At 45.3% G+C, this 288358-nt stretch overlaps 1 protein-coding gene and 1 long non-coding RNA gene across 14 annotated transcripts; both read left to right on the plus strand.

The window, feature by feature from the left end:
• The first annotated feature begins 11701 nt into the window (after window positions 1–11701).
• Window positions 11702–131658, plus strand: AGTPBP1 (ATP/GTP binding carboxypeptidase 1). Of its 9 annotated transcripts, none has more exons than XM_084797155.1 (26): window positions 11702–11840; window positions 23029–23093; window positions 34557–34681; window positions 37830–37897; window positions 38902–38965; window positions 40185–40331; window positions 43721–43852; window positions 46819–46912; window positions 55392–55429; window positions 59038–59246; window positions 60499–60676; window positions 67974–68071; window positions 74342–74458; window positions 77736–78424; window positions 83381–83464; window positions 84974–85060; window positions 85144–85292; window positions 98049–98136; window positions 102697–102841; window positions 106975–107128; window positions 108483–108663; window positions 109412–109541; window positions 118214–118345; window positions 120357–120533; window positions 123385–123545; window positions 130944–131658. In XM_084797155.1, the coding sequence occupies exons 2-26, from the start codon at window positions 23062–23064 to the stop codon at window positions 131119–131121; spliced, it is 3657 nt and encodes a 1218-aa protein (XP_084653281.1). In that variant the 5' UTR covers window positions 11702–11840; window positions 23029–23061; the 3' UTR covers window positions 131122–131658. The 9 variants fall into 9 exon arrangements, with proteins under 9 accessions (XP_084653281.1, XP_084653282.1, XP_084653285.1 ...); XM_084797156.1 differs by lacking the exon at window positions 130944–131658 and adding an exon at window positions 126839–130933 and having other exon boundaries at window positions 11751–11948; XM_084797153.1 differs by having other exon boundaries at window positions 11752–11948.
• A 19102-nt stretch (window positions 131659–150760) lies between these two features.
• LOC311605132 lies at window positions 150761–171448 on the plus strand. Of its 5 annotated transcripts, none has more exons than XR_014781802.1 (7): window positions 150761–150888; window positions 150982–151024; window positions 152386–152682; window positions 155730–155908; window positions 156170–156485; window positions 157370–157505; window positions 167713–171448. It is a non-coding gene; the product is annotated as an uncharacterized lncRNA (long non-coding RNA). The 5 variants fall into 5 exon arrangements; XR_014781805.1 differs by lacking the exon at window positions 152386–152682 and having other exon boundaries at window positions 155734–155908; window positions 167713–167816; window positions 170168–171448; XR_014781803.1 differs by lacking the exon at window positions 152386–152682.
• The last annotated feature ends 116910 nt before the right edge of the window (window positions 171449–288358 follow it).

Genomic DNA, 288358 nt, shown 5'->3' on the forward strand with positions numbered 1-288358 from the left:
GTGAGTTCAAAGCCAGCCTGGTCTACAGAGAGAGTTCCAGGACAGCTAGAGCTGTTACACAAAGAAAGCCTGTCTCGAAAACAAAACAAAACAAAACAAAACCAGGTTCAGGGCCGCTTTACAGTTTACCTTGGAAGATCGCTGGCCTCCTTATTAGTCATTCCTTTCCCACCTCCGTGTCCACTTGATCTAACAGCCCTGTGACTATCAGGTAAATCCCTTCTCAGTCAGTCAGTCTGTCTGCTGTCTGTTTCTCCCTCTTCCCCTTTCTCCCCCTGTCCCCCTTTTAAGGTCTGACTGCCCTGGAACTCCATATGTAGACCAAGCTGGCCTGGAACTGTGCATGTCTAGGCACAGTTCAGTGAAGCTTTTAAAAATGTATTAGCTCAGGAGACCCTGCCCCCCACTTACCTCCCACCACCTCCCAAGCTAAGAGTGCCAGCAGACAGCATGTGAGACCTGTATCGAGGATTTTCCCACTTCACGCTAACCATTTGCCAAAAGTTTCCATCAGGACACATGGAAAGTGTCTTTCCTTGTGGGCTTTGTTCTGTTTCCATAAACACTTTGTGTAATGACTTCCTTATTGGAACATGGAATTAAGGCTACTCTAATTCCCAAGCATGGTCACTCATATTCGGCACCAGGATAAACTGTCTCTTATCCATTTTGAGGTAAAAGCTGGTTTCGGGTTTTTATTTTGTCTGTCTGTGATGGAGTCCTTTTAGACACTATTTTCATTTTGGGTTCCTTAAGTCTCTTTCTCTCCCCAATCCCTTTCAACACCCCAAAACAGGAGTGAAAGAAGGTCAGTGGGGAGAGGGGGCGTAGTTCTCTTTAGCTGCTTCCTGCTGTTTAGGGCCGTTGGGTTTTGGGGGGCAAGTCCAGTCTTCGCTTCAGGACATCTCTGACTTCTTCTCATCATTCTGCACCAACAGCGACCGGGAGCAGCAGAGGGAAAACACCAGCAGCCACCTTCTTCCTCAGAGCCCCAGTCTCTCTTTGGGGTTGGCTTTTGTTCCCACTGACAAGGACCACACCCCTTCATGAGGTAGTTCCCAGCTGACAAACATCATGTGCCCTCTCAGGAGGCAGTTATCAGCTGTGGACAAACTGGAGCAGCCCCCATAACCCCCACCTGGGAGTAAAACAAAAACATGTTTACATACAAATCAAGACTCTCACAACACATCTGTTTGTCTATCTGTCGTCTTTTTATTGCATAGACAGTGACAGCTTATCCTCTCACAGGCTGGTGGCCTTCCAGGACTGCTCTATGAGCTAATATCCTAGATCACTGCTAATGCATAGGGAAAAGGCCTTAGGGCTGGGCTGTTCTCAGAAACACCAGTTCACGCTTCAAACCCAACAGAATCTAAGGCACATCCACTAGAGAGAACACTTTCATTTTCAGGAGTCATGCGTGTGCTGGAGTGTAGGAGACACACTAGGGATGGAGAACCAAGTCCAAGTACGAACGGCTATTTACAAAGCCATATAATTAATAGTGTAAGCATATGAGAAAGCAAAGCTGGGCGAGAGAAAGGCTAAAGCCCCTACCACGGCCCCTGAATCCCGCCATGGCACAGGTGCAGAGGCACTCCAGGGACCTAACACAACGCCGGGTGGTGCTGATTCACAAGGCTCATGAGGTGTACCACACACACAAAATGTATCTCAAACAATGACAGGTGAGAGCACGTAAGGAAAATCCTGCTGTGAGAAAATGAGACCAAACCCCATGCCTCAGGCAGGAAAGGCCCTAGTCTCTGTTCAGCAGGCCTGAAGAACTGCAGAGCTCTGTTGGTTCTGGTCCTCACTTCCTCTGCCTTGGAAGTGTACCCACCCACAATTCCCCCTGAAACCATGTGTCTCTGCTCGGTTCCTTCTTTGGGGACACAGTACCTGGAACCCTTCCAGATGTCACAGAATTAAAATCTGTTTTCTGCTGTCTCACCTCTGTTACTGTAGCCTTGCATTTATTCAAGCCCAGAGCATTCTTGGGGCACTTATCCAAGCTCTGAGCTATTCCATCAGAGTCAACTCTTTTGTGACCTAGTTCCTTTTCATTAACATTATTACAAAATTGTGTTTCGTGCCAAGGCATATCTCCTTCGGGTTAAAGGCCCAACACCTATAAATTCATTTGGCAAATTGTAATCTAGCTCAAATGAGGGGCTCCTAGCCTGAGAATTCTGCGTGTCTGGTTGTGCCTGCTGCAGTGCAGATGTTGTGGTGGGTAGGCAGTTATGTAAGTTATTTTATATTGAGGGTCATTGGGCATTTAGGGACATGCCTGTACCTCTGCTCCATTGTAACTTTAACCCTTTTTTAATTTGTTATTTTGTTTTTTTGTATGTTTGTTTGTTTTAGGACTTTCGAGACAGGGTTTCTCTGTGTAGCCTTGGCTGTCCTAGACTCTCTTTGTAGACCAGGTTGGCCTCGAACTTGCATAGATCCACCTGCCTCTGCCTCCCAAGTGCTGGGATTAAAAGCGTGCGTCACCACACCCAGCACTCAAGTTGTTATTTTGTTTCTACCTTGAACTACCCAGAGCCACCAAGTTGCTGTTAAAAATATATTTTTAAAATTATATTTATGTATATTGATGTTTGTGTGTATGTGAATCACATGTGTGCAGTACCTATGATGGCCAGGATGGGCATCAGATTTCTCCTAAAATGGAGCAATAGATGGTTGAGTTGCCTTGTGGGTTCTAGGAATAGGACCCATACACAGTTACCTCTCAGACCCCAACCAATTGATTAAAACAACAACAGCAGCAGCAACAACAACAACAACAAAAACAACAGCAACAAAAACCTTCAATTTATGATTTTTTTTTTTGTCCTGCTCCTATAAAAACATGATGAAATTGTTAACACATTGCAGTGTAGTATTTGGGGTTACCTGAGTCTATGTTGCTGGGAGGTGAAGTGTGTGTGCGTGTGTTGTTGTTGTTGTTGTTGTTGTTGTTGTTGTTGGAGATTGGTCTGATATATTCTGATGGTAATTGCTGGCTCACAAGATCTTGTTACTGCCCTGAACCTTGCCTCACTGGTTAGCTGAATAAATATACCTGGGCAAGGCAGAAGGAAGGGGAGGGGCCAAGGTCCCAGGGGCTTTTGGGAAAGAGAATCGTGGAAGAAAAGAGACAGGAGGGAGGAAGAGGAAGAAGGAGAATTGCCATGGGATAGAAATAGTCACGTGGCCCCAGAGGAGGAACTCTGAAGTTCCTCATAGAAAGAGATGGAGAGCATTAGCAAGTATTTTGGGATTATGGACGGGAAATAGCACAAATAAAAATTATTAGAAGCAGATGGCGTGAGATGGAGACTGGGAGTTACCGGACGACAGCTTAGGAGGTAATGCCTGCCTTGCCCCAGGTAAAGGCTTGTTTTAAAATACATCAGGTGTCTGTATTTTCATTGATTGCCAGCGGGTTAGAAAATGCCGCTGGATTAATAATCATAGGGCTAATAATAAACATTGATTAGACCCTACCTTTAAATTAATAGCAACACAGAGAGAGAGAGACAGATAAAGTGTGTGTGTGTGTGTGTGTGTGTGTGTGTGTGTGTGTGTGTGTGTGTATTTGGATACCATTCACTGTTTTTGCACATACAAAGTATGAAAGATGTTCTTCAACCTTATATATATGTCCAGGAATATGCCTGTCTACACAGGCTGGCAAGTCTTTCTCTATAAATGTGTGTCTAATGTGTATAATTTCTCCAGTAAAAGCAGTTGCTTTCTTTGAGGAGAGACACTGTTCTGAAATGATTTCCACTGCTCTTCTTACTGCCTTGAGTACTCCAGCTCTCTTAGCTTTGCTTATCTCCTGGTAGTGCTAATTGGCTTTGCACTCATCAGGGCTGACCTACTGCCTTCAGTGTTAATCCAACAGCTTATGTGAGCACTGCCTAGGAAACGGACATCTTCGGTAGTACCTATTCCTCTGTGCTAGATGGCAATTGGTCTGGTGAGGTCTTTGGTAAAAGTGGGTACTTGGCCAGGGGACGTAGAACTGGTCATCTGGATCCAATCGCTTGTTCAGGTCCAATTTCACCACAGCCACACGAGTCCAGCATTATCTGAAAAGTGTCCTTCTGGCTTCCAAGCATGATGACTCACAGGGAGGAAAGGCTGGTACTGGAGAGCGCTCAGAGGGTGCCTGTGGCTCGTCGCTGCTGTCAGTAAATAGCTGCGCTTCCCGGATTTGGCTGCTCTCAACAGAGCCAGGGACAGCCAACCTGTCTCACAGGGCCAGTCCAGAGGTGGTGAAGATGCGTGGACTATTGTGGGTTCAGGAGGACTCTACAAAGGCGACGTAGATATACCATCAAGATGGGAGCAGAGACGCTTCCAGGGACCTACTTCCTGCAGGGAGGCCCCCCTCCTCAAGTTTCCCCACAGCCCAGCGGTGCCACCACCTGGGGACAGTCCAGACCCAAACTATAATACTTATGATTACTTGTGTATGAGACCCCAGCAACAGCCGCGTGGAAGAGATGGCAACGGCAGAGTATGCAGCATTCTGAACCCCACCTTTGGGGTTTGGTGCTTAGACTGGCCCTTAGCTGTTCCCACGCAGCTCCAAAGCTGTGTGTGGTGGTGGCGGTATGTGTGTGGGGAGTTCCAACCTTTTAATTGTCTGGTTGGTCCCCCCCAACAACCAGGCTTCCTTTGGAGGCTATCTAGGTGCCCCTAGCCACCCACCACCATCTCATTAGAATCCCCCCAAAAAAAAACAAAAACAAAAACAAAAAAAAACCCACAGCATCTAAGAGACTGGAAGGGTTTTAGGAACTCCAGTAAGACCCTAGAGGAATGATGACTTTATGGCGACATCATGTGCCCTTGAGTGAGTTTCTTGTAAAGAGCCTGTGAGTCATTCTGAGTTCCTAACAACGTGGAAGGGAGTTGTGGAAGCATTTTACCCGTGTTCCAGAATTTGAGGTGGTTAGTCGACCTTGCTGTAGGCCTGAAGGAAGCCCGGGAATCCCACGTCGAGAGTTGTCTGGCAAAGAGAAGATCCTTACAAAAGAAGGGCTGGGAGCATTTTAGCCAGTGCCCAGGTGTTTTAGAGACGGTATGTTTCAAGACACAGAGAAAGAGAAACATTTAGCTGGCCTACAAGCAGGTGTGTGGGAGTTGATGGCAGCCCTGCTGGATGGCAGCCCTGCTGGACGGCAGCCCTGTGGCCCCTGAAGGACAGCAGTGAAGGGAAACCCTCCCAGTGGGAGGGTCAGGGACGACTGTATCAGGATGGCCTGCTGCCACTTCACTCACAGTTGCAAATCCTTTGGTCTGAGGGGTCTGAAGGGCCAGAGGCTTGGAAGGATTAAGACAAAGCCTGGTGACAAGGAAGTTAGGGAAGGGGATGTGTGGATGGATGGGTCTCTCTTGAGCGGGCACGGACAGTTGTGTTTCACAACGGGAGCTCAGAAAGGGCATGCGCTGCAGTGGAGGCTCGGAAAAGCCGGCTTAATCGCTATAGAGATCATCGGCCTTTCTGCCCAGCCATCACCACGAGAGCTCCAGTGGATCTAGCCACACAAAACGTGGCTACCATGGCCAAGGTGGAAAGCACTCAGCTCCGCTGTTAGTAAGGCTCACTTTGGTTAGTGCTGCAGCCGAGACCCTAACCCACACGCAAGGGCAGCTTCTGCAATACTTGTCCATAGAGCACACTGGCATAACCGTGGCCATAGCTAGCATCCCTTCAGGCAGCTTCACAGTGAGGTGCTTCCAGCGAAATGCTCCCCGTTCCCACCATCAACAGCTTTCCTTAGCACCCTGCCAAGTAGATTTCCAGCAAGTTTCCGTCAGATTTTACCTGTTAAGTGCTATAGCAATCTTCTTAGCCATCCAGGGAGGTGCAGCTGTGCCCTGTTCACAGTGTGGCTTCCAGACCTGGTGACTGATAGAACTTTGGAGTAAGTAGACTGTCTCAGTGACCTGAGTAACACTGGCCTGAAGTATCTTTTCATTGTGATGAGGAAAATCAACGTATGGAGGTGGATGTGTCCCTGAAAGATTTTTGTCTAAACTTGTAAATAACGTGGCAAAGTGTTAACCTAGCACGCATGAAAATCTGGGTTTGCTGACGGGCACTGCCTAAGCTTGGCAGCCTACGCCTGTGTTCACAGCCAACAATCAGAGAGCAGAGGGCAGGAGGATTGGAAATTCAAGGTCAACCCTGGCTACAAAGTCTTCACTCTGGCTACAGAAGACCCTGTTCCATGAACAAGCTAAAGCAAATCTATGACAATTTGCTTCTTTTATTAACGTTCTGAAGCTGAATGTGCCATTTAAAATGCCTTTTCTTCAGAATTTGAAAAATCTAGTTCTCTGCAGAGGTGGAAGACTGACTGACGGAAGGTGTCACCGAGGAGACAGGACTTCCTGGTGTTTGCCCGTGGTTCAGTTGGTTCTGTGGCTGCTTTAAAGCCTCAAGAAGAATTCACATTTGCAAGTGCTTCATGACTTAGCCTTTGCCTTTACGTACAAGATACTTTTTAATCTACTCAGTAGCTCTCAAACTTATCAGTGATAAATGAAAATTTTTGTTTAAATACTGTATGCATTTTGTAGAAAATATAACAAACTTTGAAGAATAAAAAGTGTTTAAAATCACCTATAATGATACCATTAAGGTTTACCTATTCTTAAAACCTCTAATGTATATTCTTCCAAGCCTTTAACAGATAAAAACAGTTTTTATAAATATAGCATCATTATAATTTCCTCATTTATATAGCAAAATATCATGAATATATTTTTATAACATTTGTACATTCCTCTTAATTTATGGTTTTTTTTCTTTTTCTTTCTTTCTTTCTTCTTCTTCTTTTTTTTTTTTTTTTTTTTTTTTGGCTGGCCTGGCGCTCTCTAAATAGACCATGAAAGGAAGCATATTGGCTCAGGAACCCCAAGACCAAGTTCTCAGCATAAAGGAGATTTATATGCCCCAGAGGAACAAAAGCAGGGGAAGGGTGGAACACAGGGGGTAGAGAAGGGGAAGGGAACAAAGGCAAGGGGGATGGGAATTTGTCCTGGAGTGGGAGGAAGGAGTGCCTCTGGGTAGAGGAGTCAGACAAGGCTCAGAGGAAAATGGCAGTTATGAAAGTGCAAGGGGAAGCCCTGGGTTAGGATGAGGTGTTTAATTTTAATTGGGCATGTTAATTAGGTCAGCCTCAGGAGGAGGAAGTGGCCAAATAAGGGAATAGACCTTGGGGGCTAACTTTAGGAATGTAATTTAAAGGTGGTTTTTAGCAAGGCATTCTGGCCCCTAGAAAATTGTAGAAAGTATGTTGGTATTTTTCTTAGTAAATAAAATAATATACTTCACAGAATTGTCCTAATACATGTATATTTTGAGAGTATTGAGGTCTTTTTCTAAAAAATATTTATTTATATATAGTGTTCTGCCTGCATGTATGCCTGCACACCAGAAGAGGGCATCAGATCTCATTATAGATGGTTGTGAGCCACCATGTGGTTGCAGGGAATTGAACTCAGGACCTCTCAGCCATCTGTCTAGCTCTAGCATTGAGTTCTTTAAATACTCCATGAAGGATTACATGCTTTTCCCAAAGGGCACATAAGGAAGTCAGAGGACTGCTTGAAGCTGCTTTTCTCCTTCCATTATATGGATTCAAAGGATTGGATTCAGATGCTCCAGCCTGGTGGCATGTGCCCTAACCACTGAGCAAGCTGGCTCTTTAAGAAATAAGGAAAAAACCAGGGGTCCCACTCAAACTAAGGCACCAGCCAAGGACAATACAGGCGGTAAACTTTAAATCCCTACCCAGATCTAGCCAATGGTCAGATCAGTCTCCACACTTGAGTGGAGAGTGGGATATGACTTCTCATGTACTCTGGTGCCTCACATTTGACCATGTCCCCTGGAGGGGGAGACCTGGTGGCACTCAGAGGAAGGACAGCAGGTTACCGAGAAGAGACTTGATACCCTATGAGCATATACAGGGGGAGGTAATCCCCCTCAGGAACAGTCATAGGGGAGGGGAATAAAGGGAAAATGGGAGGGAGGGAAGAATGGCAGGATACAAGGGATGGGATAACCATTGAGATGTAACAAGAATAAATTAATAATAAAAAATTTAAAAAAAAGAAAAAAAATCATGGAATTAAAAACATTTTCTAGAAAAAAAAAAAAGGAAAGAAGAAGAAGAAAAAAAAAAAGAATTCTCATTCCCAGTTATTTCCTTGGACCAAAGGCATGCTGGCTTAAGATTTTAGTTGTACCTGGGTGGTGGTAGCCCATACCTTTAATCCCAGTCATCAGTGGGCAGAGGCATCTGCCTGGATCTCTGCCAGCCTGGTCTAGAGAGCGAGTTCCAGGACAGCCAGGGCTATGCAAAGAAACCCTGTCTCCAAAAACAAAACCAAAAACAAACACACAAACAAAAAGATTAACAGGTGTGGCCCCGGGCTTCTGGTCTTGATCCTTCATTGGCAGCTGCCAGGTGGGAAGCGCAGCACGAGCCATTGCAGGAGGATCCATCCCGTTGCATTGAAGAATTCAGGTCAGCCAGAGTTAGCCAGAATGCAGCCATGATAAACCTTTATTAAATATCTATGCCAAGCTGAGACAATGAAGAAAAATTTCCACTGCTGCACCCCATTCTACCGCACTTTACTTGGAACCCACTAACTCAAGATAGCTCCTAGAGTAACCACACCTTCATGCCCACCCCTATCTCACCCTAACATATGCTAAGGCCAATGGCCTCCAGGCTGCCACTCTCCCCTCTGGTCTGCTCCCTCACACCTTCCCCTGTTCTGTTCAATCTACCCAATCCCCTTAGAGGTTAATTTTTTTTTTTTAGCCAGTTAGGTTTGTACTAATTGCTGTCGCTGAATTATGCTTCTGTAAAGGGTATTTAAACCCACTGCTTTGGCTACCTGGGGTCCCTCAACTCTTCTGAGCTTGATGGACCCTGGCAGGTCGGCTCAATTAAAATTCATTTGCTTATTCATCAACTGTGGACTCTGACTCTCAGTGGGCTTCCAGGAATAGACTCTGATGCCCTGAGTCTAGCAGCATGCCTCAGAAGGGCTGTTCATGGCCACATTGATTTAGGTTCAAGCCCAAGTTACTCACTCTGCATTTCTGTCCCACGTCTATTTGTGGTTAACCCTTTAGACTGACACAGGCAGTTATTAAATATTTTATCTGGTGTAATTATTTTTCCCCACAGATCTCTAGATGGTTGCCTCTGACCCATATAGGTGCTCAGTAAACTGTTGACTGTGACAAAGAGCTCTGACAACCCTGCACCTGCAGAGGATGCCCCTCGGTTCAGAAACCTCAGGTCTGGTCTTGCTCTCTAGACATTTAGCATTCACGTAGAAACTGTAGACTTTTGGTGGAGATCCCCATAGTTGTTCTAAATCTTTGAACTACATTTTCACAGTTAAGTTTGTTGCATTTTGTAAGCCACTTTATTAAAGGTTTTGAGGTAAAGAAATCAGCAAGAGAGATCAAAGCTGTGTTTGCAAGCACTAACAGCTGACATAAGCACAGTTGTATGTGATAGCTCTGAGTAAGCAGGCTGATCTGAGCTGCGCACGTGATGTGATTATTGTCTTATATTTAGACTGAGCTACATTTGATGCTTCTTTTTTTAAAAAAAGATTTATTATGTATACAGTATTCTGCCTGCAAGCCAGAACACTGTTAGCACCAGATCTCATTATAGATGGTTGTGAGCCACCATGCGGTTGCTGGGAATTGAATTCATGACCTTTGGAAGAGCAGTCAGTGCTCTTAACCTCTGAGCCATCTCTACAGCCCGATGATTCTTTTTTTTTTACACGTTACTTTTTGTGGTGCTTGGTATTGAACAAGGGGGGGGCGGGGGTCTCAGACATGCAAAGCATGTACTCTACCATTGAGCCATCCTCCCTCTGATAATTTATATATTGCTTTAGAGCTTTTGCCACACAAAGGATTCCCCCACCTTATGTGTTCTTTGAAAGCATTAGAACAATTCACAGACACCAAAGTTGATAGATGAAGCATATTAGCCACACAATGAGTGAAATTTCAAAGTTTTTCAATTCCGCTAATGTTCAATTAGGATGAAAGCAGACCTCTGGGAGACGGGAAGTGGAGGAACCAAAGATTGAGATGAGCCTTAAAGGGCTGTTTTGGGAAGAGAAGGTGTCTAACAGCGAGGCGGAGGAAGAACCCGGAGGATCCTGGGTCCTGCATGGTGTTCTGCGCGACAGGCTGGAGCCAGCTGAAGGAAATGAAGCCAGCTGGAGTTTGGGCTGCCTTCCTGCGTGCTGCACTCAGACTCTCTGTCAAACTCTTGTGTTTAAGTTGTAGTAGATGCCGCTGGGAACTCATGTGTGGGACTGATTAGGGGTGACGGACTCCAGGTGTGTATGTGCAAGTTTTCTAATAGCCAAACATAAGTCACTCACTTGCACATTACATGTTTGCAAAAGGTTCAAAGCCAACGGCACTGCTGTTTACCTAGACGGCTGGGAATGCGAATTCTGACGCCTGCACATGCTCACAGTTATTTCTATGTCGTTCTGTGTTACAAGTTGATTTATCTAGAAACGTGTTCTTTGACTACTGTCTCAAGAATACTAATATTACATAATTTGAAATGTTAAATACTCGGGTAATCATGTTTTCAGATCGGGAAGTTGGGGCTGGGGGTGGTTTAAAGATATTTTAAATACTATAATCTATCATTTTGTGCTCACATGGGGAAAATGATAACATTCATAAAATGGCAGACTCCTTTTTCCTTTCAGTAAAGACATCTGCCAAGAGCAAATTGCACAAAGCACCGTTCCACGCCTTGCGATACGGTTTGAATTGCCTTCACAAACCTGGTAAATTTGGCTTAAACAATACATTAAGAGCAAAATAAAAATCCTCACAGGCCTCAGTTTAGTCCCCTACCCTGGTGTGATAATTTTACATCCCTTACTCCTTAAACAGACAATTGATGTCTTTATTAACATTGTATCTAGGGGTGTTTAAACACAGCCAACACACAATCGAATTCTTACAGTTTCACTCACACATCTTTGTCATGAGCGAACAACTAATGCTCGTAGCAGCGTTTTCGAGCTTACCCATTGGAACACTGTTTAGAAATGAATTGGCACGGGATTTTGTTAGCCATAACATCAGATTATCTCATTTATCTGGGTCTGCCCATGGGTGCAGTTCTTGTTTGAGGAAGCTAGGCGGCACAGTCTTCCCAGGCTGTTCTAGGTCAACTTGGGGTCAGGAAAGGACTAGCCTTACCATATCCTCCTCTCCCCGCCCCACAAGGTTTGGTGGAGTGTAAGGATCTAAGACAGCCATGCCCCAGCCTCAAAGAAACCTCCTCACAGCGTGGGTGGCTGACAGTGCTGGGCTGTGGTTCCCGGTCAGGAAGGGAAAAGAGGGCGATTTGAGGAACGTGTCGATCCTGTAACAGCCTAGCTCTTTTACACTAGCCGGTGACCCAGAGACAGCCAGCGGCAGGGGCGCGCACAGCCGGGAGCTCTGCTGCTCGCCTTCCCGCCACAGGTCCCGCCCCTCCCGTGCCCCGTCCCCCTCCCCCCACCCCCCACCCCGTAAGTTCGCCTTCTGTACACGCCCTCTCACGGCCCCGCCCCCACCCGCGGGCACGCGCCCGCCCCGCCCTGGGAGCGCCCCTCCCCCGCGCGCACGCGCCCTGCGGGCGCACCGGAGCCGGCTGCCGGAGGCGTGAGTTGGGCTGGGCGCCGGGCTGACGTTGCCCGGGATGCGGGCAGGTTCCGCAGCCGTCTTCGCCGCCTCCGCCTCTCCTGCCACCGGGGTTTGTATGAAAACACCGGGCGGCGGGCGGCGAGGGACCCGCCGTGCGCCTCGGGAGCCGCGGGCGCGGAGGCCGAGCGCAGCCCCCACCAGCACCCACGCCGAGCCGGTGAGCGTCCCTGGCGTCCGCGCGTCGCTCCTGGCGGCGCCTCGGCTCACCTGGCGGGGGCGAGGCGCGCTCCCAGGCGGGGAGGCTGGCTGCTGGGCTAGCAGAGGCCGTCGCCGCCCCCGTGCGCTCCTGGCCGCGCTCCGCTGCCCGCCACTCTCTGGCCTCCGCCCTGCCGCGCCCCGGGACGCTTTGATTGGCTGCTCGCTGACAGTTTAGCGCTGCGGAAGGCAGTTTCAGCACCTCTCCGGGTGGTCTGGGTGGACGTTGACCGTGTTACAGCTCGTCCGCGGACCTCGCAGGCTCGCACGTTGTGTGAGGTAACGACGGCGATCCCGCTGGCATTGCAGGTTCTCTGTGGCGAGCCCTCTCTCCAGGTGTTCGGAATGGTAACGGTACCCATCCGGTGCCAGGCAGTTTGTAGTCCGCAGAGAGGAGTGGCCATCCGGAGCTCTCGCTCTCACTTGGCCGGCTTATGAGTTATTCTCACAGTTCTCCCTCGCTTTCCTGAGATAGGAAGTTATTTTTATAATTGTGTTTTGGAATGTTTTTGGTTTAGTCGGCCAAAAAAAAAATTTATTTTAAGGCACTTTGAATGGTACGGATTTTAAAACACGGGCCAAATGTCAAAACCCAAGTCCTGCAGATCTGTAATCAGATCCCCCTAATAGGAGGCACTTGGTGGTGCCTTAGTCCACCCGGGTTTCTGCCTTTCTGCTTCTCCTGAGTCCCATTCTTCGGTGAAGTTCCATTTTTATTTTGAATGACTGCAGAGTTTTGCCTTGAATTGGTGGATCAGTGTTTGAAATTGTAATCCCCGTTTAAAATTCTAATCTGAAACAGACTCGGATGCGTTTTTTGTTTGACCAAGATTACATGTCAAGTATATTAATATAATTTAAGCTTCTGCAGTAGCAGTTTTAATTTTTTTATATTTATATGTGTCTGAATGTTTGCCTGCATGTATATGTGTGCACCACGTGTGTATAATGAAGCCCGAGGAGGTCAGAAGAGGGCGTCAGATTCCCTAGAATTGGAATTACATATGGTTGTGAGCCACCATGTGGATGCTGGGAATCAGACCCAGACAGGGCCTCTGGAAGAACAGCCATCTTTCCAGCCGTGTGGTAGCAATTTTTATAAAGCTTTTCCAATTGATTTAGATTGAGGTGCCCACCCCCTTTTCCTTTTACGTGTGTGTGTGTGTGTGTGTGTGTGTGTAAGAGGACTTGAGAGCTTTGATTTTTACCTTAGACCTTATCAGTGCGCAGGGTGGAGGAGCTCAGGTAATGGTGGGCAAGTGCTATCCTGGAATTGAAGCATTCTCTTTAGCAAACTGCTGAATGATGCATTGGTGCATCTGGCTGCATTGCTGTGTGATGATTCACCTGCATTAGTAGAGGTGAAAGGAAGTGCAAGACCTGAAATATTTGAACTTGCATGTATCCTACATTTTGTACTTTGCCTTTAAGCGTCTTCCACAGTAGTCATCTTCAGAATCTGCCCTTCTTGCCACCCTGACACTGAAAGTTCAAACAGTTGTAGATGCTAGTCAGGGGTCCCCTACCCATTGCTTAGGATCCTTCATTCAGCCGTGGGTATCAGCGTCGAGGCTGGCAATGGCAGAGGGTGGGTGCTACTGTAAACTCCATGTTCCTGTAGGTACTGTGGACTATACTGCGGAGCAGAGGCTAAGGAGTTGGGGCTCAGCCAGAGTGGCTGATTTGTGTCCTGGCTTGCGGTAGGCGCAAGTTGTTTATCCTCTGGGTTCGGTTCTCTCCATGCCAAACATGGGGATGATGGTGTTTGTGCCCTCAGGATGATCTCAGGCACAAGGAAGCTGATACAAGTGTGGTGTTTCTCCACAGGACGTGCTCAGGAGCCACTGCTGCTGTTGCTACTGTTTTCTCTCAGCGTGACTGACAGGGCAGCATTAGCCCAGGTTAATTACCTACGGCCCACTTTCTTCTCTGAAGCTGTGAGTGTGTAGTCTCACTGTCGTTTTATGGACACGTGTAGGTTTTAAATAGAACAGGTGCACCCTGAGCTGGGGGCCCTGGGATGTTGCTGGAGAACGGAGTATCCTCGCCTGTCCTCCTTGAAGAACCTTGGATTGTCTCCCTTGTGTTGGTGGTGGCTGCTATTTTAATCACGTATTTTCCAGTTTGTTATTGACTGTTTCTCTGACTGTCATACGTTACTGTTGGAGTTACTATTAAAATACCAGTGGGCACGTAGATGTTTCTAGGAATTACAAAGTAATCTTTATCTGCACACTCTGTTTTGTCTTTATTGATGTTACGTAAAATGTTTTGATTTGACATGGTGTTCGTTTTCAGCTTTTAAGTGATTTACCTAGGAGAATGGGTTCCTCTCCCATTAATAATTTTCATGTTCTTGTTCTTGGTTTCTGGGGATTTGAAACATCTCTTACCTAATATTCTTGGGCCCAGAGGTGTTTTAGATTATGAATTTTGGAATATTTTCATACATCTAAGGAGATAGGTTGAGAATCTGAACAGGATCGACATTTCTATTTCATATATACTTAGGTAGATGGTGATTTCATATAAAAGGTTTTAGTGTACCTACATTTTGGCCACAGTATTTCAAGTGAGGTCATGTCAGTGTTCAGAAGGTTTGAGATTTTGCAGTTTTAAAAATATATTTTATTAATTTATTCATATTACATCTCAATTGTTATCCCATCCCTTGTTATCCTCCCATTCCTCCCTCCCTCCCATTTCCCCCTTACTCCCCTCCCCTATGACTGTGACTGAGGGGGACCTCCTCCCCCTGTATATGCTCATAGGGTATCAAGTCTCTTCTTGGTAGCCTGCTATCCTTCCTCTGAGTGCCACCAGGCCTCCCCATCCAGGGGACGTGGTCAAATATGGGGCACTAGATTACGTGTGAAAGTCAGACCCCACTCTCCACTCAATTGTGGGGAGTGTCCTGTCCATTGGCTGGATCTGTGTAGGGGAGATTTTGCAGTTTTATATTAGAGTTGTGCAGTCCATATTCACAGTCGGTTCTTAAATCATATATTTAAGAATTTGATCTAAGGGGGCTGGAGAGAAGGCTCAGTGGTTAAGTGCACTGTCTGCTCTTCCCTAGGTCCTGAGTTCAATTCCCTCCAACCACATGTTGGCTCACAACCATCTATAATGTGATCTAATGCCTTCTTCTGGCTTGCAGGCATACATGCAAGCAGCGCATGGTATACGTAATAAATAAATCTAAGGACTCTTTTTAAATTCTCAGAAATCACTGTAGTACTTTGTGTGGATTATATTCATATTTACTTTGTTACACTTAAATTTTTTTAACTAACACATATTGCATATCAATATAAACAATGAAAAAACAAAAAACAAACAATAACAATAAAGTGAAAATAGTTAAAAAATATAAACAATGTATTTTACAAGAACAAAATCAAGAACCTAGTGAGGAGAGTGGTAGTGTTTTACATTTTGTAAATTTGTCATGTGTTCTCTCCTTTCCTTCCCTTCCTTCAACCCCCCTACAGCCCCCACCACGTTGTTTTTGGAGTGTGCTGGGCATGGAAGCCCTCTACTACCTAGACTTAATTTTTATAAGTTTTTAATGTCAAATAGCTAGTTATTTCTGGTTCTGCACTCAGTCTATTACGTATGTTGTTAAGGTAGCAGTATGTGTATGGAGGAAATCAGCCACACGCAGTTCATGGTTATGAAAGGGAGGGAGTAATTGTGCATTTTATGTTTGGTATGTCATCAAAACTCAAAAAGTGACATTTTTTTTTTCTTGAGACATTTTTTCTGTGTAGCCTTGGCGGCCCTGGAACTCACTCTGTAGACCAGGCTGTCTTGGACCTCACAGAGATCTGCCTGCCTCTGCCTCCTGAGTGCTGGGATTAAATGCAGGTGACACCACACCTGGCCTGGCAGTTTCTTAAAGGTTAATTGCAACATGGGGTCTGAAATCCTATCTGATGCTTTTCTTTCATGCTCAGTGTTGTTGTGAGCTCGGAATAGATCTTCTGTTCATGTCTGAGTTCTAACAGAATTTATTGGTCAGGTATTAAGTTCTGTGAGTTGGGCACATCTTCCAAATAGTGTACATTTCATTGTACAGCACCAAAGAAAGTCACGCTTTTGGGTCCTAGTACTAGGGACTGAATACAGGGTAAGCCAGATGTCTTGTATTTTTAGTTTGGGACAGTTTCACCAAGCTGCTTGCTGGGATTACAGGCCTGACTTGTAATCTGGCAAGCCCACCAAAAAGACACATTTGTTAATGTGGTCACTCTGTGAGAAACAGTGGAAGTTGTTTGGGTACGGACATGAAGGTAGATAAGAGTTTTACAAAGTTCTGACTTAAAGACATTTATTATTGTGTGTGTGTATGCTGTGGTAGGTCAGAGGACAGTGATGGACACGTCTCACCTCCCACCACCAGGCTCCTGGCACCTGAACTCAGGGTGCCAGGCTTGGCTGCAAGTAAGTGCCTTTACCTGCCGAGCACTGGCCAGGTGGCTTACTCTGTAGGACAGATGGGAAGTATTCACGAACCATTCACCATGTTCTGAATGGTTGATGGCTGTCTCAAGGCAAAGTAGTTCCATAATGGAATTGAGAGCTTAAACTAGCCTCTCCTTCCATGAAACACAGTCTGAGTGGAAGTGTGCCTGTTCACACTTGGGTGTGTCGGCAGAGGCTTTCACAGAAAGAACAGAGTAAGTCTGCCCTCACTTCAGGTAAACAGATGGTAGTCTTATTTGTGACTGTGCTAAGACTTAAGCTTTCGAGCAAAACTCAGAACTCTGGAAAGATGGCTCGGAAGGTAAAGGCTTTTGCTGCACAAACCCAGAGACCAGAGTTCAATTCCCAGGACCGTGTAAATGTGGAAGAGAGAAGCAACTGCACAGGGTTGTCCTCTGGCCTTCTTCACACACACACTGTGGCGCACGTGCACTCTGTGGCGCATGTGCACACTGTGGCATACATGCACACTGTGGCGCATGTGCACTCACCCTAGGCCTGTCTCCCTCTCGTTGGTCCCCTTTTATCTGCCTTCATGCCACATATACGTCATTACTCCCCCAGGCGGTTTAAAGTGCTCCCTCTTTAGGGACCTATTTATATTTTTGTGACCTTCACCATGCTGTCTTTTAGTAATATCTGCTAATAGAGGTGTGAAGTGATAATGTGGTTTATAGCATCAGAATACCTGATGAGAGTACCTTTTAATAAATCTATCAAAGAAATAAAATTTTAATTCGGCTTAGTGGGTTTTGTTTTTGTTTTTGTTTTTGTTTTTCAAGACAGGGTTTCTCTGTGTAGCCCTGGCTGTCCTGGACTCACTTTGTAGATCAGACTGGCCTCAGACTCACAGTGATCCTCCTGCCTCTGCCTCCCAAGTGCTGGGATTAAAGCCATGTGCTACCACTGCCTGGCTATAGGTTAAATTTTAAATTAGGCTAGTTTTGGCTACTGAGGGCTGTTTACTTTATCACATGAATATCTGGCAAATATTTTTCTTCCAATTCTTAAGGTGACTTTTTTTTTTGATTACTGACTTTGCTACATATATATTTTCTTAAAAAATAAAAGATTTAATTTTACCTTATGTGCATGGGTGTTTTTCCTGTGTATAGAGACCAGAAGAGGGTGTTCGATTTTTGAGTTCCAGAACTGGAGTTATAGAAGATTGTGAGCCATATAGGTTCTGGAAGCTGAACCTGTCTTCTGCAAGAGCAGCAATGCTCTAAATCACTGGACCATCTCTTTAGTCCAGGCTTTTTTTTTTCTTCTTAATTTTATGTGGTCAAATTGTTTATTTACTTGTTTTGTTGCTTGTAATTTTCTTTTTTCTTTCCTTTTCTTTCTGTCCTGGACTCGCTTTGTAAACCAGGCTGGCCTTGAACTCACAGAGATCCACCTGTCTCTGCTTCCCAAGTGCTGGGATTAAAGGTGTGTGCCACCACGCTCTACTTGCTTGTAATTTTCTTCACTATCTAATCATTACCAAGACCAGTATTGAGCGAGTTTTCTCTTAGTTCTATGGTTTATGTCTTACTGATGTTTTTAATTCAATAGCATAATGTATCCAAGGTTCATTCATGTTGTTCCTGTAGCAGAAGCTTATTTTTATGGCTAAACAGTACTTCATTGTAAATACAGCACAGTTTGCTCCTATGTTTATCCGTTAGTGAACACTTGGGCGGTTTCTACCGTTGGCTATTGGGGATAATACTTCTATGAACATTGTTATAAATGGTATAACCTCTTGGGTTATTTTGCACATGATTCAAGGAGTAGAACTGTAGGTATAAATGCACTCAATTTAAGTCAGGTAAAAGACCTGCATGGATATTTCTCCAAAGATTCATAAGTGGTCAATAAGGACTTGAGAAGACACTGAGAGTTAATCACCATGGGAATACAGTCAGAATTACAGACTACGCCACACCCAGGATGCCTGTCACCATGCAGCTAAAAAATAGGCATGGGTGAGGCTGTGTAGAAATTGGAAGCCTCGTACATCACAGGTGTGAAATGGGGCCATCACCATGGGTGTAAAACCGATGGGGACTGGTTCCTGGTGAAGGTGGGCTTGTGTGCAGTGTTTTCTGTTTTACTAGTCAGTGATTTCCAGGACCCCGATCTTCATTGCTCATGCCCCAGAATGGCTTTCTGAGTCCTCCTCACACTTCATCCTCCAAGCTGCCGTGTTATTTAGCATTTTTATAAATTGCTAAGGCCACAACAAACAATTAAACAAGAGGCATGAAACACTGAAGAGCTGAAGGTTGGTCCCTAGAACCCATGAGAAGGCGAGAGCTGATGTCTGAAAGCCGCCTTCTGCTACCCACAAGCATGCTATGGCATACTACCCCCAATGAATAAATAAACGTTTATTTTAAAAAGATAATGCTTTTATCTTTATGTGTACGAGTGTTTTGCCTGTGTGTATATCTGTGTACCATGTACACAAAGGAGCATGCAAGAGCCTCTGGAGGCCAAGGAGCACCAGAGCCCCAGGAGCTGGAGTTACAGAGGGTTGTTAGGCTGCGTCCTGGTCCTCTGGAAGAGCAGTCAGTTCCAGATGAATAATGTTTAGAAAAGAAAATAGGCAAGAAGCGCTGATGAGGATGTGTGGAGAGAGGAATCCTTACTCATGGGCGTGAGCTCGGACCCCCACTATGGAAGTAAAGTGAGGTTTTCCCATCATTAAAAGCAGCTTGTTCTATGACTAAGATGTGTCTCTCCTGGGGACGAACATGGAGATACCTGCACATCCTTGTTCACTGACCCATTATTCACAATAGCAGGGAAATGGAACCAGCCTAGATGCCCACCGGCAAATGAACGGATAATGCGTGTGTGTAAATCGGAAGGAAATGGATGGGCCTAGAGAGTACTAAACATTTCTCTCCCAGCGGTTACTTATGTGTATGTGTATTTTCCCCGCATATATGTATGTTTACCATGTGTGTACCTGGCACTTGTGGGGAGGTCAAAGGAGGGTGTTGGGTCCTTTGGAACTGGAGTAATGGATAACTATTTGCCATCATGTGGGTGCTGAGAACTGAACTCAGGTCTTCTGCAGGAGAAAATTCTTTTAATTACTAAGACATCTCTCTAGCCCCAGATCTGGATTGTATCAAGATAATTCAGACTCAGAAAGGCAAAAATATGTTGTTTTCATATGGGAATCCTAGCTTATTCTCCGTGTGTGTGTTTGTGTGTGTGTGTGTGTGTGTGTGTGTGTGTGTGTGTGTGTGTGTGTGTAAATGTGGGCATAGGCTATGAAACTAGAAAGGAGATGACAATGAGGTAGGTGTCAAGGAGGCGAGGAAGAAAGGAAGACGTGAAGGAGAAGAGGAAGCTGTGGAAGGGTACAGGGATGGCACAGGGAGCTGGGAGAGGGGCAGGGAGAAGGTACAGGGATGTGCACAGGGAGCTGGGAGAGGGGCAGGGAGAAGGTACAGGGATGGCACAGGGAGCTGGGAGAGGGGCAGGGAGAAGGTACAGGGATGTGCACAGGGAGCTGGGAGAGGGGCAGGGAGAAGGTACAGGGATGGCACAGGGAGCTGGGAGAGGGGCAGGGAGAAGGTACAGGGATGGCACAGGGAGCTGGGAGAGGGGCAGGGAGAAGGTACAGGGATGTGCACAGGGAGCTGGGAGAGGGGCAGGGAGAAGGTACAGGGATGGCACAGGGAGCTGGGAGAGGGGCAGGGAGAAGGTACAGGGATGGCACAGGGAGCTGGGGAGAGGGGCAGGGAGAAGGTACAGGGATGGCACAGGGAGCTGGGGAGAGGGGCAGGGAGAAGGTACAGGGATGGCACAGGGAGCTGGGAGAGGGGCAGGGAGAAGGTACAGGGATGGCACAGGGAGCTGGGAGAGGGGCAGGGAGAAGGTACAGGGATGGCACAGGGAGCTGGGGAGAGGGGCAGGGAGAAGGTACAGGGATGGCACAGGGAGCTGGGAGAGGGGCAGGAAGAAGGTACAGGGATGGCACAGGGAGCTGGGAGAGGGGCAGGGAGAAGGTACAGGGATGGCACAGGGAGCTGGGGAGAGGGGCAGGAAGAAGGTACAGGGATGGCACAGGGAGCTGGGGAGAGGGGCAGGGAGAAGGGTCAACAACACAGATTTTGTTTACACATGCCAGAATGAAATCTAACCTGTGTAAACTAATTACAAAGTTTTAAAATAAAAACAGTTATTCCATTTGGGTTTCTGTAACAAACTCCCATAAACTAGGTAGCTTTTGTTTTGTTTTTTTTTTTTTGTTTGTTTTTTTGAGACAGGGTTTCTCTGTGTAACCTTGGCTGTCCTGGACTCACTCTGTAGACCAGGCGGGCCTCGAACTCACAGAGATCTGCTTGCTTCTGCCTCCCAGGGTGCTGGGATTACAGGTGTGCACCACCACACCTGGCATAAACTGGGTAGCTTTTAACTAGAATACATTTTTGCTCATAATTTGAAGACTGGGAAGTTCACAAGGCATTGGCAGTTTCTATAGCTGGTGAATGGACAAACTAGCCAGCTTATATTCTTAATTATATATTTTAAAATACATAATATAATATCTTAATTATCTATAATATATATACACACACATACATAGGCTGTACCCTCATGACTTAGTTTTGTTTCAGAAGGCTGTTTCCCTGTAGCTATCACCGTGGTGGGTAAGGTGTCAGTTGGAGTCCTGGAGGATACACCACCATTCCGACCATAGCAACATGTGGTTGGTTTGCTCTGTGTGTGTTGGAGGTGGAGTGGGTGGGCTGGACCTCACTTATGTAACACAGTTAGGTCTTGATTTCCTAGTGTCCCTCCTCCAACCTCCCCAGTGCTGAGGTGACAAGTGGAAGGCAACATACGTGCTTAGTCTTCATTTACTTTTGAATCACTCTGTATTAGAGGGCAGGAAGAGTTCTAAAAACAGGGTAGGCAAGGACCTTGGTGTGCTAGGCTCTCCAGGTGCCTGGAGTATTCAATAGGATGCTTGAGACGAGCTCTACTGAAAAAAATAAATAAAAAGATTTGAACAAACAGTCACGAGCTGTGTGGTGGAAGGAGTGGTTTGAGCCAGGGTGCTGAGGTGAGGCCGACCTTGATGTGTGGAGGAAAGCCAGGGAGCTGTCACCCACACAGGGCAGGTTAGGCGGCAGCTCAGTGGCTAAAGGCATCTGCAGCCACACCTGAGTCTATCCAGGCCTCCAGATGGTAGGAAAGCTCTGACTTCAGCTGTCTTCTGACCTGTGTGTGCCGTAGCAAACACTTTAGGTGATGATGATGATGATGATGATGATGATAATAATAATAATAATAATGTTTGAAACACGCACACATCCAAAGTCCACCCTCCCTGCCCTGCTGTCACTGGTCTCCTTTCTCCGTTCCAGCCGTACAGTTATTCTCAGCACAGCACGCTGAGTGACATGATCAAAACCTGGAGGGGAACAGGTGACCATGGGTCAGCTAAAGCCCTACAGTATTTCCCTAAAGGACTCTGCCCAGCCATTTCCTCTCTGGCTTTTCCCCTCCTACAATTTCACTCACATAGCAATTACTAAATCTGTATATAAATATGATTGATTTCTTAGGTTCAGTATAATTGTTTTCTAGCGATGTGACAAAGTTGTGTTTCACTAAGCATTGGTATACAAAATTAAAAGATATCCGGGATACCTTTTGGTAACTAGTTTTAAAGTACATCTGAAAATTATAAAAATTGCAACTGAAAAATGAAGGTGGTTTAAATCATGTGGAAGGGACTTTCTAAACATGAAAACATTAAGTAAGACTATGCTAGGGAAGCTCTTTAGTATGTTTCAATAACTTGTTATTGATTGAAAATGTTTTCATATAAAATCAGTTTGGTGCTACTGTGTGAATAGTGCTCAGCAGTCATGGAGCGCTCTGGGAGGTTTGGGTATTAATGAGGCATAACACCACCATCTCAGAAGAAATCGAAACAGGATCGTAGTAAGCAATACAACCACCCCATCAGAAACTTAAGGAAGAAGTTTATTTTCGCTTAACAGTTCTGGAGGCTTCCAGAGGGCCAGAGGCTTTAATCTGTGGAGAGCATGGCATGGCATATTGGCCAAAGCAGGAAGCTGCCTGATTAAAATTTCACCCACACAGGAAGTGGGGGGGAGGGCTGGAGGAGGGGGAGCAGTAGAGGGAACAAGGAACAGGAAGTAGGGCAAGGGTGTCACCACCTGCTTCTACGTATTTCCTCCCAGAGCTGCACCACCTAAAGGGTCGATGATCCCCACAAACAGTGCCACACCCGGGACCAGGTGTTTAAACACATGAGCCTGTGGGGCGCTTTCAGTGTTAATCAATGTTAATGTTTGATTGCTGCATTTTTGCGGTTCTAGGCTTTTGATAGCATTTTCCATGCTGCTCTTAGATATTTTAATAGTTATAATGGCAAACTGCAGTGGTGAATTCAACTACATAGACCTACTTTCTTGTTTTCCAATGTTATAATCTTGATTGTATGGCTTTTATAGCATGTAATGCATAAAAAACAGAGTTGTGTTAGGCACCTGATAGTGTTACTATTTTTCTTTCAGATTATCTGCAATGCTGGAATGAAGTAACTCAAGATGAGCAAGCTAAAAGTGGTAGGAGAGAAAAGGTATCGCAGCCTTGCCATGTGTGAATATGGATGTGTGTGGTGTGCAGTGATGATGTACAGTGCAGTTATTGGACCGATTACATATGTGTGTTGTGCATATGTTATCAGTACTTAACTTTTCAGTTAAAGACTCAACTAGTATAATGCACTTACTAACCCTGACTCACTTCCAGTATGTCTAGTGAACTAAGAATTGTTTTACATTTTTAAATAAAGTATAGTACATTTGACATGAGAAATGATAGGAAACTTGAGGCCCAGTGCACATCGCTGAGATATTTTTGGACATAGCCCTGCCTGTTAATCTTCCTATAGTTGATAGCTGCACGGTCCATAACCCTAAAATAGATGCTTCCTGGCCCTTCACAGAAACGAGTACATATCCCAAGTTTTAGGAAGCACATTATATCATTTTTGTTCATTTTGTTTCTTCCATTTAAAAATCAGGGGCTTGAGAGATGGCTCAGAGGTTAAGAGCACTGACTGCTCTTTGCAAGGTTCTGAATTCAATTCTCAGCAACCACATGGTGGCTCACAACCATCTATTATGTGATCCAGTGCCCTCTTCTGTCATGCAGGCAGAGCACTGTATACATAATAAATAAGTACATCTTTAAAAAAGGTAAAAATCAGATAAACCTTCCTGATTCTAGCCTTGAAACATTAACTCTGCTGTGCCCATTTTCTCCTGTAAAATGATTTTGATGTTAATGTTGTACGGTGTCAGTGGCTAGGTAATACCTACTGAGAAAGCAGATGGCATCTTGCCAACAGTGGTGATCATCAAGGCTTCTACTCTGCTAGCAGTATTGAAGTTTATGTTTTCATGTATATGATTTTGCTTTCAAAGATAGTGTGTTGTGAAGAAAATGTACAAGTACTATTTACTAGATGATATTTATTTTTTAAATTATTAGGTTTTCTAGTTATTTAGCAGAATTGTACCTTCCTAAATTACATTATCTCCCTAACTGTACAGTTCCTACAGGATTTTTTTTTCAATCAAAAGAATCTCCCTCCATCTCCCTCCCCTTCCTTCGTGTGCATATGCATGCTATGTGTGTGGGGGCACGCATGCCGTCCTCTGTATGTGGAGGTCCGAGGACAACTTTTGGGAGTTGGTTATTTCCTTTAGGTGGGTTTTGGAAATTAAACTTGGGTCACTAGGCTTGTGTGACAAGTGCCTTTGCCCCTGAGCCATCCCACTGGCCCAAAGCTTTACTTTTCTGAATAGATTAAATAACTAATCTGTTTGCACACTTAGTTAACTTGTCTAATTTTTAGAACACTGCTCATTCAGTTTGTAAACCTCAGGCTCCTCATGCCAGTTTGTTTTCACTTCCTGAAATTAGTTGTACTAGGTATTTGTTTGTTGTTTTAGGCTAGTTGGTCACTATAAGTTTCCACCATATTATATCAATGCATAATTTCTATTACTATATACTGTGTTACTTCTTGAACTGCTGTGGTCGAAACACCTGACAGATAATGTAAGGAGAAAGCATTATTTTGGCTCGGGGTCATTGGCAGCATGAGCGTGGGTAGAGTCCTACGGGCTGGCCTATGTGGCAGAGGAGCGCTGGCTATTTCCACACACCTGTGAGAACTTACCTGGTCACTTCTAACTGTGCCCAGTCACTAGTCAGGCCTGGGGTTGTATGGTCAGACCGCGGCACTTTTCCTGTTGTTCTGTGAGTGAGAGCTGAGTGCGTAAGGTGAAGGGTAGAAAACAGTCAGGACCTTCAGCTGCTGCTCAGTGCACCAACTTTACACTCGTGGATTCAATGACCTGTGCATTAAAAAAGACCTGAAAACACAGTTGGAGTCTGCACTGAGCATGTGCAGACCTCTTTCCTGTCACTGTTTTCTAACTATAGACTGTAATAAAGATTCAAACATGACTTGTACTGTATTAGGCATTGCAAGTAATCTCGAGATGATCCGGAGTGTCCCTGAGGGCTGTGTGGGCTTAACTAAGGAGGTTGAGTGTGGACAGATTTGGGTATCTGCGAGGTCCTAGAACAGATGTGGAACATAGTGATTTTGAGAACTAAAAAATGGACCCTCTAAAAGTCTGAATGGGGGAAGTAACAGTCTCAGGGGTTGTTTTGACTTTTTTTCTTTGAATTATATAAAAACCATATCAGTTTCCATAGAAAATCCATTTTGTACTTTATGTATCTCCAAGGACTTTTGTGGACAGTTTTTTTCTTTATGATTTATTTCATGACCATGAAGTCAATTTAGCACTTGGGACTGTAAATACACAACTACTGTTACTGCATGTGCACTTGTTTGTGTGTTGAGTGTAGGCATGCATGGGCCACAGTGCCCAGGCTAGGGATAGACTTTAGTGTTGGTGCCTTCCATCTTGTTTGAGGCAGGTTCGTTTCTTCTGTATTGTCTAATTTAGGGCAATATCCTTGTTCAAATTCAATCTTTGTATTTTTACATCTATAAAAGCTATTGTGATGTTTCCCATTCTTTCTGATAATTTGTTATTCCCTCCCTCCCTCCTCCTCCTTCCTCTCCCTCTTCCCCTTTCTCTCTCTCTCTCCCTTTCTCCCTCCCTCCCTGTCTCTGTCTCTCTGTCTCTCTGTCTCTCTCTGTCTCTCTCTGTCTCTCTCTCTCTCTCTGTCTCTCTCTCTCTCTCTCTCTCTCTCTCTCTCTCTCACACACACACACATACACACACACACATACACAGAGCTTGGCTGATCTTGGGGGCTTTTGAAGTCCTCTGTTGTATTTCTTGACCTTAGCTTATGCGCGGTAGTCTCCTCCCGTCCCTACGTTAAGAACATGTACACTGCACGCTAAGTGACTTGCGATGCTTCTCTAATTGGGCATCTGTTGCATTAGTCCTTCTTAATCATTGCATCATATTCTGATGTTTTGTTTTCATTTCAGCTCAAGATTACACTTAAAAGATTTACTATTTATGTATGTATTTTATGTATATTGGTGTTCTGTCTGCCTGTGGTCTGCACACCAGACAGAAGAGAGCATCTGACCCCATGGGACTACAGTTAGATATAGAGGGTTGTGAGCTACCATGTGGGTGCTGGGAACTGAACTGAGGACCTCTGGAAGAGCAGCCAGTGCTCTTAACCACTACGCTATTTCTCTAACTCCCTCAAGATTGCTTTTAATTTTTTTCTTGGTCTATTTTTGGAACTTTCAGTAGTTTTAAACTAATGTTATTTTATTTTTTGTGCATGAGAAGCTACGTTGTCTGATTGACTTCTTTTGCCATTGTTTAGCTGTGTTTCCTCCTGAAGCCTGCTCAGTTTGTGTTGCTGGAGCACTTGGCTGCATATCCTGCTGCTAGGTGCTTCAGACAGCCATTCACATCGATACGTAATCCTCCCCTCTTGTCTGTCTGTTGATTATTGGGATCTCTGTGAATGTGCCTACACTTTTTCTTATGTTCTGTAAATTTTGTAGGTGTTATGACATTTAAGATGCATCAAGGAATTGGTCATTACAAAATGTTCTTTGTTCCTGGTTGTAGTTTTTCTTTTAATTCTATTTGTCATAGCCACTCAATTAGAATTCTCCCTCTCTCTCTCTCTCTCTCTCTCTCTCTCTCTCTCTCTCTCTCTCTCTCTCTCTCTCCCTACACACACACACACACACACACACACACACACACACACACTCATTACCTTACTCTGTTTAATAAGTTTTATGTGTATGCGTATGTGCCTGCATGTCTGTGTCTGTACATGTGAGTGCCTGGTGTCTTCCTAAGTGAGAAGAGGGCATCGAATCACCTGAGCTGGAGTTGTAGATACTTGTAAGGTCTTCTCTGGACCTGGGGAATTGAACCGTGGTTCTCTGGAAAGGCAGCCAATATCCTTTAACCTCAGCCATCTCTCATCTCCTAATTGTTTTACTTTTAATCTAATTATTTTTCTTCAAGCAAATGTTGTTTTTATTTTGTTATTTTAAAATATTTTAGTTTTGAAGTTAAAATATAATAAAAGTATGTAATTTTTCTTATTTCCATTCTTCCCTCCAACTCCTTCCGTGTAACTAACCCCATGTTCTCTCTCAAATCCATGGCTTCCTTTTCTTTGTTGAAGTATATTCAGATATATAAATATAGCCTGCTCAGCCCATGTAATGCTCCTTGTCTGTGCTTGTCTTCGGGGATGACCACTTGGGGTTGGATGACCATTGAGGGCTCTTCCTGGGAAGCTGGCGTCTCCCACTCTCAGCAACCCTTAGTTGCCTGTGGTTCTTTGTCTAGGGCTGGAGCCCATGAGATGCCTGCCGTCCACGTTGCGTGTCTGTGGGTGGGGTCCTTGCTCAGGTCTTCTTTAGGCAGCCTTATTGATGAGCCCTCATGGATGTTAGGTAGCTTCTGTCATTTCTAGAACGCACAGCCTCGCAGTCGATGTTCTGTCTAGTGCTGAAGCCCTTCTACTTCCCTTCCCACATCCCCGAGCCTTGGGTGCAGGAGCTGGGTAGTAGATGCATGGGTGGGGCTGGGCACCATGATCACTTCTTCTCTGCATTCTGATCAGATGTGGCTTTCTTGAATGGCCTTCTCTGTTTGCAAAGTGAAGTCTCTTTGGTGAGAGATGAGGGTGACACATCTGTGACTATAAGGATAAGTTTTTAGAATGCAAGGAATTAGGCTAGTTAGTAAAATGAGGGTCCGCGACCTCACTATCCTTGAGTAGTTAGCTAGGTTTCCAATACAGGCACACTTTTCCTCTTGTTGAAAATGCCTTACCAGCAGAGAGCTTGTGGTTATCGACAGAGTGCCACATGTCACATGTAGCATTATCATGACATGATGACAGGTTGATGTTGTGACTCACAGGTGTCATACCTGGATAGGATTGTTGGCTGCTCTTCTCCCTAGGAAGCTTGTTTGGCTCCTTCTGGTACTGTGAGAGCTGGTCCTCAGGGAGGGGCTTTCAGGTCAGCTCGGCTCAGATCCCCTGCGCCCTGTGTCTAACATGCAGTGTGTCTTCGGCAACAGGGACTCATCTTCCGCCTCTGGGAGGCAACGAAGGACAACAGCACGAGGAGGCTGTGTTCTGGGAGTTTCTTGGACTCCCTTGACTAACAACTCAAAAGAGGATTTCTCATACCTGGTATTAGATAGTCTTTGTCTCTTGGGTAGGAGCATTGTCATCCTTGGTGGAAAAATTTTATTTAAGCTATATGTATTTGTGTATACATAGACTTAAATAGAGATAAATATACAATAATAGGTAAATATATAAAAGTGCAATTATTTATGGGTTTTTCAGATATCACTATGTTAGTTTTCCCTCATCTTGCCCTCCCTCTTTCTGGCCTGACCACCCTTATCTTCTGTCATTAAAGCTGTACACACATACATATATATATATTTTTCATTTCTTCCTTCAAATCACTTATATTCTGCACCTCTCTAAATGCTCCCCTGATGGCTTCTTTATACTTCCTGGTTTCTGTGGTTGCTAAAAGGCAATAGTCTTTATTAAAAACTATGAGGCTATTTTGCTTAAAACTTTGAGGATATTTAATAGACAATAGATATATTTATCAAGATTATACAGTGAGGGATTATGGTACTAATTATGGATATTTATAGACAAAAAAGCTCTTCTATTTGTTGTTGTTTTTGAACAAAGTCTCAAATACTCAAAGCCAATCTTAGGTTCATTGTGTGGCCAACGGTGACCTTGAACTTGGGATGCTCCTGTTTCCACTTCCCAGGTGCTGTGCCTGGATTACAGGTGTCCACTATCAAACTTGGTCTTAGGGCTGGGAGTGGAATCTAGGGTCCTGTTAGGCAAGCAGCCTCCCAACTGAGGCATATGCCCAGTTTTGAAATGGCTCTTTAAAGAAGTGAGGCACGGATGTTCCAGTCTTAGTACTGGGGGACCATGTTGTGTTCCTTTAAGATTAAAAAACAAAAACAAAAACAAAAACCAAACAAACAGCACAAGCCTTTGTGCTTAAACTGCCCGTCATACAGTGGGCACTTTCATCTTGGCATTTTGACCACAATTCTGATCACCTTCTTGCTCGGAAGGCAGCGTGTAGCCGTATGACAGTCTCTACACAGTACCAGCATTAAATAAAAGTAGATCACAGTGCTGCCAGCTCCGTTCACACTGGAGGTCAGTGCTACACTCTGCATCATTAGGGCCAGGAGTAGCAACTAATGCAGAAACCCCAAACCAGCCAGAGCAGAGAGCATAAGTGATGGTGACAAACTTAGCATCACCTTCCCAGGACTCAAGGGGCATCAGAAATGAGCAGGTAAAAAGAATGTAAGTGCCAGAGGACGGGTCAATGAGCTCTTAGTACATGACATGGTGCACTTATGAGCTCACTACAGCCCTCGTTCTCGTCACAAGACTTACATAGGATTGGGCTCTCAGCACTCTGTCACAGCCGGGGGAGGAACAGCAGACGCCCTCTCCCTGAGGAGCAATCATTGGCAGTCAGAAGGAAAGGTATCACTTTGTTCAGTGGCATGGCCACTCTTAGGTTGCCCATGTCCTAGAAAATATCGTCCCACCTGTGCTCCTGCAAGGAAGCGGCTCTAATTAGACTTAGTGGCCACACACAGATGACGTGAAGGCTGGAGGGTGGACCTGTGGAGAGGAGGAAGAGCTTCAGCAGGAAAGGGAGATGGAAATGGGAGGGTTGTGGAAATGACTACAATTTATTACATATGTACATGAAACTATGGAGGGATAATAAATGGGGGAAAAGAACACAATGCGAAGGGCAGCTTGGGCTATGGAAATGTGTGCATCCCATGTAGCCATTTGTGATGGACGTCTTCCTTTAGCTAAGTCCTTCTCCCTGTGCGTTCCCTGTCCTCGTTTGTGGCTGGCGGGGCTCTTCTCTGGGAGCGCAGGCAGCATCCAGAGGCTGTGAGGCAGTAGGCTGGCTGGATCACCACCATAGTGGTTATCAGTGGACAGTGGGGCTGAGGGCAGGGCACAGCAGCACGGTAGGAAAGCTTGTTGAAAGCTGTGTTATCGAGGGCTCTGCTGCTTGGTGGTGACACTGAGCCTGAGGTGATTGAGGAAGAGCCCCTGGGCACTGTGGGGTCTGACCTTCCCTGTTGGTGGTGGAGGGCTTTGGAGAACTGAGAGGATGTCAAGAAGCACATAGCAGGGGATCAGCAGGTCCCCTCACAGTTCAGCTGCAGGTGATGGGGAGCAGTGTGATTGGCTACATCAGTCCCTGCAGATTCCGGCTCTGCCTGGCTGTTTGCTGACAGAAGGCGGGGTGTGTAGAGTCCATGGTGTGGGGAGGAAATGCACATTGGAATTGCAGAATATCTTGATTGTGGTAGGAAGAGCATTAGATACCTGCCTTTGCTAACCTTGGTTGACCTATAGATAAATGCTAGGGTACCATTTGGAATATGTAGATCATTCTTCCAGATTCACATGTGTTTAAGAGTATTACAACAGAGAGATTATCTTTGCTTTTAATCTGACCTGATATTTGGCTTCTGTTAAGGTTTTTTATTACTGTGTGCCATTTTACTGCCCTGGTGATTGATGTAATTATATAGAAGTATTAGGCTGGTGACATGAATCAGTAAGTAAAGGCAGTTGGCACCAAGGTAGACAGCTCAAGTTTGAACCTTGGGACCCACATAGTGAAAGAATACAACCAATTCCTTCAAGTTGGTTTCTGACTCCCACACAGACCCCCCCAAACAAATAAATGTAAAAAAGTTACAAATAAACATCAAACATTTAATTCATAGAAAGAGTAAGTAGCCAATAGAGCATTATGTGAGGTCAGGCTCAGGTTTAGGCTGAGCTGATGAAGGAGAGACCAGAATTCCAGTGGAAGCACAGGTTCACCTGTGCTGTGCCGTGCTTACGGGTGGCAGAGTGGCTCTGCGTCTCCCGTTGGGTTGTTCCTGTCTCTGTCGGAGCATTTTCTCCAGTTCCTAACATCACGTGCCCAGTGGGAGTGGGAAGGGTCTGGATAAGGATAAGTTTCCTGTCTCATGTGTGCTCACATCTCCCTTGGCTAGAACTTAGACACCGTTCTTCTCTAGTGTGGTGGTCACAGGACTGCTCACGGGATTTTACACCTTTTCTTTTGGGCATTGCCCAGTTTCATTTCTGTGGCTGTGACTAAGTATCCTGATAGAAAGCAACATAGAGGAAAGAGTTTATCTTAGCTCAAGTTCCAGGTTACATCCCAGAAGGGGAATCATAGCACTAGGAGCTCGAAAGAAACAGATGTGCTGCCTGCTCCCCACTGCCTTCTATTCAGCCAACTTTCCTTGTTGGATCCAGCCTATGAGATGCTGCCGCCCATGGTCGGTTAGGTTCTTGTACATCAGTTGACTGTCAAGATGGTCCCCACATGCATGACCACAGGACATTGGTTGTGCTGAGCTGACGTTTAAAACTCCCCATCACAGGCACACTCAGAGTTATAGTTCCTTTAAGATTCACTTGTGGGTGTGTGACTTCCTTGAGGAGCTAGTGAGATGAAGTGAAGGAACTTTTGATTTCCGGAAGATTTAAGACCAGTCCTTAAGAAAGGCACCATGTAAAAAGTCAGCGAGAGAACAGATGCTGAAACTCTTTTAGTTTACAGCAGAGAAATGGGGCCAGCTGGCAGAGGATCCTAGCTGATGTGTGTTGGTGAATGTGATCTAGTTGAAAGAGAGCATCATCACCACCATCATCACCACCACCACCATCAGCATCATCATCACCACTACCACCACCACCACCACCACCACCACCACCACCATCACCACCACCACCATCACCACCACCACCACCATCACCACCACCACCATCACCACCACCACCACCACCATCATCACCACCACCACCATCATCATCATCACCACTACCATCACCACCACCACCACCATCACCACCACCACCACCACCATCATCATCATCACCACTACCATCACCACCACCACCACCACCATCATCACCACCACCACCATCACCACCACCACCATCATCACCACCACCATCAGCATCATCCCCACCACCATCATCATCCCCACCACCATCATCATCATCATCACCACCACCATCAGCATCACCACCACCACCACCACCATCATCATCACCACTACCATCATCATCACCACCACTATCATCATCATGATCATTGTCATCGTCGTCGTCATCTCTTCTTTTTTCTCCTCATTCTCCTTGCTTTCCTCTTTCTTTTTTCTTTGGTTTTGATGCAGAGTCATTTGTGTAGCCCTGGCAGATGGTGTCTTAGGGTCTCAGTTGCAGTGATAAAACACATAAGACCAACACAACTTATAGAAGAGAGTGTTTTTTTCTTTTTTAGCTTATGGTTCCAGAGGGTTCATGATAACAGGTGGTAAACAGCCAGAACAGTACCTGAGAACTCACTGTTTTTTTTCGTTTTTCGAGACAGAATTTCTCAGTGTAGCCTTGGCTGTCTTAGACTCATTTGTAGACCAGGCTGGCCTTGAGCTCACATTGATCTGCCTGCTTCTGCCTCCGGAGTGCTGAGATTAAAGGCGTGCACCACCACACCTGGAGAACTCACATTTTGAACCCCCAAAAAGGAGACTGAAAGCACACTGGGAATGGGAGAAATTTTTGAAGCCTCAAAGCCTCCTCCCCAGTGACACACTTCTCCCAAAGGGCCATGCTTCTTAATCCTTCCCAAACAGTTCCACCAATGGGGAATCAAGTATTCAAACTTATGAGCCCATGGGGGCCATTTTTATTCAGAGATGGAAAACCAAATCAAATACAATTCCAGTATACCAGCCAGAGAGAACTTGACAGTTCTGGGATAGGAGTGAGGGGGAGGGGAAGGGGGAAAGGTGGTGCCCACGAGCTGTGGTGTGTGAGAAGGTCATTGGACCCCTCTGTAGAGTTGGATCTCAAAAGAGAGCTTTTAAGGAAAGAGAATACATTGCCTTTCTGCCAAACCCCAACCCAAACCAAAGAAATGGCAAACCTCAAGTTCTTAGAGGGGCTTCCTGGCCTCTGAATGGTGGGCCTCCCTGTGCTGCTTCCATGTCCCAGTTCCCTGCTCAGCACTAGTGTCCTTGCAGGCTGCTGCAGTTATTCCAGCCACTTTGTCACCTCTGAGTCCACAAGGAGCCCTGGCTGTCTTGGACTCACTTTGTAGACCAGGCTGGCCTTGGACTCACAGAGATCTGCCTGCCTCTGTCTCCTGAGTGCTGGGATTAAAGGTGTGCGCCACCATGCCTGGCTCACAGGGCACATTCTTGTCTTGGTGGTTAGGAGGTTGTGCCCCCTGCTGCTGCCGTCTGTGTTGCCTGCTACCTTACTTCTGTCAGGCTTGTTAAGTGGTAGCTTCTCAGTGAGCTGTTGATGGAGATGCTTGCAGCTGCACTCCTCCTCTGATACTTTTAACTTCTCTACCCTGCTTCTCCCTCCAGACCATTTCCCACTGCCTGAAAAACTGCATAATTCATGAATAGACTCACTTTACTTGTACATGAGAGGCAGATTATTTTACTTTTTTGATATTGTGTCTTACTACAGAGTAACCCAGTGTAGCCTGGAATACTCTATATTGTCCAGGTTTGCTTTGAACTTGGACCAGTCCTTCTGCCTCAGCCTTCCAAGGCTTGAATTTATAGGCATATGCCACTGTACTTGGCTTGGGGGGGGGTGTTGGTAAGGGGAGAACCAGCCACTGTGAACACATTCAAATAACAAAGGAAAACACAGAGAGGGGGTCTATAGGACAGGTATGTGGGTACTTCCATAGTGGCTGAGAGCACAGAGAGGGGGTCTATAGGACAGGTGTGTGGGTACTTCCATAGTGGCTGAGAGCATAGAGAGGGGGTCTATAGGACAGGTGTGTGGGTATTTCCATAGTGGCTGAGAGCACAGAGAGGGGGTCTATAGGACAGGTGTGTGGGTATTTCCATAGTGGCCGAGAGCATAGAGAGGGGGTCTATAGGACAGGTGTGTGGGTATTTCCATAGTGGCTGAGAGCATAGAGAGGGGGTCTATAGGACAGGTGTCTGGGTATTTCCATAGTGGCTGAGAGCACAGAGAGGGGGTCTATAGGACAGGTGTGTGGGTATTTCCATAGTGGCCGAGAGCACAGAGAGGGGGTCCCAGAGCTGTAGGGGGCTGCCTGAGGGGTACATTCTTACTTGATTTTGCAAATGTAAAATGGATGAGAATGGAGTGGGGCAGGAGAGAGGGCTCCTTAGTTTTGAGAGGAGCAGAGGAAGTGCGAAGCCTTGGATAGTAGAACCCTTTCCAGGTGTCACAGAAGGTTCGTGCATAGGCGAATGCGTATTTGTTTTGTGGTTTTTCTGCATGCGTTTCCCAATCAGAATTTCACAGTGTTATAGAGGCAGTGAGGAGCTGTGACATAAAGTATTGATGCATGAGCAGTGATCTTTGTGAGCAGCATTCTGTTTGTAGTTGACACAGAGTCTGCGCTAATAGAGAGCCATGTTCTCTTTAGCCTTGCCAATAGTTCCCGGGTTGTAGGACTCCTGGCTCAGCTGGAGAAGGTCAATGCGGACTCCTCAGAGTGGGACACTGCCAGGCATGTTACATCCAAGATTCTTCATCTGGCTCAAAGTCAAGGTAAGCTGCTCTCCTCCCTTCCTTGTGTCTGGAACATTTGTCAGTTCTTCAAAGGTAGATACTAAGGATGTTTTGATTCTTTTTCAAGACAGGGTTTCTCTGTGTAGTCCTGGCTGTCCTAGACCAGGCTGGCCTCGAACTCACAGAGATCCGTTTGCCCCTGCCTCCTTGAGTGCTGGGATCATAGACGTGCGCCAGTGGCAGATGTTCTGATTTTGATATGAAGAATATTCCAATTTTTGTTAACTGGATGGTTTTCTGTAAAATGGGTCTTTCTCAGATTGACATGTAGAAGCAGGAACCGAATGTTTTTGGATGAAAGTGATGTTGCTTAGATTTGATCCCTGCTTAGATAGATGCCTGAGTGAAGTCTGCATTTTGGCTCCACTTCAGAGAGCACAGCTCATGGCCAGCTGGCTCTGTTGTCTCTGGCCCTTCAGGAGGGAGCATGCTGTGGTGGGAGAGTGTGGAGGAGCCAAGCTGCTCACGTCACGGCATCCAGGAAGCAGAAAGAGCCTGTCTGAAACTGCAGTGTAGCACGAGTGCTGTCCACATTCTCCACTTACATCAGTGTGTGTGCAGTGCCTCACAGATGTGGCCCTGGTGGGCTCTGCACATCTCCTCGGCATCTCAGGCCGGATAGACATCACTAAGCGTGGAGATACACCTTGTATTCTAATTTCTAGAAGAGACAATTTCATAATTCTGTCTTACACAATAGTGCTGGCCCCTGTGAAACCACACCCCGAACAGTCTCAGCAGTTCCAGTGTTGCACACAAGTCCAAGCCCTTCTGAAGCTTAGCATCTCAGCCGTGAGCCACAGTGAGACCTAAGAAGCCTACTTGTAATCCACAGAGCTGGGCAAGGAGGGCTTGCAGCTTACCTTCCCACCCTGCTGAACTGCTAAAGTCCTGTCCCTTGAGTGTTCTCAGCTGTCGTCCACCTGGCTTCTTCACCGTGGGGCTCTGCATGCTGCCTGCAGACTTGCTCAGCAGATGCCCATGTTTTGGGGTCTCCATCATTCTGGCCCTTAGAATGGCCATTGAGAGGGCTGACAAATTGGAGCACAGGAATGGACTTTGTTGTAAAGAGGCCAAAAACTAAGTTGTTTAAAAGAATTTTCCATATGAACATCATTTTCTCCCAAGATCATGGGAAAACCTGGAGTAGAGTAGAAAACTGTTAGTAACACTTTGTTCTGACTTAGTGCTTGGAATCACAAGGTGATGGTAGAGATTAATGAGGGAGTTAGAGGCTGCATTGGACTGTGTTCACAGGCTCAGGGGTTCCACTGTTTGAAGCTGAGATGCCGAGCTTTGTAGTCAGAGTCTGTCTAACATTAATATCTAAAGTGATTTGGCTATCTAAGGTGCCAGCCTTACTTTATCTTCCAAGGATGTACTGGCTTTTTGAAACAGTATTTTGTCTTCTTGTAAAACTTAATTTAAAAAAAATTTTTGGTGGGGGCAGCCAGGCTGAGTAAAAGATAAAAGATAGTTTGGATGGCAAAGGAATGTATGCTTAAGAAAAGTAGGGCTGGGGCATGGTGGCGCACGCCTTTAATCCCAGCACTCAGGAGGCAGAAGCAGGCAGATCGATGTGAGTTCAAGGCCAGCCTAGTCTACAAAATGAGTCCAGGACAGCCAAGACTGCACAGAGAAACCCTGTCTCAAAAAACCAAAAACCAAAAACAACAACAACAACAACAACAACAAAAAAACAAAAAACAAAAACAAAAAACAAAACCCAAAAACAAAACCCAAAAAAACCCACCTAAACCCTGCCCCCCCAAAAGAAAAGAAAAGTAATTTTAGTTTATAAATATAGTATGCCTGTAGTTGAGTTTGCCACGCTGCTTAGCATGAGCAGGCCTGTGGTGCATTGTGTCTTCCTGCCATATGTAGAGATGTCTGATTTGAAAGGCACATGGCTTCTTTAGTGGACCATGAGATAATGTGTGATAGCAAGAGGTCACTGTTAGAGACAGGTGTGCAACTCAAGTCCTGGACCCTGTTTAGTATGCATGAGGACACCGAAGCCTTGGTGTGCATTTGTTCCTCCAAGGACCCCTGCATTAGAGCTGACATGGAGCATGGGAGGAAGCTGACTTAATTCCAATAGGAAACACAAAAAAGAGAACTGACATGGTACCCAGAAGGCAGGTGACTGTAAGGGACGTGAAATGTTTATGGATGGGCTTAGTCTTTTTGTTGCTACTTTTCTCTCTGTTCCTAAACTCCCTTGCTTATCTCCATGTGAAACATTGAATTTACCACATTGAGAGTGGATCCTTTGTCTTCTGTTTTTTAGATCTCATAATGCTGAGATTTATGTCATGGTCCCCTGCACTAACAGAGTTGTGGCATTAATAGTCAAGTCTGAAAAAGCAGGAAAGGGCCTCCAAATCTCTGTATGCAACGATCTTTCAGAGAACGATTCCGTCCTCCTTTGAGGAGCCTGCAGAGGTAGTAAAGGCTGTGAGCTCTGCTTCTGCAGCGCCAGCCTCACTTTGCCTTATTCACTCACTTGATGAGTTGATGTAGACACTTCTCAACTTAAATTGCCTGCTCCACAGAGCACACTTTTATATTCACCCAGAAAGCACTCAGATAATGTCAGTTCTTTCCTTGCTCTATATTTTATCTCTCTTGTGAATCAAACGATTCTGAAGAAGATGTAGGAATTTCCAAGTAAAATACAAGTATTTGTGTGGTCCCTATCCCAGCGATGAGGGTTTCATTTGAGAGGGCATCTTCAGCTTGTTCATGAGCTCCACAACTTTGATCCAGCACTGAATACACTGGGCATATTTGAAAATGGCCCTACGCTTCTGCTGCCCTCATTTTGATGAGCTGTTTTCCAGTTCTTCTCATAATGATATCATGATTTCTACCTCCGTTGCAGCTCACTGCCAGCTCTAATCTTAAGATTTTTGGAAGGGCTGACAGGGACTTTCACAGTCCATGATAGTTAAGAAGAGAAGGTCTTGTTAACTGAAAATGGCATCACGACTACAGAATAGAGTTCATAGCATTAGAGGGATGAACATTCAGGAGCCAGCTTACATGTTTTAGTATTAGCTGTTTGTAGCAAATGTTAGGTATTCTTTCTGGTTCAAGTTTAAATGAATTATTTTTTACCTTTCAGAAAAAACAAGGAGGGAAATAACAACCAAAGGTTCTACAGGCATGGAAGTTTTGCTGTCCACATTGGAGGTATGCCACTACCAGCCTTTACTGGTGTAACAGGAGGGATGTGAAAGTGAGCAAACATACACACACACACACACACACACACACACACACACACACACACACACACACGAGGAGGGATAGTGATAGGGAATTATGTAAACATCTACTCCTCAATGATTTTACTAAAATTTAATCTTAGGTATTTTATTTTATTTTTTAAAAATATTTATTTATTTATTATGTATACAGTGCTCTGGCTGCATGAACACCTGCAAGGCAGAAGAAAGCATCAGATCACATTATAGATGGTTGTGAGCCACCATGTGGATGCTGGGAATTGAACTCAGGACCTCTGGAGGAGCAGTCAGTGCTCTTAACCTCTGAGCCATCTCTCCAGCCCCTATCTTAGGTATTTTAAAAACTTGTTTTTAAAGCTTAGATATTTTTGGAAACTTACTATTGTGTATGTATAGGATGGACACGCCTGCCATGGCGGGTGTGGATGCCAGAAGACAATTTCATGGCGTTGGTTCTCTCCTCCCACCTCATGTGGGCTCTGAGGATTAAAGTCAGGTCCTCAGGCTTGTGCAGCAAGCACCTTCAACCTGCAGAGCCATCGGGCTGGGCCCAAATCTTAATCTTTTTTTTCTTTATCTTAAAGAACTTAATTATTTTAGTTACTTGTATGTGTCTATGGGTGAGTGCATGTGAGAGCAGGTGCCTGTGAAGGTCGGAGGTGTTGGTGCCCTCAGCTGGAGTGCTCTCAGTACTTGTGAGCACTTGCTGCTGAGGCTGATGAGCTCAGTTCAGTCCCCAGGACCTGCTATGCCTGCAAGTTGTTTCACGGGCTCCATGTGTGATGATGGGAAAGTCTAGTGAGTATCGTAGAGGTCAGTGAAGTTGTGCTTAGAGAGACTAGAAAAGTCCTTTGTTACACATAGGTTGTTACCAGCAGGTAACAGTAAAAATAAATAAATAAATAAATAATTAGTATTTTAATAAAACAAATCAACTATTTGTTTCAGAATACGAAAGATCTTCAAACTATACTTAACATCCTAAGCATTCTTGTCGAGCTGGTGTCATCTGGTGAGTTTTGATCCACTTAATTTGATTTGTATTTGTAAATCGTGACCAGAAGTGTGTCCTGTGTACTTCAGTTAATGTTTCTTGTTATTAAATTTTGGGAAATGAAATGTCATGTTCTTGTTGTTGCTTTCTGTGTGAGGGAGGGGGAAAGGAGGGAGAAAGGGAGGGAGAGGTGGTGTGTGTGTGTGTGTGTGTGTGTGTGTGTGTGTGTGTGTGTGTGTGTATGTGTGTGTGTGGTGTGTTCTAGAAGGCATTAAGTGACCTCTTACTCTTCACCTTATTCCTTTGAGTTAGGATGTGAACCTGAAGCTGAGGTTTTCAGCTAGGCTAGTAGCCAGTAAGCCCCAATGATCTTCTTGTCTCAGTTCCCCATGGTGCCGTGAGTCGGTGCCCATCTTGTTGCGTGGTTGTAGGACTGCCTCCTGGTTGCGCAGCAAGCTTTTAGCCACTGAGCCTTCTCCAGGGTGGTGCTTTATTTTTGATGTCTCCAAGTATGCCTCAAATTCTCCTTGCCTACTTACATGGCAGCTTATGCCTAGAATTTTGGTGTTCTTTGTGTTTATTTTTTTGTATACTGCACTTTAGATAAACAAGTGAAGCAAGAGGGCTGGAGAGCTGGCTCAGTGGTTAAGAGCACTGGCTGTTCCTCCAGAGGACCCGGTTCAATGCCCACCACCCACGTGGCAGCTCCCAACTGTCTGTAACTCTAGATCCAATGGCTCTAACACCCTCATGCCAGTGTACATAAAATGAAATAAATAACTTTAAAAAAATTAAGTGAAACAAGACAAAATAGGAGCTGAGTGTGGTAGCGCATGCCTGTCATTTCTGCATTTGCAAGGCTCGGGCAGCAGAGTCCGAAAAAATTTTTTAAAAGGATTTATTTATTATGTATACAGTGTTTTGCTTGCATGTGCACCTGCGTGCCAGAAGAGGACACCAGATCTTATTACAGATGGTTGTCAACGACCATGTGATTGCTGGGAATTAAACTCAGGAGCCAGTGCTCTTAACCTCTGAGCCATCTCTCCAGTCCCCGGGTCCCAAATTTTAAGGCTAGTCTTGGCTGTTTGAGGAGACCCTGTACCAAAACACAAAATGTAATTTTGATAATATTTGGTCTTAGAAATAAATGTTTGAAACATCCTTGAATGCTAACTAATTGTGATGCCCACTGTGGGAAGATATGCTGTTTGCAATATTAAAAAAATTTTTTTAGGTGGTGGTCGAAGAGCAAGTTTCTTAGTTTCCAAAGGTGGCTCTCAAATACTGTTGCAGCTACTTATGAATGCTAGCAAAGAGTCTTCCCCACATGAAGAACTGATGGTGCAGATTCACTCCATTCTTGCAAAGATTGGACCAAAAGGTAAGAGTTCTATTTTTATGATTATTGAATCTAGAACCATCTTTGTAACTTTGGATTTTTATGTCTTAGACTGGTTAACTTTTGAAATGTAAAGTGTCATTGTGTCCAGAGGTAGCCTGTCCTGTCCTGGAGCATAGCTGTTGTACTGTGTTTCCCAAAGCCGGCCTGGAAACGGGTCCAGGCACTGCTTGCTTCTGGGCAGGAATGGAGGAGCCCCTGGGATCAAAGATTCTGTTTCTCTCAGGACTGATTAGAGCTCTCAGGGGAAGACCTGTGCACTAAGGGAGGCCCTCAGTCTCGTTGGGGAAGGTGGAAATGAGTTTTTCATTGGGTGCTACAGTTAGCTCCTTTAAAATGATATTGCTGGTACCAAAGGCAGTTCCAAAAGTCTGTGATGGTATCTCAGTGTTAAAGCATTTCCGTTAAGTCTGTATTAATGGCAGGGGTGGGACGAAAGCCTGAAATCAGCAGGAAAGTAGGTCCAGTGAGACCCAGTTCCAGTGGGATGCAGGTCAGTGGCTATGGGCAGTTCTGCAAGCCAGTGACCAGCAGACGCTGCAGTAGACAGCAAGCTTGTGGCTGACTGACCCTGATTAGTAGTCAAAACCGTAGAGGGTCCAGAAGGCCAGAAGATCACAGTAGCCAAGCTTGGAGCATTCAGTGGCTTCCACAGAATAAAGGAGTGTCAGGCAGTCATAGTGGAAGAATGGAGTGAGAGAGCAGGTAAGCGTTTATTTTGTGAATCAGGAGCATTAAAAACCTTGGGCAGTAGGAGGGGTTCGAAGGTAAATGAGTTTGATTCGCTGGATGCCAGTGATGCTTAATCTACTTGTAACAAAACAGCCCTATCGGAAGCAGTGCTTAATTATCCTATGGCCGAAGACTCTCCAGGTACAGTTAAAGGTTATTGGTTGAAAGCCAAGATGCCAAGACATCTCATTAGCATAGGGTGGGCGTTTTCAGGAATCTCCAGGTCCTTGCTGAACAGGTTTCTTATCAGAAAAGGGTGTGACACTCCTTAAGAGATCTGGGGTTCTCCCAGTTAGACAGAGAGAGAACCCCTGCTAAGAAAGGGTCATCTTATAAGTGAGCTCAGACGTCAACCTTGATAGCAGAGTCCCACAGGAAAGAACTACTTTTTCTTGAGTTTAACAGTGGAATTTTTTTTCATAGCTAATGAGCAAGAACTGAGGATCCAAGATTCATGAGTTGTTTTGAATGTGGTATAAAAGTAAAGGAACCCCCGCATCACAGCGCCTATGTGCATATGCATATATTTGTGTATACACGCACATCTATGTAGAGAGTGCACATGCTGTGTGTTCAGAAATTACAAGGGGGGTGTGGGTGCGCTGTGTCGAAGCGTGTGGAAGTGTTTTCACTGATAGTCACATTTGTGTTGTGTGCAGTGCTCTGGAAACTTTCTGTTTACAAAGACCAAGACAGGTGTGAGACACTGTGAGAGTCAGAGCTGCAGAGGGACGTGTGAAGTGCATAGAGCGCAGTGAATAAGGGTGGGGCCAAGGACCAGGAGCGGCTGCCTATTTAGGGGACAGAAAATGATGTACTCTTTGAGTGGGACCTAAACTCAGTGTAGAGGTGTAGATCTGCGCAAGCAGAGAGCAACTCCTCAGACTTAAGGGTATGCTTTAAAGAGTTTTCCTTTGCACTGCATCATATATGCTGCCTTAACTTTGAAGTATCTGACTGTGAACATGCTATGCATGTGTATGTAGGCATGTACATCTTCATGAAATGTGCAGGTATTTAACTCATACCTTTAACAGGTTGTATTTTAAAGAATGCAGCTATGTGGTGACCTTTAGACTAAGTGTAGTACATAGGTTATCTTGACTCTTATTTTTCTTTACTTCTGTGACTCACGAATTTCTTTTTTGATATTTTTGTAGAGAATGAAAATGAAATAAGAAAGTTTTAGTTATTGGTAAATACACTAGTGCATTCTTCCTCGGCTAATTACAACCAAGTTATTGTTTACTTTTCATAAAATTAAATGATATCAATGTGTCTGCTTCTCCCTTTCTAGTTCACATAGGTCATTGTTATTTTATTCTGCGTTTTAAATTTATGCTTTTCCCATTAGTATCTGTATAACTTTTCTGTTCGTAGTTATTCATTGAAGCTGTACAGTAATTTCTTGAGTGATTTTCTGTTTTTTTCTTGTGAAATGAAAGTAACTTTCAGTTAGGAATATTTAATTCTTTCTGTCTTAAAGTTTGTTGTTTATGACTTAACTATGCTGTTATTTATTTTTTAAAATATTAATATTCTTCAGATCTTGTTACTTAGTTTTTTTTAAATTAATCATTGTGATCTCTTTTTGAGGATAAAAATCAAGAACTTCTGTTCTTTATAGACAGAGTAATGCTAAGAGGAGAAAATGTCCATTACCCTCAATTGCACATAGTAAATTTAGGGGCAGTAAGATACCATCCTGTATTCTATAAATAGGTATAATAATTACGTTAATCAGAAATTAAAAATAAAATATTTACGGTATGGACTTGGTTATTACCTGCCATATCACGTGTCACATTGTCATTGCATTGATTCTTCTGTTTCCTTGTAAAGTATTAAAGGATTTATATTTATCATTCTAAAGTATGTGTGTGTGTGTATGTGTGTGTGTGTGTGTATGTATGTGTATGCGTGCACGCACTCGCACACGTGTACCTGAATGCAGATGCTTGAGAAGGTCAGACTTGTCTGATCTCCCTGGAACTGGACTTACATGTAGTTGCAAGGTGCTTGCTGTGGGTCCTGGGAGCTGAACTTGGTTCCCCGGAAGAGCAGTAAGCACAGCTAGCTGTTAAGACAGCTCTCCACCTCCCCATGAGACATTTGCTTGACATATTTGCCACATTTTCTATTTAAGATATTCATATTTTATTACTTTGTATGTTATTTTATAGGTATGAAAATATGTTCATATTAAATAATACTAGTAATGGGTATTTCGATTCTTTACCTCTTTGTACCTGTCTTTGTGGGAGGTATATTGAGTTAGAGTTACTGGATAGGGGGTCATTTATGCTCCCTGGCACGGGACAGTGAGTGCTGGGCTACTCTAGCCCTCCCCGTCTTATTCTCCTCCTGTCCCTCACACATTGTTACAGGATGTGCTTCATCAGGATAAGGGCTGTTATAAATTATGCAAATATGGTTATAGTTTTGACTGATGTCAGCTTTACATTTGATGAATGTATAGTACAGAGTTAATGTGTCACTGCTTTTTGGCAGTGCTAGTGCTTGCACCCAGGGCCTGGCACATGCTGGCCAAGCCCTCTGCCAGTGAGTTAGATCCTTAGTCTTCATTGCTTTTCAAATTATTTTTGTTCAAAAGTTTTATGTGAATTTTTTTTAAACAGATAAAAAATTTGGAGTGAAAGCTCGAGTTAATGGGGCACTGAACGTAACTCTCAATTTGGTCAAACAGCACTTCCAGAACTACCGCTTGGTTCTACCTTGTCTTCAGCTCTTACGAGTGTATTCTACCAACTGTGAGTACTTAAAGGCAGTGCTGATTTACTCAGGGTGCTCAAGTTACAGAACCATCTACCATCTGTAAGCCTCTAAAATTTGTGAAAAAGTAAACGTTGATATGACTCATAAGTAAGAAGGTGAGGTGAGAAAATATTGGGACTCCTCACCAGTTCCCATAATTTGTGAAGGACTGGGGTGAGAGGGAAGCCCCTGGAAAAGCTCCCAGTGAAAGAGTCTGGAGGATTGGCAACTGGGAGGTTGCGTCCACCTGTGCAGTACTTGTAACTGTTAGCGTGTCACATTCTAGAATCTCCTGGGAATGAGGGTCTCACAAAGGACAGTCTAGATCAGGTGGGCGTGTCTGTGGGTGACTACTATGGTTGTGGTAATTGAGGTGGGTCCTGTGAGTGGCCCTGTTCCCCAGGATATCGGCTGCATCCGAGTGGAGAGAGGCAGCTGAGTGCACCATGCATCCATGCATCCATTGCTCTCTGTCCCTGATCATGGTTTATGTGACGCGCTACTTCAGGCTGCTGCTGCCTTGACTCCTGCACTTATGAGCAAAACAAAACCTTTCCCCATAAGTTTCTTTTGTCAGAGTATTTTGATCACAGCAATAAGAAACAAAGGTCAGATACTGTCTTAGTTAGGGTTTCTATTGCTGTGAAGAGACACCATGACCACAGCAACCCCTTATAGAGGAAGACATGTAATTGGGCCTGGCTTATGGTTCAGAGCTTTAGTCCATTATCGTCACGGTGGGAAACGTGGTGGTGTGCAGGCAGACACGATGCTGGAGAAGGGGCTGAGAGTTCTACATCTTGATCCACGGACAACAAGAGGAACAAGTGAGCCACATAGGCCTAGCTTGAGTGTCTGAGACCTGAAAGCTTGCCCCTATTGGCGCGCGCGCGCACACACACACACACCATATACACAAAGTTAGAATACATTCTAGACTGTTTGTATATCATGAACAAATATTGATACACAGTTCAAGGTGCGTGTGTACATAATGTGCACATGTACACACTGACAACTTAGTTGAAGCAACAAATATCTCTAAGACTAAGAAGAACATATGGAAGTGAAAGAATTTGACGTTTAATCAGCAAAGTTAAGAACATACATAACTGGAAAATTGAAGGATGAATTAGGAAATGAAAAGGGGGAAAACATGAATTAGATCCCAGCACTTGGGAGGCAGAAGCAGGTGGATCTCTGTGAGCTCACGGCCAGCCTGGTCTACAAAGCGAGTCCAGTACAGTCAGGGCTACACAGAGAAGCCGTCTCAAAAACAAACAAACAAAAAACCCTCAAAAAACTGGGAGAGAGGGAAGAGGAAAGAAAGAAAAGAGAAAAGAAAAACATGAATTAAGAAAGAGAGAAATTGATTGAAAAAGCTTGATTTGAATTAAAAATGAAATAATTTTAAATACAGTAGCTAGACAAGAAAAGATGGTGGAAGTGTGATTGTGAAAGGGCCGGTGCAGTGGCAGTAGAGCAGAGACAGAAGTTTCCCTGTGAGACAGGAGCTGCATTTATTGAATTGACCATTAGAAGGATAACAGATGGTTTCTGTGTAATTTTTTAATGTTTGTTTTGAGATAGGTTCTCGCTATGTATCTCTGGCTTTCCTGTAACTCACTGTGTAGACCAGGCTAGCCTCAAACTCAGAAATCAACCTACCTCTACCTCCTGAGTACTGGGATTAAAGGCAGCCAACCACCACACACAGTTTTATGTGTAGCTTCTTTAAAGTAACATGTATTCAGAATTTAAAATACTGGGCACAGCATTGTTGTTTTGCATGCTCACGGTGTTTTTAGTGAAGGTCCTGGTCCATCTCATCAAGGTGGATTATCCAGAGTGCTGTGAGCTCTGCCATGGCTGTTTGAACACACACACACACACCTAATTGCTGCTGCTCAGGCATTCCTGTAGCTGAGGGCTTAACTCAGAAGGCGTTTGCAGGCCTCACGTCACATGTAACAGCATACCCATGGTTCTCATTTTAACATCATCCATACTATACCTCTGTCTCCCGAGCTGTTGCAGAACCAGCCTTTCTAATTCCTCCCAGCTCCTTTCAAAGCTAACTTATGTGGCATGAGCTCAGGCATCATTTTCTACAGAAATCCCTCTGTCTCTCTCTGAAGTGGGAAGACCTAGTAGAAAAAAAAAGCCTATGACTCTTTCTGCATGATAATGATAATTCTCTATTGTTCTTGCTGGATGCAGGTTGCTTAGAGCAGAGCCTATACTTCTTGTCTTTTATTCCCAACATTCACTTTTCTGGTATAATGTCATAATAACTTTTTGGAATGCTAGTTGCTTCCAACTTTCCATAAAAACACAGCATACCAACCCAACCATCCAAACAACCCAATAACCAACTAACTAACCAACCAATCCAACCAACCATCTAACCAATCAACCAACTAACCAACCCAACCAACCAACCCAAGCAACTCACCCACCCAATCAACAAACTAAACAACTCAGTCAACTTACCCACCCTTCCAACAAACCAACCAGCTAACCAAATAACCAAACAACTCATGCACACTCCCACCCACCCAACCAACTTAGCCAACCAGCTAGCTAACTAACCAAACCCAACCAACCAACCTGACGACCAACCAATCAACTAACCAACCAACCAGTGAACCAACTTACACACCCAACCAACCCAACCCAACTCAACCAACCAACCCAACCAACCCACCCACCCACCCAACCAGCCAGACCTACCCACCCCACCAACCAACCCAACCAACCAGCCAAATCCAAAGAACAAATCCAACCAACCCAACTAGTCAACCTAACCACCCACTCACCTACCCAACCAAAACCCCAAAACTTGCAGCAGACATTCAGAGTGTATAGGGTAGCTTTCATCCATATTGACTAAGCACTTTGGAATGTTTTTGGATTCATCACTAATGTTCAAATCACTTTGTATCTTCTTCTTGTTTCTCAGCTGTGAACTCAGTGTCTTTAGGTAAAAATGGAGTTGTGGAGCTGATGTTTAAAATCATTGGACCATTTAGTAAGAAGAATTCGGGTCTTATGAAGTGAGTAAATGTTTTGATGTGAGTAGAAGTTCATCCTTAGTTGTTCTGAGCTATCAAGTCTGCCTTGAAATGTAACTAAGCAGTTGAAGTCTGTTATATCTAGAGCCTCTAGTTCTTAAATAGTGATTTTTAATAAGGATAAAGATATTCTTAATTAAAAGCTTACTCTTTAAATTAGAGATTTTCACTTTACTAAATATAGTGTATTTAGAGATGACAACTTTGAATGCTTCTAGAGTCTGTGAGAGAAACTAGGCTACTTACCGCGTATCATTCACTGAGGCCTTTGTTGAGTGCCTACTCTAGTCCTCACCCAGTTGCTAGTGACTGTTAACGTCTCATGATTACCTGATGTGTCTTAAAATTAAACATTTCTATTTTGCCCAAATCATGTTACTCTTTTTATCTATTCTTGTCGTGGGATATGTATGGATGTATGACTGTCTATACCTTAGGTTATATTGGTTGTGTGTGTATGTTTGTGCATGTGTGCATGCTTGTGTGTTTCCATTAGTTTGTAGGTCCTGTAACTTCAGAAACACAGTGCTCGGTGTTAGAGGTTATCTCAGTGTGGGTCTATTGAGGGTTTTTAAAAACTCATACAGCAAAGCTCATCCTCTGTCCCGCCCTGTGGCTGCCACAGAGTCATCATTGCCCTGTTGTTTATGCCAGTGCTGTTTGCATGTTTTATTGGAGACCGATGAGTAAATCATAGGTATTTTCTGTGGTATGGTTACTCTCTCCTAGTTAATTAACAGGCTGCTTCAGCATACACTTCTGCTAACTAAGGATGGAAAATTAGCTCCAATGCTATAAAGGTATCAACAGGATGATGTCTTCATAGACAATAATCTCCATGTTCTTGGGTTGTCTTGAGTCACGCTTTTATATGGATTTGTTTAGATGAAAAGTAAGCAAGTTGCATACATTGTTCCCCAGAATCTTAAGGGAGTTTGCAACTTCCCAGAGAAGTAGAGCAGCTCTGTGACCCCCAGTGTAACCGCGGCCAGCATTGTGCCATGGGTTCCATCCTTCTCTCTGCTCATGTGATAGCTGCCATTGCATTTGGTCTGCACAGTTTTCAGTTTGATCTCTATCAGGTACAAACTTCTTATGTTGCCACAAGCTCATTTGTGTGCCCAGCAATGTTAATAGTGATTCTTAATGTTATTTCCTGTTTCTGACTGCTAATGAAATACCTTCTCAATGTTTGGCTTATTGGGATCAGGGTTCAAATAACTTTTGTTAGTTCCATCTGACAATTCTTTAAAAACAACAAGCAGCCCATTGTTATGTTGTTATTGAAGGGTCTGTGTGATGTGTGAAATATATCACATTCTGGATTGGGTGACTCTATGCACAGGTCTTGGCATATAGGAGAGTCCTTTATGTGTGCTTGCAGCTCACCTACATTTCTAAGGAAGTGTTTGAGAGGTGGTGATGGGCGCTTGTGCATCGTTTATGGCCACTGTGCTGAGGTGGCTGTTCATCAGAGTTCCTTCCATCTGCTGTTTCATGGCTCAGTGTTTATTCTCCACACCACCTGAGTCTGTTATTTGATTAGGGGCTGCAAAATGATGATTGCTGTCCCAAGAGAGAGCTCAGTGCTTCCTGTTTTCCAGAGGACTCAAGTTTGCTTCCCAGCACCCAAGTCAGGCGGTTCACAACCACCCATCTGCAAAGGATCCAACCCCTCTTCTGGCTTCTGTGCACATCTGCACACATATAGCTTACTCCCCTCCTCTCATATTCTCTCTTATACACATACACACACACAAATAATTAAAAATATAGTGACTGTTGGGGTTGGAGAGGTGGCTCAGCTGAGGTTAGCCCTGTGTATTGCTCTTGCAGAGGTCCTGGGTTCTGTTCCCAGCACCCATGTAGGCCAGCTCCTGTAAATCCAGCTCCAGGAAATCCAACGTCTTCCTTTAGCCTCTGTAGGCACTGTACTTGACTGCCTATACCACCCCATACACATAATTAAAAATAATAAAAGCAAATACTTAAAAACATGTCTTTAAAATTTTTTATCTAAAAAAATTAAAAAAATTTATCTATGAATATTTATAGAGAAACATGTGTACATGGACTATTTGACTGACTTTTACTATTTTGTTATTTTTAATTATGCATATACGTGCATGCATGATGGTGCCTTTGGAGGTGAGGTTACAGGTAGTTGGGAGTTGCCTGATATGGGCTGGGAACTCAGGTCCTCGCAATATCCAGTACGTGTTCTTAACTGCTGACCCATCTCTCCAGCCTCCACATTTTACTTTTTAACAAAGAGGATGCAGACTGTTTGAACCTTTTCTTTCTGTTTTTTTTTCCATAATAAAGGTCAAAATAACTGAACGTGGATGGGTGCCTGTTCTAGCAGCTCTGAGACTTAAGACGTGAACATTGCTAGTTGGAGGTTAGCTTGGGACACTGGGAGAGCCTCTGTCTAAGGAAATTAGTAAACAGGTCAAGAGATTTCGTGAGATTAATTGTACATATAATTATTAGTTCAGTATTTGGTAGGATGGCCTCACATGTTTACTTATATAGACATCATGTACAGTCCTATCTGGTAAAATGCCACAAAATAAAAATGTTTATATCAAAACTAGTGAAACCCACGTGCCAGCAGTGCAGCAGGCTGTGGGGCAGGTGGGGCTGCAGCTGAATGCTGCCTCACCACTCACCGCTCACAACCCTGTGTAAGTCATTCTTCCTGTCTTCCTCCTCTTTGCAGGATATAAAGGTAGATAGCATTGGTGCCTTCATTATAAATTGCAGGGTTTTAGTGAGATGAGTCGCAGAAGCACAAATTTGTCTATTAATACAACATTTTGTGTAGTTAAGCAGTATGGGCGCCTGTGTGTGAATGAGCCCCAGCTGTGCACGCGGAACACTGCTGTAATGGTTCTGGGCACTGGGCCTGCGGCTTTGTCCTTAGGAGATGGTGCTGTGCTGTGAGCTGTAGTCCAAGGCCTGTTTTCATTTATATTTTACTCCCCGTAATATGTAAAGAAGTTCATCCTTCACCTTTGCCATGGCCGCCTTACATAATCTCTACATGATTCTGTTGTAGCCATGTTTCCACAGCTAAAAGAAAATGCTCATAGGAGAAACAGAACAAATATTTCAAAATTATATTTGAACTGAAGGGTAGGCCAGGGGAGCTTGAGGGCCACTCGTCTATCCAGTCCTGGGTTCAGAATACAGCACCACAAACAACCCAATGAACAGTGCTGTTGTAACGGACCACATGGATATTTCCATGGACTATGTAGAACAATAGGCCTAAAAGTTCTGAGGAAAGAATGTAGTTATGGAAATCACTCTTTTATTTCTGTTGGTATTTAAATGAGTTGCGAGTTGCCATTGCATGCAGTCACTGTCTCACTGTCACTGCACTGTCCTCTCGGCTAGCTGGCCAGCAAGCTTCTGCCCTGTTCTAGTCTTCACCTCCCTTTCTGCTATAGGAGAGCAAGGTAACAGATGCATACCACGGATACAGTGTTTTTTGTGTGTCCAGGACTCTGCTTGTATTCTTACTTAAAACATTTTCATTCATTTATTTATTTGCTTGTTTATCTGTTTCCTTGTGTGTATGTGTGTGTGTGTGTGTGAATGCATATGAGTTTGTGTGTGTGTGTGTGTGTGTGTGTGAGTGTGTGCGCACACGTAGGCTCAGTGGTGTGTTTCATGGTGTTCATGTGGAGGCCAGAGAACAACTTGCAGGACTGACTTCCCTCTCCTTCTACCATGTGGTCCTGGGACTTGAACTCAGGTCATCCAGCTTCTCAGTAAGTGACTTTCCCTGCTAAGCTGTCTGGCTGTGCCTCTACTTGTGTTTTTAAAAGAACTTTTAAAAAGTTTATATTTGTTTTATTTTATTTATTATATATATTTATTTATTTTATTAATTTATTCATATTACATCTCAGTTGTTATCCCATCCCTTGTATCCTCCCATTCCTCCCTCCCTCCTGTTTTCCCCCTACTCCCCTCCCCTATTATATTTATTTTAAATCAACCAGTAGCCAAACATTGATGTCCTTATTGTCATTTTTTCTACCCCAGTTAATGATGGCATCTGGAACTTTGTGTTGCCCTTCCTTCTTCAATAATGCCTTATTTAAAAGGCAAAGGGTCTGAGGAGGCTTATGTCTACAGCCTGAGGCCTCCTCTCCTTTGATTTAAACTCTTAGTGCAGAAGGAGGCAGCCCAGGAGGCTTTCGTTGCTGCGTTCCCAGTGTCTGTGCACTTGTCTTCCCCGCTGTAACAGGAGGGTCGTCAGGTTGTCATAGGGCCCAGCTTGACCTCCAGCTTAAGGCAGGCGTGCTAACTTCATCAAGACTAAACATAAGCTTTCCCTCCTTATTGCTGTAGGCCATCCTTTGAGTTCTTGTTAGTCTTCTTCTGTGTGGGAAGTAGGAAAACTGGAAAACTCTAGGAGAAAGTATATTTTAATCAGTTAACACAATATGAACTATTGATTTAATGTTTTTTGGAACTTTAATAAATTCACATTATCTTCTGAGTTTAGTATTCTTTTTAGAGATTGCCATTGGTTTATCAGTGTCATAGAGTTTTAGTGTCTTTTATGCTGAAGTTTATTGCTTTTTCAATACTGTTCTGATAAAAGTTTTAAAGAGGATTGCAAGTTGATATTTTCTTTTAATTTAATGCAGCTGTGGAGTGATGTTTTAATTGAAAATACCAAATGTTCTATTTTACCAATAAGGACTCAGGAGCCGGATGCTGGGATGAAAACCTGCTAGGTCAGAGATGCAGAGAAAGCACCCAGCTGACCTCCATACTTAGCTCATGTCCTGATGGAAAAGGCCCAAACACTCACTAGCTCAGGTGACAGCCCAGGAGGAGGAAAAGGCCAAAAACCCCACCGCCAAAGGTTTGCTAGCTCAAAGCTCAAAAAGCCCAAAAAGCCAAAAGCCAAGGAGCTGAGCAGCTCAAAAGCTAAAGATCTAAAAGCTAAAAGCCCACGAGCTCTTTCTACTTCTACGTGCTGTCTCAAATACTCCTCAACTCAAAGTCCCTCCTGCTTTTTTCTTGCTCCATCCTTTGACCTAGTCTTAATTTTATTAAATCATGTGTGTGGAAAGTTCGTGGGTTAAAGATGTATGTTAGGGCTCACCTGCACAAAACATAGGACAGGTTTTTATAGTTGACAGTCTCAGGGATCACAATGGGGTCGAATATCCTGCAACAGTGGAGCATGCTCAGGCCACTGGTGTGAGACAGAACTGCTTACCTTCAGCTTCCAACCTGGAGAATAAACACCAACAAAAGTTGTTTAGGCTGGAAACTGTGGAACACGTTTACTCAGGTCAGATGTGTTGTTAAACAGCTGCCAGCTTGAAGGAAGACAATCTCAAGGATTTTACAGTTAGAAGAAGACTTAGCTGGAGTGCTTGCAGAGATGGCAGTTCAGGTCCCAGCACCCACGTCCAGTGGTTCCCAGCTGTGTGCGCACGTGTGCACATGCACACACACACACACACACACACACACACACACACACACACTCACTCACTCTTAAAAAAAAAAGTAAAGATAAGGATGTAAAAGTTAAGAAGTACTTGTGTTCAGTGCACTGTGTTAGTTTCCCAGGCTGGAAATGACAGTTGTAGAACCTGGAAGCCCCATCTCAGTTTCTCAGAAGCTGTTCTCATCTGAAAGCTTGGGGAGAGCCTTCCTCCTGCCTTCTAACTGGTTTTTCATGGTTTGCTGGCAAGTCTTCAGCAACACTTGGCAGTTTTTGCTTCTTACTTTGTGCTTTCAGCCTCCATAGACAGTGTTCTTCATGTGTGTCTGTCTCACATCATCTCTTAAGGATGCCAGTCATGCTGTATTAGAGGGCACTTAATGTACTGTGCATGATGTTGTCTTACCTGGTTGTAGCTTCAGTGACCCCACTTCCTGGTAATGTTAGGTCTTGAGGTTAGATACATGGGATGCACTTCATCTTGTAACAGTGAATAAGGCAATTGCACGTGTTAATATTTGGTGCATGTTCTGATCTTTTGTCAGCTGTCTGCATTTTGCCTGTTCCTTGAAATGCCTTTTATATATCAACTTGTCTGCGCACAGAGGTTATGACAGTAGCTGCAGTAAAACAAAAAATTGAAAAGAGAGAATGCTACACCAAAATGGCAAGGCATACTCAGTGGCACCCATTCCTTCATGTAAAGCATGGGGCCGCACGCTGGGCCTCGCAGCTTTTGTTGTTAAATGCTCCGAAGAGTGTCTACTCAGTCTAATTTAGTACTGCTTTCCACCCCTGCTTCCAGGGACTGATGCCAGAGCCTCGTGCAGGACGGCCCGGTGCTCTGTCACAGGTCTGTGCCCGCCCTCCATGGTTTTTGCAACCATGAGAAGTGGCTTATAACACAGTAAAAGTTAAACAAGGTGCTACAGAGAGACAGAGTTACTGGTCCCTTTGACTTCACCCCGCAGCGTGGCACCCTGTGTGACACAGCACACTCCCCGTAGTCCCAGTGTAAGCATGAGAACAGTTGGTGCGTGTGGGTGTTCTTACCTCTTAGGCTTGGTAGACACAGTTTCGAGTGTCTACCATAAGTACACAGGTCCACAGAGTGTTTTAAGAGACTATGAACTGTGAGGCAAAACATTTTGAGTTTACATTACTGTTGTTATATTCAGTCTTTATGATGTGACAACTCCACAGATTAGGAATTTTCAGCATTCCAGAAGACTGCCAAGCTTGCAGACCGTGGTGTTTTTAAGCTACTGGAGTCTTATTGTAGTATCTTTTTGTGTTTCTCCATTCTAGAAAGAGGACTGCAGTGTGTCCTGTTTCTGAGGGTAAGGTGGTGTTGGTTGATGGGCCTGTGCATAATCCTTTTAAAGACTCACTGGTGTCTGGTCCCCTACACACCGGACAGGAAAGCGTTATAGCAGGCAGGTCTCCTTGGGCTTCAGCGACACCGTGGCCTTCAGTGCCTGCACAGCAGCAGACAGTCCTCTTTAGTTCCATTGATGTATCTCTGTGTGTCTTCCAGGTAGATCTGTTGTAGGCGGTCCACTCCAGCATGACAGCAGCTGTGCACCAGGCAGCTTCTACTCAGGGCTCTGGTAGCTTTGGTTTCCCAAAGCAGAACTTGTGACTTGCCTGAGGCTGTGAGCAGTAGCAGCCGCAGCTGTCCATGCTAGGTGCTCTGTACTTCTGTACCTGACGACTGTTGCTGCTGCCTACATCCCTCTATGTCCTAAGCCTACCCTGGGCAGCATTGCAGTGGCCACTTGGCTTACCTAGAGGCCCATGTTGTTTTCTTTAAAGAGAGATCTTTCTGAGTTTGTAATTCCCTGTATCAACAAGTGGCTTAAATGATTATGCATACAGATGTATTACGCAGTTTTTGACACATCGCAGTTTAAATTCTATAGTTCCTGTATGCATAAAGCGTCTGCCTCTGGTGCCGTTGTGAATGACTGTTTCTAGGGTTGGTTGTGAGTCAGTCTTCATCCCATGGCAGACCTTCTGGCCACTCACACTCTGTGTGTCTGTGTCTGCTCACTGCTTCTCCTTGACCACCAGCACGTGGACCTGCTGTATTGCCGGAGTGTTAGTTTCTTACGTAGTTTTTTCCATAAGTGTGTACATTCTGTTATATAATGTGGATTGTAAACTTACCTGTTGAAGTGATGTTTGTTTTCATTTATACCATTAAGAAGGAGTATGTAGTAGGCATTCAACAAATGCTTAATGGTGAGTGAAATGCTTGATAATACACATATTTTTAGTGAAAATTATGGTTGTTAGCATCTTAAAGGAGATAGTATAGTATGTAGGCTTACAGTTTTGTAGTTGAAACTGAGGCCCACCACCAGCAACTCATTTTTATAAACCATTTGAGTTGCAGGCTTTGTACAGTGAGAGATAGTATGTCTTTACAGCTCATATCACTGTGTATAACTTGAGTATGCTCAAGAAAATGTGTGTATCTTCAATTTTTGGGGCTCTTTCGTGTCCTGTGAAGGGATAATAATTAGGTTTGCTTCTAAGTTGCACAGTTTACAGTTGTTACCCCTTATGGCCAAGGACTCTAGCACATGGCACTGAAAAACAGGAATGCAGACATTGAGACACCTGGGGAAGTCTGTGGTCCGAGTTAGGTCTTTACAGCGTGGTTTTATCTTACCTAGGCCAAGTGCAGACACTGTAGTTGATTTTATTTGTCTAATCTGGACAAAAAGACTTAGATAATGTTAAAGGTATTAAAATTTTTATAAGTATTTTGAGTACTTTAATTTTATCTAATTTTGAACATAAGGGAGAGATGCATATAGAGGAATGCCAAATAATGAGTGCTGTTGCCAGAGTAAATGCATTTTGGAATGGTTAATAGACAAGATAATTAATATTTGACAAGATTGCATGCATTTATTGTAGATTCATTTCACTAGTTTTGTTGTTGTTTGTGTTTTCTTGTTGTGTTGACAGGGTTGCTTTAGACACTCTTGCTGCATTGCTAAAATCAAGTAAGTTTTTAAATACTAGACATAATAGTAACTACAGTACTCTATATATTTATGTTCAAAAGGCTTAAAATTAGACTTAGTGTATGTAGTTAAAGCTAGTTTCTGATAGTCAAGGTTCCTGATAACATATTAGATTCATTTCTCAGAAAAATTATGCTTATATAAGATTTATTTATTTTCTTTTAATGACAAGGCTTTATGCTTATGTCAGTAAGTTAGAAATGTGAAAATGATGTGCTTGAATAAATTGCCCAAATGCATGGAACAAACTATCTTAATAAGCATGTCATTATAATGCATCACAGCTTCACATAACATAAATTAACATAGTGACTTTTATTAGAAAATTTGTTTTTACCATAATTTCACCTTTAAAAAGTGACATGATGTAAGTTTAGAGCAGTGATAAATTCACCTGCACAGAACTAACTGTCTTCAGAGCTGAAGCACGGTTGTATGGTGCCGCTGGAGAATAAGTGTTAAATGTATTGAGGTTTTTTTCATCATGCTCAATATGTTTTTGAAATATTTTCATAGTATTCTCCCATATAATCAATTGCTTGGGTAATACTTTTTATTTTTTAATTTTTAATTTTTTGGTTTTTCAAGACAGGGTTTCTCTGTGTCACCCTGGCTGTCCTGGATTGGCTTTGTAGACCAGGCTGGCCTCAAACTCAAAAGAGATCCGCCAGCCTCTGCCTCCCAAGTGCTGGGATTAAAGGCGTGAGCCACCACCACCCGGCTGCTTTGGTAACACTTAATCTTGACGTTTAGTCTTAAAATATTTCTCTTGGTGGAGTTTATATGTTTCCTTCCCCCCAGGATACAACAGACAGATGTCAGGGCTGGGGTTACCTTGTTTATTAAGTTTTCATGGATATATATATTTTTAAGAGTAATATGATTAATTAAAAGTGTGATCTTGCTGGCACAGTGGTAAGCACCTGTTTTTCCAGTAGGTGGAAAGCAGAGGCAGAGGGATTGCTGGCAAGCTCAAGGCTAACCTGGTCTACATAGTGAATTTCATGTCATTCATGGCTACATAGTAAGATCCTGTCTTTAAAAAAACAGTAAAATTGAGTTAAAAATGTTTTGTTTTGTTTTGTTTTTTTACCAGAATTCCCGTTTACACTTTTATCCTTGAGATGGAATGGGTGGGTCTCAGTGGAGTACCTGCTATCTGTGATGTGATAAACTAGACCAGGGTCACACGATGAAGCAAAGCAGCTGTTGAATAGGTTATATTTAATATCTCCTCAAATTATACACTACCCAACAGAGGGCACTTACTAGTGCACAGTGGTGCGCAGTGTTGTGCTGCGGAGGCTGAGATGGCCAGGGCACATTGGAGCACCCTCCCTTACATTTTCAACTCTTGCCTATTGTGGGGCAGCACTTAGTGGGTAGGTAAGTGTGGTATGGGGAGTGCACAACATGAGCGTGCAGCCAGGTCCTGCACTGGGATGCGAAGCAGATGAAAACTTGATGTTCTGTGCTTTGAGAGGGAAGGACAGGTGGGCTCTCAGGGAGTTCTGGCCCCTGAGTGTGTGAATAACACCCTTTTACTAATTTGTTTTAATTGTGCTCAGTGTAGATTGTAGATAGCTCTTATTAACACCTATGTTTGAATTATGATGATTCTTTATTTGGCATGCTAATTTTACTATTTAGACTGTTGTAGATTCCAGCAGAAGCAGAGATGCAAATGTTACAGTGACCATGAAGCTTTTAACTAAGTCTTATTCACAGCTAGTATAGGCATTTGCCTTTCATGTGGTGTGAACAAAAGTGTGTATTCACTTAAAAGACTTTTGCTGTTGTTGTTGTTGTTTTTGAGACACCATCTAACCTATCTAGGGTGCCCTGAACTTGCTATGTAGACAAGGATGACTTTGGACTCCTAATCCTCTGTCTCTGCTTCTTGAGGGCTGAGGTTACAGATGTGCACCTTCCTGCCCAGCCTGTGTGGTGCTGGGGGCTGAACCACAGGACCCTGTGCCTGATGGGCAAGCACTCTAGCAACTGAGTTAGGGTTCTAGCCTGAAGTACAAGAAAATTTTGTTGGCTGAAGCACTTGGACTGATGATGCAAATAACAACAGCCTTAAAGAAAACTAGCTATTGTAGGTACAAGAGGGGATCTTTTTGTTTGGTTTTTGTTTCCTCTCTTGTTTGAGACAGGTCTTGCTGTAATAGCCCAGGCTGGCAATCCTCCTGTTTCCACCACCCAGGTGCTGATAAGGCGTGACTACACATCCAGCTTAAAATAGAGGTTTAAAAACGTCATAAGAAAAACTCATCCTCTTAGTGTTCATGGTTAAAGTAGCACCATCTTTGGGTCCATCACATAAACCAAGGCCCCTTGGGGGTGAATGTGAGATGAAGAAGGGATTAGTGCTTGTTTGTACCTAAGTCATGGCAACTCTGGGCAGTGCTCTGTACTGCCATGGTGGTGGTGAGTCTCAGCTGCTCAGTTAGTACACATGCTCTTTTGGGTCACCATCTTAAGTGTAAGGAAGTCAGTTCAAATTTAGGGATTTCTTTGAGTTGTATTCCATTAAAATTGACCAATTTAAGAAAACCTATAGTTTTTTTTTTAACGTTAAGATTTTAGTACCTAGAAAGAACTATTTTCTAGTCATATACTACATTTTTTTTTTTTTACCTTTTATGTACAGCAGGTTATATTTTAAATTTTGTGTTATTAAGGACTGGGTATCTATACAACTGTGGAATAACTATAACAGTTAATCCCACTGGGAAGATGTATTTTGTAAGTAACAGGAGCTGTAATCCAGTGGGGTTAATTTTAATGGGAACACAGAGTTTGTAATGGAAATAAGCAAGAGTGACAGTGGCTTTTAACAAAGTCATGTTTACAATTCGTCATTAAAGAAGGCTTCTGTCTTATGAGAAAGACACATTTCAAAATATGTGGAATTTTAAAATTAGTATAACACTAAAAACAATTACAGACCTTGTCTTAGTAAATATATTTATTTTTCAATGTTTTTTGTTTGTTTGTTTGAGGCAGTGCTTCTGTTAAGACACCATTGGTCTCACACTGTGATCTTCTTGTTTTCACTTTGTGTATGCTGGGACTGCAGGTGTGCACCTGTGTGCTGGGACTGTAGGTGTGCACCTGTGTGCTTGGTCTGTAGGTGTGCTGGGCCTGTAGGTATGCACCTGTGTGCTGGGACTGCAGGTGTGCACCTGTGTGCTGGGACTACAGGTGTGCACCTGTGTGCTGGGACTGCAGGTGTGCACCTGTGTGCTGGGACTACAGGTGTGCACCTGTGTGCTGGGACTACAGGTGTGCACCTGTGTGCTGGGACTGCAGGTGTGCACCTGTGTGCTGGGACTGCAAGTTTGTACCACCAAGCCCAGCTAGTAAGGAGATTTCAGTATTTGCAAATCTGTAAATAAAATAATTAGTCAAGAATGTTTTTGAAAACTGTAATAATTTCTGGAACTTGCCATAATATTTTGTTATAAAGTTATTAAAGACTGGACTATCACAACATTGATATTCTGCTTTTTGTTTGATTTATTTTAAAACTTTCTCTTGTCATTTATAAAATAACCTTTTCCAATTTTCTCTTGTTAAAGAAACAAATGCCAGGAGAGCTGTAGACAGAGGATATGTTCAAGTGCTTTTAACAATTTATGTAGATTGGCACCGCCATGATAACCGGCATAGAAACATGCTCATTCGGAAAGGAATTTTACAGAGCTTAAAAAGCGTCACAAACATCAAGTTGGGAAGAAAAGCATTCATTGATGCGAATGGGATGAAAATTCTGTATAACACTTCACAAGTAAGCTATTTTCTTTTTATTACCCTGCTTATTTACTAGTGATACTGCTTTGGTTATTAAGAAAATGAATGTATGTGCAAGTGCTCAGGAAAGTGTACGTATCATGAATATATTTCAGAATTTCTTAAAACCAAGAATCCCAATTGACTTTTCACATGTGACCTCAGAGGCAATTGGTGAGAACAGCAGGTGCGTGCCTAGAGCCTGAGATGCACACTGTGGTCACGTAAACCACACGCACAGTGGGAGGGTGTCCCTGAGGCTTTGTGGGGTGACTGGATTGGCTCAGCTTTGTGTGGTTTCACAAGGCATCTGAAGGTGCTCCAGCTGGCAGGGCAGTTCTGCTGTGAGCATTGGGAATGCCTTTCTGCTGGACAGGGCTGTGGCCGCTTATCAATACAGAGGGTAGAGAGAGATGAAAGCTAGATGTGGCCTCCTAGCTCTGCTGGGCGTCCACATTCCTGACAGTATGCCACTGAGGTCTGCCCCCTCCTCCCCGTGGAAGACTGTCGTTAGAGGGCGCAGACGGAAGGTGCAGTGCCGCCTTTTGTTGTTTCAAATGACCAGCCAGTTGTTCAGGCTGTGCTGTCTTGGTTTTCCACACAGTAAACACCTTTCTGAAGACAGCAGCAGCTAAGGGAGCTAAGCACGTGGCATGTTTATTCTGTCCTATGTGCCTGTTTTTACTACCCAGATGCACACAGTCATAGGTATTTGATGTATGGTGATGAATGAGGTGGGCTGTAGATTCTGTAGTATGTCAGAGTGCCACAGAAAGGCCAGTTGTCACAGATAATATTGTTAAGTCACTTGTAATTGACACGGGCCAACTAGCCAAAACAAACTCTTAGGAGTCTAAGTGGGATCTGCACCTGCTGCAGTCTCACAGCTGCGTAGCCATTGAGGCAGAGATAAAGGACCTGGGTCTGAGAGTGGTTCAGTCAGTGCACACCACTCGCCTCACTCTTCATGCCCTAGGCCTGCTGAGTGTACACGTGACTTGTACTTAGTGATTTTGAGTGTCAAAGATGAGTACTGATGTTTGTCTAGTCAGCATTTAGGAAAAGTCCTACTGGATAAGTCAGATGTGACCCTAAGCACAGACACTTCTACAGAGTGAAGCCATTTTATAGCTATCTTGCATTGTAGTATTGCTGTGTGTGATATTTGTGGTAGGAGATCATAACTATGTAACTCTGTGAGTACAGCAGTATTGAGCTGTTCACTAACTCATACATCCTTGTTTAAACAGGAATGCCTGGCGGTCAGGACTCTTGACCCTCTTGTCAACACCTCTAGTCTGATAATGAGGAAGTGTTTCCCCAAAAACCGCCTGCCCCTCCCAACCATTAAAAGTTCTTTCCACTTCCAGTTGCCAGTTATCCCTGTGACTGGGCCTGTGGCCCAGCTCTACAGCTTACCCCCTGAAGGTAGGCGGCCGGGGCTGCTGCGGGACTCTGTGACATTGTTGTTTTAAACTTGTGTCTGATTCCTGAACAAAAGATCTTAATGTGAACGTGATAAGCCTCACGTTTATTTTAGTTAATAAGCATTTCTTTGAGTGTAAGAAATGGAAGTCTAAGAAGGGAAATACGATGTTGCATGTATGTCAAAGTGAGTTGTGAAAACATACAAGAAATTAGTCAACAGGCAACGTGAACATTCAAAGTATGAGATGGCACATCAAATGCTTAGGTAATATCATTCATTCTGTTTAGGATTACCTGTGTAACTTTCTAAGGGAACTTTTAATTGCATATTATTATTGTTGTTGTTGTTTTTATATGGGCATGTATATGTGTTTTCTGTGCTGTATTCATCTGTGCTTATGCCACAGTGAGCATGTACAGGTCAGGGGACAACCTTCAGAAGTTGATTCTTTGACCATATGGGTCCCAGGGACCATACTTACAATTTCACACTTGCTGGGTCCCACTGAGCCAGGACCTTGACCTGCTTTTCCCTCTATAAGTTAAAAATCTAACCACCAAAATTGGGGGGAAAAATGAACAAATAAGTTGGTTGGAAGAAAAGTGAAATTATTGAGGTATGCTGTTTTTCATTTTCAGTGTAACACTTATAGGAGTGGTAAGGAAAAATATAAACTTTCCAGTGTGGTTTTTGTTTGTTTGTTTGTTTTTGGTAGTATCTACTGAAATGGAAGAGAGAAGTAGTTATGGATATCATTGAATTATTTTCTTCTTATGTTTTTGAAAAAAGTTATTTTTAATTTTTTATTTATAAAACATTTACCTGAAACAATGTTTTAAAAGAGCTTTCAAGCAATCACTAGTTTTTGAATCCTTCATGTAGATTTATTAATGACATCTGTCATAAGGTATATTAGTATTAACTAAAGAATATTTAATTACCTAAACATAGATTTTAACTGGCACAAAATACCAAAATGGATCATTTAGAAACCCCTTTTAAAAGTCAAGCTGGTGAGATGGCAAGATGGCTTGTAGGTAACGATATTATATGCTAAGCTCATGAATTGAGCTCAGTCCTCAGGACCCACATGGTGGGAGGCGAGAGCAGACTCTGTCAAGTTATCCTCTGAGAGAGAGAAGGAAGGGAGGGAGGGAGGAAGAGAGAGAAAAATTAAAACAACAACAACAACAACAGTTTTGTAGCAACAAGATTGAGTTAGAAGCTTCTGAGTAAGATAGTTGAGTGAAGAGTTTTCTAATTTCTTCTTTTTATTCATTTGACATTTTCAACAGACTGAAAGTGAGGACATTTGTAGCACATTTGAGAGGCAGGCAGGCCGAATCTTTATGAAACATTGTGCTGCTGTGGTAGAGACGGCCTTCCACCTCTGGAGAGCAGCCTTCCTGGCTCCATTCATGCTACTAGCATTTAATTTGGAGGGAAAGTCAAGGAGTTTTTGAAATCTTGCTTTCCTATATTTCAATACAGGACTATGGTGGTGTAAGTTGAAGGTGTTAACTTGTGGTTCTGACTGGTAGAAGGCTGGAGAAGTTCTTCTATGATGCAATGGGAAGTAACAGCAGGAAGGAAGTCAAATATATTCTCCTAGAGATGCTAAGTCAGTGTCCAGATTATGGGATAACAAAAATTCACCTGCAATGTAGTGAATTCACCAGGCATGGGAAAAAATAAGAAAGGTGATATTTTCCTGTGGGCTCCTTTTCTGTGTTTCTCAGACTTGATGATTCACTAAACTACAAATATGTTTATTTGTTAACTCACAAGCCCTCATGGGATAGGAAGTGTCTGATAGTGACTCTTGGTCCAAGGAGGATGTCCTTATTCTCTGTGCTGTTACTTCCTTGTGTGTCAGGAGTACTTTTCAGCCTTCCTCAGCTGACATGAGCTCCTCTAGGATAGGTCTGGACTGTTGCTTGCCCTTCATGGCCACACATTCTCTACTTCAGATGCTTAGATGGATGTTCTCTGTTTTAGTCCACACACCAACTACCTGACTGAGTATAGAGCCAGAGAGTTAAGGCTCAGTCTTATGAGGCATTCTCCACTTGAGACACCTGTTAGACATCCCGTCTTCTCTGTTCCTGAGCGAGCTGACTATAAAGTTGTTAGAGGCTTTCCACACAGCAGTGTGCTCACAGCAGTCGGGCACACTCTGTTATAAAATAGGATACAATCAAGAGTCAAAGGGAAGTGTAGCCTCGGACCTTTCTCTCTGCAGGCGTGTCCTCATCCTAGCACCTTGATGTGTTTGTTCACTGGCCCATAGGAAGCTTACAGAGGTTTTATAAAATAGGCATGCCAATTAAATAATTGATTGGTGATGACTAATAAGCTTGCAGATTTCCCTTCCCTCCTCAGAGGCTGAGAAACGGGGTTGAAGTTCTAGTCCTTCCTTCCATCAGCCTCCATGCTGGAGCTATTTGGGGTCCTCCCAGGGGTCTCCTCATCAGAGCAGACGACATTCCTGCCACCTAAGAAATTCCAAGGGGTTTGGAAACTGCCATGATCCAGGGACAAAGATGGAATATATCTCTGTCACAACAGGACTGTTTTAGCCTGTTTTCTTTTTAGCATTCTTTCAATTGCACAGGCAATAATAAGGGTGCGTTTAGTATTTGTTGAGATGATGGAGCTGGACTCAGGCCTTGCCTTCTTGATTATTAAGTGCCAAAAGGTAGCAAAGCAGCATCTGTGAATATCTGAACCTTCATTAGCTTCCATCACACGTGGAATGGATCTGTGGTTGTGTGTATAGCTCAGGTGCCCTTCCTGAAGTCATGAGTGGAGTATTGCCCAGCCAGTCAAGTGACGGATTCAGATGCTGAACATGCCAAGGGCTCTGCAGAAGAGCAATTGTACTACATGCTAGAGCCCGCCTCCTCTGTAACATCTAATGGCCGATGCATTGTTCCTGTGGCATAACAACCAGCTTTGGGACAAGGCCCATGATATCCTTACCATAGCAGAGCCTTGTACATGAGCAAGTGAGCAACATGTTGATAGAGTTCCTAATAATAACTTGCATTTCTAAAGTGACAGTTAGTAGACAAGTACACTCTCATATGTAGCACACAGAGATGCTCAGATTGGGCCCCATTGTCCCCAGGACCTCACAGGCTAGTGTCAAGAGGCTTCACCTGTGTCCTTCTGTGCAAGGCTGTGGGGGCCTTTGTTCTCTGTGAGTGAGCCCACCACCACTATATAAAAGCAAGGGAGTTTCAGAGATGAATAGCAAACCCCTGAAAGACCTGACTGTGAAACATGAGCAAGCGTGTCAGTTTCAACAGTAAATCTAAAAAGATAAAATATCCTTATGAAAGGCTGCTGCGGTGGGGCTTTTAATCCCATTACTTGGGAGATAGAAGACAGGCAGATCTCTGAATTTGATGCCAGGCTAGTTAGACGTTCACAGTGAGGCACTGCCTCAAACAAAAAGTCAACAACAATAACAGCAACAGTTACAACAACAACAACACTATTGTAAGATGAAGACTCTTACCCTGGGTGACAAACCCCAACAAGAAGATACTCACTGAGTGAGAGCAGTATGGTAGAAAGCTTCACAGGAAGCCAGAAAGTACGTATGTCCCCAAGGAGGTGAAGAAGCATTGTTCTACACAGAATATAGACGCAGCCGGACTACCACACATGTGCTGCGTAGCACAGCAGAGTCAAACCTGTGATTGGTGTAATAGCCGGGGGGAGAGGGGCAGGTAAATGTGCCCCCAAGTCCCTGGCAAGCTAAGTGGAGAAGGCTGTGCCGATCAAAACCCATGCTAGAGAGTAACTCTTAATAAAACATTTGAGTATATGAGTGAGACAGTATTTTAGGGACATACAATTGATTAAAACTGACTTGAACAGTAAAAAGTTTGTTTGCTGATACCAACTGCTGCTGATGTCATAGATTAGTTCTCTCAACTTTCAAGGAATTTTCCTATCCTTTATTTTCCAGAGCATAGAAAAAAAGAAAAGTTTAGAAGCTAGCATGATGCTGAAAGCAAAACTGGGTAAGAATTGCCAGAAAGAACCCACAGCTAAGCCTCACTAATCAAGACAAATGTATACTCTAAGACAGAGCAATTGAATTGGACAGTGTTCATGTGTAAGACATCTAGGTTATTATTATTTTGTTTTTGTTTTTGTTTTTTCTAGACAGGGTTTCTCTGTGTAGCCTTGGCTGTCCTGGACTTGCTTTATAGACCAGGCTGGCCTCGAACTCACAGCCATCTGCCCTTGTCTGCCTCCCGAGTGCTGGGATTGAAGGTGTGCACCACCACATGAAGTTCACTGTCATAGTAAAATGGGTGAATTTTATTATCCACAGGTGAAAAGAAGGAAACCAAAAAAATATTTCAGTAAATACTATGAAAAGATTCCAGATAAAATTTATTAAGGAAATTTGCAGTTGCTTTGAATAATCTTTCACTAACTCTTACCTATACCATACCTCAGAAATAGAAACAAAATATTAAAAGATGCATCTCAAATCATTTAGGAAGACATACTAAGTCAGCAAGATAAGGAAAGCACTCACTATTAGAGGCAAGCTGTGAGAAGTGTTGTTACAATGTTACCTAGGAAACCATTAGAAAAAAAAACATTCAACAGCACCAGATATAAGGAAAATGAATAAGATATAGCTGTTCTCCTGTGTCTGTGTCTGTATATGTATAGCCATAAACTTTCATACCATAGCATATCACATACTGCTGAAAAAAAAAAAAACCCAAATGTTTGTGTACATAGACATATCGTACCTCTGTAGAGGGAAAGTGACCACGTTTATAGGCACAGTGAAAACAGTTTGTTCATAGTTTCTAAGTCCTTTTAGGAGCTGCTGGATCATTCCTTTAATGGCACATCCCAGGCCAGCCTGGATTTGCTCACTAGCCATCAGAGAGATATGTAGTTGTTCCTTCCATTGCTGTAGTAAATATATACAGGAAAGCAGGTGACAGATTGTGACTTGTAGTCAGATTGTGTGTTGGAGGTATAATTAATTCTTAGCAATGCAGCACTGTAAGAAAGTCTCAGGTGTCCTGAAGCTGTGTGTTGTTTCACATTTGGAACATGCACCTAAAGGAAAATTCTTGGAACATTTGCCTCAAATTAAAAACATTTTTTTCTACAATTCTGAACTCTATTTTCCTGCACTATTGAAGATTTTTTTTTTTCTGTTTGTCATAGGCTTTTGTTTGAATTTAGTGCATTCTTTCCTGAAGAGTGTTTTGTTTTGTTCTTTTTCCAAATGTCAGGTCTTTCCATGTCATCCATGCATGACTGCTGGTAGGGCTTAGGGTAAATAGAGCCAGCTTTTTGCAACTACTGTGATAGCCTTTTTTTTTCTTTTTAATTTTTTTTTTACAGAGATTTATTTATTATATATACAGTGTTCTGTCTGCATGTGTGCCTGCACACCAGAAGAGGGCCTGAGATCACATTATATAGATGGTTGTGAGCCACCGTGTGGTTGCTGGGAATTGAACTCAGGTCCTCTGAAAGAGCAGTCAGTGCTCTTAACCACTGAGCCATCTCTCCAGCCCCTCGTTTTAATTTTATAAATTTTTATTTAATTTTTATAAAGCCTCTCATATCCCCAAAATTGGAAGCAATTTGGTAGCGTTGTCAGTGAAGATAAGCTGAGCCGCTGATCTAGACGGCTCCATGGCATACTGTGTGACAAGTGCTGCAGACTCACAGCACAGAGCAGCCACCTCCACTTTACAGAGGCAGACACGGAGATGGGTAACCTGACGGACCTTCTCTAGGTCACGCAGTTAGCAGTCAGGGAGCAGGGCCTCTACTCAGGACGTCTGTCTCCAGAGCCCTTTGCGACACTGTTCCAAGACAAGATCCCCACCACTTCCTCTCCCGCATGATGGCCAGTGATTTGTGCTAGCGGGTCTCAGTGGACTGGACCACCAAAGAGCATTGGCAGTGTCTTGTGAGAAGGTACATAGTAGGGGGTGGCCTTCCCTTCTCCCAGAGAATATGACTGCTGTGGGGTGCATGTTTATCATTTTGCATCACACACAACTAGTCAGAAATTATCTACCGTTGCAGCAAAGGCTGGAGTCCCTCAGCTAAAGTGCAGGGATTTCGTTACCAGTATGAGGTAAAGCAGGGCTATCCTGGGTGGTAGGCAGTCAGTAATCTCTGTCTATGTCACATGGGATGTAGAGAGCAAAGTGCTCAGGAAGCAGCTCCCGGCATTTCCCGTGTGGTTCAAGGTGCCATTTCTCTGATGAGCAGCCTGGTGCTCTCCTCCTCCTCTCCTCCTAGCCATGGTCATGTGCTTTTACATCATACTCCTTGACTTTTTTTTTTCTTCATTCTCTCAGTCTTGCATTGGCTTAGGCACTTAACTGCCCCTCTTGATTGGTCACACCTGCCAGAAAATGCAAGTTGAATCAAGCCTTTCCTTCCTTGGACACCCTGTGTGTATGTTCTGTAGGTTAAACTGTGACTGAGTTGGCTGGTGTGCAGTGCCCGTCCCGTCTCATTCTTATTGGGATTTCCCAAGTACACTCTTCATGGCAACCAGATTTATTCCCCAAGATCCTATCATCTCACTGTCTTGCTTCCTCTTAGAGCATCACCGCCTGCCCTTCTGTCTCCTTAAGGTGCTGCTGAGCCCCCTGCCCTGTGAAGCGGTCGGTCAGTGGTCATCCCTGGCCCTTCATGCTTGGTAGCCACTCTCTGTCTGTCCTGTGGCATTGCCAAGTTTCTGCCCTCATTACCATTTGGATTGTCTGGTGTGATTTTTGGCTCCTTTGTGCATTTGGGTCCTGGGCTCCCTTTAGGGCAGGAAGTATGTCTTTAAAAATCCCTGGTCTGCAATATGGTCACTGAAGTAAGTAATTGCAGAAATGAAGTGGGTCATCGAAGTCTGTCCTAGTGCTTCGTTAGGCTAGATCTGTGGCTGAGAACAGCAGAAATAAAGCATTTCATTTTGTAGGGGTTTTCCAGTTTCAGGGCCCTTCCACATACTTTCTCAGGTTGCCAGTTGCTGAAACATCTTTATAGATGCCTTTAGCAAGGAACCTAAAAGGGAAACCAAAAAATCCCCAATATATGAAATTGTCAAAGAACAAATGTAATCGATAAAAAATTCTGCTGAATAGATGAACATAATAATTCAATTATAAGAAGTTTCTTGCCTTTCCTTGGTGATTGGAATGCTTTATACACATGCATGCATATGCACCGTGCATGCCTGCCTTGTGCATACTGACCTCTGACTAATGTACAGTGTGTTTTGTATCACAGTGGATGATGTAGTAGATGAAAGTGATGACAACGATGATGTTGATTTAGAAGCTGAAAATGAAGTTGAAAATGAAGATGACCTAGATCAAAATTTTAAGGTTGGTACATTTATTCATAAACTTTACGAATTGTATATCTCAGCTTTAAAACAGATTTACTTGCATGCACAGAAATACAGATAAAATTGTTTCAATCACATCTACTGGTGAATCTACGGGCCTGGAAACTGCCCTAATACAACTTGTTCATTGTCCCTGAAGAAAAAGACTTTAAGCTTTCTGACTTAGCTTTTGAAGACTACTCTAAGGAATGTGAGTTGAGACTGACGTGGTGGTGCTTCCTGTGTCAGCAGTCACTGGGCCTGTAAAGCACTAGGAAAAGAGTCCAACTATGTGCTCAGTGCTGCTGTTGCAGTTCTTAGGGGGGAGATGCTGGGCTGAGGAAATGGAAAGCTGTGTGGTATTGCATGAGCTGAGGCCTAAGAGTCTGGTGGGTTTGCAGGGGTATCTGGAAGCTCAGAAATCCTTCTTGCTTCATCTGGTGCAGAAGGGTGATGGTGGCATCTTTAGGAAAATGAGCCTTTTGATTTGTCAACTGCTTGGCATGTTTGCTACCTGCTTTGAGGGAGAGCTAGTTTGACTTTTTTTTTTTTTTTTAAGTCTTGGACCGCTGGGGCTGGAGAGATGGTGCTCAGCAGTTAGGAACTCTTCCTGCCTGAGCAGAGGCCTAGGTTTAGCTCCCAGCATCCTTGGCAGCAGATAAACATTTGTAACTCCAGCTCTGTGGCACTTGCCACTGCCTGTGGCCTCTGCAAACACCAGGCACATGTGCATAACACACATATGCAGGCAGGTAAAATTCTCACATAAGTGAATTAAAAGTAAGTAAATCTTGTAAAAAAATGTTGGAATACTCCCTTAAAATTGGTCACACTATGCTTTTCAGAGTCTAGAATACTGGAAGACGCATCTTAATAATAATTCATTACCACCAATGGGATCACAAGTAAAAACAGGGCAGGTTTGATGTTAAGACACAGTCTGGGCTAACTAGGTGTTTGGGCCCGACATGAGCCATGGAACTGGTAGGTTCCCAGCTGTGAGTTATCTTGTCAGGCAAGAGGAGCGCGTTGAAATGTGGTTTTTTGTTTTTGTTTTTTTCCCTTCAGGGTACTCAGGGCAGTGAGATTCCTGAGATTAGCAACATACTTTTACATTAATCTTCTTCCATTTCTATCTTTAAAATACACACTAAAGCAAGTTTGGTGTAGTTAATTCTTGACAGCTCACAGCTTGAACTAAAAATGCTGTGATGGTCAGGGGTATAAAGATTAGGGAGCGAGGGAAAGTGGAGAACTCTGTGTGCACATGTTCAAAACAGGCCTCTGTGGGTTGGACATGTCAACTCCATGGCCCTTTACCATAACCGTAGCACAGCCATCAGCTTTCTCCCGGTTTGCCATCTGTGTCCCGCTGATGATGTACTCCTGTGATGCCCTCTGAGGCTGCTGCAGGATGTAGCCTCAGAGTCGGCAGTGCATGATCTCTCACTCGGTCCATTCGCTTGAAACATTTCCGTAGATTTCTTGGCTCTTGACATTGGTACCTTTGAAAAACAGTTGTTGGTGTCCATTTTTCATTGAGATAACAGTGACAGTGATTAATAGTGATTGTTCATGTATTGTCTACTTTGCCTTAACAAAACTGTTATAATTACGAGAAAAATAGTGTTTATTGAACACCTAAACATGTGTTAAGCCAAGCTATTCATGTCCAGTAGTCATCAAATCCTCACAGCACTGGAGTCAAGGCACAGAGGGCCATGTCTGCTAGGGGCCAGGCAGTGTGGTGGAGGGAGGGCCCACCTCCTCACCACTGCCCTGTGCTCTCACCGACATGTCCTGTGCACTGGCTGAGACTGCGTGCTGCGTGAGCCTCCCTCGCCTGCCCTGCTCTGACTTGGGTTGGATGTCCTCAGTTTTTCTCACCTTTTAAGAGCTGGGTCCACAGCACCTTGCAGGAATGGCTGTGCTGTAGTGGGACAGATTCTATAGGTTCTAACCACACTCACTTCCAGGCAGCCATAAACATCTACACATTCTTTTTCCTTCCTTAATGCTAGTGCCATTTCTAACAGTGAGCCGGATGCTTAGAGAACAAAACTGCCCCTCCTCACAAGACAGGGTTCTCTATACATTCCTGGCTGTGCTGGAACTCTCTGTAGACTAGGCTGTCCTTAAACTCAGAAATCCACCTGCCTCTGCTTCCTGAGTGCTGGGATTCAAGAGTTGCACCAGCACTGTCCACCATTTAAAAATATCTTTGTTTTTTTTTTTTTTTACTTTGGATGATTAGATGTTAATCGAGAAAATTAATACATTATTTGTTCATAGATTAAAAACTTAAGTGAAGGGGCTGGAGAGATGGCTCAGTGGTTAAGAGCGCCACCTGCTCTTCCAGAGGTCATGAGTTTCATTCCCGGCAACCACATGGTGGCTCACAACCATCTATAATGTAATCTGATACCCTCTTCTACAAATAAAGCACTCATATGCAATAAATAAAATAAATAAATCTTTAAAAAAACTTAAGTGAAATTATATACTCACAAAGTAGTAATTAAATGTTAGCAAGGCATATGTATATAAAACCAATCTTTTATTCATAGAAATAACAAAAATCTTACTTATTGATTATATAAATAAAAACAAATTTCTGAATTACAAATGTTGAAAAATATAATTTATTTTTCCTTTAAGAACACAAGTTAATGATCATATATAGACAGATACTATATATAGAAAATTTAAGCATAGTAAAGTAAATTTGCTTTAGGGTTGAAAAATAAGTAGTTCATTCAGATAATATGATAAATAGAAAATTAAAAATGAGTTCCTACTTGAAAATTAGAAACTGGTCTCATTCTGTCTCATTACCCACATGTAAAGGTTATGAGTTTGTGTGAGGTAAGTGGTTAAGGATCTTAGCACTGTCAGTCCTAGATGAAGTAACATCTGCCCTCCTGTTGGTCCTAGGTAAAGTGACACCTGCCCTCCTATCAGGAGGCACATCAGCTCTTTCAAGATCTACATAGTGAGACTTAAAAAAAAGAAAAGAAAAGAAGGAATTTAGGAACAAAATTGACTGAGGACATAGCTTTTCTGTATGAGGATACAACTCTCTTTTTTCTTATATTTTTGGCTGTGAGCCTAACTTCTAATGGCTGAGCCATCTCTCCATCCCCTCTCTTTTTTCTTAAAGGTACATTTTGGGTACGTGTACCACTTCTTATTCTTTTGGCCTTGCAAAATAATATGGAGAGTGATGGTAGGCTTTGCAAAGGGGTCCCTGTTCATCATGAGTACCACAGTGTGTGATGGTCTTGTCTGTACTGATAACTGAGTGATTGTTTACATTTAATATTGAATTGTTATTTTAGTGGTATCAGTGGCTACTCCTTAACCAGCTTTATGCCCAAATAACCACCGGGATCTATTTAATTAGCCAATAGCACTGTGCTGTGCAGTAATTACCTGACCCTAAACCTCCATGCTAGTACAGCTTCCTCCCATTCAGATTTCCCACATTATTCTTGCTTTTAAATCATCTCCTAGGCCCAGTTCATTTCTCCTCGTGTTTCCTGCTCTTCCCCTTGGGGCTCCATGCTGTACTTCCTTCTCTTTCTCCTCCCTTCGCTCACCAGGTTGTTCCACCTATTGGCAATATAAAGTACAAATGGTGACATGTTTACTCGAACTTGAAACTGGAGATACTTAGAATAAACATCACAATGCAATGTCTGATTGATCCAGAGAGTGAGGTGGAGAAATCAGCATTTGAATGAACCAAGGGTAAACTGAACACAGTCCACAAGGACATTATGCCAACATTCCCCCTTTAAGTCCCGTAAAAGGTTCCTTTTTTTCAATAATAAACTAATATATAATGTAATTGGGGAACTTTTACAAAAACTATTAGGTAATATTTACATTTGCAATGTCCATTCCATATGCATTTGGCAACTTAGGAGAAAATATTATCTATCCTATCTATGAGAGTCCAAAGTTTTGTACCTAAATCAATCTTTATCATATCTCATTTCTGTCAACCTAAAAACTTCTATCTAGACCTAAAAGCATCTTAACTCCTAAACAACTAAGCTTAATTGTAAAACTAAACTAATCTGGTTTTCAACCCCAGAGACTTGAGAAGGAATAAAATTAATTACCTGAGTGAACAGAAAGTGCAGGTTACCAGCTTCCAAAATAAAAAATGACAGAGACAGTTTACTGCCTGAACAGTCACCCAAAACTCTCTATAACGTTGGAGCATCATCTTCAGCCTTCTGGCCCAGATTATCTGACAGACATATTTGTGAGGCAGGAACTATTGAGGACTTGCTTACCCTGTCTTGGCAGAGTTTGGTCATCGACTCTGCATTCATCCAAGCTTGCCTATTTCAGGCAGAATTCTGTCTGTGGCAGAAATGAGGCCACATTTGCCCAGTGGCTGGTTTGCCACATTTGAAGCCATCTCCATAAGGAGGTTCTTTGATGCTCATCATCTTCTTTGAGGTAGGCTGTGTGCTGTCAGTTGACATATCTTGTCAAAGAATCTGTAAAAATAAAAAAATTTAATGCTGTATTCTATAGGTCTCTGAGGTTTTCTCACTTTAGTTTTCTTGAACTTTACTTCACAGCAGAATGAGAGGGACACTGATGAGAGCATGTGTTTCGTCTTGATGAGCCTGAATACTGTTGTGTTGCATGTGCTGTGTGTGGTGTGGCCTGTCTTCCGCTAATTAACTGGGTGGAAGAATATCCACAACTCTGAGAGCTGGGAAGGTACCCCAGCCCTGAGGTGGGACAGGCTCCCAAGGGTACCCTGAGACGTGGGAGCCCAGGAACCTCACAGCTCTGCGAGGAGGCCTCCTCAACAGGGATGATACAGCTCCCAGGGAAGGGTTGCCTCTAAGCCCTGAGGAACCGAGGAGGCTTGGTGCCTGAGCTCCACTTTTTCTTCTTTTCTTCTCCTCCTCTTTTTCTTTTTCTTCCTCTTCTTCATCCTCCTCCTCCTTTTTGAGTCACAGCAGGCTGTACATCTCTTAAAAGAGATATATTGGAGGGACAAATCCAGGAGTGGCTGCCTCTGCTCCCGGGAGGAGACAGGAGAGAACTGGGCAGACGCAGCTTTTATATAGGGCATCTTAGGGGGCGGAGCCTTCTGGGGGTAGGAATTTCCAGAGTGTGGATTGGTGAGATTTCAAGCCTGACCCGGGAGGGGGGGTGGGGGTAGGAGGCGGCAACACACAACGACTCAGAGATTAGTGGGTTTTTGTCCCGAGTTCTCATCCCAAATTAGCATAATCTGGGATGAGTCCTACTGAGGGGCTGGAGATCTGCACTTACAGAGGTCTGGGAGGTGGGAGGCTTCTGGTACTTTCTCAGGCAGAGGTCGGGCCAGTTTTCTGCTATAGTTTACAGTGTGTCCAAAATTTACCAAGAGTCCACTGTGAAGGCAGTGGGCTGAAGTGGGGAAGGTCGTTGTCACCATGGACAGCTCCCTTGGCACAGTAGCAGAGTCCATGAGGCAGGCATAGTCACCATAGACAGCTCCCGCTGAGGCGCCACACCATTTACTCTCCTCATCTTCACAGTCCCAGGGTGGGAAGGAGGGTCTGACTGCTCTGAGGCTGAAAGGAGGACTGGCAGTGAACCACTTTAAATTTTAGTAGCCCGCTGCTTAAGAGCTACATAGCTCTTGGGAGTGGGGATTGTGTTTGACACTCTGGGAAAAAGGGCTTGGGGGGGGTGCTCCTCAAAGCTTGGGGAAGATATCCCGTCACAGGGTTGGGTCAGAAGTGGGGGGTGGTAGGGGAGTGGGGGTATGGAGGGGCCGGGGGTGGGGCAATGCACAACAGCAGGCCACTGAGGCAGCAAAGGCTGTGAAGAAATCCCTATATGAGTGTTTGTGAGAGTGTATGAGTGTGTGAGTGTGTCCAAAGGCAGTGGGTGCTGTTACCACAGCAGCAGTGGTGGCCTTGATCTGGCTGCTGGCTGTACTACAGAGGCATGGCGGTGGGGGCAGCCTCAATGTGGGCAGCAGTGAGGGAGGCAGCCTTTGGTCTGGCTGCAGCCTTGGTGCCACTTTTGATGTGGTTACTGTAGCTCCAGCAGTTACAGTAAGATTAACTGTAAGCAAACAACAAAATGAACACCAATGATAACTATAGCTAATTAAAAGAACTGATTTCAGATTAAAGTGAATACAAACTTCAGTGATGATTATTCAGTAATTATAGTAATAATATTCTGCTACATTTCAGATATAAAGTATATTCTGAAGTAATGACATATTTTGTTTTTCCAGAATGATGATATTGAAACAGACATTAACAAGCTAAAGCCCCAGCAAGTACCAGGACGGACAATAGAAGACCTCCGGATGTACGAACACCTCTTTCCTGAGCTTGCTGATGATTTTCAGGTATAAATGCACCACATTTAGCCATACTTGGTTTTATAAAAAATTCATTTTTTTCTCCTTTATGCACATAATTGCCATTTTTCATTTCTGAAAAAGTGGCTGGCACTTGTCTTTGTTTACAGAGAGGATGTCGGGCTAGTTTTTACATTTTATAATTACTTTGGTTCATCACTTTCACTTGCTTTTAAAATTTTGTCTTATATTGTTAAAATTGTATTACAAAATTGTGTTGTGATCTTTCTTGTGTTACTTTTGTGTATTTAAGTAGTGAGGAGAAGGAATTGTGCCTCTTTACTCTTGTCCCCTTGCAGGTTACTATGTAACATAACACTGGTCAGGACAGATGAAAGGGGGCAACCTGAGGCCCTACAAACGCAGGTTGAGCCATTGTCAGCATCTCTTATTCTCACTCCCTAAGCTAATTATTTAGCTTGGCTTATACAGCAAGCCATAGTGACTAAATTGTTGGTGGTTAGTAGGTGTAGTTTTTTGTTGTCAGTTGTTTTTACTGTGCTGGGTGCTTGTGACTGTGAAGCTACCTCTGGCCATGGTGGCACATGCCTTTAATCTCAGCACCAGAAAAACAGGCAGGTGGATCTCAGTGAGTTCAGAGGCCAGCTTGGCTTATGTAATGGGCCCCAGGCCAGCCAGCCTGTCTCAAAACAAAAACGAACAAAAACCCAGAAAGTGTTTGTGGACTAGCTAATCTCTAAGACTTCATAGTTTTTGCTATAAATTTCGTGGCTTTCCAAATCCCATATCCTTAATTATAGTTGACGAGAGAAAAAGACTACAATGAGTTTGCATATGAGACTAAGTGAGGGATATTTGCCAGTTTCTCATGTCTGTTTTTGGGAGTAAACTTAGGAGCCTTGGGTTCAGTGAGAGATCCCCTCCTGCCTGCTATTCACTGCACTTCCTCTAAGCTTGAAGTCCATTGGAGAACTGAGTGATGGAAGGAGGCCAGGGGTCAGGGGGGGAAGTAGCTGGGGTTGGGGAGGTCAGGTGGGAAGCAGTGGGGAGGAGAGCGGCCAGGCAGAGGCATTGGGGGAGCTGTGTGGACTGGGTCACCGAGAACAACTGCTGAGTGACTCTTTTTAATGTGTTTGGTCTCACTTGGACCATTTGAAGATAAATGCTTTCTAAATCAAGGCAGACAAGTAATATGGTGGTTTGGGGTGGAAATTGATGAGCGTATAATGACTTAACCTAGTTTTCTATAATCATATGCATATAGGAATATGTAATGTTATACAAGTTATAGCTTGGATGTGGGAATACAATAGAGTAATTTTATAATGGGTGTCAAGGTCAAGGTTTAGATGAGTGGTTCTCAGCTTGTGGGTCGTAACCCCTTTGGGATGAATGACTCTTTCACAGGGGTCTCATGTCAGATATCCTGCGTATCAAATACTTACATTACAATCATAGAAGTAGCAAAAGAAAAGTTATGAAGTAGCAACAAAAATAATTTTTATGGTTGGAGGTCACCACCGCACGAGGGTCGCAGCATTTAAGAAGGTTGGGAGCTGCTGATTAAGACTCTCCTTGTTTTCCCAGCCACTTCTTCCTTCGTGATACATGTCTGTCTTTACATTTCCGTGTCCTGATCGTAGTTTACCACCCAGCTAAGCTAACCCTGATGGGCCCTGTACAGCCCCTTGTGATGTAAACAGGTGGCTAACTTGTTGTTGGTTTGGTTTCTTTTGGAGCAGGATTGGTTCCTCTGTGGGTCTGACTAATGTAGCTAGGTGAAATAGTAAAGACAGATGCTCCTGAGAGTCAGGGCTCTAGAGCTCTACTCCAAGTAATATGGCAGCACACACAGTGCGCTACACTGTGCATTTTGCCATTAAGTTACAGGCTGTTAATTATTTTAGTGCTCTATGTTAGAGAAATAGCATGTTGTTTTTATTTGCATAACTAGATTCAGCGCTAAAGGAGTTGTCCTCACACTTGATTGTCTTCTCATTGCCTGTTTCAGAGGAATGCATTCTTTAAATACTTTGTCCATTAAATCATTAAATATTTAATGATATATTATTGAGGATATTAAAAGTTTATTTATTCTATATTATATAGTGTTTGAAGGAATTTTATTTTTTATTGTATTGTATTTTTTTAGTAATTCTTTGTGAATTTCACATCATGCACCCTAATTCCCCTCATCTCCCCGGCCCTCCATATTCACACTTCATCCTTGCAACATCTCCCTAAAAGAAAAAAACATCCAGACAAGGAAGCTGCAGTGTGTCACAGTGATTCCCACAGTGTATCCTTTTGTCCACATAATTTTATTTTCAAATGTTCATTGCAATGAGACATTGGTCTGCTTTGAGGCCTCTGGCTTCTGCTACACCATCAATACTGAGTCCTCACCAGGACTCCTCTCAGGTAGCCTGTTGTTGCCCTGTGTCATGGAGATCCTGCCGCTTTGGATCTGCAGGACCAGCCCCTTCATGGATCTAGCAGTTCATAGATGAGGTAGATGTTGGTGTGGGCCAATTCAAAGCCCTGGATCTAGGTCTGGGTGGTAGCTGAGTTGGTCCGCCCACAAGCTCTCCTGCACCTGTGCCACCAGGGCCAGCTCTCCCACAGCCCACAGGCAGAGGGAAAGACAAGCTCTCCTTCCTGCTGCTGGCAGCAAGGGGCAGGGCCAGCTCTACTGTGCTGTCCAGGCAAGGTATGGGCAGGCAAGGTATGGGCTAGTCTCCCAAGTGCCGCAGCTGGTGAGGGGCAGGGCCATCACACCCTGCCCAGGGAAGGGGAGGGTTTGAAAGAATTTTATTCAAACATCATTGAATCAATTCTTGATATATCGTTTGACAAGTATATGTGAAAATTAATTGCTTTTCGGTATTACTCATTGAAATCTATGACACCTGGATGCATTTGCATCCTGAACACCATCTGCTTATTCAGTTGCTAGTGGAGGTCAATGGAATGTTATTTTTTAGGCAGCATATGGGAGTCTCTGCAGGGCAGAAGAAGATTGAACTCAGGTTTTTGTGCCTGCAAAGTAGGCATTCTGTTGTTAAGCTGTCTCTTGCCTTGCTTTATTAACTTATTTATTTATCTGTTCATTCATTCTTTATTTACTATGTATGAGTATTTTGCCTGAGTGTGTGTATATGCACCATATGCATGCCTGGAGCCCATGGAAATCAGAGAAAGGCCTTAGGTTTCCGAAGCAGCTTATAAAACAAATGCGATCTTAGTTTTATTAGTATATTTTAATACTGACAGATAGCAGATTAAATTTATTTTTTTTAAACAGGACTATGATTTAATCTCTAAAGAACCCAAACCTTTTGTGTTTGAGGGGAAAGTTCGAGGACCAATTGTTGTTCCCACAGCTGGAGAGGAAGCGCCTGGGAATTCAGGTAGTGCAAATAAAGGAGCTGTAATGAAGGAGAAAGGGTCTGTCAAAGGAGAGGAAGTCAAGGAAGATGCCAAGGGCAGTGACAGGACCGTGGCACAGCAGCTAGCTGCTCAGAACAGAACTGCTTCTTCAGCCCAGGGATTCAACAACGATCTTGTGAAGGCCTTAGACCGAATAACACTGCAGAATATTCCTCCACAAATCGCCTCGGGCTTGGCTGCGGGAGGGAGGAAGGACTGCGGGCTTCCTCTCACTGTCCTCTCATGCACAAAAGCATGTCCACATGTGGCTACGTGTGGAAACACTCTTTTTGAAGGGCGGACAGTACAGCTTGGGAAGCTGTGTTGTACTGGAGTTGAGGTTGAAGATGAAGAAGATACCGAGTCCAACTCATCAGTAGAGCAGACGTCCTCTGCTGACGTCTCCGATGGACCAGCACTCCATGACCCAGACCTCTATATTGAGATTGTGAAAAATACGAAGTCTGTTCCAGAGTATTCAGAGGTGGCTTATCCTGATTATTTTGGTCACATTCCACCTCCTTTCAAAGAGCCTATTTTAGAAAGGCCTTACGGTGTACAAAGGTAAGTTGGAGATTTCTTCCTCCTCCTAGGTAAGACCACTGCCAAATGTAAGGCACATTTACAGATTCTCTTTGGTGTCTCTAGGAAAAAAATGACTATGCGTTAAAGGTACCCTTGCTAGGATGTCTTGTGTTTCTTTGAAATTGCCCCTGCTGTACCTAGAGAATGATCTATGATTGTGGGAGTTGAGTTTATTTGGTGAATAGCAGGAAAAGGAAAAGAACACATAGCAGGTAGTGAGTAACTGAGCGTCAGGTCAGGCACTTAGAGCATCCAGTAGAGATGGCCAAAGAAGCCCTGCTGAAACAGTGAGCTGTAGGACCAGCTTAGAGTCCCAGGCAGTTCCTTCTCCTGGTCACCTTGAGCGTCTATAGTCTGGGGTAAGCAATTGTGGCCTAATGGAAATATTCCCACAGCTGTTATCAGGGTGCAGCTGTTGGCTGACTCCTTTCTTCTTGTCACAGGGCCAGGGCATTGGCCTGCCGCAGGACAAGGGATCTCTGAGGACACTTGAGATAAACAAGCTTGAGTCTGAGGCAAGGGGGACTGCTTACCCTTTTCCCCTGTCTGTTCTCAAGAAGTGCAAAAAGCACATGATACTTTATGTAGTTATCTAGGCTTACTTTTATTAGGTTAGCAGATTACTTATATAAACAGAAGAAGAATATGACTTTGGTACAGTGTAGAAACTTGTTTTATATTGCACCTAAAACTATGAAGAATTGTTTAGTGATGTTTGAATAAATATGATCTTAGTGATATTCAGTAATTTTTATTCATACTTCGTTTAGATGTGATTTTTAAAATAGGCTATAAATGAAGTAATAAGGATGTATTACTTTATTTGAAAATTTAGCTGGAAATACAGAGTGAGAATTTGGTATTCATAAAGGCATTAAGTGAGGTGATATTTAGTGTGCCAAAAAAAAAAAATAAACATACTCAGCACGTTAAAAGAAAAAGAAAAACCTGTGCAAAATCTGCTTAGTGTGTCTGAACTATTTTTGGTGACTTTAAAAAAATGATGTCTCATCAGTTTTGTTACACGTGCAGCATCTGCTGAAGAGGAGGCCTTGTGGTTGGCCTCTGAACATCCTAGAGTTCAAACATCTTTAAGCCACAACTGTGCATTTTACCTACAGTTTAGTTGTTTTTCCCCTACAATGACAAAACTGTGACAGAAATCCTGTGTCTTTCAAAGCCTAAAATATGAACTGTCCTTATCTTTATAGAAAATGTTTTCTGACTTTGATAGCTAAGTAGTTTTAAGGGTTCAGAGTTTCACATTTGTGTCAAAAAAAATCAAATTAGTTAGCTAACAGCTGTTTCTAAAGTTCTCAGAAATGCTTATTTCTTGAAATGCTTCGAGGACATTGACTTTAGCTTTATCGTGTCTGTTGTCTTATCTCGATATGCCAATGCCATTCCCTGTCTGAACATTACAAATGAAAGGTGTCAAATCACTGAGGATACTGTCTTGTCACTTTCAAAGAAAGGAAGCAGCCCTTTCCTTTGAAATTTCCCAGTCAGCTGGATATGATGATACACACCTGTGGACCTGGCCACTTGGGAGCCTGAGCCAGGCTCAGCATCATGAGAGCCCATGCCTAAAAATTAAACAAAAACAAAACCTCAAAACACAAAAACAAAACAACAAAAAGAAAAACAAAAAAACCATAGACCTAGGGGAGAGGAATACAGTGAAAGTGGTAGAGAGGGAGGAATGGGAGGATACAAGTGAGGATACAGTTGAGTTGTAATCTGAATAAATTAATTAAATAAAAATTAAAAAAGAAAAAACAAACAAATAAAAAATAAGAGCAAAGTATTCATCTGCATATCTGCTCAATGTAGATGATAAAGCAACAGTAAAATTATATGTGGAGTGCAACTTAGTTAGGGCTTCTATTGCTGTGACAAAACACTGCCACCAAAAAGCAAGTTGGGGAAGAAAGGGTTTATTCGGCTTATACTTCTATATTACTGTTCATCACGGAAGGAAGTTGGGACAGGAATTCAAATGGGGCAGGGACCTGGAGGCAAGATGTGATGCAGAGGCCATGGAGGGGTGCTGCTTACTGGCTTGCTCCTCATGGCCTACCTCTGCCACCTTCTTACAGAACCCAGCACACCAGCCTCGGAATGGCACCACCCACAATGGGCTGGGCCCACCCCACTGATCACTAGTTGAGAAAACTCCTTCCAGCTGGATCTCAAGGAGGCATTTTCGTCGATCAAGGCGCCTTCCTCTCTGATGACTCTAGTTCATGTCAGGTTAACACACAACCAGCCAGTACAGGGGATTTATTCCATTTTATCAGGCAAGGGAACAGTTATTAGTTCTCTTGCAGACTTTTTCTTGTCCTGTGAGGTCTTGTTGTCCTCCCAGTCCCTTCATCAGGCTCAGGGGACATTATGGAAAAGGGGGCAGAAACAATGTGAGCTCAGAAGGCAGGAAGCAGGACTTGCAGGTGTTATCTGGGCAAGACATGGCTGGGCTTTTTGCTCCTGTCATTTAGAGAGCAAGGACGCCATTGCCTTTGGTTGTGCACTCACTGCCGACCCACCAGGCTCCCTGGGACATTTCCACTCCACTCGTTACATAGACGTCCACTCACAGAACTGTAACTCAGGCCTTGAGACTAGGTGTGATGGCAGATATTGTCATGCTGACAGTATTTGAGTGGGTGTGCTGGCCAGCCTGTAATTCCAGCACTCAGAAGGAAGAGACAAGCTGGCTGGCTACACTAGCGGTGCTGCTAAGCTTTGGGTTCACTGAGAGACTGTCTCAGAGAAGGAGGTGGGAGGGCATCAAGGAAGATTCCTAGTGTCAGCCTGGGGACTGACATACACTCATGTAAGTATCATGTACTCAGATACATGTGCATGGGCACTTGCATACATGTGCAAGTGTATGCACAGACACATGTGCACTCACCCCTCCAGCCACATTACCCCTCTCAAACAAACAAAACCGAACAAACAAATGTAGAATCACCGAGGAGAGGACAGCTCCGGAGGCGTTACCTAGGTCCTGCTTAGCTTTGGGCTTGCCTGTGAGGGATATTTTTGTTGGGAGCCTCTGGGCACCTGTGAACGATCAGACTAGGCTAGCTGAGGTGGGAGGACTCACCTTAGCTCTGGGCCTGGGTGGAATAAAAGGAGAAAGCAAGCTGAGACCAACGTCTGTACCACCTGCGTCTGTGCCAGCACCTCACCGCCCTGCTGCCCGGCTTTTCCCGTCAGGATGGATGGGAACCCTGAACTGTAAGCCACGCTGGGCCCTTTCTTCCTTAAGCTGCTCCATTCCAGCAACAGAAACGTTAACAACTGCCCCCCTTTAAAGGCTATTTTGTATGTATTGAGTTATTTTTCTACAGAGTAAAATGAAAAGTAAAGTGTGTTTAACTATTGAGTAGATTAAGAAAACTTTCTTATTGTTTTAGCCTTTTTTTATATTTACCTGTCACACGTTTTAACATTTTCTTCATGATGCCCAGACCCTCATTCAGTACGAGCCGTACGTACAATTTAGGTTATACTGTAGTTACACCTTTCTGTCACCCACAGGTGTCTGTGAGTAACAACCCATCCGGGGAAAAGGCTTATTCTGGTGTGTTTTCTGCGGTCTGAGGCTGTGGTGATTGACAGTGCTGTGGGGCCCTTGATAAGGCAGAACAGAGCTGGTTACCTAGCAGTGGCTGGGAAGGGGCAGAGAGGAAGGGCAGAGTGCTAGCATCCTCCCCAGGGACCTAACTTCCTTCTTCTAGGCCGGACCTCCAATGGGTCTCTAGCCTGAGCGGCAGCACACATAACAACAGCCTTCACCATAGTCTTTGGGAGGCGCTTCAAGGCTAATGATGTTTATATTCTTTAAGTACAGAAAAACATCTTTGTGTAGGTGGTAGTTCCAGTTTTTCTTAGCTAAGAGGTCTTAAAGTTTGGTGTCCAGTACATTTTTAAAAATTTTATTGTAACCATTTGGGCAGACTTCTTCACACTGCTATTTATAGATGAGAAACCACGGTTTTAATCTCTACTGTTTGTCTTTAGCTGAAGTGAACAAAGTTAGAAGTTAAACCAGTCTGTTTAGTGGATTTCCTCCTTAAGAACTTGTTACAGGGCCTAGAGTGCGAGATGGGTCAGTGGTTAGAGCATACACTACTCTTGCAACGGCAAGTTCCCCGCCGTTCCCAGCACCCACTTCTGGTGTTTACAAGTACCTGTAACTCTAGGTCCAGGGAGACTTGAAAGCTTTGCTACACACACACACACACACACACACACACACACACACACACACACGCACAATTTAAAAATAAAAATCTTAAAAGAGATTAGAGAGACGGCTTTCCACTAGTGCTGCCAGGACTTGGTGGCCAGTTGGGTGGAATCACCATCTGCTCTAAAGCAGATGAATTTTCTGTCCCAGCTCTGCCTTGGTTCCGATTAGGATTTCCCTCCTTCCCACCTTTTGTGTGCGGGGCACAGGAAGGCCATTCTGTGGAACATGCACGTATACTGCTAGTTGGATTCTTGGGCTAAACCCTTATATAGATGATAGTTAAAATCTTGTGGGATGTCTTAGCTCTCAGGCTCTGTCCAGCCTCCAGTAACACTGCTGTTGTGCACAGAATTACTTGCCTAACAGTTAGTTGGCCCCATGCCTTCTGTCTAGAAAGGCCTAATAGAGGTTCCAGGCTGCCTTCTCTCCCGCCTCGGCTCTTCTCCAGGTTTTACTGTGGTGGTCTTTTATGTAGGTAGCTTTTAAAGCTGGAGTTTTGATAAGTACTGATTGTTATTTTGGTTATTTTGTGTTAATTTTTTTATATACAAGTAAGTGATGGTTATTTTTATTTATATAATTGCTGTTTTATACCTTCTCAAGGGGGATTTACTTTGGAGAAAGTTGTGCGGGTAGTAGTGCATTTTGTCACATGTCTTCTATGATTACAGGACAAAAATTGCCCAGGATATTGAGAGGCTGATCCACCAGGGCGATGTCATAGACCGGGTGGTGTATGACCTAGATAACCCTACGTGAGTCTGATTTCTAAGACCTTCTTAATCATAAGCTGTTTTTATAATACAATTGTAGTGTTATTTCTATTTTATTTTATTTTTTTGAGACAGGGTTTCTCTGTGTAGCCTTGGCTGTCCTAGCCTCGCTTTGTAGACCAGGCTGGCCTCGAACTCACAGGGATTCACCCGCCTCTGCCTCCCAAGTGCTGGGATTACAGGTGTGCGCCACCACGCCCGCCTGTAGTGTTATTTCTAAAAGATGAAACAGTTGTCTTTTTATCATGCCTTCCTCCTTTGATGTTGCTCACCTCACCTTTTAGCAGGTCAGGTGTATGAGGATCAGGGTAAAACAGACTTATTTTAAAGATAGCATAAGCTTTGCTTTTAGGTGAAGTTTAAATGTTATAAGCTAATGTTGTAGTTTTGGAAAAAATGAAACTCCCTCCATTTAAGAGTGGAGGCTTTCACAAGAAACACTGTCCCGAATCGCCATGCAGCAGCCTAGTCACTGGAGCCCCCAGCCGGGCCTTGTGGCTGGCATGTCAGCCATTCGCTGTTTTTGAATATCATTAATGGCATGTGGCAGGATTTAAATGTAGTAAATAAATAAAAATGACAGCGACTCAAATAAGAAGCAAAGTCAGCTTTCTATGGGTCTCTTCTCCCCTTTCTGTGGAAATTGGACATTTTACCTATTCTGATTGGAGGAAACAAATGTTTAAACATCATTTTTGGTAGATGTATGGGTAAGATGTATGTCAAAGTGGTCCCTGAGTCTAAAGGGTTCTTTGTTGTTGTTTATGGCAAGGTCTCCCGGTGTAGCTTAGGCTGGCATGGAACTCGCTGTGTAGCCCAGGCTGGCCTTCAACTTACACTAGTCCTCCCAGCTCAGCAGGCGTGCTCCCACCATTCCTGACGTTAACACATTCTTACACAAGGGGAGAAGAACATACCTTATTAATCATTTAGCTATTTCATTGTTCATGCCTCTGTGTTAGATGTGGAAAACAAACCCCAGCTTTCTCCTAGCCGGTGTGCTATGGACAAAGTCACTGAGATTTTTGGAGTTTGACCAGTTCTTGTTTTGGAATAGAATATTCAGAAGGGCAGGGGTTTTATTTTGTGAGGGTCAGGCAGGCAGTACTAGGGGTGGACATGTGGGTGCTCAGCAATATGACAGGTAAAGTGTCTAAACCTCCCATGCTAGCTATTAGCAAAAACTGCGTGATTTGTTAGAATTACAGCTACTTACCAGGAAGTTTTAAAAATCAATCTCTCTCTCTTTTTTTTTTTTTATATGTAGTAATCAGTATTTTAGAAATGACATTTGTTCAGCAAGACAAAGTTCTTATGGGTATAGATGTAGAACAAGTCTTTTGTAATTATAATTTGAGTACAAGAGTAAGTCAAATTTTTCTTTGTTGTATTTGCTATATTTGTTTTAACAGATTTTTTTTATCTGTCCTCTAGTTTTATCTGTTTAAATGTGATATATTTAATTATATTTACTTTAAAATATTTATTTAGTTGTACCACTCCAGAAGAAGGAGATATTTTGAAGTTTAACTCGAGATTTGAATCTGGGAATCTGCGCAAAGTAATTCAAATTAGAAAGTAAGCCATTTATTTCCGTGTTCTCATTGCGCGCGGGCGCCGACGCTCGGGCTTGCCTTCAGGGCCTCTGTCTTGTGTTTTAGAAGCGAGTATGACCTCATTCTGAACTCGGATATAAACAGCAACCACTACCATCAGTGGTTCTACTTCGAAGTCAGTGGCATGCGGCCTGCTGTTCCGTACAGGTTCAACATCATCAACTGTGAGAAGTCTAACAGCCAGTTTAACTACGGTGAGGCGCTCCCCTTTTATACTGAACCCACCTCTTCTCATTTGTAGAATGAACCACAGAATTGCTAATGCTTTATTAAGAATTTTTGCATTTTAAGCTGAGTACAGTGCTGTATGTCTGTAATTGCCTGTAATCCCAGTCCTACCTAAGAAAGCAAATGCTGAGTGAGTCATGGCGTGGCATGGTGTGGTGTAGGGAGAGGGGCTGCAGCTTAGTGGTGGCTGAATCCATAAAGCTCTGCATTCTCTCCTCAGCTCCACAGAAGAGGAAAAAAGGATTTTTTTTTTTCAAGTATGAGTGCTTTGTCTGCATGTACACCTGTGGGCCAGAAGAGGGCATCAGGTCTCATTATAGATGGTTGTGAGCCACTATCTGGTTGCTGGGAATTGAACTCAGGACCTCTGGGAAAGCAGACAGTGTATTAACCGCTGTGGCATCTCACCTGTCCCCACCCCCAAAATTTACATTTGTGCATAGGAAGTTGACCCCTGCCCAGTACCCCACGCCATATCCACTTTTGGTATCATGATCATACTGATTTGGTACAACATGGGGCAGGCATCTTTCTTCCATCTTCTGGAAGTCTTTGTGTAGAACTGGTGTGAATTCTGCAGATGCCTGATGTAGTTTTCTCATGAAACCATGTGCTTAGTGGTTTTCTTATGTTGGCTGTCTTGTAAACGAGAATCATTTCCTTAGCGGCTGAGGACTGCTGGGGTGCTGTTTGGTGGAACTGAGTCGCAGTGGCTTCTGCTTTGACAGTGGGTCCATTTCTTCTCCCATGCCAGTGGTTACTGGTCCTGTCTGTTTTGCAAGGTGTGTGCTGACAGTCCCAGCTCACGGCTTCCTCACCCATAACAGGCAGATTCAGCTCACCCTGATTCCTCTGAGTGCCTGCTCTGCCGCAGGCCAGTTGTTTCTGTCCCGCACAGAAGACATCCTCAGTGCAGAGCTTACTTACTAGTTCTTGTTTTGAAACAGTCTTCGGAAGACTAGCGGTTTCCAGTGTGTGACTGTCAGGCAGAAGAGCAGCGGTTTCCAGTGTGTGAGGGTCAGGCAGAAGAACAGCGGTTGTCAGTTTACTGGTTTTCCCTGCTGATGCTCTCTGAGATACTTTTCTTTTTAAAATAAAGCTCTAGTATTTGGGCAGGAGAATCCCGAAGGTTAGAGTGCCCTTTAAGGCTGCTGTGTTCATTACCTTGAGTATAAAATAAAACTAAGGGTTATTTGCTGGCCATCTGGTCTATAGTCATGGACCATGTCTATGGCAAATCATTACATAAACTTGACACTTGCATTTAAAAATCAAAGCTTCATAAGCAAGTCCTCAATAGTTCCTGCCTCACAAATATGTCTGTCAGATATATTGGGCCAGAAGGCTGAAGATGATGCTCCAACATTATAGAGAGTGTTGGGTGACTGTCCAGGCAGTAAACTGTCTCTGCCATTTTCTCATTTTGGAAGCTGCTAACCCACACTTTTGGATGACTCAAGTAGTTAAGTTTCATTCCTTCTCAAGTCTCTGATGGGTTTGTATACCAGGTAGTTTAGTCTTACAGTTAACCTTAGCTGTTTAGGGGTTAAGATGTTTTTATGTCTAGATGGAGATTTTGAGTTGACAGAGATGAGATATGATAGATATTGAGTCTCATTCAGAATTTTAGACTCACCAAGATAGGAAAGATGTTTTCTACAAGGTGGCCAAATGTAATTAGCCAAGACACCTTGAATGTAGCATTCACATGATCCCTGATTGCTTCATGGTTCTTCTTGCTGTATGTAATTTTTCTATTTATATGTAACAATATAAATGTATATGCCAAAAAATCTTTAAAAAGAAAATAATAAAAATGCAGGCTAAGTCAGAAAAAAATAAAATAAAAACTTCAAATTTAAAATCTAATAATAGCAAGTTTTTATATAATATATATATTTTCCAGCATATAAAACACCCTTTATTACAGACTGAGGAGAAATATGTTACAAAATGAGAGTGGGTTCAGTCATTCATTATGAAGACTGAGAAGCTTTTAACAATAGGCATGAGACACTGCATCATGTGCAGGAGGTTGGTTCCCTTTGCTGTTAGAGCACGTGTGTGGTGATGCTCTGGAAAGTTAAAGCGTTCAAGAATTGAAGAGGTTGTTGACAGTTGTCGCTACTTATGTGGAAGTAGGAAATGGTGTACTCTAGAATTACTCACGAGTATGATATAAAAGCTTTGTCATGTATTTAATGAAATAATGGGAACCTTACATAGTGTAATATCTGGCATGGTTATAAATACATCTTTAACTTCAAATAATCTTTTAAAAATGAATGTATTTTGAAACACAAAATCTTTTTAAAATAAATGTGTATATTTTGACCAACATGTCAGTAGTTACATTGGTTTGCATGACTGGTGATAGGAATATTTTTTAAAAGTTTTATTTGACTTAGGCATGTGTCTGCATGTCTACATGTGCACCGTGTGCGTGCGGGGCCCAGCGAGGCCGGAAACCCTGGAGTTAGAGGCGGCTGTGAGCTGTCACATGGGTGCTGGGAATCGAACTCGGATCCCGTGGAAGAGCAGTAAGTGCTCTTAACCACTGAGCCATGGAATCTTCTTGATGTAGTCTATTTCGTACTCTTTATTCGTGGTGGTTTTAGCATATAGAACAGTCACTGAATGTGATGTTTGTGTCCATCCAAGTACTGAACAGACTGGGTCTGCTTATCTTCTGAGACAGTTAGGGCTGGATGGGATCGCAGTGATATGGCACTCAGCAGGTACTGAGCTCTCAGAAACATTGGTGACGAGCAGCCTGGTTATATCTTTAAAGTTTTATCCTAATTGAAGTTCATTTGAGGTATTACGAAAATAAACACAAATACTCATTGTGTTCCTTACTTAAATGAACATTGTTTTTAGAGTAGAAAAGAGCAGTTAAGTAGGCCGAATCTATTTGTATCTAGGGTGTTCCTTAGGAGTGAAATACAAAGATATATTTATCTGTGTGCAGTGATGTAATTTCTGAATAGTGCTGGTAAGTGGGGTTTTTGTTTGTTTGTTTGGTTGGTTTGGGTTTTTTTGGTTCTTTAAGACAGGGTTTTTCTGGATGATAGCCTTCCCTATCCTGCCAGACCAGGCTGGTCTCAAACTCAGAGACCTGCCTGCCTTGGCCTCCCTGATTGCTGGGATTAAAGGTGTACACCACGGCACTGGCTGTAAGATACTATTTTACTAACCTTTATTTATTCTCTTAAAAATAATGCTTTTAACATTCTAAACTTTGCTGAGCAGTTAAAAATTTTAATTGAAGCTGCTAATCTTAAGCAATGCCCCTCTGCTTTAAAAAGCTCTGACTTTGTGTGAGAGATAATTTCTTCCTTTAGTGCCATTCAGAATTTTAAAGTGAGCAAATTCTGTAACTGACTCATGCTCAGGACATCTGATGGCTGCAGTCTTTTAAATCTCCTGTGGGTGTTCCTGTGTGGATTTCACACTTCTCGACCCACACAGTGGTGTTGAGAAGGAATACGGCTGATGCTGCCATGCGTGGGGACAGTCCCTTAACACAGCCTTCCTACGGAGCTGATGATCTGACGCAAACCTGTGCCTTAGATGAAGCCACTGACCATGTTGTTCCATTGTCTGTATTTTAATTAAAAATGACATTGCTGGCATCTTCTCTGGTCCTTAAATACTCTTCTAAAGTATTTTTAATGCAATTCATCCAAATCTTTGTCGTCATGCATTATTGGTCATAGTTTCTCAGTATTTTAATTATTCTGACTTTTAAATTCTTTTATATTTCTCCATTTGATTTGAAATACCTTATTTTTCATAAGCTAAGGCCTTAACTATATACTAGCCTTTGTTTGGAGAATATTAATTTAATATTACAGTTTAACATTCTACAGTATTTTGAAAAAACAATTTAAAGTCTTAGGTTTGTTTCTCTGAATGGCTTATTCCTTTTGGGGGCGAATCTCAACACAGCCCTGGCTGGTCTTGAACTGACCATGTTAAGTGACCTTGAACCCCTAGTCCTCCTGCCTCTATCTCTCAAGTGGGGGTTTAAAGGAAGGTGTGTGTGCACCACGGCCACTCATGGTCTTGCATAAGGTAAAGGTTAGTAGCATTCCATTAAGGTAAAAGTGAAGCGTGCTGCCCAGCGTCTCCTCTCGGGGTGGCTGTTGAGTTTTGGACAGTGTCGGGGGTTCACCTTCTCTTGTGTGAGTGACATTTAGATTTTCACTAGGAGTAGTAACTTCAGTTCTGGGCTTGTCCCATGCTTGGAATTTTCTTCCTTTTACATATTTATTAAATACTTTTACTTTTGTATAAAAATAAAGACAGCTTCGGATTTATTCATTTCTTTTAGAAGCTTTCTTTAATTTTGACCTTTACCTCCCTGCAAATTAGTACTTGCAAAAATGTATTTAACTTGTTCATGTAGATAATCAAAGCATTTTAAATATCCTCTTTACTACAAATTAATTATGTATCCCTCCCAGATTTTAACATTTCTGTTTTTAATCTTGCTATCTTTATTTAACTAAAAAATTAGATTTACTTTATTTTTTGCTGGATTAATTATTTTGGTTAAAACTTTTATTATTTTCAAAGTTTAATTAATTTTGCATATAGACATGTAGAATTATTATCTGTAACATTTTTATGATTTGAAGTGTTATTGAAATATATCTAGTCTGTTCTGCTCTCATAGGTAATTAGAAGTAAGATGTGTTGTTTGTAGGTGGAACCTAATATCCACTGACTTAATGGAGAGGGAAGAAGAACCAGCCAGGGTTTGTTTATTTATACCCTCTGTTTCATTTGAGTTTCAGATTTGTTTTATTTCTGGTAAGCTCTTTTTTTTTTTTTAACTTTATTTATTTTCTATACAGTGTTCTGCCAGTATGCATGCCTGCACACCAGAATAGGGCATCAGATCTCATTATAGATGGTTGTGAGCCACCATGTGGATGCTGGGAATTGAACGCAGGACCTTTGGAAGAGCAGCCAGTGCTCTTAGCCTCTGAGCCATCTCTCCAGCCCCCTAAGCTCTTATTTTTAAACCTACATTTTAGTTGAGTGTAACCTGGCAATAGACAGTTGTAACTCTCCATTCCTTTTGTGTATGTCTTTCAACAATGTTCTACTTAAGTCTTGCACTGTATTTGCCTTCAGGTTTGTTCGCATAATTTTACATTTTAATTAGCTCAGTCTGTGGTTGCCTGCTGCTTTAATAAATAGAGACAGGAGTTTGTTCTTGGCTCTTTGTCTTTAATATGGGAGCATCTGCTGTTCTGTCTGCTGCTGTTTGCTGGTGTCTTCCCTCTTCTTCACTGCTCTCCAGTTCCTCCTTTTCTCCTTCCACTTCCTCCTTCCCTCCTTCCACTTCCTCCTTCCCTCCTTCCACTTCTTCCTTGCCTCCCCGTGATGCCTTGTTGTTATTTAGGGACTTCCAGGGAGTGCAGTGTGTCTGTGGGACTGAAAACACCCCTCCGCCCAACCAGAAACTGAATGTTTCTCAGTCTCCATCCGCCTTTACTGTAGGCTCTTTCTGGATCCCAGCAAGAACTTGTCTGTTATGAATGTTCTTTTTCTTTCCATATATTTGTAGATATTATCTATGAGGCTAGTATAAATTTTAGAGCAAGTTGTTTAGGTAGCTAGAGTTACAAGTAAGACCAGCATTGGATTTGCTAGGTTAATAGAACTACAGCGGGGTCATCTTTACATCAGTACAGGCTGAAAAAGTGAGTGCTTTAGTAAGCGTGATCCAGCCTGGTAAGCACTTGGAACACACACACACACACACACACACACACACACACACACACACACACTCACACACACACTCACACACACACATACACACTCACACACACACACTCTCCCCCCACACACACACATGCTCTCACACACACACATACACACTCACACACACACACTCACACATACACACACTCACACACACTCACACACACTCACACACACACACTCTCACACACACACACACTCACACACACACATACACACACACACACACACACACACACACACACACACACACACACACACGTACGCAGGAGCATCAGGTGCATTTGATGACCAAGTACATCATCTGTAGTGGAAAGCTGAGGTGCTTACTGGCTTATGCAGATGAAGGAGGCCGTAGTACCTATTGGAATAGTTTGTCCCCAGTTTTACTTTGTGGGGGGCTTGGGCATTTCTCTAGGGTGCTGAGTGATGGACACATGGAAATGGAGTCGGTAGGTAGAGGTCTTCTTTGGCAGGACTCACCATCATAAGCCTAGCATTTCTTTAGTTGTCCCCTGCCGCCAGACTTTTTTTTTTTTAAAGCCAATTCTACTAAGTAATTTCCTCACAAAGGATCCTAAAGCAGTTTTACAATATATTTCAGAGAACAATGCTCTCTGGGTTGCTAAATTTGAGAAATTGTGTCTCTATCTCCACATCCTCTTTATCTGTTACTTGAAATGGATTTTCTTAAATTGCCACCAGGTGGCAGTTTTGCATTTAGTAAGTCATTGCTTTAGTTTCAAGCTTCTGTTTCCTTCTCTTCCTGAGTCTGTCTCTCAAGTTCAAGAGGGTCTTAACTACCTTTGTGTGTAAATCGAATATGCTTGGAAGTGGGCAGCAGCGCAGGGCTGGGGCTGGACTCCCCGTGCCCTGGAGTGTAGCTGGGGTGTAGCTGGTTATACTTCCAGCACTGGCCCCTTGACGCTCCCTTCTGCTGCTGCTGCCCAGGCTTTCTGCTCGCTGGCTGTGCTCCTGGTCCCTTCCCTGCTGTCCCAGTGTGTATGTGGATTCTTTGAGATGGGGGCCTTGGGCTGCTGTGTACATAGATAGCCTGGCTCGCAGTAGACGTTTAGTACCTGTTTGTTAGTGGAGGCAGAGAGCGTGAGGACTCTGACAGTCATGCTTGTAGCATAAAATGAGCACGTACAAGATGCTTGCCAAAGACCCCAGTCTAGTATAAGACCATCAGCTTTGTGTGTATATGTGAGTATATGTGTTTGTATGTATGTATAGATGGTGTGTGGTGTGTGTGTTATGTATACATGATAGCTGTGTGCATGTGAGTGCATATACATGCATGCTGTGAAATGAGTGTTGAGGTCAGAAGACAGCCTGAGGTGTCCGGTCTTGCCCTCCATGTTGTTTGAGTCAGGGTCTCTGTTGTTTATGGCTGTGTACAGCAGGCTACCTAGCACAAGAGCTTCTAGAAATCCTCCTGCCTCTTCTTCCCGTCCTGGGAGGGATGAACTGGGATTAAAAGCAGTTAGGCTTCTACACCTGGCTTTTCTGAGAGTTCTCTGGGGCTCCATGCTCAGGTCCTCAGGCTTGAAAGGCAAGAACTTCAACCACGATTACCAAGTCTGTTTTAGAAGTTGTATTTTGAAATACCTTCAAGCGTAAGGAAATGTTAGACACTTTGTCATGATGTTGAGTGAAGTGGTGCCCTGGGTTTCTCTTCTACAAACCATGGCTTTTTGTGTGTCCCTGTAGCATGACTGTTAGGGGTAGGGAACTATCATTAATAGTGGAAACACCATCTAGTTCTTGGATCCCCATTTAAGGTAAACTTTCTTTTTTTTTTAATCAATAAAATGGTTTAGCTCAAAGCCACATTTTCAGTCTTCAATTCTCTCATACATTCAACTGATGCTCCATGTTCTTTCAGTGATAGAACACATGGGATTGAAGAACTCGGCAAAGATAAAGTAAGTAAATGCAAACAAAGTAAGCAGAAGTGGTGATGTTAATGTTAGAGAAATTTAATAATGGTAAAAAACCCCAAGTAGCTGAGAGACCCGGGCTATTCACTAGTTGCTGTCTTAAGATGCCACCAACCTTTCTGTGGTAAGCTTGTCATGGAGACCTATAGAAACAGAGAAAACACTCCAATAGTTAACTTTATTGAAGACAGCTATTAGTAAAATAGAATCTGACATAGCAAGCAGTTACAACATAAGCAAGGATGTAAAGATTGTCGTATACCCAAACTTGGCTTTGGATTTTTTAGGGGTCCACTTTTGAGATATATTTGAGGGTGTGCTCTAGCAACCTGAGCGTAAAACGTAGCAAAGAGAAGGATGCTGGGTGTGAGAAATGATGGACCTCGTGCAGGAGGGTAAAAGCTGGTGGGCTCCCACATTCACAAAAACATCAGAGGTGTGAGAGGAAAGCAAAGCAGCTGCCTCCATCCACCACAGAGATGAGTGAGGACAGAACTTGTAAACTCTGATGTTGGGCTCAGGAATGGAGCAAACATATGTTAAAAGGTTGTAGTTTCTGGCAAAGACATGAAAGAAGCACTTGAACTGGATGCTGAGAGCCTCTGGGGGAGCACACGCCTTGGCTGTCCGTGGCTGTGCCTGCACTGTCGTAGCCAAGACCATCAGCTGCTTCATCACCAGGAAACTCACTGACCTAAACTACTGGTAGAAATTAACAAAGAAGTGATTAGCTTTTGGAAAGTATATATATTATTCTTAAATATCTTTTTTTAAAAAGAAGAAATTTAAAACTGAGGTTAGAAATTATTTAGAACCATCTGCTCAGCATGATAGCTACTAGCCACATGAGGGTATTAAAATAAAAGTAAATATTTAAAAAATTGAATTCTCCTGTAGAGCTAGGATCATTGCTTAATAAATGCCCTTTTATAAAATGCATTTCCTTTTAGCATAAGGCTGACTCAGATGTAGGGAGCATAATAACTTAACCAGCATTAACTTGTAAACGGAAGTGGTTGTATTCTTAAAAAAAAAAAAAGCTGAAAGTAAGCATCCAAGTAAGAAACTAGAGAAGGAGATAAACCAAAGGAAAGGAAGAGGATTAGTGAAAATAAATGCTAAAAATATTTAGACCAAAATAAAGCAAAACACACAAATACTATGTTTAGAAAGAAGTAGGGTGTGGGGGTGGGGCACATGCAGAGGCTAAAGGAGTAGGATGCTATCCCGCTGTCACTCCCACTGAGCTCAGTAGGAAAGAGCACTTGTTGCAGAAGCATAAGGATCTGAGTTCAAATCCCCAGTACATATGCAAAGAGTTGGATGTGGCTATATATGTGCCCGTAATCCCAGCACTGTGTGGGCACAGAGAGGATCCTGGGGCTTACTGTCTGTCAGCCTTGCTCTGGGTTCAATGAGAATCCTGCCTCAAATTTAAAATTAATATAAAAAAATCGTATGCGTTTGGGTGTTTTGCCTGAATGTATGTGTGTGCAGAACATGCATGCCAGGTCCTGCAGGTCAGAAGAAGGTGTTGAATCTCCTGGAACTGGAGATACAGGTGGTTGCGAGTTGCCGTGTGGATGTTGGGAACCAAACCTGGGTCCTCTAGAGAGGAACGGTCAGTGCTTTCGACTGCAGAGCCATCTCTCCAGCCCTCCCAAAGCGGAGATTTAAAGAGGATCTAAACTCCTGACAAGCGGCAGCTGAGCCTGGTGGTGCGCTCCTACAATGGTGCGCTTCACAGCCGAAGTGGAAAGCAGAAGCACAACGTAGGCTATATGAGACGCTGCTGTAAGAAACCGAACCAGGGCAGAGAGATGGCTCAGTGGTTAAGAGCACTGGCTACTGCTCCAGAGGACCTGGGTTCAGTTCTCAGCAACCACATGGCAGCTCACAACTGTCTGTAACTCCAGTTCAGGGGATCTGCCTCCCTCACACAGGCACACAAAACACCGGTGCACATTTTAAAAAAAGAAAAAAGAAACCACCCCCCCCCCAAAAAAAAAGGGTGGGGAGAGAATATATTTTTAACTTTGTAAAACTAAGTTATTATACTTTTGTTATTTATTCTAGCAGATGATGGAAGTAATGAAGTGAGTTTGAGTTTACTTTTCTGAACCTAGTGTGATCTCTGTGTACTTAGTTTTTAGACGGACCAGAGAGATGCTCATGGCTGAGAGTGCTCCCTGTGCCTGCAGAGGACTGGGGTTCAGTGTCAGCATCCATGCCAGGGGGCTCCCTCTCCACGGACTTGTACACCTCTATTCCCTACAGTTGTCAGCATTCAAATACAGAAACAGAACTTTAAAAACAACCAATCTAAGAAAAGCATAGCGACCGCACAGGGAAGGGAGCTTACAGTAAGGAGCCCCCACCTGACAGTGTGCCCAGCAGCTGTGTGTGCCCAACAGCTGTGTGTGTCCAGCAGCTGTGTGTGTCCAGCAGCTGTGTGTGCCCAGCAGCTGTGCAGGGAGCTCGTTCTTCTGCCTGCCTATGGTGCTGAAAGACCCTGAGTAAAATGAGTCTGACGTCTAAATGCAGTCATAGGTCTGGTGAAACTATTCAAGCTATAGAATTAATAGCACCATCTAGGGTGGGTGGTTGAGAGGATATAGTGACTATGTTTATACGTCTAAAAACAGCAGTGTCTGGCACATAGAGATTATTTGCTATCTCTTGTATTATACATGATGGAATTGATTTGAGAAATTTGGCCAATATTGCACTGAGTAGTATATAACATTTTGATTAAAATTATGAGAAAACCGTTGATTGTCCTTATCAGCAATTAAGATTGTGATTTCCCAAAATGCAATGAAAGTAGAAAATAAAAGTAACATCCATAGGGGAACCTCTGCCTTTAAGGAGCAGACAGTAGGGTAATTCACCCTAGAGACCCAGGAGGTGACATAGCTGCTGTGGGTTGCTGTGTGTGTGTGTGTGTGTGTGTGTGTGTGTGTGTGTGTGTGTGTGTGTGTGTGTGTTAGACAAGAAAGGCAGGGCGCAGTGGCACATGCCTGTAATTCTAGCATGGGGGCAGAAGCATGGGGCTCTCTGTGAGTTCGAGGCCAGCCTGGTCTATGTAGTGAGTCAAGGACAGCTAAGGCTACACAGAGAAACCCTGTCTCAAAGCAAAAACAAAAACATCAAAAACATAATAAATAAATAAATGGAATAAAATACAGGTATATCTAATGAAATATTCCTACATCAGAGAATGATTACATTTTGAAGGCAGAATTTAAATTCAAGCCTGATCTCAGGAAAAGCCATCAATATCTCCAAAATTAACACGAATTTATCAATTACAGTTAAAAAAAAGTCTAGTGTATCAGGTTATGGAATGAAATCAAATGATTTGATGGTTTTCATTTGGGGGTAAGGGGAAGGCAAGATCTCACGTTGTAGACTATGCTAGCCTGGAACACACATCTTCAGTGCTGGGATTAGAGGAGTGCACCACCATATCTGGCTAAGTAATGCGATTTTAAAGCTCATGTGAAAAGCATATTTCTGAAAGCATCCAGTAAAGTACATTGCATATTTAACCCTATTTTCATTATCAGTTCCCACCCGTTTAGAGTTTCTATTGCTCTGATGGAACACCATGACCAAAAGGCAACTTGGAGAGGAAAGGGTTTATTTGGCTTACACTTCCACATCACTGTCTATCATTGGAGGAGGTCAGGACAGGAAGTCAAGCAGGCTGGACCTGCAGGCAGGAGCTGATGCAGAGGCCTTGGAGGGCTGCTGCCTACTGGCTTGCTCCCCATGGCTCACTCAGCTTACCTTCTTACAGAACCCAGGACCACTAGCCCAGGGGTGGCTCCACCCACAGTGGGCTGGCCCTCCCCCATCCATCTCTAATTAAGAACATGCCCTACAGCTGGATCTTATGGAGGCATTTTCTCAATTGAGGCTCCCTCCTCTCTGATGACTCTAGCTTGTGTCAAGTTGACATAAGACTAGCCAGCACACAAGTCTAATGTTAACACTAATGTGGAGAAGGAATGGAAACAAACATGAATTTTTATGGCCTTTCTCACTGCATATGAGATTCTAGAGAATTAAAGGAGTATTGTGTATGTGACCAGTGTGGCATGTGTGGCTTGTGTGTACATGTAATTTGTGTGTGTGTGTGTGGCCTGTGTGTGTCTGTGGTGTGTCTGTGTGGCATGTGTGTGTGGCGTGTGTATCTGTGTGTGACATGTGTTTGTGTTGCATGTGTATGTGTTTGTTGTATGTGTGTGTCTGTGTTGTATGTGTGTGGCATGTGTGTATGTGTCTGTGTGGCGTGTGTGTGTCTGTTGTGTGTGTGGCATGTGTGTATGTGTCTGTGTGGCATGTGTGTATGTGTGTGGCCTGTGTTGTGTGTATGGTGTGTGTGTGTGTGACATGTGCGCACATGCATGCACATTGTGGTCCTGTGTGCAGCTGAGGATGGTCTCAGGTCCTAGCTTTTACCTTTAATTCTACTTCTCTTTGTTGTGGGCTTCTCTTTGTTGTAGGCTACACTTTGGCCAGGTTCGCTGCATGGGCTTCCTCCTGCCATCTGAGAGCACTGCAATTATAAAACATGTGCTGCTGCCTACATGGGTTCTGGGGGTTCATGGAGCTTCATGCTTGGGTGGCGAGTTTTACCTTCAGGGCTGTCTCCCTAGCTTCTCAAGATTTCTTTATTATGCTCGCCTGTTTTACTTTTTACAAGAAATGAATTAGTTGGTCAAATATATAAAATGTAACAGAAAAGAATTGGTAGCCATTCAATCTGAAGTTATCTCATTTTGATTAAAATTTAAAAGGAGATATTGGGGATATTATTGGCTCAATTATAATTTAAGAAATCTCTCAGATTTCTCTAATACATCCTAAAATAATGAAATACAATATTCCTCAGTTTTCCTGGAATTTTGGTGCTTTCTAGAAAGGCAAGATTCATTTTTACATGAACAATTCTGAAAAGAACTTTGTCTCTCCTTTCCTCCTCTTTCAAAGGCATGCAGCCACTTATGTATTCAGTTCAGGAAGCACTGAACGCCAGACCATGGTGGATTCGTACGGGCGCTGACATTTGTTACTACAAGTAAGTACTCTCCCAGAAGCTCTCATGAGGGAACATTCTAGGCTGCTTCAGTATGACAGTGAAAATAGGCTTAGTGTGTGTGTGTGTGCTGACTAGTTTTATGCCAACTCATACAAGGTAGAGTCACTGGAAAGGAGGGCGCCTTGATTAAGAAAATGCCTCCATAAGACTGGATTGTAGGCAAGCCTGTCATATTCCTAATTAGTGATTTGATGTGGGAGTGCCCAGCCCATTGTGACTGGTGGTACCCCTAGGCTGGTGGTACCCCTAGGCTGGTGGTACCCCTAGGCTAGTGGTCCTGCATTCTGTAAAAAAGCAGGCTGAGCAAGCCATAGGGAGCAAGCCAGTAAGCAGTTCCTGCCTGGAAGGTTCCTGACCTGACTTCTTTCAGTGATGAACAGTGCTGTGGAAGTGTGAGCTAAATAAATCCTTTCCTTTCCTAGTTACTTTGGTCATGATGTTTTGACACAGCAACAGTAACCTTAAGTTTATTAGCTCCTTGAGAATTTCACACAATGAATTTTGACCTTAGTGAACCCCTGCTCCTTCCTCTAACTCTTCCCAACTCCACTCCCGTCTCCCAACGCCCCTAAGTTTGTCTCTTCCTCCTTTTCCTCTTCCTCCTCTTTTAAAAATCACCCATGGAGTTGAGTTTGTGCTGCTCGTATACATGTGTGTGGGGACATCCGTTGGAGCAGCGTGGCTGACCTAGCAGGGGCAACACCATTAAAGAACACCATCCCTGTCTCCTTCAGCAGACTGTCCTTAGCTTCCCTGGTGGGAGCAGAGGCTGTTAACCCTGTGAGTGCAGGCACTCTCAGCTGCCATGAGCTCATGAGGGCAGCCGTCCTCTTATATGCAGAAGTCACTGTTTCAGTCTGGTCTTCTCTGACCTCTGGATTTTTGAATCTTTTCTTCTCTTCTGAAGTGGTCCCTGGCCTGTGTGTTGTGTATGATGCAGATGCCCCATTTGTGACTACAGCTTCACTTGAAAGCAACCTAGAAATCCTCCTCCTTCCTACCCATTCTACTCTAATTCTGTATGTAAGATGTTTCCAGGTAGCCGCCTCTCTATTTTATAGTGCTTATCTTACTTCCCATAACGTACACTGAGAACGCGCCTCTTGCATCCTCCACCCGTGCAGTTGGCGGCAGTTCCTTTACACTGTTGACCACTCAGTGCAGTTCTCTGCTTTATTATTCCTGGGGTGTGTGCGTGCTGTACCCTTGAGAGTGTTTTGAAGCTAGAAGGTGCGGTTCACTATTTGACAGTTGGAAAGGCTGTTCTGTAAGTCAGGCGTGCCTTTTCTTGATAGAAGGGCCAGTGACTACAGTTTGCTGCTGTCTTTTCCGAAATATTTAACTAATGCACACATACTTTCACATTAAACTCTTAAAATGTAAACCATGGAAGTGTGTGACTGATAACCCTGTCCACCTCTCTCACTGCGTGGACTCTGACTCTCCTGCCCCCTTACTGGTAGGGGCCCCTCCCTTCATCCTCTTAGAGAACGTCCTTTTTGCTATGAGCTGCATGCCAGCTAAGGCCTATTTAGTTGGAGCTCCCTGTGGTCTTCTGTGGCACATAAACACTAAACAACAGAGGAGGTTATCAAGTTTGAAAACCTCTGCATCTAAATTAAACATTTAGAATTCCTTTTTTAAAAACTTTTTATTCTTTGTGAATTTCATACCTTGTACCCCAATCCCACTCATCTTCCTGTCCCTTTATAACTGCCCTCTGTCCTTGTAACCTCCCCCAAAACAAAATGATTTAAATTTTTTTTAATTTTTATTATTTCTTAAATTCTATTTTTAAATAATCATTTTCCATCATTCACATAGGACTTTCCATGTTTATAGTTTCAGTCTTGGTGTTTATCTCTGTTGGATGCCAGGTCCTGTTCTGTTAGTCTTGAGTTTCCCATGAGGTGGATTTTGATTTCTACTATTGTTCTGAAGTAGCGCTGCAGTCTCATCCCTTGTGGCTTTGCCAGAAGAGGATGGCTCCTAGAAATTAAGCTGATTTAACAGTTTATGCCCCCCCTGTGGAGAAACCTATGTCTTAAGTGCTGTTACTTTCTGGGAAAGCAACGGGCTTCATCTCAGTAAGGTCCAGTCCCTCCCCATTTGTTAGCAAAATCAGTAGCAGACGCAAAGGAGCCAACATGCACCCTCACCTCCACCTACGCGCTTTGTGGTGCCGCAGTGTCTAGTCAGGTCAGTGGGAGGGCGCCCTGCATCACTGCTCTCTCCTGGGCCGTGATGGGCAGGGCTTTGCGAGAGCCGCCTAGGCACCATGTTTCTCTACATTTCAATGCTCTCTGCATTGCAAAGTGTGACCACAACACGATTAAGTTGTCGTCTGTGTTTGGCTTACCTTTTTCTTTTTCTCTGGCTACTTCCAGATCAAACTGTAATTCAGTTCAGCTTAGCATTTATTGGTTAACACTTTGTATGTTTCATGTGTCGCTGTGGCTGCTTTCTAGGAGTCTGAAATCAGATAGTTAGGACTGGAGACTGTTGAGTGAGCTAGGGATAGAGCAAAGCTGTCTTCTGTCAGCATGTATGCCTTGTTTGTTGATAGCCTGTAACTTTTATGGAACTACTGTATGGTGCCATACATGGCGCTCTAGTTAGCTGTCAACTCAGGGAAGAAACAGTTTTCAAGGCCCCCCTCTTGACCCTGTTTTGTATGTTTCTGAGCTCTAGCACTTGCCATTATCTGACCACTCAATACAGTGAGGGAGTTAATGAGTAGTTTAAATATGGCTGTTGATAAGTGGCCCGTAAGCCCTGGTTTTTCAAGAGCTTTTAGAACTTTAGAAATTAAGTTGGTAGAGTATCTTTAAAGTCCAATACTTAAAGACTTTAAAACTTTTAAAAGCCATGAACAGGATGTTGCCCCCCATGTGTCCGCTGCTATCTTTGAAATGTTACCATCGTTTGTGCATTTCAGAACTCCTTACTTCCATCTTGATTTGTAAAATGTTTAATATTTATTTATTTACACTGGGGACAGGCGTAGGAGGGTGGTGGTCCTGCCATTGCTCCAGTGTGGAGGTCAGAGGACAACTTTGGATTTGGTTCTTTCTTCCCACTGTGGTTCTGGGTACTGAATTTAGGGTGTCAGGTTTGACAGCAGCTGCCTTTACCCACTGAGCATCCTGCAGGTGGCCCCAGGCTGAATTTTTAAAGCAAATGTCAGACACCATATTTTGTCTAGAAATACTTATCTCTAAAACACGAAGACCCCTTATGACCATCTAACCACCTTGCCATTATCATACATCAGAAAAACTAAGAAAATTCCTTAATATACCTTAATCAGTTTTCAGATATCCTCAGTTGCCATATAAATGCTGCTTGGTTCTTGTTTTTTTTCCATTAGGTTTGATGAAAGATCACACATTACATTGTTTTTAAGTATATAAAAGCATGGAAAGTGATTTATTTGCAGGACTGTTAGCAGAAAAGAACAGTAATGGAAAAAACACACTCTTGAAAGTAGTCCATGTTAGAAATCTCTCGTGCTCAGAACTCATCACACTTAACTTATGTTAATTTGTTGTTTAAATATTTTTTATCAATAGGTTTCCCTTTTCTCTGATTGTTCTTAAACTGGCTTGTTTCTGGTATTGGACTCTTACATTTGTCTTTTGTGGATTGCATCTTTGCTATTAACAAATGTATCTTATTAAGTCCTTGTACATTGGCAGATGTGAAAGCTTAATCAAGTTTAGGTTTATTTTTGGCAAGAGTACTCATCTGTGACGCAGCACATTCCCCTCATTCCACATTAGGAAGCATTAGGAAACGTCGTCATCCTTTCTGGCTGTTTCCCCCCTTTAATCTCAACTCTAATTATGGGGAAATGCCAGGAGCTGTGGCTTGACCCATGGACGTGTTCCTCAGCCTGTTGTCCAATGGATTAACTGAAGGTGTGAATCATGGTGTGGAGAACGCGCCCTTCATGTACAGTTGTTCACTCTAGAGAAGAGAGCAGTGCTGCCAGGTGATGGTGCAGACCCAATGGCCTTCTTAGTGTGCCTGGATGGCTTGGAGGAGCATAGTCCCCATAATCTCAAGTGTTTGAACGCTTGCTCCATAGTTGGTGGAATTGTTTGGGAAGGATTAGGAGGTGTGGCTTTGTTGGAGGAAGCCTGTGGCTTTGAGGTTTCAGATGCAATATCACCTGCAGTGTGCTCTCCCTCTGCCTCATGCTTGGGGAGCTTAGCTCTGAGCTTTGATTCAGCACCATGGCTGCCTGTTTACCTGCCTGATGCTATGCTCCCCTGCTGTGACGTCACAACAGGATGGACTCTACTAGAAACTGTAAGCCTCAAATAAACTCTTTTCTTCTATACCTTGGTCACAGTGTCTTATCATGGCAATAGGAAAGGAATTAAGACAGCGTCTGTTGACTAACAGTTCCGCTAAACTGAACATCCACTGGGGCTTTTCTTTTTGTGTCTGAAATTCTACTTAATAAAATTAGCAAAGGAAAATCAGAGTATCTATGCATGGAAAATAAAGTGCTTTATTTCTTTTCAATTGCAGAAATCACTTCTCCAGAAGTTCAGTTGCTGCTGGAGGGCAGAAGGGGAAGTCCTACTACACCATCACATTCACTGTGAGCTTCCCACATAAGGATGACGTGTGCTACTTTGCCTATCACTATCCATACACATACTCAACCCTGCAGGTGAGAGACGCTGACTGTAACCGTACATATCACTTTGTATTATGAGTGAGTATCAGTTGCTTCTGGGAACATACACCCACAGGGCAGGGGAGGTTGTAGCATTTGTTAGAAACACTGCAGATGGGGGTGCAGTAAGTGAAGGCCTGGTGTGTGGCTCAAAGAATAGGGCCCACCTTTGGACTTGTAGCTCCACACAGAAAACCCAGATACGGTTGACTGATCCCCAGTGCCAGGGGCAAAGGACTGGGATCCTCGGTGCTTGGCTCAGGCTCAGTGGGAGACCCATCTCAGAAAAGAAAGAAAAGTAAAGGTAAAGAGCAATGAGTGCTCGACACCTTCATAGTGTTGGCCTTCATGTGCACTCACACGGGGGAGTCCATCTGCATACAAGTGTGCACACATGCCCACTCCCATGCTGCCACAAATGGAATAGAGCTTTATAGAAGAAGGAAGGAAATTTTATATATTTCATTTATCATTTGTAGGAACTGGTACTTCTTCCACTTTCTGTGAACAAATTTTAACTGAGATTTCAGTTTGCTTAACTAAAAGCACTATAATATACATATAAATCTTGTAGAAAAATGTAACAGTAGGGAAGTAAATCCACATTTTGAATTATTTTGAATTTTTCTGTGGAAAAGTTAGTTTTTGGTATAGGAGCTAGGTTAATTCTGTAACCCAAGACTCCAGCTCCTTAGCATGTGGTGTGTAGAAGCTGTTGGACCACCGAGTGTGTGTACGAGCTGTGGGACCACCGAGTGTGTGTACGAGCTGTGGGACCACCGAGTGTGTGTACGAGCTGCGGGACCACCGAGTGTGTGTACGAGCTGCGGGACCACCGAGTGTGTGTACGAGCTGCGGGACCACCGAGTGTGTGTACGAGCTGCGGGACCACCGAGTGTGTGTACGAGCTGCGGGACCACCGAGTGTGTGTACGAGCTGTGGGACCACCGAGTGTGTGTGAGCTGTGGGACCACCGAGTGTGTGTACGAGCTGCGGGACCACCGAGTGTGTGTGAGCTGCGGGACCACTGAGTGTGTGTACGAGCTGTGGGACCACCGAGTGTGTGTACGAGCTGTGGGACCACTGAGTGTGTGTGAGCTGTGGGACCACCGAGTGTGTGTACGAGCTGCGGGACCACCGAGTGTGTGTACGAGCTGCGGGACCACCGAGTGTGTGTACGAGCTGCGGGACCACCGAGTGTGTGTACGAGCTGTGGGACCACCGAGTGTGTGTACGAGCTGTGGGACCACTGAGTGTGTGTGAGCTGTGGGACCACCGAGTGTGTGTACGAGCTGCGGGACCACCGAGTGTGTGTACGAGCTGCGGGACCACCGAGTGTGTGTACGAGCTGCGGGACCACCGAGTGTGTGTACGAGCTGCGGGACCACCGAGTGTGTGTACGAGCTGTGGGACCACTGAGTGTGTGTGAGCTGTGGGACCACCGAGTGTGTGTACGAGCTGCGGGACCACCGAGTGTGTGTACGAGCTGCGGGACCACCGAGTGTGTGTACGAGCTGCGGGACCACCGAGTGTGTGTACGAGCTGTGGGACCACCGAGTGTGTGTACGAGCTGTGGGACCACTGAGTGTGTGTGAGCTGCGGGACCACCGAGTGTGTGTACGAGCTGCGGGACCACCGAGTGTGTGTACGAGCTGCGGGACCACCGAGTGTGTGTACGAGCTGCGGGACCACCGAGTGTGTGTACGAGCTGCGGGACCACCGAGTGTGTGTACGAGCTGTGGGACCACCGAGTGTGTGTACGAGCTGCGGGACCACCGAGTGTGTGTACGAGCTGCGGGACCACTGAGTGTGTGTACGAGCTGCGGGACCACCGAGTGTGTGTGAGCTGCGGGACCACCGAGTGTGTGTACGAGCTGCGGGACCACCGAGTGTGTGTACGAGCTGCGGGACCACCGAGTGTGTGTGAGCTGTGGGACCACCGAGTGTGTGTACGAGCTGCGGGACCACCGAGTGTGTGTACGAGCTGCGGGACCACCGAGTGTGTGTACGAGCTGCGGGACCACCGAGTGTGTGTGAGCTGTGGGATCACTGAGTGTGTGTGAGCTGCGGGACCACCGAGTGTGTGTACGAGCTGCGGGACCACTGAGTGTGTGTACGAGCTGCGGGACCACCGAGTGTGTGTGAGCTGCGGGACCACCGAGTGTGTGTACGAGCTGTGGGACCACCGAGTGTGTGTACGAGCTGCGGGACCACCGAGTGTGTGTGAGCTGTGGGACCACCGAGTGTGTGTACGAGCTGCGGGACCACCGAGTGTGTGTACGAGCTGCGGGACCACCGAGTGTGTGTGAGCTGCGGGACCACCGAGTGTGTGTACGAGCTGCGGGACCACCGAGTGTGTGTACGAGCTGCGGGACCACCGAGTGTGTGTGAGCTGCGGGACCACCGAGTGTGTGTATGAGCTGCGGGACCACCGAGTGTGTGTACGAGCTGCGGGACCACCGAGTGTGTGTACGAGCTGCGGGACCACCGAGTGTGTGTGAGCTGTGGGACCACCGAGTGTGTGTACGAGCTGCGGGACCACCGAGTGTGTGTACGAGCTGCGGGACCACCGAGTGTGTGTACGAGCTGCGGGACCACCGAGTGTGTGTGAGCTGTGGGACCACCTAGTGTGTGTACGAGCTGCGGGACCACCGAGTGTGTGTACGAGCTGCGGGACCACCGAGTGTGTGTGAGCTGTGGGACCACCGAGTGTGTGTACGAGCTGCGGGACCACCGAGTGTGTGTATGAGCTGCGGGACCACCGAGTGTGTGTGAGCTGCGTGACCACCGAGTGTGTGTACGAGCTGCGGGACCACCGAGTGTGTGTACGAGCTGCGGGACCACCGAGTGTGTGTACGAGCTGCGGGACCACCGAGTGTGTGTGAGCCGTGGGACCACCGAGTGTGTGTGAGCTGTGGGACCACTGAGTGTTTGTGTTGTGCTGGCTGAATCCACTAAATAAAGGGAGTGGTCGATTTACTCTCGCAGCATAGTGTCTGATTGGAGGACATTGAAGGGATGACCGGATTCAGGAAAGAAGCTGGAGCAGCACGGGGAGAAGTGAGGCCTGGCCTGTGGGGAGCCGAGCTCTGCGTTTTGGTAGTGTGTGATGGGGAGAAGTGAGGCCTGGCCTGTGGGGAGCCGAGCTCTGCGTTTTGGTAGTGTGTGATGGGGAGAAGTGAGGCCTGGCCTGTTGGGAGCCGAGCTCTGTGTTTTGGTAGTGTGTGATGGGGAGAAGTGAGGCCTGGCCTGTGGGGAGCCGAGCTCTGCGTTTTGGTAGTGTGTGATGGGGAGAAGTGAGGCCTGGCCTGTGGGGAGCCAAGCTCTGCGTTTTGGTAGTGTGTGATGGGGAGAAGTGAGGCCTGGCCTGTGGGGAGCCGAGCTCTGCGTTTTGGTAGTGTGTGATGGGGAGAAGTGAGGCCTGGCCTGTGGGGAGCCGAGCTCTGCGTTTTGGTAGTGTGTGATGGGGAGAAGTGAGGCCTGGCCTGTGGGGAGCCGAGCTCTGCGTTTTGGTAGTGTGTGATGGGGAGAAGTGAGGCCTGGCCTGTGGGGAGCCGAGCTCTGCGTTTTGGTAGTGTGTGATGGGGAGAAGTGAGGCCTGGCCTGTGGGGAGCCGAGCTCTGCGATTTGGTAGCGAGTGAGGTTAAAAAGCCTTTCTGGACTGAGTTACAGCCTCAGCGAGGTCATTAAAACTTAGTAAATTCTTCATCCTAGGAAAGTAATCGTGAATATGTATAACTGATCTTGAAATCAGAAGAAATTGTTCATAATTTGTGTTTTATAATTTTATCTTGTTATTACATGATTTTAGTTATAATTCTAAGATTCTAAAGACATTGAAAACCAAATGCTTCCTTCACAGCTCAGACTGGCAGCAAAACCTTAGCTGGATTCATGTGAACACATTTAGAATATTGATTCCACCTGGGGTGACTTTGGATTCCTCATGGGTGACCCTGCTATGTGGTGTGTGGCTGGCAGGTGGCACCTGTCTCCTGCCCCTTGCACACCGATGTTTGGAGGGTTTTAGATAAGAGTTAAGAATGGTTTTACTTCTGGGTCTGTAGAGCTCTAGAAACTGGGAGTTTAAAAATGACGACATACTCTGCTTTAAAATTTTCCTCAAGATGCATCTTCAAAAACTGGAGTCAGCCCATAATCCCCAGCAGATTTATTTTCGAAAAGATGTGCTGTGTGAGACCTTGTCTGGAAACAGCTGTCCCCTGGTGACCATAACAGCAATGCCGGAGTCCAATTACTACGAGCACATCTGCCAGTTCAGTAAGTTTGTCTTCTTCACTCAAAGTATCAAGCACCCCACTGTGTGTGACTGCTGTGTACTTTGTAATAGAACTAATATAAGAGCAGGCATGAGAATGTTGGACCCTGGCCCAAAATGTTGGACCCTGGGGAGTCCAATTCGGGAAGGGGGTCACCTCGAGAGACCACTCAAGTCACACCAGCTGAGAGGTATAGGTAAAATTTATTACTGACACACCCAGTTGTTAATGTGTGAGGGTCCCTCAGCACTTGAGAGGCGAAGGACCCTGAGTAGCTGTTACAGCCTAGTTTTAAAGGCAAAAACCACAAAGCAGGTGGGGTTGCTTATCACTGGAATCCATATGGATATTAGGACATCTGGCCCAGCGGAACTTTTTGTGAGGACATCTGATATCTGCAAATTTGCATGTAACTATTCTGGGAATTAGGGTGGAACTCTTGAGGTTAGCAGTTCCGAGAACTGGGAGAAACCTCTGGGGTCAGAAGTTTAGGTTCTCAGGCCACTGGGCAAGCAAGGCTGGAATTTTACAGTTTCTCAAGAAGACTTGGATTCGAGTCTTGGCCCTCCTCATAGCTGTGGACTCACCTCTGCTTCAGTTGCCTACTCTGGAATGGGAGTCACCTGAGATTTCCTCTCAGGACTCCTTTGATAGTCATAGTTTTTAGTCTTACATCTAGAAATCATGCTAAAGCTAAAATACAATAGTATTTTTAGAATTCATATATGTTGATAGCTAGCACTAAATAGCTACTTTTTTTCTCCACCATTTAAAATTTTAAATTATCTCTACAGATGAGGTAGTAAAACAAGAACATAGCTCAACTTTTGATAAGTATTTCAAATTACAAAGAAAGAGGGATGCTGTGCATTGACATAGGTAGTGAGTTGTCCGATTGTAGACTCTGTGAGTGCACAGTGACTGCGCTGTTGCCCTCTACAGCACACCGCTCCTCTGTGCGTCCATACAGATGTAGATGCTAAATATTTCCCTGCTCTCCATGAGTTTCGGAGACACAATTTTATATTTTAAACTTTCCCAGATGATATTCTTTGTAAAACTGTATTTCCACCCAAGAAATATTTTTTTCAAGTCAGATTAGTCATTAGAAAGTAAGCAGTGGTTCCCGCACTGCACACTGTCATACTGTGTAGTTCATAGTACAAACTCCCATGTGTGGCAGCTTGCATGCGTTTCCTGCTGGTTTCTCTTTAGGGCCTGAGCAGAGTGTGTTGTGTGAGCATAGTGAGATCCACTGGAATTTACAGCTGTGGAGAGTTCTAGAACCCAAAGTGAAACATCATCCAAACTTTGAATGGCTGTTCATTCTAATTTCGACTTTGTGTGCACTCTAGGAAACCGCCCTTACATTTTCTTGTCTGCTCGGGTACACCCTGGAGAAAGTAATGCAAGTTGGGTCATGAAAGGAACACTGGAGTACCTCATGAGCAACAGCCCTACTGCCCAGAACTTGCGGGAGTCATATATTTTTAAAATTGTCCCTATGTTAAATCCAGATGGTGTCATCAATGGAAAGTAAGTCAAGCAGTGCCATCAGGAATGCCATCAGTTGTATTGGTGGCTGCATGTAAATTTGGTGATCTAATATTGTTCAAGTTAATTCAGAAAATGGACTTTATTTTTTTCCAGAATAAAACTTGAGTGTGCAAGTTATCAAAGATGAGCTTTTAAATGCATGTGTTAGTGTTATGATTCCATGAGAGTGTAATTTCCTAAAATCTTTCTTGAACTGTCTCAGAAAGCTGTGTCAGGACATAAGCTCCTCACAGACAAGTCTTGCTTCCCTGTTGGTATGTGGCTGTCACGCTGAGTTGTGCTGGGTAGCTGTAGCACATAGCTCCTGTGCACAAGTGGCAGCAATGTCACGATTTGTCAAGACTACGTAATTTTCTTAAGTCTGCCTTTCTGATGGAGGGATCAGACGGCACATGCACCAGTATACCAGATGTTACTGCTTAGTCAGTAGAGAGTGGGCCTATTAATAAGTTGTAAAAAGTACAGGAGGAGAGCCCAGAATTGACACTTTTATTTTTTCTATAACTTACAGAAGTTTATTTTAAATTTGCAATCAACATTGTTACATAAGTGGACATACAATTTTACACATAGCAAATGATGGATCCGAATTTACTTAAAGAATGCGATGCATGTTGAGTTGAGCCTCATCTGCATTGGCGTGGATCCTTATTGGAATAAGTCATAAGGTCGAATAAGAAGTGCATGTGATGGCCTGTGGACTTGTGTCTCCTGTCTGTGTGTGCAGTCACCGTTGTTCCTTAAGTGGAGAGGATTTGAACAGACAGTGGCAGAGCCCAAACCCAGATTTACACCCTACGATTTACCACGCAAAGGGGCTACTACAGTACCTGGCTGCGGTGAAGCGCTTACCTCTGGTATGTGGTTGTATTTGTTTGCCTTTGTACACACAAATGTACCTATTGATTAATGACCTAGTGTATTTTAAGTTATGTTTTCAGATTAGTATGCAAGGTAACACTCCTCATCTTGACATCCTCACAGCTCTGTGTCATTACATCTTGTTCTCCTTTGTCTCCCTGCCCACTGCCCTCCCCTGTGTTGCTCCACCTCCAGCTGGTTCCGTTACCTCCCTCAGTGGGTCCTCTTTTCTGCTATCTTAGTTCATGCCTTCCATCTTCCTTTCTAGTTTTGTGACCTGCACATATGTGTATATTGTTGGCTCTGTTTCGTAACAATTAAACTTTATTATACAACCCAGCTAGCTTACACAAGAGGGAAAAAATGTTAAAGGGAGAAAAGAGTGAACCTTCCGGTATCTGTTCCACGGGACGGGTCCCTAGGTGTCTCTGGTCTGTGCACTGGTCCAGCCTGTGCGCTGATCCTTTTCCCAATCCATGTGCACTCAAGCCAGGTCTGAACCTACTGCTCCTCTCTCCTTTCTGCCTGCCTGTCTCTTACAGGCAAAGAAAGGGCGGTCTCTGCCTCCCATTGATGGTCGATTAGAAACACAGTTGTCCAGGTTGAGTCTCTCAGTCCCCTTCCTGAATTCCAGGCCCAGGGTGGCTCCACCCAGTCTATCACAAGGTTAATCTCAGGGAGTCTCCTTGGTGTGTCCAAGGGCAAAGCCCGCCAAGACTGCTCTCACCAAAGTTTACAATCCTTCCCACAGTATATATTACTACAGACACAGCTTTAAACCTAGGTTCCATGTATATACCAGTATCTTTTTCTGTGTTTAGTTGATTGCAGTTAACATAATGATTTCCAGTTGCATCTGCTTTTACAAATACATAAAATTCCTCACCCAAGTGTGTTGGTTTGGAGCACTCTGGCTGCCTCACACAGTACCACTGTCTTTAGTTTTCTTGAGGGGCATCCATGCTGATAGTTTCATTTCTGAACAGTGAACAGGAGTCTTCTTCCTACATCCCTGTCACCATGTGTTATTTGTGTCTTAATGATGGCTATTGTGGTTGGGATGAGATAAAATCTCAGAGCAGCTTTGATTTATACATTCCTTTTCAAAAAGTTAATTAATTTATTTATCTTCAATATGTGAGGAGTGGTGCACCTGTCCACAGTGCAGTTGTGGAGGTCAGAGGGTGACTTGTAGGAGTTGGATTTTTATTCCTTCACTATATGGGTCTCCAGACATGATTTTAAGTATATATTAGCTATTTATATTTCTTTCTTGAGAACTGTTTTTTGGGGGGCAGGGCAGGGCGAGGGCTCATTTTACCATTTACTGAGTAGATGAGTTGAGTTTTTAGTGTTTAATTTAAAAAATTCTTTATAGTGTTTAGATGATATTTGTCCTCTGATATGTAGATAGCAAAGATCTTCCCATCCTCTCTACCCCCCCCCAAAAAAACCCCAGCCAAAACCAAAGACACAAACAGAAGATTTAGGGCTGGAGAGATGGCTCAGTTATTAAGAGCACCCCTGCTCTTTCAAAGGATCTGTTTCTGTTTCTAGCACATACATGGCTGCTCAAAATGATCTGTATCTCTAGTTCTAAGGCATCCAGTGTCTGTGACCTCCTTAAGCATCGTGTCTGCACTGATGTATACATGTACACAGGCAAAACATCCATATACATTAAATAAAAGAAAATTTAAAACTTTAAAGAATAAAAGACCTTGTGTTTGTGCCCATGTATAAGATGTGTATTCATGTGCCTGACTGGGTCCAGGGGGTGTGGGTCCCTCGGAGCTAGATTTACAGGGCTTGTGAGCAGCCTAGTGTGGGTGCTGGGAGCTTGTGAGCAGCCTAGTGTGGGTGCTGGGAGCTTGTGAGCAGCCTAGTGTGGGTGCTGGGAGCTTGTGAGCAGCCTAGTGTGGGTGCTGGGAGCTTGTGAGTAGCCTAGTGTGGGTGCTGGGAGCTTGTGAGCAGCCTAGTGTGGGTGCTGGGAGCTTGTGAGCAGCCTAGTGTGGGTGCTGGGAGCTTGTGAGCAGCCTAGTGTGGGTGCTGGGAGCTTGTGAGCAGCCTAGTGTGGGTGCTGGGAGCTTGTGAGCAGCCTAGTGTGGGTGCTGGGAGCTTGTGAGCAGCCTAGTGTGGGTGCTGGGAGCTTGTGAGCAGCCCAGGGTGGGTGCTGGGAGCTTGTGAGCAGCCTAGTGTGGGTGCTGGGAGCTTGTGAGCAGCCCAGGGTGGGTGCTGGGAGCTTGTGAGCAGCCCAGGGTGGGTGCTGGGAGCTTGTGAGCCGCCTAGTGTGGGTGCTGGGAGCTTGTGAGCAGCCTAGTGTGGGTGCTGGGAGCTTGTGAGCAGCCTAGTGTGGGTGCTGGGAGCTTGTGAGTAGCCTAGTGTGGGTGCTGGGAGCTTGTGAGCAGCCTAGTGTGGGTGCTGGGAGCTTGTGAGCAGCCCAGGGTGGGTGCTGGGAGCTTGTGAGCAGCCTAGTGTGGGTGCTGGGAGCTTGTGAGCCGCCTAGTGTGGGTGCTGGGAGCTTGTGAGCAGCCTAGTGTGGGTGCTGGGAGCTTGTGAGCAGCCTAGTGTGGGTGCTGGGAGCTTGTGAGCAGCCCAGGGTGGGTGCTGGGAGCTTGTGAGCAGCCCAGGGTGGGTGCTGGGAGCTCGTGAGCAGCCTAGTGTAGGCGCTGGGAGCTGAGCTACTTGGAATGGTTTCCTTTGCTCTCTGAGTCCTTGCCTTCTTGAAGAGCTTTCTTCTAGTACTTTAAAAGCTTCAGGTCTCCTCCTTTGGGCTTTTGATCTGTTTGACGGATTCTGTGCCAGCTGTGAGGTGCAGATGTGCCTCTCTAGATGTGGAAACCCAGATTCTCCAGACCGTTGTTAGAAAGGCTGTGGTCTTGGTTGCTTTTCTGTTGTTGTGATAACATCATAGTCAAGACCATTTTTAGAAGACAGTTTATTTGGGGCTTAAAGTTTCAGAGAGTTAGAGTCCATGACCACAGTAGAGAAATGATAGCAGACAGGCAGGCATGGTGCTGGAGCAGTGGCTGAGGGGCAACCATGAGGCATGGAGAGGTCACTGGGAATGACATTGGCCACACCTTCTAATCCTTCCTAAGCAGTTCCATAAACTGAGGACTAAGTATTCTAATATGTGAGTCGATAGCAACTGTTCTCCTTCAAACCGTAACAACTGTCTTTTCTCAGTGTATGTTTTTTGCCACTGGCTGTAACTGTTGTGCCTGTTTTGGGTCTTTAGTTCTGCTCATTTTCAGGCCTGTGTTTATGCCTATGCCATTTGTTACCATAGCTTTGCTTTTCTGCTAAGGATCGGTTTAGCTATTCGGAGTCATTTTGAGCTTCTGTATGGATCTCAGATTGGTTTTTGCTTCTGTGAAGATTGGCACTGGAATTTTCTCTGAAGTTGGGGAGTGCATTGACTCTGCAGATCACTTTTACAATGTTAATTCTGTCAATCCATAAAGATGGAAGTCCTTCCTTCCATCTTACAGTGTCCCCCTTAATTTCTTCAGTGTCTTAAAAGTTTTTGTGTAGAGACCTTTAATCTCCTCGGTCCAGTTTATTCCTAGGCATGTATTTATTTATTTTTGAAGTTTCTATGAATGGGGTAGTTTCCTTCTTATTCTCTTGGCAATTTTTTTATCGACATCCAGAGAAGCTGCTAACTTTTCTGTGCTGGTTGTTTCTTCTTTGACTTTGCTGCCCATTGCAAGATAGTGAGTCTGCTAAGTTCAGGGAATGCTTTTGGTTTTGCTTTTTTTCTTTTCTTTTTCCAAATGGGAGCATTTTGACTTCTTTTTCTACTTGTGTCCCTTTCTTTCTCCTGTGTTGTTTTAGCCAAGGCTCTGAGCACTTTGTCGAATAGAGTGGAGAGAGTGGGTGCCCTTGCCTTGTGCCAAATGCTCTCACTTCCCCCTATTAGTGTAATGCCGTTTGCAGGCTGCTTCATACAGCAAAGCGGTGTTGCTATTCCTACTTTCTTCACATTCTTTGTGAAGGAAAGTTGAGCCTGCCGGAAGCTTTGTCTGCAGTTTCTGTCCCCAAGTCATTTATGACCAATGACTCACATGTGTTCAACTGGCCTGCACAGGGTAAGAGCAGCTTAGTCGCGTGGCTGACCATAACCTGCTCTTGAGTTTGTTTTGTAAGGATTTTATTGATCATTTTTGCAAGTGTGCTCATTCGGGAAATTGGCCTCCAGTGTTTGCTCAGGTTTGTGATGCCATATTCCGTTTTGGTGTGGTGATGGCTTTCCAGAATGAAGTTGGCTCTGTTCCCCCCTCTCTGTTTTGGAAGATTATATCAGCTCTTTCATAAAAGTTTGGTAGAATTGCCAGTGAATCATAGTGTGTGTGTGTGTGTGTGTGTGTGTGTGTGTGTGTGTGTGTGTGTGTGTGTGATAATTCCTCCCAGGTTGTTTGGATTGATGTTTCGCCGGCATTCCGTCTCCTGGTGTCTGGAGAGTGCTGGTTACTCTGTTCTAGTTCTTCCTCCCGCAGTGCCCTCTTTCCTGTGTTCTCATGATGCCACGCTGTCTTCTTCCTCCAGTGCTGTCCTAGGTTGCCCTGGTGGTCATGAACTGCCTTAGTTTGTGCTTGTTGTGAAAAGTCTTTGTTTACCCCTCATTTTAAGAAAGATAGCAGTGCTGGGTAGAGTGGTCTTGGTCGGCAGCTGCTTTCAGGGTTTTAAATGTACCATGGGGTTTGCTGGTAAGATTGGTTCTTCTTCCGTTGTTTGTGCCTATGAAGGTGAATGGATGCTTTTCTTTACAGATCTTAAGATTGCCTTGTTGCATTGTATTTTCAACGTCTTGACCATAGTAGTATTGGGGAAGTTCTCTGTTCATGTATGTTTTGGGTTCCAAATGCCTCTTGTGTTTGAATGTTGGTTTCCCAAAGTCTGGGAAATTTTCTGCTCTAATTCCATTGAAAAGACTCTTTATGCCTTTAGTGTTTATGCCAGTTCCTTCCTCCCCCGGAAGCTTAGTCTCTTGACCATGCTCCACAGTTTTGAGAAGTTGAGCGGGTGTTTTGTTTTGTTTTCCTTTTAGAAGCTTGACCGTAGTACTTTGCCAGCCTTGCCTTCTATCCGCTATGCTCTTTCTCACACTTGGTCAAGTCTGTGGGTCATAGCATAGCATTCCCCCCTACATCTCAGGGTTTCTTTTTTTTATTGACTTTCTCATGTATGTTGCTGGTTTTCTCAGGTTTGTCTGACTGTCCTCTGTGTGGCTGACGTTCCTCTCCAGGTAACAGACCGAACTTACCTGCTGTCACGATAGCCTCTTTTATGCCTGTGCTCACTTTCTCCAGCGTTTGGAATCCTCACCTTGTGTTCTGTGTATTCCATAATCTTTGAACTCAGAAGTGAGGAGCTGTGATCTCACAGCGACACGTGCCAGGCGTTGTCTTGTTCTTGGGTTTCTCTGTTGCACTTTGACTCTGTTGGTTTGGATGTGTCTTCTGGCTGGGGCTGGGCGTGGATCCTTTTGTTGAGCATCTTACCCTTGAAGACTCAATCCCCAGTCCCACTCATGGGGAAGGAAGCCAGCTGCCATTTCAGTAACAACATGAGCACACAGGAGCTCTAGTGATATCTTGGAAGCTAGGGACAGCACACTAATATGTCACATCACCAAACACCTGAAAATGGGGGCAGTGTGCTAAGTTAAAAATTATTTAGGGTAAGCAGGAAATAGTAAATAAATTGAAAAAATGGAAAGAGACAGGTAGGCAAAGAGGAAAAGCAAGGTTAGAGATAAAGGTGCAGAGAGTTAAAAATAGCAAGAGATTTGAAAGATAAAGGAAGAAGGGAGAAGGCCTTCTCAATTACAAGAAAATTTAAAACCAAAAGTAGATAAGTGAAAAGGAGGAAGTAAGAAACACAAGAGTTGAAGTCAGTGCAAAGGATGAAAAGGATGGAGGAGGCCGCACAGGAGACTCTGGATCTGAGACCACCAGTGAAAGTATCTAAAATACAGTGGCACGTATGCATCCTGTTCAGCGTGTACATAGAGGGGCAAGGCTTACAAGAGGACAAAAGACAGATCACAAGAATCAAAAGACCAGCTGTTGGAGCCACTGATGTCTGAGTCCTTGAGATCTGGAGACTGCCAGTTACATTCACAGAAATGAAGTTGACTGCATACTTGTGTCTTCCTGTGGTTTGTGCTGCTGTTGAGTCTGAGTCTGCTGTCCCCAAGAGCTGTCCTCACCGTGGGAATGTCCCTTCTGGTGACCACTGGCTGGCTACTGTAGCTTTGCATCCCCTGTCTCCCGCCCCTGTGGGAAGGAAGGCTCTGAGCCTCCTGAGGCTGCCAGTGTTTGTGTTCAGGAGGAGTGTGTGAAGCAGTCACAGCACTCAGGACAGTGCGGAGCAGAGGGCCTGTCTTCAGATTTTGAAGACGTGCTGAGTACTAACCAAATGGCAGCAGCTGCTGCTGTTCCGGGCGGATGCCCCTGGAACCTGCTCTGTGAGTGAACACTAGATAGGGCTGTACCTGCTGGCCTGGGGCTCAGAGTTGTCAAAGTCCAGGTTGTTCCCCCGCCGTATGCTTCTGGGCGCTGAGGGCAGGGCTGTCTCTCCTTAGGCATGGCTCAGCCTTTCCCTGGCCTCTGCTGCCTGGCCCTGTCAGCCCTCAGAGCCTGCCCTGCTTCTGTCCACAGCGTCTTCTCTGCCTCCTCACTGTGGCTGGTTGTTGGTTTTGGGTTCAGGGATAGCTCAGTTTTAAAAATCAGATTTTGGGATGGGGAGGCCTGGTGGCACTCAGAGGAAGGATAGCAGGCTACCAAGAAGAGACTTGATACCCTATGAGCATATACAGGGGGAGGAAGTCCCCCTCAGTCACAGTCATGAGGGAAGGGAGTAAGGGGAAAATGGAAGGGAGGGAGGAATGGGAGGATACAAGGGATGGGATAACAATTGAGATGTAAATTAATAATAAAATATATTAAAAATAAATAAAAATCAATAAAAATCAGATTTTGTCACAGGACAGCTGTTGGCCAATACCCTCTGAATCTCATGTTTTGACAAAATGGGATTTCTAGTCACCATCACTGACTCATTTGCTAAAGGAATCACCATCAAAACCCATGACTGTATTTGGGCCTTGAGGGCCACGGGCACAACCTGGGGGCAGGACTGCCAGACTTTGATTTGGAGGCCACTCCTACTCCTTAGCCTACCAGGGACTGTTTCCTGGCTGTGTGCTTCTCTTGCTCTCTGTTCCTCACATTTTTTCCCTGCTCTTTTCCAGGACTCTTTCCCTTACAAATACTTTTTAGATTTCCAGGGGCTTCTCTTGGGATGACCTTTGGGATGTCTCTGCCTCTCACAGGCTCACACATAGGTAGCCTGTAGTTCTAACCTTCCTGGAACCCTGTGAGTTAGCACCTCGTACCTTATTTTCTGATTATAAAAACTAGATGTTAATTTCATGTTAGTAGTGTATTCTTGTTGTTTATAATTTGTATAAACCTTTAACTTTTGTTTACAAATATTAAGGTAGGTCATGTGCTTTAGACTTTAACCTGTTGTATGGCCAACACAAAGGCAAGGGCATATATATCTTCCAGATTTCACAGATGTACATATATGTTCCTGACTCTAGCTGTGAAACTCATGCCCCAGGGCAAACCTGTAAAAACAGCAGGATGATGTGGCACTGACTTGGGCCTCATACATGCCTGCCCTTGCCAGTTTTGATTAGAATGTTTCTGTTTTTACATTAGTGTCTAAATGATCTAATCTTGCATTCAGAAAGAGAAAAATGAAGGAATGAAGTTAACATGTTGTTTTTCATTTTTAAAAAGGATGCTTTTAAGGCTTTATTTAAAAGTTTTGTGAATTTTTTTCTCATGAAAACATTTTCATGGTTTTTAAAATTAGGTAAATATTTTAGCAGCCATTTTGAGGTTGTAATGACTATGTCTGCAGAACTGAGATAGAGTCACATTTATTTCATTTTAAGTTGAGTAGGAGATAAAGAATAGTGTAACTTGTGGTTTGCTAGGAGACTTTCAAGGATTTAGCAATTTGAACATTAATTATAAATCCTTCCCCAAACTAGGTTTTATTTATTACCAAATGATGGTTCTTTTAAATGAAAAGACCAAAGGAGACAGAGCTTGATATTACCTGCATTTATCTGGTAATATATGAATCTGAAATTTTTAAATTTTATCTTGGCAAGAGAGTTTAGTTTTAATTCATCCTCAAAGTTATCAGAGCAAAAACCATAGTAAAGCATTCTTTCTAAATATTTACTTTTTTATTTTTATTATTTGTACAGTAAGTTTTCTGCCCACATGTGTGCCTGCAGGCCAGAAGAAGGCACCAGATCTCACCACGTGGTTGCTGGGAATTGAACTCAGGACCTTTGGAAGAACAGACAAGGCTCTTAACCTCCGAGCCATCTCTCCGGCCCCCAATAAAGCATTCTTGACAACTTTGCATGTAAAAATCCAAAACTGTTTATAGGACAAGTGATTTTGTATGTGGAATGAAACTGTATAAATTCAGAACTTAGAGGCAAGGGTTAACATCAGCTTTGATCTCTGTAAAGGGTTAATGTGACCATCCTGGCAGAACCCACAAAGTGTCTGTGAGATGTGACATGTATAGAGCCAAGGCTTTAATTGTTAAAACGTATGATCTTTTAAAGGTGTATTGTGATTACCATGGCCACTCAAGAAAAAAGAATGTGTTTATGTATGGCTGCAGCATCAAAGAGACAGTGTGGCACACCCATGACAGTGCGACCTCCTGTGACATTGTAGAAGACATGGGGTACAGGGTAAGCAGTGCAGACAGTTGATGGGTATTGGGATTTCAAATGCATGTAAGCTATAAGAAAAGTTTAGCACACATGAACTGATCACATTTGATGTTTACGCCTTGCTATTTTTGTAGGGTCGCTGCATGTACATTCCGTGCTCATGTGTGCTTGGAGGGTCCCAGTCCCTGGAGGCATTCTAGTTTATTTCTCTGTGTACCACATAAATTTAATAATGGTGAATTCTGACAAGTTTTCTTATCCCTTTGGCATTTTTGCTGGGTGGGTTTTGTGTGGGTGGTGGGTTTTGTCTGTCCTGTCAGTTTCTTCCCTGTGCATGCGTTCTAGGATATTCGTTTGTAGATTAACCTTGAGATTTGAGTGAGATGGGCTGAATCTAAAGTAAGTGAGAAAATTACTTAAGAGCATTTGTGCCCATGAATTTTGCTTTTCTATTTGCTTGAGTCTTACTTTCTTAATAAAATTTCTTTACATAGGTGTGATATTTTATTAGTCTATCCCCAAATACTTCTGAATCTAATTGATATTGAGATTAAGAATTTTTCCCTCATATATCTGCTGCCTCCCAGTTGATCTTTGATTGCTTTTAAGAAACTATTAGTTATTTCAGGAGGAATTGCTATGAGTTTTATGATCCTTCTAAAAAAGGTTACGTATCAAAATGGATATTACCTCTTAACTGTCAGTGAGTGTGGAAGTGAAGTAAGATGCTGTTAAAAACCTAAAGTACTCAATATTTGCTTCACAAATAACCTTTTTCCGGAAGCTACTGGGAAGTGATTTTTAAAGAAATATTTTTTAAAGATATATTATTTTTTATTTTATGTGTGGATGTTTTTCTCTGCATGTGTGTCTGCACCATTTGTGTGCAGTACCTGCAGAGGCCAAAAGAGGGCAGCAGAAACCCTGAAACTGGAGTTACAGACAATTGTGAGCTGCCTTGTGGGTGCCGGGTTCTAAACCCAGGTCCTCTGAAAGAACAAGAATGCTTTTGACTGACTGCTAGGCCATCTCTCCAGCCCTCGAAGATACTCTCAGGATTGAGTATTCTGGAAAAAAAAAAAAAGACAGCATATGGAAAGGAATCCAAGAGAAAGAACGTTTAACACCAGTGAAGGAGAGCTTCAGAATATGTAGTGTCTGATGTGTCAGTGGTCGGTGAACAGTGGCAACCTTTAGATGGCTGAGATTCGATTAGGCCACATTAAGTAAACTGTACCAGTGGAACTTGTGGATACAGAGGTGAAATAGAGAATACTTAGTTTAGATCTAGGTAAATGATGTTTGAAAGTGAATCTCAAGAGGCTCCGAAGACTGGAAAAAGCTAGGGGGAAAAAAAAGAAAAAAAGAAAAGAAAAGAAAACCAGCTGGTCAGGCTTTTCCATGTACTATTCTCCAAACACCAACACATTCTTCCCTTACTGTGAAAATATTCTGGAATTCTGGAAAGTTTTAGTCACTTCAATTGAAAGCAGATTTCATAGCCACATCTTCCTTCTGCTTTACTTAGGAATTACAATTTTACTTATATGTATGTGTGTACCTGTGAGAGTTTATGTGTGCTGTGTGTCTCAAGTGTCAGTGGAGGCTGGAACAGGACACTGGGTCTCTGGGAACTAGAGTGCCAGCTTATTGTGAGCCACCCTGTGGCTTGTGTGTGTGTGTGTGTCTATGTTGAGTTTGCACATGTGTATTTGAGTGCCCACAGGAGTTGGAGAAGAAGTTCTAGACAGAACCCATGTGGGTTCTGGGAACTGTACTCAGGTCCTCTGCATGAACAGCAAGCTCTCTTAACTGCACAGTCATCTCTCCAGTTCCTTTCTTTATATTTTCAACCATGTTTCTGTAAATGCTTATAAAAGTATACTTTCTATATCGCTTGCTACTATTTATAACAGCAGAAAAGTCTAAATTAGTAGAAGGTAAGGGGAGGGGGAGGGGCACAGCTACTTAAAAATAAAGCAGTGTTTATTTGAATTAATAAACTCTGGGTTACACTTTTACTTTCCAGACTCTACCTAAGATACTGAGCCACATTGCCCCAGCATTTTGCATGAGCAGCTGTAGCTTCGTGGTGGAAAAATCCAAAGAATCCACAGCTCGGGTTGTGGTGTGGCGAGAAATAGGCGTTCAGAGGAGCTACACCATGGAGAGCACGCTGTGTGGCTGCGACCAGGGGAGGTACAAGGTAAAGCATTGGAGACACGCAGCTCATTTTAAACGTGTTGTCTCTCTGTGGGTGTGCTCGTGAGGCTCTAGGACTGGAGTTCTGTGCAGCAGTCAGCTGTGCCATGCGAAGACCAGGAGCTGAGCACTCTTAACCACACTTAGCCACAGCGCCATCTCTCCAGCCCAGGTGTTTAGCTGTAGAGATATTTGATGCTGCCTTTCATATATGCGCTCACAGTTTTCAAGTGTTCTTTAAATGTACATTTGTCTTACTGAGCTACATGTGTAACTCACAGTAGTGGGACCAAATGACTCAGTATCAACAGTGAGTTTTTGGGTGGTAATGAAGGGTGCATGTGTGTGGGTGTGTAAGGGTGTGTGCCTTGAATTTGCATGGATGCCAGAAAAGGATGTGGGGTGTCTTCCTCAGTCATAGTGGTTCTCCACCTTCCTAACGCCCTTGACCAGGAGCTCACTGAAATGCACACAAACCTGTCATTTCAGGATCTAGACAAATGCCCTTTAGCAAGGCTGGCTTTCCAGTGAGTTCCCAGAATCCACCTGTCCCTCTTATCTGCCCCAGGCACATGATGCTGTGTGTGGGATTTGAACTCTGGTCTTTGTGCTTGAAGATCAGTTAGTTTTACCCACTGAATTTCTTCCTGACCCTGCCTTTCATTATTTTTAGTATCTTTAAATCATGTGCTTAGGAATCTTTAAGAAATTTTAATTATTTGACTTTATTCACACCCATAATTTTGGAGAAAGCACATTGGCACATATTATCATGCATTTAATTAGTAGTTCATAAGGAGCTACACAAATAGTGCACTATCATAAAAATTCCCACCAATGTAGTAGATTCAATATTAAATTTTTTATGAATTTAAAATAAGTATATTAGTAATTAGTTATGTTTAGATTTTTCAGTGTGTGACTTTTTTGTGCCAGTACATACATGGTTATGTGGATGTGTATGTATATGTGTGTGCATGTGTGTACTTATACATGTGTGTATGCAGTGTGTAAGTATATGTGTGTATATATGTATGTATATGTTTGTGCATGTTTGTATGTATATTTGTACATGTGGATATGTATGTGTATACACACATATGTATGCATGTTTGTGGATGTGTGCATGTGTGTATTTATATATGTGTTTATGCGTATGTATATATATGCATGTATGTGTTTATGCATGTTTATGTATATGTACCTATGTATATGTGTGCATACTTGTGTGTGTAGACATGTATATATATGTGTATATATTTGCATGTTTGTGGAATGTGCGTGTGTGGATGCATATATATATGTGTATATATACATGGGTATATGTCTATGTGTGTATGAGAAAGAGATAGAGACAGAGACAGAGACAGACTTGGAGGCCAGAGGACAATCTGGAATCAGTTTTCTTCTAACAGGTGGGTCCCAGGAATTGGTGGCAAGTGCCTTTATTCCCTGAGCCATCCCACCAGCCCACTTGTTTTAAATGTATAAACATATAAACTTTAAAAAAAAAAAGATTTGTTTATTTATGTATTTTATGTACATGAGTGCTCTGTCTTCATGAATACCAGACGAGGGCATCAGATCCCATTATAAATGGTTGTGAGCCACCATATGGTTGCTGAGAATTGAACTCAGGACCTCTGGAAGAGGGGCTAGTGCTCTTAATCTCTTAGCCACCTTTCCAGCCCTAAACATACAACATTTTATAGACAAAATGGATACCAAATACATTTACCCATTTTTTTAAATGTGATTTAGTTGATAGAATTCTCATTGACTTAAAACTCTATGGAGAGAAATGTTTCTTCCTAAGCCAGGTTTTTAAATGTTTGATATGTGGGTTGGGAAGGCAGATGGCCTTCTGGGTAAAGTGCCTGCCATGCTGGCTTTGCCTGCTTTGCACATGGAATGAGAATCCATTAGGCAGGCTGCTGAAGAGTCGCCTTGTGGTCCATCTAGGGTCTGCTCTGACCACACCTGCAACTATGATGGTGGAAGGCCCTCAGTTGTTTTAGAGGTTCGTTTTTGTATCTGGAAAGTAAATGATCATTCATATAGTTTACAATCAGTGTCTGTGGTTTTATGGTCACAGTTAATATCTGACAACCTTATGATGCACATCTGAGAAGCAGTTAAAAAAAGGGATAAGGGTTGATGTGTAACTTGTATTTTGATATAGTAGAAAATTTCAAACAGACACTCTCATTTGACATGGAACATAGGAAATGATCTATTGTTGAGTTCATTGTCTTTTAGGTACTTTGATTTCACTTTCCTCACTTAGCACTGTACAAGTGTCTGTAAGGTAACGTTCAGAAATGCATAAAACTCTGACTGACACCCGTCCTTCAGCCCTGACAGCAAAGCTGAGTTCACAAGGACTGCTAGGAAGACTGATCTAGTCAGAAAATCCTCTGTTCGTTTATTTTATTCCCTCAGAGTGTTGGTAAAGAGTGATGTACATCATGGTGAGGGGAGTAGGCGTTTATTGCAGAGTTCAGGACTGAATCTTTAGCAGCTAGAGCGAGCTGGTGTCTTAGGATGCTCGCTTAGAGCCAGGTATTATAGCACATCCAGTGGTCCTTGCAGGCAGGGCGCGGAGGTTGGCGGGAGAGAGGCCAGTTTGGGGTACATGGTAAGAGCTTGTCTCTAAAAGCAAACAAACACCACTACCAAAGAACAGCAGTAAGATACTGTACTTGATGACCAAGACCGTCCTACTGTGATGCCTGCTGCTATAGCAGTATTTCAGTTTTGTGAATGTAGTTATAATGTCTTTGGATGTGACTTTAATGAGCTGCAGCCATTAAGGGAGCAAAGGTCCTGAAGTCTGTGCTTTACTTTATTTCTAGGGTTTACAGATTGGGACTCGAGAATTGGAAGAGATGGGAGCAAAATTCTGTGTTGGTTTATTGCGTTTGAAAAGACTAACTTCTTCGTTGGAATATAATCTACCCTCCAACCTGCTTGACTTTGAAAATGACTTAATTGAATCAAGCTGTAAAGTAACTAGGTAGGACACCCTTTCCTTTCCTTTCCTTTTCTATCCTTTTCTATCCTTTCCTTTCCTCTTTCCTGTCTTCCTTCCTCCCTCCTCCTTTCTTTCCTCCTTTCTTCACTTCCCCCTTTCCTCCCTCCCTCTCTTCCCTTCTTCCTTCCTCCTTCCTTCCTTCTCTCCTTCCCTCATTCTTTCTTTCTCTTTCTTTCTTTCTTTTTTTCTTTTTTTCTTCCTCGAATAGTCAATAGGTAAGCTTGGCGATTTTGATAGCCAAGAGCGTGTTTACAGTTAATATGATTAGGGTTACATGTGTACTACTTCTTTCTAATTGTAATGTTTGATGTTGAATAACTTTGGAGTAAAGGGCCTTCTGTTCTGAATGTTGCTCTTAGTGACTACAACACTTCACTTTTCACCCAATTCAAGCAGTACAGAATATTGCATTTAGATAACATCTAAATTAAGAAGACTTGGAATCATGTTTTCTATTTCAAAAGATTTTATTTTGTTGATGTTCACATATATCAGATGGCTGTTCAGTAACCTGAATATATATTGGAAATTGCTAAATTTAGCAGACATTTGACAATTTATTTCTGTCAAATGTTTCTTAAAATAGTATTTTCTTTTAAAATGTATTGTACATGACACTTGAACCATTTGCAAGCTTAACAGTCCAATATTAAAATTCTTAGTCATACTGTCAGATGCAGGATCCTGTCTCATGGTGTGTGTCTACAGATAAGAATAGTCTGTTTTCTAGACCCCTGGTTTCTGCTGCTGAGGATCAGCTCATGGCTGTGTTAATTTATTAGTGCACTGAGTGTGACTCAGCACAGCAGATTGACGTGCAGTGGAACAGAGGGGCTCTTGGTGGGTGTGGTAACCACAGAGTCACTACCAGCCATTGCTCCTGGAAGCATCAGCTAAACCACAGTGGAAGCAAATGCCGAGGCCACTGTGATGCTCTTGGGCAGGCAGGATGGCCTGGTGCCTTGAAAGTCTGACAACCTGAGTTCAGTTCCCAGAACCTGGGTACAGGTGGGAGCAAAGACCTGACTCCTCAGTGCCCTTCTGGCCTCCATACATGCCTGCCCCACACAGTGCGACTAATGTGGAGGGTGGTCAGCTGTCTCCGAAGGTCAGACGCGGACTTGAGCTCAGATAGTCCAGAGGACCCACACATGGTCACTGTTAGACCTTCCCACAAACAGGCTCATTCTTTCAAAAGGAAGAAATACATGTTTTGAAAAGTGTCTGTTCAGAAGAATTATACTGCTAGTTACTGCTGTATTGCATTTAAAATGTCAAATTGCACTTCAGAGTAACTGTTCTCCCTTGTAAGTGTGTTTGCTTCAGGTTGTATCTTGGGGGCTCAGGGAGCTCGTGTTGTGTCAGGCTCTTGAGGGGATGTGGCACAAGAACAGGCTGAGCATATCTGATTCTCACTACTGGATCTATAAAAACATCCTGCAGTCTGCAGTTCTGTGGGGTGTATTTTTTTAACAGTCTGCAGTTGAGATGGGAGGATTTTGCTGTGTGTTTTCACCCTTCTTTTCTTCCGTTTATTTACTTGAAACTGTTAAGCAATCAGCTACTTTTCCCCTTGGGTCTCCATCCTTCTCTCTCTGTCTCAGTTTTGCCCAGACTTCTGATGTCCTCCCGACTTTTGAATCCTAATGCTTCTGTGGTTTACAGGTGCTAAATCTGAGTTTCTCTCCATCTCTTAATTCTTAGTGCACCGAGGCTGTTCGTGTTAGGCAAGGGTGCCATGGGTGCTGAGCTCTTCTTGTGCATCTGGTATGCCATGTAGCTTTACTGTCTGCTATTTTTTAGAACCTTCCCTTTGGTCACCTGTTCGGATGGTTTGCTAAAGTTTCCCATTGCAAATGTAGTTTTTCTCTGTTAGTAATTAAGTCCCCTCCCATTGGGATTGCTTTACACCTATGCCTGTGTCCTCTTTCTCATCAAACTTTTAATTTATTCATCTTTTTAGTTGCATGTATATGTTGGCTGTATCATTTAAAGTTTAATTCAACTTTAATTATAACTACCATTACTTTTCCTTGCTGCTCAGAACGGCCCCCCTCCCCCCTTGCACACCACTTCTGTATGATTGTGCATGTCCATGTTGCTGTTTGCCTTCCCCCGCTCTGGGGCAGCAGGACCACAGGGTCGTCTTCATGGAGAGTTTTTCCTGAGGCTGGATAGCACTGTTTCCAGGCTGATCTAGTGACTGATGGTTTAAAAGAGCATCTATATCAATGTCTAGTGCTGTTCGTATGTTCTCTTAGGCAAAACTCTGTGTTCATGTGTTTACATACGTGGATACCCATATAATACATGTGTGCCTGTGTGTGTCTGCTGTAAGCAGATTATTTCATTTACCACATTTATTCACTGTTGCTCCTTTTATTGAGAAATCCTTGGCTAGGGTTGGCTTTTGCCCATGAAGAGCATGTGTACATGTTCTGGGTTCTCTTATTTGAGTAGTTTAACAGTGAGTTTGAGGGTTGGTGGACTTTGAGGCTTTCATTGTTTTTGGAAAATCTACAGCCTTTAGCTTTTTGCCATTGCTTCTGTCATGTGCACTCACTTGTGTGCAGGCTTAGTTCACACGGTGCATCCTGTCCTCCTTTCTCTCTTTGTTGAAGCCTGGAACTGTCTACTTGCTTATCTCTGCTTCAGTCTTTTCCTCTCAGCTCCAACCTAAGTGAGCTTCAGACCCTTGAGCTGTAGTGTCAGCTGTGTGAATGTGGTTGTTGTTATTATTTAAGAAAAGAGATGATGGGATTCTCCATCTTGTCATCTGTTTGGGATCACAGTTACTGTAGAGTTCCTGTGTGGTAACTAACACACTAGAACTGTTTCTGCTGGGTGTTTCTCTAGTTGCATTGCTGCCACATCTGACAGCGTTTACTCAAATGCCAGCCAGGTGTCAGGGTATACAGATCAGAGGGTCCATTGTCCTCGACTTCAGGGACTAGATGCTCCAACCCAGTGAGCTACTGAGCTGGCTTGAGGTAACATTACAAAACATGTGAGATTCAGTTGACTCTTGATTCACCTTTCCTGGCGTTCTGAGTAGCAGCCCCCCAGGGGTCACAGTGGAAGGCCCAGGACCCCTCTCCTCTCCTTGGCATCACAAAACTACCAGAGCATTTCTATGGCTTTTTTTGTTTCTGTTTGTGTTTACTGTTGTACTGCTTTTTAGCTTCTTGCACTGCTTGTCACTTAAGAGTTTGTCAAATGCCTCTGGGAAAACTGCCGAATGTTGGGGTCACCTCTCTGCAACTCCCTTTTTTCAGGAAACGTGGCAGCTCTGAACTCCGGCTTGTCCCTGCAGTCCTTTGAACTTGCTGGCGCTCTGATGACACCCCGCCCCTCGCAGCTGTCTCCTTTGCCCTGCTTCCCACTGGACTTTACCCCGCACTTTCCCTTGCTGACTTTGCTTTGTATCCTTTCACTGCGATATGCTAGGAGCGCGAGCTCTGCTGTGTGCATCTCCCTTTCAGCCCACTGCTCCCGGGAGCTCTTTGGGGTCCCCAGTTTGTCTGCCCATTCTGAGTTTCTGTTATGTTTGGCTACCACAAAAGCAGTAGCGCTTTTGCCGAGAGAATCAGAGCTAGATGACATGGTACAGTTGTAGCTGCAGCTCCGAATTGCCCAGTGTCGCCATCTGATGCTTCTTACTGAGGGTCTCCTCTAAGCCCTGTGCCATGCACTGACGCTGATGCCCTCTGAGTGTACAAGTAGAACTCCCAGACGGTGCATGATGGGTGATCTAAACCATTTGACACTCTGCTAGGAGGACTGACCTTGGTTAATGTAATAGCTGAGGCTTAGTGGCATTGTTTCTTTCCTTTCCTTTTCTTTTCTTTTCTTTTCTTTTCTTTTCTTCACCCCTCTCCTTGCCACCAATCAGAAACCATCAGTCCCTTTCTCTTTTTCCAGATAGATATTCTTTGGTCAGCTGTATTGTATAGTAGCTCTGCCTACCTCCTCTGTGTGTGTGTGCAAGCTTGCATATGCTTGCAAATATGTGTGTAACACACATGTATTGCCTATGAAAGAGAAGGTTGTTGTGAGTATGTGAGGCAGTGTACGTGAAGACTCTTCCTAAGTCGTAAAGTGCAGAGAACATACACTAAAATTCAACAAAAGGAAGTGAATTTCTGTGCTTGGCCTTGTGCCTGAAAACTTAGCTGCTAAAGTGAAATAGTGGGATGGCGAGTTGCAAGCGTTGATGATCTTGTCTGCCTCACTGAAAGGTGTCAGCTCAGCGGGAGGTCAGGTGGGTTATTGTGAGAGCTCTTAGAAGGCTTAGGACACCACCGCAGGTGACAGACAACAGCCCAGTGGGCTCTAGTCCAGGCCACATCACCAGAGGCCCCGGAGAGGAAGTGGGCCCTCTCCTTATGGCGTGTTGAGAATGCAAGTGGTTTTACAACACAGGCTTACAGCTGGGCTTTGATTCCCAGGCAGGAAGTAACAAATGGGATGGGAGCAGGAAACACCCCCTTTGATGTAAACTCACTTGTCAGGATAAGAAACCTGGCACCTACAAGTCTGTTAGTGAGAGGCAGTCACCATGAGCAGCAAGGTGTCTGAGAGGGAAGGCCTACTGCAGGTAGATGTTAGCATCACCTTCTTACATTCAGTAAGTACTGAGGTTTGTGAAAGCTGCTGTTGGACCTTCCTGGGGGCTACACGAGGTGTCTACATGGGCAAGTCACAGTTCCTGACCTTTGGTTTAGTGTCTGAATAAACAGGCGTGGAAATGGGTGGCTTCAGCTGCACGTGGTGGCCGGATGGAATGCAAAGGAAATGCGGAGAAAAGAAAGTCATAGCAAGGCATTGGGAGAACTGAGATGAGACCAGGCGGTGCTTTTGAAAGATACATGAGGCTTGGAGAGAGAAAGTGGGAAGTACATCTTGTGCAGAGAAAACACGTTTGCTTGGTCAAGGCTGGCCATGGAACCCTCGGGGCACTAAGGCTGGCTTTCTTCTGGAGAAGTTTGAGTTGTGTAACTTTCTGCATGCATGGATCTGAGAATGCAGAAGAACAGACTCAGTAGGACAATAGTGAGTTTTCACCATGCGGCATTTGTGGTACACCTGAGACCACCATGGCATGTCCCTGGCAACTGCATTTGTGTGTAAGAGGATCTTGTGACATCAGGCTATATATTTGGATTTGGAACTGATGAGAATGCGCATTACAAATGGGCATGCTCAAGTGGAGAGCTGGGAACAGGGAGCAGGGAGGCAGACCCGAAAGGCAGAGCCAGAATTCTCTCCACGGCTAACTGCAGCAGAGGCAGCTAGTGAAAAATGGCAGTGTGGATTATACTGTGAGGGCTGGGGCATGGCCAAATGGAGAGCTGCGTGCTCTCACAGATGGACATCCCTGCACTCCACGCAGTCCTGATAGCGTTGCCCTGCCCCAGTGTGAGAAGGAATTCACTCGGCTGACCTTAGGAGCAAAATGTGTCACAGTCTGGAGAGATAAGAGTCTGAGGGACCATTGAGGGCCACAGGTGTGGACTAAGAGGAGTGGCCTTGTGTCCTGTTCTTTGCATTCTCTACCAGAACAGGTGACACTGAGAATAGAGTTTTGATGAGTGAACCAGGTTTGTTCATCCACTGATGGTGAACCGAGACCCGCCAGGAGGGAACCAGCTGCTGCAGCCCTGCTTCTCTGGAGCTTGCCCTCTGGGTCTGAGGCCCCCAAGTCCTTGCCATCTAAGAGGCTGCTCTTCTCTCATTCTGTCCTCTCACTGGTCAACAGCTGTGAGAAGGCGGGCCTTTCCTGAGGTTCTAGTCAATGAGCTTTGCTGTCTGCCTTCATACATACCCTATAAATCCTTATTCTGACTGCAGGCTCCTTCAAAGGACCTGGCTCCAGCCTCCTTTTTTTACAGTAGGCTGGCGTGATAGACACCTGCTGGCCTTAGGTCTTCTTCAGCACCATGCATCTTCCACGTCTGTCCTCGACTCCCTGGAGCCGCCCGGTCCCCTGCCCTCCCGCAGCCTGTGTGCCAGCACTGCTGTGCGTCTCGCCGCGTCTCAGCCTGTAGCAAGAACTAAGCGAGCGCGCTGTCCCTTCTCGGCCCCTAAGTGTCTCCTGGGACTTCCTGAAGTCAAGGGGGAGTGGATTATTCTATTGCAAAAGCAAGAAAGATAGTAACAGTCATTTCCAAAACAAATCATCTTTTTCGCAATCTTTCTGCTGGCAAAGACCAGCTATCAGGTCCATAACTAAACATTTAAATTTCATAGTAAAAATTGGGATTTGTCCTTGTAATTCTTGGGTCTGTTGAATCTCGTTCATTTTCCAAGGCAGGCAGCATCTTTATCTGCACTACAATTTGAGGAAAATAGCTTGCAGTTACCCTCCCCCTCCCCCCCCCCCTTTTTTTTTGCAAGGGTAAATAAAGCTCTCTGGAGGGAGAAAGTGCTTTTTCCACACAGGCTTTACTCTCTCCTCTCGGAACTGCAGCCCTAGGGTCCACGTGCCTTCTCTGCTCCGGCGTGCTGGCCTGGAGTTCCGTGCGCAGCTGCAGTTCTCTCATCTCCAGAGCTGAGTGACTGCACTTCTCCTTCTTTGGACAGACAAGTTTTTCTTTTGTCTAGTTTTATAGCTTTAGTTGCTTTACCTGTCAGAGATCACTTTTAGAAATAAGTGGCCTGTAAGCAAACATGCATATGAAGTTCATGTTATTTGGTCACAGCTTGAGGGTGTGAAGTCCTCCTGAGTGCTTCCCTGGTGTGAATGTGTCCATTCCCACCCACTGTTGGGGAGCAGTGAGGGAAGACTGTCCTCATCCCTCGCTCACTACACAGAGAAAGGCTCCAAGGCACGAACACCTAATCTCTGTCCCAGCGGGAAGCAGTCAGTCTGGGTGTGGGCTGGTCATTTGTGTTTCATTTTCCCTCTGGATCTATGGCCTCTGGCCATCTGGCTGTGGCCATCTCACAGCAGGGCGTCCCTCTGTAGATTTAGGTGGCTTTAATGCGTTCCTGCAGGAAGAAGTTAGGTGTCACAGCTTCTCACACAGCCCGTTGGAATTACCTGTTCCCAATTTACAGGGATTAAAATAGAATGTTAAAATAAACCTTTAAAGCATGTGTGTTGATGACATTTTTGAAATAACAGTTGAGAGAATCCGTTTTTCTTCTGCCCAGTGCTATGCTGTGTGTGCACACTTGCAGTGTCACTAAAGACTGTTTCAGCCCATACTGCCTAAACAGGCAGCATTCAAGTGCTAAAACCCTCTCGCCTTGTTCGCTTGGACAGAAGCTCCACGTTAGTACGAGCTGCTGTTACTGAGGTCAAGGTTGGCGTGTGTGAGGTGGTGCCTCAGAGCCTTGCTCTCACGAAGCTGTGTGTGTTCTCTGCTTTGGCTGCAGCCCCACCACTTACGTTTTGGATGAAGACGAACCTCGGTTCCTTGAAGAAGTTGACTACAGTGCAGAAAGCAATGACGAGTTAGAGGTTGACTTAGCCGAGAACACAGGTGACTGTGAGCCTTCTGCCCAAGAAGAAGCCCTTTCTGACTCTGAGGTATCAAGAACACACCTGCCTTGAACTTTTCTGCCATTTTTGTTAATTGCCAAGAAGAAATGAAATGTCTTGGGTTTTGTTATGCAGGAAATTTGAAAGGGACAAGCTTTTAGACAACTGACTCAAAGAAGACAAAAAGGAACTTGGGCCTGTTTAGTTTCAAGACAATAAATATATTATTAATTCATGATACAATTGGCATTTGTTTTATTTTAGGTATTCAATGTACTTTATATAGCATTGAATTATCAAATGATTGATTTATTTTTAAAAAAAAAACAACCCAAGTTTCATTGCATGAATTTTTATCTCCTGTGGCACCTGCATCAAGTAGATAAATTCAAAGTGTGTCCAAATACAAAATCTAAATTATAGAGTGTTGAAAATGAATTTTCTCTAGACGTACTTGTGTGGAGGTGAATTGTGTGGAATTACTGAAGATAAGACTGCTCTTCAGAATCATGTGAACTGTGGATTGTGGCTGAAATAATCCAGAATTTGCCTTGAGACCACCCCCATTCTACATTTATCAAGTTAAATAAAAGCTATATTGAACATTGAGTTTATCTTGTCATCTTTTTAACAAGCTCGGGTTATTGTTGTTTTAACTTGGTGTGTAGGACTTATAAAAACCCAGTATCTGAGCGTGATAAAAAGCCTAGCTTCCCAGGCTTAAGGCTGTGCTGGTGTGGGATGCCTATGTCCCCTGGAGCTACCCCTTTCTCAGTTGTGTCTCGTGGGTGCACTGAGATCTCGCTGCAGCCAGAGGACGTGAGTTGCTGTGCAGTTGCTTGCACACTGGTATGATCTACACCTAACAAGCTAACTGTCCTCCTGGGCTTGGGACGATACTAGCAGGAGGTCAAACTGTTTGTTGAGTGACACTTTGCCAAGGGTTGGCCATCCTGGGGCAAGGGTGACTGTTGCAGTGACACTTTGCCAAGGGTTGGCCATCCTGGGGCAAGGGTGACTGTCATCACTAGACAGAACGAACTCAGCAACCAATGCTTGCTTTAACAGATAAGATTTTGCTGTTATAAACAAACCCTGCAAAGACTGTGCATGATCTAGCTCCTCAGGGACTTGGTGCTTTGTGGCTGCTCTGTGTCTCTTTGCTTATTCCTAAATTTGTAATTTCTAGACCTCTTAAAATGGAAGACCAAGTATTAAAGTAGATTTTGGATTTATACATTTCCCAAATCAATGATTATATATATATATTTAAGATAATATAGGTTGTTGAAGGCTAGCTTCAACACCAAGGGTAAACTGAGGTGGGGTGTAGAGTCGGTGACTGATCACCCAGCACACTTTTCTCTGAGGGTAAAAAGCTTGAGTCTCTAGACTGGAACCAGTTGTAATTGGCGGGGGCTGCCATTGATAGGAACCAGCGCAGGCCACTATGATGGTAGTCAGCAACTAGAGAAAAGGAGAAAAAAGATTATGCACACACACACACACACACACACACACACAGAAGACAATCTTCAATAAGCAAATTCCAACAAGCTTCAACAACTTTACACGTACACATACATAATGCATATATGCATTCATGCACACATACATACATACATGCACATATACATACGTAATACATACATACCTACACATTCACACATTGGGTAGATGGAGCAAACTCCAATGAGCAGGCACCAACAAATTTACACACACACATACACATTCATATTGGCTGGATGGAGCAAACTGTAGAGCAAGCTCCAACCACTTCACATATGTACATGTATACATACATACATATGCACATCTGGTGGAAGGAGCAAGCTGCACAGGCTCCAACCACTTCACATATGTACATGTATACATACATATGTATGCACATCTGGTGGAAGGAGCAAGCTGCACAGGCTCCAACCACTTCACATATGTACATGTATACATACATATGTATGCACATCTGGTGGAAGGAACAAGCTGCACAGGCTCCAACCACTTCACATATGTACATGTATACATACATATGTATGCACATCTGGTGGAAGGAACAAGCTGCACAGGCTCCAACCACTTTATTTTTTCCCACAGCTTTTATATCCCAGCAAAATCTTCAAAGCAGTATAAAAAAATCACAATGTGGTTACACCCTATTTTTCCTTAAGTGAACGATTACCGTGAGTATCCGTAAGGAAAACATGTTCCCCAGTACCCTCACATGATCAAGTGTTTTCCGTATTATGGGTGAGAAACAAATGTGAAAAGCAAGTTATTCCCGAGAACCTGCATACATTTGTAACTAAGCAGCTTGTTATTCATCAGTGGAGTATGAGAAAGCAAGGTGGTTTTCTCCAGCCGGGTTGCAAATTGCCGTTACAAAGAATTATCTTAAAAAGTAATCTTATGCAAGTCTTGATCACAAATCTAAACTAATAAGAAACAATCAGCCATTTCTACTTTAAATCCTCAAATCTACTCATTAACAATTTTTATTTAATCATATCAGAAGCTGATTCAAAATGAGTAGAAGAAGTTAATCACCACACCAGCCCAGCATTAGCCAGTGCTAATTGGGCTATTGTCCTTACCTCAAAACATCCCAGCCCAACTGCTAAGACTTTGCCTTTCTGAGCTTTAAATTGTTCTTCCATTAGAGCCACTGACAAAAACATCTTAAGCTAACTTTCTAAAACTATTTAAGTAAAATTGGGAATTCTGTAAAATCGTTAATTCATATAAACAATATTATTTTATGAAAGTTTATCTTCATGTTGACCTGCAGGAAAATTGTCCAAATGAGTGGGCTGTTACCCAGGAAACAATCATGCCAGATGACAGGCAGTGAGGGTCGCCCCACGCCCATGCCAAATATACAGGGAACACAGCAATGACAAGCAGGAGGAGCCACAGCAGCAGCAGGAAGCAAGCCAGAGGCAGCCCCTGTGCCTGTGCCTCCCCAAGGTGCACCCATCGTAGCCGAGCAAGCTCTTCTGCCCGATGCAGCTCCTTCTGCCTGGCGTCCGCCAAGAGGTTCTTAGTGTCTTGGGATACTATAAAAAGAGGTATTAGTCAGGCATGGTGGTACCACGCTAGCTCTTAGGGAGTAGAGCAGGAAGGTCCAGAGTCAAGGCCAGCCTAAGCTATGTGGGCCCTGTCTCCAAAGTATCTGCTTCTCACTTAGTCTGAGAAAGTAAAAATAAGTAGACGATGAATTTGAACCAGTCCTGTTCTCATGGCCATCCAGTTCTGGCAAGGTAGTGATGGTTTTAGTAAGGCATTACTCAATCACTTATTTATCTTTCCTTTTTGAATTTTAAATAATGACATTTTGTCATAATTGTACATTTAGAGAATATACTCATAATGTGCCACATGCAATGTTCTTGGCTTTTGCCAAATTAGAAGCTAAAAACTAAGACACCAATGTACACAAAGTAAGTGTAATTATGCTAATTTGTCATTTTACATTATAACTGTGAACACTTGCTGCCTTCTACCATGTTACACACCTGAGTTACCTTTTCTCACATGGTTGCCAGGTTTAAAAGAAAGCCTTTATAGTTAAAAAGTTACTATTTTCATATTTTTTAAAATAAAAAATAATTCTATATCCTAACTTCCCTAATTGGAGGTATCATATTTTATCATCAGTCTCTAAAATTACCCTATTTTTCTTTGTTGTTGTTGTTTTGTTTTGTAACTTGTGCACTTAGGAGTTCAAAATGTTTGAGGTGCTTGCTGCACACAGAGCCCTATGCAGCATGGTGAGGCCTGGCATGCACAGTGGACCCAGTAATTCACCTGCCTCTGGAGCTTTGAACTAAGTCTGGTCTGATCTGGTCATTCTCAGTGGCAGTGTGCATAATAACTACCTGGAGGGCTTCACCCACGCACTCACGCACGCACGCACGCACGCACGCACGCACGCGCGCACACAGTGCTGATCACATGGTCCATGTGGAGCCCCAGAGCCTGCGTTCCTGCAGATTTGAAAGTGATGTGACAAACACTCACTAGTGTCCTGACAGCTGGCCATGGTCCACCACAAAGGAGGGCCAGCTTCGCTTTTGCCCAGAGAGGAAGGAATGCTAAAGGCTGAATGATCATTCCTGAATTACATGTTTATAAAAGCAGAAGACAAATCTGCTCTTCAGTTTGCCTAGATTTAGGAGGAATCTCTGCCACTTTGTTAAGACTTTGTTGTGTATATAGAAACATTAGTGGGAGTCCTGCTTGAAAATAAGTAACCCAGAACTGCGCTCCTGGTGTCATGCGCACAGCCACAGGTGGGGTATGCTGGGCTCCTGGTGGTATGCCCACAGCCACAGGTGGGGTATGCTGGGCTCCTGATGACATGTGCACAGCCACAACTGTGCTGTGCTCCTGGTGGCATGCCCACAGCCACAAGTGTGCTGTTTTAAGTCTCTAGTCCACATTAAGATGACTCCACATACACACTGAAGTGGACAACACAGGAAGTGTATTAATTCAAGTCGTCTTCTTTGTGATGAAAAAAGAAAAGATATCAATGATGCAATGAATGCATCCTATAAATGCTTTTTCTTATATACGCTTTAATAGATATAATGCACAAAATTTAAAATGAGTATTTTTATCTTATTTTCATGGTAATTTGGTAGTTGTATGCATAGCTAATTTTTTTAATTAAAAAGAAAACCTGCTGAAGAAATGGTGTGACCGGAGCACGAGTCTGCTTTATACAGTGAATTGTTAAAAATGCTTCCCTGGTTAAAATACACTCACATCCCATGGTAGAAGGGAAATCTAAAGGAAAGCTTTGTTCTCAAAGAAAATAAGTGGTTGAAGGCTTAGCCCTTGATGTGCCACATGGACTTGTTTTCCATTATCGCCAGAAGCACAGGGACCAGGTAGGTGACAGGTGGCCCTCAGGGCACTGGGGCCACTCCATCCTGCCTCTGCCTCACAAGCCTCCTTAGCACTCTGCACCCCTTCTGACCCCAGCCCCCGTCACAGCCAATCACTTACGCCCTTGACTGGTTATGGATAGAATGTGAGTGTGCTTGCTGGCAGTTAAAGGTTGCTTACTGCAATACCTAAATCTGCGCAGCCCTCTGAGGTACCATTTCCCTCACCTCATGGGCTAGTGAGCGTTGTGACTTTTTCCAACTCCCTATTGTACCTTTGAACCACGTAAAGGCCTTTGGCTTTGCAAGTGTGAAGAAACTATACGAGTGAAAGATGCTGAAAATTAGTATAGGAAAGAGTTGCAGTTGGGCTTAGCCTGTGGCTCCTGGCCCCATGTATCCCAACTATACTACACGCCATATGTTATAGACCACTGTGTTGTGTCTCAGCATCACTTGGATCAGGGCTCAGCAAGTGGAAATAACCTGCACCTCAGGATGCTGCTTGGCTTTGCTGTGGATTGTTCTGAGGGTGCAGTGGGTGGCGAAGTGTAGGCTCTTCAGTGCTAGGCACTAATGCCACTGTCCCTTCTATTTACAACGCCATAGACTTTTGTGCCTTGTGTCATTGTTGAGCTTTGCAACACGGCTCCCATTTCCTTAGGAACGTGTGACAGTTCACGCCTTATTTGTCCTTTGGGAATGCAGAACAAATGAAATAATGATTGAATTATTTCACATGGATACATTTAAAAATTCAAAATCCTTTTAAAGTGATTATCATTATTGTGTTTTAAACTGTATTTTGCAGTCCTGGAGATTGGACCTATGTCCTCGCAATAGTGGGCAAGCACTCTAGCACTGATCTGTATCCCCAGGTGGATTGCCGTTTATGTTGTGTACAGAGCAATGTCCAGGTCTTACCTGCCTTTGCCAGTCTTTGCTTCCCTCTTCTAAAAAGCCAAGCACACACAGCCTGGCTTTTGGCTACTTTATTGAGTTCTTTTTCCTACCTCCCTATACCACCCCTATCCCTTACAACCTCCAAACACTAGGTAAGAAGGATACATATACATATACATATACATATACATATACATATACATACATACATACATACATACAATCACACACACACACACACACAATTCAGATTATATCCCGATTGTTATCCCCTCACTTGTATCTTCCTGTTGTCTCTCCCTCTTTCACCCCATTCCCCTCCCCTAGACCTCCTCCCCCACCATATGATCACAGCCCATCAGGTCTCATTTGGATAGCCTGCTTCCCCTTCCTCCGTGTGCCTGCAAGGCCTCCCCACCAAGGGGAAGTCATCAATTTGGGGGCACCAGCATTCATGTCAGAGGCAGTCCCAGCTCTCCACACCACCGTGGAGAATGAGTGAATATAGATCTCTAGACTGCTTCCTGCTGAGTCAGGGTGCCGAGTTCCTTGGGGGCAAGTCCAATCTTTGCCATCAGGATGTCACCAACCGGCAACCAGCAATCCAGCAACCAGCAAAAGCAGCAGCAGGGGCAGCAGCAACCACCGCTTCTCTCAGGGTTCTGGCTTTCTTTTTTTAATACCCTCTCAAGAGTCCCCAGAATTCCAAAAGTAAACTATTTTCAGCCAGCAAAATCACACCCCTCCCAAAGCATGTGACAAATCATAGTTAGCTGTTGTGAACCTGGGATTAAATCATAAAGCAAAAGCATTCTCAACATAACTGGGTTTCTAAAGAAACAAAAATTCTCACCATACACACACACACACACACACACACACACACACACACACACACCAAATGAATAAGTTTTGAAAGTTAGATGCTAGTGTTGGAATCAAGCACCTCTCTAAGTGGTACATTAGGGCAAGCTGGGTCCAGGGAGGAAGTGCGAGGGAGACTTTAGTTAGATGAAGACTGAGAACATGGGTGGACATCCTGCAGCCTGGCAAAGAGAGTAGGATGAAGTGTTTGTATTGCCCATTTACCCAGTCCAAAGCTATTTTTACTTATTCTCTGGTGGGAACTGTAACCATCTGCTTCTGTTCTGTTCTGTGTTGAATTCATAGACAAACAGTTGAAGAGCCCTTTATGGAGGGTGTCTTTGATGGTTACCTCCATCCAGTATTATAAAGTCACAATTCAACAGATACCATTTTCCATTGTGTGTGTATGTTTGTGTGTGTATACTTATGTGTGTGCCACTGTGCACATACTGGTGTCAGGACAACTTAGAGGAGTGGGTTCTCTCGGTGTGTGGGTCCCAGGAAACGAATTCGGGTCATAAGGGTTGCTGTCAAGCATCTTTTCCAGCAGAGCTGTCTCAATGCCCCAGCCTTTTTTTTTTTTTTTTTTTTTTTAACCTCTGAGGAGACTGGAAAGCCATGTTACGTAAGTGGGCTTGCTAAGGACTGTTGATGCTAGCCTGTCTCCTTACACCATAGTAGCAGCCTGTGATCTGTGGCCCCCTTTGCAAGGTGAGCCTGTTCTACTGGCCTCTGTTAGCAGCTCAGGGGTCCTGAAAATATATGCATGGTTATTACCACCTGCCATAGGGTTCCTAAGGAGCTGGGCTGGGGCACTGAGAAAGCATCTGGTGTGGCTGGAGCTGTCCCTGAGGCCTTTGTGACCGGTCTCAAGTCTGTGGAATGGATCGTGTATTTTCCAGATCATGGTTTGTGGAAGATCTTTCAGAAGGCAGCATGCCCAGTGTTTATTTCTAATCAATTATCCCCTTACTTTTAAGGAAAGAAGCCATTGAGTCTTAGCAAAATAGGTAGTTTCGTGCAAGCCCTTCTCCATTTATCTATCTTTTAAAAAAGAAAAACCGTTTATTTGCTCATTGTGATTTTCACACCATGCAGCCCGTCCCACTCATCTTCCCATCCCTTTGTACCTGCCCTCTGCCTTTGCAACTCCCCACCTCCGAAAGAAAATACAAAGTGAAAATAGAAATAAAACAAAACACCCCCAGGCAAACAAACAAAACTTGTTGTGGAAGCTGCAGTGTGTCACACAGTATACGCATTAGTCCACACAGCTTTACTTGCAAATATTCATTGCAATGAGCCACTGGTCTAGTGCGAGGCCCCTGGCTTCAGCTACATCATCAGTACCGGATCCTCAGCTGGTCTCCTCTCAGAGATCCTGCTGTTGCCCTGTGCCATGGAGATCCTGTAGCTTTAGTTCTGCAGCGCCAGCCCCTTCCCGTGCTCCAGCACTTCATGTATGGGGTAGATGTTGGGGTGGGCCAACTCAAAGCCCTGGATCTGGACCTGATGGTAGCTGACTTGGTCAGCTCTAGCTCTCCTGCACCGTCACCACCAGGGCAAGCTCTCTAGCGCAGCTCCAGGTAGCTCACCAGGCCATAGCTGGCAAGGGCCAGCTCTACTGTGCTGTCCAGGCAAGGTGCAAGGACAACTCTATGGGTAAGGCGAGGGGTGGGGGGTGGGGCGGGGAGAAGGTCTCATGACCTCGGGGTCAGCTCTTCATCCTGCCACAGGCTGCGAAGTGTGTGTATGTGTGTGTATGTGTGCCATTTTCCCCCCGTAGTGCTCATAACAGCTGCTTTTATCTCTGCCAGTAGCAAAGGAGGGGAAGTATTTTATTCAACATTTTTACTCAAAGTATCTTTTCTATAACACAATTGTCAAGGTTTGCTTACTTGTGGCTTTACTGGGAAGGCTTATTCTGGAGCTTCAATGTCAGCTTTGAGTGGCAAGGCCAAACTGGAAGTTCAAAATGACCTCTTCTAAGGTTCAATGGGAGTTACAATAGCATCTTTATCTCACAGAAAAAGAGAAAGGCGACCAGAACATGCATGCAGACTTTGTATCTGTAATGGTTTATGAGGCATTTTTAAAAAAAACTTAGGATGTTGCACCATCTGAAGCTCTCACCCATGTGTGAGTGTGAGTACCGCTCATGTGAGTGTGAGCACTGCCTGTGTGTGTGTGTGAATACTGCCTATGTGTGAGTGTGAGTACCACCCATGTGTGAGAGTGAGTACTGCCTATGTGTGAGTGTGAGCACTGCCCATGTGTGTGTACGTATGTGTGAACGTGTGTGAGCACTGCCCATGTGTAAGTGTGAGTACCACTCATGTATAAGTGTGAGTACTGCCCATGTGAGTGTGAGAACTGCCTGTGTGTGTGAATACTGCCTATGTGTGAGTGTGAGCACTGCCCATGTGTATGTGTGTGTGTGTATGTGCACGTGTGTGAGCAGTGCCCATGTATAAGTGTGAGCACTGTGGAGGAGAGCTGGGGGTGGGCAGTAGCGACTGTCTGGAGCCTTTCTGATCACGTGTCACTCATGCATCCCCAAGGCGTGACAGGACTTTGGGCTCTACCTGCTTCTGCTTCATTTGATATGGGAAGCTCACAGAGAAAAACATCAAACTAGTAAAACTTTAAGCCTATTAATCAGTCCTGGGCTGAGCCTGAAGAAAAGCGGCCTTTTGCTTTGATGGTGACAAAGGCTGAAGTTGTCAGTGCCACAGTCCACTGTGTTCTGGGCATTGACTTGTGTGATATGTATGGAGATAGCATGCATATGTATGTATACACACATATAGAACTAATGTTCATGACAAACCTATGGTGGGCATTGTCCTCAGGTAGAGGTCACCCAGCTAACGGATGTCAGGAAATCGGTTGGATGAAGGCAGCCCTATGGAACACTGCCACAGTGGTTTGCAGAGTTAAAACCTACAGGAGCCGGCTCCATAGCTGGTGTGCTTCTGTGTTGGGACATGGCCCCACTAATCTGGCTGAAGGAAAAATGAAGTCCTTGGAACGGTGGGATGTGTGCTTTAAGTTGTCGTCATGGCCCTGAAGCTCGGCAGCTCCATCAGAACAGTATGTTTCACGGTGCCTGCTTTCTCAGGCATAGTGTGCGGGGCTCTGTCATTACATTGCCTCATTACCTTACATCAGGGTGCACACATGATAGCTAGACACCACACAGTGGGGCCCCCAACTACACCCATCAGAAGTGTTTTCTGTTGTTAAAACAGAAAAGTGACCTGTGTCTAAATTCAGATTTAAAAAAAGTGGTTATTGGGAAAAGGTCTTGGATCAAAGAGAAGATATGTAAATGCAGTTTGAGGACAAATCTCTCAGGTTGTTTGTCTCTAAATCTAAAGTGCTGTATGTGTTAAAATACCATCCAGCAGCTCAGTGGAATGTGAGTGCTTCCTCCTAGGGGAAGTACCCCATGGTAAGCATGTCCAGTGTACCTGCCATGAGGGTACCCTCTGTGAACCCTAACACCCGATGGTCCTGCTAGCATCTGTGAGTGGAACCTGGGAGGCAAGGAGTCAAACACACAGGACAGAGAATTGGCAGACAGTGGCAGGGCCTTGATGGCTGGAGCCAGCCCATGCCCAGGAACTCAGAGTTTGGGACTAAATACAAATGCCAGCTTGCACAAAGCTAAGGACACGTATCTATTACAGAGTTCATCACGTAGGAAGTTGTTGCAGGGACAACTGCTTCATAGGGCAGCAGGAGGGCAGAGCAGGGGCGTGTTCTCGCATAGTTTGTGTCTCTTGTCACACTCTCTGCCTAGGAAAGTATAGACCCTTGTACTCCATGGTGTGCACTCACCATGGGTCTTTTTTTAAATTAATTTATTCAGGTTGCATCTCAATTGTTATTCTCTCACTTGTATTTTCCAATTCCTCCCTCCCTCTTTCACCCTGTTTCCCTCCCCTAGCTCTATGACAGAAGAGGACCTCCTCCCCCACTATATGGTCACAGCCTATTGTTGGCTCAGTTTATTAACAATTAAACTTTATTATACAACCCAACTAGCATATACAAGAAGGAAAAAAAGGTTAAAGGGACAGAAGATTAAAACCTCCTGGAATCCGTTCGGCAGGACGGGTCCTTAGGTGTCTCAGTCCCACGAGCTGGTCCGGTCCTTTCCTCTCTCCCTCTCTGCGCCTTCTCCCCCTCCTTCTACCTCTTCCCAGTCATATGCAAAGGGCGGTCCCTTCTCCCTTCGAGGGTCAATTAGGAAAACAATAGCCACGGTGGGGTTCCTAGGTAGGCTTCCTGAATTCCAAGCCCAGGAAGGCTCCAAACAGTCTCTCACAAGGTATTCATGGTGTGCCCTAAGGGTAAAGCCCGCCAAGACTGCTTCCACCTGCGACAAAGCTTAATCTATCCTACAGCCTATCAAGTCTCATCCTGGTAGCCTGCTTATCTTTTCTCTGTGTGCCACCAGGCCTCCCCACCCAGGGGAAGTGGTCAAATATGGGGCACCAGAGTTTAAGTCAGAGTCAGTCCTCACTCTCCACACAACTGTGGAGAATATCCTGTCTATTGGCTAGATCTGAATAGGAGTTCAGTGTTTACTGCATGCATTGTCCTTGGTTGGTGCCGTAGGTTGAGCAGACCCCCCTGGATCCAGATCTTCCCATCATGATGTTCTTCTTGTAGGTTTCTAGAACCCTTTGGATCTTTCTACTTCCCCATTCTCCCATATCTCCCTCACCTAGTGTCCCAGTAGGAAGTCCCTGCATCTATACCAATCTCCTGGTAAGTGAAGGCTTTCATGGAACATCCCTTTTGGGCTAGTGTCCAATTGTAAGTGAGTATTTACCATGTGAGTCTTTGTGGGTCTGGGTTAACTCGCTCAGGATGATCATTTTTAGTTCCATCTATTTGCCTGCAAATTCCAGCATTTCCTTGTTTTTAATAGCTGAATAGTATTCCATAGTGTAAATGTGCCAGTTTCTTTATCCATTCTTCAACTGAGGGACATTTAGGTTGTTTGCAGATTCTGGCTATTACAAATAAGGCTGCTATGAACATAATTGAGCATATATCCTTGTTGTGTGGTGGAGCATCTTTTGGGTATATTCCAAGGAGTAGAATAGCTGGGTCTTAGGGTAGCCCTATTCTCAGTCTTGTGAGAAAGCACCAGATTGATTTCCAAAGTGGGTGTACAAGTTTGCACTCCCACCAGCAATGAAGGAGTGCTCCCCTTTCTCCACATCCTCGCCAGCATGTGCTGTCACTGGAGTTTTTGATCTTAGCCATTCTGATGGGTGTAAGATGGAATCTCAGAGTCATTTTGATTTGCATTTCTCTGATGACTAAGGATGTTGAACATTTCTTTAAGTGTTTCTCCGCCATTCAATATTCCTCTGTTGAGAATTCTCTGTTTAATTCTGATCCTCATTTCTTAATTGGGTTATTTGGGCTGGTGGTGTTTAATTTCTTGAGCTCTTTACATATTTTGGATATTAGACTTTTGTCAGATGTAAGGTCGGTGAAGATCTTTTCCCAGTCTGTAGGTTGTGGCTTTGCTCTGTTGACAGTGTCTCCTGCCTTACAGAAGCTTCTCAGCCTCATGAGGTCCCATTTATTAATCGTTGACCTTAAGGCCTGGGCTGTTGGAGTTCTGCTCAGGAAGTTGTCTCCTGTGCCAATGAGTTCGAGGCTCTTCTCCACTTTTTTTCTAACAGATTTAGTGTCTCTGGTTTTATGTTGAGGTCTTTAATCCACTTGGACTTGAGTTTTGTGCATGGTGATAAATATGAATCTACTTGCATTTTTCTACATGTAGACATCCAGTTAGACCAGCACCATTTGTTGAAGATGCTATCCTTTTTCCATTGAATAGATTTGGCTTCTTTGTCAAAAATCAAATGTCCATATGTATGTGGATTTATTTCTGGGTCTTCGATTTAATTCCATTGATCAACCAGCCTATTGCTGTGCCAGTACCATGCTGCTTTAATTACTGTTGCTCTATAGTACAGCTTGAGATCAGGGATGGAGATTCTTCTGGAGGATCTTTTATTTTACAGGATTCTTTTAGCTCTTCTGGGTTTTTTGTTTTTCCATATGAAGTTGAGAGTTGATCTTTCAATGTCTTCAAAATATTTTGTAGATATTTTGATAGCGATTGTGTTGAATCTGTAAATTGCTTTTGGTAAGATGGCCATTTTTACTATGTTAACTCTCCTGATCCACGAACAAGGGAGATCTTTCCATCTTCTCATGTCATCTTCAATCTCCTTCTTGAGCGATTTGAAATTTTTTTTCAAACAAGTCTTTCACTTGCTTGGTTAGAGTTACTCTTAGATATTTTATATTGGTTGTGGCTATCTTGAAGGGTGTAGTTTCCCTAATTTCTTCCTTTGCATGATTGTCATTTGTATATAGGAAGGCTACTGACTTTTTTGAGTTAATTTTGTATCCAGCCATTTTACTGAAGGTGTTCTCTGGTGGAATTTTGGGGGCCACTTATATATGCTATCATATCATCTGCAAATAGGGATAATTTGACTAACGGTTTGTCTATCTTGTTGATTTTTTTCAAAGAACCAACTCCTGGTTTTGTTGATTGTTTGAATTGTTCTCTTTGTTTCTAACTTATTGATTTCAGGCCTGAGTTTGATTATTTCCAGACATTTACTCCTCTTGGGTATTTCTTCTTCTTTATTTCTATGGCTTCCAGATATATTGTTAAGTTGCTTATAAGAGATGTTTCCAATTTCTTTATGAAGGCACTTAGTGCTATGAATTTTCCTTTCAGCACTGCTTTCAATATGTCCACAAATTTGCATATGTTGTTCCTTCATTTTCATTAATTTCAGGAAGTCCTTAATTTCTTTCTTTATGTCTTCCTTGACCCAGGTGTTATTAAGTAGAGAGTTGTTTAGTTTCCATGCATATGTAGGCTTTTTGTTATTTCTGTTGTTGAAGTCCAGCTTTAGACCATGGTGACCTGATAGGATACAAGGTATTATTTCAATCTTCTTGTATCTGTTGAGGCTTGCTTTGTGACCTACTATATGATCAGTTTTGAAGAAGGTTCCATAAGGTGCAGAGAAGAAGGTATAGTCCTCTGTGTTTGGGTGAAAAGTTCTGTAGATATCTGTTAGATCCATTTGATTCATGACATTAGTTAGTGTCATTATTTCTTGATTTAGTTTCTGTTTCAATGACCTATCCTTGGTGAAAGTGGGGTGTTGAAGTCTCACACTATTAATGTATGGGGATCTATGTGTGGTTCAGGCTTTGTTAATAGTTCTTTTACATATTTGGGTACCCTTGTATTGGGAGCATAGAATTCAGAATTGTGATGTTGTCTTGCTTGACTTTACCTTTGATAAGTGTGAAGTGTCCTTCCTCATCTCTTTTGATTAATTTTGGTTGAAAGTCTATTTTATTAGATATTAAAATGGCTACACTAGATTGCTTCTTGTGTCCATTTGCTTGGAATACATTTTTCCAGCCTTTTACTCTGAGGTAATGCCTATCCTTGTGGCTGAGATGTGTTTCTTGAACGTAGAAGAATTTTGGGTCTTGTTTATGCATCCATTCAGCTAGTCTGTCTCTTTTTATTGGAGAATTGAGACCATTGATGTTGAGAGATATTAATGACCAGTGACTGTTAAGTCCCTTGATTTTGATGTTGGTTGCAGTAGAGTGTTTGTATGGTTATGTTTGCAACAGTGAAGTTATCTATTTCCTGTATTATTTTGGTTATAGTTTGTCAGTTTGGGTTGGAGTTTTCCTTCTAGTAATTTCTGTAAGGCTGGATTTGTGGATAGGTACTGTTCGAATTTGTTTTTGTCATGGAATATCTTGTTTTCTCCATCAATGGTTATTGAAAATTTCACTGGGTATAGTAGTCTGGACTGGCATCTGTGGTCTCTTAGGGTTTGCAGGACCTCTGCTCAGGTCCTTCTGGCTTTTATGGTCTGTGCAGAGAAGTCAGGTGTAATTCTGATAGGTTTGCCATTATATGTTACTTGACCTTTTTCCCTTGCCACTTTTAATATTTTTCTTTGTTCTGTTACATTTTGTGTTTTGATTATTATGTAGTGGGAAGATTTTCTTTCTTGGTCTATTCTATTTGGTGTTCTGTAGGCCTCTCATACATTTACATGCATCTCCTTCTTTAAATTGGGGGAAATTTCTTCTATGATTTTGTTGAAAATATTTTCTGTGCCCTCAAATCAGGTGTCTTCTCTTTCCTCAATGCCTATTATCCTCAGGTTTAGTCTTTTCATGGTGTCCTTGATTTCTTGGATCTTTTGTGTCAGGAATTTTTCAGATTTAGCATTTTTTTGATGGTTGCTTCAAGTTCTACAATTGTATCTTCTAGTCTCAAGATTCATTCTTCCATCTCTTGAATTCTATTAGAGAAGCTTACCTCTGTATTGCTTGCTTTCTTCTTTAAGTTCTCTCGTTCCTGTATTTCTTCTGTCTGTGCTTTTATCGTTGTTTCCATTTTCATCTTCAGATCTTGAAATGTTTTATTGATTTCCTTCATCTGATTTTTTTTGTATTTTTCTGAATTTCTTCTAGTGCCTCTCTACAGGCATTTTTAATGTCTTCAATCTGTTTGGTTGCATCTTCCTGCATTCATTTGCAACTTTTATTTATTTCCGCTATTATCATCTTCATTACTAAGAATTTGAGGTCATTTTCTTGAGCTTCATTTGTGTTTGTGTTCTCAGGGTTGGATTCTTTGGGATAGCTGGGGTCTGGAGATACCATACTATTGTGGGTTTTGTTCTTTGTGTTTTTATGCTGGCCTTTAGTCACCTTGCTGTCTCTGATGTTGGGAGGTAGCTTCTGGTGTCCTTCATTGGTCGTTGAGAGTGGTTTGTTGGTGAGTGTCTATATGTCAAGGGCTCTTGCCTGTTGGGATCAGGGAACTCTTCCCTAGAACAGGCAGGTGACCTGGTTTTAGCTCCAGAGGATTTTGCTCCACACGCTAGGCTCCCCACTGGGTCAGCAGAGGTAGGTGCTGGTGCTCTGAAGCCCCAGGATCAGTTCAAGGTAGTGTATGTAAAGCCAGTTGTCCTGTCTTTGGCTGGGCTTTCAATACCCTGCCCTTGTGCCCTGGGGCTTTGGGTCCTAGTTTCAGATCACCCTAGAGTGCCTGAACCCCTGCTGGCTTGTAGCAGTTGTTTAGATTTCTGCCTGATCCATCCAGGCAGTGGGGCCTAGGTTCCCCCCCTGCCAGGGAGAGAGCAGATACTGCCTTCTGGTTGGTGTTGATTGGCTAGGTTTCTGCCCTAGTCCCTCTCCGCCTCTCCCAAGAGCATGGGAGGCCCTGCTGGGCTGTAGAGTGTGGCTAGGCCGGGTCAGTTCTGCCCAAATATGCAGGAACAGACTCCTGGGGCAGGTAGCTAGATTTCTGCCCAGTCCAGTTCAGACCTGGCATCTGCGGCTGCTCAGTCCTGTCTGGTCATGTGGGAACTCCTGCTGGGTTGGGGCAGCTGGTTACTTTTCTGCTCTATCCCCTCTGGCCAGTCTAGTCTCTCCTGAGAGTGTGGGAGGCCCTGCTGGACTATGGAGGCATGGCTAGGCCAGGTCAGTTTCGCCAAATGTGCAGGAACAGTCTGCTGGGGCAGGCAGCTAGGTTTCTGCCTGGTTCCACCATGGACCTTTATAATGACCATTTCTATGTTAGTGTCCTCCCCATAACCTGTACCACTGGATGTTCTTCAGCGACCAAAGGAAATGCTTAAATGTTTTTCATATGGTGTATTTTTACTACATTCTTTCCCCTCTCCCAGCTCCTCCCTGATCTCCCCACCTTCCTCCCACCCAACTTCATGGGGGCTCACTTGTGTACTTTCTCTTTCTCTCTCAAGACAAACAAACAAGCAAGAAACCAAAAACCCAAAAATATCAAGCAAACAGAGAGGGGGCAGAGAGAGAGAGAGAGAGAGAGAGAGAGAGAGAGAGAGAGAGAGAGACTAGTATACAGCTGAGCTCACAGAGACTGTGTTAGCATGCACAAGGCCTGCACAGGTTCAAGTCATTCAAAATCCCTGTGCTGAGAAGAAGTGACCACAAAATCCACAGTAGATTTGCTTTATTGTCTTTTCTTGGAAAGCCTTAATTCCTACCCATTGTGGATTTTTTTTCTCTTTCTCTAAACTTTCAGAATCTATTCAAATGGACAAAGGGCAACCTTGGATGCTGTGACTTAGATATGGGATGTTCCCTAATGCTAATGTGCTGATAGCTTGGCCCCTAGCTAGTGCCACTATTGAGCGGTTATTGGGTCATGAGAATGCTGACCTAGTGAATGGATTAATCTATTGATTAATAAAGTGGGCTATTGTATGGTAGGACCTAGTTGGAGGAAGCAAGTCATTGGAGAAGTACCTGTAAGAGGTGTGCCTGTCTCTAGCCCTTTTCCCTCTGCTTCCTGGCCACCAGGTGAGCTGTGCTGCTCTGCCATCCTCCCTTTGTGCCCTAGGTCTGGATGAGAAATGCTCCCCATAGGCTTATACATCTGAATGCTCTGTCCCAGCTGGCAACGCTGCTTGGCATTTGGTGTGAAACTTTAGGAGGTGGAGCCTTGCTGAAGGAAATGTACCACTGGGAGTGGATTGGAGAGTTGCAGAGCTTTGACCTGCTTCCAGTCCTGCCTTTCTGCTTTCTGTTTGTGGATGGAAATGTGGCTAGCCCATGTCCTGCTCCTGCCAGCAGTCATGCCTTCCACGCCTTAAGCTAAAATAAGACTTTAAGTTGCCTTTGTTCATGGAATTTTAGTAAAACAACAGGAAAGTGGCACACCTTGCTATTGAGTCCCCGCTTGCCACAGGCCCTAAGATGGAGCCAAGCACCCATGAGCTGAAATCTCCAAAACCATGGACCCAAATCAACGTTATCTCCTTTTGTTTATGTAAAGTGTTGTTGTTGTTTTGTTTTGTTTTGTTAGAGCAATGGAAAGTTGCTCTAACAGAGAAAAAAAAGTAGACTAGGGGCTGTTCCTTTCACTACCCAGCCATGTGCTGCTAGAAAAGCTGCAGTGAACAGAACTGCATGGAGAGACATCAGTAGACCAGAATGCTGACAGGAACACAGGCCTTACGACACAGGACTAGGCTGACAGGAACACAAGCCTTAAGGCACAGGACTGGGCTGACAGGAACACAGGCCTTAAGGCACAGGAACAGGCTGACAGGAACACAAGCCTTAAGGCACAGGACTGGGCTGACAGGAACACAGGCCTTAAGGCACAGGAATGGGTGGGCTTCTTTGGGTATTGGATTAGAGCCAGGAAGGCTACATTCTGGCCAAGAACAAACACACAAACACACAAACACAAAACAAAGACAAACGAACACAACAAAACTTATCTATACCATTCCCTGAGACTCATGTGAGGCTAAACTTAATGGTGACAGGTTAATTAATCTGGAAAATCCAAGGCAGTCCAGAGTTCAGACAGTAGAGTGAGTATTACTGGGTACTTTTGGCTAGGTTTATAGTGAGAACTGAAACAAACAGCCAAAGATGTTAAAAACTTAAGAGATTAGAAAAAAAAATTAAAATGGAAGCCAAAGAAAGTGTGGTTGCCAGAGAGATTACAGCCATCAAAAAGAAGCCAAGCATTTTGCATTGAATGGAAAAGATGCTGTGAAAGTGTCTTAAGAGGTGGCTGGGCCACACCACAGATACAAGAATGTAATGGTATAAACTCCTTTGAAAGACTTGGGTTTGAGAAAATCACTCCTGTCTCTGTTCTCACAGGGGCTGCTCAGGGAAACGTTTCTCCTCTTCTACCCCCAGGCACCGGGAGGCCACTGAGACTGTGCTTGCTCGCCAGGGAGCCTGACTAACCCTTAGCTGCTGGTGCCACCCACACCGTGCTTGTTATGCAGATGGTCATAATGGAAGGTTGTGGGCTCAGGGTCGCTTCTACCCAAGTATCAAATGAAGACTTGAGAGGCCAGGTGATGTGTGGCAGGGTTGGAGTCCTGAGAGGGCAAACTGAGGCCGAAGTGCAGTGTGGACTCCAGGGAGTTAGAGATGCCCGGAACACCTAGACAAAGCCTCTTGGGGCAGGGCTGCAGGGGATGAGCTGAACCAGTCTGCTGGGGCCAGCTGAACTGCGGGAGGCAGGGAGGGCTTCTCAAGCCTCTTGGATTGGTACCTCAGCACCACATGGCCCAGATGCTGGGCTAGAACAGCTGTTCTGCCCTGCTAGGCTTCATTTCCTTCACTCCAATCATTTCTAGCCTCCTAGTTCTCTGCTTTGGAGTAGAGGTATTTTACTTTGTGCCTCCTCAACTGTTGCATCCTGGCAGTATAATGTATGTGTGTACATCTCGTGTGTGTGTGTGTGTGTGTGTGTGTGTGTGTGTGTGTGTGTGTGTGTGTGTGTGTGTCTGCTCAGATGAAGAAATCCAGTCCAAGAGACTTGACAAGGTGACCCAGCTTCTGGACTCTGGCCCCCACCCTGGCTAGGTCCTTGGTGATATGTGTGTGGCTCCATTCAGACTGTGCATGGTGACGAATGTTGGGCTCGTCTTGTCTTCTGTTGACAGCTGTGTGGCCCACGGTGCCATTTATAGCTTTGACTTTATAGCTCTGGGAATAACCTTAAGCTATAATTACGAACACTTCACCATCCAAACACAGATTCCCCTTAGCCTAATAATAATATTTTTAAGTGGTGACACAGGAAAGCAGTGAGATGACAGTTAATGTGAAATGAAAAACCAGGGCAAATGGTAGTGGCACTAACTGTCTCATCAGTGGTCTGTGATTTTTGTCAGGATATTGTGTATTTTAAAAGGCAGCAAATGTCAGATCATTGTCCAGATACTGGTGAAAATGTATTGTAGGACTGATACACTGCCTCCTTGCACCACACAAGTATATGTGTACACACTCCCACTCCCTCACGTGTGTAAGAACCATCACAACCAGTTTTGCTGTTGTTGTCATTTGTGAGAAGTTGCACTTTCTATTGTTTTCAGTTCTATGGAAAACGAAGCTTTCTTTCCTGTTGCTGAAATGACCTGATTCCTGTATTTTTAGGGAGACACAGAAACTGCCTTCGGATTAGAGAGCAGTAGACCCCCTGCTACCAGCTCTTCTGTTAGAGTGTGTGTACACTCGTCCCCATCAGAACTCGGGAGCCACAGACATTGTCTGTCCACCCACGGTGAGCACCAGTGATAGACCATTGCAGGCTCTGTTTCTTGGAGCGTTGTTTGTTTTTATCAAGTGTGGTCTTACTTGTGTCCTTTGTACGCAGAGGATCACCAATGAGCAAGACTCTTCTGAGCCCACGCCTCTAGGTAAAGTGACATAGAGGTGTGGGGTTGGTAGGCGGCACGCAGAAGCCATGTGACGTGCTTCTGGGAGGTTTGGCTGTGTAGTAGATCTTCACTCCCTTTCCTTAACCTGCACTGCACATGGGGAAAGACACCAAGAGGTGAGGCTTTGTCCTTGCTTCAAGCTAGAGCAGGCCCACTCACCTCCCTTATAAAATGGAGAGCATTCACTCGGGCGGCTTCTTTGAAGAGAAAACTCCAAGTTCCCTAAGTAGAAAGCAAGGTGGTAGCTTACTGGTTGACCTGGGCAGGAGGTAGAGGATGGTGGCCTTGTGCTGAGCTAGACTGATTGTGCTGTGTCAGAGCCTTGTGTGTACACACGGCTGTTTCTGTGTGTATGGCCTCCCCACCCCCTACCCCGTGTGTGTGTGTCTGCCTCTGCACACCCCACCCTGTCCCCCAGGTCCACCAAGTCTTTAGGTTCTGGTAAGAACCAGTCAAGCCCCTGGAATAGTTTGTCAACCTGCTTTATTGTGTCTCCTGTCATAAAGTGTTTCTCCAAAGCATTAAGTACACACAACTCATATTGTTTGGGGAAGATAATAATTCAGATAGATCATATGAGAGTGTCCTCGCTGGCCGCGCAGGCACACTCAGGTCTCCAGCATTTCCTGTGGCTGCTGGCTGATGTCTGTTTCCCATCATCGCCTGCCAGCCTTGTCCACCCTGATTCTGTGGCCTAGGCAGAGTGAGGGGCTCTAAGCCAAGGCATGTTTTATCCATTACATCTTGATTATTATGATACAGTTTAAAATATATATATATAAATAGATGCAAAGTGTGTGTCCCCAAATACTGGCAGTTCAGAATATTCCATTTGTTTGTAGAGAGCCAGACAGGATGGCATAATTTCAATCAAATTCTGAAATGTAGGCTTCCATGTCTCAGTGTGTGCTTCAGTTTCCGGGAAACCTAGGGCTGTACACATGATTAATTCCCCAGTTCCTAGAAAGTGGCCTGTGGCCGAGTCCCATTGGTCCTGGCTCCCCAGCACCTCTAATTGTCCCTCGTCACTTGGCAACAGCTGCCTTTATTGATTTGTGCTGGATGAAAGGCTGTGTCTTTTTAAGTTCCAAATGGAAATGGCCTTTTACATTTCTACTTGTAAAAGCAATAAATGTTCACAAAATACTCCTAGGGACCGTGGCAATGGTTCAACCAGTGGAATGCTTGCCACAGGGACACGAGGACCTGAGTTGGATCCCCCACACTCACACAGAGTGTTTACACGGCGATGTGCCCTTAATATTCCACTGCTAGGAAGGCAGAGGCGGGCGGATTCCCTGAGGCTCATGGTTTAATCTAGGCTAATTGCTGAGTTCCAGGTTCAGAGAGGCCAAAAGAGGTAAAACAAAAAAGCAAGGAGGATGGCATCTGGGGAGGAGTGGCACCAAGGTTGTCTTCTGGTTTCCACCCGTGTACACATGTGTACACATTACACCACCACAAAATTTCTGGGGAGAGGGCTCAGTCAGAAAAGAGCTGGCAGACGTTCTGAGGATGCCCCTAAGGACCAATGTGGAAGAGCTTGTCTCAGTGGCACACACTTTGAATCCCGGCACTGGAAGGGCAGAGTCAGGAAGATCTCTGGAGTTCATTGGCTGGCTAGCCTGGCCTAGTCGGTAAGTGTCAGGTCAGTGAGTGACTCTTCTCAGGAATGAGAGGGACAATATCTGAGGCTGACTTCCGGCTTCCACCTGTATGTGTGTACATGAACACACACACACACACACACACACACACACACACACACACACACACACACCAGCCAATACCACCATTTCAACAACTAATCCCAATTCCCCAATCAACTAAAGACACAGGAGACAAACGTCACACACTGGATATAAGTGTCTCCCTGGTGCTTCTGTATGCTGTCCGCGCCTTACCTGATTTTTTTTTTTTCTTTTAATTGTGGGCATCTCTCCAAGGTATACATCTTTTTAAGCAGACATGTAATCATTGTGGATATTTACTGGGTGCAGTGTGGTCACTTGACCCGTGCGCACAGTGTGTCATGGGGCACTCAGCATGTCCATCCCTCAAATGTGGCTCTGTGTTAGGAATTGTCACTCTTTTTCTAGTTCTTCTTAATCAGCATCTTACTGCTAAGGATGTGTATGCACGTGTATGTTTGTGTGCATGAGAGTGCAGGTGCCTGCGGGAGTCAGAGGCATTGGACCAGCCCTAGAGCTGGCCTTAAGGGTGGTTGTGAGCCACTGGGTGTGGGTACCAGGAAGCAAACTTGGGTCTTCTGCAAGAGTAGGCAGTGCTCTTAACCACTGAGCCATCTCTCTAGCTCCTCCTTCTACTTCTTTATGAAGTTATGTTGTGTTTAATATTTGCCCACCATTATAGCTAGGCAACACCTTGCTGGAGGACCATTGGTTGGTCCTCTCTCTCTCCTCTTCACCTCCTCTTGTAAATGCTGTCCTCCTTGAATATCCTCCTGCACATGACTGGACCCCTCTGTTAAAGTCTTCACAGTAGTGTTACGTTTGGTCAGCTCCTGAATTGCCATCCCATACTGGTGCCAAGGCAGATTTTGAAGAGATTTCAAAAGCTATTTTCACTTTTATATGATTATCATTTTCCTATCCCACCCTGCCTCTTATTTTTTTCTCCCCAGAAATCATCCTTGTTCTGCTTTTGTGACATGTATTCCGTCACCTCTTGTCTTCCCCTCGTTAGACAACTTCCTCCAAGCTCAGTCCTCTTTCCACTTTAATGCTCTACAGATATAGAGATACAGACAGACAGACAGACAGACAGACATGTATATATATATATTCTACATAAGCACAAAAATGTGAAATGTGTCCAAGTTTGGCTTATTTTTGCTTAAAATAATGACTCTAATCCATCCATTTTCTTGTGGCTATTATAATATCATTCTGTTTTTATGATGAATAAAGTCACATTTGTGTATGTGTTACATTTTCCTTACCCATTTCTTGTTGAGTATCTAGGTTGGTACCTTGTCTAAGCTGCTGTGGGTACTGTAGTAATGCGACTGGACAGATGTTCCTGTAGCGTGCTCATGTAGAAGCCTTTGGGTCCGTGCCAGGGAGTGGCAGTTGAACCGTGCAGTAGTTCTAGGTTTTGTCTTTTGACAGCTTCAGTGTTGAGCCCTTCTGGCTGGATCAGGCCGCACTCCCACCAGCAGAGCATGTGGCTTCCTCCGTGCCCATATCCTTTCCAACTTTCAGATAATGTTTTTCCATTTCACTTCTTTTTTTCTTTTCTCTTTATTTCTCATTTTTCTATAGTAGCTACTGTGTCTGGGTGAGATATAATCTCAAAGCAGTTTTAATTTGCACTTTCCCGATGGCTAAGAATGTTGAACATTTTTACAAATATTTGCCGTCTACCTGTTTGTCTTTCTTGACTCTTCGGTTCATTAACCCACCTATTAATTAGATGATTCCTTGTCAGATGTATAGTTGGCAAAATCTCTCCCGCTCTGCAGGCTGATTAGCTGTCTATTGGAAAACTCTATGAGGCAAAGCAACTTTATGAGGAAAGGCTTTATTTTACCTTTAGCTTACAGTCCCTCATGAGGGGAAATCAGGCCAGGAGGAGCTCAAGGGGGGAATCTGGAAGGGGGGGAACAGAAGCAGAGACAGAAAGATCCTGCTTAGTGCTTTGCCCCATGGCTTGCTCAGCCTGCTTCCCTGAGCAACCCAGGACCCCAGCCAATGCATGGCACCTCCCCCAGTGGACAGGGCCCTCCCACGTCAATCACTAATTAAGAAAATGCTTCACAAACGTGCCCATAGGCCACTCTGATGGAGATTTTCTCAGTTGAGGGTCCCTCTTCCCAGAGGACTCTGGCTTATGTCAGGCTGGGAAAAACCCATCAGCTCACTGTCTCTTTACCCTGGTTGGTGTCTCCTTTGTTGTGCAGAAATGTTTTAATTTGTCTAATCCATTCATCTTCTTGGGGTTGTTTCTTGCGCTGCTAGAGTCCTTCCTGTGAGCCCTTGCTTGTGTCTGTTTTGAGGGGCATCCCCTGTGTTTTCCTCTGGACGTTTCAGAGCCTCAGGTCTAACTTTGAGGCACCCTCACCACTTAGAATGGATTTTTGTGCAGCTGAGAGGACGAAGCTGCTTTCCTTCTTTTACACGTGGTGATTCAGTTTTCCCAACATATGTAGAGAGATTGTTCTTCCTGAAGCACGTTTTCCATGGCCTTGTCAAAAATTAGGTGGCCACACCTGTGCTGGTTTATTCCAGGTCCTCCGTTCCATGGCATCAGTCTGCACATTTATTTTTGTGCCATCACTACATGATTCTGTTACTATGGCTCTAGTGGAGTTTGAGGTCAGGTATTGTGCGGCCTCCAGCAAGTGCTGTTCCTCCTTATGATTGTTGGACTATTCAGAGTTATTCATTCTTCCACATGAATTTTAGGCTTACTTTTCTGTTTCTGTGGGGTGTCATCAGGACAGTGATAAAGATCGCGTTGCAATGGCACATCATTTTCACAATACTGTTCTTCTGAGCTATCCTCTAATGTCTTTGATCCCTTGCTTAGATTTATTCCTAGTCTTTTATAAAAAGCATTTGAATGGGATTATTTCCCTGCTCTCTTTGCTGGTAAGTTCATTATATTTTGAAAAGCTACTGATATTTATGCTGAGTTGTGTATCCTGCTACTTTTATGAAAGCTAGACTCTTCACTCTTGTGTCAACGCGGAGCCTTAAAAGCAACAAGGAAGTCAGCAAGATCAGGAGGTGGTTCAGAAATGTGAAGACCAGAAAACTAGAGGCGGAAGGATCCAACAGCTGCTGTGGAGACAGATCCTGGTGACGAAACGCGGGACTCAAGAGTGTGTATGCATAACAGGTGGGTGACAGGGATGCTGGAAAGTCAGAAGACCACAAAGTGACGAACTGGAGAGAAGGGGCAGAAGGGGCAGAAGCTGTGCATGTTTGCAGGACTGTCAGGGGGGGCAAAGATGGGAACGGCTTGTAGCTGAGCTGCAGGCCTGAGCTGAACCATTGGGAATGGAGGCTGGAGGCAAACCCCAGGGCAGCGTCCCCATCCACAGGGCAGACACCCAGGAGAGCCCGGGGTGCTGATGCTGCTGCTCTCCTCCCACTTCAGGTTTCTACAGCCCCTCCAGTTACGCATCTCACTGTCCCTTTGACATCTTCCCCGTGTGACTGTGCGCGGCAGGTTTGTAGCCACGTGTGCGGCTGCCTTGCGTCTGCTGGGAGAGGCTGGATACGTGGAGATGTCAGGCATGGAAAGGATCGACCGTGGACTTGGCTTTGGCAAGGGGGAAGGAAGGTGTATCCATTGCTTCTGATTCTCCTGCCTTGCTTCCACCTACCTATCCGTGGAGATTCTAGAGAAAGAAGTGAAGAAGACAATTTTCATCAGTCAGGACCTAGTGTGCCACAATAAACACACCTTGCAGGTGGGTCAAAGCTGATGGGGTTCCTGAATGCCAGGCCTCTTCATATGTACAGTAAGTAGGTGTGGTACCCGGCTAGCTTTCTAAGGCTGGGAGACAGAGGATTTCGAGACAGGAAGGGAAAGCCTCTCCAGGTGGAGGCCTAGTCAGCAGAGTGCTTCTCTTTCCTCTGTGAGCTAAGAAGAGGCCAGTGAGAGAGGAAAGAGTAAGGTGGCAGCCAAGAGGATGCTAAGACCCTGCAAAGGGAATAGGCTGTTGCTGAACTGATGGTGCACTTCTTACTAGTCATGCGCAGAACTGCTGTGTGGTGGGAGTCAGCCCACCCTGAGATCTAAGAGCAAAGGAGAGAGTGGAAGAGTGGCCCATTAGGCAACAGCGAGAGCTCTGGGTAGGGGACTGGGAACAGCACAAGGCACACGGGGAAGGGCAGGGGTGGGCGGTGGTGTCTGAAAGGATATTGGGGGCAGCAGGCTAAGAAGAACAAATAGTACAAAGAGAAACATGGGTTCCACAGCAGAGAAACAAAAAAAAAGCGATCCAACACCTTGGGATGGAGCGAGAGTGCCTGGTGGCTTTTCTCCATGTGGAGGGTGGGGAATCCTTGGCAGGAATAGAATAGAGTGCTTCTAATTATCACGTTAGGCCTTTGATCTGCTCTAATTACTTGTTTCCTCTGTAAACACAACCTTGACTCATTGGAGTTGGCCTTGGCTAGCTGCTCTCCTTGGAGGCGGTTGGCGGTGGGCCATCAGCGCTTCCCAAACAAGCGCCCTGGGCTTCCACATGGCAAGCAGACACAGGGCACCTACTACGTGCCACAGACCGACAGGATTTCCGGCTGAGGATGCCTCACGGCTCTGGGTCTCTCTATTGTCTTTCCTTTCCAGGGAGCTCTGAAACGAAATGGAAGAGACCTTGATAGATTCAATCAAGCAAAACCTGGTGCACCAGCAGGTGGTGAAGGGCAGAGACATCTTCGTTAAAAAACCCCAAAGCTACTTCGAGGCCAGCCTGGTCTACAAAGTGAGTCTAGGACAGCCAAGGCTATGTAGAGAAACCCTGTCTCAAAAAACCAAACAACCAACCAAAAAAAAAAAAAAAACCAAACCAAACCAAACCAAACCAAAGCAACAACAACAACAAAACCCCACAAAAAACAAAAAAACAAAACAAAACAAAAAAACCCCAAAGCTTCTGCATCAGTCTAGGGATCTAGGGACTGCACCCACATGTGAGCATCTAAACTGTAATACCTCCAGCAACTGTGAGATAAAGGCACAGTGCGAGTCACTCCTATGACCTCAGGAGGATATTGGATATTCTCTTGTGAATTCTACTTTTTAAAGTAGTTGAAAAAGGTTGGCCTTAGGATAGAATAAGAAGGCTTAACGTGTGCCTAGCATGTGCTCTTGCCAGTGCTCAGCGGCCCTGGACCTATGCATTTGAGAATTTAAAGCATTTTATTGATGTATATTTGCATATTACAGAATTCATCCACTTCAAGTACACAATCCAGTGCTTTTATAAAAAGTGCTTTATGGATGGGTGTGTACCACACTTGTACAGTGTCCATGGTGGCTAGAAGATGGCATCAGATCCCTTGGAACTGGAGTTACAGATGGCTGTAAACCATCATGTATGTGTTGGGAATCAAACCCAGGGCCTGTGAAAGAGCAGCCGGTGCTCTTAACCCCAGAGCTATTCTTTTTCAGCTCCTCAATGGGTTTTTAGAAAGTATGTATGCAACTTGTACAATGGTCAGTTCTGTACAATTTTTGTCACTCTTCTATGTTTCACACATACTTACTCGTAAGCCTATCCCCTTTTCCTACCCTCCTGGGACCATTTCTCTACACTGTCTCCCTAGGTTACCCCTTTCTGAACATTGATATTCATAGGACCACATAATGTTCTGTGTCTTATGTTTGCCTCTTTTGTTTAGCAAGATATTTTAGAGGTCCTCTTGAATGTCATAGAGTGTCTGTGATACCTCCTCTTGTTATCCATTGGATGGATATACCACTCCGTAAACATTGTTGTTGTTGTTGTTCTGAGATAAGATTTCTCTATGTACCCTTGGCTCTCCTGGAACTGGCTCTGTAGACCAGGCTGTCCTAGAATTCAGAGATCCACCTGCTTCTGCCTCACAAGTGCTGGCACTGAAGACGTATACCACCACCACCCAGTTTCAGGTTTTTTTTTTTCCTTTGAAGAAAAGGGTTTTATGTCCAAGTAGTTGGTGCCATAGATGAGTTCAAAAGAAAGAAGACAGAGTCTTGGTCGCCAGAAAAAAACTCTGAGGCCTAGATGGATGATGATTCCTGGGTGGAGTATAGCCATGAGCTCTGGGTGGAGTTTAGCTATGATCCCTTGGTAGAGTATAGCCATGAGCCCTGGGTGGAGTTTAGCCATGATCCCTTGGTAGAGTATAGCCATGAGCTCTGGGTGGAGTTTAGCTATGATCCCTTGGTAGAGTATAACCATGAGCCCTGGGTGGAGTTTAGCCATGATCCCTGGTTGGAGCATTGCCATGACTCTGGGTGGAGGATGGCTGGGAAGATGGTGTTGACTGGCAGGTACCTCGGGAATGTCAGGTGCTTGACTCCAATCAGCATAGATCTTCAGTTGGCAAGAAATAAAAACCTGTTTCAACCAATTTCAATGTAAGCACACAGATATAAAGGGTAACTTATTGGCTTACACAATGAGATGCCCGTGGGCTGTGGCTAGAGTCAAGATACATCACTTGTTTCGGGTTTCTTCCCGAATCGTGTGTTAATTCATAGATTCAACCTGGTGTGTTATGTCTAGAAGTGCCAGCTTTTGAGTTCAAGTTTGTTAGACAAAAGTGCAGTTCTAGTAGCTCCAGAGAGGGTGGTGTCTATATGCAGTTAAGGGATAGAGTGACAATGGGGAGGATTGTGCTACAAATAAATCAAATCAAAGGTTAGGTCCTGGGTCCTGGGAAGCTGCAAGCTTTGTTTCTCAGTGACTAAATTGGCTCTAAGTTGTAGAATCTGTAACCATTTTCTCAAACTGTACTTCTTCTAGAGTGGGCAGGCAGAATCTAGTCCAAATCTCTATTGTAGCTGGGAAAAACGAGGCTAAGAGGTCCAGTTACGGAGAGTTATAGCAAGCCCTTGTGGCAGACTTGCCCTAGCATCTAAACCTTCCTCTTCAGCCATTTTATTGCATAAATCGGACATATGTGCATTTTATGGATGGATCTAAATTCTGTTCCATACATGGGACTTCTTTTGGATGGAAGTAAGAAATGAGGGGAGCAGACGGTCTTGAAAATTTTGTATTTCAGTAGAGTAATAACCAGGGGCACAAACAACTTCCAGCGAGGTCTCTTACCACTATTGCCTTGAGGATTGAATAAAATGAGAGACATTTATGTGGGGTAAAATGGGTAAATGAAGCGAATTAGGATAACAGGGAGAAGCCAGCTCTGTCCCCAGAGGGGCAGTGTGAGAGATGAGTCTCACACTGGTATGAATGTGGTCTCCCCCCCATCATCCAAACCCCACTCATCCCATGCTAGTCTTCCTACTGAGGACTTCATGGCATCACTTCACCTTGTGAGGCTGGAATTGTATTCCACTTTGAGAAGAGAAAACAGAGATCTGGACCATTTAAATGATGCTTCTGGTGTTAAAAAGTGACCAGGCAACGACTGATTCTTGGAGCTTGTCCTATTGACAGCTCAATGATGTGGAATCTACAGTATTTGTCTTTAAGAAAAAGGCATGACTCCTGGAATGGAAGCCTACCTAAGAAGGCGTGGCTCCGGGAATGGAAGCCTACCTAAGAAGGCATGGCTCCGGGAATGGAAGCCTACCTAAGAAGGCGTGACTCCTGGAATGGAAGCCTACCTAAGAAGGCGTGGCTCCGGGAATGGAAGCCTACCTAAGAAGGCGTGGCTCTGGGAATGGAAGCCTACCTAAGAAGGCGTGGCTCCGGGAATGGAAGCCTATATAAGAAGGCGTGGCTCCGGGAATGGAAGCCTACCTAAGAAGGCGTGGCTCTGGGAATGGAAGCCTACCTAAGAAGGCGTGGCTCCGGGAATGGAAGCCTATATAAGAAGGCGTGGCTCCAGGAATGGAAGCCTACCTAAGAAGGCAATTTTGGAGCTCAGGGGAGGGTCTGATTCTCTCCCCTGCAGATGAGTGAGAGCAGAAATGCCTCTTTGAGGACTCACCTGGCAGGTGGTTCACTGTAGGGAAGGGATGTACTGGACCCCACCCAAGAGATCATCGGACAAGGGTGCCAACTGTGATCTGAGGTGAGGAAGGACTGTAGAGGAAGCAGGTGTTGTATGATGAATTTGCCTACCATGCTGGGAGGGGACCCAGCATTTGGGTCCACCAAGATTGCTGTAGTGTGGCTGATGGGAGGCTGTGGGCTGTGGCCCCCGAGGCAGGTTCTGCCGACCTTACAATGGCAACCCAGTCCTCTGTGTGTGAGCAAGTCCACTCCCCAGCCTTGTGACGCCTTACCGTGTTCTTACATCTCTGGATTTTTCTCGGATCTCATTCCAACCTTAGCTCCCGAGTGATTTAAGAGAAAGGGTCTCAAGTATCTCAATGGTTTCTCTCTCAAAAAATTATTTACTTATTTTTATTTGTGTGTGTGTGTGTGTGTGTGTGTGTGTGTGAATGTTTTGCTGGCATGTGTGTCTGTGCCCTACATGTGTGTCTGCTGCACAAGAAGGCCAGAAGAACACATCATATGCTCTGGAACTGGAGTTACACATGGTTGTGGGCCACATGTAGGTGCTGGGAGTCAAACCTGGGTTCTCTGTAGGAGCCACAAGTGCTCTTAACCACTGAGACAGGTCTGCATCTCTCCCGGTCTCCTTCTTGTTGTATCTTCGACTGTGATGTGGGGACCTCTCAGGGGCTCTCTGAAGCCTTCTCATCCCTCATCTGAGCTCCTCTGGAGGTGCGACTTGCCAACCAAGGCTTCTCCCCCTTGGCTGTAGATCTCTGGATGGCATAGTTATGTGCCCATTTTGTGTATATACAGCAGGCATGAGGAAACTTTGTGAAGACCACGTAACAGACACTTAAGATTTTGTAGCTAGTCTCTATAGTACATGACTCGACTCTGCCGCTGCTGTGTGCAAGCAGCCACAGACCACAGCTGGACCGTGGCTGTGTTCTGGTCACACTGTACTCCAACAGGGTAGGCCAGATTCAGTCTCCTGGGCTGTAGTCTGCTGACGTTGGTCAGGACGATAGGATAGCTCCAGGTGACACAGGAACACATTGCCAGATAGAAAAGGGGTGTCAGGGCCCCTCAGGATCCCACCACAGAATGTGTCCAGCCAAGAGAACTGGCTTGGTAGGCTGAGGAATCTAGTTTTTAAGTATCATATTTTAGAGCTATGGAAAGAAACTTAAGTCTGGACAGTGTAAGCGATGAGGTCACTTGTCCGGCTTTCTCTATAGCCGGCCAACTCGGAAGGTGATCAAAGGCTGCTAAACACTATAAGGACAGATTTTGCTGATACGCATATTTCTTGTACACAGTGCCCTGATTAAGGCCCAGCCAGGGTGCATGCCTGGCCAACTTATGGGATGTGAATATACTGTGGGTTAGGTCAACCGAGACTCAGGGGCTGTAGGGAGCTGGGGAGCATATGCCTGGATAGCCCGGATCAGCCAGGACAGGACAGACACAGAAGGGCCAGGAGGGGAGTGAGTATCTAAGAACAACTTCTAGAACGTGGCAAAAGGGCTGAACAGGAGACACTTCCTGTTCCTTGCATGTGGGCTTCATGAAAGAGATGGCATGTGTGGTGGGCTTTGGAGGGTGGGCTGTAGTTAGTTAGGAGACAGGATGGCATGTCTGGCTCGTGGCCAGTGGTTCCAGAAGCCGGTGGTTCAGTTGGCTTCGTGGCGTCGAGTCGAGTGTAATTTGCAAAGATGGCATGGCACTCTCTATGTCACCAGCTCCTCTCTTCACAGATGGCGGAAGTAGGGGCCCATCCCTTTGAGTCCGGTGACTGCAGTGATGTGCAGGACCTTGAGGTCTTATTAGGAGAGGGTGTGGCTTAATACAAAAGTCCCGTGAGGTGTTTGGATGGCAGGCCTCGCTTTCCTGCACTGAGACACTGCAGCCTCTGAGGTGCCCTGGAGAGCTCCAAGTGCAGCAGAGCCTCTGAACCCTTGCCTGACCTCTGACCCGCAGACTTCCAAGGTGTAAGAGGCCTGCTGCTCTGGCCCCTGAGGTCAGTGCCTGTGCTCCACAGCCTCTGAGCCTGAATGAAGCCTGGAGTGGTGCTACTCGGCTCAGATCCCCGATGGCCTTCAGGCCCAGGACTCCTAAGTGACAGCAGGGACTTTGCTCACTTAAGCATCACTTCTTCTGCCTTCTGTCTCGTCCAGCAACCCAAGGGCTTCGTGTGGCCTAGTACCCTTGGCCTCATAATTCTAGCTCAAGGAAGGCTTGCTTATTCATGGGCTCATGTACATAGTAATTTAAGACCTTAAAGCAGGGGCTGGAGAGATGGCTCAGTGGTTACGAGCAGTGGGTGCACTTCCAGACGACTCGGGCTCGATTCCTAGCACATGCACAACAACTAACAACTGTCAGTGAGTCCAGCTTCAGGGGTTCCAATGCTCTCTTCAGGCCTTGGCAGGCACACATGCTTGGAGGCAAAGCATCCACACACACAAAATATAAGTAAACAAATCTTTAAAAACAAGGACCTTCAAGGATTTGAACTGCAAACTTTCCTCTCCTATGGAATAAAAGGCTAGCTCATCCAATCCTGTCATATGCTTGCCTCCAACGTCATCACAACTTCCAGTTCCCGTGGTCTCTCCATGGCCCTTTAGACTGTAGACTCTCTCCTTCCTGTAGGAAGACGATGTGTTTGAGTCCCGTCTCAGACTGCTTTCTAGGCTCCTGAATTCACATACTCTTTCAATGATATCATGTTTTGGAGAAACCAAAGGCAATTGAGGTGCAGGCAGGCCCTGCTGCTTCCCTTGTGCTACAAGCCTCTGAAGTGAGGGACCAGGGAAGGATGGGGCTGCTGAGAGTTCTCAGATTGAAGAGTCCAGTGAAAACCAGGCAGGGAAAAGGCGCCCCACACGGCCTCCTCCCTCCTGTTGTCTCAGAGTCACTCATGTGAGGCAGAGTCACCCTCCCTGCAGCAGCAATGCTCCCTGCAGGATCAGTACTCCCAGAAGTATGAGTGCTCCCAGCACTATTAATGCTCCCAGCAGTTTCAGTACTCAGTAGTGCTCCCAGCAATATCAGTACTCTCTGCAGTAATAGTGCTCCCTGCAGCAAGAGTGCTCCCAAGAGGCTGGGAATTCATTTCATCTTTAAGAACATGGTTTTCTCAGCTGTGATGTGTGTAGTAGAAAGTTTCGGTGACCTTAAAAACTCAGTTATGTTATGTAAACATGTTTTTGTTTTAATCCCAGGTGTGGGGTATGGGGCTGATTTAGGCTGTCCACAGCAGCAGACCGTTTGCCTTGTGCGGGCTCTGAGAGGGGCTCTTTGACAGCTGTAGGTAGTTTAATTCTGAGGACTCTGGAGAGGGAATAAATACCAGAGGCAGAAGGGGGGAGGGGTGGGCGCTGGGAAAGAAGACTGCTGCTGCTCCCTCCCCCCCCCCCCCCCCCCCGCTGCTCCCCCACTACTCCCCTGCTACTCCCCTGCTACTTCCCTGCTGCTCCCGGCTGCTGTTGATGCAGTGTGACTAGAAGTCAGAGATATCCTGAAATGAAGACTGGACTTGCCCTAAGGAACCCCCTGAACAGCAGGAAGTAGCTAAGAGACCTACGTGCCCCTCTCTCCACTAGCTTTCTTTCTCTCCTACCTGGCGTTGGGGTGTTTGAAGGAGTAAGGGTTGGAAGGGAGGTAGAAGTGTAAGAAATTAAATAGATTTCAAAAGTAAAGACACCAACAGATGTGAGGTTCTCTGTGTCCTGTAACAGAAACTCCTTGCTTTGGGGAATTCATTTTTGATAGAGACAGCTGAGGCTGTCTGAAAGTTAGGTCACCTCCCTGGCCTTTGGAAGTCAGGGCTAGAAGTCTGCATGGTAGAAAAGCTAGAATTCTATGGTTTGGACAATCTTGCAGACTCTCTGTGACAGCGTTTCTCAACCTATGGGTTGTAACCTTTTGGGGCTAAACCTTTTGACAGGGTTCTCCTAAGAACATTGGAAAACACGGATATTTATTTACATTACAATTAATAACAGTAGCAAAATTACAGTTATGAAGTAGCAACAAAAATCACTTTATGGTTGGGGGGGGTCACCAAAACATGAGGAGCTGCATTAAAGGGCTACACTGTAGGAAGGTTGAGACCCACTACCCTTTGACTAACCTAGAAAGCCTCCTCAAAACGGATTCCAGGGACTCCGCAGCCATCCAGGACGGCTTCCTTTGAACACCTCCCAGGGAAGCATGCTATGATGCGTAAGCAGGGTGCTGCCAGTGCAAGCCCTCCCTCATAGGAGGTTAGCTGATGCCTAGAGGGCTGGCATCTGTATAGAATGCCTGTCTGTGCACTGCAAGGCCATCCTCCAAAGCTGTGCTCTTTCTTTTCCTGTCAGTCTACAGTAGCTCCTCCCCAAGCATAAGGGGAATCAAGAATAAACCCAGCACCCCACCCACTTCACCCCTCCCTCCCTCCCTCTCCCCCCCCCCCCGCAGGTCCCCCCCCACCCCTCACTTATCTTTTTTTTGTCATTCCTATTCTGTGTTGTTTTGCCAAGGCCATCATAACGAGGTTGTTATGGCTTACATGTAAATGTCCTTCACTTACATTTTGAATGCTTGCTTCCTACCTGATGGCTCTATTGGAGGAGGAGTGACCAACCGGCAGAAGTAGGTCACCAGGGGTGGGCAGCGGAGTGCAACCCGCAGTGTTGCCACGAACTTAGCTGTGTTTTCTCTGTCTCGATGAGGCCACTTGGTCTGGCTTTCTCAGTGGTTTCTGAATCCTGACTCATACTCCGTGTACTTGTGTGCAGACGACTCTTCATGGCTTGCTCTTAGGAGCTCGGGAGAAGTAGGGATTTAACCATTCTTGCAGCTCCATGGATTTGCTTGTGCACTGCACTCTGGAGAGCCCCTTGATTCCTATGGTGTTAGTGCTGCTTGCTCCCTGCTGGCCTCATGTGTCTCTGTCTTTCACTTTCTAATTGTTCCAGCCAACTGTTGGCCAATTCCCTGCCCCCCCCCCCCCACAAAAACCTCAACTCTTGGTTTCATTAATCTTTCTCATGGTCTGTTTTCTATTGTGTTTATTTTTGACCTCACCCTTATTCCTTGCTTTCTGCTAACACCAGACTTAGCTTTCCCCTCTTTCTTTAGTTCTTTAAGATGTAAAATTAGATTGTTTAGTTGAGATCTTTTTCTTTTTTGATGTGGGCATTTCCTGTGGTCAGCGCCCTTTCTTCCCTGCGCTGCCTCTGCTGGATCCCGCGAGGTCTGGTTTTCTGTGTTTTGGTCTCATTTGTTGAGATGCGGTTTTAAATTTCCTTCTTGACTCCTCTCTGGTCCAGCGACTCTTACTGGCGTTTTGTTTAATTTTCACATATTTGTATGTCTTCCACTTTCCATCTGATTTTTTTTCCTGCACTGTGCCTGGGGAGGTACTTGGTGTAGTATTTTAATCTTCTTAACTTGTTAAGATTTGCTTTGTAATTTAACATTTCATGTGCTCAGGAGACAGTCTCACGAGAGGTGGAGAAGAACCCGTGGCGTTCTGCTGTTGGCAATCAACACTGTCTTCCCAGCACATGCAGAGTCTGGTTCACTGCTTCTCATGGGTAGCATCACCGCTGACCTTGGAACGGGTGTCACTGAAGACCCCTCAGCTCTTTCGTCATTTGCTTCTGTGTTCATGTGCTCTCGTGTTGATTGCAAGCAAGGGGGAAGCAGGCAGCAGGCAGACATGGGGGGAGCAGGCAGCAGAGAGCACATGTCTCCAATTGCAAACAGGAAGCATTGCTGGGGATAGTGAGATGCTTTAAGCTTCACAGTGGCCCCCAGTGACACACTTCCTCCAAGATGGGACATCTCCCAAGCCCCCCAAGCACGAGCACCAACAGGAAAGCAAGTATTCAGATACTCAAGACTATGGGGCATGCCACTCAAGTCACCCCAGCTGCTAAATCACTGGTTTTGTTGTTTTTAAATGATGTGGAGGTCACACAATGCCCTGACTCATTGTCTAGAGTTCCTGGGCTCAAGCAAACCCTTTCTCTCAGCCTGTGGAGGAGCTTGGGGCCTTGCCCCCCGACACTGCCACCACAGCCAGTTTCAACTTGAATCTCAGAGGGCCCGAACCACATTCAAACCACAGCAGTTGTATATTCTCACCTTTCCTTCAATTACTGTCCTTTGGACTTGCTGGCAAAAGGTGACCCTGGTTACCTTTCCATTCTTATATAATTTTTAACATCACCAAAGAGCACAATTTCACACTAGCCAGTGGCTAGCTAGTATCCCCTGAGCTGTGGTAGTGGGACTAGACTTTGCTTTCAAAAGTCTTTTCAAATGGTTTCACTTGCAGAATCCCCAAATGGATCTTTTTTTTTTTCTTTTTTATTAATTCAAAGTGGCTCTTCTGAGCTTTCCATAAAGGTAGCTTGTACATAATATGTCCTTGTGGACTGTGCCCTCGAGGTTGCTCTGCTGGCCACGGCCATGGGCAGAGGTACCTTCAGGGGTCGTGTAGGCAGGAGTGCCCCCTGTTCCACACAGCATGGCTTCCACCCTGCTAAGCCAGAATTCCCTTCACGTTGAAGTTCAGCTTATTGTCAGCACCAACAAAGCAGCTTTGAACATTCAGCGTTCTGGTTGCTCCTGCCGGAGCTTAGCTGTAAAGGAAGAGCAGCACTTCGAGGCTTGGCTGCCCAGCACACTCACTCTATGGGCTCTGTCTACCACTCAGCAGTCTTCCTGTCCTCCCCACCTGATAGCTCCATAACAGGCGTGTCGGCCCACCTGGCTGGCCCGCTGGCTTGGATGGTGCATGTGTGTGTTCCCCACACTTCCTGTCCTTGTTGCCCACAGTAAAGCCTTCCCTGCGGCTGCCCACCTTGTGCCCCTTTGCCTTTCTTGGGGACCTCGTGCCTCCTTCCAGCAGGAGCTCTGAAGAATAACGCCTTCACTTGTCCTTACCCAAGTAGTTTCCCCTTTGGTCGCGTTTCTCAAAGACATGGTTGTTGAGACAATTTTCTCTCTGCAGTTTTGGACCTTGAGAACGCCACTCCTCTCTGATGGGCAGGAGTGCAGCAGGTCCCAGAGGGTGTGAGTGAGAAGTCACAGAGGGGACGAAGGATGTGTTGTCAGGTTGGTTGGATACTAGACTCTTTGATATTTACCAAAACTTATCTGGAGACAATGGTTGCAGTTTTCTCTATTGGTAGTTTTTCCCCTCCCTCCCCCCCCCCCCCATAGGCAAAACCATAAATTCAAAACCAGCAATGTTAGGCATATCTAGCTTTTCTCCTACCATGATCTGAGAGTAACATATGGTTACTACTAACACGTCACCAACAGTTGCTAAGGAGACACTGGACCCTGGGGTAGCTGGTGCACATGGTGGCAGTTGTGGTTGGTGTTTTCATACTTGACATGGGAGCTTTACCCTTGCCAAGCATTTTGAGAAAAAAAGACAATGGCAGCGTAGAGGTAAGCAAGACAAGTTAGATTCCTGGGCAAAGCAGAGCCACGAGGGCTTCGGTTCTCATGACCTTTGCCCTTGGTGACACCAGACCTTCATCATGAAGCTAAACATATGCATCTGGCCCCAGGGTGAGGTGAAACAACATGGCTATTTGGACTTGCTGGCAAGTCTCGGGGGAGAACAGGGCACTAAGTACGTAGCCACTCTGGGTGTCCTGGTTTCCTCCCTCAGTATCAGTGACTCAGGCCCAGCGATGTGGTCCTGGCATGTGGCCTCAAATCCCTGGAGCTCTGGGTCCCTGCTAGCAGCACTTTGCCAGTCCCAGTTCCCTGTATGCATGGAGACATCCAGCGTGAGGTGGAGGGTGGTGAAGAGAATGGGAGGTATACAAAGTAATTACTCAGGGATATGCATTCTGAAGGAATTGAGTAAGACTTAACCAAGATGCATATTTAAAGATAGATGGTAATATACAGAAAGATATATGGTAACGTATGCAAAGATATACATATGCATAGACAAATATCTGCAATCTATATATAAATGGCTATATATTTTTGTATTCACAATCCTTTATATATATAAGTTTATGCATCACACACACATATACACATGCACACACACACACACACACACACACACACACACACACACACACACACACACACTTCTGTTCTATCTTCCATCTAATGTAGGGACAGAGCTGAAGAACAGCATGCCAGAGAGAAGACAAGTGACACAGATGAACACATAGATTATGGCTCTCTTATCCTGATACCAGGATTTCAGAGATCTGAATTCTAACTCTTAGGTCCGTAGGAAGATCTGCAGAGTTTGGCACCAACAGCTTCCCTCCGTCTTTAGCTCCAAGTTGGTCACTGAGATTCTCCTGACAATGTTCGGGCTCAGGGGAGCTGTTCATGGATTTGTTTTCATAATTTAGATTTCTTTTGTGACTTCAGTGGAATCTGGGAGGGAGAAAGGGTAAGTATCTGTATTCGGTTGGTTATTCTTTTCTGTTGGTCTGTGCCTCTCTTTATGATATATGAAAAGCAAGCCTTATTCTTAAAAGCAGTATTTTTCTTCGGCCACTCTTGGAAACAAACATGGTGATTTGTAAAGATGTTAAAAATAGAATCCCACATGACCCAGCCCCCTAAAAGAGAGGGGGTTACCACCTTAAATGACCAGTCCTGGTGCTCACTGCGGCCTTGTTCAAGATAGACAAGAAATGCCAGTCACCTCTATGGTTGTTGACTGTTGAATGGGTTTTCTGTCATCAACAACAGGAAGATCATTCAGGCTCAAAAACAACCTTAGCGATCTAATATATAAGGTAAGGATTAAAATTGATAAGACTGTATTGCATTTTTTTAAATGTCCGTAAGTCAGTGATTTTTCACCAGATAAAGGTAGCCATGAATGGGACTGATATGTAACTCTATCACTCTAGTAACTGAGTCTCTACCTACTCCTAACAATGACCCAAACGGCAAAATACACATTTATTTTTTTATTTCAAAATTGAAAAAAAAATCTTAAAAATCATATGTAATGGCAAAATATTTCCTTTCCTTTATTTCCCAAACTGGAGTCTGCCACTGGTTCTGATGGACTTTGTAATCGGCCTGGATGTTTCTTAATTTTTTTTTTTTAAGTAGTGGGGCTTTGACCTTTCGTTGACTCCCTGTTTTACTACTTGTGAATCACGGCTTAATCTTGATGTTGTAAATGTATTTAACAAATCATTGCCAGTATCTTTGCTTTCAGATGAGTTGTTAAGGATGCCAGTTGTCACCTGACGGTAGACAGCTGGACAGAGTGTGGGTGCAGAGTGGGCTGGGATGCCGTTGGTTTGCTAGTCACCCTGGCTATCTGGAAGTTGTGGTGGGGGAACTCCAAGGAACTGATGCCAGTCAGTTGGTTTGGATAGCACCTGGATTCCCTCCTCCACCTTGAGCTCATGCTTCGTGGTGACGTCGAGACTGAAACAATGGGCCTCCTTGCCTTTTAGTTGCTTCTTGGTCTCAGCCAACTGGAAGGAAGGACTCTGAAGTCGGCCTGTCTCTTCTGACTCTGCGTGGGCTTGGCTCTCTTCTACCACTGATGGCAGACGTCACGCCACTGGATGACTCTTCAGGCTGGTCTCGTGTCTTCTGTGCTGTGCCCTTCAAACCCTGAGTTCCCAGAGTTCGGCTTCAGCAAGATTAGCTCAGGGTTCCCCCATGGTCTGTGGGGGGACATCTAAATGGTTCTATTGTTTGATATTCCTATGGTTATCCTGTTCCAGAACCCTGATACAGGTTCTATAAAAATGAACTGAGCATAACAACAACAACACAACAACAACAACAACAATAACTAATTCTAAAGAGTCGAAGGTGTTGTGCACATATGGCTTATTTCTATGCTTGTGTTGTCTTGATTTACATTTGGCCTGATGCTAACATGCCTGAGACCCATGGCCACAGCTACAGAGCAAGTCTAGCAACCCACTTCCCAATTTGGACCATAATCCCTTCTTAATGGTATCCCCATGTCACCCCAATGTCTAATGTAACTGGAGGTATTTTTAGGACACGTGAATGTTCCCCTTTCTTCTGTTTAACAGAGAAGCCACCGAGCGACCCTGGGCAAGGTACAGATTTCTGGCATTCAACCATTTGGGATGAATGGCAGAGGCACTGAGTGAAAAGGCTCCGATCATTTCCTATTGATTCGGATGTTCTAATGGCCAGAATCTCTCATAATTGTGTTACAGCTTGACTCTGAAATGTCCCCCTTTAGGCTCATGTTTTGAGTGTTTTGCCCCCAGCTGGCAGCTCTGCTTTTGGGGACCATGGAGCCCTCTTTCAATGGATGAGGCCTTTCTGGCAGAAGTAGGCCTCTAAGGATGGACCTTTGAAGGTTATAGGCAGCTTCTCTTCTGGTCCTGCTCCCTTTGCTTCTTGAGTCTTCAGGATATGAGGTGAACCCACTGCATCCCTGCTGCCATGTACTCCACTACGCCTTCTCACCATGAACCGAACACACCTGTACTTTATAAGTTGCCAGGCATGATGCTATAGCCATGCAAAAGTAACACACGTGGGTTAAGCTAATGTTACTGGACATTAATAAAAATAAATGGCAAGATGCTTATAAATAACATTTCTTGGTGTCTGGAGAGATGGCTCAGCGGTTAAGAGTACTTGCTCTTCTTCCAAAGGTCTTGAGTTCAAATCCCAGCAACCACACAGTGGCTTGCAACCATCTATAATGAGATCTTCATGCCCTTGTGTGCATGAAGACAGTGTACTCATATACATGAAATAAATAAATCTCTTTAAAAACAAAAAACTTCATATATTTTAAGGCATCCCAACCTGGCATCTTTCTTTTTGTTATATTTCTGGATTAAATTATACCACCTGAAAAAAATTTCCAACACTCAAAACACAGCTATTTTTCTGGCCTCTGCCTGAGTCTTGGGGCTGGGGATGGTCTGGGTGGCTGTGGAAAGAAAACATGCATTCTAAGCTAGCAAAGTATAGTACCAAGGGTGGGGTCCTCCTGGTGCGATTAAAGGTGGGGCCAAGAATCTGTCTTTGATTGGTCCCAAGAACTGCATACAACAGCATCACTTGCAAAGTGCACTGAGCTTGTTCCTGCATGGGGGGTGGGGGACTGGGGATCATACACACACACACACATACACACACACACACACACACCCCATGACAACGATGGCGATGATTGTGCACTTCATTTATATCAGCAGCAGGCTGGAGGTTGGAGCTAGCTCCTGGGTAAGTGAAGCCTTAAGCAGATGTTTGTGGCAACTGAGGCTTTAGATCAAAGGAAGGGTAGAGGGACAGTGAGATGGCTCATTGTAAGTGTAAGCACACTTTCTGCTCAAGCTGATGACCTCGTCTGGAACCCACAGAGGAAGGACTCCTGAAAGTTGTCCTCTCACCTCCACATGCCTGTTGTCACATGTGCATGCACACACATGCACAGAAGATAAAAGAAAAACAGAAAATTAGAGAATTCGGTTTTTTGAGGGAGAAATGTTTTGAACAGGAAAATACACAAACACAAACACACACACACACACACAGAGACAGACAGAGACAGAGAGACAGAGAGAGAGAGGAGAGAAACAGAGACAGAGAGATAGAGGCAGAGAGAGACAGAGAGGAGAAACAGATAGGCAGAGAGACAGAGACAGACTGACAGAGAAAGTGAGCAGGCAGGGTGGAGTCAGTTCTGGGCCTGGATCTGTGGATCTGGACAGTTGGTGGACACTCCAGAAAGGAAGATCCCAAAGCCTGGGCTGCACAGCAAGTGTGTGCAACAAAGTACACACAAAGAAGGGCCGTTGCTTTGCAGGTATGAGACCTGCACTTGACGATTTATTTTGGCACTTATCCACCAGATGTCACCCAAGTGTCTCATTTTAGCAAGGCGAATATATGAGAGGACAGTTTCCAGAAGGGATCCAGAAAAGGGTGCTGGCAAAATACCTGTGTGGGCTGGCACCGTTATGAGTTTCAGCCTTCTATCACTTAGAGCTTAAAACATCTCCTTCATCTGAGAAAGAAAGGAGAGTCTACAACCAAGCTTTTTACCTATGGTGGGACACCACAGCCCCAGTTGGAACAAGGGAAGCAAGTCATTGGTCACATGGTCTGCAATCACTTGTGTTTGCATTCATTTTTTCTTGCAAGACTGTAACTCCCTCCTTTAAATCAGAGGTTTATATCCTCATTTGCATTATGAAAACTGTTAAAGATTGCTTACAAGAAAAAAAGCCAGCTTCACCTACCCACCGTGTTCTCGGTTCTATTCCTTGGATGGACCATGTTTATTTCTTGTAATAAGTGGTTGTGTACGCCAGCAGGGGTTAGTAGTGCTTGTTGCTATAGCCAGCAATCTCCTGAATGGTATCCCAGCAACAAGGGTCTCTTTCCTCCTCAGTTCAGACCACCAGGAAGAGAGTGCTTGCTCTCCACTCACACGAGGGACTCACAGTCAGGCTCCTGCCTCCACTCCACGCCCCTATCTTCACACCTGGCAGCAGCAAAAGAGAATGGATCAGACGGGTCATCTGTCCGTCTTCTGCCTTCGCACTGCTCTTCCATCCTGCAGCAGAGCCCAGCACAGAAGGGCAGCCTACTGCACAGAGCTGGGCGTGTGCGCTTCAGTTCAGTGCCAAGGAGGGTCGGAGAAGCATACATACTGCCCTCACTGCTGTGCGGTGGAACACCTGGGATTTCTCATCACAAGGTATCTGAAGAGCCAAATGCAGACCCTGTGTCCTGCGTCTCCGGGTTCTAGACATCCCCCAGAGGGCCACCTAAATGTCCTAGCTGCCATGCTTCCCCAGGTCCCTGCAGCCAAGCTCCCGCTGACTAAGTGCCAATGGCCCTCTCCTAAGATGCTCTTTCCTTAGAGTCTGATCCTCTATCACTTTTACTGCCGGGGGGGGGGGGGGGGGGGAAGAGCAGATGGATCTACTGTGCCCACCTCCACCCAGCCTGACTGCTTTTTCAGCAGTTTTCAGAACATTCCTCTGAGATACAGGCCCCAAGAGAACCTTGGGAGATCGCCGGGCAGAAGGCACACACTTAGTGGGTACGCTCAAATCTGTCTGCATCACATCTGAGACACTGCCACCTTCAAATCGTCACTGTCTCATTAGGAACGAGACCAAGTTATGAAGTCGCCTTTCCTTTCAACCCTAATCTCCCACTCCAACTGGACCCATAGAATGCCCATATAGTCTAATGTTTGAACAAATACATAGTTAATTTTTACAATAATTGGCGATTGTATAGTAGGCAAAAATTGTCTGGCCAGCAGTGCCCGAGGGATCTGGTTCCCTGTGGAGCTTGGTTTTTAGGGAAATGGCCTCACTGGGTGTCCTTACGCATCTTGCCCCATAATCTAACTAGATGTGACCATGAAGAAAGGTCCTCCAGCTCATGAGCCACACTGATGCCTTGTAATCACGTGAAGCTTGCCCTATGCATTGGGGTTCATTCTGATTTTAAAATGAGACCTGACTACTTGTCCTTTTATTCTGTTTATAAGCACAATAACATACTTGTAAAAAAAAAATTCAAGCACAGAGTAGCATAAAGATAATAAAAGCCACCTTCCTATAATAAGGACATTTTTGCTTCTGCGCCTCATACATGGCAATGCACCTAGAGGTGAGAGGGCACATGCACCGGCAAACACGGTGCTCTGACAAGAAACGCACGGAGAACACAGCTGTGCCTGAAGCACATGGTGTAAAGTCACAGATTACAAAATAGAAAGTGCATGGAGCGAGCTTGTCAAGGTTTCTTGCCATCCTTATCCAGGGCTATGACAATCTTCTCTGAGTTGTTCCATTTTTTTTTTTAAGTGTATGGGCTCCTGGAAAAACAAAACAAAACTAAAGGAAAAAGCAATGGCTTTCCCTGTTAACAAAGAGATTATAGTTCCTTGAGTATAAGATATTATTGCTTGTTTATACCTCATTATCATTTTCGACGTTAACTAAGAAAGGAAGGAGAGGGCAGACGGAGGTAAAACAGCTGTAGGTTGTGCCACTGTGCACTGCATCTGTGGTGCCCCTTGTGATGCGTGGGGACTTGTCAGCAGCGACTTTAAAATACTGTTACTGGTGTATAGTCATAGGATGTAGAGCTGGCGTCGGAGAGAAATCATCTGCTCCCAGGTGGCTTGACATTTCCTCCAGCTATCTGAAATGTAGCAAGCCAGTATGTTAGCTTGCTTTTATTACGATGATCAAACACTGGAGACTGGGTGCTTTGTGAAAAGATTTGTTTGCTTCTGATTCCAGGACAAGGGAAGGGAGCTGGCCAGGTCCTTGTGAGGATCTCACGGCACCATGATGGCTCCCACCATGGTGGGAGAAGGGGGATGACACAGTGAGATGGGAAGCCAGAGGTGGTTAGGTGGCGAGCGTGATCGTCCTCTTAGTGGAATAAGAGCCACTCATGCTCCCTGGGTGGTATTTCCCACTGGATTCCATGCCCTAAAGATCCTACTACTTGTCAAATCACCATGCTGGCCCCAAGCATCCAACACATGAACCCCTTGGGGAGGATGCCCAGATCCGACCCCAACCATGGTGCCTGCCCTCCACTTGCATTGTGCTCTACACAACTGTAGTCTTTATTATCCTATTAAAAACGTCTTCAGCCCCTTAACACTTATTATTTCTGCAATCTCATTTAGCACCTGCTTGATTCCTAAGGAAACTCACACTGCGGCCTCATCTTCCAGTGAAGAGTCTTGGCCTCCGCGATGCTAAGACTGTGCTCTGCTGTTCTTCCTCCACGTCTGTGAGTGTGTTATGTGGCTTTTGTTTCAATGCTTGCTGGAGTGAACCTTTAAAACCACGTTTGAATAATAATTACATTCCGTGTGTGTAGTACCAATGGAGCGTACAACTCCTGATGGAGTTCATGTATGTCAAAGTAATTAGGAGGCTAACTGCCCTGTGAAACGTACATGTCCCAGAGGCAACAAAATTGGCGTCTAGGCAGCATCATCTTTATAATTAAGATTTTATCCGACCCTCTCCAAGACAGGATGAGCAAACTGCACAGTTCATATGAAAGCTTCTTTACAAAATGGCTGCAATCCTGTTCTAGAATATTGTTTATCAGTTCAGTTAAATGCAAGAAAAATTGTCCTTAAAAAGAGAAGAGCAAGTTCAATGTCATAAGATATAGGTAATTTATTAGACTTAAAAGCCTCATTAATTTTTTTTTTGAAATAGAAAATATTTTATGAAGCCGGTTGTTTGGCCTGTGTATATGTCTGTATACCTCATATGTACGCCCCCTGAGGCAAAAGAGGGTATTGGATCCTCTGGGACTGCAGTTAGAGATGGTTGTGAGCTGCCATTAGGGTGCTGGGAAGAAAACCCAAGTCCTCTGGAAAAGCAGCCAGTGCTGCCGAGTCAGCTCCCACTGACTCTTGATCTTATATGCTTGCAATAAAAGAGTCTGTCATGGAGTATTGACAAGTCTGTAAAATGGCTAGAGTGCAGACATCCAAGACATCAAAGGGAGCATTCAGTTTTGACTTGGGGAGTCTTGGCTGGGCAGGGGTGGGGGTGGGGAGATGGAGGGGCAACATTTAAGTGAGCTGTTCCTTTGGGTAGGGCGCCCATTACCACAGATCATCACAGAGAAACATGAGAAGGTCAGATAAGCAATCTAAACGTTTGAAACATGCTAAGCACGTAATTACCACCACACATTGCAGTTCAACAAGCCTCACGTAGAGGTTCTGCCTCCAGCTTAGAGAGTGATACACGCACAAGAAGGGACACCGCTCCACTTCAGATCCTGCTTGTTTTGACGGGAAGTAAATGCCAGCCAAAGATCTTACCTTTCCTGGTGGTTTGAATGAAAATGGCCCCCCGTGGGCCCAAAGGGAGTGGCACTGTTAGGAGGTGTAGTCTTGATGGAGGAAGTTTGTCACTGGGGGTGGGCTTTGTGGTTCAAGAAACTCAAGCCACGCCCAGTGGCCAACTGTTTCTTCCTGCTGCCTGTGGAACCAGTTGTCAAACTCTCAGCTACCTCACCAGCACCATGTCTGCCTGCACGCTGCCATGCTTCCTGCCATGATGATAAAGGACTAAAGCTCTGAACTGTAAGCCAGCCCCAGTTAACCGTTTTCCTTTATAAGGGTTGCCATGGTCACAGTAACTTTCTTCACAGCAATAGAAACCCTACAATACTGCTTCAGAAAAAGGCATTTATACAACTATAGATGTTAAAACAAGCCAGCTAAGTTTCTTTCTTCTTAACAATTTTTTTCCTATAACTTCGAAAAAGTTTTGCTTTTAGAAACCAGTTAACCAAGACAGGAGAAAGACCCATGGAGACTACCCAGTGGACAGATGCGAGGCCGCTTTCCCTCAGAGCAGCTATGGCTCCTGCTTCTTGTGGCTTCACCTCCTTCTCCTTTCACACGGTTTGGTTACATCCTGAGACTGTTTCTTCCCTGTTCAAGGTTTGGGGCATCATTTACTTTTCTAGACATAGGTTTGGCACACCTTTTTGTTAATGCTCCAGGGTACTTTGCTGACAGTGCTGGCTGGGTTTTTTGTTTTGTTTTGTTTTGTTTTGTTTTTTGTTTTTGGTCAACATGTCACAAACCCAGGTGTAACTGGGAGGAGGGAATGTTAATTGAGAAACTGCCTTCATCAGGTTGTCCTGGGAGCACATATGTGGGGCATTCTCTGGATTACTAGTTGATGAGGGAGGGCGCAGCTCCCCTAGGCAGGTGGTCCTGGGTCTTGAAGAAAGCAGAGTGAGCAAGTCATGCTGAGCCAGCCAGGAAGAAGCACCCTCAGGGCCTCTGCATCAGTTCCTGCTTCCAGGCTCCTGCCTTGAGTTTCTGCTGTGGCTTCACGCTAGATGGATTCTAACTTTTAAGTCACATAAACACCCTCCTTCCTGGAGTTCCTTTTCTTCCTCCCTCCCTCCTTCCCCACCTCCCTCCCTCCCTCCCTCCCTCCCTTCCTTTTTTCCCTTTCTTTCTTCCTTCTTTCTTTCATTTATTTAATCACTTGACAGCTAGATCCCAGCCCCTCCTCTCCTCCCAGTCTTACCCTCATGTCCCTTCCCGCATTCCCTCCTCTCCCTCTTCTCAGAGAAGGGAAGAGGCCCCTAAGTATTACAGTCCTGGATCTAATAATGTTCACCTTAGGAAACTTCATTTGGAGACCACATATTTGGGGTGTGGCTCACCAGTGCTGCCTTCCATGTGTTCTGTTGCTTTCCCACAGAGCGGTACCAATGCTGTAGGGTGAGCGTCATTGTCAGGTACACTAACAAGAGGTCACCACTGGCTTTTCACAGTGTGGGTCGCTACTGATCTTACCATACTAGGTCTTCAGTCTTTTTTGGGGGGGGGGTTTCGAGACAGGATTTCTCTGTGTATCCTTGGCTGTCCTGAACTCACTTTGTAGACCAGGCTGGCCTCAAACTCACAGCAATCCTCTTGCCTCTGCCTCCTGAGTGCTGGGATTAAAGGCGTGCACCACTATACCCAGCTTGGGTCTTATGCTTTCTAAGTGAAAAGTCATTTGGAATTCTGTAAAAGTAATCTTTATCTTTTCTAATTTTTGTGTTGTTCTAATAATTACACCCCACTTTCTTTCTTTCTTTTCTTTTCTTTCTTCTTCTTCTTCTTTTTGTTTTGTTTTTGTTTTTTGAGACAGGGTTTCTCTGTGTTATCTTGGCTGTCCTGAATTCGCTTTGTAGCCAGGCTGACTTCGAATTCACAGTGATCCACCTGCCTCTGCCTCCTAAGTGCTGGGATTAAAGGCGTGTGCCACCACTCCCAGCATACCTTACTTTCTTTAAAAGTATACAAATTGGAAATCTTAGAGCTAGTTTGAGTGTATTTGAAACCATCTTCTCTTGATCTTAACTTAGTTAATGTGGATATTTTTCATCCTGTTAGGAACTGTGTTTCTAGTATTGGTTCGCGAAGGGAGTTTTAGGAAGAAGAATCAGTTCTGAATATCCTCAGTGACTTTTCTGTTCTGATTAAGACATTCATCTATTTTTATGTTTTGATTCATTTTGTAAACTACATGCACTTCTCTCAGTTTTCAGGCTTGTATCCCCAGGGTAAAGGCGTCTTGGTAATGGTGTGTTATTATGCACTTTTAGGTTTGAATTGCTTATATTTCATTTATGAGTTTTAAATCTATATTCATAAGTAAGATTAGGCTTTTTAAAATTCTTGTCAAATTTTGGATTAATAACCAACTTTCTTTTATCTCATCTTTCCTATATTATTTCATGGCATCTGTTTTGACACCTAAAAAGCTCCTCTCGATTCTATTGTAACATTTTTAGAAACATGTTCTTTATAAAGTAGAAGGTGGCATGCCCTGTAACTCAGCAGTTCTCCCCTGAGGCAGAAACTGTTTCAGGTCGTAGCTTATGGTGGTTCAGCTCGGTCGCAGATATACACACGTGCCCTGAGAGACATGCACTTGGATGCACATGGCTGGGAGTAGCAGCATGTCATTAATCATTTACATGCTACTAGTAGTGAAATGTGTTTCCTAAACATGTACCATTGTGTGTTTTCATAGACTCGTTAAAAAAAAAAAGACAGTGTATAAAAACACATAAAGCATATGTGAACCAGGCCTCAGGCTACAGAAGAAGTCTAAGTGGGCCAACACTAGCTTGTTTGGGGCAATGTTTACTGTGTGCATCAAGAAAATACAAAAAGGAAAGGAGAGCTTAACATGAAATTCCAGATGGTAGTGATGAAGAGAGCCATGACTAATGGTCAACGCGCGCACACACACACACACACACACACACACACACACACACACACACACACACACACTTATTTAAGCCATTAGGAGAGTTATTTTTTTTTTAAACTTGATTGTGTGCTTCTAAAATGTGCACCTCATAGCAGCCTATGTCCTGCTGCTTAGGCAGCACAGGTTTGGGGTGATGCTCTGTCAAGCTGAGGTGTGTGCCCTATATTCCATTCTGTATTCTTTTATTGCACAGTCAATGTCAAAAGGCTGGACAACCTAACTGTGGTTTGCAAAGCACATCCAATAAAGAACGGCTGCATACAGAGGCGCTGACAGTGGTGATTCCCTCTGAGGGACTCGGGTGTCTCTTGTTACATACCTTTTCCACCCCTGCCCTGAAGTCTCTCATCTGAAATTCTCCTGGATATTCCAGTCACAGTGACTTTCTCCCCATGCTGGGCCCGTAGTGCTGCTCTACACGAAGGTCCACTGTGCTTCGTGAGTTTTCAAAAACATGGCCTTTTACCACTTGTCAATTATGGCTGCCTCTTGTGACCTGCCTTCTGTTTGTAGCAGACATATAAACTGTTCATAGATGGAGGTCACCCTAGTCTCTGTGAGAACGCGTGGACTGTAAGTCACTGCAGCTGGTTTGAGCAGACAGGTTTATGCAGAAGGGTAGTGCATAGGTATCAGAATCTTGAAGGAAGGGGCTGACTAAATTCAAGGACTTCAAGAAACTAAACCCCAGTTCCCCCCCTTAGACTTATAGAGGATGCTGCTATTGTCCCAAGGTCTCAGGAGCAGGGATTTCAATCAAGGCCGCTTCGGTATTGCATATACAGTGTACAGCCATCCTGCCCCACGGAGGCAGCATCCTGAAAGGGTACTGACCAGGCTTGTCAGGGTGGAGTCTCTCTACAGCCTATCTGGTCCCTTTTGCTCTGTCTACACAGACTGTCATCCTCTCAGACCAAAGACAAGGCTCACACACCTATGGTCTGTGTCGAGTCCTGGCCATTGGAAAAATCGAATCAGGGTTCACCTGAAAGAGGGAGTGGGGACTGAAAGTAGGGTACAGAGACACGAGAAAATCACAAATCAAGTCAGGAAATTTCTGATCAAGATTCTTCTTTAATGTGGACAAGTAAGACTTTATATAGTAAGGTCAATAGGATCTATTCTGATCCCTCTCTCCCTAGCTTCCAAGGCAAGAAGAACACAATAGCCTGAGTAGCTCTCTGTAAGAACTTTCTTTTTGTTTTTTTAAAAAAGGAAAACCGGGAAAGACTGAAAGATTACGTTTTATATCTGGATTTTTACAAATAAAGTTGGCTATTATAATGAAAAGAAGAAGAAGAAGAAGAAGAAGAAGAAGAAGAAGAAGAAGAAGAAGAAGAAGAAAGAACTTCCTATTATTGAGTAGCTTTCTGAAAGGATTTCCTTAACCCTCCAGGTGTTTCTCAGTAGGGACTTCCCTACTTCTTTCAAAGGTAAATAGTCCAAGGATGGCCTGGAACACAAAGAGCTCCTCCAGCAGAGCTCAGCAGCTGGAAGGTCATAGCATGCAGCCTAAGCACGGGATTTCTGGCATGGCAGAATTTAGCACGGCTCCCCACATAGGTCTGGTCACACTGTTGTCCCCTCAGACCAAACACAAGGCTCACCCACCTACGGTCTGGAGCTGTAGGCAGACGCAGCCTCTTTCTCGGGTGCAGAGACATAGTGAAGCTCTTGAAACAAGTGAGCAAGACCATGTGAGTGACAGCTCTCTGACTGATGTGAACTCAGTCATGGAGCTTTGTGGATGATGGTTGCCATGGAGATCTGTTCTTTTCATCAGCTCAACCGGTTATTGCCCGTCTCTCCATCCTTATGCCAGCCAGCCTGGCCTACCTGGATACACCTGTGTATCCTCCCTGCACATCTGACTGAGCTACACTGATCAGTCCCCTGCTGGGTCTTGACTTTGTACTAGAGGCAACTTCAGCCAGGGTCTCTGTTAAGTGCTGTTGATTCAAAAGCCAGATCTAGCCAAGGGACGGAACATTCTCCACAGTTAAGTGGAGACTGGGAACTGACTTTCACACGAACTCTGGTGCCCCATATTTGGTCATTTCCCCTTGATGGCGAGGCCTGATGTCACTCGGAGGAAGGATAGCAGACTACCAAGAAGAGACTTTATACCCTAGCATCATATTCAGGGGGAGGAGGTCCCCCTCAGTCACAGTCATAGGGAAGGGGAATGGGGTGAAAGCGGGAGGTAGGGAGGAATGGGAGGATGCACGGGGTGGGATAGCAAATGAGATGTAATATGATTTCATTTTTCAATTAAAAAATAAATAAAAGGAGGGGAAAAAAGCCCAGAAGCTGTTGGTGGCCACGTTGTCTCATTCATGGTTAGAGCATGCTGTCAGCAAAGAAGAGACTGTGTGTGTATATTGTGTGTGCGCGTGCATGTGTGTGTGCACACGTGTGTGTGTGTGTGTGTGTGTGTGTGTGTGTGTATAAGCCAGGGCTGATGTTGGGCACTTTCTGCAATCACTCTCCACCTTAGTTTTAAAGCTTGCCTTTTGCTGGTCCTGGTACTTGATGTTCTGACTAGACTGTCTGCCCAGGAAGCTCCAGGAACCCTCCTGTCTCTGCCTCCCAAGCTCTGGGGTTACAGGTGTGCGCTGCACCCAGCTTTTAGGTCCTACCTTATATGCGGCAAACACGTATGGTCTGAGCCATTGCCCCAGCTCTGCAGTTCAGGCTAGCTTCTATGCTGTAGCCCATCTGTTTCTACGTAGTCCCTGCCTCGTGTTGAGTCTTTCCGTTAGGTAGCTAGTAGAATATATGCAGGGTTGGAGGACATTGGCTATACTACCTCCCCCTACAGTCAACAGCCTGCAGCATCAAGGATGGAAATCCAGGGCCCTGGTTACTGGTCAGAGGAATAGCACTTGTCTCTGGTTCCAAGAGGCGATGCCGGCGCCCTGACCTGCCGGATCATTAATAGACAGCTACATAACCCAGTCCTGGAGCCCTAAGCTCTGCCACAGGAGGCTTTCTGGTAAGGAGCAATGCCAAAATACTTCCTTCTCCCTGAGGAGTCCAACCAGACCAGCTAGTTAACCACCTGCATGGACGAGGCCCCCGTAGTGAAAGTTGTTTATTTTAGAGACTTCAGGAACAGGATGAAGTCGCCTAACAATAGATTGACACAGTGTGTGGGGCTGTTGTCCACTCTCACCCCGGAACAGTGCACTCTGCTTTGCCATGTAATAAACTCGATCCTTCACAGGCCGAAGTCCAGGTGACATCTCTGCCCAGAGATGGCTATATCTCCTGCATCCTCATTGTGCTAAGTCACCAACTCCCCTTCCTTGTGTGTGGAAACCATGGACCTCTCCTCTCACTGCTGCCCTCTGTCGATGTGTTTCTGAGTTAGGCTCTAGCATCTGCCCTTCTCCTTTGGAGGCTGCATTTTTTTATTTTTTTGTTTTTTTGTTTTTCGAGACAGGGTTTCTCTGTGTAGCCTTGGCTGTCCTGCACTAACTTTGTAGACCAGGCTGGCCTTGAACTCACAGAGATCTGCCTGCCTCTGCCTCCTGAGTGCTGGGATTAAAGGCGTGCGCCACCATTGCATGTTCTTATTCCACTGTGCTTCAGCTGAGTGCTGCACCGGTGGGCAGGGGGTCTCGCAAGGGGTCTTTGCAGGCTGGAGGCTTTCCCAGGTCCCATTGCCATGCAGTGAGGTCACTGTCCTTCCCGTGTGGAGGGGATGCTAGACTCCGAATGGTGGGTCCTTGTGCTTTGCTTTTTCGTTTATTTTGCACAGTGTACTGTGTCCTAAAGGGGAACACAGAGGCTCCTCTGCAGCCCTTTGCTTCCAATACACTGTGACCAGGGCACGCGACTCTTTCCTTTGGGGTTAGTTCTGGTCTTTCTAGAACCTTTTAGGAAGGAAACTCATGTTTTGGTTGTAAGTCAACCTTGCCTTTGCCGTGCACTGAAAAAAGTAGAAGCTGCCTTCTAGCTGAGGCAACTCTGGATATAGGCAAATTATCCAGCATTGGGTCCCTATGTTCCCAAACTGAAGGGCTCACTGATTTGTTTTTGCTTGCTTGTTTTCTGAGACAGGGTTTCTTTGTGTAGCTCTGGCTGTCCTGGAATTTGATTTGTAGATCAGGCTGGCCTTGGACTCATATACCCGTCTACATCTGCCTCCCAAGTGCTGGGATTAAGGTGAGCATCTCGCCAGGCACTCACTGGTATTTTGATAAGGCTGGGGAAGGGGTGACTTCTCTATGCACTCCTTGCAGCCTTTCTCACCTCGCTGGGTAACTCTATTTTGGGTCTCTATTGAGATGTTTGTTCATAAATGGGACAAGCTTGATCTCCAAATTTTCAAAAGAGAGAAGCTGACTTGTCTTGAAAGGGTGTTTTTGCGAAACCTCTCCAATGCTTGGGGAAAGTATCAGAAGAAAAAGACACAGATTTGTACAATGTAACCGTAAAGAGTGGTACCATGTGATGGGGGCCAGGGATCAGGGAGCTAATGCGAACCCTGTTGCTTGCTAAGGTGGTCATGTGGCTGTGTTCTGGCTCTTGGGAGTGTATAGCTTTGCTGTGTGGAAGCAGGGCACAGTGGTGAAGGCAACTCTCTAGCTACAGTGGTAAATCATGAGGACAAGACCACGTCAGGGAGAAGGCAGAGTGGTGAACTGAGGATTTCCCATATCCTGCCTGTATGCTGAATATCTGGAGTGCATATATATGTGATGTACACACACACACACACACACACACACACACACACGTATATATGCAATACATATATTCACATATATTTCATTTTTTATTTTTTTATTTTATTTTATTTTTATATATTTCATTTTTATTTGATGTATATATGTGTCTACATGTATATAAGTGTACCACATGTTTACTGTGACTATGGAGGCCAGAAGAAGGTGTTAGATCCCTTGGAACTAGAGTTCTAGTCTGTTGCACGCCTCCACATGGGTGCTGTGTACTGAACCCAGGTCATTGGTAAGAGCAGCAAGTGGTCTTAATCACTGAGCCACCTCTCCAGTCCCCATTTATTTATTTCTGAGGCAGAATGTCCCTCTGCGTGCCAGGCTGGACTTGACCTTGTCATCTTCTTGCCTCCGTCTCTCAAGTGCTAGGCTTACAGACAGGTGCCACCATGCCCTGCAGGAGATAAACATGTTTAATCTTGTCCAGTATTGTCTTTAAGTTCCATCACCTGAGCCCCACCCAACAGCAGATGCTATAGAGACTATTCACTGGAGGCCACAGGGTACTGTCTGTTCTTCTCTCTCAGCTCCTGCTCTTTGAGGGCAATCAGATGAACTCTTTTTAGATGCAGTATTTGAATAGCTTGCGCAGTAGCTTCTGGAGGTTTTGGTGTCCATACCCGGAACACAGCCGTACTCCATGCTGCTTGCTTCCGTTTTGAAAGACTATAACCCATTTAAAAGAGTGAAGTCCTTAGACAAAGGCTTTTTTTTTGTTGTGTTGTGTTTTGGTTTTGGTTTTGGTTTTTCGAGACTAGGTTTCCCTGTGTAGCCTTGACTGTCCTCGACTCTCTTTGTAGACCAGGCTGGCCCCGAACTCACATCGATCCACCTGCCTCTGCCTCCCGAGTGCTGGGATTAAAGGTGTGCAACACCATGCCCGGCTGACAAAAGCTTTTTTGTACTACCAGGGCTTCCTTACAAGTCAATCAACAACACAGAAAGTGCTCACTCCCCGGAAACTACATACAACCTCAACAAAATGTTCGGAGGCTTGCATTACGGCAAGCAGGGCTTTTCTGCTTCTAGTGTGATCCTGAAATGGGTGTTGGATTTTGGTAAGAATGATAGTTTTCTCCAAAAGCAAACTTAGATGGGGGCCCGAGGCAGCCCTGCTGCATGTGACACTACCCGATGGCTAGGGTGGCCGGCATTCTACCGGAAGTTCCAATCAGGGAATGAGAGAGAGAGGAAGACAGGGGGAGAAAGACAGGAAAGGACCCAGGCAGGAGGGAAACCATCCTGGAGATGTTTGCAGTCCTCTCTTTGGCTGTTGCACGGGTGAAGTCCCCTTGAGTCACAGCTCGGAGGAGAAGGCTGAGGGTGGTGCCAGCCAGAGGCCATGCTTGTTGCACGGAAAGAGATCTCACATAATTCTGACAGATGTCAGGCCATCTTGCACGAGGGGTTGGGACCTAGACTCATGGGCCACTGATGGCAGAGGCCGCTTTCTCCAAGGCTGCTTGCTTACTCATGCCTCTTGCCCTCTACTTGATCTTAACCCGTGAAGAAGATGGACTTGGCAGGGGGGTTGTGGGTCACTGGGCCTCGGTGTTCTTCCCCATGTGACCTCACAGAATCAGCAGATTTTCACTGCTCTTCACTATCTTTTGTCTATTTAAATGGTGCAGGCTAGCTTCCAGGTCTCGGTTCTGACCATCGCAATCCCTTAACAAAGGGAGATCTCGTAAACTGCAAGTTTGATCGACTAGAGCAACAGCCTCAGATTCGGTCTAGCGTGTCCCCCACCCCTTCTCCGGCCCCGCCCCCTGCGCCCTCCCCCCGCGGCTGCTGCATCCAGCTGTGTGTGTCCCACTGGGGCGCACTGCGGAGGGAGGTGGTCCTGGCTGCGCCTTGGCATTCTGCGCACGCCCAGAGCTTGAAGGACGTGTTTCGGATGGGTAATAATAGGCTTCGTTCTCCGGGCTCTTCTATTTTCAGCCACTGAATACGATTTATAAAGGGGGAAAAAAAAAAGATTATCCCATCCCCACCCCGCTCTACCCCCCCCTTCAGATCTCTTATAATTATAGAATAAGGCGCCTGAGAATTCACAGGGCGCTGGTTTCCATGGCAACGACAAAGCCATTATATTCTAAAGGGCAAGCCAGAGCTCCGCCCCCTCGTCCCCACCACTGCTGGCGTCTTTGCAGCATTCCAAAATAAACTTGCTGTCTAATGTAAATCCCCGTGTACTTAGAGATGAGCTAATCGGTGCCCCCCCCCCTGCCTTTGTGCAGCCCACGCATCATGTAAGTGCTCTGAAACAGCGTTGCTGACCGACTGCTTGATGTCAGATCTTCTCCCAGGGACTGGGAGCTGCATAAATCCACAGGCACGGGGAGCCTCTAACCCTCTAACCGGAAGGATCCTGACTTGTCCAGTGACTGCAGAGAGAGGTGCTTGGGTGATGCTTGGGCTACCAGAGCTATGGTGTTCTCTTTTTCGTCAAGGAAAGGAACAGATAGTTCAGTGTCACGTTAGTGTCAGTCTTTGGTGACTCAGTTGTCCTTTATCCCCTCCTGTTTTGCTCCCTGTTCTCTGGCTACAGTGGATGTTGGTTGAGCATATTTGGGGCCTGTATGCTTCGCTCCCACGCCTCTTCCAGTCTAGATTTTTAGCAGGTAGGAACCCCACCAGGTTGCTCTTAAGACAGATGTTCTTGGGAAATTCCATTCTTATAGGTCTACGCTGGTCTGTGATAGAGGGTGCAAGGTGACGACTAGAGGAACGCTGTGAGAACTCAGGAGCTCTTTGATGGCTGCGAGAACTCAGGAGCTCTTTGATGTCTGCCGGGACCTGGGAGACAAGAAGCCGTGATTGGCTGGCCTATGCCGGAGGCTGGTCCACTTCGTTGTTGCCTAACTACCCACGAGGGCTAATGTGTTTGCTACTATACTTCTCTGCTCTAGCTCCCCCAGATGCGCTATCTTTCCAATGTCTCAGCTTCTTGCTTAGATGGCTGGGATCTGGTAGAGGCTCTGCCTGCCGGCAGGTGGTCCTCTTTTAGGGGTCCGGTTGAGCTTGCAACTTGAGTTGGCTCCCCACTGTTGCTCACCCAGGGGCATTCCCTCATCTAGAAAGTGGTGTCTCATCTGCCGTCATCTCCATACATACTGCACTCCCCCTCCCCCTCAATGCAGGCTTGAGCCCGCTGTCTTTTCCCCTTCCTGATGCTGGCTGGCAGCCTCTCCCCCACTAGCCAGCTTCCTCAGGACCTTTCCTCATGCTGACCCATCGCCATTACCACTGATGACCCTCTCTTCCACTTCACCTCTTTGGATCTAACGCGGCAGTGGCCACCTCACGTGTCCCTTCTGATCCACCCTTCCTCCCAGCCCCAGCATTTCTAAGACTTAGTGCCCCCACACTGCCCATAGTCCATCCTTATTTTCTAGAAGTTTTCTGCCTACCGCTGCCGTTTCCTCAGTTAGACTCTAACCTTCTTCAACCTTTGACAAAGATCGAGGTGCGCTTCTGTGGCCAGCCTGTCTGCTGTAGAAGGCCTGGCTGGACTCTGGCTGCATGGCTCGCTAGGCTGTGGATACCAGCTCAGGGACATGGACTTAGTTTTATCGATGAGTCTTAATAAAATGCCACTGTGAGGTGATCTAAACTGCAGACAATAGCACACCGTACAGGTGCTATGTTTTTTCATATGTACATACATGTGCATGCTCATGACAAAGCTTAAGTTATAAATTAAACGCAGATCAACTGGGACAAGGGACAAAATGGAGTGATCGATCATAACAATGTGGTGTTTACTGGTGTTATGTGAGCACAGCGTCTGGACAAATGTTTACATTTCCAGGCTTTGTTGGTTGCTCTAATCTCAGAGTGTGGGTGCTTTCCTTTCGTATCTTAAGATCTTTTAGTGGGGGCCGGTGAGATGACTTGGTGTGGAGAGTCCTATTGCCCTCTCAGAGGACCCCAGTTCAGTCTCCAGCATCCATATCTCGTAGCTTACAGTTACCATAACTCTTAGTTCTAGGGACTGTGGCTCCTTCTCTCTGTCTGCTTGGACACTGCTGTGCACACTGATGTATGCATATACACGCACATGTACACACACACACACACACACACACACACACACACACACACACACATTTAACTTTTTCCAAGTCTTAGAGAAAAAGATCTTCTAGTAGGTAATTTAAAGAATGGTGTTTTTAACCAAAGCATGCAAGCTAGTCAGCAAAGTGTGTACAGTCTGAATGCAAGCTCCATCCAAACAGAAAAGAGCAAGCCATAGGGGCTTTGCATGGGAGCATGGGATTGTGGGTGTAAGGGGCACTGAAAATCAGCAAATGCTTCCATGAATTCCTAATGCCCAGCAGGCAGATCAGATGTAGAGCTACATTTTGTATTTTTCAAGTCTTTAGAATCCCTGGAGATAGAAATGAAATCAACAGATTTTATTGCTTCTCTGGACTGGCAAGAAAATGTGGCTGAATTTTAAAGTGTTGTTTGGGAACAGTTTACTAAAAAGTGGGCTAAGAAAGCTTTGAAGGCAAGTCAGATATTCAAGGAAGGTCACTCAGAGCATGATCAGACACTGGCTTTTACAAAGTATTTGGCACATTTGTCTGATAATTGAACCTTGATATAAAAAATTTAAAACCACCTCTCCTGCCTGTTCTGATCCTGTGCTATCTATGCTCAAGGTATGCAAAAACAATGTCAGATTGATTTCTTGGTTCTGGCAGCCAGGAGAACTGAAGGCTGCACTGGAGGGGGGCAGGCCACTGCAGGGTGTATGCTGAGGCGGGGTGGGGGTGGGGAACTGAAGGCTGCACTGGAGGGGGGCAGGCCACTGCAGGGTGTATGCTGAGGGGGATGGGGGTGGGGAACTGAAGGCTGCACTGGAGGGGGGCAGGCCACTGCAGGGTGTATGCTGAGGGGGATGGGGGTGGGGAACTGAAGGCTGCACTGACTGGAAGGGGGCAGGCCACTGCAGGGTGCATGCTGACCCCAGTGTAATTCTCTCTGCGAAACATGATGCAAGGTGCTGGGATGGTTTGTCCATCAAGATTAAAAATAAATTTTGGCTCAGTTTGCACTTCTTACAGGAGAGCAATCTGAGGGCACAAGGCCTTGGCTACGTGGATTCTCAGACTTAATTCAGATTTCCTTCATGGGCCCAGGATAAGACGACAACAATGATTTGAGGCCTCCCATCAGCGTAGCACATTCGCCCGCTTTAGCACACTGCACCGCGTGCTGGGCCCCCCACATCACAGCTCTGCTGTCTAAATCCTGCCCCGTGCCAGCAGAGGCCTTGAGTGGGCAGTCACATCCAACAGCTATGAGACTGCTGTGCTGTCGAGAGTGGCACGCTGTAGGAGTGGGGGGCTATAGCAGGTTGGTGTTCCTGTCTGGAGGGTGCAGTGCACACAGTACAGGGAGGTGGGGCCTGGAGAAGATAACAGTGCTGTGACACTGTGTGACAACCTCAGGCTAACCAGGAACTGGGGAGACATAAGATGTGGGATACACAAAGTTTTTGAGGTTAGGATGGGACTGGAGTCAGAGCAGCATGGCTGGCAAGCAGAGGTGGGGATGTCCAAAGAGGGGAAGTGACCAGTAGAGAAGGAGTTGAAAAACTTCTCTTTGATTTTAAAATGGTGAAGCCATCCAGATGAAACATTTAAGTTAAATCTTCTCTTACTTTATTATCTATGATCTATCTATTATCTATCTATCTATCTATCTATCTATCTATCTATCTATCTATCTATCATCTACCTTGTCACATCGGCCATGCAGAGGTCAGAGGACCATCTGCAGGAATAGGAACTGTTTCCACTATATGGGTTTCAGGGACTGAAGTCAGGTCACAAGGTCACTAGGCTTGGCAGCAAGTGTCTTCACCCATGGAATCATCCTGAAAACTCAGTACTTAGGCTTTTAAAAAAAAATGACATACTTTTAGTATCAAAATCCTCCCACTCAGCCATGCACAGTGGTGCATATGTCTGTAATCCCAGCACTCTGGGAGGCAGAGGCAAGCGGATCTCTGTGAGTTCAAGGCCAGCCTGGGTCCACAAAGTGAGTCCAGGACAGCCAAGGCGAAACAGAGAAACATTGTCTCGAAAAACAAAAACAAAAATCAATAAAAACAAAAACCCATCCATTCCCTTTAAAAAAGAATATGAAACAGTTACTTACACACTGGTGTAAATAAAAGTTCTGGAAAACAGGTCTTGGCGGGAAACTGGGAGCTGTTCCAAATGCTGATGGAGGCGCTGCCCTGGGCCTTCCCTGTGGTGTTACTGTCCGTTAGAGCCACCCTACCACAGCTCTTTAGTTCTTGTGTCTGGCTGTAATTTCCACCATTTCTCTTAGGTTGGGTATACTATTATTCCTTTTTGTGCATTGCATCTTTATTTTTTTTTAATTGATATGCAGTTTCCGTATCTTTTCATTATCCATGGTAAGTGCAAAATTGGGCTGGGTGATTTTGATAAGTGTCATATCAATGCCATAGAACTGCCATCACAGATGCAGTTTTAGAATATTTTCTTGACCTCAGCATTATCTTTGTTGTGGGAAATGGAGGTGTCAGAGTCGGCCCACTCACTTCAGGGAGGCCTTAACGTTGATTACATAGAGGCTTGGCATGGGGAAGACATCTATCCTAGCTCCGGATCCGAAGGTTAAACAGTCTGTTTAATTACTTTGTTTCCTTGCTCAGGCTTGGAGTGCAATTAATGCTGCTCACCTCTCAGGGCTGCTTGACCAGTTACCGCCAACAAAGGCGAAGGGCTTGCCTGCCACAGAGATTCTTGGTGACACCAAAGAGCCATTTTATTACCCATGCACAGATACTTGCAAACAATAGGAATTGATTAGGCATGGGGGGGGAGAGTTGAATTCTAGGGGTTCATTCACTCCTATTTTGTAACTTAAGCCATGGAATGGGCAAGAAGAAGAAAGCAGTTTATTTGTGATAGATACTGGCTGCTTTAAATAATCTAATGCATTTTAAAATCTGTTTTTTTTTTTAAATTTAAAATTTTCAAGAGTTCTCTGAAAATCTACGCGGAATTTCTTTCCAAAGAACTTTTCCAAATGGCTTCAATCCCTGAGCTGTACCGAATTCTTCTCTGCGTTCTACAATTTCGTCCTGCTCTCTTCTGAAATAGACTAGGGCGTGGGGAGGAGGCCCTGGTTCCAGCTTTTCATATTGCAATGTTTTTTTCTCTTCTGGTTTAAAATTTAAGACATATAAATGCAGTTGTTGCTTTCTGTGGGCGTCCTGCATCTGCGCTGTGCTTTTGGATTTATGGCCCCTGAGTCAAGTTCACAATAAGCTGTGTCTTGCCCCTGTGCCCTCTTAAGGTGGAGGAATTTGGCTACTGGCTGTGTGCCATTGTTAGGCACTTGGAAAGTACATGTGAGTGGCCACCAGGGGGCGCCATGCTCCCAGAGTCTTGTCATCATTTGAGCAGAGAGAGACAGGGAAGATTCTTCAGTGTTCTTTCTCTGGGGCTGCACAGGTGAGAAGTTTTGTGCCACTTGAACTTCGGGGAACCTCCATGGCTTCTGCTGTGAGCAACTTCTTTGCCTTCCTTACTTTAAAATATTTTTCTGTTCTAAAATCTGCTTGTTAAAGATTTTGTTCCTTTCTTCCCCTCCCTCCCTCCCTCCCTTTCTCCTTTCCATGCTAGAGATTGAACCCAAGGCCATGTGCATGTAAGGCACACATGCTCTACACCCTTGGCCCTAAAACACAAGTTCTTGAACTGTAATTCTCTAAGGATGGAGATCAGGTGCTGTCCTAGTTTGCTTCTCTCTTGCTGTGATAAAACACTGACCAAAGCCATCTTGGAGGAGGAAACAGTTTACTTGGCTTATAGGGTTATAAGGCTTATTATGGTCTGTTCTCTAAGGAAGCCAAGGCAGGAACTGAGGCAGAGGCTAAGGAAGAACACTACACACTGGCTCGCGTTCCCCATTGCTCAGCCAGCTTTCTCATGAAACTGAGGGCCACCTGCCCTGGGTGGGGGGGAGGGGGAGGGGGGAGGGCACAGCCTGACTCTGGTAAGCTGGGCTCTTCCACATCAATCATTAGTCAAGAAAACGCACGACAAGACTTGCCCACAGGCCAGCCTGACGGAGGCAGTTGCCCACCCGAGGGTCCTTCCTCTGGGTCATTCTAGGTTGTGGCAAGTTGACAACAAACAAACACCCAACCAGGACAGGGGTCTTTATTCCTAACATATTTTTTTTAACCCTAAAAAGGCAGGCCATTCTAACAATGCACCTCCTATCAGTCAGGCAGAAGTCTTTCGAGCCAGTATAACATGGTCCCCCTGAGACCTCCAAACCATTTGACCTTCCCTGGGTCTGGGCAGGGCTCCCCTTCCTATCAACATTCAGGGACACTTTGTGAGACTCCAGAAAAGCAGTGCTGACATGACCATTGTTAGATCAACTGTAAGGTGTAAATATTTTCCCTTAAATGCAGCGGACTTTACATCTGTTCCACTGGGCTGCTAATGAACAGCTAGGATCCTGGAGGGTAAATAGTGGAGGCGGCTTCTCTCATGGCTATGTCGCTGGAAGTCAGGAACCAGGCTGCTGGAAGAACTGTGTTCTCTGAGCAGATCCAGAAGCGACTCCGTTTCTCTCTTCGCTCCTTGTGTGTCTAGCGATCTTGACATTTCTTGGCTCATGGCTTACCCAGTTCTGATCGCATCCCTCACTCAACCATGGCCTCCTCTTCCTGTGTGTCTGTGTCCTCTTCCTACCAGGACACCAGTCAGACAGCCTCACCTCGGCCAGTCTCCCCCCCGCCCCCGCCCCACACACCAGTGGAGACCTCCTTTCCAAGTAGAAAACACCTTTTTAGGGAGACACAGTTAACATTCCAAGAGGTAACAGCTCCTACAACTGGTCTAATTTCCTTTGAAGTTTACAGCACACCACGAAACAAGGAAAAGCAAAATGTAGTCCAGTCCTGAGCACTGAGTCCAATCCAGCTGGCTCGAGTTCATCCTCCTAAGGGAAAACTCAGATCGTCTTATTTCCTCCTGTGCAGAGGGTTGGGCTAACATGACTGCATGGTTGGCGAAGACAGGACCGAGTCAATTGTCCCTGGGTCCTGTCTAACTTCTGTGACAATAGCTCCATCACTTCCAGAAGTCCCACCGACGCTAGTCCTGGGTGCTTAGTGGCTTGTATACTGGTACATCTATAGGGTCCAGCAATGCTAGCCTTTAACTGAAGCTTAGAAATATCTTGCTGGTCACAAAGACTCTCCCAGGTTATTATTTTATTAAAGCAATGAGGAAATCAGTCTGAAACTGAAACCTTGCCAATGGCCTTTTTTGTTCTGCTAGCCATCCTGGAAGAGACGACCCTCGTGCTGCATTCTGTGGGCAAGCAAACAAGGCACAAGGACAAGTGAAAGGCCACACGGTTTAGTGGTTTCTCTGTATAATAAACCAGACAGGGAGCTGACAAGTTACAGTATGCTTTCAGAGGATGTGCAAATGTTTTACATCTTAGAGGTATCTTTAAAAACAGAACGGAGTATGCCAAAGCATTAGAATAGGCCGGCTGGCAGGCATCTTAACTGCTATTGGCTGGTTATCTTCCCTTACTTAGAGGCTGGTGACTTGGAGGTTGCTCTGAAGGTGAAATTCCTTCAGCTGGGACAAGCTCTACCTTGTCCATGGGCTTGCTTGCTCCTTCTTATCTAGGCTGGACCAGCTTGCTCCTGGTGGAGACGCTTCTCATGGGAGGTGGGGATGGGGTAGGTCCCCTGACTAGGCTTGGACCTGACTAGGCTTGGACTAGCCATGGTTTTAGGGGAGGAAAATAGACTTCATCTCTTGAGATGTAATATAGAGTCGCTAAAGGACACAGCAGGTACTTTATTGTAACCAAGCCACTGCAAATGGCTTATTATTTCCAAAATGCTATACTGGTAGCTAAAAAGAGAATTTATTTGCCTATTAACATTTTCCCAATAGTCCTTGTGATTTCAACGTGCACACGTGTCCAGCATGAATATTAATTGGATTTAGTGTGCACAGGGCCTCCCATGGCTTCTTAAAACTTTTAGACTCTAAAACCACCAGGCTAAGATTTTAAAATTTTGAAGTAGCCCTGCCTTTTCAGCAAAATTTCTTCTTTCCGTCTTCTGGTTCTCCCACTTGAAGGAGAAACAGGTTTGTTCCCTTTTGTTTATGGGTAGCAACAGGCATGGTTTCCTCGACTACACCTCTAACTTCCAAGCTCTGAAATTTTTGAATTTCTAAATTGGTGCCTAGAAGAACCATCTCGAATTGTATCCTGCACAACTACAAGATGAGTTTACCACACTTTCCTAGTGAGCTTCCAGCTTCTTTGACTCACGTTTCCATTTGCTGGGAGCCCAGGAGCCTCGTAACCCACTTTGCTGCTGTTTGAAGAAAGCAAAGCAAGCCACAAAAATCGAACTTGACTTTTGGAGTCCAAAGGCACAACCAGTCCGGGGCCCCTTACTGTCATCTCAGGACCTGATGCTTGCTAGCCACCTCCCACATCAAGGAATATACTTCCTGCTAAGAGACCTTTTATTGCATTCGCTTTTCTATTGACTCTGCATCGATGCATCTCTGTATCTTTCATGGCATCTTCAGGATGCTTGAAGGTATATGTAGGTCATGGCAGCCACTTGAGATTTAAAGCATGGCTCACACTCCTCAGTTGGAGAAAGGCTGTGTTCTGGAACATTCTTTCCAAACTCTACTTGTAAATGGCAAGCCTTACCAAAGCTCCAAAAATGAAGCCTGGGAGAGAAATTCTTTGGTGGTGTCTCTAATATTCTAGGGAGTGGTGCGGTGCTGGAACCCCTCTGTTGTGGTGGCCGGAGAGGAAAGGCTGTCACCAGGGTGAGAGGACTCATGGCTGAGGCTGCAGGCAAGGGCAGGGTACTAGAAACTATGTGGAGGCTGGTGGGCTTGAGACATCAGTTTCAAGGTTGTAATGCAGACTGTCTGCCCCACAGCCAAACTCCAACCCCAACCCTGCACTAAGAACATCCACTTAGAATCCCTTGCAGCTGTTAGTGGCCATGGGAGGTATGTCTGCTGGGAACTTGGGGGGGGGCAGCTTTTGTGTTCCCCTTTTTTCTTTCTGATTGTCATCTAGATGTGAGGCTCTGGGGTCCTGTGGGTTTGAGGAGAGCACCAGCTGCAAACTTTGCCAGAAGTCTAAATCCTGAGGGTCAACCCTGGTCAGCCTCCCCAGCAGAACACATCCCTGGCCCTCTCTGCGAGAAGTGTGTGCTAATCGAGTCCTGACTGGTTTCTCTTCTCTCTTCTTTCCTCCCCACCCCTCTCCTCCCTCCTCCTCCTCCTCTCCTTCCTCTGCCTCCTTCTCTGTCTTCTTTCTTGCCTAACACAGCGTCTACCATTCACAGTTCAGTGTGGCTAAGCCCGGAGACTTTCTGAAGTCACAAGTGCTGGGTTTCAAATCCCCATCCTGCCTCTTGATTGCTGAGGAATTTGAGAATGAGATTTTAACTTTTTTCTAGCCCATTTACTGATCGGTAAAGCAATGGTGGGGGCAGTCATACATCACTGGGCTGCTGCAAAGACAGAAGAGAAATGCAGACGAAAGGCTCCTCAGTAGGTAGCCAAGTAGCCCGGTGATGACATGGGCTCGCTCACTGTCAGCCATTGTGTTCAGAACAGTGAGGTATCTTCCTGGTCCTTTAATAGGACAGTCCATGTACAGAGAAGATAAGCCTAAACCAGAAAAAAGGACTGCCAGGAAGGAAGCCAGAGGCAGACCCGCTCGTCAGTCTGCGCACTGCCGCTTTTCCACCTTGGCCACAGTCACTGGGCTCCTGTGTGCTGCACGCCTCCCTCCCTCCCTCTCTCTCTCTCTGTCTCTCACACACACATTTATGTAACGCATCACCACGTCACATCTGTGTGTTTTGTTGATGCCATTTAAATTCTGTTACTATTTAATACCAAGAACATCTAAAGAGAACATTTTGAGGGACTTGGGGGAAAAAATCTAATTGTTCTCTTGGTAATTGGGTTTGTAGGAAATGGAGAGGGTAGTATTCAGAATAGAAGGCTTTTAAATGATTCACCCTGCTTTGCTGTAGAGACAAAGGACTGGCTGGCAGGGGAGCCCTGCTCAGCCCCTCAGGAGATGGCAGCACAGCCTGCCTCTGGTTAGGAAAAGCCCAGCTGTGTGTTCCAGAGAATCCAGAGCAACACTAGCTCAAAGCACTGCTGCCGCTTGCTCCTTATGAGGAAGAAACGTGAAGACAACTCACAACCAGCAGGCATTCCGAGGGCCTCTCAGAATCCCTTGCAGCTATTAGTGGCCACAAGAGACTGTCTGCTAAGAACTTGGGGGAGTGCTTTTGTGTGCCCCTTTATTTCTCTCTGTGTGTGGGCATCTGTGTGTGTCTGTGCATGTGTGTCTGTACATGTGTGTGTGTATGTATTGGTGTATGTATGTTTGTATGTGTCTGTGTGTGTGCACAAGCCTCAGTGATCTTCTGCCTTGCCCTTCCTAGCCCTTCGTGTACAGTAACCTACATTGCCCTCCATGTAATATAGAAAGCCAGACTTCCTTATCTCCCTGTTCTGTCATCCCTGGGGCAGGACTGTCTCTTATGGGGCAAAGAATGGCAGACCTCACCATTCCTGTCCATGCTTGGACTCCTTCCAGGCTGTTTGCCAGGAGTCCCACACCACTGACTGGTTTATTTCATTCCAGGGCCCGGTACTTAGTCACGTGGCCACTTCAAGCCGCTTCAGAGACCAAGTCACTGACTCTTTAGCTGCCTAGGTGCCCAGCAGGTGTAGATTATAGCCTGGGGGAAGAATGTTTGGTGTCACATCCAAGAATCACAGCTAAAACCAATATAAATTTCACCACTGGTTTGTTCCCCCCCCCCCAAAAAAAATACAGAGATGGTCTTCAAAACTTCAGAGATCCAAGAAGGAAATACTATCTAATGTGAAGGAAGTGCAGGCAAGCAGCTTCCATAAGTATAGACAGGACAGAGAGAGCTGACTGCCTGGACAGTCACAGGTTCCTCTCCATAGTAGGGGCATCCGGTCTTAAGCCCTCTGGCCCAAAGCATCCAACAGACTGCTCTGTGAAGCAGGAATCCTGACAGACTGGCTCACCCAGTCTCTGCAAACCTGGGCGGCCAATTTCTCAGTATCATTCTTATCATAGTGGACATTTAGGCTGTTAGCAGTAGAGGTAAGAGCAGTTCCTCAGTCCAGTGGCTACTCTGCCACCCTCGTCTCTTGATGCCCTCATCTTCACTGAAGGAGACAGGAGGCGCTGCCAGGAGCGGATGTGTCTCTCTCTGTCAGAAAAGCCCTTTATGATTAAGTACCATCTTCTGTGGGTCGCTGCAGTGTTTGAAGACCATCTCTCTATCTTTCTCCTGGAGTGGCTTTGCTCATAATACAATAGCCCAGCCAGAGTTTCCAGCCCTTGTCCTTAATCCCAGGCTCAAATGGCTCCCTTTAGTCTGTCATAAATGTTCATCTCAGTGGAGGTATCAGTGGGGTCTCAATGGGGTCAAGCCACCCAACACTACTTTTACCTTGGGCCCAGTCTAAGGCAAGGTCACTTTCCTTCCACAGAGAGATTCTACAATAGACCGCTTCTCTGCTTACAAGTATCTGTTAATTTTTATTAAATAATTTTATTTTTTGAGAACCATATACATGAACTCGGCATCTGAAATTCATGACCTCTCCTTTAATTATGACTACTACATGGGGGTCATATCAGAGACACACAGCAGGGGAGGGCTACTGTAGACTGGGTTGCACTAAGAAGGTACATGGGTATTAGTAAAGGAAAATGGAGAGAATTAGGAAAAAGGGTGAGACGGAGTTAGTCCTCAGGTGTCATTAGGGCTGAGGTCTGTCTGGAACCAGGGAGGGCCTTGTGAAGGGTGCTCAGAACCACACACATGTCGGATGATTTGCTAGAAACCTCCACACACTGTGTTATACTCACTGGGACTGTTTATTAGGGCAAAAGACTGAAAGTTAAAGGTTAAAATTAGTAAAGAAGGGAGCTCCCATGGCTGTCCCACAGAACCCAGACACGAGGCATTGGCTGTCCTCTTCCATGGACACAGCTGGATCCCTCCATCTCTGCTCAGCAGGGACTTCCCCAAGCCTTAAGGTCTAGGATATTCTTGGGACAGTTGCTACATAGGTGTGCCTGCCTGCCCTTTACCTGCCCAGGCCAAGTTATGTAGCTCATGAGGTTCCATTCTAAGTCTCATTGTTACATAAACCGAGGCTCAAGACCAAGGTGTTCATGCACTTCTTATCAAGAAGGATGCTCCCAGGGGTCAGAGGTCAACCCAGCAGCTGGTCCATTGGTTCAGGCAGAGTTAACCTTTCACTCCCTACTTCCCAAAGGACACACCATGGAAAAACTAGGTGCTGACTGTCACAGGGGCAACTCGGGGTTGACTTGTCCCTGACAGGCAGAAGTAGATGTTGGAATATTTCCTCCTAACACTCACCCAGCCCAGGAGTGGAGCAAAAGCATCATCTGGGACACATCCTGCCTTCACGTAGATCTCAGAGCAAATGGCTATGTGGCATTAAACAGGTCCACTGATGAGCTGGAGAGGTAGCTCATAGGGTAAGAGTGCACGCTCTGTGAGCATAGGTGATCAGATCCCAAACCCACATAAAAAGCTGGGTGTGGTGGTGCACTGCACTCGCCTGTTGCCTGGAAACACAGCTGGGGCATCGGGGCTGGGGAGGGTAAACAGGAAGATTGCTGGGGCTTGTGAGACTGACAGCTCAGTTCCAGATTCACTGAGAGAGCCTGTCTCGAAGGAATGGGATGGAGAGTGATAAAACAGAGCACTCGATGTTCTCCTGTGGCCTCTGTGTGTACGAGTGAGCACACACAGACACATGCACAGATGCATGTGGACAGATGGACAGATACACACATGCACATGCATACACACACAACACACAGATACATAGAGATACACACAGAGACATACATGTATATACATAAATGCACATAGAGATACACATGCACACACATGTGCACACACAGATATACACACAAACACACGCACACATGCACCATTGCTTCTCAGGAGTCTTGAGCATCTCATATGTGACTGTAAACAAGACAGCTTTATTGGCGTCTTGTAGTACTGCTGTGAGAGATAAGTTAAGGCCTATGTCCCCTAAAAGAGTTTAAGCACATGCCCTCAGTCACGAAAAACTATTGGTGACATTCCCTGCACAACAGAGAAGCTTCTGGAAGGTGTCTACAACCCCCTGAGCCCCAACTGTTGACAAGCACATGCTAGGCCAAGGCACAGGTTCCTAAGAAAACTGGTCCCTTTTAGATTCCCAGGGAACTCCCAGGCCTACTGTGTCATCAGAAATGGAAATCTTATCCATACTTGGCTGAGCTGCTTCAGCCAATCTTGTCCTGAGGTCAGGAGGGAAGACCAGTGCTTTCTCTTGTTTAGAATCACCTCAGACAAACTGTGCCCAGAGGGGATTCTGTCCAGCTCCCCAGCTGCCTCTCCAGAGGAAGAACCCCCTTCTCCCCCAATCAGTGTTTGTTGATTGCCAGAGTAATTCAACCCTCAAAGGCAGAAGTCAAGACTTCTAGTGTTCCTGTTCCCTCTTGGTCAATAATGAATGCGTGATTTTGGAAAAGTCACGTGGCTTCTGGCCTTCAGTTTCCTCAAGTCTAGAGGAAAGGGCAAGTGTTGGCCAAAGTTCCTTCTGCCTCTGTGTACAAAGGTGGAGTGTGAAAGTTTCAGGCCTTTCAGTCTTAATACTTAGATACATAGCGGTGTGTGTGTGTGTGTGTGTGTGTGTGTGTGTGTGTGTGTGTGTGTCTGTATCTCTGTGTGTGTGTGTGTGTGTCTGTATCTCTGTGTGTGTATGTGTCTGTGTGTGTATCTAAGTGCGTCTGTGCCTCTCTGTGTGTCTGTGTCTGTGTGCATGGAATTACACAATATTTTTCTCATCTGCCTGATATTACTCAGAATCATTATTTTGAGAATCATTACTGTTATAGCATGCACCAGTAGTCCTTTTAAATGCTTTATGCTTTCTACTCTATGGATAGACTACAGTTTGTTAATCCATTCAAATTTCATGAGAAATACACAGTCTTTTTCCAGTCTGTGGCTCTTACAAATAGGACTGCCATGGACACATCCACTTAGACTTCTTCAGGGTAAACATCTGGAAATGGAATAGCAGGATCTTGCATGTAGCTCTTTTTTTTCCTTTCCTCTTCCTCTTCCCTCTCCTCCTCTGAGGGTCTCACTGTATAACCAAGTGTGACCTCACTCTCTAGACCACTCTCTGGCTTTGGACTCACAGAGATCCACCAGCCTCTGTCTCTTAAGTGCTGGCATTAAAGGCACGCACCATCATGCTCTTAATTTTTAAAAAAAGCTTCCTAAGAGTTTCCAAAATGATTGCACCGTTTTCAGTTTTCCACCGAGAGTGTGCAAGCGTTCTGGGTCTTCTGTATCTGCTCCATGGGTGATCTGGACAGGCTTTGAGTTTCAGCCATTGTAGCAGGGGCACAGGGGCGTTTAATGATGCTTTTGATTGGTGTCTCCCCACTAATCGCTGATGCCGAGGACCGTCTCTATCTTCCTTGATGAAGGGCTATGACATCTTTGCTCAGTGTTTGCTTTTTCTTGTTGGCTTTGGAAACTTCTCTCACTTGTCTGTAGTTTTGCATACCTTGTCTCTCCACTCTCTTAATGGCGGTTTCCAGAGAACAAAACTTTTAAATTATAACGATGGCTAATTGAACAATTCTTCTTGTACTCACTTTTGGGTTATCTCATCCAAAGAACCATTCCTTAAACCAAGACCCCAGGCTTTCCCCTCAATGTGTCATAGCTTCGTGTTCCACGTGTGGGCTCCTCGTCTACACTGAGTTGAGATTTTAACTGAACTGTTTGCGTTGGCCCACATAGACCCAATCGTTCTTTCTTGAACCATTTGTTGAGAGACGTTTCTTCTCTTGTGGCAGGGCTGCGAGCTATGTGTCTGCATCCGTGAGCTTTAATCCTGGTGTCTCATTCTGTTCCACCGTTCTATTTTTGTGCCAGCGTTAGACCATCTTGGCATCTGTGGCACCTGTTTTCCAGGTTTGTTTTGTCTATTTTATATGCTGTGGTTTTCCAGGTGGACATTGGGGTTAGTTGCTTGGGAGTTTGAGTAAATGAAAAAGCTCTCTCCTAGTGGCTGTCTAATTATCCCCGCTGCCTTGTAACAGGGAGATGGAACAGAAGGCTACAATGAAGCAAAGATTTTCGTACTAAGTCTGAAGGAACCCCGGTGTCTGGGATTTTCACTTTCTGATTAGTCAAAGGTCTACCAAATTATCCATGGCCACCAGCACAGGACAGCAGTCAGTCCTGGTCACTCTGAGTGGAACCCAAAGGTCACTCTCTGCACATGTTCTCTGCAGACCAGACACTGAGAGTCAAAGCTAAAAGAGGCCCCTGGATTCTCACATGGATTCCCAATGGCCATGCTTCCAAGAACAACATTTTTTTTTTATATTGCTGTGAAAAAACCATGACCAAAGCGAAGGATAGAAGGAGGAGCTCATTTCGGCTAATGGCTCAAGAGGGATAAGGGTCTGTCACGGCAGGGCGGCAGGGCGGCAGGGCGACAGGGCAGAGGCACAGCATCAGGTGGCAGGCATGGGAGCAGTATCAGGAGCTGAGGCATCACATCGTTAAGGGCAAGCAGGAAACAGAGAGCAAACTGGAAGTGGGACCACACTGTCAACTCTCTAAGTTGAGGGTCAATCTAGGAGGGGCAGGGGTGAGTACGGTCTAAATACGTTGTATGAAATTCTCTAAGAACTAAAGCATTGTAAAGAGTCATCTAGGAAGCTTGCGATGAGCCGTGCGTTAGGGACCTGCTGCTTCTGTTGGTCCACTAGGACTTGCTGACTCCCATGCTGCCTTTTGAAAACTGAGCACCCGGCCCTCAGCTTGTGTCCTCATAGCATCTCACAACACAGGCGTGTCATTTAGTGAAGGGCCGGTCTAAGGAAGATAGCCTCAGGCAGTTCCACTGAGGTGCTGCCATTCTTGCATTGAGGGCATCCACTTGATATGGCCTCCAGATCCAGGCAAAAGATTCGGTAAGCACAGGCTTGCAGGAGGCAGTCTCCATATGCCGCACGGTACACTTTTTAGTAACAGGTGGAGACAACTCTACCATAGTAACAGCATGCAGCAGTGACTGTCATCCATTCCCACCAGTCACTAAAGCTGTTCGCTGCTCTGTGCTTCTCTCCAGGAGCACAATAGGTTTGTTTACACCTCATTCTCAGACAGCTGAGTCATCTGCATGTGACATTACCATGGCTACCATGTCACTAGACAATAGGACTGTTCACCTCCATCGTCCTCTCCAGGGACTGAACTGCACTTGTGCTTGACGCTTACCTGAGACACGTGGCCTGGGACTGTGTCATTTTTCTAGGAAGAGTGCGTTGGAGGGTGGCTTCCATGAGTGTGTCTTTCAGATTTGAAAGATTTATCTTTATGCGTCAGCCTGCATGTACATGTGTGCTCTATTTGTGTGCTGCGCCCGCAGAGGCCAGAAGATGTCATTGGATCGCCTGGTGCTGGAGTTAAGAGATTCTGAGCTGCCTTATGTGGGTGCTGGGAGGAGTGGAACCCGGAACCCCGGCAAGAGCTTCTAAGCACTGAGCTGTCTCTGTAGCCCCAGAGTGTGTCCGTTCTAATAAGGCTTTCCAGCCAGGTGTTGAGCACACAGCTTAAGGTCAATGGCTGTGGTGTTGACCCGGCAAACAGATGTACTGAGGCCATCACTGTACTGAGGCCGTCACCATCAGTCATACATAAGTACTTTAAAAGTACATTTTGCTAAATTTCCATGTGGTTTCATGCAGTTTCTTTGAGTTTACCATAGATTAGGGAAAGCAAAAATCCCAGCAGTGAAAGAGTGCATTCCCAGAACTTTCTTAAGAAACTTCTGTCCATCAGGCCTCAAAACAGCCAACCCAGAGATGCGGTTCACTGTCATCTTCTGGGCAGTAGAGTTGGGGGTGGGGGGTGGGGGTCGGGGTGGGGGTGGGGAGGGCGACAGGAAGAAAGGAAGAGCTGGGAAGAGTTTGATCATGAGCAGATCCCTGCTGAGGGCTCAAGCCTGTGGGTCCTTCAGGGGATGAAGTCGAGAGCACCTCAGCTTCATGCCAGCTGGAGGAGATGGGGGGGGCACCTTTCCTGCCCTCATCCTTTGTCACTTGCCCTCCTAAAACCTCAGCTCAGACACCCCAGTCTGCAGATGGCCTCTGAGGTTGGCCAGGCCTGGCGGGCAGGAGACACGTGGCATCTGCTGTTCTGAAGAAATGCTACTTCAGCCTTAGGGAGAGAATCAGATCCTTTGTAGAGCACTGTACAGTTCTCACCTCTTTAAACATTACCATGGCAACACACACAAAATAGGAATCATTAAAATTCTAGGAAATGTGGACTATAGGGAAAACATTTGCATTTCCCTCTGATAAGATGGTTTTGCAGAAAAATCCAACATTGAGGATTCTCTAGGTCCTCGCTCTGCATATATGTTTGGCTAACCCCACCCTCTCCCTGTGTCTTGCATGATTGCAATACAGTATTAGAGCCAGGAAATCAATAGTGGTGCAATGCAGTGGCTAGGTGTGAGCTTCATTAGATCTGCACACCCTTGTTTACTGTGTCTGTGTGTGTATTTGTGCACATGCATGCATGGATGTGTATATGTGTATCTGTCTGTCTCTGTGTGTATGCATATATGTATGTGTTTCATAAGTGTATATATGTATGTATGTATGTATGTATGTATGTGTGTGTATCTGTCTGTCTCTGTGTGTATATATATATATATGTATGTATATATATGTATTTGTGTGTATATGTGTTCCATGTGTGTATGTGTGTGTATGTATGTGTGTATATGTATGTATGTAAGGCTGTGTGTGTTTGTTCCATGTGATGTTATCTCATGTGATTTTTATGACTGCCGTGGTGGAGATACAGGACAGTCCCCTCCACGATGCCGCATTCTTGCCTTTCCCCATGGCCATCGAGACAAGCATAGATCTACCTGGGAAGAAGGAGTAATTGCCTCTACCAAGCCTGTTGGGCATCTTCTTGATTAATGATTGATGTGGGAGGGCACAGCTCACCATGGGTAGTGAGAAAGCAGGTTGAGCAAGCCATGAAGACCAAGTCAGCAAGCAGCACCCTTCCAGGGCCTCTGTGTTAGCTTCTGCCTCCAGGTCCCTGATGGCTTCCCTCAGGGATGGGGTAAGTAAGACTTGTAAGCCAAATGAACCCCTTCCTCCCTGGGTTACTTTTGGTTAGTGTTTTACAGCAGCAAACTACACCAGCTGTCCCTCACAGCACTGCCATCTCACCAGCGTTGTACACACCCACGAAGCATCCTTTGAGGTGGTTTGTTTTGCTGCTTGGCTTAGCCCTCTGTGGTTAGTGTGTACCAACAGTTTGCTGCTTTTTCTACGAGGCAGGATGTTACAGCACAGCTCTGTTTGACCATTCGCCCGCCGAAGAAACCACAGCCTGCTCCTATTTTGGGTGATTACAAAGCTGCTGAGAACATTGTGTACAGGCTGTTGAGTGACGAAACTTCTATTTCTCTGTCATAAATGCCCATAAATGTTAGGTCACACGTCAAGCAACGTGTTCAGTTTTATGAAAGACTGCCACCCAGAGTGGCTGCACAGAGCTTCATTTGCCTGGTGACCCAGTTCCCCTTTGTCTCCAGTGTTTTTGTTTTTTTAATCATTATCTTTGTTTTATGTGCAGTGAGTGTTTCGCCTGCATGTATGCGTGTGCATCACATATGTGCACTGCCTGCACAGGGCTGAAGGAGACACTGGATCCCCCGGAACTGGAAGTTCAGATGGCGGAGTCACCATGTAGATGCTGGGAACTGGAGTCAGGTCCCGTGTGAGATCAAGTGGAGCGGGTTTTAGAATAGCAAAACTGATACTGAGTGAGGGAGAGGGAAGGAGGGGGGTAGGGAGGGAGAGAGGGAGGGAGCTTGGGGTTCCAGATAATCCTTTCCTGATGAGAAGAAGCCAGATGTAGGTCAGGAAGGAGAGCAGCGGGCCCTGTGGAAACAGTCTGTAGAAGCCGTGCAGTTTGGTGGGAGAAACCTAAGCCCGATGTTTTGCTGTTTGTATGGTTTTTTCTAACTTTAAAAAATGCTATCAACAAACCCTGATGTTTACAAACTCATAAAACATTGCATGTTATCGGAAGGTAATTTTACGAACAGCTCAAAGAAAACAAATGATCGCTTGCAACATGTAAGTGATTCCTATACACACCCTCAGTCAGGTGTTCCTGTTTGTGCTGATGTGAAGCCGTGCACTTAGCAGAGGCTGCACTTACAATCTGATCTACTTTAGTGCCAGGTTGGACACTCAGTCCCAGAGGAAACTCCTGCTACTCCACTGTGTCCTGTGTGCTGAGCTATGGAAGCCAACGAATTTTTGTCTAGGATATTTCTAATTTACAGTATGTTTATAGGATGTAACCCAATTGTAACTCAAGAACAGTTCATATGTACATATAAATACATTTGTATATGAATGAATTAATAAAAATGACTGTTTGTAAATACATGACAGGATCTAGGGGTGTAGCTCAGTGGTATAATGCTTGCTTTGTATGCCCAAGGCCTTGAGTTTGATTGCCAGTCCTGAAAAAACAAAGGGGGGGCATGTAAATAATAGGACCATAGTTTGATAAGCTGCGTTAAAACTTCATAGTCCTTGAACACTTTCACATTATAGTTTGTACTTACCCAGTGGTCTGTTGAATAGATGTTGAGATAGTAATATTTGCCTCTTAAAAATAGCCTATGATGTATTTACTTTTTAATTATATGATGTCATTAAGTTATATTATTATCTCTGGGTAAAATTTGCAATTCCAATATCAACTGAAATGCAAAGATTTTGCCTTTTAATACCTAGTATGAAATGGTCAGTTGGAAAAAAAATTGGTATCGAATGTTCTCCTAGAAAGGGGGGCGAGGGCCTGGTCTCGGGAAATGTTTCTGCTGTTTCTTTTCTAAATGGCCAACTTGAAAAAAAGCTATTTCTAATTTAATTTTTTTTTTTACTATTTTGATCATTTGGGATATTATTTCTTCAAACAAAAACAAACTTATTGTCTGTCTGTCTGTTCTTGTGAACTGCTGACCATGCGCTTTGCCTATTTCTTGTGTGAGGGTGAGGTGCACAGCTTTGCACTGATTTTATTCTCTATCCTCTCTCTCCCCCGCCTCCCCCTCTGTCTCTCTGTCTCTGTTTCCCTCTGTGTGTGTGTCTCTCTCTGTCTCCGTTTCTCTCTCTCTCTCTCTCTCTCTCTCTCTCTCTCTCTCTCTCTCTGTGTCTGTCTGTGTGTCTGTCTGTCTGTCTCTCTCTGTCTGTCTCTCTGTCTGTCTCTCTGTCTGTCTGTCTGTCTGTCTGTCTGTCTGTCTGTCTGTCTGTCTGTCTCTCTCTCTCTCTCTCTCTCTCTCTCTCTCTCCAAAATCTTCTTCCTGTGCATCCCAGGCTGACCTGGAACTTGTGATCCCCCAGTCTCTCTCTTCTGGGCTCATAGGAGTGTGCCATCTCGACCAGCTTACTTCAGTCGATTTGAACCTTAGCGTCTCCCTCCATTTCCTTCGTTGTGTTTGGGTTCAGGCAGGTGCATTATGGCTGCAGTTCCTGCCGTTGCATCAAAGCAGAAGACCAGCTCCACTCTCAGACCCAGTAAGCTACTCACAGTCACTTCTATACTTCTCACATTAAGTTCTCACACTTCCTGCTTGGTCTTTCAGAGATTAAATCACTTAAGTTTGCAATTCATTTTGGGTAGAAGAAACCAGGGAACAATTTCAACATATTGTGTTGTCATTTACATTTGTAAAACAGCCATTAGGGTGGTTAAAGACCAATACTGTTACATTTCTACAGTGAATACATGTGCATACATCGAATGCTCACTGCTACATGCCATCAAGCACACCTGGGCTGGGACCCCTCTGTCAACATCACTATTTAGTTGCTTCAAAACCAGGCTGGTTTTCTTTGTATACGTTTTGAGTATGAATCATTAACAAATGTCCTTGCTAATTTTCATGGCTAGCGAGGAAGTTTATTTTTTGAATGTATATGATTGTTGATAATAAGTTGCTCATGACAATATCCTTGATACCACCACCAACATCAGTAACAAATAGATATGGAATTGAGAATGACAGTTGAATGGACCGTGGCAGTTTAAGAGATGTAGTGGAGTAGATAAATCAAATATATTGTATCTGTGTATAAACATTTCAAAGAATAAATTGAAAATACTTGAAAAAACAACAAAACAACAACAACAAACCATGGCCACAACTGTGCCGGGTGTATTTGGAAAGAAGCAACACCACTAACATAATGTTCTTCCAATGTGGAGTTCCAGGAAAGGGTTACAAAGCCAGACCCTTGAGCAGGGGGTCGGGTGGCAGACAGACAGAGTCCAACATGGCACTGGAGGGAGTCTGTAGAAGACAGGCCCTGGAAGGTATTTACTGTACCCAAGATCTGGGGACCTGGCTTGGCCCAGTGGAGACCCTATACTGATTGGCGTTGAGCCAGGCCTCAAGTCCGACCTGTGCAAGCAGGGACTGGATCACCCTTTTGTTTCTGCTGCACCCAGCACCCTGAAACAACCAAAGGCCTCCGTGTTCTCAGTCTTGGAATCATAGCCTTCCCATGGGTAGGTGTGAGATAGTCCTCCTAGGGCATGCTGCTAGCCGGGGCAGGGTTTTGTGTCCTCCATCAACCTCAAACTCAGGAGCTGTTCAGAGGGCGGTAAATGCTGAGGGTGAGGTCACCTTACTCTTTACCCCACTGTTGAGAAGTCTTGCAGGGTAACAGATGACGCAGGAATGAGAATGCTGGGTGTGTCAGTGCTTACCTTGTGACTATGAGAAATCAAAGCCTTGAGGACAGGCACGTGGCTCAGTGGGTAAAGTGTTCACAGCACCAGCCCAGAGGACCTGAGTTCACATCCCATAACTAACATAAAAAGACAAGCATGGCAAACGACTTTGTAACTCTTCACAGGGAGCAGAGGCGGGCAGATCCCTGGAGCTCACTGGCTGGCCAGTGTGGCTAACTGGTGACCTTGGTTCAAAGAGAGACCCTGCCTCAAAGGATAATGTGGAGGGTGAGGGCAGAAGCATCTGATATGAACCTCTGGCCTGCTGCTCTGTCCCTTTGCAGCTTGGTCAGTGGTGCTCTCCAGCACTGGGAACTGACAGCATGCATTCCCCAAAATGTCAAGTGAAATGCTTTGCCAAAGATAGGCTAGCAGTAAAAAATTTAACATACCGTAGTTATTCTAATACACTGCCCCCCCCCCAAATGCTCACACATGCACATATTCATCTGTATAGTGCCAGGAGTCTGATGTAGTTTTAAAAGTCCACCTCAAGGATAAATGGGGACACTTCTGAACACTTTGAGTTACTTGGTTATCCAAATTCAAGGTTGAATATTCTGGGAGCTGTCTCTGTTCAGTGCAGAGGAAGTCATACGCTCTTGGGAGTTATGCTCTGGCCTCAGGAGGGTCACCCTCTCCAGTGGAACGGAGATGATGAAACACAAGTTTGTATGCACAATATCCTGACTGCTTGTCAAAAGTCCAGCTTTATGTGTTCTCCGGCACACTCGGTTTTTTACAGGTGCTCCCAGAAGCCATGATGCTAAAAGCTACTTACCTATGAGTTGAACCTGTGACTTAGTTCTTGGGGTTCTATTCCACCTCAGCACTACTTACTGAGGCTGGGAAAGTATTCCCATGAGGGGTTGGCAGAAGTTTTCTGTGAAAGTGGGAGTCAACGAAGAGCATCTGAGCTTCAGAAAAATGAAGACAGCCTGGCCTGTGGGGAAAACACCTTCCTTCTCCAGGGGCACAGAAAACACACGACTGTGTATCATCTCAGGAGGGCTGGGGACTGAGAGCTCCAACTCAGTCAGCTAAAGGGATGTCAGATTTGTGATGCCCAGAGGTCTCTCCTGTACCTGATGGCACCGGTTCTCCATTCTGTCCTGAGTTTCATCCTCGTTGAGTATCTGGGCTCCACCTATGCATTTGGCAATGAAAAAAAGTGAAAGTGGCCAAATGACTGACCCATGCCTCAAAGCGGACTCAAAGCTGGTCCTTATCAGGTAGGATAATATGGCTTTTAGTAAGGGGTAGGCTGATGATGGAGGATCATATCATGGCTGACTTTTCTGTACGCCATATGAACATTCTTTATATGTCACGAGACCCAGATTCAAGGCTGCATGTGTCTGCACCTCACCGTCACCTGTGTATTCTCTCATTTCCATGAGGCACCACCTCTCTCTTCTAACCTTGGGTGCCATTACCTGGGATGGAAGTGAAATGGAAATCGGCAGTTAGGTGGCCCGTACTGAGGAAGCCGTCGTGAAAGGAAGCCCAGGCATCCTGAGGAAAAGTGGAGCTTTTCAAAACTCAAGCCTTCTGGCCTCGAGGATGCTTTCACCTTTCTTGACAACTTTCATTTTCCTCAAATTTTCCCTTTGGCCATTTTTTTCCCAGTTGCCTGGTAGAAGTGTGGGGGACATATTCCCACCAACCCCTTTTCTCACAAAGTGGTCAGATCTCACCAGCCCTGAGTTTAGGCAGCGCTTTTGTGATGTCTCAGGTGGAAACTGTTTGAGAAGGAGGAAGCCCATCCCCCAACTCCTCTTTTCAAACCAGTCATGGGCCCAGCACAGGCTGCAGGTGTGGACCAGCGACCAGGGCCACCATCAGTGCTGGGCTCCAGCTGTTCTGAGCTGGTGCCCTCTCCCCATTATTATGTGATAAGGAGCATTCAGTGTATGTCAAGGAGTGAGGTGGTAAAGGATGGATGGATGTCTGCGTGGTGGTTTGGATGTGGACGCAGACCAGAGAGTGTCAAGGTTGCCCAAATTCTGTGCTTCTTGAAGAATGAAATTATCATCTATGGAGAGGGTCAAGTGGAAAGGTTTTTATGGACTCAGTTTCTTTCCATTTTATCGAAGAGCAGCAGGCCTTGCTGTACCAGTGGAAACTGCTGTGGGCACATGTGACTGATGGCATTGAAGGTGAGAACTGTACAGTCTGGCCCTGTGGGATAACTGAACAAGTCTGGGGCTTTAAAGGTTCCTTTCTTCATCAGGTCTGCTTGCCTCACTGTGTAGCCTTCATCTTCTTATCATTTTATACTTTAATGTGGCTGCAGAGACTGCTCTCTAACACTTGAATTTTAAGTAGGAAATGGACTCAAAGCTGTGGCTCTGTCCTGATAGACATTTCCTCTGTTGGATTGTTGCTCATCTCATAGGAACCTTAACTTCTGCCTAATAAAGGCCTGGAAAGATGGTGTGCTAGCCTCCAGCCTCTGAAGGAAGAGGAAGGATAGTAAACATGTGTGTGTGTGTGTGTGTGTGTGTGTGTGTGTGTGTGTGTGTGTGTGTGTGTGTGACTACTGCAGTCATGTAGAGCTTGAAGTGCCACACAGAGTGTCAGGACCCAAAGCTGTGTTCTTTCTCATAGTGGAAAGAGCATGGTGACTAAACTAGACTGAGTCTCATGGCTTCTCCATCCATCAGTGCAAGAGAAATGTAGAGGACAACGGCTGATAATTCCATCAATACAAGAGATAATTTCTTCCCTTAGATTTTTAGGTAGACCAGTTGACTTTTTAATAAGCAATACCAAATGCTCCTGAGAAGTTTAATTAAAGTTTGATAAAGTATAGCTCTAAGTTCTTGATCTCTTTTTTTCCCCTGTTTTAAGACAGGGGTTCTCTGTGTCGCCCTGGCTGTCCTGGACTCGATTGTAGATCAAACTGGCTGCAAACTCACAGAAATCTGCCCACCTCTGCTTCCCTGAGTGCTAGGATTATAGATGTGCGCCACCATGCCTGGCTAGGTCTTGAATTCTTCATGCTTCTTTTCTTCTGATTTTCTTTCCTCTTTGGTTCTTGGGAGGGGGACCTATGACCTTGCCCATGGTAGGCATATGACCACTGCACTGGGTTGTATGCCCAGTGCAAATAAATTTATGTTCCATTTAACTCCTTGGATTTTTTTTTCTCTGTTTTATGGCTAACTATTTTTTTTTTTTCCTTTGGAGGTGTGGAGAACATGGAAGGGAAGTGGAATGGAGAGGCAGCCAACTGTTGCAGTTACTAAGTGCTGCTTTAACCTGTGGGGAAACTCAGAGAAGGTAAGGGTTGTGCATCTCATAATGGGCTATAGCCTTTACTATTCAGAACATGTCGGCAGAGTGGATGTCAGTGTCTGCAGGAAACTGTAGAAGTCAGAGACACAGGTTGTCAGTGGCGGAGGCTGGAGGAGCCCTGGCAGCATCTGCTGTAAATCTGCCTGTAACAAGCAAGGGCTCCTTCTGTCGTATTCACTCCTGACTGAGATGCATATGCCTGTGTCCACCATAGACCACGTGCTCCTCAGAATCAGATAGGATTAGATTGGTGCTGATTTAGTCAGCACAGCACCCTGCCCAGTGCTGTGCATAAATAGCCACACGGTGTATAAATAGCTCCTGTGTCATGTACAGGATCAGAATAACGTCCGCCATGTCACGGAGCTGGATCCGGTAGTTATCACGATGAATTTATAGCATTGATCCAACTTTCTGGAGGTGGGAGTTAAGCGGAGACCCGGGAGCCCAGGGCTGACCTCCACCCCCAAGGGCAGGTGGAGATTTGACGGACCCTCATCAGTTTGATTAGTCAACGTAGTTAGCAACTGCAGTTGTCCAAATCCTAGAACTGTAGTCACATTTTAGATCTGGGGTTTCCTTCTGACTCCTTCGAAGCAGAATGATCTAGAACTATGAAGAAGAGAAGTGGGCTTGTGTGAACATGGAGGGTCTGTCAGGGCTGGTCCATGAGAAAAAAGTCTTGTGCTTTATCACAATCAGAGGGATGGACGATTCACCTCCCTCTGGCTCCTGCCCCAGGACATTTTTTTTCCCATTTGTTGCTTATACATGACTCAAATTCCCAGAAGGCATTCAGATTATCTGTGGGCACTTTCCTTTTTATCTGGCCTGAAGGTGGGTGCTTAGACTGAGTGGAGATGGTACTGGGCGCCCCTTACTCTCTGAGCTTCCTGCATCTTCGACCTTATTCTATACCAGGGGGAAATAGGACCGCAAATTGCAGAGATTATTCAATTTCTGCTCACTTTAAGTGTCCTTAAAGGGAGATGGCACTTATGACCTCTCAGAGGGAAAGGGGGATGTAATCTGCTACAGATAAAGAGCTGTGTGAGAGGTTCCAGAGGCAGCTAGGGGTGTGACGCTGAGGCGGTGCTATTCCTCACCAGGGGCACCTGGGTCACTGAATGCGCAGTGTAAGTGGGGGAGCCTCGAGTGAACTTGCTGAAAGAATGAAAGGACCGTTAAAAGGTGTCTTTCAAGGGACATAGTCACCTTATCTAGGCTAATCAGAATGGCCCAAATGTGGGAAATGTATCAACCTTTTACCCTCATCCCAACACCCACCCCAGTTTGGTTGATGCTTTTAAATGAATCTGTGGGATTTGTGAGTTTTCTTTCATTTTCCTGGTTGGGCTAGATAGCTCTCTGTGAGCTCTTGGAAAAGAACTTCTTCAGTTTGCAGCCATCCTCATTAGACACCAGTGCTGCTTCTGACGTTGGCCACATTACCTAGAATCCTGTGAACTGCAGGGCCATGATAGAGACCACCTACAGTTCCATCTCGCTGGTGTTTGGCTCTATCTAAAGAGAGGGCAGGGGAGAGGGAGGCCGTGAAAAGAGGTAGGCAGACTCCAGCATGTATATGATGGGAATATAGCTGAGGTGGAGGGAGGTGACTTCCCTTTCTGCCCCGTGAACCCCACTCCTTTGCACACTTCTCATACTGTGGACAGTGAGATACACCCAGCCTCCTCCAGCCTTGGGTTTTAAACGTTTCCAAAAAGGAGTGAATTTCAAAAGAAAGCTTTCTATGCAGATGAGTCGGCTCTTGGCCCACCCTGGCTGTTCCCTACAGCTTCAAGAAGCATCTGCACTTGGCTGGAGTGCGAATTTGTGTCTCTCTCTGCCATCCTCCTCTTCGCTCACCCCGCTCACTGGCTGGCCAGGATGCTCATGGCACACTAACTTTAACCAGCTAGCCAACCCAGCCACGTGATGAGTTTCATGGGCATAAGTGTGAAGACTGTTTATGCTCGGCGTGAACGAAAGCGTTGACAAGAGGCTGGGGCTAATGCATCATCCCAGTGCATTTTAAGAAGTGCATTGGTGACTTAGACCCCCATGCATTCCGAAGGCATCTTTGAAACTGAAATAAAAGAAACATAAGTAATTAAGCTCACTTAGCAAGGATAAGAAGCTAGAGGTTCTGTCAAGTTCAAAGAGGAGCCAGCCTAATAATAGCTGGTACTAATTTTAGCAGTAGGTTCCCAGGCAATCACAGCTTTAATGTAGGGAGGGGATGAACCCTGACACCTTGCGGAACACACTTGGGTTCGCCCAGAGGCAAGCTCTCTCTCCTTGCCTCTCTGTGCTCTGCGGATCCTGTAAATCAGTAAGGACCAACAAATGAGTGCTAGTAGTGGTGACTACCTCAAAGCTATATTCTTCTGGTGTCTGTGTCTTACAGTGTGGGAAGGACCTGGCTAAGCTGGAACAGTTAAAATGCTTTGTAGCTACACCATCCGAACTGTGTCTTGGCAACACCAGGGGTAAGGGCCTCAGAGCAGGACTCTAACCGCCATCCACTTAAGTTTCCTTCTAAGGTGGTTTTTATCTCAGGCTTTTAAGCATTCACCCTGTGCTTTTGCTTCAAAAGTGAACCGCCCTGTCTCTATGTGTCTGTTTCCTGGCCTTCATAGCCTCTTTGCCTACCTAGCTAGGAATGGCAGCCCTTTTGGTGTCGTCTCTGGGCCAAACCCTGGGAAATGGCTTCAGTGCCCTGAAGGGAGCCTAGTCCTCTCCTGGGACATATGCTTCTCTAGTCTTAGAGACGACAAGAGCCAAGCTTTTGGAGACTCCTCGGAATTAGGCGTCGCCGTGTTTCAGCAGCCAAGGACACAGCTGGTGTTGGCAGTCTTCAGCGTCCGATGAAGGTATACCTCATCATTAATGCCTACAGCATTTTATTTTTAAAATTTCTGCTGAGTGCAATGACATCACAGGTGAGAGGCCCTGGATAACTTAACTTCAAAGGCCGACAATTTGATAAAAGAAATAAATTGAATCTGGCCGAGGGCCAGGTCTGCAGCAGTCATAGAAGCCAGATGTCAAATATCAACTGTATTTAAGGCTAGCAGAACACTAAAGCAACAGAACGTCTTATCTGCAGAGGTGACACCAGCCCAATTAGCAGAGGACAGAAGAAGAGAACGGTCCCAGGATGAAGGCACATGCCAACCATCCGATAGGCGCCAGAGCATATGGGAATTAATGATATTTGGAACTCGGTGAATACCAAGATTTTTCAGCTTAAAATAAGCTTCCTGCTGATGTGCACTTACTGGGGGGGGGGGGGGGGGGAGGAGTCTCAAATGCCACAGAGAAAAATGAGATGCAAGCAAAAAAAAAAATACTCTGTGATTCAGCTGTTAGTACACAGAATAAAAACAGTTCAATGAGCTGAGAGGAGCTGAGGAGACTGGGGGCCCGTGCCCCAGCTATCTCTTTAACCACACCAACTGCCCTCAGAGCAAACTGCAGTCCTTAATGTCTGTATTCGTGAGGGGAGGTTTGCTAGTTTAATGTATTCTATGCATTTGACAGAGAGGCCTGGCACCCCTTTATGGGAGATCTTGAACTTGAGAGGGCTGAGTTTCTCGCAAACACCAAAGAGGCCTTCGGCATCTTCCCATCCAACAGCTTTTCCTCTTCTCTAGCTGTCTGTCTGTCTGTCTGTCTGTCTGTCTGTCTGTCTGTCCGTCCCTGAGGGGGAGCCTATATCCAACCACTCTACCTGCCCGGTCCAAAGGGAACCACAGATGACGGTCTTGGCTCAGCACAAGCTGAACCACGGAAGGACCGCTACTGCTCACGCCACCATGCTCGGGGGACCTGTGGGAAGGGCTTTCATCAGCCGGAAGAGCTGCTTCTTCATTGACAGGCACCTGTCTGTGGTGCAGAGCAAAACCATCTGGCCCACAAGCCCCTCCCTGCTAACCTAAACTCCTGGCCTGCTCCAGTTCACAGCGTCCCCTCCCCTCACTCAGCAACTACTAGGTCCCCCCCTCCACCCCATCTTCTCCCTCTGCTCCCAAGAGAGCTAGCTCTGGCTCTTGCCAGTCTGCCCCAGAGAGATAGCTGTGGCCGCTTTGTATGTCTCTGAAGGCCTATGGCTGGTCTCTTTCACGTCTATAATAAAAACCTTTGTTCCTCCCACGGATCGGTCAGTTCGGGGCCTTCTCTGTGTCCTTGCTTACACTCACTGCCCATTTGTTGTCGTGTTCCCCCTTGAAATAGGAGTTAACCTGGATAACAAGTTTAGTATAACCAAAGTCCTCTTGCTGAGATTTCTCTAATGACAAAGATCTTCAATTAAAAAAAAAAAAAAAGAATAAGAAAAGACTTGTCCCCAAGGTCTGGGCGGATGCACTCTACAGTGACATCTCTGTTTCTCCTGTACTCATTTACTCTAATTGAATGAAAGCTCCAGAAACCTTGAACTCTGTCTCCCATTTAACCTCAAGACCTTATTGGCAAGTAAGATGCTTCTAGAAGGAGGACAAACCCAGAAAGCTTTTAGTTGATGGTGTATCCAGGAGCGAATGCCCATCCTTAAAGAGCCCCGGGACCTGCAGAAACCGCAGGAGTGCCAGGAGTCACCAGCCAATTTTTGAATTATTAACACGTGGTTAACAATTAGAGAGAGACATATTGATAGGCTATTGAGGCAGTTAATTATTTAGTTGTACAGAGTGGAAAATAAAACACTAAGTGTACTGGGGATGGATCTGGGTCTGTAGAGGCAGGTAGGCATGCAATTCCACTCGTAAAACTTTGTTTTTTTTTTTTTCAGGAGATAAAAATCAAATCTGGCTGCGGTTCCAGCTTCTACTTGGCTGGTACAAAATAAAATAGGAAAGAATGCACATTTCTTCCGGTGCAAAAATCTTAGAGGCCCTGAATCTTTGCACAGCCACAGCTGCTAGAGATGGGACGTAATAGGCAGACTTAGCAAAAACAAGACCAAGTTCACACCCTGACCAACCATCCAACCCTCTTCCCACAGTACAACTTGGGGACCTTCTACCCAGACATCCAGGGTTCCATCCAAAGTCATTCCCAGCTGAGAGCTGGCCCAAGTCTGTGGAGCTGGTTTTGCTTTCCAGAATAGGGCGATTAGCTGCTAACACTATAGTGCAGATGAGGAGAGAGATTGGTTTCAGGCTTGCTTAAGGGGAGAGTCTTCATCAAGGAAGTTATAAGTAACAATTGGGATCAGCTGTTACAGAATGTTGTTCTTGCCGGCTGGCTGTGACTACGGACTGCCTTGGCTATGCATGACGGAGGGTCTCAAGGAACTTTCCAGAATGCTCACATGGTCATGACACTTGAAACACATGGAAGACTGCTTAAATCCCTAAGCTTGGAATGGTCTCCACCCTTCACCAAAAGTCTCCCTGACTGTGGGAGATTCATTTTGTGGCCCTTGGAAAATAGTAAACAGACAATTCTTTCAGCAACGAGTGTGGGTTTTGCCTTTCCTACTCTCTTCACCAGCTCTAGGGTGTTTGTTTGACCCTTTAAAAGCTAGTCGTCCCCCGACCCCCTACCCCAGCATCTACCTCAGGGCAGAGTGCTAGAAGATGCTCGGCCATTGAACGAATTAACAACCCTAGCAAAGTTACATTTTTCTTGTACCGATTTCCCCAGTGGTGCAGTAGGGACACCCTGTCTTCTTTTCAAAGCATTGGTTTCTTGTGCCACTCATTCAGTTGTCGCTGAATGCAAAATGCCTTCTATTCCTGGCTTCCCAACATAAGTGTTCTGCTAGACTGCTGGCGCTCTGTAAGTCCTGGAGGGGAGAGGAAGACCAGAGAGAGAGAGAGATGGGCAGTGTATACAGTGAGCCATTTCCCTTAGGAATTCAGACAGCCCTCACTTTTCTCTTGCAAATGACTCCTCACTGGAATTCATTTGTAAGCATTCCTGCTATTGAGACCATGTATGTGTTTCTGGGAGAAAACAAGGGATTTAGCTAACTGTATCTCCACTATAACAGGGGTTCGCGTGAAGCAGACATTAGGTGAGCTACCCACCAGAGAAGACTACTGGGGCACAGGTTCAAACCAATAGAAAGTCTTTATTAGTGACAACACTGCACATTTGGGATCCCAGCCTTTCTTAGGGTGAGTTTTTAAGGACAAAACCCACATCCTGGGTTGATATATTTCAGTTAACAAGAGCCGGTTACCAGAAGCAGAAGTACAGAAGCCAAAAAGCGAGGCCAGCACATGTAGGTGCTTTGATGGGTTAGGTCTTTGTTCTTCCTGTGGCAAGTGGTGCTGCCTATGTGCTGGGTTGCAAGGCTTGGATGGTGCTCCCGTCATGGAGTCAGTCATGCTAAGGTCTTCTGGAAGCAGCACCCTTGTTAAAAGAGAATCATCAGCTCCTCAGAGGCAAACCAGGTGTGCTGGCATCAGGGCCTGTGAAAATGCAAGGGTAATAGAGCTGCAATGCTGGCTTTGGGGGTCCTGAGGAACCCCCTCTCCCTATGAAATATGAAAAATTAAGATGCTAGGCAACGGGTATGATGTGGAGAAGTTTATTGTAGCATGGGAGAAGAGGAAAGGGGGAGGGGCACCCCAGGGAAACAGAGACAGAATCAGCAAGGGGGGAGAGAGAGAGAGAGAGAGAGAGAGAGAGAGAGAGAGAGAGAGAGAGAGAGAGAGAGAGAGAGAGAGAGAGAAGCAAGGAAGGGAGATGAGGTGGATTTGGCCTTTTTATATTTTCAGCTGTTGGCCCACCTAGTGGCAGACAGCTAATGACGTCATAGGTTGCTAGGCAGACTGGGGGTAGTATGTTAACACCTCCAAACACAGAAAAGCCCTATCACCTGTCACCAGCAGAGAGCTTCATAAGGCTGGCGTGTGTGTGTGTGTGTGTGTGTGTGTGTGTGTGTGTGTGTGTGTGTGTGTGTATGTGTGTGTGTGTGTGTGTGTGTGAGATGTGAAATGGTAGGCTTCATGCATAATTTAAATCTGAAAATTGGGCCAAGAGGACTCCTGCTGACCTACATAGCAGCCAGGCCAGGAGTTCCTTCTGAGCCACGACAATTCCCTTTGATCCGATAGACCTTGCTTCATGCCCCATTTCACCATGCCTCTGAGCTTCTGAGGTGCACACATGATGACAGGGACAGACAGACCTTGTTTGATTCTGACTTTACGTTGCATGACTCTTAATGTTCTAAGAATGTGCTTCCATTCGTGAGGAAAAAAAAGGTTTATATTTATAGCCATAAGTAAAAAAATGGCAACAGCAAAAACAACCATTCTGTTCACACTGGCAGCTGCTCTGAGAAGCATCCTATACAGACTCTGTTTTCTGTTCAGGTCAAGCCTGGGATGAAGATATGCATGCGTTCTGGTCTCTGATTTACACCCATCACCTTGGAGACTGTGGCCTCAGCAGGACCAGGGCAATGTTTGCATGATAAGTTGTCCCACCCCTCAAAACTGTCATTGGAGTTGGCTCAGCAGTTAAGATCACTGGCTGCTCCTCCAGAGGTCCTGAGTTCAATTCCCAGCAACCATATAGTGGCTCACGACCATCTGCAATGGGATCTGGTGCCCTCTTCTGTCATGCAGGCGTACATGCAATAGAGCACTTGTATATATAAATAAATCAATCTTAAACAAAACAAAACAAAAACAAAGAGTGCTCACTTGGCTCCTAGCTGCTCTGAGTGGGTCACAGCTGCCTGTAACTCTAGTCTCTGGAGATCTGATGCCATCTTTTGACACCTGTAAGCACTGTACGCATGCACACAAACCCATGCTCATATGTATTTGTATTAAAATACATTAAAATACATATGATTAAAAATAAAAGTGAAAGAAAAAAAACCCCAACAACTGTGATAAGTAATGGGAATGTTTAAAATGAACACACACATGTAAACTCTGACCTCCGTCTTGGTGAATTTATGCTGATCTTCAGAGAGGTCAAAAGGCTGTTCAGGTCGGCCAATGAACCCTTTCTTGGCGAGCCAGCGACTGTCACCTCACAACGACTCCTAACCACCCTGCTTTACTCTCATCCAACCCCACTGAGGCTTCTCAAGGGGGTTTGGCTTCTTTATTTACTCTGGGCGTGCTGTACCAGCCTCTTCCCCTGAGCCATTCTGAATTTCGTGGAGGCAAAAGTTATTAATTTTTTTTCCTTCCATGCCAAAAATGGTATGTGGAGATATTGAACTGTGAATTACTGTTTTCTTTTTGTCTGCCAACAGCATCTATTTGAACACCATTTGCTTTTAATTAGCTTATCACATGCCAGCAAACACTTCAGATGGTTTAGTCGGAAGATAGTGTAGGTTGGTTCACACGGCCATTGGTCTGTTATTTACTGAAAAGTGTGCTGGGGACCAAGCGCCGGAGCACAGGCTCTGCCAGAGGTATGGACAGCAACTAACAATCTAGTGGGGTGTTATGACCAATGTCATGGCCTCAGATCTCATGCTGAAGCTCACCCCCTAAGGTGATGATGTTAACAGGCGGGTTCATGGCCGGTAACTAGGTACCCCTATGACACATGGGTCACTGAGGTGTAGTCCTTACAACAGAGCCCTGAGACACTTGGTGACTTTGCCTTGCCCTTAACAACACATGAGGACACACGGAAGCCACTTCTAAGGAAAGGGCCTCATTAGATGTGATTTGCTATTGTCTTTTAAAAAAAAAAGATGATATGTCTGTGTGTGTGCCTGTGTGTGCCTATGCTTGCTAACCACGGAGCATTCCTTAGTCCCTGTGCTACTGTCATGATCTTGGACTTATCTAGTCTCCGTACTGGGAGCAGTAAAATTCTGCTAAATGTTAAATCTTCTTTTCAAAATTTAGGACCTGTCTCTTCATACCATAAGAAGAAGAGATTTGAGACAGGGCTGAGTGTTCTTGATGAGACCCCAGCGGCACGATGGCTCGGAGCTGGATGAACAAGGTGTCATCCTGAGTCACTCACAGCTGCAGCAAGCCAGCTGGAGTGCTTGCAGTGCATGCTGGGAACGGGCCTATCCCGGTTCAGCAAAGATGCTCTGGATACTTTTGAAGCTGGGTCTTCCTTCTCGCTTATCATCCTGGCTGACAGTAAAGAGTATTCTTGTGCATGAGAGCCACAAGCAATTCTTCACAAGTTCAAAGCTTGTCACTCACACTCTCCTCCCACACTGGAGTCCCTGCTATGCTCTGCCCATGGCTGAGGTCTTGTATGACCTCACTGCCTCTGGGGCTCTCCCGCTGGCGCAGTAGGGGCAGGGTGAGTAAACAGATCTTACGGTGGCAATGCGGTGCCCTTTTGGTCTGACTATGGGGACAGGTCAAGGTACACATATGTGACTATATCTTTTAAACACACCCTGAATTAGTTGTATAGGTTTATCAGCTGTTATTTAACTTACAACATGTCCCAGCTACCATCAGTTTTTATTGCTAACTAAGACATCCTGGACTGACATATGTCCAGAGTCTGAAAATCTGGAAGCCATTACCTGGCAACCTGAACTTGGGAAAGCTGAATCTTAGCCCCAGGAGAACTGAGCACAGCACAGGGGTGGCTTTGCTCTCCTGGCTGCTCACTGTGCCGGAGCATGATGACGTCCATCACTCACACAGCACCAACAAAACCCACTCATGCGTCATTTGCATCTGTAATACGGCACACTCAAGTCCTTTTCTCAGGGACTAAGATAATGTGTCTGGCGGCCACTCCCGTACGTCCAGCTTCATTTTGTAACACGGGCAAGGGCAGGGCGTGGTGCCCTGGGTCTCCTGGCGGGAGTCATGCAGTTTCTAGTCCGGGGCAATGGGCAGGGAAGTCCTCGCCAGCAGCTCCGAGTCATGATTTCCTGGTTTGGAAATCCCTAAATTTTGTTTTCCTGCCATCCTAAAAATGTGGGGAGTTTTGCAAAATCTTTCTTCCTCTCTTGCTCTCTTCTTCTTTCTTCTCTTCTTCCCCTTCCTTCTTTCCTTTTTTTCCTTCCCTTCCTTTTCCTTCTCTTGAACTCACAAAGATCCGCCTCCCCAGTGCTGGGATTAAAGGAATGTGCTTCCACAGCTGGCTCTTTTTTTTTTTTTTTTTTTTTTTGAGGATGGGAGATGGGGTCTCACTGTGGTCTAGACTAGCCTTGAACTCCTGCTAGACATGTGCCACCATGCTCAGATCATGTGTGCATGCCCCTGCGTGTGCCCATGCACACATGCACGCTCTAGGGTTCAGGGTCTTGTACATATGAGTCAAGTGCTCTACCACTGAGTTAAGTCTCAAGTTGTATGTGTGTGTGTGTATATGTGTGTGCGTGCACGCACACGCACACACACTTGAGTGTGTATGCACATGTGGAGTTTAGAGGACAACTTGTGGAAGTTGTATGTCTCCTTCCTCCACGTGGATCCCGGGATCACAATTAGGTCATCAGACTCTGCGGCAAGCACCTCTACCCACTGAGCCACTGTCTTTTCGTGGCTATCTTTCCTACCTATGTCTGCCAGCGCTGAAACGGTCATTTTTACATGAGAAACTTGAATGAGTTCTAGCCTCCTACTGGGAGTCATTGTAAGCAAGCGGCTTTCTAAGACACAGAGGGGAAGCTGGATTTTAAAAAAATGTTCTGATTGGGCTAAAAATTAGGAAAATCTAAGTAAGCATCGAGTTCTGTAATCTTTGAGTCAATGGCAGGAGTGGCAGGACCTGTGTTAGTTAAACAATGCCTGGAGAGGCAGAAGCTTTGTCTCAGAAGAGATTCTGAGGAAAGCAGGCGAAGGAAGACAGGATCTGAGGCTTGAATGGAGTCAGCGCATCTCTCAGCAAGCACCGTCGATTTGGTGTGTGCGTCCAGGCATGGGAACTGGCTCCAGTTGGTTGCTTATTTTAGTGTCTGGAATCTGGCGCCCACGGTGGCCCTGCCGAGTGAAGGGAGGACGCCAGGAATCTCTTCGCTTCTCATAGAGGAAAGGAGCCAAGCTCCTTGAAGACAAGAATGTGTGAGCGGATATAGCCCGTGCATTCTGCACACCCTAACTATACCCATTGATAAGGGTATTGGTAAGAAGTAAAAAAAAAGACAGTTCTTTTTTTAAAGTCTTCTGAGTCTCTTCTCCATAATCAAGATGTTGAAGTGTAAATGAGTTCTCTATTTTTATCCGACTTATACAGCTATTAAAATCCCTAACCTGGATTGAGCTACCAGTATGGTGTTTCAGCCCCCTGTTTTCTTGCTGGGTCTGAAGTACTAAAGGTCACATGAGAGGCTCAAGTCACTGCGGAAGACTGTTGTTTCCTTCATTTTTTTTTTTTTTTATAGAAAGGGTCTCAGAACAAAGCCTGGGGTGGGGGAGGGGAAGACTGAGGCCTGAGCCCGTGAACTTTCCTCAACTGGTTAGGACAGACTCTGAGCAGTGTGTGTGTGTGTGTGTGTGTGTGTAAGGTAGTGCCGTGAGTTATAGACACGCTCTCTAATTCTCCAATGCCCAGTTCTGGGTTGACTTAGGGCAATAGAAATATGTTGGCTCCAGAACATGGAAACAGCCTAAGTGTCTCTCAGTAGAAGAATGAATAAAGAAACTGTGGTACATATACACTATGGAATACTACTCAGCTATTAAAAACAAGGAATTCCCGAAATTTGTGGACAAATGGATTGAGCTAGAAATGATCATAATGAGTGAGTTAACCCAGAAGCAGAAAGACTCAAATGGTATATACTCACTTATATCTGCATACTAGCCCAAGGGGCATGTCCCACGAAAGCCTTCACTTACCAGGAAACTAGGACAGAGGGGAGGACATCCTATTGGGACTCTAGATGAGAGAAGCATGGGAGAATAGCAAAGTAGAAGGATCCAGAGGGTCCTAGAAACCTACAAGTAGAACATTATGATAGGCAGATTTGGGCTCAGGGGTCCCGCTCAAACTAAGGCACCAGCCAAGGACAATACAGGCAGTAAACTTTAAACCCCTACCCAGATCTAGCCAATGGGCAGAACATTCTCCACAATTGAGTAGAGAGTGGGGTATGACTTTCACACGTACTCTGGTGCCTCCTATTTGACCATGTCCCCTGGAGGGGGAGACCTGGTGGCACTCGAGGAAGGATAGCAGGTTACCAAGAAGAGACTTGATACCCTATGAGCATATACAGGGGGAAGTAATCCCCCTCAGAAACAGTCATAGGGGAGAGGAATAAGGGGAAAATGGGAGGGAGGGAAGAATGGGAGGATACAAGGGATGGGATAACCATTGAGATGTAACAAGAATAAATTAATAAAAAATTAAAATAAATAAATAAATAAATAACAAAAAAGTAAAGTGTTTAATTTTTGTTACAGTTTCAAACAAACAAACAAACAAAAAACAAAAAGAAATATATTGGCTATGTGTTAGAGTCTGTTAATTGGTGTTTGGGGTCCTAGATTCTTAACTCATGGCTTTGTGTATGAAAGGCATCCCCTGGTCTGAACTCCGCTGTTTTGGAGAACTGACTTGCCCTAGGAAGGACAGTCTTCCCTGCCCAGCAAGGCATTTAAGATCTCCAAACATCACGAGATACAGAAAATTAAAGGAAAAAAACCCTCCACAATAATATAAGTACCTATCAAGCTACCAAGTACTTGCCTGTCTGCATTCTCCTAGAGAGAAGGAAAGGCAGCCTCTGAGCACAGGTCCCTGATCACAGGTGTGTACCATACTCCGTGCTCCTAGACGTCTCCAAGGAGCCTGCCAGTATGTATTAGGAGCACTGGGCAGTGGAAAGGCAAGGACCTAAGCTGGACAGTAGTGACCCTGAGCCCAGTACCAGGTGATCCCAGGAAGGGGTTGTCCAACGGGCTTTGTGGGCCCTGAGGGTAAGTAGAGTTCAGGTTGTTCTCCATATTGTAGGATGTCTGTGTGGGGTTGCAAATACATGTTGTGGTGAGTTCTTTAGCTGTGAAGGAATGTCTACAACAGCTCCGCAGGTCAGAAGGCAGAATCTTTACAAGGCCTCTCTGTCCTTTAACGTGGCACTTTCTGGTAGGAACGGCCAATGGAGAGCCACGGGACTTGTCCCTTCCGGAAGGGAAGCCAGCCAGTCCATCACACTGGGGGAAGAGATGGTTAGAGCCTTCTAGACCTGGCACACTGGACACAATCCTGTCCTTCCCCATAGCGGTAGTCAGGAAGTGTGCCTGCTCGTAGGTTGTGGCCGATGCTGCAGATGCCCTGCCCTTCAGCCTCTCTAGGCATGCAGTTAGAGACACAAGGGAATTCTTTTTCTCCCAGCAGTCAGCAAGCTTTAAAAAAACACGAGATAGGAAATGCTTGCTGCTTGTGGATCCACACAGGCGGTGTGGCTGGTGTTCTGATATGACCGCAGAATCCACTAGTCAGGTGACCCGTCATTGGTGAGATTTACTCCCCCTCCGTAACGGTCACTGGCAGACTACTTTTCTTTAGCCATAGTGGGACAGCTGGGACAGCGGTACATCTTTCAGTGAATGTGGGGTATGATGAGGTCAGGGCCATTCCAGGATAATTTGGCCCAAAGATTTCAAGTCTCTGACACAGAGACGTTACTATAGTTCAAGCCAGCACCACACCCTGCTTGCCTGTGGAATCAGAGTCTTGAGAACAAAAAGGGTTTGGTAGCATTTTTCTTTCAGAAGTGTGACTTTTATTACATCCATGGAATTAAAGGTTCTAATGTCAGCCACTTTCCCACACACAGCATTAACCTGACATAGCAAACGAGTCTGTCACTAGAACAAAATTCCAGAAACCTGTAACCTGAAGTAGGAAATTTTCCCTACTTAGCCCTGAACCCACAGTTCTGCGTTTCTCATTTCTAGACATGTCACAGGTATTTTGGCTGCGAGGTCTCACATTTGATATTTTCTTAGACACTAGTTGTGGAATTTTATATTTTGTTTGTAATCCTCTGGTTTCAATAGTAATGGAAGTGGACTTTGTTTCTGCACTCTGAATGTACTCTCAAATTCCTATATCAGAATATTTTCTTTTGAGTTAGTTTTTATTTTTAAAGAGTTTACTTTAAACCATGCATATATGCGTGTCTGTATATGTGAGTGTAGGTGGCCACAGAGGCCGGAAGAGGGCATCTGATATCCTGGGGCTGGAGGTACAGGCACTTGTGCACTGCCTGATGTGGGTGCCAAACGCTGGTCCTGGGTAAGAGTGGGCTGTGGTCTGGGGTCATAGCAACAGAACATGGGGAATGTGGGGCCATCACTGGCTTCCTGACACTGAAATCTATTCTCTCCCCAGCAGAGCTGTGACTGTGACATTGCCTGGCCATCCTGTTGGTCACTGCTAAGCTACCAATGTGTGCCAAATGAACCAGGCACCTTGGATTCCAGACCTGCACAGAGCCAGAGGAAAGCCGGCTGCTGCTCCATCCGTCATCTTTCTAGGCTACGTACGAGGTGAGGCTGTTTAGCATTACCACTTAACTATGCAAACCCAACGTTCTTTAACAGCAACCAAAAGCCAGCGTGACCACAATGCGGAGGGAGCTGGCCCTTGGGGTCTGGGGAAACTTTGTGGTCAGCTATCTCTTTAAGCCTATGTTGTTCGAATGCCTCTCCTTACTCATCCTGAGCGACCCTGCTGCCTGCAACATTAAAGTGATGGAGCTCACCACAGTGACTCAGAGGAAATACACAGGCCACGTCGTGAAAAGCCATCCTCATGAAACCAAAGCCCTTAAATACCTAGGAGAGATTTCTCCGAGTCCAAAACTCAATGGCTGTGGCTTAACCGGCTTAGCTTTCGGGCTTGGCTTCTGCATTCTAATTATGTTTGCTAAATGCCAGAGTCTTCTGTATAAGAAGAGTGATTGTGTCTCTTAAGACAATTTGAGGTAAAGAGAAGCTAGTAAATTATAACAACGAGGGGGAGGGAGAGTTAGAGGCGGGGGAGGGGGTGGGATGGGGGAGGGATAGAACGGAGAGTGAGGGAGTCAATGTATAACCAGGCTCTGCTTATACAGACAATGTGAGGGTTTCCGCCACTGCTGTGGCCGCTCTGGTTGGTGCTGGGGCACAGACTGGAGAGATCCGCTTTCTCTGTGACCATGTATGGACATTAATTGTCCCTCATCTGTGGATTGCTCTTAAGGATAAATGACGAGAGGCACATCCAGGCTGAAAGCCCTCAAGTTAGGCTGGAGAGAGAGCTTCCTGTCTACTGACTAGGATGGGGCGAGGGAAAAGGCAAAGAAAGAAGGAAAGAAAGAAAGAAAAAAAATCCCTCACATCTGTGGCAGGACCAAAGAGACTTCTCTGTTTTTTGTTGGGGTTGGAATTAAAAAGTTAAATAGACAAAAATGAAAGGAAATTCCTCTGGCCTCATCAGGCTGCGAGCCTCGCTCAGTCCATGTGGACCATCTAGTGAAGCAGGGGTCTGGGGTTCTTGATATAAAAATTATGCTTGGTATCTGCAACAAACAAACAAACAAAGGACCCCCTCAAGAGCTTTAAAGGAGAGTAAGTGTGGTGGCAGCTGCAGCTTAACCCTTTCCTGGTTCCAGTGCTGCTCTGTAAAAGAGAGGGTTAGCTTTCAGGACCAATTTGTCTAGAGTTTATTCTGGGCCACCCAGGCCACCCTCCTGTTCTCAGGACTCTCAGGAGAGAGACTGGCAGTCTGACAGCACTTCCTGCTGTGCATGTGACCTGGTGGCTGCGGCTTCCCCATCTCGCTGATAACTCACTCTCTGGTACCCAGCTGCTCTTAGTCATATAACCCTTTTCTTCCAATGGGATCAATCAGTGGGGGCTCATTTCTTCCAATGTGAGTCCCTCTTCTGCCCCCACACAAGCCCTTTATGGCCACCTGGCCAGGCTCCTGGCTAGATAACCAGTCAAAAGGACCAGCTGACCCATCCATTCAGATGCTGACGGGGTGACTGTACTGGGTCTCATCTGTGTTTGAGGCTGTCTTGGAGGGGGAGGGTAGCCACAGGTCCTCGGCATACACACTCTCTGCCATTCTAATAGTCTAGGACATCAGCCCAACTGTGTAAGGGGCAAAAGGGCTGCTGTCCTTAACCCAGAGGTGCAACAAAGGCGTGAAAGAAGAGCAGTAAAGCATTAAGTTCATCAGCCGCTTGAGCGCTAACGAGTGCAGAAGGCATTTGCCACGGGATAACTGAGGGGTTTGTGTCTTCGGAGGGGCAGCCTTCTGGTTCTTTCGAAACCACAAAAATGCTTCTTTGGAAGAAATGGTTACAAGCATTGTCTTAACTATTTTTCTCTTACTGTGACAAAATTCTTGGCACAGAGAGATGTAAGGAAAGAAGGCTTGATTTGGCTGGTGGTTTGAGGGGATGAGAGCATCACATTCCTTATTTCTTCCATTCTCCTCCCCCCCAACCCCACCCCTTCGGCCTTCATGTGATGTTCAGAGAGTCCTTCTCCTAAGTTAAAGTTCTCTGGAACCATTATCACAGACAAGCCGGTGGGCATCTCCTAGTCAAGCTGACCACCACAGTCACGGACATCAGGGGCAAGGCTCCGAGCCCTGCTCCCATCTCAGCTCTCCATCCTGAGATTCTATTTTGTCTGTGTTTCCAGGGACATGTTCTGGGTTTTCAGCACTTGCAAATGAAAACAATAAAAAGGAAAAGAGGAGGAAGAGGAGGAGGAGGAAGTGTGGTGAGACCTTGAGCTGGCCACTGCGGGAGGGAGGCCAGCTTTGCCACTTCACACTGCTCCTGTCAGAGCAGTTACCTGTTTGGGTCTCTTCCTGCTTAAGCATCCGATTGTTGACATTGGGGAGTTTATAAGAAGGAAAGACAACTCCCGTGGTCTGCAATAAAAGGACATGGTTAACACTCCAGCTGAGCCTCATGGCTCAGAAGGTGACAAGGCACTAGGATGGCGTCTTTGGGTCCAGTCTCTTCTCCATTAATGCAAACTAGAGCACTGTACAGAGATGGCGTGCAATGAGGAAGGCAGAATGGGGACTTGCTGTTGAGTGGGGGGTGTGTGAAAAAATTTACATAGCATCTCAGGATGCAGGAAGGGATACTGAGGTGCAAGGGACTCCAGAGACCAAAGAGGAGGCAGTCCCTGTGAGACTTAGAGAATTAGGACTGTTGACGTAGGTGGCGGGGGCTGGGTGAAGGGAAGGGCATCCACTGTTATTGAATGCTCACCGTTGTTCAGAAGACTTCTCAGCTAGCAATGTACACACACACACACACACACACACACACACACACACCCCTGCGTGTATATTAATTACACCTGAACTCACACTGAGGTTTCCAGCTCTGTCCCTGACAGGTGACTCAGGATAACTTTCTTCCCTGTGTCCGGTCTTCTGCTCATCCGCTGAGAAGCCTGACACAGTGATTCCTTACCCCAGAGCAGGGATGTTCTGGGACCCGCGCTGGGCGCTCACCATGCTGTTTATTTTCCTGCACAGCGGTGTGGGAAGGGCCTCCAGGATGAAAGCTTAAGGGTGTATGAAGTTGGCCTTGTGTCCTTTGCTGTCTTCTAAGTCCTCTGCTGTCCAGGGTCTGCACGTGGTCACTCCACGCTGTCTCCCCACTAGGGGGGACAACACTAATGCCTGAATTCTCAATTCTCTCACGGGTGAAACTTGGCAGAGACATGCACTTTATTATTTTATGTGTGTAGGTGTGCTACGTGCATGGGTGTGCAGCACCTTTGTATCTGGTACCCCCGAGTTCAGATGATGGCATCAGAGCCTCTGGAACTGGAGTTAACAGATGGTGTGAGCCACCATGTAGGTTTTGGGAATCGAATCTGGAACCTCTGGGTGAGCAATCAGTCCTCTTAACCACTGAGCCATCCTTCTAGCCCCCCTCATTTTATTAAAAAAAAAACCCATTTCAGTGTATAAGTTCATATTTTCATGCCCCCTGTTTAGCTTTTATATCCTAACATGACTTATGCTGTTTCGGTGACTAAAAAGAAATCGATTTTGTGAGTGATTCTTGGCATTGGTCTCAGCAGAACATGTTGGTAGCAACAGGTAACTGACTCTCTTCGTGAGCGCTCTGTTGATCAGAACTGTTTGGTCTTTGATCTTAATTTGTTAATTAGGGTGTTAAAACCTCCAGACTCACAGTACTGTGAAATCTGAGGATGGAAGGTGACCATGGTCCGTGAGCCACATCAGTTGCTGGGATGTATATCAGGCTGCTTGGAAATCTATAGAGACCTGGAACCAGCACGAAACATCCAACAAGCAGCCCTTTCCCAGTTCACGGCTGGATGGTGGCAGTCGGTGTCTGTTTTGGGAGCTGGATATCCTTTTCAGTGGACATAGCCAGCGATGCAGGGAGAAGAGTGTGAGTGCTCACTGACTGTGACACAGGGAGGAGAGTGTGAGTGCTCACTGACTGTGACACAGGGAGGAGAGTGTGAGTGCTCACTGACTGTGACACAGGGAGGAGAGTGTGAGTGCTCACTGACTGTGACACAGGGAGGAGAGTGTGAGTGCTCACTGACTGTGACACAGGGAGGAGAGTGTGAGTGCTCACTGACTGTGACACAGGGAGGAGAGTGTGAGTGCTCACACGACTGTGACACAGAGAGGAGAGTGTGAGTGCTCACTGACTGTGACACAGGAAGGAGAGTGTGAGTGCTCACTGACTGTGACACAGGGAGGAGAGTGTGAGTGCTCACTGACTGTGACACAGGGAGGAGAGTGTGAGTGCTCACACGACTGTGACACAGAGAGGAGAGTGTGAGTGCTCACTGACTGTGACACAGGGAGGAGAATGTGAGTGCTCACACGACTGTGACACAGGGAGGAGAGTGTGAGTGCTCACTGACTGTGACACAGGGAGGAGAGTGTGAGTGCTCACACGACTGTGACACAGGGAGGAGAGTGTGAGTGCTCCCTGACTGTGACACAGGGAGGAGAATGTGAGTGCTCACTGACTGTGACACAGGGAGGAGAGTGTGAGTGCTCACACGACTGTGACACAGGGAGGAGAGTGTGAGTGCTCCCTGACTGTGACACATGGAGGAGAGTGTGAGTGCTCACTGACTGTGACACAGGGAGGAGAGTGTGAGTGCTCACATGACTGTGACACAGGAAGGAGAATGTGAGTGCTCACATGACTGTGACACAGGGAGGAGAGTGTGAGTGTTCACACGACTGTGACACAGGGAGGAGAGTGTGAGTGCTCACACGACTGTGACACAGGGAGGAGAGTGTGAGTGCTCACACGACTGTGACACAGGGAGGAGAGTGTGAGTGCTCACACGACTGTGGAAGAGAAGCACATGGCTGCTGTGGATGGAGGCTTGACTCAGAGGATGATAATTAGCAAGTATTTGGGATTATGTATGGGAAGTAGCTTAATAGAAATTATTAGAAGCAGATGGCATGGGATTGGGGCAGGTATCCGATACCTGTACCACTATGAGAGGCAGTTTAGAGGATTACTATCTGCCCTGCCCCAGGTTAACTAAGGCTATTTTAAAATATAACAGGTGTCTCTGTCTTGATTGATTGCTAGTGGGTTAGAAAACATGCCGTAATAATAATTAACTGCAACAGGTTTGTTTTGCCATCAGTTCGAGAGTGCTGTCCACCGGTGGTGGCAAAGTCAATAGGGGGATCCTGAGGCAGCTGGTCACATTGCATCCACTGTCAGAAAGCAAAGCTGTTTGTCCTTTGTCTTTAGTCCAGGACAGGTGATGTTAATCCACTAGAAAACCGACCACCTCGTGCGGGAGCTTGATTGTTGCCAGCTGAAAAGATCCTGTGACCAGACTCTGGGAGAAGATATATAAAGGAGCTCAGTACTGGAGGCGGGGCTCATTGGTGACTTGGGATAGTTTTGGATGTTCATTGCACCACTTCGAGACGCTCCTAGAGAGAATCACTCGAGGGAAGGCTTTGGGGCTCTGGGCCCTTGCTGAGGTTCTGGGTTCCAGAAAAAAAAATCCTGCGGACTATGCCAGGAGAATTGCTCCTCGGAACTGATATCCTTAAGGTTTTGCTGTTGTATTCCTTAATCCTCATTTCCTATGGTTTTGGTTAGTCAGGTTATAAGTGGCATATGCTCGGTTAGTAAGTTATAATAAAATATATTGGTTAAGAAAATTGAGCCTACACACCTCCTGGATGCTCTAGGTCCTGTCTTACTGACCATATTAACCACTACAAACACTGGGCCCCATTCCTAGCCCTTGAGCATGGAAGAGAGTGACTTGCAAGGCCAGGAAGCACCCCTGGGATGCCATGCCACTGTGGCTGTTGACAGAACCATGAAGGAGGTGCATGGGGAAGCACAGAGCCATCCCTGTGTTGCTGGGACAAAGAAGGACTCAAGGTAAGTAGAAAAATACAAACTTACAGGAACATGGTCTTGGAATGGTGGTGCTGGCATTGAGAAGATGCAGGTGTTACAGAGGGGAGGACTGAGGTGGGGAAGGAGGGAATGAGAGAGAGAGAGACAGAAGGGGGGGTAGAACATGAGAGGGATGCAGGAAGGATCACCAAGAATGAAAGCAGAGGAAAGAGAGAGAATGAACGAATGAATTGTACAGTATGTGTCTTTCCCCACAAGGATGGTGCAATATGAAAAGGATCCAGCAGGTCAGAGTAAAGATGGATTTGAAGTGTGTTTTTTTTTTTCAATTTTCTCACCAATAGGAATTCCTTCTAGTTTTTACTGCTATAATTAAAACAAGAACCTTGCCCCCATTATCTTTATTTACTTTTTTTTTTAAAACAATCAAAACTTTATTATAAATAATTTGAAAAAGGAAGACATTCATGCAGAGGAATCAGCTGCACCGGAAGTCCATCCGTCTCCACAGACATCTGTGGTTAGGGCAGCCACCATGAAGCCCTGAGAATGGTCAGAGCAAAAGCGGTCTGAGGCAGAGGAAGCACGGGCGTACTTTACTTATTGAACCATCGGAGGGATTCCAGGAATACTTTGAGCAGGTTTGTAGCTCAAACAAAGCAAAACAGAACAAAATGAAATCCATAAGAAGGCAAAGAATAGAATATAGTTCTTAAACTATCTCTGGACTCAATGTGGCTTAAAAAGCTTTACATCTGCGCGATGAGCGTATCCATGACTCATGTGGAGAACTGTCTTGGGATGGGTTCTGAACCAGAAGATCTGCTTGAGGCCCATGTTAGTGCTGGTACAGCCACACAGTTGAGTTTGACTCCACTGGCTTCCACCATGGCTTAATGAGTAGGAAGGAGGTCACAGTTATGGATTTAGTTTTCCCCGGCCCCACCCCCCACCCCGCCCACAAAGCCCACATGCTAAAAATTTGCTCTCCAACTTGGGCGACCATTGGGAGGTACGGCCTAGTAGAAGGAAGTCAGGTTGCTGGGGCCAGCCCTCCAAGGGGATGTTAGCACCCCAGTCCTTTCTTTATGGGAGAGAACAGAGTAGGTAGATTCCTTTGTGGTGTCTGCTGACCATGGTTCACTGACCGACCACAGGCCCCGCACAACAGGGACCAGAAGACACAGACGGCAGCCTCTTCAACTGTTGAGTCCACAATCTGTCTTCCCTCTTGGAAGCTGAGTGCCTCTGGGGTTTTGTCACAGCCATGGGAAAATAATTCACCTTTATCCAGATTATCTCACTTTTCTCAAGCATACCTACAGGGCTTACACATGTGGTGTTCTCTTCCATTCTTCGGGTGTCTAAGTGTGTGGATAGGACTCAAGTCTGGCTTTTGCCTATGACTTTGCCATCAAACGGAGTGACTGGGCTAAAAAGCATGTCAGAGAGCAGGGCATGGACCCAACGGGTTACCTTGTATTTCTTTGTCTGTTTGTTGCTAAGACCATTATACGCTCTGAGTAAAAGGCGCCAAAGGTGGTAATTACCCTTGATTTAGTAACGAGAATTCTTTCCTGTTTGTGAGAGGACATAAGCATGCATACTTGTAGAGACTTTGTGGGTTTTCTTTCCCCCCTGAAAGAGGACGAACAATGATTGTGTAGATCAATAGAGGGGCTCACTGTACACCCCCAACCCCAAAGACCCTACTGTGCCCCCCTGCTTTTATCACACAGGACTAGAGCAGTGGGGTGCTCTTGGATTTCCTTCAGAACTATGGGGATTTAACATGTATGCCAAACCTGGAGGCCACAAATACTGCATCCTTCCCTGGGGGGTTCGAAACTACTTGTCCTCTTCCATTACTTCCTAAAGAGTAGAGTCTGTTTTAGCTCCATCCTTATGTATTCAAAATGTTTGAAGTACTTTTTTTCCATCTCAAAGCCTTCATCATTAAGAAGCAGGGCTAGACAGACAGACGGATGGACAGACAGATGGACGGATGGATGAGGACACACACACACACACACACACACCCCACTGGGAAGGTCAGGATTCGATTCTTACTGACATCTCATACCATCAGGTAGCCTCCTCATAAAGGCACACCCTGTGAGGACAGACCTGACTTGCAGGTGTTAGAAGAGAAGGCTCCAGTAGCAGAAGGGGAAAGGCTGAGCTAAGAGGCAGACGCGAGGTGGCCAACAAACCTCACTTTTGAGGATGCTCCCAATCGGCTGCTTTCTGAGAGACAAAGAAGGAAGAGACATCTTTGACTAGCAGTACTTTAGACTGCCTGCTCGTTGCTTCCAGGTAAGGCCAACGAAATGGCAAGGTTTTGGAAGGGACACACACCCGTCTCCCCGCAGTGCTCTCATTCGGGTCACGTTGATAGAAAAACAGAGCCGTTTCCGTGGCACGCATCATCATCCGTGGCATCATAAGGATCCCTGACTGCAGCTCAATGACCTCTAGAGGTCATGCAGCAACGACTTTGAATAATCCAACGCAACTTAATCTTCCTCATCTCACATCTGTGTTGCGTTCCCTTGGCAGTTGCTTCTTACCCTCTGGCCATTTCCTCTGCTTACCTGACCTCAAGGCATCACTTTCAACACAGGTCATCAAAAGGAGAAGGTGGGTAGGTGTGTGTGTGTGTGTGTGTGTGTGTGTGTGTGTGTGTGTGTGTGTGTGTGTGTGTGAGTTCCTTAGATTTTGAGGCCCAAACACTTGTATTGATTTTAATGAATATGGATGTTTGAGCTATAGGAGTCTTGAAGGGCTCTTTACCCCAGTGAAAGTCAATTACTTTTTAAATTTCCAGCCCCTTAATAAAAGAGCGTTTCCAAGGATGTGTGCAGTAGATAGGATGATGAGAGTTGGTGCTCATGGTATCTGCCAGAAGGGCGCTGTGTCTTGCCCCTACGCTATGAATCCCCACTGATGGGGGGGCGGCAATTGAGAGCAAAGATGACCCAAACTACCCTTCCTGCTCATATTTTGTTATTACCCAGAATGCATGGGAAATGGCAAAGTACAATTTTTAATGAGTTAAGAACATAGTGAGCACGTGACCAAAGGATTATCTGTTCTGTTGGGTAAAACATGTTGCAAGTTTATTGACTAAACATAATAAGAAGTCTGGACCCTAATTGTTAGTAAGAAGCCAAGCTTCCCATCTCTAGACTTCAGATCTCTTATTAGCGTGCATCATTGTGTAGCTAGGACTTTGTTGTATTTCCACACGTGCATGCACTATACCCTGGTCACATTTACTCCTTCCTCCAATTTCCTTCATCCTTATCACCCACCCAACCCCCCCCCCCCACGTCACTAGCAGCTCTTTTACTTTCAGCACCCCCTAGTTCTGCATGTGAGAGAGAAATCATGAGATGATTGTCCATGAGACTTGCTTACTTCACCCCAACTTCCTGGTTCATCCATTTCCATGCAAATGACGTGGCTAGCTTCTTTATGGTCAAGTGAAACTTCACTGTCTACATTTTCTTTAACCATAACAGCCCAACCCTAACACTGAAGGGCCCCTAGGCCGATAACCTGACTACTGTGATGAGGGCAGCGATAAACATGGGTATGCAGGTAAACTGACAGATTCTTGGGGTGTTTGTACCCAGAAATGGTTTAGTTAGGGCATATAGTGGTTCTATTTTCATTTTTTTGAGCAACTTCCATCCTAACTTCCATAGCTGCTTTGTTAATTTACATGCTGAGCAACAAAATATAAGCGCCCACTTTGCTCCATATCCTTGCCAACGTTTCTTAATTTTCATTAATGATAACCATTATGACTATGGTGAGTGGAATATCAAAACAACTTTGATTTGCATTTACCTGAAGCATAAAGATGTCAAGGATTAAAAAAAAAAAAAGGATTTATTTATTATGTATAGAATGTTCTGCCTGCGTGTACACCTGCCCACCAGAAGAGGGCAGCAAATAGTTGTGAGCTGCCATGTGGTTTCTGGAACTCTGACACAGGACCTCTGGAAGAGCAGGCAGTGCTCTCAAGCTCTGAGCCATTTCTCCATTTTTGTTTTTTGTTTTTTTGTTTTTGTATGTGTGTGTTCATTGGCTATCAGTGCTGTATTTGAAAAGTGTCAGTTCAGTTCACTTGCCCATTTATTGGCTGGATTATTATTTCCCCTTCCACCCAGCAGTCTGTGCGCTAATCCCAGGCCTTGTGATTATTGTCTGTGCAGCTGATGAAGGTCCCCCACCCTCACAGCCCCCTTTCTTTAAGACTGTGTCTCTTTACTCTGGGAATTGCTTTCTTTGCTGTGTGGAGCTTTCCTATTTAGATTTAGTTATTATGTGTATGAGTGTTTTGCCTGCATGTGTATGTACGTCACATGCCTGCAGTGCCTGAGAAGGCCAGAAGAGGGCATGATTCTCCCCTCCCCCATCCCAGAACAAAAACTGTGGATAGTTGAGAGCTATTATGCCAGCATTCTGTATGAGTATAACTGTAAAAGGTCCTAAAAGCCACTTAAAGGAACTAAGATGTCACTGCCTAGAAGAGGAACTGTGTGACCCCTCAACTCCAAGCCTGGGCTGAGCTGTTGGGCACAGACCTTCGTAGGGGAGACTCAACCTGATGAGAGAATGGAGACTTCTGTGCTTATTAAAGGTGGCAGGGAGTCAGGGCCACTGCGCTCCCTGAGGTACTGTGAGGTCGGAGGGGACACAGGAGAAGTTGCCTTAGGGAACGACCACGTGCCGCCTTGTGCAGAGAGGCCTTGGCTGGCTAGAGTGGTCCTTCCCACCTGGGATGGTTCTGTTCTGCAAGGCTGCATCCTGTGCGAACCTGAGAGGAATTAATGCAGGATGAGGTTTGCTGTAGCAGCAAAAACATTTGTCTTACAAAGGAAACTTGACTGAAAAACATGGGTTTACAAGATTTTAAACAGAGACACACTTAACTTAAAAGCACAAGGCTCTCATGATTGCTTTAAGACGGTTGATTCCCCCCTCTGAAATAAAACATTCCTTCTATAAATTTTGTCCACAGAATAATTTTCAAATTCAGTGGAACAGACATTTGAATGATGTAATAGAGTGTGAAAGAGAACTGGGCTCCGTACTCCTTTAAATTATTTGGGATAATTCCAACGCTGAGAGATGCAGTAAATATGGAGATTTTCTAGCTCCTCAACACGGAGTCAATCAGGAAATGGGAGCCTTAGCCTCTGCAGCCCTAGAGGTTTTTGAATTTTTCCTTAAACAGTTGGAACACACCTAACCACAAGCTGATTCTTTGTTTGCTGCTGGCTGCACGCTAGCGTCCTGCTTCACGTTTTATGAGCCAGCTGCAGACCCACAGTGGTGTTCTGCGTGTGCTTTGAGATGTTAAGACACAGGAAGGTCCTTAAGTGGACTGTTTTATGTCATAAGGATCTAGGGGGCAGAATGTGCTGCACCTGCAACTGTCCACTGATGGGCAGACAAACACACAGACACAGACATAGTCAGACAGAAACACACAGACACAGACATAGTCAGACAGAAACACACACACAAATTATATATATATATATATATATATATATATATATATATATATATAATAAATATAGATATACATACATGCATAGATACACAAACAGAAGCATACAGATACAAACACACACACACACACACACATGCATAATACAGATACAAAGATAAGTGTACATAGACACATTGAGGTACACAGACAGACAGAAGCACACACATACATGTAAATACACAGATTGATAAACACACATACATAAACATATAAACACACACAAATATAGACATACAATCTCTCTCTCACACACAGAGACACATTGTCCCCTCTTCTGCTCTCTTTCCTTCTAGTACTCCTCTTTTTCTCTGTCTCTCTGTCTCTCTCTATTTCCCTTCCCCCCCTCTCTGTCTCTGTCTCTCTCTCCTCTTCATCTCTTTCTGTCCCTTTCCCACTGTACACCCAACAGCAGAACAAACACAGACCTCAGTCAGCTGTACTCACTCCCAGTGCTGCTGTCCTGAAACTAGATTGTAGACATCTTTAGGGGGCTGGAGATTTGCGCAGTGGCTAAGAGCACTGGCTGCCCTTGCAGTGGACCTGGGTTTGGTGTACGGCACATGGCAGCTCACAGCCATCTACTACTCTGGTTCCAGGGGATCTGATGCCCCCTTCTGGCCTACACCCACACTGCACGCATATGGTGCATAGACATACATGCAGGTAAACACTCATACACATAAAAATAAATAAATAAATAAATCATTAAAAAAAAAAAACCATTCTCTGCTGGATGCGGTGGTGTGTACCTTTAATCCTAGCACTGAGGGAGGCAGAGGCAGATGAATCGCTGTGAGTTTGAAGCCAGCCTGGTCTACAAAGGGAGTCTAGGACAGCCAGGGCTACACAGAGAAACCCTATCTCAGAAAACCAAAAGCCAAACCAAACCCAAGCCTAAACCTCCCAAACTCCCATTTTCTATGTTCATCTTTACAGCCAGCTACCATGAAGGAGATTTGAGGAGGAGATATGAGATTTCGGAAGAAAAAATTTTAAATGGACTGACAATACAGACAATGATATAAGGCCCTTGGAAGCCAGGCAGCTTGTCTGAACCCAGGAGTTACTGCTAGAATCCGGACAAGGATGCTAATGACGCTGGTTGTTTCTGTTTCTCGAACAGCAAAGTGTTTGCACAAAGAAGCGTTTCAAGGCTTTCTACTATTTTTTTTTTAAACTCTGAGTCCAGATAATGGGTGTAAAGATGTCTTTGTGCATACAGAAGTGAGTCTGGGTTTTCTATGACTATGAAGTATATACATAATTTAACAGACACAATAATAGCAGTATTTCATGTGTTAGTATGCTGTTGACCTACTAAGGGCACCACCTTTTCCCTCTTTTTTCTGCCATTTGTGCCCCCTACTCCATAATATTTTATAAAATGGAAAATGGGCTAACCCGCATTCATATGAAGCAGCTGCTGGCTTATTTATTATTTCTATTTTAAGTGTATGCAAGGTTGTCTACGTGTGCACCATGTATATGCAATGCCTGCAGAGGCCAGAAGAGGGCGCTGGATTCCCTGGAGCTGGAGTTACAGACATGTCAGTGCCATGATGTGGGTACTGGCAGTGTTCTCTTGAAGAATAGTGAAGAATAGTCAGGGCTCTCGGCTGCTGAGCTGTCTCTCCTGGCGCAGGTGTAGTTCCTAAGTTGAGAGTCTGGCGTTAAAAATTTCAGGTTCTCCCAAGTCACCTCAAGATCCGTTGAGTTTTGATAAACTAAACCTACACGACATTGCTACTCTGACAGGTAATGCTGGCTGTCAGCTAGACTGGACTAAGTATGCCCAAACCCCATGACTCCAGTTCTGGAGCGGGGCACTCTCAGGGAAGACTGGCCTGTGGATCAGGGACTGAACTGGATGACATATGCTGGACTGAGAGCAGCAGTGTGCGCCTATGCTGGGGCCGTGCTGAAACAGAGCATTAGACTCCTGGAAACACGGGTCCGTCTGGAACTAGAGGCTGATGCCATCAGCCGCAGACAGACCCCAGACCCCGGAAGGATGTGCACTTATGAGGAGGCTTCAGGCTGAGGCAGCACGATTGACTTTTATCTCTACTCTGTTTTGCAGCTTACGACTCCTTGGAGCAGATGCTATGGGGCTACTCAGCCTTCGCTCATGTGACCCAATATGTTGTTGCTTCTGTCTCTGTCGACAAATCTACGCTATCTTCCAGGCAAGTCCATACCTGTTTATTTATTTATGACCTGAGTCCTTCCTAGACACGAGTGTGAGACCCATATATTTCAAGATATGTATTATTATTTTTGTTTTTCCGTGTTGTGTGATGATAAGACCCAAGAAGCTTAATTCCAAAGTTACACGACCTGGAATATGCAAAGGCAGTTCTCCGACTCTGAGTGTGTCACACTGCCTGTACAAGAAAGTTCCGCACAAACAGAATCGTCATCTGCCCTTACCATGATCTGAGTACGGCATGAGCCCCGTCCTCCCCACTTCATGCTCTGGAGACCTGGCCCTTAGTGCATTATTTCAATAGGTGCTGAGACCTTTGAGATGTAATAGCCATAGGGACGCTGTCTCCGTGAGGGGCCAGAATAGTTCCCAGAAGAGCAGGGTGGTCGTATTGGGAGCTGGTTGGTTTAAAGTGGGTCAGCCTCTTATTCCCTCACGCTTTTCTGCTTCCTCTTTCTGCCGCCTTTATTTCTCTATTCATGAAGCATCATATGGTTCTTACTACAAGCCGAGTACCTGACATTAGCACTTTCTTGCCTTCCAGAATCATGAGCCTGTTTGTTTGTTTGTTTTAAGAGAAGGTCACACTTTGTAGCCTACACTGGTTGTAGGCTTGTTCTGCCACGACAAGGCAACTTCTTTTCTTCACAACCTGCCCAGTCTCAAGTATTTCATCACAGTAACACATAACACATTACAAGTCCCATGCCTTGACGCACTGCTCTCCACAGGCCCCAGAGCAACAGGGTCCCCTCATCTCTGTGGCTGTTCAATGCACATTCAGCGGAAACTGCAGATTGTCCCTTGAGTTTACATCTCCCTCAAATCTGGCGGTGGGCCCTATCGTACAGCAATAGCCGAGGGCCAGTTTCTAGTCACCACGTAATCACCAGAGAAGCAAAGATACCCCAGCACGCTCCAGTTCAGGAGGTTACATGTGCTGGGTATGTTTTGGTCGGACATTTAAGAACGAATTTCGTTAATTCTTGAGAGTTACACACAACGTATTTTGGTTTCATCTTCACATCTTCCCCAATCTTTCCAGAGCCATCTCACCTCTCGAGTCTCCTCTTTTCTCTCCTGTCACCCATGGGTCCCACTTTGTGTGCTCCAGCAGATGTGTGGTCCATCCGCTGGGGGGATTGTGAAGAACACTGACTCTCTCTCCCCGCAAAGCCACCGACTGCCCATAGCCTCCCAGCTGTGCGTGGGCCCGGGAGTCCTTCCCATGCTATGTTGGACCGTTGAAAGCTGCTGTGCATTCATGAGCGCTGTGGTCCTGTTGACTGGTGACATCTTTAACTTATGATGGCCTTTTCAGCTTGTAGCCCTCTTAGAAGTAGAGAAACACCTGAATCAGGCATGCATATAGATACTTGATTCTCACCCCATTTAAAATAGATAATAATAATACTAATTAGCAATAATTTTTGTTATCTCGTATGTGTGAGGCAAACGCTCTACTAACTTGGCTACATCCCCATCCCCAGCCTTTGAGGTAGATAGATATGAAAAATTAAATGGAACGGAAGGAAACTATGTCAAAAAACAAAAGCAAACAAATAAACAAAAACCCTGAAGATGGGAGTGGAGTGTGTGAAGGAGCAGGCGGGGCTGGGAGGGTGAATTATTAATGCGCCGTGGCTTTCTCCAAAGAGCTGGGATGAGACCTGCAGCTTCATCCTGGAATTGCTAAAGTTGAACGAAGCTGTATGTCAGACGGGTGCTGCTCCGTCCCATGAGCGGCCCCTGCACCCCTTCCTGGTCTCCCTGTGGCAGCTCTCCCCTCCTTGGTCTTTATTACCATAGTCGACTGTGCAGGTAGAGGAGGGAGGTGTCTGGGCCTGCCTCCAACGGTCCACATGCGCGTCACTCCCCTGGCTCGGGCACAGACGGATGGCTGTGGATGGACAACTGCGGCTAAGCATATTTCCACTTGGGTTTTTACTGTGCTCTAGGAAATTATGTTGCCCGACGATCCAAATTTCTCTAGTTCTGTCTTCCCCGTTGTTGAGGCTTTTCCCGCTGCTCCTCTTCCTTAGTCTTTGATGTTTCCACAGCCTTGGAGAAACTCGTCCTGGGCTTTGCGTGCCTCTTGCTATTGTCTGTGTTTCCCTGGCTCACTCGCTTCTGAGTTATGGAGAGTCCCTCAGCATACAGTAGAAGACTCTGCTTACAAGTTAGAGACAACCATCTCACGGAAGACCACGGCTGTTGTTCAGGTCCACCATTTCTTTGTAAGTAGGTGCCAAATGGCCTAGAAATGGAAGCACTGTGAGAAACAAAACAAAATGTATAGTAAGAAGAGAAATTTGCCCAAATATGTGCTGCAGGCTTCTGTGCATATGAGGGACTGTATCTAAATTTACAGTGTTGACAGAGAGCACCCCATCACCTGTGAGGTCATCCCTTGAGAGTTAGCACAGAGTCTGTGCATCTAAGACTTTTTGAAGTTGGCATCTATGGCTGCCAACACAAGGTCTGAAGCCCAGACATCCCAGGGACTGAGTGAAGAAAACTGTTGAGGCTTTGGGACTCTTTCAGGTCCTTATGAGACCATTGGTATCCTGAGAAAGCTAACTCACTAAAACACAAAGGAATGGGACCACATCGCCCAGGCAGCTCTGCAAGGCACTTGTCCCTAAGTAATGGAAGGTCACTCCTGTTGGCATCCGTTCTTTCCCACCAACTCTCACATTGTCTTCTGAGTGTCACCTTATTACAACACCTGGGGCAATGTGCTCTCCATTAAGATTGTTTTCCTGCTGACATAAGAGTGTGTTGAGAGTGTCCTACGGAGATGGCTGTGATGGAGGGAAAAGTGGGCAAGAGACTCATGCAGAATCCCACCCACAAACACATTCTTACTGTGGATGTTCTTCACCATGAGGCCTTGAACTGTGATTTAAAAAAAAACCCTCTTCTTTATAAAACATCCAGCTTCAGGTCTTTTGTGATAGGAAAACAGAACTGAACAAAAAACAGAGAGATTCTTTGCCTTCTTTTGCTTATTTCAATTGAGGGGAGTGGGGTGCAGGAAAACTACATAGTCCAGAGTTTCCTCCACACACCTTATTATGGGATGTGTGAAGCCATGAGGGCACCACCATCTTATTCTAGTCTTCTTCCCCTCCTCTGCCAATGTTTCCATCCCAGCGCTCTAACCCAAGAAGCCAGATCTGGGGAGGGGCTGGATCTTTTAATCCCTCCCCTTGAATCCTGGCTGGCCCCACATGTGACTCTTCTGAAACCAAGAGGTGGTGGCAGATGTGACACTACTTGGCGTCCACAACAAAGTGGGAAGAGGCTATGCAGCTGGTCTCTGGTTCTCCTGGGATAGTTACTAGGCAGGGAGCCACGTGGAGGAAATCCAATCACCAGTCTGCACGAGGGAGAATAGGCACTGTTCCTGGGTCCTTAGTCCATCTGAGCTCCCAGCGACACCTAGTCTCATCTGCAGGCCATATGCTAGCATCTTGGACATTCACCCAGTGGGGTCTCCAGATGTCCGAAGCCTGAGTCAACGATGAGAAGCTAAGGGAGAGTAATCCAATTTAGCCATTTCTAAATTCTTGACTCACAAAGCCAGGAACTAAATAAAGCGGCAACGTACAGCTCCGGGAAATCATCTGTTACACAAACATTACCCAGAGTAGCCTGCTTGGAGAGGGCACGGAGCGAGTTAAGTCTCAATGTCTCTCTGTGGGCAAGGCTCAAACTGGACTTCCGAATGCCAGCTGAGAATGAACTGGCTGTCCGGCCAGCTCATGGCCCCCAGCAGTTGGCAGTATAACATCTGGTAGCATTGTCTATTTCTGCAGACACAGCCTGGGTCAGTCTGCCTGGTACCTCGCCCCTGCTCAGCAAGTGTTAGTAGTTTCACACACTGATGTTGAGAAAAGGGAAAACATTGGAAGGATGATTTGGATTAAATTTAAGATTCAGGAATGAGGCAAAGGCACAGAGAGTCAACAAATGTTGTATTTTTAAAGTGGATATTGCCCCAGCTTAAAAAAAGCCTTTTATCTTTGTGCTTTCAGGCAAAGGGGATGGGTGCTTTTGGTTTGCTTTGCTTTTGTCTGCATGTATGTGTGCACACCATGTGCATGAAGCCAGAAGTCAGAGTTCCTGGAACTGGGTTACATATGGTTGTGAGTCACTATGTGGGTGTTGGGAATTGAACCCGGGTCCTCTGGAAGAACAGCCAGTGCTCCTAACCACTGAGCCATCTCTCCAGCCCCAGGAGCTCCAGTTTTTGTGCGGCAGGAAAACGTGAGATGGGTCCTGGGCAGAGCGAGGCAGAGGCAACCTCAGTCTTCTAGTTCTGCGTCCTCCTCCCCATGAAGTGCGTTGCTTTAACAGATTAGCTGGGGATCACATTCCATTTAATTGGTCTAGCTCTCTGTGTTTATTTATTTAAGCTTTTTGTTGGTTCTTTGTGAATTTCACATCACGCACCCCAATCCCTCTTATCTCCCCATCCCTTTACATCCTCTTTCTGCCCTTGTACCTCCCTAGCTAAAACAAAACAACCTCAAAACCAAAAGCAACAAACCAACCAAACAAAAAAACCACCTCAACAAGGAAGCTGCTGTGTGTCATGGTGTGTCCCACAGCATACCCTTTTGTCCACACATCTTTACTTGCAAATATTTATTGGAATGAGTTGTTGGCCTGGTTTGAGGCTTCTGCTCCACCACCAATACTAGATCTTCTCTGGGACTCCTCTTGGACATCCCATTTTAGCTCTGTGTCATGGAGATCCTGCAGCTCTGGAACTGTAGGACCAGCCCCTTCCTGAGCTTCAGCAGTTTTTAGATGGGGTAGATGTTGAGGTGGGCCAACTCAAAGCCCTGGATCTGGGCTTTGGTGGTAGCTGAGTTGGTCAGCCTGTTGGCTCTCCTGCACCCATGCCACCAGGGCCAGCTCTCCTGCACTGGTCTGGTGAGGGGCAGGGAAGCTCCCCGACTCTCATGCCCTCAGGGCTCGGTCTATTTTGTACTGCCCTTGGATATTTATATGGTCTCAGACTCGGCCCAGACCGCTGACATCAATGTGGCCTTTGGTAGTAACATGGGCCACAGACGTTGACCCTCGCTGATGCAGGGTCTTGAACTCAGTCCTGGCCTTTGGTGGCAGCATAGGTTTGCACATCGTGGTACCTTAGGTGGCAGTGTAGTCCACTCACATCAGGCTGTTCCTCTACACCCTCCAGTTCTGCTATTGCACTAATTGTTCTGCTTCTTTCTCTCCCATCTTTCCACCACATACTTGCTCATTATAGTAGTGCCTGTGGTGTGCAGGCAACACAGGTGGGCACTGCCTGGTGTCAATGGGCCTCTGAGTGTCTTCTGACCTGCTCACCACTCTCTGTATTTATTGAGAAGCTTAATTAAGGATAATACCGCAGGCTTTTCAAATGTTCCATTTGTGTGAAGCTTAAGTAAAACATCTTATTTCCCTCCATAAGATTCCTTATTACCTAGCAACTCATGGTCCTCTCAAGGTGTACTGGGTCTAGGTCTGGGGACACTGTAGATATTTACATGAATGCTGTGACCAGACTCACTGTCCAGAGAACTCAGGCTGTTCTGCACAAGCTTTTCAGTCCTGACCTCTGACTTCTGACCTTGTAGAACAATTTGGGTCTCTATTGCTGTCTTTATTTTATTTTTATACTTGACAGTAAATCAAGCCTCAAGCCGTTAAGAAGGACTGTCCCTAATGAGCAGCTCACAGCAGGCATCATGGTCCCCTCGTTCCCTCGGTCTCCCCACCACCTCTTCTGTGATGCTCTGTGACCTGCGTACAGGGTTGTGTTTGTTGCCCCGTCAGTTTGGACTGGGCATCCCAGGCCAGCTGTGCTTTGTGTTCTGACCAGGTGTGGACTTCTGGGCTTGTGTGTGTCTGCTGCAGATTGAGCCTTCTTTCCCAAGGAGTGGGAGCCACGGCAAGTATCTGCAATGAAACTGTGAGTTACGCTGTTTAGGTAAGTGGCTTTGATGACCAGCCACAGGTAGTTGCTTAGATTTTACAGGTAGAACATATAGTTCTCACGTGTGAAATTCTCAGAAATAATAATAAAAGAAACATTAAAAAGTAAAACAATAGGCTCCTGTGGAAGCTCTTATTTTCAAAATGATAGTCTTGAAGCCACAAGGCCCTTCGAACCCACTGATTACTCTCGTCACTGCCAGCTGTCAACTTGACAGAAGACCAGAGTCAGTCACCTGTGGAGAGGGAACGTCAACTGAAGACTTCCCCAGGTCAGACTGGCCGGCTGTTGTGTCTGTGTGGACTCAGCTTACCGTGGGTGGTGTTGCCCTGGGCAGGTGACTGGCTGCATTGGGAGGGGAGCAAACCTGTAAGCAGTGGTCCTCCAGCGTCTCTGCTTCAAGTTATGCCCCAGTTCCTTCTGTGACTCCCTCAGTGAGGGACTGTGACCCAGGAGCAGAAGGTGAACTTAACCCTTTCTTCCCAAGTGGCTTCTGGTCATGGTGCTTATGACAGCAACAGAAAGCAAGTTAGAACGACTGTGTAGTGTGACCTCCCTGTTTCAATGTCCCCAGCTTGGGGCACTTAGGCACATGTTGAAAACAGAACAGTTTCCAGTGGGTCACTGCCATCCTTCATAAAACAAACGGATGTTTTTTTATAAGGAAGGTATTTATGAAATGAACATGTTCTTCTGTTTTGAGGGAAGCTGAGGGGACATGAGGTAGTCTCCTTATTAGTAACAGGGTCTTTGATGCAACAGGGTGCTGGGCCTCTGCCTGCCAATCAGAGCCATCAGAACCAACGAGTCTAAAAGGAAATGCACAGGTCCTGCAGCCAGCCCTGTGCCCACATGAGAGTTTGGAGAAAACTGGATATGGAAAATCTGGCACATACCTAAATAACGCCTTTCCAGGGATGGAACATCTATCCACTGCCTAATGGTAGCGATATGTCAGGAGGAACGGTTTGGGCACCTGGGCAATGACGCATGCTGAAGTCAGTGTCTGCCATCTGCAATTCCCAGCATCCTTTTCATGTGCGCCCAGCTGCCAGCAGTGGCCAAGCCCGGGGTTATAGTCATGCCTACCTGAGCCAGGAGCTTTGCTTTCCTACTTCCCGCCCACTGTGACTCTGGCCAGTTAACTTCCTGTTACCTTGGGACCCTCCTCTATCAGTTGTGGTTGGTCACATGTACTTAGTGGGATTGTTGGTACAGTTGATTCTGGTGACATTCATGCGACCTTTCTGGTAGTTCTTAGCAATAGACGTGGCTGTGGGAAGTCCTGTGTGAGCGCTGAGGGAGATCTCCCCTGTCATACCTGTGACCTCATGCAGTCTCTGGACTGTAAGGACCTTGCATAGGAGCTGTGAAAGCCACTGGACTCTGAGCGAGGTTGGCAGCTGTATGCAGTGAGGAGTCTGGGTAAAAGAGATACAGGAGACCAAAGACAGTAAACTGCTCGTCTAAGAGAATGGATTTTCTCAGTTTGTGGGGAAAGCGGGAGTCCTCCTCCAGAAATGCACAAAAGGCATGCATCTGCAGACGTCATACTTCCATTGTCGGCCCGGCTTTTCCTCAGAGGGTGGGTCTTGGCCAGAAAAAGCCAAGAGGATTCAGCTTACAAAGGCAATTGGGTGTGTAGACTGAGATTCTCAGTTTTCATCCAGACTTCATTACTCGGGGCATGCGCACGGAAGTGTTTGGATAAGAGATGGGAGCCTTCAGCTATCAAAGCCTTTGGTCCATCCCACTCAGACTCCGTGGAACCACAGCGATGGCTCCTTGGAGGGAAATTCCATCTCTTCTTCCTTTCAAGGCAGTTGAAGCAGGACACGGCGGTGCCATCCTTTCCTCCGAGTTTCAAATATAAACTCACTTATCCCCCCTTGCATGGCGATTACTGATCACAGGGCGGCACTTGGCCTTAGAGACACTGTCTGTCTGGGTGATTGGCAGGTTAAGCTTCCAGAGGGTCAGGTAGCTCCTGCGGGTCTATGCAGGGACCTGGGAGGAAGGCAAAGCAGGAACTTTCTGTTTCTGCACGTTGGTTTCGTGTCTGGCGCATTTCCATCACTATGGGGTTAAGGCTGGATGTCAGGCAGCAGGGTGCACCAGACATGGGATTCCTTGGAGCACTGGTCCTCAATCTTCCTAACAGCATGATCTGTTAACACATCCCTTATGTTGTGGTGACCCCCAACCATAAAGTTATTTTTGTTGCTACTTGATAACTGTAATTATACTACTGTTAGGACATGTAAATAAAAGCCTGAGTTTTGCAATAGTATTAGGCAACTCTTGTGAAAAGGTCCTTCAACCTGCGAAAGGGGTTGCAGCCCAGAGGTTGGGAACCACTGCCTTAGCATAAGACATGTTTTCTAAAAGAGGGCTGATTCCAGAGTGAGGAGACAGGAGGGGACCGAAAGGGAGAGGCTGGAGTCTGTGGGTCCTTCTGGGAGGTTCTAGCACTTTTCCCCAAGCATTCTGGAAAACACTTTATCATGTTCCACAAAAGCACCATAGGTTATTGATTTCTGCTTTCTCTTGAGTGGGGGAATGCCTCCAACCCTGCCCGTTAAACTGTGGTTAGCCTTTGTTCACGCACAAAGAGCCCCAGATGTCTCTTTGCTCTTTCACCTTTCTTTCTGCCTGCGCAAGCCTGGAGAACACCTTGGAGGACTGTGTTCCAGGTGTTAGGGTGCTGCTGAGAATCACTGATGGCGATGTGGCCTCTGAGGAAAAAGCCAAGCTCACCAGGGCAAGGCTGGAGTGACTCTCACTCTCTGCGACCAGGGCATGCATGCATGGCTCCCCTGCTTAGACGAGACTCTGCTTCTTCAACATTGGTCTAGGCTATTGATTGTTGAGATGTGTTTTAAAAAGCATCTGGAATCAGGCAATTAGTTCCCGTTTAATGTAGAATGTCAAAACAGGGCCACCGAGTCTCTAATTGATCAACTGATTCATTATTTCCTTTGCATGGTGAGCTGTGCACTGAGGCCAATGGGAGCCATAAAAGAAAAGAAAAAGTTAAGAAAGTGGAGGCCAAGATTTATTAGCCCCATTGCTAGTAACACAGCAGTAACACATCGCCTGCCCATTTATTTTCTAATAATGTCTTTTTTTTTTTTAAGTAGCCACTCAAAGAGAAAGCCTACAGCAGGGAGTGTCAATACTAGAGAGAGATTATGTGTTTACTGTAAGTAGATGATATTGTGGGTCAGTTGCCAGAGTTTCTTGTTGGGGACAGTATGGCCAATGTTCAGCCATCTTGTCAGAGCCTAGGTTTCTATCTCTCCAGCAGTCTGTCATTTACCAGAAACCAGCTGACCCTGTCATGGTTGGGCAGTTAGACTAAAGATAAGATTTAGATGGAGCCACCCTGTTGTAGTTTAGCAGTTAGAGCAGATAAAGATAGCTAAATATTCAATGTGGCAGGATGTTGTGACCTGTTTGGAATTCCTCGCATCTTGAGATAGCCTGCAGCTGGGTTGCCATAGCAATATGCTCCCCTGCCCCCTGCCCTATAAAACCTTCTACCTGAAAAATAAAATTTGAGAGCTTGATCAAAGACTTGCTCTCCCTCTTCATGTCTTGTGTTCTGCCCCTCTAAAGGACAATTCTCCTCCCGAGCGTTAGTTGAGCCCCCGCAGGCTGGGTCAGCTTCTAGGCCATATGGAAGTACAGTGAGAGTGCAGACCATAGGAAGAAATGAAGCCACAGAAAGAAGTGCAGCCATCATCCGTTAGAAAAAAAGTCCGTCACGAAATCACGGGTGTCGAGAGATAGCTGCTTCTGGACAGGAGGGTGAGCAGATGTAACACAGCCTTCAGAGTGTGTCCCTGGGGGACTGGTCACTGCAGAGTTCAGGCATGGCTGTCTGTCAGTCACGACGGCATGTATAAGGCCACCTGGTATGAACTATACTTAAAAATGTGTGAGTAGGGTCTGTTTCTCTGATGTTACTTATGTGGGAGGCGAACAGTGAAGAGTGTGGATGGTGCAGGTAGGATGAGGGTAGAGATCTCAGCAGGGGCAATGCGTCTGGTTTTCTTCCTGATGCCTAATAAGGGGCTGAGACAGAGCAAGACCATCCTGGCTGCCAGTGTGGGTCCTCCTCACCTCATGCGTCTCTTCTGTTCTTCGCGCAGTGGAGGCTTCGCTTCACCACATGGGTGGGACCTGGCTGCTGGTGATGCCCAGGAGGGAATCCTGCCTAAGCACTGGGGTTTCTCCACCATGCAGTGTTGTAATGCTGAAAACAGACGCTTGGGTTCTTCAGTGGAGGCCCCAGTAGGATGACACTCCCTCCCACAGCAGTGGCAGAAGCACGTTGACTTCTCACTTTTGGTCACCTCCTTACACTCCCATTCGTTTGCTCAGGCTTACTTCCCCAGATCAGTTCCCTGCCTGAGTCCTTGTCTCCACCCGTGTGGAAGAGGCACACACTGAGCTGTCTGTGTCACTCACAGGAAGTTAAGGGCAACTTTATGGGCTCCAATTTAAGACTAGGAAGATGAAAGCAGTGGCTAGTCCTTGCTACAGTGCTGGATATGGAGGCGCTATATCACATCCGTTCTTCTCCTTGCTCTACCCCTCCCCTCACACCCTATCTACGTGATTCTTTGTTCAATGCTGGAAGAACCCAATACAGCAATGACGTAGTCAAGCCATGTTGTAAGAGACACGTGCTTGGTGGGAAGAATGACGCAGTTGAACAATCCTGTCAAGAGCAGGATGCAGCATGCACCCATAGGGGGAAAGAAGACACAGGTTTTACATCTTAGCATCCTAGAGTGCAAGTGGCACAGAGCCACCATGTGAGGGGGGCCATATGCGGTATAGAAACAAAAGACTGCATCTGTGCTCCATCTCCAAAGGCTCAACCGTCGCTCCATGCCATTACTCTTTATTTTCAAACTTACTCATTTAGTGTGTGTGTGTGTGTGTGTGTGTGTGTGTGTGTGTGTGTGTGTAAGTGTGAACATGCATGTGGATGTCAGAGGACAGCTTGAGAGATTCAGCCCTCTTTTTTTCTATCATGTAGGTTAAAGGGGTTGAACACAGGCCGTGAGGCTTAGCAGCAAGCCCATTTACCCACCCAGGCATCTAGTCAGCCCATTTGCTCTTATTTTCTGGCCCCTGGACATCTTTCTCTCTTACACCATCCATCTCCCTGTTTCCACCCAAATCTCACCAGTGTGCTTTCTCTGAAGATGCCTGGGATCATCAGTGTGGCCAGAATGCATCTGACCTTTTCTCAGCTCCTAGGTAAGTAGCACTTACTGCTAATTTCAGTTTCCCCTTGCAGATAGTTGGCTGTAACCCCCAGTGCAGTGTGGGACAGGGAGGTGGAGGGGATTCTAATAATTAAGGATGCTGTCAACTTCGAGTTCATAGATGCCAACTGTTAGTCTGAGGGCCTTGCTCATTCTCAGTTTACTAAGTCTTGCTTCTTTTTCTTTTAAAGAAGCCTCTATGTTAGGTGTGCCAGATGAACTTTCTGTCTCTGTTGAGATTATCGTATGGTCTTGCTCTTTTGGCTTGCCTGTCTGTACATTGGATCCCGCTGATTGCTGATTGAATTACAAACTGACTTTGCACTCCTGAGGTGCATTGTTCATGAAATATCATTCTCCTATATTGCTGACTTGGATTTTCTAACTTTTGCTTTCCTTCCCAGTTTCCACCTGTGGGCCTCTTTCTAGGCAGTAATCCAGGGAAGTCCCAGAGTTTACTTTGTTTGTCCCAACTCTTCTGGAATTTGTATTTTGTCATCTGATCCTGATATCCTAAAAACTGTTCCTTCATATATTTTGTCCATTTAAAAAAGTCAATGCAGGAAGGCAAGTAGATTCAATCCTGTTTCTTCATCTTGGCAAGAATTACAAGCAGAAGGAAGTAATTTTAAGGGTGAAAAAATGATAAATTGAATTCCATTAAGTGGAAAACCAGTGTTCAACAAATGGTGCCATTAAGAACACTAATAGTTCACCCAGAGGATGTACAATTCTTTGTTACAGAAACAGCTTCCAGAGGCTTTGTTTATTATTATTTGACTATCAAATGCCCCTCCCACCTTCACTGCACGGTTGAAGGCTTTGCCCTCAGCTGATAGAGCTATTTTGAGAGGCTCTGGAAGCTTTGAGAAATGGGAGCCTAGCCGGAGGAAGTAGGTCCCTGAGGGACATATGTTGTTCAGGGTTTCTGTCCCTCCCTCATCTCCTTCCCCTTCACCCCCTCTTTCTACTTCCTGGCTGCCATGGTGTGAACATCTTTCTCTGCTACACCCTCCCCCAAGATGGGCTGAACCCCTGGAAGCCATGCATCCTACTGTAGTCCCTTCCTTAAAGTGCTAATGTTGGGAACTTGGTCTCAGTGACAATGTCTGAAACTTGGTTTGAGAAATGCAAGGTTGTGGTGATCAGCTGGACCACGTGGTCATAACCTTTGGGGCTGGTGTATAGGAGGAATTTGGAAGAATGTGTGGGCATAGCTTAGTAGACAATGCTAACACAAACACAAAAGACCAGAATGCAGATAGAGGAGGCTAGTGAAGTGGCCACAGGATGCTTCAGGATGGACCGCGGACCCTATAGGAACTGGATAGAGACCATTTGTGTCACATTCTGGCAAAGAATGAGTCTGCCTTTTGTCCTTATCCTGAGGCTTTGTAGAAGGCTAAACGTAAAAATGATAGACAATTTGTCTGATAGAGAAGTCTAGTAGCAAGGTTGTGCCATGGCCTCTGTTGGCTGCTTTCAGACAAATTTACATTGATAAGCAGGAACCAAGAACAAAATAAGAAGGCTTAAAACACCAGTTTGCTCAGGAAAGAGCAGAAGCCCATGTAAAGGAGATCGTTCAGGATGCCATGGGATGTGTTGAATTGAGACCGAGGAAGTGTGGCTTCTGCAGAGGGGAGGGCGGTTACAAATAGGCTCAGGGATGGGAGTATGGCACCGGCCTAGTGGTCACTGGGCCCTGGGTTTGAGTATCAAACCAAGTTCCTTGCTTTGGTGTACTAGCAAAGATGCATTGAGGTCACCTCAGAGAATCACCTCACTCCACTGAGCACAGACCCAAGGCTGTAAAGTTTGAGCTTATTTCAAAATAAATGGGATGAGGATTCCAGGCTGTCTTACACAAAGTTGCCTAGGAAACTGTTTCTCTTAGTGCAGACAAGTAGGCACTGAGGCACCATTGCTGTGCAAGCTGAAAGTCTCTCTCTGTCCTTCCCCCTCACACTTACACACATCTACACATACTCATACACACATATACACACACTCTCTCACACACATACACACTCACACACATATACACATATTCTCACACATTTTCTCACACACACTTACACATACACATACACACTCACACACATACACATACCCTCACACACATAGACATACATTCACATACACACTCAGACATTCTCTCATCCACACTTTACACACTCACATTCTCACACACATACACACTCACATATACTCACATACATGCACACACTCATACATGGACTCTCACACACACACATACTTGTAAAGACCATTGTAGAGAAGCACTTTCTTTAGCTGAGAGTCACACGCGCCCTTGATGGTCATAAGCTGTGGGCCCCTTTGGCCTTGCAGGACACTTTTGCCTCAGTTTCCCTGTGAGCAAAAGTATCTGAGCTTGAAAATAAGATGAGAAGCAAGAAGCCCACGTCCTCTGCAGGACATTTTGGAACAATGTAGCCCACACATACTATAGACACTGTTCTACATGTCTTGTAACACAGACATGATTTCCTGGATGTTGTCAAGATGATTAGCATGCCGTGTTTGTAGCCCTCCCCCTGGTCATTTGTGTCATGTTCTTTTGTGGAAAGCTATGCCATGGAAACACTTTCCCTCTGTGCCACTCTGTAGGGTCATTGAGTTCAGTTATGAAGAAAAACCTAGCGATGGAGTGAGAAAAAATTACATTTCAATTACAGTTGTGAGATAATTAAATTTTTGCTGTGTGAATACTTATAAAATGGCATTTAAAATTTTTTTCCTGTAGGTGATTATAAAAATTCCATTTTAAAAGCAGGGAGATGGTAGATAACAGACCACAGTTATAAATGATAAATGGCTTTATATTTTTTGCCTATCTGATTATTACTGGTTATATTTAGACTGATGTAATCAACTTTGCATCCTAAGCTTACATTTTTATAATGGCTTCCATCATGTTGTAACCATTTAAATAACAATAAATAAATAAGTAACATAGGTGACCCAGTGTGCTCTCTGGTGTGGCCACGGTGTGCCCTAGAAATCTGATGGGCTACAGAACAAGTCAACATGTATTTCCTTGAGACAGTGAGTGTGGAATGCCATTGATACCCTCTTTTTTTTTTTTTTTTGAGGGAAATTGGAATGGGCAGATAAAGTAAGCCACTGAGGTCTTTGGCTCTGTTGATATGTCTAACAGCTAAAATTGCCCATTTCTACAATTTCCCCAAACTACATATGAATTTGGCAGAGGTGAATGGTTCATCTTTACTTGGACAAAAACAATGCCCCCAGTTTTGTTTATCTAAGCAGTTGAAACATGGGTTCAACTTATCCAACTTCTTTTTTCTCCTACTTTGGACCAAAGCCGTGTTTGTCATTTGCCCATTATATAGTCAATGCCCTGGAGATACTGGGGCTCTCATGATACTGGGGCCCTGTGGATCTGGGGCCTAGGGGAAGCGAGGGCTTTGCCATTGGTAGTATGTTCTCAGACCTTTCCCTCCCCTCCTGCTCTGTGTAGTAGGGGCTGGAACCCTGCAAACTGTGCTGTCTATGCCTGCTTCCTAGCTCTCAAATAGCTAGATTGAAACAACAAAGCTCACCTGCAAAGCATGGTGGGAAGGAGGTAGGAATACGCTCTGCCTATCCTTTCTAGTACTGTGACTTTCTGGTTGGGGTCTCTATACCCTCCCTGATAGTATCTTCCTCCATGGTCCCAGGTACATGCTGGATGCTTATTCCATGACTCCTCGGCTTCCCCAGGGCTGCGCTGGTCAACCAAGTTCTCAGTTTGTCTGTCTAGGTTTGGGAGTGGGAGGCACTTCCTGTTGTAGTCAGTCTATCTTGGTAGCTCTTGCAGTAATGTTGACACTTTCATGTCTTTCTCTATATCAGATCTCTCCACTGAACCATGCAGGCTGTCTCTCTTTTTCCCTTCTTGTTAGTAAACTTGTTTCCCTGACTTATCTCTGGCCAATCCAGTAAGTGAGAAACTCAACTCACATTAAAAGTAAGAATATCCATCCAACTAGAGCAAGAGGTGACCAGGGACTAGATGACATAAGCTGGTCAGAGGACAGAGACAGACATTTCATGTGAGTGAGTGTGTGCATAACTATGTGCATGTGTGTGTACATGTGAATGTGTGTGCCTTAGCTACTTTTTTTTTATTGCTGTGATAAGACAACATAACCAAAGCAATTTACTTAAGAGTGTATTTGGGACTCAGGGTTCTAGAGTGTTAGAGTCCATGAGCATCATATGGGGAGCATGGTGACAGACACACAGGCCCCGTGCTGGAGCGGTGTCTGAGAGCTCACATTTTGAGACATGCCATGAAGCAGAGAGAGCTAACGGGAGAGGAAGAGAGTGTTTTGAAACCTAAAAGCCCACCCCCAGTGACACACCTGCTCCAATGGGGCCATACCTCCTAACCCTTCCTAAACAGTTTCACAACCTGGAGACCAAGCATTTAAAAATATGAACATATAGGGGCCATTTTTATTCAAGCAACCACAACTAGTATGTGAGTATTAATATGGGTATCTATGTATGCATATGTGTATATCTGACTATGTGCATGTGTGTGTATCTATGTGCGTGTGTGTATCTGACTATGCACATGAATGTGTGTATGCAGTGTGTGTGTGTGTGTGTGTGTGTGTGTGTGTGTGTGTGTGTGTGTGTGCATGCTCTTGGCCTCTCATGGAAGCCAGTAGAGGATGTAATTTCTCTATTTCTCTCTGCTTTACTCTCTTGAGACACAGGCTCTCACTGAACCCAGAGCTAAGCTGGGAGCCAGAAAAACGCCAATGAACCTCCTGTCTCTGTTCCTGTATAATATCTTCAACTGCTAAAGTCACAACACATAATAAAATTATCATTTTTCTTTCATGTTTCCCCCTGTTGTAGATGTCGGCTAGTTATCAGTTTGTATCTAGGGCATTTTTTTTGTTATTGTAATGACAGCTGGAGGCTAGGTAACTTATAAAGACTAGAGCTGCCTTTAGTTCAGTTTTAGAGGTCCGTGGTGTGGCACTGACAGGACCTCATGGCTGATAGCATCTCAGCAGTGGGAGTGTGTGGGAGATGGAAAGATCACACAGTGGGCCAGGAAGCCAGGGCAATGTGGCAACTGAGGTCATATCCTGGTGTCCCAAAGACCTTCCACTGGACCCCACCCCCTTTCAGGATCATCTAGAACCCAGTCTAACCACACATTGGTCATTTTTTTTTTTTTGCCTCAGTTCAGCTTCCTATCCACCAGTGAGCTTCCCCCGGGTTACGTGGAACACTGCCAGATGGCCAGGGTGATCCCGGAGCAATTCACAGGATCTATACTCACCTGTGAATGTGAATGACACTATAAAGGTGAATATAAGTAAGTTTATACTCACCTGTAAGTATAAATGACATTATAAATGTGAATGTAAGTTTATACTCACCTTTAAGTATAAATGACATTATAAAAGTGATATTTTAAGACTACATGTGAAGGAGTCTTTTCTTGCTAAGTACTTGAGAACTCATCTTTAGAGAGAACGGGTATTTGACATGATTTTTTTCAAATTTTCATCATCCTTAGACACATATATTAGGGGAAGGAGGAAAGAAGGAGGAGGAGGAGGAGGAGGAATGAGAACGAGGCATTATTTTAGAGGGAAAATAGATTCTGCTCAAATTTTCCTGTGAAAATGCTGCAGTCCAGGATGAACTGCCAGCATCCAATAATTGTTACCTGTAATTGTATGCTACCTAATAATTGCAACATAATTATTTTTAATTATACCATAATAGAAGGTTTTAGTCTATCAAGAATAAGATTGTTTGAAATGTTTTTTAGCATTACTGCATCTGACATAAGGACTGTATTTGCATAAATCCCTGCCTGACAAGTTCCCTGGGCACACAGGGTTGCTGGGAGCACACATTCAGTCTCTTTTCCAGGGTACACTACTATCCCTGGATAGCCTCCCTGTTCCCGTCCACCCTTTGTCCTCATTTTCCCTGCTCACATGGGTCACATGACCCTGCTGAGCACTCTCCTGTACTGTGTTTTCACCTCATTAAATTTAATATACAAACAAATTGTATTGAAAAACAAGTCAAAGAGAGAGAAAAATAAAAGCAAAAATCCTGGCTCTTTAAATTCCCAGTGACTAAGGTCAATGAGAAATTCTCTGAAACAGCACAATCCTGCCTTTTCTGTAAGAGAAACCAGGGGTATCTAACCCCTGGCCGCTGCATTTTATGCTCAACTCTATCCTTTGATGTTTCCCAACTCTGTGAAATGAAATAACATGCAGCTGCTAAGGAAGTCACCAGCTTTCACAGTATGGCTTTGTGTGACTGAAGACTAGGACCGGTTACATGTAAACGTGAGATTCTTACTCTCCAATGTCGTGCTTCCCGCCCAGCCGTTCCTGTGGAGGATATGTCTTGGCCCAAACTTATGCTAGAAGACGAAAGTCAAGTGGTAATTGCACTGAGGGAGCATCACAGGAGCAGAGCCTGCTGGAGTGAGGTAAGGCCATCACTCCTGACATCTTCAAGGCTGTCCAGCTTTTTCACATTCCCCCAGCCTCTCAGCACATGGGAGACTCTGGTTAGAGAGCGGTTGGAACCCAGATGATGTAGCACCTCCCATTGGGGGGGCGGTGCTGGGGGAGCGGCGGAAAGTTGAAAAGCATGGAAATAAAACTTGCATGTATTTCCATAAGCATTTGGTGTTTGGTCCATGGCAACAACAATAACAAAAAAGTATCTCCTGAAGATGAGCAAATGTGGAGATTGCCAGAGGACTCACTTATTTCTGTTTGGCTGGCACACCTTCTTTCAAATGGTTTTAAGTAACTCACAGATTCTCAGAGACCCACGTGTTCAGAGACACAAAAAGATGCTTCCAGAATGGCTGTGAGCTAAACTCTCCTGGGATGTTTGATTGTTTAGGCATGTGAATTCACAGGTCATGCTGAGACCAGGCTGCCTACTCAGATAATGTGACTAGCACACCCACACCAACTGGATGCCCTATCTGTCATGAAAACAACGCTTTAACCAAGCTCGTGGACAGGCAAGCTGTAAGCAGTTCTCTGCACACGTTCTCGTTAGCCTGGAAGTCATGGCAGAGCTAGGGGTTCACATCGGGATTTTTCTTCAGCCTTGATAGCTTTGTGTCCTGACATATGACTGTATTGAAGAGAAATGGGGAGCATAGCAGGGTCACAGGGCCACGATGGCCAGAAGACCAAGCAGAGGCACACTGAATCTTGTTTCCTCATCTTTCCTTCTCTCCTAATGTGTTCCCAGGAAAATATCTGGAGCCTCTGAGGCACATGGTCTCCTTCTGGTGGCATGACCCTGTTGAAGCTTGAGTCTGTCCAGAATCTACACCTTTTATGACTTTATCTTCCCAGATGCCCGTGACTCCATTTCCAGCTCTGAAATTTATTTCTGATTTTGTTATAGTTGAGACAATAGTTCCAGTGAGGAATAGGTTGAGAATAAACCCCAGTCCACATTCCATTCTATTTTCTGCATCGCACAGAACAAAAGCAAAGCAAAAAGCAATCCCCAAGTGAGCCTTTGCCGCCTTTGCCTTGCCCAAGGCTTCCTTCTGACCTATTTGCCGAGACACAGATCTACCATCTGTCTCTAGTAGGAACTGTCAGAGTTGACTTTCCGTATCTGTGGCTTCCACATTTGCAGACCCAATCAATTGTCCATTGTTTGTTGTTGTTCCACACAAAGAAAACTGAGATTTCCCATATCCGCCTTCCCATGTCTACTGGTGTCTTCATTGTCCGGGTCATGTTTAGGCAGCCATGTTGCTAGGTATCATGGGGGTGGCCTCCTTATCATGTCTAGGAGACAGAATCTCACAGCAGATTTCCTGGCCTGCTAGCTCTTACCATCTCCCCCTCCCCCTCCCAGACAGTCCCCAAGTCTTAGGTGCAGGAGTTGTGCCTAGGCACAGACGTTAGGGCTGCATAGCTCATGGTCTGTTGATCTCTGCATTATGATAAGTGTTGGGTTCGTGTAATGGTCTCTGCTGCCAAGAGGAGCTTCTTTGACGAGGGAGAGAGCTGCACCTCGCTGTCGGTATCAGGATAGGGTGTGGAATGCCTTGAGGAATTACGCTGTCTAGTAAGGTGGTGGTGAAGGATCTTCTAAGATCCTTGACCTCACTGGCCCCAGCTTTCTAGTACCAGGCACCATCATCGATTTTCCTTCTGTTGAGGGGACAGCTCCGCTAATGTGTTTACCACTAACACGTGAGAGCTGCTGTTAACAGTCCTTTAGGGGCATCTTGCCATACTGCCATTGGTGTGGTTCATAAGTGTCATAGCTGCATAAGACTATTGACTGCTTCCCCTTGGAAGTTTGCAGAGTGTCTTCTGCTGCTATGAAAGCAACTGGGGCTGGAGAAGAGAGCTCAGAGGTAGCAGCGGATAACTCCGGTTCCAGGGGATCCATTGTCATCGTCTGATACTATGACACCCGGCACACGCATAGTGCACAGACATACCCGGAGGCAAAGCAACATACAAATATAAATTTTTTAAAAAGAGGAAGAAAGATAGACTGTTGGAAGGAGTCTACAGGCTTTCAGGCTGAAGGTTCGAGCCTCAGTCTTCTAAACCCCACTCCTAACCAAAAACTACAGGTGACTAATGACAGCTGAGACAGGAGGGATTAGTCTTCCCCAGGGATAAGCCCCCTAATTGGTTAGCCAATACCCGGTGATTAATCCTGAGATCATATATACTTAAGCAGCAATAAAGGGACTAGGCAAGTTGTGTTTATATAGTCATGAATACACACACACACACACACACACACACACACACACACACACACACACGTGATAATGGTGGTTTGAATAGGAATGGCCCCCCATAGACTCATGTGTTTGAATGCTTGGCCCATAGCGAGTGGCACTATTAGGAGATGTGGCCTTATTAGAGGAAGTGTGTCACTGTGAGGGTGGGCTTTAAGGCCTGCTATGCTCATGCTTTGCCCAGTGTGGCACACAGTCCCCTTCTGCTCCCTCCAGATCAAGATGTAGAGCTCTCAGCTCATTCGCAAGCACCGCATTTGCCTGCCCACTGCCATGTTTCCTACTGTGACAATAATGGGCTAAACCTCTGAAACTGTGAGCCAGCCCCAGGCAAATGCTCTCCTCTGTAAGAGGTGCCATGGTCACGGTGTCTCCTCACAGCAATAAAACCCTAACTAAGACAGTGACTAAAGAGGCCATCAGTTTAAGACAGGGTCAGTGGGAGGAGGCATGGGAGGGGTTAGATGGAGGAAAAAGAAGGGAAAATGATATAATTATAGTTCAATTAAAATACGTATTTTTGAAAGAGAAAAATAAAGAATTGAATTTGCCCCACACCAAACACTACAGAGCCTTCTCGTGCCTCCAGCATCACACACATTCCAGTCACTCTGGAGCGTGTTTGGGCGTGGCTCCTTGCACCCCATCTGTGTGCTGTGCCTTTTTGATCGGGTTATATGGGTGGTAAACATGTAGAGAATAGGATTTTTTTTTGTGTTACCTTTCCCTAAGCAATGCAGTTTAACACACATCTTTATAACATTTGGTGCTTGTGGCATCAGAGATGAGAAGGTGCTCAGGAAGGCATGGCCAGAATGTATGTAGACATGACTCCACACCACGTGGGAGACCTCAACATCATGGGTACCCAACAGTGTATGCATGGAGGACCCAGCATCCTCCATGGATACGGAAGATGACTGACTCTGCCTTAGGATGAATATGTAAGCAGTCATCACGCACTATGGGGGCTGATGGGATGACTTTGTGGGCAAAGGTGCTTTGCACACAAATCTGATCATCTGACTTCAATCCCTGGATCCCACAGGTGATGGGAAAGAAGCCTCATGAGGTTTCTTCTCTGATCTCCAGTCGTGTCATCTATCAAATGGGAGTTGCCCACATGCACACCAAGACACGGTCATGCCTAGCACACACATCCCCACCCCCACCCCCAAACAGCATTATACACTGTTCTAGATAGATAGCAAGGATGATGCCTTTTGGAGCCTTGTGGAATAATTCTTGTGGAGCCCAGGATGGACTCAATTAGATATTTTGAAGCATCATGGGGTTTCAAGGTAACACTAGAAATGGTTTTGTTGCCCAAGTGTTTCCAATTGCTCTTGCCCTAAAACCCCTGAAATTCTCTAGCTCTTATATAAGTTCACTTTTGATGAAAAAATGTGCATCCATTTGGCAATCAGTGCAGAGGAGGGAGGAGGCGGGCAGAGGCTGGCTGGTGTGCTCACCCACTACTGATCTGACTTCCGTGTGTTCGAGCCCTGGGACACTGACCTCTCCCCGGTGGAGAGGCTCTGGGCCTACGTGCTTGGATGTCGCTTTCCGGCACCGAGAACTGTGGGGTTCAGCTTTCTGTCACCTCCTGCCTTCCTCAGTTGGTACAGATTCTTTGATTGTCTCAGTCCATTTGTGTCAACCCACCTACCTTGGGAAGACGCGCTGTGTTGGGGCTGAAAGTGAGGCTGCCTGAACATTGTCCTGGAGAGCCCACTGAGCAAGTCCACTCACAAGCCTCTCCACCTCTCTCCTTCTGTGACCTGAGGCTCTGTCTCTTGCACTTGAGCAACAAACAGTGTTGTCAATATCCCAGGTACCTCCCTCCGTCCTCTCAGCCTGGACACTGCTGGGGCTTTCCTTGGGGCCCTTACCTGACCCTCATGCCGAAGCTATCTCCCTGGCCTTCTGATTGGTCCCTGTCATTGGTGTTAACTTGTATGTGAGACAGAATTGATGGGGCTGAAAAATCTAATTTTCCTCACCATAAAACATGACAGCCCTCACAGCAGCTGTGACCAACCCAGAGCACTGTTCACAGGAGGTGCCTGACTGGCCCCTGCCTCTTCTCTTCAGCCTGAGCAGAAGGCTGGCTCAGGCCTGGGCTCACCCTTAGCTCCTGTTAATAGGGTCTGGAAATTACACAGTCTTCATTAGATTCTCTACCGGGTCTGCTAGAGCTTCTTGTTTGGACTTCTACCTCTTAATTTTAAGGTAAAAAAAAAAAAACTCTCAACACCTTGCCACATATGTGCATATTTTTGTATGCCTTTCCCATCTGTTGCACACTGGTATTACCTGCCTAGCTTTCAGGTGTGTGAGAAGGCACCTTCTGTTTCCCCATTAGCCATCTTTCCTCATATTTTACGTTTTTTTTTTCCTTAACATTTAGAGTAATCATTCAGACTTGTATATTTTTAAAAATATATTTTTCTGGTTACATCACAGGCTACTGTCAGGTGAACCCAGGAGATGGGCATTCCAGTCCCAGATGAAGCAATCGTGTACAGTCCAGAAGATACACCTTCTACTGTTTCTATGTAGTGGGATCCTGGCAAGTCCTGTGACTTTGGGGCTCCCACATCTTCACCTATACAACCATTTTAATGTCCATTGTACAAAGATCAGATACAAAAATGTGAGCTGAGAGGCTTGACCATGAGTCCAAATGTGGGTTTTTAGAATTGTCCCAGAGGAGGCTAGGCACAGGGTGTGAGCACTACAGTAGATGCCCGAGTCAGCATGAGGAATTTGCTCCTAAACATGAGTGACGGATTGAAGCAACAAGGCCTCTGGGAACCTCTCTGGGATGCTGGACCACACTCAGCCAGTGAGGAAGGCCCAGGGCTCATGCCGTCGGGGCCCATTTTACGTCCCGGTGTAGTGAATGCATGACAGTTACTGGCAGCAGCCACCCTCTTCACTCTGCAGTCCCCTGGGAGGCTTGTGTTGGGTTGTCGCTGTTGGTAACACACCCTGTCCTTTCCTCTCATTCCCTGTTCTCTCAAGTCTTTCCTTGGATTTCCTTTTAGAGTCACTCACATCTTAACTCTGAAAAGGCTGCCAAACCATGGTCCTCAGTGTTTTCTCCCAGCACCAGAGAAGGGACTAGCGCAGGGTGAGCACAGGCTGCTTCTCCTTTTGGAGCAAGTTTGGTCAGAGGATTTACAAAAATACTTTAAGAATCTAGCAGTAATGAGATATTAAAACCTACCAGTCCTACTATAAATTCATTCTCCATAACTTAACATTTCTTTCAGTAGGAATAATTGGTAATTGGGTGCGCCATAGATTAAATTTTAACATGTCAGATAATAATGAAAGATTATGGTGTGGACTGCAGGACTGGAGAGCACTGGCTGCTCTTGCAGAGGACCTGGGTTTGGTTTCCAGTACCCACACAGTGACTCAGAACGCCCTATAACTCCTGTTCCTGGAGGCTCAATGCCCTCTCCTGGCCTTTGCAGGCTCCAGACATCCATGAAGCTTACATACACATAAACACTCGTACACAGAAAATATAATAAATCTAAAATACTTCTAGTCGAGTTGAAAAATAGAAAACTAATAATTATTTTGGGGGACAATTACAAAATGATTAGTAGAATGTAGGGGACCACCCCATGTGCCGTTTGCCATTTTGCAGGTTCAGCCATGGCTGGGAGAGCCAGACTACGTGTTCTGTAGCTGTTCATCTTTCTCTTGTGATGGCACTGAGGGCAAAGTGACTTCTATGACTTTCATGATGTCTGAGAAATGAGCATGCTTGTCAAAGCAAGCCATATGGTAACAATGGTTATTGTGTCACTGTTCCGCCCATAGCTTGCCACTTTCAGAGAATAAACTAACACAGTGTTCACAGCAAGACATCACACTTTCTGCTTGTGAATGAGCCACCTCACATCGATTTTGCTGCCAGTGGGAGGTGATGCTGAGGCCTGGCCTCTGCTGTAGCGAGTTACTTCATGGCACCTTGTGGCACCTATACAGCAGAAATGCTGAACTCAGCATTTCCTTCCCACTCAATGTACATAACGAAGCACACACTTCTGTTAGAGGCTAACACCTCAGAAGCCTTATCATTCTTTTTAAAGTTAGTGTGGCCTATTCTAGAAAAATCCTGATTTCAGAAGAAACAAAAGATTTTCTTAAAGTTACAGAAAAAAAAATCACCCTGGATCAACATTTTTTTTTTTTAATTGCAATCAGGGAGCTGGAGAGTGGCTCAGTGGCGTCAAGCACTGGCTACTCTTACAGAGGACCTGCATGCAGTTCTCACCACATATATGGTGGTTCACAGCCTTCTCGAATTCCAGTTCCAGAGGGTCTGATACCCTCTTCTGAGGCATGTGGGTACTGAATGCATATAAAATAAAATGGGAAAACAAAGCTTAAAAAAGGCATCTTCGTTTCTGATGTCACCAAGCAACTTTATAGTCTACATTTCCAAGTTACCATTTTCCAGTCTTTTGTATTTGTCCCCAGATCCCCAGACAAGGGATGGGGCAAAAGCAAAGCCGAGCTGAGTAACTGTGCACATGAGCATTTAGTTTTTATTTGTAGCAAGTGCTCATGATAATTACAGAGCCACTGCATTTGTTTATTTACAGACAGATTCTACGTAGCACCAGATAGCTTGGGGCTTTCTGTTTATTCCATATGGACTCCGAATTTCAGCAATCCTCCTGCCTCTGCCTCGTAAGTCCTGGGATTAAAGATGTGCACTCCCATGCCAGGCTTGTAGAATTATTTATTCTCGGCCATGGAAGTGATCCTAACAATTGTATAGAGCAGTTGCTGAATGTTTTAAGTACCATATACCCTGGTATGTCAATCTAAATGGTGCTCAGTTTCCACCTGCAAAGACTGGGGATGGCACATATACCTGCTGTAGGGCCTCTTAGCTATCTGCGTGTCAATAACAGTTGACATGCCTTCTGTATATTAGGCTAAAAAGTTTCTTGGAAGCTTTTGACTGTGTGTGACACACACACATGTGCACACACATGCAGTCACACCCCACATATGTACACACACACACACACACACAGACACATACACGCACACAAGCAGAGGATGGGTGATATGGGCTCTGTGAGTGCAGGTACCCGTGGAGGCCAGAAGAGGGCATCCTATTGCCCAGAAGTGGAGTTACAGGCAATTATGAGCCTCCCAACTTGCTTGTTGGGAACTGAGCTCAGGCCCTCTGGAAACAAGTGGTCTTAGCCGCCCATCGCACCCCGCCCCCTCCCCCCCCCAGCATGTCTGCAGCCCCAGGTACTTCTAATTTTAACTCTTTGCTTTACAGATCTGATGAACCACAGCCAGGAAAGTAAATAACACGTCTTAGATCTCACAGCTGGACAGGGAGGAGAACCTGGAACTCTCTTGACTCACATCTCCTGCTCTTTGTTGTCCAACATCAGCTTAGGACTCTCTGGAAAAGTCTAATTCTTCTTCCAAGTCTCTGTCTTTCAGATCTGACAGCCCTCTCACATCCCCATAAGGGCTTCTTGTTCAGGAAAACCAGTGCGACTTTTGGAAATAAGGCTGCAGGTCAAATGCTGCTGTCTTCCTCTCCCTCTGTGATGCATGCCTCAGCCCCCTACCCCTCCCTTTAAATGCCATGCTCAGAGCTAAGGGCCGTTGTGCTTCTTAGGGGAGCAGTGAGTCCATATTCTCTGCTGCGTGCCTCTGTAAAGTCTGTCCAGCTTTGTGGTACCATGTTGGCTGAACTGAGTTTTATTGAGTTTATTTTCAATTTGACCACGATTTGTGACTTAGGGTGGTTAGAAAGAAAGGCATGAGTCAGAGCCACAGCAGAAAAAGGAAAAAACTCAAGCAGGCACCTGACATTGCCTGGCACTCTCTCTCCTGGTGGACTGTGGCTCAGCGTAAGATTGTAAGGTTTCCATTAGCATCATACCGATGATAAACTGAGCCTCAGAAATATCTACACGTTTGCCCAGATGGACTTAAAGGAACAGAACCAAGGACTGAGAAGAAACTTGACTGTGGCTCCTCACTGTCTCAATAGCGAGCCTCTTCTGCTGTCAATCCAGCAGGTGGGTGCACAGGAACTAATCTCTCACTTGACCAGCCCTGCTGGCTGCTTAGGATTCTGGGTAACCTGCTGTGAGTGCTCTAGTTACTGCAGAGCATCTGCTTCTCCTCTTTCATTTTTCTTCTTTTTTCGTTCCTGCTGCTGCCGCGTTCCACCTGGGCCTCCGAGAAGCTGAATGTGCCCCGTGTCTCCGTAAGCATTTGCCCACACAGCACAAACGTTCCACTCTGGGGGCATTGGCGCATGTTTTGGGTTAGCAGTGGGGGGATATAGATGGGCTTTCCTTCCCACTGGCTTTGCTTAATTTTCTTCCATCTTTAGAACAATTAGAAGAAACTCTGCTGTATAGAACAGGGAAGTTTTTTAACAGCATTCCAGACTTTCCTCTCATGGAACTTGCTCCAAACAAACATTGTTCTCCTTTGAGAGTTTCCAGCCAAGACAGCTCCAGCTCTCTCATTATGTTCTTATTAAATTTCATGCTATTGCACAGTGTTTAAATGGAGACTTTTTCTGCCTCAGTTTTGGCTGACTTTACAAAAGCTGTGAATAGTGAGGGAGGCACCCAATGCCCAGATATGAGAGAGAAAGCGAAAGAGGGAGACTGACCGACAGACAGACAGACACAGACACGGACACAGACACAGACACACACATAGGGGGCAGGGGTATATCAGAATACAGACCTCAATAAGAGACTATGGGAGACAGGCCAGAGCTCATCTGTCACCCGTTAGCTGTCACTCCATAGAAGATGGAGAAGGGCTGTATACCTCTTATAGCCACAGGGATGGGAGACTGTATCTCCACCTGATTTCAAATCGATGAGAAAAACTTGAAGATGGAAATTTAGTGGCATGTCCTGTGTCCTATGGAGTTTGGAACCTAACGACTGGCGTTACATTGTTGCCGGGAAGGTCTGAAGATAGGAGGGCACGGACACAGGAAGGGGAGTGGCAAAGCTAGTTCAGAGCCAACTTCCTGGAGGGGCGGGTCCTTGCCAGCCACAGGGAGGCAGTGGGAGGAAATTTTCCTGGCTTGTTTTAAAAACTATCTTGTCCAACCTATCTCTTAGAGGCTGGGCAGAGGGGCAAAAGCCAAAATCTTGCAGGAGTGAGGAAGGAGTCTTCATCGGTCACTTCTGGAAAAGCCGTTCCCCATTGGGTAGAAGTTCCCAGCTGAGGAGTTCATGCAGGTATACCACAGAAAGGACTTAGCTATGGACACCAGTCACGTTTACAGTCCACAGATGATGGATGAGTGCCAGCCGAAGCAGGCTCCACAGTCCCTCTTCTCAAATCATCAGCTTCCTCTGTGAATGGACCCACGGTGGGAGGGACCAGAGCTGGTGAGCAGGAGAGGAGCTAGGAAATGGGGTATCAAGGTTTGGTGGCTACTCTGGGTAGACCACGCTTTCCCGTTCCTTTTGAGAATGGTCACAGGTCACGGGTCACAGGAAGTCCAGCTGTTCTCAGATTCGTTATGTAGCCAAGGGTGATCTCAAGTCCCCAATTCTTCTGCCTCCATCCCTGAGTTGCTAGGATTACAGGTGTGTGCAGCCATGTGCTGGGCATTGAACTCAGGGCTTTGCATGCTACGGAACACTGACACCGGAGCTACGCCGTCCCCTTTGTGCGATGCTTAGAATGCAGTGGACATTCCGATAACTCAGTGGAGGAGCGCTTTGATGATTTTCTAGGTGCAACTTAAAACGCTCTAGAACAAGACCGGGTTTTTTTTTATTTTTTATTTATTTTTTTACTTCTAAAAAATTTTATTAACTTACTCATATTACATCTCAATGGTTATCCTATCCCTTGTATCCTCCCATTCCTCCCTCCCTCCCTCCCATTTTCCCCTTACTCCCCTCCCCTATGACTGTGGACCGAGGTTTTTTTAAAAAATATTTTTTATTACATTTATTCATTCTTGTGTGTGGCTGGAAGACAACCTGTAGCAGTGGGTTCTCTTCTTCTACCATGTGGGTCCTGGGGATGAGGCCACCATGCTTGGTGACAGCCCTTTACCAGCTGAGCCATCTTCAGGAAAGCGTATGTCAGTGGTGTTCGCTCAGAGCAGAGCGGGAGGAACTTCTTTATTACTTTAGTTAATTGGCTTTTGTTGTTCTAGCTTATCAGTGGCAGCTATCCAATTAGCAGTAAGTAAAATAGGATAACCAGGAGATCCCAGAAAGGCTTCCCCTGTTTCCATGTAGTCTTTCATTCTTCAACTTAAAAGCCTTTTGCAAGCGATCACTCCAGGCCAAGCATCGGTGCTTCGAAGCGTAAGATTCTGCTTCCGTCACAAGGACAGATGCTGAGAGGGCCATGAGAAACACACTTGGCTTCATAGCAAACCCTCTGCTTGTTAATGTGCTGGGGACATTCTGAAACCCAGAAACAGAAGTTAAAATGACTTTGTCTGAGCCTTGCTGAGTATAGGTTAAACATAGGAGTACTAACCTGGATATACGTTTTTTATTTATTTATAAACTTTCCATGACCTTATTGTGAAATAACTGTAATAGGATAGTTGGAGTATAGAATCATGACTGTCCTTTAAAGTGTTAATTTCCAGTCTGTTTTAGAATGAGGGTCATATCTATTTCCCAGGACACAAAATCTACAGGAGAGGATCAGACATGGCACTTGATTCGATGGGCAAACTGCTCTGGGCGCGCTCTCAAGTTGCCATTGGAAATCAGCAATTAGCTACAGGCCCTTCCTCCACAGCCATGTTTAAGCCCAGCTTGGGCTCCTGCTTTCTCTAAATCACATCACATTATTAGTGAATTATGCAAGAGTACTGTTCATTGTCATTTGGAAGGGTGCTGTGTCATTCTCGCACAAATACACTAGGAAACATACTTAGAAGATCTTGCAAATATCAGTGACAACTGGATTTTTAATAAACCTTGCCTTTATTTATCAGAAATGTCTTGCCTCTGCTCCAGTTCGCTGTTTCTCTCAAAAAAGAGACATCCAGGTAAGGACTCTGCAGCAGGGAGGTGGTCTGAGGGTCAGCTGCAGTCACCACTGAAGGGAGCCCAAGGAGCACTGGAATTGGAAGGTGGCTGACAAGTGACGTGAGCATGACAGAGGAAATGGAGGGCGACAGAGGGCACCCGAGTGCGTAAAGCCTGTCCAGACCTGACGAGACATCAGAGCTAAGGAATCAAGAAAGTCAACTGCACTACTGAAAGCCAGGAGGAATGGCTGCATGGGCCCAGCACTCAGCCGTGAGGGGATTCTTTCAGAGCCCCAACCTGCCATCTGGGTGTGGTCTTCTCTCATGACCGGAGAGCCCCCGAGCTGATGCCTTCATTGGCTTACATTTTATGATGAGAAGGAAAGGCCAGGAAACATGGTGTGTTTGATGCCTAAACTATAAAAAGAGCTGATGAGACAGCTCTCTAGACACCTAGAATCACAGTCGGAGCCCTTCCTGAGGAGAGTAGAATGGACAAAAGGTGCCTGTCCAAAGCCCCACACTGAATGATGGGGTTGCTGAGTGGACAGACAAGATGGATTATGTGAAGGCCCTGGGGCTTTTCCAGTGAGATGTGGCATGGCTTCAAACAAAGTATTTGGCACAGGCTAAAAGCCAGGAGGAAGTCTATGTATCTCTCTGTCTCTGTCTTTCTGTCTCTCTGTATCTCTCTATGTCTCTGTCTCTATGTGTCTGTCTGTCTGTGTCTATGTCTGGCTGTCTCTCTGTCTCTCTCTCGTGTGTGTGTGTGTGTGTGTGTGTGTGTGTGTGTGTGTGTGTGTGTGTGTGCTTGTGCCTGCCTAAAACCTTCATACAGAAGAACTAGAAATGTACCATTGAGAAGGGCTTAATGAAGACACTTTATAAACTTTACTTTTATGTACATGAGTTTTGCCTACATGTATGTCTGGGAAGCACGCGTGTACTTGATGCCCATGAAAGCATCAAGAGGGCACTGGGTCACCTGGGGCAGGGGTTGCAGATGGTTGGGAATGGAACCTGGGTCCTTTGCAAGAGCAGCTAATGCTCTAACTGCGGAGCCACCTCTCCAGCTCATGGACTCTACCTATACATGTAAAAAGTAGGGCCCGTGGAGACTTTCCTCTCCCTGATGTGACTGATGCTCAGAATCCTGGCTACCCTCACAAGCTAGCAATGTACACAGCAATCGCTCTATTTCATTGCCAAGGCGGCTTCTAGAACCATTTTTCTATTCCTTGAACAACTGACGCAACACATAATCCAATTTGGCCCCTCACATCCACTTGTTCCATTGCTTGGCATTTATTTTTAAATTCTACGAAAACACTGGCTCACAGGATGTCGCGTGTGGTTCTCTCCCCCCCCTTCCCCTCCCTCCCGCCAGTATTTCTGCTGTTCTCCAGCTGTTCCAAACATGTTGCCGCTTGGCTTCTCTGCCCCCCTCCCCCGCGATGAAGATTACCTTAATTGCTTGTTTGTGGAACACTCAGTCAGAGACAGAGTATGCTGTAACAGCCACCAATATGTGAAGCCGGACATTCTGCGTTCGGCTTTCCGTCAGCAGTCCTTATGACTTCATCTCCCTTCTCCTGCCCCCTCCTTTCTTCTCTCCCTTCTTCTCTTTCCTCTCCCATTTCTGTCCCCCCTTCTTCCTCCCCCTCCTGTCCCCTCTCTTCCCCCTCCCCTTCTCTCCACCCTTCTCTCACGCTTTGAAGTTCTAAAGTGCTCTAAACCCCTGTGATCACACTTCTCTCCTGCGTCTAGGGGACCATATTGGGGCCAGAGGAAAAGCATTTCCCCCTCGGTTACTGTCCAAGGCCATTTATTGAGCATCTGTTTCATGCCACGCTGTAGTCTAGGTGTCGGGTCCACGCTGATTTATCAGATCATGTTTGCCCTGGTCCAAGATGCTGTTGTTTCATAGAGAAAACAGAAACATGTATCCCTGAAGGATGGTTCACACAAGGTCGCAGAGTGGCAGCCACACACCACCAGCCTTCACCTTCCTGGGGGATCTCCTCCCAGAGCTAAAAACGCATATAATAGCCCGAGCGCTAATAATCTCTGCCAATCTGCTGCCCCTTCTTCAGCAACTGACTGCAAATAGTAATGCCTGCCTAGCCCCAAGAGGCCACATTTACGTAACTTTTACTGCCGCGTGTTCTTGTAATTGATCTGATTTATTATTATTAATGTCAGTCTCTCAGTGTGCCTAATCTATACATTAAATTTTACCAGAAGTGCATATAAATGGAGGAAAAAGGGGGAAACACACACACATACACATGCACACACGCACACACCAGGCTGGCCTCAAATGGCAATCCTCCTGCTTCTGCCTTCTGAGTGCTGGTGTTAGAGGGGTGCACCACCACATCTAGCTCATTTTATTTTTCTCATTTTATTACAGCTCACACCATAGACGTATTGGTGTTTGTAGACTATTTGGAGAAGATGAGAAGGTCATACCCAGGGCTCCATGCATGCCAGGCACATGCTCTCCCACTAAGCCACGCCTCCAGCCCCGCATACCCAGGCTCACATGCTTTGGGAAGTATAAAAACCTTCATGCACTCTCCTGCAGATACAGGCAGCAGGATGGACAAATGAGACTAGGAGCCCAAAGGAGTGGAGTTTAGCAACTTGACCGACACTAGGCTTCAGGAAGGCTTCTCCTAAGTCTCTTCTCATGACACCATGTGAGAATCAAGGAGATGCCTTTCCTGTTACAGCTGCCTTTAAATCAGGAAGTGGGTGAGGAGAAAGGCAGTCACCTGATCTCTGGGTATGTGCACACGTGGATATGGATGTGCAAACATGTCTGTCTTTCGCCTGTCCTTTCGTCACCAGTTAGTCAGTCCAGTTTTGGCAGAGTTAACTTAGATATAAATTCATGTGATTTATACCAGTCGTATATTTCCAATTTATATGTAGCCAACGTGTACCAATATATATCCATTGCTCGTGTTGCCTATAGTGTTTATTTACACATTCATTAAGGATGAGAGATTAAATGTCTATTCTCAAGAATGAGTATCTTCTGTGTGTGTTGCTGTTTACTCACACAATAGAATGCACTCTTGGTTTTTATTTACTTTTATGAAGGCTCAGAAGTTTTCTTAAATAATGTTATTTTGTTTTTTAAGTGTGTCGGTGTTTTGCCTGTGTGTACGTCTGTGCACTACACGCATGCATTGCCCCCAGAAGCCAGAAGAGGGTATTGGACCCCATGGAACTGGAGTTACAGATGGCTGTGAGCTGTCATGTGGGGGTGGAAATCAGATCCGGGTCCTCTGGAAGAACATTCGGTGCTTTTAACCACTGAGCCATCTATAGCCCCTGGAGGGTTTTTTTTTTTAAATGTGAAAACGATTGAATCATGTATAATAATGCTAAAAATCTATAGAAATTGTTGCTAAGGAATGGCATATGTCTTACAGTGAAATAAGGCTTACTGTGGATAATGAATGGGTAGAAAAAAAATAAAGAATGAGAAAATGATTGAAACATTGAGAAGAGTGAAATGTGATGGGCGATGCAGAGCGCAGCGGCTTAAGAGCATTACATAGGAAATTTGTTAAAGCAAGAGCTTGGAAATGGGAGCCCTGGGAGCAGCCTTTCAGTATATTAAGTTAATTCCCCGACTGCCGTCTAATGGATAGGCTTCTCTGGACCCACTGTTTCAGGAAGGCACCGAGGAAGAAAACTGTGCATGCTTGCAGGAAGACAACTTACCTACCGAGTGCATCCAAGCAGCACAACCCAGCGATGGCTTTCACACTACAGGATGCCAAGCTGAAATCATCCTCTGGAAAAGGTCCAGACTATTTTCAAATAATTGGCCAGATAAACAGATGCATCAATGTTTCATTAATAGCCATTACATTCTGCTTAATGCATATTTTATGCAGCATATGGCTGAGTCGCTGTTAATTCCCATATGGAGAATCTAAGTTCCAGTAGGTCTCCTTGGTAGGGCCACTAACACACTAGGTTCCTGCGTTTTGGGATTCTGATGCAGCCAGTAGTCAGCTTGGAGTTGAAGCAGAAGACAGCGGTTGGACCTGACATGCAGGTCTTACTTTCTATGTATCTTTAGGGACTGTTCATTGCTCTGCTGTCTTTAGGAGTAAGTTTGAGCTTTGGTAGTACACATAGATGAAATGTCAGTAAACTTGTAGATATGTAGAGTGATGGAAGAAAACAACCAAGATCATGGATACTCTCGTGGCTAGTCAAAGGAGAAAAGATAGAAGACCTTGCATCTCTCACTTAATGGAGAATAGTGATGTGTCTCTAATATGCCAGAGATTGTGGTGTGTGGGGACAGAGTGTGGCCTTGCTCCTTTACAGTCTACATTTCAGTAGTAGAGAGCCAGGTGAGCAGATGATAGTAACATCATTATACTGTAGCATTTATAATGCAGGTTATGAGCAGAGGGGGTGGGGGTGGGGAGGGAGGGAGGGAGAGAGAGAGAGAGAGAGAGAGAGAGAGAGAGAGAGAGAGAGAGCGCCCATGATTCTACCTTGGGAGGGGCACAAGGAGGGAAGTCTAAAAGGATGAGCAGAATGACCCATTTGATGGAGAAAGAGGCCATGGCAGGCAAGGGATGGGTTAAGATGCACAGGAGAGTGAGCTCAGCTTGGGAGCTCAAGGCAGCTCAAGTTTGATGTGTTTCCTGCAGAAGGCGAAAGCTTATGAGCGATGGCTGTGGAGAAAGCTGTGAGGAGCAGACAATGGAGAGCCAGCAGACTTAACCAAGCTTCAGTTTGAAGGCAGCAGGCCATGTGAGTCAGGACTTTTTTTTACAAAGGAAGATGATTATATTGAGAATATTTTTTTAGGCTAATGTAGTAAATGGGTAGGAGGGGTGAGGTCGGAGGAAAGACGGACTCGTGGGACAACAGGAATCATTTAAGGGAGACACAGCAAGTGAAAATGGAGAAGAATGGGCAGTTGGTCGATGGATTAGGTAGGCAGTCTGGGTGCAATTTAATGTCTGATGATAGACAACGGTATTACTATAGTTGGGAGAGTCCCTTTTAGGTTCCCGTGGGCTCCTGAAAGAAGTGATTGTTGGATAGCATGCTACTCAGCATTTTGTGTATGTAACAAACACCTGGGATAAATCAACTTAATAAAATGAGATCTACCCGGCTCATGGTGTCAAAGCCTTGAGCCATGGTCATTGGCCCCATAGTGTTATGGCCCATGGCAAGTTTGCTGTGGTAGGAGCAGATGGCAACGACAGTAGAGAGCATTGGAAGGGATTAAGGTATCAGTATCCCTAATAAAGAAAGGTGTGCTTCTAATGACCCAATATCCTTCAATTATACTCTATCTTTTGAAAAGATTCATTTTTAATTATGTATATGTATATGAGTGTATGTGTGTGTGTGTGTGTGTGTGTGTGTGTGTATGTGTGTGTGTGTACAGGTGCTTGCAGAAGCTGGAAGAGCATGGGGTACTCTTGCAGCTGGACTTTATAGTTGTGAACTGCCCCATGTGGGTGCAAGGGATTGAACCCGGGTCCTCTGCAAGAGCAGTGTGTGCGCTTAACTGCTGAGCCATCTCTCCAGCCCAAGACTCTACTCACTAAAGGCCATACTACCTCTTAGAGGCAGCAGAGGCCAGGGAACAAGCCTTTCTGGCAGGCACCTGTGGGGAAATTTCAGCTCCCATCTATACCAAGAGAGGCTGGATTCCATGAGTAGGCAGTACTTCCAGACAGGAAGCACGGTTTAAGAATGGGCAGGATGGCCTGAGAGGTCACGAATCCTAGAAACACTGGAAGATTTCAAGCAGCAGTTGGGGGAGTGCCTGTCTGAGAGTCTGTCACGGCATCACTGCATATCACTCGGTCCAGGCGACTTTACCTGTCTATTTACATTCCGAGGGTCTGTCATGGGGAGTGTGACTCCATGTTGGGGCTCTGCATACCCACACTGTATTCAGGCCAGCAATGCCATCCCGATAGTCACTCAGCACTCCTAGTTTGTTGCATCTGTGTTTCTTATTCCCACCTGGAAGCACTTAAGGATACTCAGAGAGGAACTGAGAGGTAACGAGGGCCTTAAGTCTTGCCTTTCTCTGACCAGAATTGTTTCAAGTGCACTCTGACAGCTCAGAGTGCTGTGATGAGGTGTGGCACTGAACTTGAGCCTCAGTTTTTGTGAACATCACATGATAAGAGTGACTCAAGAGTGAGCGCTAGCATTGCAAATGCTGAGGTACTTCTTAGCTTTGGTTTCCTCCAAATTAGCCAGTGTAACATAGTAACCAGAAAACCCACTGAGGCACTCCGTGAAGGCTGAGTGCAGCAGAGCTGTGGTTGTTTTTTGTTTTTGTTTTTTATCTTTTTATTTTATTTTATTTTTTATTAATTTATTCATATTACATCTCGATTGTTAGCCCTTCCCCTGTTTCCTCCCATTCCTCCCTCCCTCCCACTTCCCCCCTTCTCCCCTCCCCTATGTCTGTGATTGAGGGAGACCTCCTCCTCCTATATATGCTCTTAGAATATCGAGTCTCTTCTTGGTAACTTGCTATCCTTCCTATGAGTGCCGCCAGGCCTCCCCATCCAGGGGACGTGGTCAGAAAAGGGGCACCAGAGTTTGTGTGAGAGTCAGATCTCACTCTCCACTCAACGGTGGAGAATATCCTGTTCGTTGGCTAGGTCTTGGTAGGGGTTCGAAGTTCACTGCCTATATTCTCCTTGGCTGGTGCCTTAGTTTGAGGAGGACCCAGGACCCAGATCTGCCTGTCATAAAGTTCTTCTTGTAGGTTTCCAGCACCCTGTGGATCCTACTATTTCTCCATTCTTCCAAGCTACTCTCACCTAAAGTCTCAATAGGATGTCCTCTCCACTGACCCACTTTCTTGGTAAGTAAAGTTTTTCATGGGACGTATCCCTTGGACTAGTGTTTTAAATGCCCTACCACACAACAGGGACATATGCTCAACCATGTTCATAGTTGCTTTATACATAATAGCCAGAACATGGAAACAGCCTAAGTGTCCCTCAGTAGAAGAATGGACTAAGAAACTGTGGTACATTTACACTATGGAATACTACTTGGCTATTAAAAACAAGGAATTCCCGAAATTTGTGGACAAATGGATTGATCTAGAAATTATCATAATGAGTGAGTTCACCCAGAAGCAAAAAGAGACAAACGGTATATACTCACTTATATCTTTTTATTTTTGTTTTGGTTTTAGATAGGGTCTCTCTCTGTAGAACTGGCTGTCTTGGAACTCACTATGCAGCCTAGCCTGGCTTTAAACTCACAGAGTTCTCCTTTCCTCTGCTGAAATCAACGGTGTGTGCCACCATGGCCAGCTGAGCTGCGTCTGCTTAGAAAAACGATCATCTGAACTCTAGATGATCAGTCCCAAGCTGAGAAGAAGCCCGCACCGCAGCTCTGGGTGTGATGTATGCATCTGGTCCCTAATGATGCTCTGGTCTGCAACTCATCAATGCATCTGGTGTCTCTTTAGTATCAGAAACAGTGGGCCCTGTATCCCCATCTTCCAGTTCCCAGCAGTGGCCTAATCTGCGGCAAGCTGGATGAGGGCACAGCTTTCTTTCATTTAATGCCAGTGTAAACACACACAGATTTAACATATATCAACAACCCAGTGAAAACCTTGGAGAAAATAACAGTCCTGAAAGATTCTAGGAACTGCCCCTGTCCTTATGTGTCCTCATCGGGCAGACCCTGTGTGTCACCCTCATAGGAAGACGCATGAAATTCCATTAACACAAGGCCACAAAACACTGTTTCTTGTGTTCTTCTGTGCTATCAAACTTGCCAATGGAGAGTGCCACGAATGCTGAAATAGTAACGAGGACACTGGGAAAGCTACGCCCTTGCTTCACATGCACACACTGATTTTCTTGCCATGGTCTCCTAGACAACATAACAGCTATTCGCATGGGATGTATATTGTGCTAGATTTTGTAGGTAATCTAGGTGTGATCTGAAGCATATGTGGGAAGGTGTGCTGGGTTACGTGCAAATGCCAGGTCATTTCGCATAAGGCCTTTAGCATCCTTGGATTCTGGCATTCATGAAGAATTGTAGAGCCAGTGGACCCGCCCCCCACTGCCCCAATGGGTACCAAGGAAGGATTTAGGAGGACCTAAGTCCATCACAGAGACAAGCATAGATAAAGTGAGGTGCGGGGCTGGGGGTGGGGTATGGGGGCTGATGCATTTTCCATGCATCCCTCTTCTTCTTTCCTCTGCAGAACAGCATCTGTTGTTCAGTTCAGAGTCGCATGGTTAAGTGTTCAGATGCCTCAGGACAAACCCCTGGCATCTCCCTGTCCCTGAGGGAGCCCCTCTCCTACATGGGACTCTGGCTTTTGTTGTTCTCCTGACACCTTGTTCCTGTGGCAAGGCCAGGACTTGATGACATCATGTACCCACCGTCCCTTTTCTGATGGAGGCATTCGTAGTGCTCCGTTGCTCCGCTTTGCTAATTGGTATTGTCAGCGTGCTTTGACAGATGATGTGGGAGTTGGTTTGCTAAAGGCGCGGTTCCACCACCTACTGAGGCGGGCCTTTACCATTAGCAGCCGAGTTAACACACCTGCTATTGTGTCCAGAGGCTCTGGCAGGCAGGGGAGGGGGCCCTGCGTGAGATAAACTAGAGGTTAATGGCTGCAATTGAGACAGCAACCTGTAAGAAAAGCCTTTTGTAGTTTTGTTTTTGTTTGTTTGTTTATTTCTGAGAGTATATAGCTCTGGCAGTCATTGAAATCTCCATATAGTCCAGGCTGGTCTCCAACTCACAGAAATCCACCTACCTCTGCTTCCTGAGCTGCCACAACCTATAAATAAAGTCTTGAATAGATCGTGTGTGTGTGTGTGGGGGGGGGGGGGGGGAAGTCCTGTGTGAGCTATAGAAAAATCGATAATTATGTATCTCTCATAGGGATTAATAACCAAATTTTAGCTTTTCATTCCTTTTGGTGAAATTACTCAAAATAAAGTTTTGAGTCCTTCCTTCCATCCATCCATCCATCCATCCATCCATCCATCCATCCATCCCTCCAACAAAACCCATGTACTGATTGCTTGCAATGTGCCAGATTCTGTCAGACCTCAAGGAATCAAAGACAAGATGAGCCTTGGTCCCACATTTCCAGGAGCCCACAGTCTGATTCTAAAAGAGTGCTTCAGCCAGGGTGCTACATAGTAGTAGGTGCTTTTTAGTTTCACACCCTAAAATAGCTTCGAATCCTTGCCACCGTGTTAGAGGGACTGAGTTCACCGGGGGGAATTACTCACGCAGGCCTCGTTAGTGCTGTGGAAAAGAGGTACAATCTACAGAGATGCAGTCGCATAAACAAACACTCCTTCTTTGGCTTCTATTGTTTGTTTTTACTCATTCTGGTTTGAGTCAGGGAAATTGCACATGTTCAATTGCCCGGGTGCTCCAGAGCCCTTGGAGGGTCTAATCACAGTTAATAATTAAACAAAGCAAGGAGCTGCAAAGGCTGGATCTCAGTGCCATCAAGAAAGGAAGAAACTATCTGAGGGGGCAAATCTGAGGAGTGCTTGGCACTATTTTATGGGTAAGTATGGCTACGAAGGGAGGGTGGTCCTGAGTGGATGGAGACTACGGCCAACAGAAAACTTTTTACCTATTTGATGCATATGAGTGTTTGCCTGTATGTATATATGCATGCCCAGTGCCAGAGGAAGCCAGAAGAGGGCACAGGATCCCCTGAGTTTGGGGTTACAGATGGTTGTGAGCCATTGTGTAAGTACTGGGAATGGAACCTGGGTCCTTGGAAGAGCAGTGCTCTGAACTGCAGAGCCATCTCTTTGGCCCAGATAACTTAATATCCATCAAGCTCCGGGTTACACCGCACATGAAGCAAAGAAGACAACTTGTAATAATATACAATCAAAATACAAAAATATGGCTTAAAGGTGGGGTAGTATATTTAAAATCCAGACCATTGAGAAATATTCAGGCAATGTCCACATAGTTTCTGATAGTATCAGTTAAGTTAGATTGAGTCACACTGTAGCAATAAGCTGTCGAGAGCCCTGACCTTGAAAACTACTGTGCCCACGCTCTCTCTCTCCTCTTTCCTCTCTCTTCTCTTCTCTCTCTCTCTCTCTCTCTCTCTCTCTCTCTCTCTCTCTCTCTCTCTCTCTCTCTCTCTCTCTCTCGTAGCATCATAGCCCTGACTGGCTTCAAACTCACAGAACCTGCTGGCCTCCACCTCCTGAGTGCTGGGATTAAGGGAGTGCACCACCACACCCAGCCTGGCCACTGGTCTTGAGGATTCAGTGGAATTTTGTTTCTTTAAGTCCTGACTGAGATCTTAGCTAACATTAGAGCTGGCATGCATTTGGGGGGTGGTGAGTAGGAACTTACATACCCCACCAGAGGGGTGGCTGTTCTCAGAGTTCACAGGATCTGATCCAGCTCCACTCGGTGGCATCAGAGATGGCATTTATTCAATTCATTGTCTTGTGGATGTCTTCTGCCAGGCTCCATTTTTCTCTAGCAAGATGAAAATCAAGAAGCATGTCTTTAGTTTCCATGACGAAGAAAGCGGGATTCACAGAGGATGTTTTTCTAGGGTCAGATTTCCAAGTTCTCCTTTCATCCTTTGGGATGTCTTTTAATAAGATACTATCTCAAGGCTGGGCCACATGGAACCCCTGTTACAGTTATATTTTTCTTTGTAATAAAAGTTTTGTTGTGGAAGTAGAAGGCTTGAGCATAACTGTGTTTGCATTTGCTGAGTTTTCTCGTCTAGTTTAGAGCATTAGGCAGATATTGGTCTACGATATGAGACAAGGAGAGACAAATGCCACTGAACTATTCCTATCCGTCACTATTAATTATTCGAAGCAGAGCTATTTAGTAAAAATGTGAGACAGACAAGAGTCCCCCATCAGTTCTGTGTGACCATTCCTAAATCTCATCAAGACAGTTTTCTAATATTCTTGTATGCTCAAGGCTTGGTCCTATACTCAGCTCCTCACCCCATACTCTCTTCTCCCTGTAGATGTAAGGACAGTTCACACTAAACCATAGGGGAAGGAAAGAAAGCCTTGCAGGGAACTTTTGGGAATATGGAAGAAGTAAAGGATAAGATGGCTCCAGCCATTCCAACTTGGAGGTTTCTAGGGTCATCGTCCTATGCTTTATCCCCACCTCCCATGTTCTTTGTTCTGTTCTGAGGTCTTACAGAACAGTGTTGTTTTGTTTAAGCAAACTGAAATCCTGAGAATCATACACAACGAGAACCTAAGAGAAGCACCACTGGAAGATGAGATTGTGTGTGTCTGTCTGTGTGTGCGTGTGTGTGCATGCACATATGTGTATGTGTGTGCATGCGTGTGTCAGTGTTGACCTCTAGCATCTCCCCTGATCATGCTCCTTCTTTGTTGATGGCAGCTTCCTCACAAAGCCCATTGCGGCTCATCTGGTGAGCTGGTGTGCTCTGATGACGTCCTGTCTCCGACTCCTAGGTGCTGGGATTGCAGGCTGGGTACCATCCCCTTCTGGCTTTTATGTGGGTGCTGGGGTCAGAACTTTACACTTGCTATCAAGCACTTGATGTGCTGAGCCACTGCCTCAGCCCAAGGTTGTGCTTTTCGTAGCTGACCGATTTTCCTCTGTCTGAGCCTGCTCTCTATTGCTCACCTTGTAAACCCAGCCAGCAACTACCCTCATTTTCCGCATGGCTGTCCTTTGAGTTCTGTGTCTTCCAGGAAATTCTGACAAGAGATGCATTGCTAAAACCTTTATCCAGGCCTCTCTGTTTGTGTTTGTGTTCCAACAGCCTGTCAGAGAATCCTCCAGGTTTTGTCGATGCTTTGATGATCATGGTCTGAAAGTTGTTAAGGATTCCAATGACAGCACAGGGCCAATGCTCCTGAAAACCCCAGAGGGAGTAAAGAGTGCTGGAAATGGTGCAGGTAGTGGATTATATTCACATGTGTAATTTAACATGCTATTCTTTGACCCTCACAGAATTTGGATGTATACACTGGGCTGAAGTTTGCTTCCTCACATCTTCTAAAAAAGGGGGGACAATTAGATAATAGTGTTTCAAGACATACAAGCCACTGTTAGCTGTGCTGCCAGGTGAGGTTTGGAAGTGGTGTGTTGATCATTCTTCCTCTTGGAATTGATGGTGCTTGTGGTGGCTTTTCTTGTGCTGTGGTCATTGTCTTGTACCATTCACTACTGATTCTGAGGTCCCTCCTTGAATAATAAAATCCAAGGGCATGGCTTTTTTTTAATCAAGCTATACTTAGTAGATGCTTAATGTTTTAAAAAATTTCATGAGTTTGGATGTAAATAATTGATTCTTATTAAAAATGACTTTTACCTATCCATGAAAGCAGCTAGCAATAGGTCTTGACTTTTTCCAACTTAAATATTAGTCTATACTATTGGTAAAATACCTCAGTTGTTGGGAAATATTGTGTATTTTGGAACTTCCATTATTTTATATTTAATGGTAATTTAATGTATTTCCAAAGGATGGAAATTTTTCACAGGCTCAAAAGAATCCTAAGGCAGCGCTGAATGATACTTTAATCTTCCTAGAAGGAAGATGATGATTTCAAATCCAAGGAGTTATACATTGGTTTCAGTTAGCCACCATCAGTGTAACACTCCTATCAAAGAAAACTCATATGTATTCTACGGGAGTCAAAGAAATTAGAAGTTCTCAAAAGATAACTAAAATCTTAAACTATCATCTTTGCTTAGCACAGTGACTAGTTGGTGGGCAGGTTTGGGGACTATAATATTTTATGTTACACTTGAAAATATAGCACACAAGTATTTGTATGGTATAAGAAGCAAATTAGAAAAGAGAAGCTGACAAAGACCTCAGAAATGAGAGCTGGCCTTTTAATTTTCTGTCTTTTAATACAGTAGTTTACAACTTTCTTTGAATGTATACATTATTTTTTTTTTTTATCACAGAGTATTTGTAAAAGCGAGATAAAAAAGTAAAAGGAATACTTCTCAGTCCTCAGAGAAGTTAGTGTGCCCTCCTGGGGGCACATCAGGGGGTGCTGGGTCAGTTCCATAGTGTCCCACGCTGGCTGTGCTGGCTAGGTTTGTCTAAAGAGTGGAGGCTCACAACAGAGAAGGCTGCCTGTCCACTCTCTCCGGACTGAACCCTACTCCATCCCTCAGGTGATGGGACTGCTCCCCCAGCCTCTGGACCGTCCATGAGCCCATCCTACATCAGTCCTGACTGAGCCCAGCATTTCTGAATGCTCCCGGCAGGTTTTCCTTTAGCTCATGGGAAGCTAAAAGCCATGGAAGAGTTATAGTCAATCCGGGCCATGTGTTGTGGGAAAGCCCAAACTAGTTACACAGAGGCCAAGTGAAAGATGTATTCATTTCCTGTGACTTCTGCAACAGATTTCCACATACTTTTGTGGCCTAATCTGACAGAATTTAGTTTTCCCCTAATCTGAAGGCCAGAAGTTTAAAATCAGGATGCTGGCAGGTCTGTGTTTGCATTGAACGCTTCACGAGGGAAGCTGGATCTTGCATGCCCAGCTTTGGCCACCATTCCCTGACCCAAGTTCGGCCTCTGTCTTCACGTATCCACCCTTCATGAGATTCCCATTGTGTGAAAACTGCTTTTCCTTCCCATGGTAGTCATGAGTGCTTGAGTAGTCCACCAGAATGATTTAGCACAAATGCAACATCCACAGTCACTTTATTTTGCCGTGTAAGGTAATAGCTGTGGCTGGTAGGAGTGAGAAAGTCAGCAGATTTTGGAAGAATCAGTTATTTTTCTGGTGCAACTCTGACATCACCAACAAGCCGTCGAACACTTCCAGGCTCTTTTCTGTTCTGGTCTGCATGGCCTAGTGATTGACCAAACTGGGGAGCCAGGTCACAAAGAAGTGATAAACAAACACAGAGATGTGGAGATCAGCGGGCCATGTTCTCTGGTGGAGAGCTCTGACAGATGCCCAGAAACTCAGCACATTTGGTACACACAGCTGAGTGAGGAGGCAGGCTTGTTACTATAGCTCGAAAGAAGAGCTGGGACCGCATGGCTCAGTAGGGGGTCTCTGTGGGGAAGCAATCTCAATCTACAGTCATCAAGGAAAAGGAAGCCGTGAGTGATATTCCTGTACATACTGTCAATAGCTGTACTCTGATCCCGGGTATTTGCCATTACCTTCAGTCTGACGCACAGTAGAACAACAGTTTACATGCGCAGTCTTAAGTGACTTCAAGGCATATTATTAACTTGGCTCCAAGGGCTGGCAAAACTCCAGTCTTTTTGAAGGCAAGAGATATTTTCAGAAAATGTCTATATTTGATAAAAAAAAAAATTGCACAGGCAGCATCTGGCCCAAGGTTGGTGTTACCAACATGAGCAAGATGAAGGAATGGCATGTGACAGGCTCTGTACCATGCCTTCACCTGAGGTCATGAAAAGAGGCCAGGTAGAGGTCAGAGAATGGAGGGAGCAGATGCTCACTCTGTCAGCATTCCTGCTGGTCCAGGGAGGGCCCACTCTCGCGTGTCCATGCCAACTGAGCATGCCCAGATGCCCAGATTCTTTGACATGTATCTAGTAACGCAGGTAGCTTGTGAGTCCTTCATGCAGCAAAGTTCAGTTGTCCCTTGGTATCTATGGGGACCAGATCCAGGTCCTTTATGGACACCAACATCCCAAGATGCTTGAGTCCCTTTTGTAAACAGTATACTCTCCCGCAGACCTTAAGTCGTTCCTAGATAATTTATAATACTTCATACAAATGCTGTCTCTGTTGGCTCTTTACTATATTGTTTAAGGAATAATGACAATAAATGGAAAATGGCATGGTTAAGTTGTGATCTACCCCTCACTGAGTTGTCTGTACTGTGTGAAATCTTTTCCTGAGAGACACCCTGCCCCATGCTGGCAGCAGGCTTCAGCTTTTTCCTTCTCCCAGTGGGAGATTCATGGGGAAATTTCAATTCCTGAGGGTGCATTGTCTCAATTGTCTGACAGCCAGAGGGAGGGCACTGTGTCTCTTTAGAATGTCTTCATTTCTGGCAGGCTGTGTGACACCAGCCAACTAGTCAGGTCCACTTCTGTTGCTTTTTCATTTTTTAAGCTATGTCCCTTATGGCAAGCAAACATTAGTAACTGCCACATGATGTCTATTAAGCAGGGAGGAAAGCAGTAGCAACTGTTGCAACAGGGACAAGTGTCCAGAGTCTAGACCGGGGTCAGCCACAGGTGCCAGGCTACCTGGTCTCTGTCAGCTGCTGGGTGGCACAGACCTTCTTTGGGGTTTTGATTCCACCATCAGTCTGTTTCCCTCCTACGTGGCCAGCAGAGGCAGGACAGTGTACAGGACCCCTGGACACAAGACCCCTGGGTACTACTGTCTATAGAATGCTCAGAGCTCCCCAAGTTCAGTGTGGGAAACAGCAATGGCAATTTCACTTCTGTGTCCGCTGTGCAGTCATTCTTAAATGGCTGATCAGGTGCCTCTTAAGTTCTGACCTGTAGCAGGAAGTACGAAAACGTTCTTTTGCTAAAGAAAGAGTTGCCAGAACTATATACATTCTGCAGGTCCAGAGCTCCTGCAGATTTGGTGGCACAGAAAACACTGTGTCCCACCCTGCACACCCCATGCTCCTGAGTCTGGAAGCTTCCATGCTGATGTTTCTTGATGAGCCAAATTGCCTTAGGAAAAATTGGAGTGAGACATTGAGGCTATTTTTGATCTTATGCTATTACAAGTAATGGCAGAAGGAATAACTGTGTGCACAGGTCATTGCGTACATGTGACTAACTTAAATTACGATATTAACTTGTGAAATCTCCTCTCTATTGGATGGAGGGGGGGGCACTCAAATTGAATCATGCTGTGTGCTGTCAAATGCATACCATATAATTTTAAGAAAGAAAATGAGAACCATTCTGTTGTTTCAAGTGATCCAATTGTTTTACCTCTGTCCTTAAAGGTGACTTTTTAGTGATTTGAAGTGGAAACTAATCTGAGACTTAGTCCCAGAAGAAGTCCCCCTATGAGGCAGGACGAGCAAGGGCTGTGCTCTTATAGATTTTTTTTTTTTTGGCTCTTTCAGATGCGTCAACTGCGCGGCTTACGTATAACCAAAGTCTCTGTCTTACACTTGTGAAGGCCTGAAGGGTCACAGTCAAGTTGTCAACAGACCTAGTGTCTCCTGCAGGGCCATTCCTGGGTCCCCGCTGTCTAGACGGTCATCTTTTCTAGACATGCATAAGGGAGAGGCCAAGGTGGCTTTCTCCTCTAGTCTCTTTTTAAAATGTGCTCATTTGTTTATATTTATACTACTGCATGTCATATGTAGTGCGAATGTCTTGCGTATACATTTTTGTGAATGTGGAGACTGGAGGACAACTTCCTTAGGTACACTCTCCCTTCCCATCCAGACAGAGGCTCTTGTGGCCTAGAACGCACCAAGCAGGCTAGACTCACTGGCCAACAAGCCCCAAGGAAGGATTTTTGTATCTGCCCCTCCCTAGTGTGTGTGGATTCTGGGGGGAGGGGGGTCAAAGTCAGGTCCACACATTTACTGGTTGGCTGGCCCCTAGCCGTTGGATCCTTGTCGTACAAGTCAGTCTTGTTTGTGAGTGTTCTGTGACCCTGACCCACTCATATCCCACAGGCTCCAGCTTCTAATGCTCAATCCACATTGGCCATGAAGGTTTAACGCATTAGGGTTCGAGGCGCACACACTACATTTAGACCCTAGCAGCCCCGAGACAGTGTGTTCTTTTTATGGGTATATATTTAAACAGATCTCTTTAGGTGAAGACATTCGGCCATTATTTTAACTCATAGTAAGTGCTTGCAATGGGCTTGGGACCATCAGTTCAACAAATATTTAATGAGAATGATGGCAGAGACTATTATGGACGCCAGTACATTTTCCCTTCCCCCTGGGCCTACAATATTTGAATAGTTCCTCCGTTTCTCTTGCCACTGGATATTGACATGTACCTATGTTCTGACCGATGAATGATGGTAGAAGAACGTGGGGATTTCCCTTCACCTCCTCTGTTGATTCCCCAGAGAAGTGTCATGGTTGGTAGACAGCCAAACTTGCCAAGAAAACAACTTTTGCTATGTTAACTTACCAGACTCCCAGGATTTTCTTGTGCCAACAGCTCACGTGATTTTGACAAGAACCAGGTCTTCTGTCTCTAAAGGCAGTGGAGAGACTGACCAGCAGCCTCCGAGACTTTGGGAGAGGCTGTTGGAGAACCCTAAAAACAGGGCCTGCCATTGGCTGAGTAGGAGATTTCAGGCTGTTAGTAGTAAATTCCAGAATCCAGAACCTACTCTCTTCTTTTATGTTTTGTTTGTTTGCTATTGTTGTTGTTTGAGACAGGGTTTCTCTGTGTAGCCTTAGCTGTTCTGGACTTGATTTGTAGGCCAGGATGGCCTTTAACTCATAGAGATCCCCCTGCCTCTGCCTCCCAGAGTGCTGGGATTAGAGATGTATGCCACCACCTGGCCCTACTCTCTTCTTAAAGTTCATCTGAGTTATTCTGAATCCCAAGGGGGGACTTGACAGATTTAAATTACAGCAACATCTTGACTTAGGGAATAGATATGACCCTGAAAGAGAGACCATTTACCAGTGGTCAGACCGAGGTCCCTGCCCTTCTGACTGCCCAACTGGCTGAACGATACTTAACCTTCAGAGTTAGCTTGATTGGGTTGAAAGACTCCTAGGAGAATGAACACACTCCTGGCTATGTCTGTGAAGGGATTTTCAGGCAATTATCAGTGGAAGACCTCACTGAACGTGGACAGCACCTCACTAGTCTGGGGCCTGGATGGAATAAAAGGTGGTGGAGATGGAAGACCACTCCCAGAGGCATGCCTGCTTCTTGTCTAGCATGAAGTGAATAAGGTTGAGGCCGCCAATGGGACTCCACCTCAGATTACCCAAGCTACCAGTTAATCAATATTAGGAGACAGTAAGAAACAACTCATCTCCATGAAAAAGAAATGTACATCCAAGGAAAAACAGTTCATAAATCACAGAGGCACTAAAACAAAAATTGCAGAGGCACTAAAACAAAAATGAAAGCTGAACCAAAAATCAGTAAAACAACTCCAAAAACCTTTCCAAACCAAATCCAAGGTCAGTCTCTGTTGCCAGCCTCAGATGAAAGAGGAGCTACCTGAGGACAAAGTGACACATAAGCAAGTGTGCTCTTTGACCATTGTCCAGAGAAGTGATAGCTGGTAACTCATCCCTGACATTTGCTGACTGACTGATGTTTTGATGGAATTTTGCACTTTTCAATACTTCATCATAAACAGATGTGATGTTTCAGGTTTGCAGCTATGACACTTGGACCCTCAAGCTCCAAGAGTTTCTGGCCTTAGCAAACAGAAAGTGGATAAGGGGTGCAGAGTGTTGAGGAGTGGGGTAGAAGGAGTGGGTGGAGTGCACATGACATTTTTGAGGATGGATTTTCCCACAAACTTCTCCATTCCAATGTGGACAGCAACACACTGGCCTGAGAAGATATCCCAAGATTTTTTGTTTTTTGTTTTTTGTTTTTTTACACCAGAATAACCAGAAGATTTTCCCAGAACATTCTAGATCCTTCTCCCAGCTTTCCTGCCTATGGTCATAGGCAAACCTTGCTTCTTACTTCCTCAGCCAAATCTTTGACTTCAGCCCATCTACTTCAGGTCACCCCAACTTACACAACATGAGAAACTCTGATATCTTAGCCATTCTTTCTTTTAATTAATAAATTTAAATATGAAATAGAATTACTTGACTTTTTGGTCTTCTCACTCCCTCGAAGGTCTCAGGCACTCTTCCTCAAATCTCCCATGTCACTCCACTCTCAAGTTCACAGCCTCCTTTTCTTTACCTTTTCATTCATTAAAATTAATTTTTTCCTTTTATTGAAATAGATTATTTTCTCAAACAATATATGCTGATTATAGTTTTTCCCTTCTTCCCCCCTCCAGTTCCTGTCACCCACTTCCTCTGTATCTGTTCCCCTTCTGTCTCTCAGTAGAAAAGAACAGGCTTCTAAGAGATAACAACCAAACAGAACTAAAATAAAATATGATAAAGCAAAAACCATCACATCAAAGTTGGACAGGGCAACCCAACAGAAGGAAAAGAGCCTCGGGAACAGGCACAAGAGTCAGAGACCCATTAGTTTTCACACTCAGGAATCCCATAAAAATACTAAGCTAAAAGCTATAATATATATGCAGAGGAGCTGGTGCAGACCAGTGCAGGCCCTGTGTGTGCTGCGTCAGCCTCTGTGAGTTCACATGAGCTTTGCTCAGTTGATTTAGAGGGCCGTGTTCTCCTGGTGTCCTCCATCCCTCCTGCCCCTTGCACTCTTTCTGCCTCCCTGAGCTCCGAGGGAAGGGATTTGATGGAGACATCTCATTTAGAGTCACATTCTGCATAATGTCTGGCCATGGGACTCTGCTTCTGTTCCCATCTGCTGCTGGAGGAAGCT

Source organism: Acomys minous (genome assembly GCF_964271855.1).
Source record: "Acomys minous genome assembly, chromosome: 9".
NCBI classification, from domain to species: Eukaryota; Metazoa; Chordata; class Mammalia; order Rodentia; family Muridae; genus Acomys; species Acomys minous.

What these genes read in the sequence shown, in the direction of transcription:
- AGTPBP1 (XM_084797155.1), top strand. Translation starts at nt 23,062, where the DNA reads ATGAGCAAGCTAAAAGTGGTAGGAGAGAAAAG. An exon ending in AGCTTGCTGATGATTTTCAG is followed by an intron (nt 74,459 to 77,735) that starts GTATAAATGCAC and finishes TTTTTTAAACAG; the next exon opens with GACTATGATTTAATCTCTAA. An exon ending in TAACAGCCAGTTTAACTACG is followed by an intron (nt 85,293 to 98,048) that starts GTGAGGCGCTCC and finishes CCTCTTTCAAAG; the next exon opens with GCATGCAGCCACTTATGTAT.